Here is a 251,241-nt window from a genome sequence, read left to right on the forward strand (position 1 = left end):
CTATACCCTGGTGAAAGTTAAGGTAAAAACATAAAAAAATTATATCTTCATTCTAACTGACTCATTCTCCCCGTGCCTCACAATTGCTGGGTTTTCCCCTGAATCAACATCTCTCTCTGCCCGTCCTGCCCAATAAATAATCCTTATTATGCTTCTCACATAAATTGTGTCTCTGGCACCAGGCTCCAATGCATGCTGCCTGGCAGGAAATGGGTGAGAGAGGAGATTGGAGGAGGCTTCTTAAGTTGTAACAGCCTGAGAAACACAAAAGACATTCAGTAGACGCTGTTTCTGTCCCTCATTTTAGACTTCTACCATTATATTTCTCTGTCATCCCCCGCTCAGCATAATAACTCCTGAAAGGTAGATAACTATTAATAGAGTTCATACAGCACTGCAGTTATATGGATTGCCCCACAGCGCTGTGACTAAGTAGAACTGATGTCTCTTGTGACAAGCACTCGTGTTGCTGTCATCCAGGACGTGGAGACACTCTGCATACATTACCGAGTACTGGCTTCCCCCACTCGGTTCTCCCTTTCGGATGGCACCACAGCTGTCCCAAAGTGAATCTCAAATGAAAGGATCTGTCAGGGTTTGTTTGCTGCAGGCCTTGATTTGATGCTGTTACTCTGCTGTTGGAGAGACCGTCTCAGTCTTGAAAACTGAAAGCTGCTGGTGGACAATACTTGCCTAAGGGTTTTCCTGGTGGTGACAGAAGCACATCTTGAGCAAATATTGGGTTCATCCTGATTAGACATTAATAACAGTTTTTGCTTTCTGTGTGTCTATCTGTATCCGTGTCCTCCTCTGAGTTCTCAACACAGACTTCTCGTTGTCTAATATTGGTTGAATTTCTAAATCCTTCTTCCATCTTTCTCTCTAACTTAAGCCAGATGTTCCTCATTCATTTTTCTCATGAGCAGATGCATTTTTAAATAATCCATGACTTTTCAGGCTAGAGGGTTGGAATGGGGGATTTTGTGGGTCTGTAACCCAAGAGTAAAAACCTGCCTTGAAACTCTAAACTAGCATGTCTGGTTATTTATTAGCAGTGAGGGCAACAGAAAGTCAGTTTCAGAAAAATATACTTAGTACCTAACCACAACACTATGCAGACAAAAACACCATCAAACAAAACCAAATGGATATGTGACTATGCAAGATATTGGGTTCATGAGAACCAGACAACACCCAATTTTTAGCAAAATATCTTTGGGAAAACAAGGGCTATCCATTTTTGGCTTTGTTTTGACTAATAGAGTTTTGAAAATCACAAACTGTCTTTTAAACATTCTATATCCAGTGGAGAATAATTCAATTCAGGTTTGAGTTGTTCAGATATTGCTCATCCAATTCTAAGGTTTTCATAATACAGAGGATGAATACAGAGATGAATCTTAAAAGGTAAGAATCTCTGTTTAGAGAAGAGTTATTTAGTTCAGGTTTGGTCATTCATAACATAATTTGGATTTTGTACTAGAAATGATCAAACCCAGCATGAACAAATTTACAAACTGTGAAATATTACAAAAGTTTAGAAAACTCTGAATCAGAAGTTAACAACTAAAGATTACTGTTTCAGGATAATGCTCACAAATATTTGTATATTGTCTGTCTTTCACTATTTTCTTTTCTAAAAGACAAATCATTTATTAGTGCTTGGGATCAACAGGAACCTCTGAGGCAGATGACAACTTTAGCATCATGAGCTTATAATGGTTGGCCTGTCATGGTATTCTTGCTGTGTTAAAGCTGCTGCCACACGTTTTTTGCCATGCATCGTGGCATATTGAAAAACATATGTCTTGAAGTATGTGTGTCGCTTTCAATATGCTTTCATTTTGAGTAGGGTGTGTTTATTGGGATCAATGCTGTAGAAATCAGTGCTCTGTCACATCTGGACTGGGAGCATCACTTTTTCTGGGACATTACTGTGAATTTTTTTATGTGTTTTTTTTTTTAAACTAACTGAATAGAATTTAATGCACTATGAGTACCAAAACGTTATCAGATAATTAATAGCTGAACTGATCAGCTAAGAAGACATGCCGTCAGTTTCACTTTTAGTATCCAGCATGCTGAGGTAAGTGAAGCTTCTGCATGAAATCATATTAGTAATTTGTTGATGTAGTTGTTGGGTCTTTGCTGTGCTGTTAAAGCCCAAGTTACATTCCTTCTGTAGCAGTGCCACAAATGTTCTGCATACCCGGGAGAGCTGCAGCACTCATTCTGCTCAAAAAGTTAAAAAATATCTGGCTTTCTTATCAGGTGATTAAATTAGGAAACTGTATGCTACAGTTTCAAATGCATATTAATACTGGAGTGTTATTTTCCTGTTGCATTGGATCTTCCTAATCAATTGTATTGAAAGGTACACACCCAGTAGTGTGACAAGGTATTACCAATCATTTGTATCTTGTCTGCCACTGTGCTACTGTTTTGTTTTGTTTTTTTTTTTGTTCTATGAAAGCAATGATTTAAGTGTCTTTAATACTTATGCAACCCACAGTAGTAAACTATGTCTCACAACTTAAGAAGACTTAAGAAGTACTTTCTTCTTACTTAAATATAATATTTTAAACCCATTTACATGTAATAAAACCTAAAGGACACACATTAATATCCAGGGCCTATAATATTGACCTACACTTTGTTTACAAAACCAAGAAAAGCTGACACAGCAACAACATAGCACATTGCGAGAAGGACTTCACTTTGAGAAGAAAAATTCTGCTCTAATTTCATTTGGCACGAGATCTCATTACATCCTTAAGATTTTTGTAAAAGTGCCTGTTCCAGATAATGACCGACTCAGGACGGTTTGCTCTCCTTCCATAGGTGTGCTGTATCATTCTGTTTCAGACCTCCCCAACAGCACCTCTTTCTTCAATGTACCACCCATCAACTGTACCAACTGAGAAGAAGACTGACGGCCGACCCGCTCAGGAGGTGTGCAGGCAAGTCGACCAGAACAATAACAAAACTGGAGTCAGAGCTAGAGAGGAGAAGACAGACCCTAATAATGGCCAGGCTGTGGCTTGACATGCTATGAAAAGTGACAGTGGACGAGTCATCCATTATTTATAGCAGTGCAGAGCTCAGTTATTTATTTTTTCAGCAGCGTGAGTAGCAAGGGATCATGGCACAAAACAAGCAGCCAGTCAAGGCCTATTCATGTGATTGTCAGTAGGCAGCGAGGCCAGCTTCATGCTGGAAGTAGCTGTGATTGTATTTGTGGCCTATTGTAGACACTGCATCTCAGACAGTATTCACCTCAACTACTGCTGACTCTGTTTATGTCCCTGTTATTGTCTCCCTTTCATTTCATACATGTATGGACTTAATGTAAAACACCGACTGCTTAAAACAATTTTAGTTAGACACAGGCTATTTACCAGTATTGAACTACAGCTGGGAAGATATGTAATTATATACTGGTCGGATAAGACAAAAATCAGACTCTTTAAACGTCAATTGCACACACTGTTTGGAGGACAAATATCACTAGTATTACCCCTGAAATCTTATAGTAGCAAAAATGTTGGACAGATAATGGTAATAGGCTGTCTTTCAGCAAACGGTATTGGCAGATTTTATTTAGTTGAAAGAAGAAATGAATTAGGACATTTTTGATTGGAATCTGAAAAAGATGAAACAAGAGTGGCTGTTGCCAATGGAGTTGGAATTCAAACTTGTTCACCTCCTCTCATTAAATTATTGGAACAATGGTATAATGTGAAAATGTATTTAAAAATGTCCAACTTTATTTACAGCAGTATATTTTGTTTGATTTTTATGTTTGTGTGGATGACTTGGATTGTCACCAGCCTCTACTGTGACTTTTTTGTCAGTGGTCCAATTAGAAATACGCTTACTAAGAAAACATTAGCATGCTACATTTTCTGTCATACCACTCCTTCAATTTAAATTTCTTCCAATGAGATGCCAGATTGTCTGATCTAGCATTTTTCTCTAGTTATTGAGCAACACAGTAGTACCCCATCCCCATCTGCTGCTGCACACTTTCTGTCAGGTGGCTGAAAGAAGGCTTTTACACTCCTCCCTTGTTTACAAGAAAGACAGACTTGTCCAGTCATGCAAGTAAAATTCAAGAGGAGGCCACCCACCACTCTTAGTAAGGTAAGTCTGTTTATAAGTTCAACTGGGAAACCGGTAGTGGCAAGCGTGTTAAGCAACCAACTGCAGGGTAGCTACTAAAACCAGATAACCTGACTAATTAAACACTTAATATCAACAATTTTTAGTTGTAGTTCCATATAAAAAAATGTATGCAAAAAAGGTATAATAGTCTAAGCACATGAAGACCACCAGATTATTATTAAGCCAACAGCCTGACCACAATGGCAGTGTAATTTACTGGCAGCTTGCAAAGTACATTGTTTCATAACACTAGTGGTCTGTTCCACTAAAGGAGTCATCCTAGAATTGCCTCCAAATATTCATGACATGTACATAAGACCAAGAAATCAAGTGAAACGTTCATCGGGGAATGACAGAATTGCTTATCTGACTATGAAACTAAAGCGCCTTAATCTATGTTTATGGATTAGCAGAGAAGTTAAATAGTTCTGTCCAGTGGACTGGATTACCGTTGTTGTCTCAGATTTTTATCAGAGCTGGGTGGAGCAGTGTGTGTGTGTGTGTGTGTGTCTGAACAAGCCGTAGTACAGTGGAGATACCACAAATGCCAGCAGGGCTTTTCTGGCATACAGGAGCACGCCATGACATCGGGAACAGATGTTGCACATGGCGAGGCCCATCAAGGGACAACAACTCTGCATCAGTGCATGAATATTTTAGACAAATTACTGCTGTACTTACCACTGAAGACACTCTCAGGGTGGCCATGGACCCAATTTGTCTGACTTTAGATTTTAGGGAGGCTATAAATGTTTTGTGAAGTGACAAACTGGGAAAAAAGACACAAAACATTAACCAGAAAAAAATTCTGACATTTCCCTCATCACCACCATTATTATCTGCTGTAATGTCAGATTATAGCTCTTTTCTATTTAGCTGAAAAATCTGTGGGCAATGGCCACATTCCTGTAATCCACACCATTTTTTCTAAGCACAGTTTGAACTAAAAGCCTTAACCTCTCCTTGACCTCTGAGAAAACGAATACCTCAACCTGATCCCCTGAGAGACTTTCATTACAGACAAAAACAGAATCCATGGGGGGCCAGAGTCATATTCTGATATTGGGGCAGTGGACGTGGATTTGATATGAGCCAGGGAATACAGGTCCTTCTCAAAATATTAGCATATTGTGATAAAGTTCATTATTTTCCATAATGTCATGATGATAATTTAACATTCATATATGTTAGATTCATTGCACACTAACTGAAATATTTCAGGTCTTTTATTGTCTTAATACGGATGATTTTGGCATACAGCTCAATGAAACCCAAAATTCCTATCTCACAAAATTAGCATATTTCATCCGACCAATAAAAGAAAAGTGTTTTTAATACAAAAAACGTCAACCTTCAAATAATCATGTACAGTTATGCACTCAATACTTGGTCGGGAATCCTTTTGCAGAAATGACTGCTTCAATGCGGCGTGGCATGGAGGCAATCAGCCTGTGGCACTGCTGAGGTCTTATGGAGGCCCAGGATGCTTCGATAGCGGCCTTTAGCTCATCCAGAGTGTTGGGTCTTGACTCTCTCAACGTTCTCTTCACAATATCCCACAGATTCTCTATGGGGTTCAGGTCAGGAGAGTTGGCAGGCCAATTGAGCACAGTGATACCATGGTCAGTAAACCATTTACCAGTGGTTTTGGCACTGTGAGCAGGTGCCAGGTCGTGCTGAAAAATGAAATCTTCATCTCCATAAAGCTTTTCAGCAGATGGAAGCAAGAAGTGCTCCAAAATCTCCTGATAGCTAGCTGCATTGACCCTGCCCTTGATAAAACACAGTGGACCAACACCAGCAGCTGACACGGCACCCCAGACCATCACTGACTGTGGGTACTTGACACTGGACTTCTGGCATTTTGGCATTTCCTTCTCCCCAGTCTTCCTCCAGATTCTGGCACCTTGATTTCCGAATGACATGCAGAATTTGCTTTCATCCGAAAAAAGTACTTTGGACCAATGAGCAACAGTCCAGTGCTGCTTCTCTGTAACCCAGGACTGGGGAATGCGGCACCTGTAGCCCATTTCCTGCACACGCCTGTGCACGGTGGCTCTGGATGTTTCTACTCCAGACTCAGTCCACTGCTTCCGCAGGTCCCCCAAGGTCTGGAATCGGCCCTTCTCCACAATCTTCCTCAGGGTCCGGTCACCTCTTCTCGTTGTGCAGCGTTTTCTGACACACTTTTTCCTTCCCACAGACTTCCCACTGAGGTGCCTTGATACAGCACTCTGGGAACAGCCTATTCGTTCAGAAATTTCTTTCTGTGTCTTACCCTCTTGCTTGAGGGTGTCAATAGTGGCCTTCTGGACAGCAGTCAGGTCGGCAGTCTTACCCATGATTGGGGTTTTGAGTGATGAACCAGGCTGGGAGTTTTAAAGGCCTCAGGAATCTTTTGCAGGTGTTTAGAGTTAACTCGTTGATTCAGATGATTAGGTTCATAGCTCGTTTAGAGAGCCTTTTAATGATATGCTAATTTTGTGAGATAGGAATTTTGGGTTTTCATGAGCTGTATGCCAAAATCATCCGTATTAAGACAATGAAAGACCTGAAATATTTCAGTTAGTGTGCAATGAATCTAAAATATATGAATGTTAAATTTTCATCATGACATTATGGAAAATAATTAACTTTATCACAATATGCTAATTTTTTGAGAAGGACCTGTAGTCCTGTACAGTGTAGAGCAAGCCCCAGGTCTGTGTTGGGCTTTAATGGCTCTTCTCCTGCCCCTCAATCACACATAAAGAAACTGCTTAATTGCAAATTTCAAGCCAGTGCAGAGGACTGACGTCATATTATTGAAGACGGGTTTTGAATTGCTCACTAGCTGAGCAGATGGATTCCACTGCCTTGCAAAGGAATGCTGTGTGTTCTCGTGAGTTATGAGGCTGTAGCACAGTTAGAGTTATGGTTGACACAGCTCTACATTCAATATCACAATTACAGTAAAAGCTGGTGTAATGTTCCTCATACGGATAGCACCCTAAACCTCAAACCCTTCTATTAACCAAAATACTGCAGTAGAAGCAAAATGTTAATCAGGCACTTTTAACATTTTAGAAGCTTACTCTACATAGAGCAAAAGTCTTTTGTGTTGTTTGAACTCAAACCTTGATGATTTTGTTTTTTCAGTAGTAGAATATCAATAATCCATCTTTCTCAAACACACAACCTATGTAAATATTTAAAAAATGCAACTGCGTTTTTAGTCTTTGCAACTCAACCATGACACTTTTAATTTGTTTAAAGTATCGAACATTTTACTCCACTGTTCATATCCACAGTATTTTATCCAGCTAGCACTTACATATGGGGCCCATATGCACAGGAATGAGCAAAAGAATGTGCCCCATATAAGAAATTCAGTGGCTTACATAACGGTCAAATGTTGTTTGTTCATTTAGCTTTAATGCATGACAACACTGGGAAAAACGTGGGACCCATGTGGGTCCTAGAAGTGTTGCAAAATTTTAACTATCTTATTAATCATTTTAGACGAGTGGTCTACAAAAGTTGTCCAACAGGCAATACTGAGGTGAGTTGTATCTAATCAACCCAAATAGGTTTCACACAAGAAGCTTATTATGAGCCCAGGCCCAAATAGTATCCATTCATATGAGGAAAATCCTTATAGGGCCCAGATATACATGTTGGCTGGGTAACTAGATGTATTAATTTATAGTACAGGTGTTTTTAAAATGGATATAATTTTCCTCATCTAATTATTGAGTAAAAAATTAATTGAAGATGAATAACAGTCATTAAGATGCATCGCCTTGGATTGAAGGAATTTTTTATACATTTTATCTAAAACTATGTGAGATGAAATGGGAATGAAAGTATATCAGATGTTTTCATTTAACCGAAGGAGAATTTTGTTGCCGACGTCTACCCACTTTCTGTGTATGTGTACAGATTAAATGCTTCCCATCTTGCTTTCTTTTTTTTTTAAGTAGCAACTTTGCTTCATTGTTTACCTTGTAAAAGCAAGGCATTTTGCGGCTGATCATTGCAAAGTCCATCTTATTAGTTAAACTCAGAGAATTGGAAAAAGAAAAATTCAATGTTATGCCACAATAGATTAATTTATTAAAAAAGGCTTTTTAAGCATTTTTGTCAGAGGTGCCAAACAATGTGGAGGGCACTGTGTTTCCTAATATATGATGATTCTCTAGGTATCACCAAAAACCTTGTCAAATTACACAGTAGATGGAAATCTACGCTTAAAACATTAATTTTAAGTAAATACCAGATTATGGTAACCAAAATGTATTCCTACAAATTACAAGCTAAAGACTAGTTTTAATTTAAATAACAAATGTGTAAAAACAATATAAAAAATTTTAGCCAGCCAGCCAGACAGACAATCTTTTATACTTTTTTATACTTTTATACTATTTTTTATACTTGTTAAAGAAGATTGACAACACTATCAAATGTAAATCCGTCTGGGCATTACTGTGGTTTTTTTGATAGTTTTACTGAACTTCATTTCACCCTAACCTTTCATTTCTAATTGGTACGATAAGGTATACAAATTATTTTTGTGGATTTAAGTGTGTGCCAAGAGGCATGGCTTTCTATTCCGTAAAAACCAAGATTCTTCAGGGGCCCACTTTAAAATGAACAGCTTTGCTACTAAATATAATTAAAAGTGTCAATTATTTTCAATAAAATATATTTTTGGCTCAATGCACACTGTAAATTTAGTTTCAAAGTGTTCCAATATGTAAAGTTTGGTGCCACTGTCAATTATTGTTAATCAATATAAACTTGTCAACCTGTCTGTCAATACCCAGACGAAGAGAAGAAAATAACCAAATTTTGCCTCCGACTTTTTGGCAGCCATCGTTTCTGTTAACGTGAGCATGTCCAATAGGTGGCTCTGGGGTAAATTTACTCTTAAGCTATTGATACTTCACATTACCTCCGTTTTCAACACATTATCATCTCCTCCCCTCTTATTTTCCTTTCTAACCTGTTAAACTTTTTCACCCCCTTGTCCTGAAACCGTCGCATATGGGTTTGTTTTTGTCAAAGTAGTGTGTTTTCATTAATTATGCAGATCAATTGCCATGGAATTGTTCAAATCTCATACTGAGTTTATCTTATTATGTTACAGATCTGAAAACGTATTACACTGAGATTAAATAGATTTTTCTTCTGACATCCATTTGGGCCAATTGACTCATAAAATCTAACAGATTACAACAATTTATTTTAATGCTGTATAAAAACCTAAATGTTAGGTTATGTACATAAATGTTTTGTTGTTTGAAAGCATTTGGTAAAACTTTTAAGCTGGATTTCTTTTATTGAAATATAAGTAGAGTATGTTAAAAAAAAAATCTTTAAATTGTTGGTTGTTAAAGTGGGTGTGCCCCCAGGTAAATATTGACTCATGGTTCATATGAAATGTCCCATAACAGACAACATTCCTATGCACTGTTAAGCCCCATTCATGGTTTAAATATTCAGATGCTTACAGACAGTCTTATGTCCATCTTCTGCATTTATTTCGTATGCATTTTAGTCAGAAAGCTGCTGGATGCCTCCCAAATACAACAAACTGCACAATGCCATGGTAACTGTGGGGGCAGTGTGGCACAATATAGTGTTCATCCAATCACTGAAAGTGCAAAGAAGAAGAAGAACAGTATTAAGTATCAAGATTTTCTCCACAGTTGCTGTGTTTTCTATCATCCTCTGAATATAGAAGTTAACACAGAATAGGCCTCTAGTGGCTAAATGTCTAACAATCATGTAAACTTAATTGACTGAAAGTATTGAAAGCGAGGACAATGACTCTTGACAATACGAGAAATTGGAAGACCTATACATGAAGGTAAAGGGTGTAAAAGGTGCATAAATTAGCCGTTTTGAGTCAGCAAACTGTAAAAGTATGAAATGGATTACTGGCAAACTAACCAGCAGCCCTACCAGGGGGTATGAAACATCTAGGAGGTGGGTACAAATTTACCTGGGGTCGGATTTTTATTTCATACCCATAAAAGTCAGGTACGACGAAAACTGCAAAGGCACAAAATGGCGAAAGAGCATGTGATCACTTGTTTGAACCACTAAGAGAAAACTAAATTAGGTAAATATGACAATACAAAATGGTGGGAAGGGACAAAGTGACAGCGCCTGGGTTGAAATTTGGGATAGAATTTGGCAAAGAGGCAAGTTTACCTGGAGCCATATTAATCACATATTCTTACTAACAAAGGATCACGAACAAGTGATGATGTCTTATCATCTTCTAGTTGTAGCAGGGGTACCTTTAAGGATAACTGTTGAAACTGAGATTCAGCCTAAAACATTTAACAGAGAAACCGAATGCTATATTAGAAATAGAAGGCAGATCTCTTTTATTGTCCCTCAGTGGGGAAATTCAGGCATACCAGCAGCAAAGTGACAGGGAAATGGAAGCATGCAGATCCACAAAAAGATAAAAATGTCAGTCATTCATTTTCTACCGCTTATTCCATAGTAGGTCACGGGGGAGCTGGTGCCTATCTCCAGCAGTCTATGGGTGGGAGGCGGGGTACACCTTGGACAGGTTGCCAGTCCATCACAGGGCACCACACAAACAACCATGCACACACTCATTCATACACCTAAGGGCAATTTAGAGTGACCAATTAACCTAACAGGCATGTCTTTGGACTGTGGGAGGAAGCCAGAGTACCCAGTGAGAACCCACACATGCACAGGGAGAACATGCAAACTCCATGCAGAAGACCCCTGGCTGGGAATTGAACCCAGGACCTTCTTGCTGCAAGGCAACAGTGCTACCAACTGCACCACCGTGCAGCCCAAATGTTATAACGGAAAATAAGAAACAGTACAGTAAGGACAAATTTACAACTTAAGAAAATACACACTGTACAGTTATCAAAAACTGTATATTCAGGGTCTAAGAAATTTGCATCTGAGTAGGATAAAATAAAATGTACATGTATATATATATATCGACACTGCCATTAACACCAAACTCAATCCACCAAACTGCATTCAGATCGTTTTAGACTATACCATGCACGCTGCAAAAGGGGATTCATCACCCTAAATGTTGATAGAGGAGAAACTTGTTTTTTTGTTCACTGTAGTAACAGCACATCATTTCGACACATTAAGTGCATTTCACATAAAATGCTGTGTTGCCAAGTAGTCCTCATTTTGCATATTACTGAGACCACTCTTTTGTAAAATTTACATTAAGTGCTGCTTCGTCTATTTAAATGGATGAACCACCCGTGGAATGCAAAACATTTTTCTTTCATTTACAACTATGCGAGGCTTTCCAACAACATTAGAGAATTTTGGACCAAAACAAAACTCACATTCCTAAACTTCTTTCATATGCTTTGCTGAGTTCACTTTTTAGGAAATATCTTTCTTTTGCTGTTGTAATGAGCTTGATGTTCAGTTTAATATGGTTTATGTTCGTATGAATACATGGAATGTTGGGTGACTGTGGCTCAGTAGGAAGAGTAGTTGTCTTGCAATTGGAAGGTTGTGGGTTCGATTCCAGCTTCCTCCTGCTGTATGTCAATGTGCCCCTGGGCAAGGCATTTAACCTCAAGTTGCCTACCGATCGGTGTATGAATGTGTGAGCGTTAGTGAGTGCGATTGGGTGAATGTGGCTCTAGTGTAAAGCGCTTTGAGCGGTCTGTATGACTGGAAAGGCACTATATAAATTCAGTCCATTTATTTACCATTTACATTGAATGTTATCCACTTTAAATGAGAGAAAAAAGCAAAGGATTGTAATTCTTCGACCCAGAATGCCCCTCACAGTGACTGACATCTCTTTTTTAATTGACCCCAGGTCATTTGCAGAGTGGGATAATATTTTGTTAAAATATTCTTATTTCCCCGTGAATCGCATTTCCATATGTTTCCACTTCATGCCTTATTTATTACCTCCTTACAATTACCATGCAAACAATGTTTTAACTGTCATACCCTTTCTCCCTCTGAACAGTTTAGTAAATATCAAACCATATTTAATATTAATAAACCCACAGCTGAAAACTCCCTTTTTCACCTATAAATTATTCATACACTCAAAAGCTCGGGGAGTTTGGGCGCCTCCATTTAATGCCACCGAGGCCAGTATAACTAAGACTATTGGCTCAAAGTAATGCTGTGGCATGTGTCATCTGTTTTGCCTCATCTTCCTGTCCATCTGTGTGAGCCATAGGAGACCATGCATTTCAATCACAGCATCATGCATAGTGACAGACATTACACAATGGATGTTGATTTTATTAGCACTGCACAACTGGTGAAGGTTCCCTGCTGTTTTACTGCACACACAAAGCACGCCTTCAGTGACTGATTGACAGTTTCACACATGCACCCTTTGCCTGATACTCACACCAACACTTTTGTGTGTGTGTTAGTGTGTGTGATTGATGACTTACTTCTTGTGATTCACTTTTAAAGCATTTAAAAGTGTACATCACATCTGAAATGACTTAAGTAAAAACATCAAGTAAGCATCTATTTCCACACATGAACACACATACACAGACACGCTCATTTACCCACGTGCTCAGTCACACTAACCTGGGTTGGCTTCCCAGCTGTGCAAGCTGTTTCTTCCATCAACATGTGTTTACTGGCAGGGGACCCTTATGTTTGCATTACAGGGAGGCAATAAACAGGAAGGCCAACCCTGGGGTTTAAAAACTGCATTTGGGAGGGGGGAGCCTGATGATGACCGAGCCCTAATCACTATATGGTTCAATGTTTAACTTAATAAAAAAAAATCGGTTTGTGTTTGTATGTGTTGGTGTGTGTTTGTGAGCATGTGGTGTATGTTTTCAGAAATTCATATGTCCTCAGTGTCCAACTCGAAGATCTTTGATGAATTTTTCACAGTCTTACAGAGCTTGAATCACCTGGATGAGTTAACAGGGCACATGTTATTCATGTGAGCATTTATATGTGTGTGCGTGAGGAGGTGCCTATAAGGAGGGTTGGGTTCACATTAAATTAACTTCAGTCTTTCCTTAATAAAATATACCAATGAAAGACTGTTTAACCAGATGACTGCAAGGCCTATTATTTTGACTAATCAATAGATCCTTGAATAAGTAATGAACAACATCAAAGAAAAAGAAGACTACAAACAGCCAGATGCAAATAACAGACAGCAGTGTTTTCATCTCTTATAAAAAGGTTTTTGTTGGAGTATAGTAATAATGCTTCAGTTCGTTTGTGTTCCTCTTATTATCTACTGCACAGGGACAAACAACTGTTAACTGAAAAGAGGTAAATTACAAACTTACAGGTTAAAACTAATTTAAAATCTCTAAAACAGTTTTCTTTGCAATCAAATGATCACCGAAAAAAGGCAACAATAACCAAAAAGATTGCTGGAATTTGTCAGTTTTTACAAAGCTATCCCTGTCCCTATCAGTACAAACTAATATCAGTGGGTTTGGTCCTAATTGATGGCCTTTAGATGTCCAGGGTATCACACATAAGCATCCCAAACATTGTAATACCCAAGACATGCTTGCAAACATATTGATGCAAAATATTTTTGTAGCTTTGGTTAAAGAAGCCTGTCTAAAAATCTTCATTGTTCCAGGTAAGCTACTGGCTCCAGGATCTGAAAGTAGTAAGAACATTGTTTTACTATAAATCAGCCACGACCAGATGCTTCTCACAAGATTTCTAACAGAGGAGTCAAGACAATCATCAAAAACTTCTAAAATGACTCAGAGAAAGAAAAGCTGCTACAATGGCCACGTCAGTCACCTGACCAACTGGAAAGCAATGTAAAGAAAAAAAGATCAGAGTGCATATAGAAGGACCCCAGCCCAGAACCTTCGAGATTTAAAGACAGTTTTTGAGGAAGTGTCAGTATTGGGCCATTCCGGAAGCTTAATGTTAGTCTGCTTTATCTATTACAAAACCAGTTGTGTTGAGTGAATTGGATCTTTTTCCAACTGGAATACATAATCATGTCCAAGTTTTAACTGTCTGACCCAAAATGAATCAGAATCATTAGAATGTTCAGAAACAACACTGAAATCAACCAAAGCCTAGGCTTCCATTAAATGAAAGGTTTTGTAAAACCAGGGTCACACTTTACCATAAAGCCAGTTGTGTATTGAGATGAACTGAGGACACTGACTAAGAAAAAAACATTTGCTCCAAAATTGTGATCTTCAACCTTTATGGAAATCTGCAGCTGGATAATCTAAATGCCTCATGAAGAAATGTTTCCGGGTAAAAAAAAAAAAGGGAAAGATTTAACTTTTTATTCACAATGACAAGAATATTTGGAGAAGTCAGCATTTGGTTTTTTAACTAAAGAACACAAAGCATGGTGACAGCATTGTCATGCTGTGGGTTTACTTTGCTGCTTTGGGTGCAGATGGACAAGGGAAGTGGAATATTAAAGATTGAGGACTACCACTGAATTCTTCAACGTCTCTTTAAATCAACAGCTGAATGCTTGAAACCTCCTAGGATGCCTGTTCAATCAGAACTGGTTTTGAAAGCTAACATCAAGCTTCCGAAATGGACCTCAACACTATCGAAACTTGTGGAATGTACTTAAAAGCTGAGTCCATGGCAGGCAACCAACCAGTTTAAATGAACTCCACCAGTTCTAATAGAAGTGATCAAATATTCAGTAAGAATGGGACTTTTTTGCTGCAAGGTAATAGAGCAACATCTGACCAGGTTTTAAATTAATCAAGAAAAATTAAATGGCATCGAAGTCAACTGACTAATATGCTGAAAATTTGACAACCCCGCTTATTCATAAATAATTAGGACCATTGCTATTATACCACTCGGAAATTAAAAGTGACTTGGCTAGAATTAAATACAGAGCAGTTTAGGTTTTTCTTTCATTCCTAAACAAACTTTACAATTAGTCTTCTTCCAACTAAACATGATTGCGCAGTCATTTAACAAAGATGCACCGTTTTTAAAACGTTCCTCCTGGCGCCTGCTCGGCCAATTTTTTGCCCCTGGGGGCATGGGCCCCCGGGAGATGGAAGGGGGTGATGCACCCTCCGGGGGAAGCATCTGAGGCAGAGGGGTCCTCCGAGTCAGCTCCTGCCAGATTTGTTGAACCCAACCACCAGATGATTGTCAGAGCGCATTTCCAATTGGGAAGAGGGAGTGAGAGGTAAAGCGAGGAGACCCGTCTGGGGGGGGAGGCAGAGAGTGAGAGGTACAGTCAGAGCAGTCTTCAGAGAGACAACTTCACCGGGATTGTTGTCACTGCGCGCTGTGGTGGAGGATAGATCGCTTTCGAGCGTCTCCGAGGCAGCAACAGCAGCAGCATGCTGGAGAAGACTTAAAAGTGGACCATGGATGAAGCTTAACTGAAACGCCCGAATCATTGATACTCTACCCGAAAGCGGAAAAGGAGGCTAGAGCCAGCGAAGCAAGGAATAGACACTGGAGAATGAGCTGATGCTGCGGGAAAGTTACCAACTATGGAGATCTACAGCTAAGTGAGAGTTTACGCACTGATTGGACCGTTCAGAGTCATTTCTCCACGCTGGATGCGGTTAAAGACAGATTTCGGTGCGCTTTTTCCTCTGATTTTGGTGCCGCGGTGGACACAGCCAGCTCTGTCGGCATAGATTTTTTCACGCAGCACAGTCATTGGGCAGGATGTCTGCAATTATTTCCCTATACCTCATCTTTTGCCTTATGGGGACAGGTAAGATGGGTTTGTTTTATTGTATTTTGTAATTTAGCATGCAGGTTTGTATTGATGGAAGGGGATGATTACTGCTCCATATGGTGCTGCGTCAAGTCGCCTCAGTGCTCTGGTCTGCTGCAATGCTACATTTCACTGCTATTATTGGCCAGTAAATGTTTGATCACTTATTCCAAAAAAGAAGAAACTATCTGCATCAAAGGGTTTCACTTCATGTATGCCCGAGTGAAAAATGGCAATGACTAATTTGGGTTTGTTCTAATGGTCTCTGTTCCTGTGCAAATACAAGATCTCTGTTATAAGCAGGGACTTTGCGCAGGGTTACGGCTTCGGGGCGCACCTACATAAAGTGTAACTCAGGCGTAATTCTTAAAGCAAACACAAAACAGTAGATTCAGACTGCAGAACATGTGTGGGAGTCAGTTCGGAACCCAAAAGCATGGATCAAACGAAGGAAATGAACGGGACAAAGCGAGTCCTGCAAGCGCTGATGGTGCACCAGGCACGGCTCCATATCCCTTCAACACTACAAAGTTAATCAGCGGTTCCTCGCGATGATTTTCATCTAAGAAAAGATTAACTGCTGCGAAATGTAGTCTGGGTGTAGATCCTGGGTACAAATAGAGAAAAGGCGCATAGGTGTGGATGCAGCGGGGCACATAGAGAGTGATGTGGAGGGATGGAAGGAGGGGAGAGGGAGTCTGCGTGGATCGGAAGAGTTAGTGGGATAGTCAAATTGGGAGAGAGGGTTTGTTTTTCTTAAAGCGAGCAGAGACACAAAGCACCTGTCTCTTCACCCCTCCTCTTTTGCTCTTTGTTTGTGGAATTGACTTAACGCGGGATTTATGAGCCATCCTGGCAAAACGCGCACACCGAGCTTTAAATAAATATAAAAAATATATTATCACGGTGTTTTTTTTATGAAATGGACGAGTTTTCTGCATTTGGAAATGCAAGTAAATATGTCTACGAGCACATTTAGGTTAAACGTATCATTCTTGTTCTGTGCTGGGTTTATAAGAATTTACAGAAGTATAAACATCAGGATCAACAAGCTGCTCAGAGCCGGCCCAAGGGATAAGCAAACTAAGCTGCTGCTTAGGGCCCTCCAGGCTAGCCCCTAGGAGCCCTCTCACACAAAATGTAGATATCAAAACGTGAAGTTTGTAGATGCATATAAAAGGAAAAGTTAAAAGACTTGACATTTCATAAAACTTTACATTTAAATTCCTTTCGGTTTTACAAGCACTGACAAATGCAGGAATCATATAGAAGGAAATATTTGTTAATTTGTCATATTAAATGTCATTTTGTCATTTATTTCTGCTGCTCGTGTTTGTGTTAAAGTCTCATTTCGTGGGGAATGTAACTGCAAACCCATCAGTAAATAAATGTCTATTGATACTTTAATTCTCTAATAATAATCAATCACCCTACTTAGTCTGCATTGAAACACTATGAAAACCAAAAAATTAAATCAGAGAAACAACATCTCCAGTATTTATTTACTGTTATTGATTAAATAAATGCTTTATTCTGGAATCTGGTTCCCAAATGAAATTTTGCTAAGAATCCCAATCTTGGGTTGGATAGTCCTGTAATATCATGTGGTTTCAACTAGTTTCAAAAGTGGAAAAAATTCCATGACAGCGATTAAAAGTCCTTTTGACATGATGCTAGAAAACGTCTTGAAATGACCAGAGGTTTCTTCAGCTGCATGTAGTACAGAGTAATACTCTCCATCCCACGACTGTTGATGCACACTGCTGGCCAGGTGGCTAAATAATGGCTGCAACACTTCTTCCTAGGTAATAACAAAGACAAATTTGGCTCTTTGGGATGCAAAAAACAGGGACATTTATGTTGTGGAAACCAAAGGACCCCTTATCACTTTTATTTAGTTAGTGATGTTTTCAATCTCCAGTAGGCAAACAAGATCTGTGTCTGTAAAGAAGCCAACTGTAGGTACATGAGTAGATAGCCTGATTATTAACCAGCTAAAATCAGATTGCTATGCTCCCAGTGTATACCAAGTAAGGAGAAAAACAGTGAGAAAAAAAAATAAAAGTTAAAAAAGAATTCTGAGCAGCTTAGCACAATTACCTGACCACTGCCACTATACTTACCAGGTGTTTGTTTTCTATATTTTTGCTTATGTATGAGAAAAAAATAAAATTATCATGTTTTTACTCAATCTCATGCCCATGCATGCATAGAGTTAACACTTTAATAACACTTTAAAATAAACAAATTAATTTTAGGTCATAGGGAATACACAACAGCACCGACACAGATCTTCTCTTAGAGGGACAGATGATGGAATCACAGTATAAAATCTAAGTCCTTTTGGCAGCATTTGTAGTTTCTTGCATGAATCACTTTCCCCCTGCACCTCTCAACAAATGGCAAAGTTTGCCCAAATGGCCATTTGCCGCGCGCATATGTCTTCACCTCCAGCCCCCAGTTCCACATGGTTTTGTCATTATTCAAAAGCCCAAGAGAAGGGACAAGACACCAGTAAACCTCCACTCCCTGACAAACCAGCAGCAGCTGGATGAGAAGAAGTCAAAGCCAGACAGTGGCATATATCCCCTGACCTAAACCCCTTTGCACACTGGAAACACTCACATCTCTCTCATGCTCTCTAAACACACAAATAAACACAAATAATGAAAATGGTAACAGCTGTCCTAATTAGAACCTAAGAGACTCTAGACCTCATGTACTGGGTCACTCTTTAAGGCACAGATGCTAAAAATTGGTTGCACTCATAAATGTATCCAACTTTAACTCGTAGCCTTTTCTTTATATTATTTTTGAAGTGCATGCATGGCATATAACATACATTTCTCTGTATGCAGTCTTGCTCAACACATATATTTTACTTTCTCAGAGGGCTCCCAAAGGAATTGAATTCCACACTGCATCAGTATTCCGAGTAATCTTCACTGAGCTCTTCTTTGGAACCTTTTGCTTTGGGTCGCCCGCGTCTCATCGGGCCAAGTTCAAAGGCTGCGAGCTGAGATTACAAGTTTCTCTCCCTTCCTCTTAAGTCGTGTCGCCACTCACGGCTCACTATAGTGTAATGCTAGGAAAATTTTCCACCTTGCTTCTTCTTCTTCTTCTTCTCACAGCTCTTTTTACCCAGTTGCCTGAATGTGTGACTGCGAATCGGGAGGACATGAGAGCAAGTCTGCCTAATGGGCCGGAGGCAGAAAACAGACTTTCACCAAAGGTTTTGAAAAGCCCATTCACAATCAAAAATACTTCGTGCAATGGTTCAGATGTAGAATTGTTATATAGCCGAAGAAGTGAGGAATACTTTCCTCCCCTCTCTGTCATCCTTCTTTTCCTCATTACTAAAGATGGGTCTTTTCTACATGGAGCGCAGTTTTGTATGTGGATGTGGAGACAACAGAGCCCAAGAGGTTTGCTTTAAGCAGCCGTACATATTTTATGAACTGACACTCTGGGCTCTTTGAATTCTTGTGGATAGAGTCTGGATGGGGACAGTTAAAGAAGAAGCTGGGGAAATCTGAAGATGGTGGGCAGGAAGGCTTAGTGGGGATGAGACTTGGATGTGTCACCAGCATCTTGGTGATTAAGCAGAAAAGCATCTAATAAACAGAAAAAAATTCCACTGAGGTTTCTTAAAGTTTTCTCAAGTCTCGTCACACAAACTCACAATCATGGTTACGATCACTTTGCCCTTACTTTTTCAATCCTTTTTAAAAGGCCTTATGATAAAAAGATTCAACAGCAGAAAATTTTGGAAAGACAAAAAACCCCAGCGAGCCAACGAGGGGTGTGAGAGATGAGGTGCAAGATAGTGCAAGCACAGCAGAATCTGAACACAGCTGAGTCCTGAACACAATTGTGTTGCATTATTTAAAAGACAAAGTCATGAAAAAGATATAGATATTTTACTCTCTGCTAGGTATCCTGTGTGAGCTCTGAGTAATGGCTTTCTTGTAGGATTTTCTATTTGAAGTGGAAACTGAATGAGACACGGGCCAGTATGAAATTCTCACGATATGATCACACCAAGTAAAAAATTTAATGGTTTTATAGTATCACCATATAAACAACAAAAATTTGAAAGATCTGCTGAATTAATTAACTAAGTGCTTTATTTTAGAACATCTGTAAAAACAGCTTGTAGCTTGCCAACTGTGGTATTAAAACAACACTATCAGAATAGTTACCAAAACTCGAGCGTTTGCATTTTTACAATCAAATTCTTCTGTTGTGTATTTATAAAAAAAGTGTAGTAGCCTTCCTCTGGTGAGCTGGCCAGCAGTGCACAGCAACAGGTAGAGGAGATGGCATCGTTGTGTGAATACAGGTCCTTCTCAAAATATTAGCATATTGTGATAAAGTTCATTATTTTCCATAATGTCATGATGGAAATTTAACATTCATATATTTTAGATTCATTGCACACTAACTGAAATATTTCAGGTCTTTTATTGTCTTAATACGGATGATTTTGGCATACAGCTCATGAAAACCCAAAATTCCTATCTCACAAAATTAGCATATTTCATCCGACCAATAAAAGAAAAGTGTTTTTAATACAAAAAACGTCAACCTTCAAATAATCATGTACAGTTATGCACTCAATACTTGGTCGGGAATCCTTTGGCAGAAATGACTGCTTCAATGCGGCGTGGCATGGAGGCAATAAGCCTGTGGCACTGCTGAGGTCTTATGGAGGCCCAGGATGCTTAGATAGCGGCCTTTAGCTCATCCAGAGTGTTGGGTCTTGAGTCTCTCAACGTTCTCTTCACAATATCCCACAGATTCTCTATGGGGTTCAGGTCAGGAGAGTTGGCAGGCCAATTGAGCACAGTGATACCATGGTCAGTAAACCATTTACCAGTGGTTTTGGCACTGTGAGCAGGTGCCAGGTCGTGCTGAAAAATGAAATCTTCATCTCCATAAAGCTTTTCAGCAGATGGAAGCATGAAGTGCTCCAAAATCTCCTGATAGCTAGCTGCATTGACCCTGCCCTTGATAAAACACAGTGGACCAACACCAGCAGCTGACACGGCACCCCAGACCATCACTGACTGTGGGTACTTGACACTGGACTTCTGGCATTTTGGCATTTCCTTCTCCCCAGTCTTCCTCCAGACTCTGGCACCTTGATTTCCGAATGACATGCAGAATTTGCTTTCATCCAAAAAAAGTACTTTGGACCACTGAGCAACAGTCCAGTGCTGCTTCTCTGTAGCCCAGGTCAGGCGCTTCTGCCGCTGTTTCTGGTTCAAAAGTGGCTTGACCTGGGGATTGCGGCACCTGTAGCCCATTTCCTGCACACGCCTGTGCACGCTGGCTCTGGATGTTTCTACTCCAGACTCAGTCCACTGCTTCCGCAGGTCCCCCAAGGTCTGGAATGGGACCTTCTCCACAATCTTCCTCAGGGTCCGGTCACCTCTTCTCGTTGTGCAGCGTTTTCTGCCACACATTTTCCTTCCCACAGACTTCCCACTGAGGTGCCTTGATACAGCACTCTGGGAACAGCCTATTCGTTCAGAAATTTATTTTTGTGTCTTACCCTCTTGCTTGAGGGTGTCAATAGTGGCCTTCTGGACAGCAGTCAGGTCGGCAGTCTTACCCATGATTGGGGTTTTGAGTGATGAACCAGGCTGGGAGTTTTAAAGGCCTCAGGAATCTTTTGCAGGTGTTTAGAGTTAACTTGTTGATTCAGATGATTATGTTCATAGCTCGTTTAGAGACCCTTTTCATGATATGCTAATTTTGTGAGATAGGAATTTTGGATTTTCATGAGCTGTATGCCAAAATCATCCGTATTAAGACAATAAAAGACCTGAAATATTTCAGTTAGTGTGCAATGAATCTAAAATATATGAATGTTAAATTTTCATCATGACATTATGGAAAATAATGAACTTTATCACAATATGCTAATTTTTTGAGAAGGACCTGTATATGCTCTGTACAGTTGGAGAAAACTCTGTTGGTCCTTCATTTTCTCTGGCAGCTCAATAAAAGAACATTACTGCATGATGAAAAATGTTTGCAGTTTTGAAACCAGAGCTTTTTGAAGTCTCCCTGTGTCATGTTACTGGTAACAGGTTCCTGCCTAATCAGACTTTTCTAGATTCTTGAAATAGCTATTTATCAGTAGCATTAACCTAATGTATAGGTGTTGACAATACATCCATCTTATGAGACGTGATGATGCATGACATTGGGTTCATGAAATGAAGAGGTGTTAAAAATACACCTTTTTGGTAAAGGTGTCACAAATCATAAACTGTGTTTTAAAGAATCTGTGATCAACATAGAATAATCCAGTTCAGGTATTCTGTTTATTTTCCTAACACTAATTTGTTGTTTTTGTAAACAAAGGTTTTATAATTCTCAAAATGTGTTTAAAAAATCTCTGTTCAGTCTAGAATTACCTACATCAAGTCATAGTGTTTTAGATTTTGACTAGAGGCAATGAAATCCAATCCAAAGTCATTAAAAACCTAAAATAACCATTCAGCACCATCAAGAAGCAAATTTTAGCACCATCATAGTGGCGGTTTTAAAATTTGTTGTCCGTCATAATGGCATTTTTTTATCTGTTACATGCACATACATGATTTAAAAATGGTGCAGGTTTCTTCAGTGCTTATTAGGAATTTAATTATACAACCAGCTCAGGAGACAAGACAAGATTTTAGCAATACTTTGAAACCCAAAAATCTGAAATACGGTTAAGATTGTCAATATTAGCAATTTTTTGGAAAAAACTAAGTAACCATTTTTAATTTCTTTGCTTTTCTCTGTCTCATTCTGAAGGGGTTTTGCGTCTAAAAAGCAGTGAAAGAAGTTCAGATTGCAAGCTCTGAAGCAGATGCTAACTTGAATCTTGCCTGTGATTCTGTCACCATTCCTGTCCTTAATGAGTAAATAAAATAGTGCCAGATAAACAATCTAAAACAGGTGGGTGTTGCCTCAATGCTTTTGCAACAGAATGTCAGTCAGACATCTGTATAGCTCAACTCTGTCAACACAACTGGGCAACAACTTAGGAACTGCTTCTTTTTTTACTTCAAAGTAACATCGACAAACTTAGATACAGGGTGTTAAAATAAAGCACACACCTAGTTAACGTAGAGGTGTATGTGGCATCTTAATATCATAAGATCATAAGATTTAAATTTTTGGTTTAAAACCCAAATATCTGGTGGGGAAATGCTTGGTAACCAACCAGGCATTTGTTCAGCAGAGCAGTAGCGAAGGACCAAGATCTCTAATAATGGTCTGTTTTCCATCATCCTTGAAGACCTGTCATGCAGGAATGGTATTGTCTTTCGAGTCCTCTTCATAGGTCCTCTTCATATCCCCGTTGGCCCATTCCTACGGAAGAAAACGTCTAAAATAAAAGGGGGAACAATGCAGCTTCATAACATTGTCTCTAATCAGTTTTGCCATTTGGGTAAACACAGATAAAGAACTTGGCATCGCGTCTTGAAGCGTCATTATCAGCTGTGAGCAACTTAACTGGATGTGCACTGCTGGCTCAGGAAAAACACAGGAAAGCACAAAAGTAGCCAGGTAGCAAACTGTTGATGACACTTGGCCTCATCCAGTTTTATTTTTATCTCTATCCGCCCATCCTCCTTTTGTCTTCACTCTCTCCCCACGCCTGTCTCCGCACATCCTCACCTTGTCTTCCTCTGGGGCAGTCGGAAGATCTGGGGAGGAAATGAAAGAGAATAGGACAAAGGAGGGCCGTGTCAGCATCCTGCCATTGCCTTGAGTCTTCTTCCCCCCCTCCGTCATGGCTCTTCAGGCTGTATCCTCAACATACAGAGGGGAGGTGAAAGCAGAAAATTATTTACTCTTTTATTCTTCTGTGCAAACACAGTAATTGAAAGAATGAAGAGAGAAAGAAAGTGGGATTAATTAGGTGCCTTTCATTAAAACATCCCCCCAAGGGGAACAGTCACATTAATACTGTAGCAGCTATTTTGAGAAAGACTTGAATTGCATTTATCTCCCCTAAAAATGCAAGTGTCACCTACTCCCAGAGAGATGCATCACCGCTTCAGAAGACCCTAAACCCAGAAACCAAGATACAACAGAGAAAACATCAGACATATAGGACCACACATTCATTTTTATTTTCCAATCAATTGCTGCCTGGGAAGACAAGGATTTCATATCTCCTGCCGAGAGGCAAAAACCAACTGCAAATTGAAATGTATCTTCTGCGTCGCAGCAATATCTGTTCATGTGTTATCTTCACCAGTCGTGTTCTTTAACCTTGTATTAGAGATAGCTGTATAGATTTTGGCAACCAAAGGGAGTCTTGCTGAAAGAAGAAAAAGTTCTGTTTGCAGTGCCACCACACAGTAATAATTTGACACCAGATGCTGATTCATTTCACTTTGCTTCTTACTCCCTGTTTATGAAATTTGATTGTTGGTGGCACTTACTGAGTGGGGGAGCTGAAATATTCAGTGCTGTGTACCAGGGCTAAGAGCACAGACAGAAATGGCTCAATAGGAACTTGCTGAGGCAAAATCCCCAACACACAGGCACACTTAGGGAGGTCGAGGGCAAACACTGAAAGATTAGATAGGCTGGGATGAGTCTATGACTTATTCAGGGATATGTGCTTTTTTTCTATAGCAATTAGTCAAAGTCCAATTGTTCAGTTAATGACGCTTCAACTCCAGTGACATGCAGCACAAGGTCGCGGCAGCAACTATACTGCATGAGGACTCTAAATTTGCTAGTTAGTGTCAAAGAGAAAGCAAGAGGGAGCAAGACTTTCAGCAGATAACAGGAAGGGTGAACTTATCCCAGTAAAATTGCTTTGTGCAAAGAACATGCAGGATATGGAAATATTGAAAGCCTTTTGGAAATCTCAGCCATAAAGTTAAGATCTACTTTCTCTAGGGTATACAAGCAGAGACTGCTGCTTTAGTTTGGCTAACCATACCAATTACAGATGCAAGATGATAAAAACAGTTTAAAATGTGATCTCCGTAATAATCTTGTCTTGAGTAAATATAATATTGGTGGCGCTATCTCACACATGGTGTGACGTCATCTCTGGATCTTATATAAATATTTAATGTCCACTAATGGCTAGAAATATTTTCAATCGGCTAGAATCAATAACAGCAGGTCAAAGATTCAGCACTCTGAAATTGACAAACTAACTGGTGCATCTCAAAAAAAAAAGCTTCTTAAAAAAAACAAGAATTTTGTAACTCCCGATTTTATTACAGATGTGCTTGGTATTCGAACAAAGATTCCAGTTACTTGTTGAATGAACTCTTGCATTCCCCTTTTCGTCACTTTGTTTTACTCCATTAGTTCACACTGCTTGGAATTCCAGGACTAGTATTGTGTAATTGATCAAAGTAATAACCAAAACAGTTGGTCTGCTGTTTCTTGGACTGCCCTGTGTTGTTGTAAGAGGTTTTCTGAGGGTCTAGAGTAAACAAAGCCTGTCTTTAGTTTCCATTTCTTTTTTAATTTTGGATTATCAACCTGGGAGGTAAAAGGGGAAGCCATCAACTCAAGGGATGCTAGTCAAAGCTTAGCAATCAAGCATTTATCTGCTGCTTCCTTAATTACAAAACATGTTAATGCCATTGGGTGGTGTGCGCAAAGAGCAAAGTATGTAGGTGGCTGAGGTGTTGATAGCGGGGGGGTGGGAGGCTAAGGTGTGTCTCTCTTTTTCTGTCTGTTTAGGGAAAGAAAGCAGATTCAAAGATAACAATGGACTCAGCATGAAAGATGGAGAGGGAGGGAGAAAGGAAGGCACAGGGGGGTCAAAAGGATTTACTGCCAGCAGGCTAACATTCCAGGTAATGGATATGGTTGTACTGGCGTAAAGAAAACCTGCTGTTCTTCTCAGACAACAGAGGTGAAAAGCAACAAAGAGGTAACTGACTGAAAGTCTGAGGGGGATTAAAAGAAAGTTGATAATGCCTCACCCTGGGCTAAAAATCATGTGCTCTCATAAGCATGCATGTGTCAGCTTGAGAGTGCAGATAAGGGTGGGGTACAGGAGATGCTTGCTATATTTTTGTAAAGATGCCTCAGGGAGGGCAAAAACACATGGTTAAGTGCTTCCCAAGCTGGCTAAAGTAAACCAAACACCCATCTACTATAGATGAAGCAACCCCACTTTTGTTCCGGTACATTGCACCCATCTGACTGAGGTATCCTTTGCATTGTGCGGATCCCTGGGGGCCGGAAATAGAACGAGGCGGAGGAGTAGAGGGACCGATTGTTCCCCTGCTCAGACTATCCACAGATGGGGCTATGGCATGGGTAGACTCGCTGTTTGCTTTTGAAAGTCCCAGGCGTTTGCTTTGCAGTCATGGTTTACAGAATGCTCTGGGGGATAGTGGAGAAGAAGGAACCACTGGAGACAACAGGGGAAGGGAAGGGCTTGGAGAAGATAGGGAAAAGAAAAGACAGGGTGAGAAAAAAAGAGTTTGCTTAATATTTTGTCAGGGAGAATATAGTGTCATTGCCAAGAAGGGAAGACAGATGATATAGTCATCGAATGATAGGGTAGGTTGGTGAGAAAGCGCTTAAGTCCTCTCCAGTTTCCGAACAGAGACATATAGTGCTGGAGATAATGGAGAATGGAGGAAGAGTAAAGAGAGTGAGGGAAAAAAGGGAAGGGATGAGATGCAGGGAACCAGGATGCATCCATCATGTGGTTTGGTGCAGAAGCCATTTGTACCTATTGTACTCCATAATTTGTTTTCTCAGAGCTTGCATTAGGAGGGGTGTAGGGGGGACACACAGAGCTATGGCAGCCATTTATTTTTGTACTAATTACATAAGTGAGACAGCATAATTAGACATATAGCTAAACAGACAATAGGCTGAAAGAGAGACATGCAGAAGGAGATAGACGGGGAGGTGTTGATGAATTCAGATAGATGAGAGGCTTGGGCCCTCTGTTTCATATTCAAGAGTGCGAGGGAACGCGCTAAAAGGAGTGAAGGGGATGGAAAAGGATAAAGGGAGAGGAAAAAGGGTGAGTAAAGGAGATGGGGCGATGCAAAGGATAAAAGATGAGAGGCAAGCAGAGAAAAGCTCTCTTCACAGACTGCACTTTTAGGCGGGGCCCAGTGCCACAGGAATAAGGCGGCTCATTTTATACACCTGCTCAGCAGGAGAGAAAGGAGATGTACAGGAAAAGAGAAAAGGGCAAAAGAGAAAATAGGGAAGAGGGGACTGATCTCATCTCAGCTTCTTCAGATCAAAGGCAGAGTGGCTATAGAGAGCTGTTTGTTGTGGCTTGTTTGGGAGGGTCCCTGTCTTTTTAGAGGTCATGAGTTCATCTGGTCTGCTATTTTGTTCAGACAGGATTACACTTAACAACACATGCCAGGCCCTTCATAAGCTACATGCTCTGCAAACACTCTACAGAAAGAATTTGTGAGGTGGTCTGATCAGAGGATGGAAGCTGGTTCATCAGCTACCAATGGCACACTCATAGCTTCTCTTCATGTGCTAATACAGTGAAGCATCTGCTCTGGTTTCTGTGGAGGCATTACCTGGCTGTGTTGGACGTTTCACAAGCTTTTTTAGAACTCTGGTAGAGGGAAAGATAAATAGGCCTTTAATGAAGCCCCTCAATCACAGGCCAGTTAAGACAGCTGACCAAAGATTGAGGGGCTTGTCTGGCTTGATGGAGGCTCAGACGAGAGGAGCTCTTGTGTGGTCACACTTCAGATTTGCCATTAACCACACTAGACCTCAACTTAACTATTTGTTTCTCTAAACAGTCATCTGACAGACTATAGTGACTCATGTCAACTCCAGTTTTTCAAAAGCCAAGTTAAACTCAGTTCTTTGTTTAGCCCCCATAGGAATTCGACCCAGGAGTCATTGCATTAGTTGTGTATGAGAGTGTGTATGTGTTTTCTGGCATTAGGCATTAGTTCTTAAACTTTTGTTTATAAATAGCACCTCAGTAAATCCAAAGTTTTACAAGTAACACCACAGTGATAGAAACTGTAAAATGGTAGTACAACAGAATATAGACTTTGTTTTCGGAGTTATTTTATTCATGTATAAAAGAAGAAAATTGAAAGAAGATTGAATTGTTGAATGTTCAAATATGTGTTCTATTTTAACTCGAAAGTGAAAGTTCCAATTTTTAAATGTAAAATATTAACAGAATGGTCACCCTGAAGTTGGAATTCCAAGTGGAAAATGAAAGGGTTCCCACCAACCCCAAACTGAATCTTCCAATATGGCTGTCTTGTATATGAAATAAGAACATAGCTACAATAAAAATAGCTGAGTTGCACTTTGAAGATTCTTATCTTCTACAATCTTTCCCAAACTGTGCTTGACAGCACCCTTCAGAGGACATGTTGGCTTAAAGCACATAAATGCAGAAGAACATTGTTATCAGCTTGTAATGGTAACAGAAGTTAGCCTGGTCACTCAGCATATCTTAAAAGAAAATCACAATGATTTTGTACTACTACTAACTACTAAAACTAGAGCACAGTTAAGTTGGGTTTCATGTACTTTCCAGATTCAAGTTCTGTCTTCAACACAGCAGAAGTAGCCACAGGTGGTTGTATGAGGTACAAGAAGTTCTCAGGATATTTTTCACAGCTGTTCCCTCTTGAGATGTTTCTGATGAAGCAAAGATCTACATCAAAGTTACTTTGTTCATGTTTGTTCATACCTTGCAAACAAGTAATACTCTGAATACCACTACAGGCAGCCAAACTACTACCAATGGTACTTTCCAATGTAGTTTCAGAACCATGGGTTCATAGATTACTTTTTTGTAAAATTGTCTTGAAGCATTCAACATTCTGCTTAAAAAGGACTGGCCACATGTAGACAGTTTTTTGTGGGTGAAAGAGAGAGTGTATGAGAGAAATCAATGGCCCAATTCAACCCATTACAGCCTTGACTGTTACTGTGATGGTGTGGAAATGGACAGTGGTCATGTGGGTCCCCTCGTTTACACCTCCGGGCTTGGATCACAACTGAGGCTCTTATTCATTTCTTTCCAGCTTAGATGAAAAAAAAAAAAAAAAATTCAAAAAGTTTCTAAGACTCACATGATGATGGCGAGGGTGGAGTTTTGTTTATTATGTGAAAAAAAAAAAACTTCATCAAAGGACAAACTCATAACACTAGGCTGAAATTATCCTCAACAAATAACACTTGCAGTCCTCTTCTCTTACAGCCGTTGGCTCTTTGATCCTAGGTAATGTGTTAACAAGCTATGGGTATATGGCATAGTATGTGTATTTTCAGGAAGGCGTACATGTGTGTATGTGTATATTTGGCTTTTGTGAGTGCATGTGTATTTTCACACTAATTAGTGAATTACTTTATATGCCGGCTGAGCTGGCGACGGCCTGTTTCCAGTCAGGCATTGCATCCCCCCCACCCCGTGTCAGCCTTAACCCCTGGTGGTCTGGTCCTCTTTCTCACACACCAACACATTAATGAGCCCAGTCTAATTAGCGATTGTGGCTCCATACAGGGGACCCTGAAACCACATCACCATTGTGAGTTAGCCTAATCAGAGGGCCGCTAAAAGAAAAAGAAACCCACTGCGCAAGCGAGCAAGTTCACACATATGCACCGATCAGCTTGGACTCCCTCAAATTAGCAGGCCGCTTCTTTTGGACAGAGAGAGGAAGCAAAGACAAAAAATTTTGCAATTTTTCACATTTGTGACCACTGCTCGCTCCTTCCCATTTATCTCCCTCACTTCCTCCCATAACTCTCTTCCCGAGGGTGATGCAGAAAAATGATTTTACTCTTCTTCCTTACTCTTCACCACAGATAATTCAATCTGTTTAATATAAAATAATCTCTCCCAATTTTTCAGCCGATCTTAACTTGATCAGTTAAACAGCTGCCTCAGGAGGACAAACCCAGTTCCACCTTGTCCAAAAAGAAAGGCAGATTCAGCCCAGGAAAGCTGTGTGCTTTGAAAAGTGTTTGTTTGCTGTTTTTGTGTTTCCTAGGTAAAACAGAGGTAAAGGTGTAAGAAAGTGACAGGGATGGATGGATGGATGGATGGATGGATGGATGGATGGATGGATGGATGGATAGATGGATGGATGGATAGATGGATGGATGGATGGATGGATTACATGCTCCAATTTCCTTTTCATTACTTATTTAGCCCTGGAAAGGTTAAATAACAACCTACATGGGATACCTGAAAATGAGAAACAAGATGATAGAATTATATATAAAGAGAAGACCTAAACCGTTCACATAAAGTAAGAGGAGTGCAGGTGGTTTGAGTTGTGGTACTTAAGGCCTGTGGGTTTAACTCGTGTCCCACAGCACTTAACATGCCCCTAGCCATCTCTCCTGGCAGTTAATTAGAATCCAATAAGGTTGCTGCCTGTTGGTCATTGTTCCTCCAGTGTGTTTACCCTTTCTAGAGGCTCCATTCGCTGCTTAATCTGCCGAGAAGCTGAATGTCAATAGGTCAGACCAAGACTCCAGAGCCCTGAGAGCAAGAGAGAGAGAGAGGGAGAGACCCTGAGATGATGTAGTCGGTGCAAGGAGAGGTTCAGGCAGCTGAAGGAAAGGGGTCATTTTTCTCTTTCCCCTCAATATTGTTCTTTGCTGCTCTATTCATCCACACCCACCGTCCCCCTCCCCACCTCTTGCTTCTCCTCTTCTTGTCTCTTCTTCTCACTTCTAATCCATCCTCTTGATTGTTCTAAGCTGCTTTCAGCCAGCCCCCGGGAGGGTGGAGTAGTGGAGGTGGGGGGAGATTCTGAGTCTATTTTAATTAAGATTTAAAAGACGACTCCCTCAAGCAGGGAGATTTAAGAAAAGGATGGACGAAGCGGAGTAAACGAATAAAGGTGGGACAGATTGCAGATTGGACACAGCAAATATCAGAAAATCAGTACGGAGGGAAAGTTAAAAAGCTATTATTTAACGCACGTAGATAGGCGTGTCAAGCACACAAGTGCAGCCAGACACTGAGGCATTGGAGGGGGTAAGCCAAACGGGTTTTTTTTTCTTCATTTGTAATCACACAGCACAATCTATATAGATTGATCTCAACTTCCTGTGATTCATACCGTATCCTGCGAGAATGATATGGGATCAGTGGTAGCCAGCAGGCAAGCTGAGCGAGTTATCTCCACACTCTGTCTAATGATCGATCATCTCACCAGATGGACTTAAGAGCCCTGTAACACTTCACTTGTTTATCATAGCTGCAAACCTGAGGCCTATCTCTAGGTGTGACCTGCAAAGTAAGTAATGGTTTGAAACATTTAGTGCTTTAGAGGAAAAGTGCTATAGTCATGGGTACTTCCAGAAAGTTTTCAAAGGGGTGTCAAGATAGGGGCCACCTATAATCTTGTAGTAGGACACTGAAACCAAAAGAATTTTAGAAGTTTTATTATGTTGTTGTCATATAGGGGGTGGTGGGGAGCCAGGACTGGGCCTGAGTGACAGTTATGCATGATATGAAGTGACATAAGCATAAATAAATAAGTGAATAATCCATTTTACAACTCAATGAAGCTTGTCCCCACAAAAAAAAAAAAAAAAAAAGATGCATATGAGACTATCTAGCTAAGGGTCTAAGAGGTAGAATAGGTATGGAGGTTTGGGGGTTGGGGAGCCTGGAAACTATGCAGTCATCTCGCAAAACAACATAATAGACCATTTTGGGTTTACAAGAAAAAAATGAAATTTAAGCAATATTTTTGGGAAAACCAAATCGAGTAAAACAAAAAAGGGGGAAAGGTTATGCATATCATCAGGGTCAGATGTGCGTCAAAAAATATTCCTTTATTAAAATTTAACAACCCACACTGACTGAGCCCAGCTAGCAGCTAACGCTCCCAAGCCCAGATGCAGCAATCCTTTTCTAACCTGTTGTATTCAGAAGTGCAGACACTTCTAACTTGTCTGGTCTTGGCATATACAGTGCCTTGCGAAAGTAACATTGGATCATTCAGAGATCCTCATTGAACGTCTGGAGTGAGTTTGCTGCACTGAAAGTAAAGGGGCCGAATAATGTTGCACGCCCCACTTTTCAGTTTTTTATTTGTTAAAAAGTTTGACACATCCAATAAATGTCATTCCACTTCACGATTGTGTCCCACTTGTTGTTGATTCTTCACAAAAATTTTGAATTTTATATCTTTATGTTTGAAACCTGAAATGTGGCAAGAGGTTGAAAAGTTCAAGGGGGCCGAGTACTTTCGCAAGGCACTGTATCAGCAGAACATGCTCCATGTGTGCAAAAGGAGTGAATTGACCAGACGCACACCAGCATTACCCATAAAGGTTCCAAAACTCAAAAACTACATCTTACAGAATGCAAAAAACAAAGTAGAATAATTCAGTGAAGGATTAACCAGTCCATATACAGTTTTTTGTGTTTTGTCTCATTCTAAAGTGGTCCCAACCCACCTTAGAAGAATGCTGCCTTTTGTTTTTGTTTTTTAGAGATTGTGCAGTTTAAAATTATGCAAATGCAATCTAGACCTATAAAAATGGAAAACAAAACAAATAACCGATGTTGTTGGCCACTCTGATGACCAGTCTATATTAGCCGTCTCTGTCCACACGACGCCTACTTAAGAGAAAGTAGGCAGCTTTAAAGATAAGTTTCACAATCCAAATGATAACTGTAGAATAATCAAAAATTAAATTCATCACCTCATCACTTTTTTGAATTGCAGCTCTTTTTTTGAGTGTCACCTTAATGGATGCTTTGGAAATCCTTGTTAAACTTTTAACAGTCTTATCACACCATGATAAAAATGCCTTACTCTAAAGGAATCTGGCCACCAAAGATGCACAGTGTTACCTTCCTGCATTGCTCTACTTTCTCCATGCAAACTTGCAAAGCAGCATTTGCATGTTTATCTGCAGCCAGAGAAAAGGCGTGTGCTTTGTGTTTAGTAAACCAGTCACATTGCCCACATCTGCCTCTACTTGCAAACTTAACATTCTTCACTTGAAGACACACCCCAAGACAATGTGAACAATGAAGTGTGTAAGTTCATCAAACCACAGACTTCAGTGCAGCCGGTAAGGTGTTAAAGGCCAGGCAAGGGTCAAAAGCCCAACCCATGGCATTCTCCACTCAGATACATCCCAACACACAGCCACCATATGTCCAGGGTTTCACAGTTAATGAGGCAGCCCACCCCGGGTGACAAAGATCTATTCACACCCAGTTAACTCTGAGGGAATCTGCAATTGCCATGGTGTGATTAGGACAGAATACAGTACTAGTCCAGCCAGTGGCCATTTGGGAGCAACAATAAACTAGAACGAACAGAGGAAGAAAAGGCGTGTTTGGAAAAATGGTACACGGACAAAGAACTTTATAAAACACTTTAAGGGGATAAACACAGGCATGATCTCACCCTCAGCCTCGCTACGGCTCCATCGTCTGCCTCCATCAAAGCCCCCCGAGACTTTCACAGCGCACTTTCTGCCTCCGTCACTCACAACTCTTAATAAGGCCAGCAGTAAACGGCGGGGAAAAATATGCGGGGATGAAAGCTTCTTCTCTTATGTTCTCGCTTTGAGGAAGTGTTTCAGGTTGTCATGGGAGGGTAGTAGAGAGGGGTGGGGGGTGCATCTTTATGGAGTAATGCTGCATTTTAATAGAGACAATAAACCCCTCCGCTTCAAAAATAAAATTTTCTCCCATTTCGTGTTGTGTTGCAGCTCCGGGGATTTTTGACAGACAAATAAGAAAATCCACCACCTCTCAGCCTAAAGGTATGGAAGAAAGCCACGCTAAAGAAGAGTGTGCAGAGTTCCTTTGGGAGGGATAGATCACATATATTCTTCCACCGCAGTGATTAATAACTTGGAAAAAAAGGTCAAACTTGACTTGAAACGGTCCAGTATATCACAGTTACATTTGGACCCTATGTTTCATACATCAGTTCTGGCTATGATGTCCCATCAGTCCCACCAGCGTGGTCACACAGGAAAGACCCACTGTGCAGATTATCAAAGATTGATGGGGTGTCCTAGTTAAAGACAAGGGTGTTGAGAAACTGTGTCGCTCTCAGCCTTTTCTGAGGCATTTCTCTGCATGGTTTAAGTTCAAATATTATGCGTAAGCCCAAAGGTTTGACCCAAGTATGTGCAGGTAATTTGCAAATGCAGCATTAGTAATCTCAAAAAAGACAGAAGGAGCTGACACTTTTGAATTTATCTCCTTCTTCTTGCTCACTCTTTTCTAACTGCAGATGAAACAAACTGACAGAACAAACACGATGTTTATCCTGATTTCTTCTTTCTCCAAGACACAACCTAAGCATCTCTAATACTCTTTGTTCACTGTCATCCTAGCCAATTCTTGTTCAGAGTGCTTGCTTAATAATTAATTGATTAATTAGTTCCCTCATTAATCATTTATTCATTAATCATGGCCTGATTTTTTTCTGGAGGAAGCAGCGCAATCTGAAAAACCCTGACTTCACATTTCGTTCTAATTATGCTCTTTTACTAATCAACGCTTAAGAAATGGAGTTTCAGGAAATTAGTTTTCCCTTTCCTTTCCCCTCCCTTTCTTAGCAGAAAGCAGGATGTAGTGAGGTTGGCATGTTAACATTTTCCCTACCTTTTTTACTCTCAAAGCTATTAGTCAGGGGTAATTTTTAAAGAATGCTTTAAAGAGATAGTTCAGTATTTTTTTAAGTGACGTTCAGTTTAAAGTTAGAGAAGGTTAATAACTTACCTGTAGTGGATAACTCTCCTGGCTCGTTCATTTAGTATAAATTCAGATTAGTTGGACTGAGAGGCTGAAATTATCTTCAAGTTGGAGAAAGGCCATAACCAATGAGACATCTACCATCTTTAAACGACTCCATTATCAAAACACCTGTCAGCAGCCTAAATGAATCCTCAAAAAACAACCAAGGTATTACTTCCTGTCTCGCTTCAAAATAAAAGTCTCAACTGTAGACACAACTTCATTTCAGAAATTCTGAACTATCTCTTTCACTTCATGCTTGTTTAAAATTTTTTGATCTTGATGTGATTGCAGCACATGCAGATAAGAGAAACAAAAGCAGACTAGGCATTTATTATCAATTGCAATTTTGAAAAGTGTCTGTATAAACCAGAGAGGTTCCAGCTCTGTGACTCACACTCTCAAGCCACAGCACTCTTGGGAGAGGAGGTAATTTGTTTAATCACCAGGAGTTATAGTCCCTGGACAGATAGATGGGGGTGATAGGATTATTCTGAAATATGTTCGGTAATGTGGTGCGAGGACAAGAGGCAGAGTGACAAGAACCATTTTAAACACATTTAATTAGAAGTGTTTGTTTGCCTTTGTGTTTCTGTCGGATGCAGGGTTCACCACAGAGCTCAGCTGCATTGTGTGAAGATCCTCTTCAGAAAAATAAAATAAAAAAATAGAATTATGCATCAAATTAAAGAGAGCTCCAATGAAATAGAGGCAAGTCCAGCATTAACCTCTAAGCTTCAAAAAGCACACATATTAAGCAACACTAATGAGACTCTCATTGAGCTAGCTGTGCTTTATATTCAAACACACATAAAAGCGCAGCTCTGACTTCGGTGTGGCACCTCTGCCTCTGAATGATGTTGTCTCTTATTCATCTCATTCAAAGCAAACACTGCAGGACTGAACAATGCATTAGATGGCCCTTTCACTCTAATGAGATGCATACATTTACAACAATACCACCCTCATTAAAAAAATAATAATAATAATAATGGGGGGGGGGGGGAGTATTAATTATGAAACACACTCTTTTTATCGTGAAGAGCCAAGGGGGTCTCCACTGGGCTCAATTAGGAAAGCAGGCCGCAAATCCCATGACTAAATTAATTGATACCCCAGAGCATAAGGCTCTGAGCCCCTCTATAAAATCTGTGCTGAGAATTCCTTTGTTTTCATTTCTAAAGCATTTGGAAAATATAAGACATGAAGACAGATTTAATATATTTAAAATATTATCTCTTTATCATTTATGGATTTTTAATCAGTAATTTTTTAGTATACTTGCTAGTTTTGTTTAACTGTCATCAAAGCCAACCCAGAATTGAATTTGGCTCTAAATAGAATCTGTTTTGGGTCCCAAATTCCACTTTACATGATTTATTAAATAAATAGGTTTAAACAACTAGTACAGATCATTTATTTCTGTGAGTTACCTATTTTGTCTGGTATAACAAGGTTTAGATGTAGAGTCAGGAAAGAGGGCACATTGTGTGTCAAATGTAGCTTAAAGCAAAGACATGATTAAACTAGACACAATTGGGTGATAATGTATGTATTTACACTACAGGATTTCACAAAATACAGTTTTAAGAAAGCACACCGAAGAATAAAAATAACAAACTCTGCTTCGTGTGTAATTGGGTGGATGGCATCATCTAAGGCACAAGAATTCAGCTGATCAGCTGGCATTAGTAAATACTATAGACAGAACCCAAGTTAACTCTGTTGAATGAGTAGCTTGATTTAAAAACATACAAGAAATATACAAGTGGACAGACTAAAAGAGGTTTTGATAGGTTGTCTTACGTCTCCTGTGATGTCACAAGAGGCTTGTGTGCACCATGTTGTTTTTGGAAAAATCTTATCTAAAGTAATTAATGTTTTACCACAAAATAGCAAAACAAAACTATAACATGTTCTGTTGTTGACACACTATTAACTACTGACCTTCTGTATAATTGCAAAACTTTTAACACTCTTGGGCCAACCCTGCTGGCCTGGGGGTTATCTTACTTATGCATGGGGTCGGTTCTGCTTGTCATATTTTCCTGATTCCTACTCCATCTCTTGGCCACGTTGTGCTCCATTGGTGTTTTATTGACCATGTTTGTTGTTGTGCATATGCTAAAGCAGGGCTTTTGGAAACATATTAAAACACAAGAAGATAATGATTAAAAGCACAGTCATTTGTAGTGAAAGCCCCTAAATCCAAACACTGGTGAAAGAGGGGGAGGGAGTAAGAGAAACTGGGATGGAGTAGACAGAAGATGCAGGGAAGGGGGCGGGGGGCAGAAAAGGGCTGGAACTGTGACACACATCCAGCCAGCAGCCGTCTTGCTGAGAAAAACACCAGGGGGTGAGCAGGAGCGAAATGACAAGACTAGCTCAATCAACATCTTGTCAACACAGCAAGCTGATGTGTACAGACAATTTCATAGCACCACCGCAGACCCCCTCCTCTCCTTTTTTTCAGTTTTTTTTTTTACATCGTTTTCTGCTTCCTGTCCTGCTGCCAGTCAGCCAGGCAGTCACTTGCTATCTGTCTGCATGGAATCAGCTCTCTGGCTCGGGGCTTCAGAGTGTTTCCATGTGTGTGTGTGCGTGTATGTGTGTCTGAAGGGGTGATGGGGTTGCTGTTTAAAGGCTATGCTAGAATTATACAGAAGGATATGCTCCTGCCTACTCAAAACCCTAAAGATACAGGACCACAAGGGTGAACATGCATATACGCGTGGCAGGTTGTCAAGACACTGCAGCATGGTGACCACGAGAATCATTCACTTGCACTCACATGCTGACTGTGTCACATCAGCACTCTTTGCCCCCCCCCCCCCTTCTTCGTCTTACATGCATAGCACTCTATTTCACTATCCGCTGCAAACTGTTGTAGTAGCTCCTCAGTGAGTGACTCTGCAGCTGCTCGCCCGTGCGATCAGCCTCGCTGCTGCCCTGATGTGTGCAGCGCTCCGTCGCAGCGGGGAAAAGCCTTGCGTTGACGGCCTTGGAGACAGGCTGATTACAGCATTCCATCAATCGCCCCCCTGCTGCACCACCACCACCTGCCTCTGACTTGCTCCTTTGCAACTAGAAGTTGACAGAAACCCACTTTTTTCATTTTTACCTTGCCTTATTTTTTTCTTTCTTACATATGGCTCTTTTTTCCCTGCTGTTCCCCTTCTAACCTGCTTTCTTGAGTGTTGTGTTGACAAGCTGACACAAACCCCTGTGATTTTCACACCATGAATGCAAAGAGCAAAAGAAAAAGGGACAGGGGATCCAAGATGGCAAAGAGGAAGAGAATGTTTTAGGGGTAGTCTGGCAGAAGATGACAGCTGACTGAGTCTAGAAAAAACAGTAATGGCAGAAGACTCCAAGAGAAAGCAAATCATCAATTAGTAACACCTTATATAATGCTTGAGGAGGGCCTGCTAGTCATTGATTTCAGGGATCATGCCTCACTGACTGCAGACATATGTGTGCTAAGCAGAGCAGTGAGAGGATGGCAATGGATTGTAGATGGATGCAGGAATGGAGGAAATTGCCCTGGGTGGGGGGTGTCAGTGGAGCACTCGGGGGTGGGGTTTGGATGAGCTGGTCCACTCTCTAAAAAGCGCCCAGGCCTGAGCCAAGATTTTCACAATGGAATAAAGGCTGAAAGGGGAGGCTAGGCGGATTAAACTCTGGCAAAACAGCTCTTAAAAAGCTGTTAGAGTGCAATTTGGGAACAAAAACGCAGAATGGAAGAAAAGACAGTGAGAGCAGGTGGGTGGGGGGGTGGATGGTTAGGTGGGTGGGAGGGCTAGTTGGAATGCAGCATGGGAGAGAAAGGGATAGAACTAAGTCTGCACAGGCACCATTAGAGACAACACCATCTGCAAAGATGCAAGCCGAAGCTGTCTACAACAGTCCAAAGCTGAAGGAAAGAACAGAGGTTCTAACACATTGAGCACATGTGTTTTTGGTGCCACACTGCTACAAGTTGGTGGGTGGTATCTGTTGTTAGCCCCCTTCAAGCTCTCAGAAGTTCTGTTGGAATCTCGCTAATAAGCTTAGTAACCAGATCAAACATGTGATGGGTGCAGCATCCCCTTTGGGACTCTTTGGTGGAGCCGCTCAGCACTACTGTCTGCTTTGTACACACATATATGCACAAATGCATTCACACAGGGAAAGAAAGACAAAAGAGCTTGGTTCAAAACAAAGGGATAATAATTCCACGCAGAGAGAAACGGAGTTCTCATTTTCCAGCCCGATTTAGAAGTCTTATCCAGACAAGGCACAATGGATGACATTTGGGGAAAAAGATGTTTATTCCAAGTTTGAAGCTTTTTTTCACCATTTGCCATGTTCCGAAGTCCTCTTTATTATTTTCATTTTCTTAGGTTTGCCTTTTTATGGAAAAAATCAAACCAGGTTGATGGAACCCTTGTTTCCCAGTGTTTTCTTGACATAAAAAAAAGTTTTTGACTTACGAAAGCAAAGTTTAAATTGACAAATTAAAGTGGGTAGTGTTTGTTTTTACAGACCCCGAACTGTGGAAGTTGGCCTCCTTGAACTAAATTTGATTGAGGTCATAGAGTAAAATGGCTGTGCAAGATGGAGCATCTATCTCGGAAATGTATTCAGCCGAGTGTCGATGCAAAACAAGGGAAATATGAACAGGGAGCGGAATCTTGTATTACTTTATGGTTTATTTGAAGGACATGGCCTCCTGTTAAATTAGCTTACAGCCTTGGGTGCATTTTTACATCCAGCGGTTACTAAGGTGACTTACCAGTACATGTGCTATGTGTGTTGGGTTTTTATTTTCTCCAAAGGTCATCTGCAGTGCTATTGTCTTTTAAGTTTTTAGCATCATGGCTTGTGCTTACACATAGAAACACAGTCTAATTCGATCAAGGCAGATGTCCAGAGGTGGACAGATCATTGCTGACATCTGTCCATCTCATCCTGATCCCTCCTAATGTGAACGTATCAGATATTATGAAAAAGGGAGCGCAGGCAAGTACCAGGGTTAAAGTAAAGCTCTTTAGTAGACGAAGTCTGGGAGTGCTTTGCTGCACTTAACTCCAACCATGTGACAGCAAAGTCAGTGTGTCAGACCAACTGCTAAATGTGCCCTCTGGTGCCTGACAAGTTTCTTTCCCTATTAACACATGCCCTGTCCTACATGCTCCTTCACATATTCAGATGCATGCACACAGACAAACATAGCACATTTTTGATGTGAAAAACACACCTGACTCTAACCGTCAGCCAGAAATACACATAAACTTAGTCTCATGTGCATCCAGCAGTGTGAAATGATATTCCATTTTAAGAAACCTGATTAATATTTAACAGGCCTAATGTGCGTCGACCTTGTTACCAGGAAAGGAAACACACACTAGACACGAAGCAAGGCAAGAAACGTAATACATGTAACATATTGTGTTGGTTTGAGAACTTGCAGGATGTAATGTTGCAGTGAGCATGTAACTATAATCACTTTCACACATATTTGACTACATAAGGCAGCCTAGCAAATTAACTAACATTTGCTGCAGAACTGCTGAAACTTGCATTCAGAATAGCCATGCCATGGATTAGGGGACCAGTTCTTTACCCTCGCAATGTTGCTGATGGGGGTCATTGAAGTTTGGTTGTCCAAGCCACATGTGTTTTGTGGCTAAAGAGAAAGCTCACCACTGTGTCCCTCAAGGCGCCTTTTAATCCCAGTGTGTTTCGAATTCCTCCAGGTCTTCCGCTCTTCCCCAACACTGTTTGAGACATGCACATAAAGAGGATGGTGTCTGCATTGGAAACTGCAGGTTCTTAATCTTTGCTTTTTGCAGATGATGTGGTGTTTCTTGCATCTTACAGTCATGACCTTTAGTGTTCAATGGAGCGGTTCATAGCAGAACTTGAAGTGGCCAGGATGAGAGTCGGGTCCTCTAAATCTGAGGCCATGGTTCTCAACCAGAAAAAAGTGACCGCTCCTTTTAGGCAGTTGAGGTGGTTTGTTAATATTATCAAGATGCTCCCTAGGTGCATCTCTATGAAGGCTTTCTCAGCGCATCTCAATTGGATGAGACCCCAGGGCTGACCTAGAACTTGCTTGAGGGCTATATATCTCTTCTTGACGTGAACAATCTTAGATTTACCCTGAATGAGCTGGAGAGTGTTCCATGGGAAAGGGTGTATGTTTCCCTCCTGGAACTGTTACCAAGCTGCCCAATCTATGATAAATGGACAGAGCAGAAATGTTTCAAGAGATTAAAGTCTTTTTTTCAGTATGCAAGCTCCTCATCTTTAGTTTGATGAAAAAACACTCAAGGTAGTGCAGTTTGTGTTTGTGTAATAGAGCACAACAAGCCTCTTCACACCCACATCTTACTTTTTCTAGCTGCTCCCTCTCCACTAATTCTTTGTCTGGTTCTGTTACTTCTCCCTCCACGTCAGAAATGTATTCATGTAATTAAGCTGCTAATACACCGTCAAAGAATTGTCTAATTCAGCAAGGAGGAATTAAAGGAATCAGGCATGAGTCATTAGCCAGTCAAGATGTTCTGTTCAGCGTTTTCAATAAGGGATCTGGAGAGCCATGAATCACTTATAGAGTGTGAAAGAACACTCTCTACAGCACATACTGCACTTTACGTTTGTGTAGCTGCACATATATGTGTGCACGCGTGGCGTTAATTGCCATTTGCAAGCATGAGAAATGGTATGTGGGTGAGGTAAAGAGAAACAATTCAGTGCGTGTAATTCATCTTAACAATCAATCAATGCAGTGAATTATTACCCATTGTAAACATTTAGATATTCTGAGCGAGAAACTTAATTGCAATCAATGTTTGCACTGCTACAATCACGGGGTAGAAAATCATCAGCTCGCTCTGCAAGGAAAGAAGAAGAAACACTCAGTTGCTCTAAAAGGCAGCATGTTAAGGACAGTCAGAGAAAAAAAAAAGGAATGTATTTTTTTAAGAGTATGACGGGAAAATTCTAGCCTTCGGTAAATGCCTAATAGCCGGAGCTCGAAGACGCTACACTTCTCATTGATGCTCTCAAATTGCCCTCTTTTGATCCATAGTGCATGACAGACATGCAACCTACCTGTTTGCACCCACTGCTCACTTGCATTTTGATAAAGTGAAGCACAGGGAGAGAATATTAGAAAGCCCCCCCCCCCCCCAATAAACTATTAACACCTCCTTGCGGCCAAATGGGGTGTAATAGACAATGGGTGTAAATTAAATTTGGTTCTAAGGGGGGCTCTGAGAACTAAAATGTGTTGGGGAAGAGTGCATGCTCTTGATGAGCTCACCGTTTGGCATCTTTAATTGTGGCATTGCATGACACTGGCAGGAGGAGGGCTCAAAGGGTGACGGAGGAGAGGGGGAGGCTCATTCCACGATGCACCCATTGATGAAGTGGGTAATTGAGTACAGAATAAACAGTGCCAACAATCTCGGAAGCCCCATTCCTTTCCAAACTGGAGTAAAAAAAAAAAAACAGGGAGAATGGAGTGAGAAGAGATGAAGAAAGAGAAAAGAGTGAGACTGAGTGAAAATCCCTTCCACCCTCTGGGGGAAAAGCTGCTATTGAAAAGCTATTAAACTTGCATTTAGCAGGATTGATTGGAAATGAAGAGGCCTATTAAAAGAGAGGGACAAGGGGACAATAGCGCGTCTCTGGCCGCCGTATGTTGCCCTCCTTTCAGTGGCTTTCTTTGCTGTATGAGTGGGGGGGGGGCTGTCTGTTTAAGCGCTCCCACCAAGAGAAGCAGTTAAAAAAGGGGGGGCTTAGCACTGGCTGAATAGGACCGTCTTTATCTTCCTTTATCCCCCTTTCCTTCTTTTCTGCACTGTGCAACAAAGAAGTAGAGACACAGAAAGAGGGAAGGTTTCCTATCCCCAATTCATACACACACCCTGCGAAGATAACCAACCAACCGACTCTCCTCTCCCTCTCACTACCTACCTTCCAACCTATGGATTAGTTACCTCTGGCGTGTTGCCATCTTTTCCTTGCCAGTAGAATTTGTAATACTGAATCTTTAGCATAGTGGCACAAACAATTGGAGCTAAGTATCCATATTCACACTGCGCTTCAGCATGTATATGAAGGCAAGCCAGCCAATCAGGGGGGAGAGCGTGAGCCATTTGCTTAAACACAGCAGCGAGACGGCAGCAGGTGTCTCCACTGACTTTCAGCAGGCTCAAACGGATGGTTCCCCCCGGGAACGTTAATGGAGTTTTGATTGTTTAACATCCATTTTTACAGAAAAGCACATTTAAAGAGTGGCAGATCTTTCTCCCAAGAAGTGTGTTCTAGCTTCATGTCAGTGAGCATTTAACCATATGGTCTTTAGAAACAGTTAAATAAATTATGAGGTTCTGCTGACTCTTTCTTTTAGAAGTCATGTTTTAAAAAGAAAAAAAAAACTTTGGGCTTATTCATTCTCTTAGAGAGTGATGTGAAAACACAAATGCAAGCTGTAAAGCTCAGATGATCATTGTCATCGTTAACTTCTGCTTTAGCTTCTCCATCTACGGCAACATCTTGGCTTGGGGGAAAGCGGAATCAAATTCTGGCTCCATCTCATGGCTGAATCCTTTTGTAGCTTAAACTCAACTTCAGAATCTTTGTTGGAATGTGTCAAAAGTTGCTCGTCCACCTTAGTGTCTAGCAACGCCAGCTGATCAGTTTGATTTTTATGCCACTTGTGATGTCATCAGTTAAACTGTGGATCAAACAGATACTGTTTGCATCCTTTACCACTCAAAAGACGCTCATCTGTCATAGTGTTTACTAAAGCCAGTTTGATCACTGTTTCCTGTGATGTCATCAGAGTTAAACTCTGGCTTCAGCATAAAAGGTTGTACCCCATTAGACTCAAATGTAACTTGAATACCTGCATAATGTCATGTCAAATGTGTCAAAAGTCAGTTGTCTGCCGTATTGTTTACTTATGATCAGTTTTTGTGCCTCTTGTGATGTCAGTGATCCCTAACTAGAGCAGACATTGTGTTTTTTTCTTCAGTGCAACTATGTATTTTGCACTGTTGAGTGAATCAAACATTTTTTTTCTATTATTAGCAGGGAAAACATTTTCATCTTGTTCTTTTGTTTTTGTCTCCTAGCAGCCACCAAGGCAGCCTACTTTTCCCAGCAGCCCCAGGATCAGGTGGTAGTGCAGAGCCAGTCTGTGACTCTGCCTTGTGTGATTGTGGGTTACAGAGGAATGGTCCAGTGGACCAAAGATGGTCTGGCGTTGGGTGGAGAGAGAGATCTACCAGGTATGGTCACTATTGTTTCTGCTGCCCTGTCCTTCCTCCTTTTCTCCATATTTATTGTCCTCTGTGTCTCTTTCGGTCTTGTTGCGATCAATGCCTGGTCTCATTAGAAATCACCTCCCTCTCTGTCAGCCATTGGGGTTTTTACACAAATGAATGGCGAGGAGAGAGCACGCCGCTGACAGATCGGCTGCCACTGCACACACCAAACTTTAATTTGTTGCTTACCATTTAAGAGTCTTGTAGGAAGGTGGATAATCAATTGGCTTTTGTCACGCACTGACATTTAAATGTGTACCAGCTCAGTGAGAAAACGGAGAAGCTTCCACTTGACCTTAGCAACCTCATCTTTATTGTGTCTGTGTTTAAAGGACAGCCTCCTCATGCAGCAGCCCTCTCACGTGTTGCTTTTAGAGCCTCATGCCACTGTGCTAAAACATTAACTAAATGCCCAGTCCCTGTAAGGTGCCGTATGCTTTTCACTTGTGCCTTGTAAAGAGCTTTTCCCTCTCTTTTTTTCTTTGTTCAGAGCAGGAGCGTTTTTATTTTTTACTCCTTTCAAAAGTGTTTGTTGTTGCTCGGATTGTTTGCTTCTAACTCTATTCCCTGTGCTGGCTTCATGCAGGCTGGACGCGCTACTCCTTAATGGGCGACCCGCTATCAGGCGAGCACAGCTTGCTGATCGATTCAGCGGAGCTGGCGGATGACGCGGTGTATGAGTGTCAGGCTACACAGGCGGCGCTCCGCTCCCACCGTGCCAAGCTCACTGTACTAGGTAAGATACACAGCTCACTCATGATCCTCTTAGCCAGCCCTTGTGCCAAGGTCTACCGGCTGGCAGAGCTTTGAAAGAGAGGGTGGAGAAAGTCAAGGGAGTGTCTTCAGCACAAAACTCCAAGGCAGAAAGACAAATGTAATTTGTTCGACTTCAAAACTAATAATTTTAAAAGACACTGTGGATCTTTACAGACGTAGTATTCAAATCTTCAAGTCAGTGATTTATCTATTGTGTCATCCTTTGATCCATTTCCTCAGGGCTTAGTGGTCTGCCTTCCTTTAGCACAGTATCATGGTAATACATCACATGTCCTAACTGATTTCTTTCTGAATGATTTCCTTTACTAAGGGAAAATAGCTATCCAAGCCGCCCTGGTCCAACACTTAAATAGAACCTGTCTACAACAACTTGAATCTAAATAGAAATTCGAGGATGGCTTAATAAATTACCAAAAGGAAGTTTTTTGCATTGATTTAGTCATATCCGGTCTTAAATCTGATTGAGATTCTGTGGCGTGACCTTGTTCATGTTCTTTTCATGTGGCAATTTTAAAACAATTCTGCAAAGTAGAGTGGGACAAAGGTCCTCCACAGTGATGTAAAGGTCTCTCTGCCAAATATCACAAACACCTGTTGCCTCCAAGGGTGACAAAACCAGTTATTAGGTCTTAATTAGGTAGTAATTACTTACACACTTGTTGGTGTGGATATGTTTTCTTCCATCTATCCATCCATCCATCCAACCATTTTCTATACCCGCTTTTTCCATACTGGGTCCCGGGGGAGCTGGTGCCTATCTCCAGCGGTCTACGGGAGAGAGGAGGGTACACCCTGGACAGGTCACCAGTTCCATCGCAGGGCAACACAGAGACACACAGGACAAACAATGATGCACATACTCATTCACAGCTAAGGGCAATTTAGAGAGACAAATTAACCTAACAATCATGTCCCGCATGCACGAGGAGAACATGCAAACTCCATGCAGAAGAACCGGGAGTCGACCCAGGACCTTCTTCCAGCATGGCAACAGTGCTACCAAATGTGCCACCGTGCAGCCTGGATATTTTTCTTCCTTAAAAAAATTATCAAGAGCATGAACGACAAAGTTAGTTTGATGCTGAAACATTTAAGTGATAAAAATGCAAAAACAAAAGAAATCTGTAAAGGGCCAAATCCTTTTCATAATACTCCACATGTTTACGTTTGTATAAAAGTTGTGTTGTTTGTATTTACCTGAGTGGGGTAAGATTTTAAAAATTGCCGTTTGAAATCTTTTTTTTATACTGCAAAAACATTTCTTAAGAAAGCGCCAAGCAAAGCCCACAAAAAAAGAGGGGAAACGCCTATACTCTTAGTGGCAATAATCGAGACTGTACAGGTCCAAGATAATGTGATTGCTGCAGTCACAAATGACTCGCACAGTTGCTTGAAGGTCCAGATCTGCCCAGTTAGCACATTTTGCAGCAAGCCACAACATCTATCAAGCACAAGGCGGTTTTGTACATTAACGTGACGTGAGTGATCTACTTCTTCACAGAGACGTTCAGAAGTGGAGGGAGGAGGGTGGTGGAGGTGGTGGTGGTGGTGGGGGTTATATGGTCAGAGTGGCGAGGATTAGAAGTGACAGACCTTATGGGAGTCGGCAAAGCGCTGCTGGCATCTGGTGGCATGCAAAGGAACACCACTCCGTTAATTAGTCCTGTCAATAGTCTATAAATTACTACACAAGCAAATAATCCTTGTGAGAAGAGAGAAACTTGAATAGAGAATTTATGCACAGCAGCTGCAGCAGACTGTGCCAAAAATGCTGCTGTTTTTTAAGTTATCTGTTGACGCTAAGGAATAATGGTTTTAGAGACTGGGTTTCCTAGGTAGGGGAACCATACTCACATCTGAAATGAAATAAAAGTAATCATACCCATTGAACTTTTTCACAACTTATTAGAGTGGCAAAACTATTCTTTAAAAGAAGAATGAGCAAAAGTTTCAGTTTGAGACTTTCAGGTGTAATTGCAGTGAAAGTTGGTTTTAAAAAGTATTGATCAAACAACACTTGTTTATTTGCATAGAAGTTTGACAACCATGTCTAATTTTCCTTCCACTTCACAATTGGGCATCTCAATAAAATAAAAGGAATATTCTGGCTGCAATGGGACAAAATGGGAAAAAGTTCAAGTTCCTTTGAATGCTCATCTGCCCACCTTTGTGTCTAGATCAGGACAAAGCATTCCACAGTCACATATGTATAAAAAATATAGAGAGATTTATGTAAGCCATGGAAATCAATAAAAACTACCACTTCTTCTGTAAAAGCGTCCTAAAAGACTCCAGCTGGTGGATCATGATCATCATGCGCATGAAATACACGCTGAAATAAAATCAGGATGGAGTTTAGCTGTTTGTGAGGACATGACTATCAAAAAGGAAGTGGGTCTTTCCTGCGTTGTGCGCACAACTGTGTGTGTGTGTGTGTGTGTGTGTGTGTGCATAAATCAATGTGGCCAGATGAGACCAAAGCAATCCTGCACAGTCAAAGGAGTCAACGGTGGGAGTGCAGTCAGGGGAATCGGCATGGAAATTAAAATCACCTAGCACTCGGATTCCATTAGTGTCCATGCCACGGCAACGGAAGGACCTCTGACAATTCAGATACACACAGCGAAATTGGTTCGGCGGAGGGTGCGAGAAAGGCTAGCACAAGCCCCATGTTTACGCCTTCTCTTATTGGTCGGGGGAGATAGACGCCTTCATCAGGGGTGGCACGCTCGGCTTCCCAGTGGTGCGTGCGAAACCATGCAAATAAATGAACAAATAAGCAATTCGCCTGAAACATCACTCTGCAACAGTGGGAGCAAATAGAGTAATAATGCTGGTCCCCAGAAAGGAAATAAACAAGGTTGAGTGTTTCTATTTTTACCCCTCCGCCAACTAACAACTGTTCTTGGTAATTTCTCATGTTTAAAACTACACCTTGTTAACACACACTCGGTAGTAAGAAGGTACATAGATGCTGAGCTAAGAGCTACAGCAAGTGTCAACCTGGCTCTGTACTTGCCTGGATCTTGCCATTTTGTTTTTGAGTGGTATAATTTTGTTCTGCTCCACAGTTCCCCCTTCTGACCCCGTGGTGGAAGGCAGCCCCGTTGTTCGTCTGAAGGCCCACACACTGCACAACCTTACCTGCAGAGCCTCAGGAGCCAAACCTGCAGCTGAGATCACCTGGTATAGAGATGGAGAGGTCATGGAGTCAGCGATTTATTCCAAGGTACAGCGAGAGTGGGCTCAATCGCTAGCCACCCACACAGTCTTGTAGAACGTAACAGTTGGAGAGGAATAAATATTCAAGAACTATTCAAAGCAACGATTATTCCTGTTGGGGGTATGACTCTCAATATCTTTTTATTTCTTTTAATCTTTCTTTTTTTATCTGTTACCACCCTTCACTGACAAAGATTTCTTATTTTGCTCTCTGCAGTCCCTCTCCCATTTTTATCAGTTTCCTCCATTCCAACACCGCACCCCCCATCACCCTATTCCCCCATCACCCTATTCTCCCCCCCTCCACCCCCTTTGCTAATGCAGCCACACTACAGCATAACTGGAGCATGCCAAAGCTCAGACAGGCATAGGCCTTTCATACAGTAGAGCTTCTGCACAGGAGAAATCACCCACAACAATGTAGAGACACAATGGGGATGCGCCTGAGCGTGAGCCGGACACGCCTGGGAAAGTGTCACATTTTTCATGCTCCCTGACCACGCTAATCGACGCTAAACGCCACATTTAAGGAAGCTGAAGCCTGCAGAGAAACAGAGGAGGTGTGGTGGTGGTGGTCTTGGTGGGGGGGCGGGTATAGGAAGAGAGGGGTGAGGGCATGAGAGGACATGAGGTGTAAGGAATTGAAGAGAGGAGCATCAATATTCAGTTAAACCAGAGGGGGCTTTGTGAAAACGGAGCAAATATCAGTCGATATTTCCAAACTGAAGCCAGGTTGAGGGTTGGACAAAGCTTTGTCAGAGTGAGTGGTGGTGACAGGGAGTGATGTGATTTGATCTAGCATAAAAATGCATTTTGTGTGTTTGTCCGAGGAAGTGAAAGACCTGCTCTATTGATTTGGCTGTCATGGGGAAAAGGTTTAGCTCGCACTCGATGTGTGACACTTCTTAACCCCACCACCACCACCATAATAAAACACAAACACATACCTTTCTATGTGATTATTTTCCCTTCTCTATGTATTGTGCTTTGAACTTTATTACATTTTGTCTACAAAACCACATACTTCATTATATTTTCCTCACATTTTTTTGTGAAAAAACGCTGAATTGAAACTAATGCATGATTTTCAAAATTTTCTACCAATAAAAATGTGAAAAGTTTCAGATCTAACTGTATTCAGCCCCCTTTACTCTTAGTCCTCAATAAAATCTAGTGAGGCCACCTGTGTGTACTTTAATCCCAGCATGAATACAGCTGTTCTGTGATGGCGTCAGAGATAACATTTGAGAGCAAACTATGGCTAAAAGTAATTAAGAACCAATTGACATTTTTAAATATAAATATTATTACAAATGCTGGTTTTTACATGGAATAATTGCATTGAATTTCCAAAACAGAATGACACTAAAAGTACCATAAGTATTTTTTTAGATCCATCAGAATTTATTGGAATCTATTTGCTTTTTTCATAATTTTCCACATATATCTACATCCTGTAGAAGGAATTGTATTCATCCTCTTTTGAAGTTTTATGATTTTCTTTGTTTTAAAAACCTAAAAAAAAACCTGTACTTGACTACAAATTTCCTATAGTAGAAAAATTATAATGTGCCTTTTTTCAAAAGGTCATGTAAGATTTGCTGTGCTGAATGAGTTTTATGTTGCTGGACTGAGGGCAAAAATTGCTCTTAGGTCTGTAAATGTTGCAGACTCCTGCAATAGATACACAGCAAGACCTAGCATGGAATGGTTTAGATCTAATCATTTTTATGTGTTAGACTGGCCCGGTCAAAGTCCAGACATAAAGCCAATTCAGGATCTGTAGCGAGGCTTGAACGCAAATTTTTAGAGACTCTCCTTATCAATCTATTATTTTCCTTTAAACTTACATTAAATGTACTACTTTGCGTTACCATCACAGTGAACCCCGAAAAAACGCAATCCTGTTTGTGGTTGCAACATGACATAATGTTAAAAAGTTCAGGGGAGATAAACACTTTTGCAAAGCACTGTATTACTGTGCCCACTGGAGTTTTTTATGCATGTATAAGAAGCAGGAAGAAGAAAGTGAACACCCAGTGAAGAGTCTACAACTTTACTTACATAGAAATATTGATTTCCAAGCAGTAAAGAGATTTAAAAGATGATGACAAATAAGAATGATGACAGGGATCGTTTTTAGAAATGTGGGAAAAAGGCAATATTCCTCTGCTGCATCATAAAACTTTACTAACATTCCAAAGAACTGGACCGCAATTTTAATGCTATGCACATGAAAAATAAAGCCTGTGGTGTCAAAAGGTACTGACTTGTTTTGTGCAACATTGAGCGGATTTTCCCTGTTAAGTGCCTGCATCATTGTTGTCCAAACTCTGTAGACGCTAATGGAGGATGGGAAGAGGGAGGCAGCTGTCAGTATGCTTCCTATAATTCCAGAAGACAGTGACTCTGGACGCACCTACACCTGCAGGGTTCTCAACCCAGCTGCCCCCGCTGGACGACAGACGTCAGTCACTATTAGTGTCCAGCGTAAGTACACACACCTGTCCATAAAGATCTTTAAAAGATAAAAAAAAAGTTATGGAAAGTGCAGGCATTGTATTTCGTGTGGTTGCCAGCTTTAGTCCTGAGTCTTTAACATGAACATGCTTGCTTCTCATAGATCCTCCTTCAGTGACCCTGTCAGTCCAACCTCAGACTGTAACCGAGGGGGCCAAAGTTCTCTTCATCTGCTCTGCATCTGCCAACCCTGAGATCACTGGTTACAGGTACACCCAGTGATCCAAGGCCATAAGAACCGATTTAAACATCTGTCATGATGTTCCGATAATTTGCAATCCAAATTTCTTGAAAACCTAGAGTTGACAGTAAATAAAAAAGTAAAGCTTCGAAAGTCAATTCTTTACACTAAATGGGCTTCTTTATTGACAGCATTTGATTGGCACGGCCCTTGAATGGATTAATGGCAGTTTTCATATGCATGGCTAATTGCCTTCCCTGAACGAATGCAACAGTTTAATGTGATTACTCTTCTGTCCAAGGTGGTCGAAAGGAGGAGTGCCAATCTCAGAAGCCAATGGGGACAGCCTGGAGGTGACAGTGGACTATTCTTACTTCACTGACCCAGTGTCCTGCGAGGTGTCCAACTCTGTAGGCAGCACCAACGTCAGCACTCTGGTCGATGTGCAATGTGAGTTTCTCCGAAGGAACATGTCATGCAGTACAGCTAGCTGTTGTTTGACATGTTTAAGGGGCATATTGCCTAAAGGGAGTTTTTCATTCATTCAAACTGCCTGCTTTACCTTAGTCGGACCCAGACTGCTGTCGGAGCCAAAGCCGATAACTGTAGACATAGGGATGGATGCAGCCTTTACCTGCGCATGGACTGGAAACCCTCCGCTGACTCTGGCCTGGACAAAGCATGGCTCCAGCGTGGTAAGTCAACCCGAAAAACAAGTCGCCACTTTATCTTGATGGTAAAACCTCACTGCCGACGTTCCTCCAGAGAGAAACATTCGCACATGGCCTTGAGGCATGAATCCCACACACTTTTTCCGACACTTTTTCCTGGCTGAATCTTCAACACCTCTCACAGCTTGCTCCCTTAGGGCTGGAGCCTCTGGCAGAAAACTGTCTGCCCACTGACAGATTCATACAGAAAAATACGTGCACATGGCATGCTGTCATAAGTCTAAGGTAATCAGTTGGTCAGTCAATCAGCCAACAACTGGTTCAAACAAAAAGAATTACTACCTGACTGTCGCTCCACAGTTTATAAAAAGATCATATTTTGTTTGACATTGAATAAAAGATGTGTCCAGACTTGTCTTTCTGTCAATTGTTAATTTGTTGTTGTTTCAGCTTCACAGAAGATTGCTTAAAGTAAGGGTGCAGGTTATTTGAGGTTGGATTCTGGTCAGCTACTCAGAGCTATGGACGATTTTGTTTTAGACAACCTGATAGCATGTTTTCCATTACTTGTATATCAAAAATCAACTGATTTAATACGTGAGCAATAACCTTTTTCATCCTTTTTGCTGTAAGTCTTAATGTTTGGCCTAGATATAAGATCTTGTAATTGTTTAAGCCTTTATTTTAATCACTTTCATGTGAAATTGACACAAAACTCTTTAAAATGTTGCTAAAATATCTCCTGAGAGAGACTAATAATGATTTATAAAATACTGTCAGCATAACCTGCCATGACATTTTGAGATTAGAAATGTTTTTAGATGGTCTTGGTCCCATTCAGACTAGCCATTAGGTTTCTCAGGAAAAAATAAGTATTACAAATAATCTACTGCAAGTGAGGTATTAATTTCCTATATAAAGTATTAATTTCTTATATGAGGTATTAATTTCTTATATGAGGTGTTAATTTCTTATAACTTTTTAACAGAACCTCGCAACAAAAATGTCTGAACTATACTTTTTAGAAGCTAATAGTACCAACTTCACTGTGCAAGATCAAAGTAGATTGGTCCTTAATGGACAGCTTTCCAGCCTTTCCCATCTTTCCGCACAATAAAATTCTATTTCAATGGATATTTGTTAAACATTTCTGTCATCTTAATGGGAAACAAAAGTTCAAATGTTTTTTTTTGTCATAGTTAGGTGATTGTGAATTAGTTTTAATTTTGTGATCATCTTGCATTTGTCTAAAAACTGAAAATTACTGCATATTTTACAACAGCATATCTCTACCACTCATATGTAAAAAAGACCTAGACGCAACATCTGAATCCTCCTCCTCAAAGTCACTTTCTTGGGTGAAATAATGAGAATTTTCCATCTTAACTTTACATCACTCTGGTAAACGTCTTTCACTGCACACACCATTAAAGGGAGGCGTCCCTTAGGATCTTCTTTCCAGACCACTAATATAATTTCTGAAGCCTTGCTAGAGAAAGCAGACCCAGCACAGACCGCTGTTGGAGGAAATAAGGAGTGCCGTCATCTCTCAGAGCGAGCGCTTTCAGCCACTTTGAGCAAAATGTGCAGGCATTTTTCTAATCCACCCACTGCCACTGTCCCTCACAGATTCATGAGTAATGGATTAATTGAGTTACTCCATAAGTGTGTTGAAATAAAAAAATGGAGAGAGTGAGAGGGAGGATGTGAAGACGGAGAGAGGGAGGGAAGAGGACAGAGTGGGGATAAATGGATTAATCACAGCTTGATGGAATGACAGGATCAATGAGCTAAGGAGTGAGTGTAGGAGCTCCAAAGGCTAGGGAACACTCACACATAGTATGCCACGATCTGTCCCCACTGTTTAATTACAACAATCTCCCCAGCAGCACGGTCACTCAGCGGTGGCTGGAGTGCTTAATGCTGTGATTAAAGCTCTTCACAATGAAATTAAACTCCAACCACCAGCATTTGTTACAATGGTCAGCCCACCTCTGCGCTGCCTCCGCAATGAGGGGGCCCCTGATGAAGGCTTGCGCTTCTTTTGTCTGCCTGTTCCCTCCGCCGCCTCATTTCTCGCTTTTTCTCTTTCTAACACATTTCTCACTTGTCTCCTTGGATCTCTCACCAGGTGCTCAGTAATGGTAACACCTTGCAGCTGAAGGCTGTTACCCAGGAGGATGCTGGAACATACACCTGCAAGGCCATTGTTCCTCGTATAGGAGTTGCAGAAAGAGATGTCACTCTAACAGTAAATGGTGAGTGACTTCTTCTGAAAATGACTGCATGGTCTCAAAGTACTGTTCTAAAACTTTGAGATACTTAGGCATTTGCAAATTAAGCTTATAAAAAATGTTTCCTTATTTTAAGAAACGATTTTTTATGTAACTTTTCCTCAAATTCCAAATTAATTCTTTATTCAGATTTTTTTTTTTTTTATTCATTTCATTAAGACTAAAGCAAAGATCGGTGTGGTATCTGGCAGGGTAATATATCACTGCTAGCATGCAGTCAAACTCTGCTTGCCAATAATATATTTGGTCAGTTGGATGGACTGTCACTGACTTTTATGCCCGCACTAGATATAGAGTAAATTTTAATGATCATGATGCTAAAGCATAAGGAGAGTGGTCAAAACAATATGATGATGGAAAATAAAAAAAAAGGTGAGAAGAATGTTAGTTCATGAGATGTGAATCTAAAGAAAGTCCAGAACATTAACGTTAGTAATCTAACTGTTATCAACAGGCTTGAATGCCATTAAAATAGAATTGGAATAGAAACAGATAAAAAAAAACAGAAAAAAATATAGTAAATTATTAAAAGCTTGATGAAACAGCAATTTTGTATAACCAATGGCTTCCATGTTTCAACTTGCATGTGCAACATTTTCCTAAATGAACTTTTATGTAACCTGCTGCTCAATGTAGTTTTATCTGCAAAACCTGTACTTTGCATAATTATTATCTTGGACTTTGCTGTAATTTGTTAAAATTTATCTTTATGCACTTTGTTGTTATACACTCACAACTTCCTTGTTGAAATTTGATCAGTAACTTTAACTGGGACACTGAAGATAAATTGTGGATCACGTGCCATAGTAAAAAGGGCCTGGCAACGGCCATGTAAAGCCACATTACCAGCAAGAACGATATAAAATAAAAACGAGCATGCTTTTTGTAGTCGTTATCTAAAATGGTCGTTTAAAAAAATGAATGCAGTGTCTTGCAATGCCTTTTGTAACTTCCTGTAGCAGTTGTTACCTTGTTAACCTTACCTTGCACCTAAACAGGAACATCATATGGAGATTTGGTTTTAGCTGTTTTTTCTTTTGTTTTTTTCATTTCTGTCTTACCCTATGACAATGATAAAGCTAGCAATATTTGTTTCACATCTTGTAGATTATGCAAACATACAGTTTTTCTGTGGCTGTTTTTGTGAAGTTGCTGTTAAGCAAAAAATGATTCATGTCTCTATTTCTTTTCTGTCTGTCTTCCTTCTTTGTACCAGGTCTGCCTATCATCACAGCAGATGCAACGCAGCATGCTGTTAAGCACTCCAAGGGCAAACTCGAGTGCCGGGTGGGAAGCAGCCCTCCACCTGATAAGATTGTAAGCAAGCCTCTTTATTTGTGTTGTGGTTCTTTTCCTCATTTGTGGGGGGAAAACACACTGAAATGTTCCTCCTTGCCACACCCACATGAGAGAGCAGTCAGAGGAATGTTAGTCCTGACCTCAGCCTCACACCTTTGCTCCAACACACCTCAACCTCACTTGTTAAAAGATGCACACTCGGGCACACATATTCACAGCTGTAATTGCACAGAGGCACTGGTAGGATTGCAGAGTTAGGGGAGTGGCAGACGGCAGGGTTTTTGCAGGATTTGCCAAACTACATTCAATTAGTAACCCAAGAGGCATCACTCAGCTGACCCTATTGAACTGCTGAAGGTATGCTGGGCTGGAAGAGGATAATTGGGGTGTGAAGAGGAGTGAGAGGCAGGAGCCCTGCTGTCCTGATGCTGGAGATGGCAGAGAAGAGCCTTATTTGGTTGTGCAGCCTTCTAACCCTCCTTAGGCCTCACCTGCAGGGCAGACGTGGATGGTAGCTTAAACATGAGCCTATGAGCCATGTCAGCCACAGAGCACCTTGAAAGTCAGGAGAGGGAAAGCAGAACAAACAGTTGTATTTCTGTTGGCAGACGGATCTATAAACAATTGCGTATGCCTTTGCTTTGGTCATTTGCTGAGAGATTCAACATAAAAAAAGGTATTTACTATCCATTGTTTACCCTCCACAGGTGTGGACCTTTGGGGACATGAGTCTGTCTTCTGGTTCTTCTGGTCGTTACTCAGTGCAGACTGTGACCACTGACCACGGGGTCCTGTCCTCTCTGGTGCTGTCTGAGACTTTGGTGCAGGATTTTCAGATGCGGTACAACTGCACCGCTTGGAACCGATTCGGCACTGGCACTGCCCTAGTCACACTGAAGGAGCAAGGTAAACACTGACAGCAGTTCTGCATAAAAGGTTAAAGCGATCTTACCATAATTGTTACATGAGCAGAGGTGGCTCAACGAAGTGAAATAATAAAATGGCTACTTTTCTAGCTTACTGTAGCAGCTAGCGGCGCTTCTAATCTTAGCTTGTACACAAACAGGCACAATAAGAGCAAATTGGGTTTCTGCTGTGTTATTTTTAAAAGCTTTGCCATCTTTTAATTACTGACAGCATATTAATTGTTGTCACCAAAATGAAACAGCCATGCTCAGTGCCCCCCACCGAAAAAATAAATACATAATATGTTCACTACAAACATTATCCTTAAAAAATGGTTGTTTAACAAATTTAAAATTGACTAGTAAGTAACATTTGGTGCAATAACTCGTTGATGTTTTAAATCACTGCTTAATTTGCTTCCTGTAGCAGCTATATGTGTTGCAGTGCTGACTCTAACTTGTACATAACAGGGAAACTATGCGGAGATCTGGCTTCTGCTGTGTGATTTTCAAAGTATTTATCATCTTGTAAATACTGCAAGCAGATGGCTTGCTGCTAAAGGGAATTTGTCATGGTGGATGACAACAGCTGATATTAAAGCCACGTGCTCAGCAACACCAATAACAAAATCATCATAATTAAGCTCATTACAATAGTTATCAACCAAAATGGGATTTAAAAATCTATAAATACCTGATAAATCAAATTTTTTGTGGCAATGACGAAGTTTTATATTGCAACGTCTCCACTTCCTATAGCAGCTAGCTTTGCTGTAGTACTTATAAATAAAAAACATTTAGTAGATTCGGTTTCTGCAGTGTTATTTTCAAAGATTTGCCATGTTGTAATTACAACAGCATAAAATAAGCTAAGATATATACTTTACAGGACCAATTATGAGAGATTCAGTTTCTGCTGTGTGATTTTAAAATTGTTGACATCTTATTAGTGACAGCATGTAACTTGTCCCTGGATAATTTGTTTTCACCTTGGCTCATAATAGCCAAAACAAAAGCAGCATGCTTAGCAACATCATTAAAAAAAACTACATAATACCCTCACTACAACAGTTATCCATCAAATAATCAGTATGTGTAGCATTAGTTGATTTGAGTTTAAACACCTGCTTTTCTAGCTTCTAGCAACAGCTAGCTGTGCTGCAAAACTTAATTTTGCTTGCACACTTCCCTGATCATCGTAAAGGAGCAGGTTAGACACTGAAAAGAGATCTTAAATTAAAAGTTACTTTGATATTGTCAATCCTGACAGTAGGTTAGATAAGGAGAAAAGGATGACCCTGTTTGCAGTCATCTTAATTATACTCTTCTAATCAATATAATTTAACCAGTAGATGGCTAGGTTAATGAATATGTTTGCCCCATAATATGGATATTGATTAGGGACCAAATGTGTATGTGGTTGGGATCATAATCTCTATCACCTTCCCATAGCTGAGCTCAGAAATTTAGGCTACAGACCCTTTGAAGTGGTCTTTAACTTCCCCAGCAGTAGCACCTCAGCTGTGCCACCTGTAACCTTCGCTACAGCAAACACCAAAAATAAGGTCCTCGACAGTGATTTACATCATTCGTATCACAGCAGAGGTCTCCAGAGAGAGGCAGCGGTATCTCCTGGAATCTCTAATTAGATTACTGTCTATTGCTTCATTGCATGTCAGGCCTTGTTACCCTTCCGTCAGAAAGATTAGAGACAATAGCCATGCTGCAAGATGCCGAATTGTCCACATGAGCATATGCTACAGAAGCTGTGAGAGGACTGAGGCGTACTGTTTATGCGTACTGGATTTATAGCCATGGCAGGTTTAAGGGATTCGCAAGACAAATGAATGAACCCTCTTTATTTCTTCCATTTTAATTTTCCTCATTTGCTCTGCACATTTAAATTAACATACAAATATGCTGTTTTTCCTATCTACTCCTACCCTCTTCTTCCTCTATATCAGAGGCCCTGCCTATGCTGATAATTGTTGGTGGAGCAGTGGGTGGAGGTTGTGTCCTGCTCATCTGTGTCATCACACTGGTCTCCCTCTGCTGCCGACACACAGGCAAAGGTGAGCTCAACGGTCAGTATGGGCAAGATAGGAAATTCTTCAAATCAAACCAATGTCTATTTTTCTTTGTTGAACACTGAAGATTTTCTTGCACTTTTATCTTGCATTTAAAACAATATGTAAATTTCGATGACAAAACTTGCTACGATGCGTCAAGTAAAATCCTTTTCAATTCCCACAGGTAAAAGATGCACTCGACTTTCCAAGAGTGATATCAGGGTTCAGATTGTTCACAGTGATCACAATGCTACTCGTGGCAACGATGATGAGGAGGATGTCAAAGAACCAATGGTAGGTTTGATTTATTCTTTTTTTTTACCTTCTCTGTGTGTTAGACAGTGATGGGAGCTGGAGAGACGGGGGTTACATTAACATTGAAACTGAAACTTCAAACTTTCCTTTTGTTCGTATTCAAGCAAGGTCTTGTTCGTTCTTGCAATTCTTTAGAAATGCTTGGTCTATCCTCAGGCTCCCAACAGCAGTGAGTCTCCAGGGACATCTCGCACAGAACACAGCGACCTCCTGGAGGAGGAGGACGACGAAAGATCGGACATCAAGGTAAAACTTAAAACACTTGAAAAGACACCTTCAGTGCAGCCAGTAAAGTGTCTTGCAAAAGTGTTCACACCTATTTTCCACATTATATCACATTGCAACCACATACTTCAAAATACACTGCTCAAGAAAATACAGGGAACACTCCTAGATCTGAATGAATGAAATATTCTCATTGAATACTTTGTTCTGTACAAAGTTGAATGTGCTGACAACAAAATCACACAAAAATCATCAATGGAAATCAAATTTGGAGGCCTGGATTTGGAGTCACACTCAAAATGAAAGTGGAAAACCACACTACAGGCTGATCCAACTTTGATGTAATGTCCTTAAAACAAGTCAAAATGAGGGCTCAGTATTGTGTATGGCCTCCACGTGCCTGTATGACCTCCCTACAACACCTGGGCATGCTCCTGATGAGATGGTGGATGGTCTCCTGAGGGATCTCCTCCCAGACCTGGACTAAAGCATCCGCCAACTCCTGGACAGTCTGTGGTGCAACGTGACGTTGGAGGATGGAGCGAGACATGATGTCCCAGATGTGCTCAATCGGATTCAGGTCTGGGGAACGGGCGGACCAGTTCATAGCTTCAATGTCTTCATCTTGCAAGAACTGCTGACACACTCCATCCACATGAGGTCTAGCATTGTCCTCCATTAGGAGAAACCCAGGGCCAACCGGACCAGCATATGGTCTCACAAGGGGTCTGAGGGTCTCATCTCGGTACCTAATGGCAGTCAGGCTACCTCTGGCGAGCACATGGAGGGCCATCCTGGATGAGCTGCACTACCTGAGCCACTTGTGTGGTTTGTAGAGTCCGTCTCATGCTACCACTAGTGTGAAAGCACCACCAACATTCAAAAGTGACCAAAACATCAGCCAGAAAGCATAGGTACTGAGAAGTGGTCTGTGGTCCCCACCTGTAGAACCACTCCTTTCTTGAGTGTGTCTTGCTAATCGCCAAAGATTTCCCCCTGTTGTCTATTCCATTTGCACAACAACATGTGAAATTGATTGTCAATCAGTGTTGCTTCCTAAGTGGACAGTTTGATTTCACAGAAGTGTGATTTACTTGGAGTTATATTGTGTTGTTTAAGTGTTTTTAATGTGATACCCCCATCACAAAGTAGTGCATAACTGTGAACGGTATGTGGTTCCAAAATAAACATATTAAAGTGTGTTTTGCATTTGTATTCTGTTTCATTTATTCTGTTACCCTAAAAAGGAATCGCGTAATTAGTAAAAAGAACCCACCTGGGTGCGCTTAATTTCAGTAAAAATACAGCAGTTCAGAGAAGATCTCAAAGGTTTGTCAGAGAACACACAGCATCATGAAGACCAAGGAACACAGCTGATAGGTCAGGGACAATGTTGTTGAGTGGTTTAAAGAAGGATTTAGTTTCCAATACCCCAAACATTTGATCACTCAAACAGCAAACAAATGCAAACCTACCAAGACATAGCTTTAGCTGTCCACCTATGCCAATAGACCGGCCAAGGAAAGCTGTCAAGAGGCCCACAGTAAATCTAGAGGAGCTGCAGAGATCTACAACTCAGTTGGCAAGAAGAAAGCCATTGTTGATCCAGGAAGAAAACCTGTTACAAACCGCAAAAGTCGCGAAGCTGATCTGTATGTTGAAGTTTGTGGTTGTAACATGAGAAAATATTGGAAAAACTCAAAGGATCTAAGTATTTTCGTAATGCACTGTATGCATTTAAATGTTTCAAACATTTGCACATGAACACATAACTAAATATATTTCACATTTATGATTTGTATTTCTGTCTTCAACATAGGACCCCACCAACGGATATTACAATGTCCGGGGCCACGACGATCGTCACATTCGCAACAGTGGCTTCTCTGAGTATGTGCCCAACTCCCGGCCAGTCTACACACCATCACAGCTGCCTTCCCCAAGCCCCATGTATGGCCAGCACGGCACCCAGCCTCGCATCTACGAGTTCTCCCATCGGTACGCAACCAACACCGTGAGCAGATCTTCGTACGAACAGCAGCCACCAGCTCAGCAGCAGCAGCCGCAGTCGCCCACCCAACAAGCCAACATTTATCCCACAGATCCCCTGTACAGCGGCTCGGCCTACCTTCCTGCCACCTACGGTCGTGCCTTTACTAGCTACGTCAAGCCAGCTTCTTACGAGAAGGTTGATGCCTATGACCAATCAGATCAGGCCAGCAAGGTGTCTAGCTCATCTCGCTTCTCCTACGCCTCCTCTCAAGTGTCCTCCCAGCAATCCGACTATGGCCGGCAAACTCAACGCATGCAGACTCATGTCTGATTAGACACAAAGAACAAAGTGAGGGTGAAAAGTGAGTAGATTCCACATTTGTGGTTGAACTAACATTTAAGGAGACTTTATTTACTCACACAGTCCTGCAAGGATTTGTTTGGACAGTCATGATAAAAGTCATGGGATAACCAAACTCCCCTGTGATGGATGCCAAGATGGAAAATCTAGCACTGCGTGATACCTCACTGGGTTTTACACAAATTTTTGAACATGAAAGGGGCCATCTGGAACATGACTACATCTCAGCTGGGAAATCGTTTAACCTGCATTCCAGTCCTTAACTTTGAGTCAACACTAAATGTCAAAATGACCTTGTGAATACTGGGAAAGAAGATCTCACATATCTAAAACCTATTCAAGAAAAAGAAAACAAAAAACAATATGAACAGCATTTTGTTGTCTGTCATTTGGTGTCTTGTTGGCATGCGAAAGCAATTCTAAGCACATTTGTGTCTCTATCATTAACAAAAGACTGAGCTATTTACAGAGACAGGCTTATCCTATTCCGCACAACAGGCTAGCTGTACTGACCAACAAGTGCTGCAGGCACTGTACTGTATGAAGAGTAATCACTAGTGGAATATATCTGAACTTAGCTGTATTCCTGGAGCGTCCTCTGATGATGACATGTTTTGGACATAGAAGTGTTTCTTGCCAGCGGATGACACAGAAAAACAAGGAGAATGTGTGTACAGTATATATTAACTATGTTGTACAAGATGAACAAGGCTAGGCCATGAAACCCCAAAGATGGTAAGAACAGAATGGGGAAAAATTAGGGCCAACGCTTGAAAAGAATAAACTTGTGTTTTCTGATTGTACAACGAAGGGTTAGGATCCTAATAGAACAATCAAAAGCGGTGTTGAGGAAATTTCTGGAGGCTCAGAGGGATAAGTAATGCATCAGTGGAGGTTCTAAAGTGAACCGTTTAAAAGTTTTACAACTCAATCGAAATGTCTAAACATGTTTACAAGAACCAGTACTACCCTGAAACACTGCGCATCTGTACAAACGGCTCTTGCTCTCTCTCTCTCTGTTGCATGCAAACGATGTGTCTTGTGACAAATTTTCAGCGTTTATATTCATCTCCATGTCATGTTTGAATGAAACAGATTCTCCGCACCCGATCCCGTTGTTTCACTACCTGATGTTTTCTGTAAAGCCAGTTGTCTATGAGAGCTAGTGCCAGGGAAGCCTGACGAGAAAACAAAATGTCGAGAGGAAGTCAACATTATCGCTTGTCTTTTATTTTTATATTTTATATAAGCCTTAAAGTACAGCTTGTGAGCTGCTCTATTGTAAAGTATCTTTATATACATGTGTAATCTGTCTTGTGTTTTTTTTAGCCGTCACAGATTTTCATATTGAGGTTGTTCAATCATCGAAATGCAGTTAAAATGCTTGTTTTCTTTCAGTTGAACACAACTAATTGCCATTTCTTTGTTCATTCTTATATTAATGTATTAAGAATTTTATTTGCTAGAAATGAGCTATTGTTGCTTGTACCTTTGTACACATATTTATATTTAAATAAAACCATTTCCAGTAAAGAAACAGACTCCGGTGAATCCTCAAAGTTATTTAGCCACAGCTTCACATCAGCAAAGCTTCCAGTATAGCAAAAGTGATGAATACATAAATTAGCAGCACTGTCTATGTTGATTTTCCAATTTTCCCACTGCTGCTGTGACTTTAATGAAGACAGATGAGACAGTAGATCCTCCACCACCCCCCACTATATGTGTTTCCACCTCCTGAAGTCAACATGCCCATTTGGTAGGGTAATAAGATGTGACAAAGGAAGGTATTATTTGACAAAATGAGCTCGTCTTGTCACCACTGTTCCCCAGGTATACATGCTGCTCGTGGCAGGGAGGAGAGGTACATCCTCATTACAATTCCATTGTGAAAAGGGATGAGGACTCCCAAAACGCGCATTTATTACATAAGACAGTCTACAAAACAACACCGTGTCTAAGACAAGTAGAGCAGGTGATGTATTTAGTTACTGCAGAATTAGCTAAAAGGGGTTAATTAAACAATTTTTTCATAATAAATCAGATTCAAAACCATGTAAATAATGGAAGAAATTCAGAAGTCCAAGTCACAGAATTTTGTTAGAAAATATGACTTAAAACCAGTGCCTTGACCTGGTAATCCGAATCAATGTATACAGAGGTTTAAAATGTTGTGGGTTAAAAAACTGCTAAAATGTTTCATGCCAAAACTTTTATTAATATGGCAGACAAAGTGCCCTTGCATTTTTCATATGCAGGGGCACTGCATAAAGATAAAGTGCCCCTCCCTTACCTGTTGCTGATCATTACTTGTCAGTTGGCTGAAAACGGCTGCTACGTTTCGCAAGAAAAGACAACACAAGAGGAAAATCACCCATCATTCTTATTAAAGCTACAGATGGCAAGCTCTGCATGAAATGGCTGTTGAACAACTGACTGTAGAATGGCTACACGAAAATAGCCCTACTAATTAATACTAATTAGTAATTATCTTTCACAAAGCAGAACTCCAAAAACTACAATGTTTGCTTAATAAGCACTTGAAAACTAATGCTAAATTTAGCTCTAAACCAAAACGATTACATGTTGTAGATACCATTATAACAAAAGATGGGCCATTTTTGCTTGGATCAAAACCATTCCATTGTAGCTCTGGCTTCATGTTTAGGTTTTTTCCTACTTCAAGGTATTGCTTTGGCCAAGTTTCAAGTTTTTTTTCAGCCTGACAGGTTGTTCACAGGATTGTCCTGTACCTTCATCTATGTCCCCCATTAAATCCAACCAGCTTCCCTGCCCCTGTTGAAAATAGCATTCCCAGAGCACGATGCTGCTGCGATGGCTTATTATAGGGAAATTTCCCCTTCACATAGCATTATGGATGACAGTTTTCCCTTTTTCAGGTCTGTACAGTGATCAACAGGTCCAATTCTGCCCCCCCCCCCCAATTTGTCAAATGCCTTAAAATAAGACATCCCATCATTTTTACAATCTCACAAATAGGGATATTTGCCAATATGCACTTATTTTCTGCAAGATTTAAAACCAGTACCTCTGTCAAAAGAACCTGCGACTTAATTTTCTCTAATGTGTTGTAGTCCTTACAGGGAAAATGGTCATCTCCAAAACTGGAATCAGGGGGTTTGGTCTCAAAGAAAATTGGAAATTTGTATCCACTACATGAAGCGTGATTGGTGCATCTTCAATTATGAGTAATAATCAGTATGTATTAGGATTTTTGGAACAATTAGAATAATTGTTGCTGTTCTGTTTTGAAAAAAAATTAATATGTCAAACATTTGAGTTTCAATTTTTTTTTTTATTCAAACTTATCATACAAAGAAAATGACGCGCCAATCCATACCTAATATCCCTAAAACGTTTTACAAAGAATACACATTTACAGTACATCATTGGTTTTACTAGTTTATCAATCAAAAACAAGTCCTATATAAAATTAACTATCCTGTCAAATTGGTTTTGAGTAGAAATACTCTTAGCTGTGGTTTAACTCTCAAATGTCCGGTACCAAAGACACTCATCATCCTGAGTTTTAATCAGAGAACTGTGGTAAAACCAGCTGGATGTACTCCTCCACCTCCACCCACCCATTTGTATATAATATCTTGTCAAGTCATTACACATTTAGGCAAAAGCTAGTCAAAATGCAAATACAAAAACAGAAAAATACAGATAAGAAAAATTGAAACACTAGTACTATTATTCAAGTTCCATGCTGATATTTTTGCCTAGTTTGGCCCACCAGTTACAAATCTGGCGTACTTTAACTGCTGGCCGTTTTCCAAAGCAAATAACAGGCTTTTAGAATGATTAATGCAATTTCTGACTTCCATTCCAGCCAGCTCCTGGTATTTATGCATTCTAAGCATAACATGAAAATGACTGTACATAAATTGCGTTGTACCATTTTTCCTTATTGGTGAAGTCAGTTTTAGTTTTTTCACTCAAATTAGTGGTTTAATTTTAACTTTAAATTTGATGCGAAAGCTGTAACAAAATGGTGGAACATTAACAACCTGCCACAACCAGTGTTTAAATACAGAAGACAGAAAAATATTATTAATAAAATCACTTTTGAAGTAAATGACACTGTACATGAAAAAAGAATAAGTTTTTAAAAAGCAAAGTAAAATGTTAAAAAAGTTAAACCAAACAACCAGCGGGAGAAAAAGCATTCCCCTAATCATACATGTTCCATTCTTTGTACATACTGTAGCGTGTATCCACCAGTTACGTATTGCTTTAATAGATGGCAGAATGACATGCAGCAAAGAAACACCTTTAGAAAGTATATAAAACTTGAGTCTGTGGAGTTCCTGTGAGAGGTTGGCAACCACAAAGTGCTTAAAGTCATTCATGTGAACAGCTGGCCCCCATGCAACAGTATGCGCAGCTGGCTGTTAAATAGATAAAATTCAAAGAGGCTTGGCTCGAATAATATTAAAATGTTCTGTCTTCAGCATTTTTTAGCACTCTGATGTTCCCCGTCCAGGTTTTTACATCATCTTCGTCATCAAATGTTTGTCTCCTGTTTGATCCATTCTCTGAGCTTGGTGACGCGGGTGTAGACTCCTGGCTTGTTCCGACGAGCACAGCCCTCACCCCAACTCACAATGCCAGCCTGAAACCACTTCCCGCTCTCCTCGAAACACGACAGGGGGCCTCCGGAGTCTCCCTGTTGAGCACCACAAGTGGGCAAGTAAAATCATTAGAATGGGTTTGGATGTGAGGACACAGCAATTACAAAGGTGTGAAAACCTCTCGTTTTTCTTTCTTTACGGTGGAAAATTTTGAACGGTCTCACCTGGCAAGCGTCAACTCCTCCCATCAGGAATCCACTGCAGAGCATCCTGGAGGTGACCTGGCCCTCTGTGACCATGTTGCACACAGTGTCATTGATGATTTTCACCATCGCCTTCTGCAGCACCATCGCCCCCATACCTGCAAAAGCGGGAAAAGAGGGGTCAGCAGCTCTTGCCATGTTACCTTCATATTCATGGTCAACATCAAAAGGTGTTAATAGCCTGGATTAAAGGTTGCTAACAAAGCTTTAGGAGACTTCCCAAGGGAGCGGGAGTCTCTGTTGATTTATAGATACAGAAGATGGCTTAAGTGAAGGGGGTAGATCAGAAAAAAAGGTAAAAGAAAAAGGAGGTGTGATGAAGCAGCGGCGAAGTATGTCATGTTGGAAGACAGGGAAAAAATGCGAGAGACATTAAAGCAGAGAAAGGAGTCATGATAAAGTGAGACAGAGACTTGGGGAAGAAACTGGCACAAGGAAACGCCACAAAAAAAAAATAGAATGAACGACTAAATCGACCATCACAGAAAACCAAACACATTACTTTTCAAAGCTGTAAATAATAATAAAAATAGAAAAAGGAGTATGACAGTTATTCTACAAAGAATTCATGCGCAGTACCTCCTTCCCGGACCGCGCCCCAGCCCGTGACCCAGCAGGACATTCCTGCAGGAAAGTGGTGGGAGGATGATGGGAGGCAGATTGGTTGGATGGTGTTGCTAAACTCCAGTGGCTCACTGAGCTCTAGCAGTACAATGTCATAGTCATTGGTTATTGGGTTATAATGTGGGTGGCAGACGATCCTGTTCACTTTACGCATCTGAGCGTCCTCCGTTTTAAACTGGGATTGCAGACCACTGTAGGTAATCCAGTTTGCTGGAACAAGGTTTCTGTAGAAGCATAAGAGACATGAAGTAAATAACATTCTTGTTCATAGTGTCTGAAGTCTGAAGCCTTGGCAGCTTCTGGCAAATTTTCTTCCAGGATTTTCTTGTATTTAACTCCTATCCTCCCATCAACTTTAATCAGCCTCCTAAAGAAAAGCACACCCACAGCATAAGGCTGCCACTGTCAACATATTAGATTTCTTCTCAACACACTTCCACAAAGGCCAGATTTGTGGAACGCATGACTAATAGCTATCCCGTCAATAGAATCTTCCACTTAAGCTGTAAATCTGTGCAGCTCCTCTAGACTTTCCATTGACCTCTTGGCTGTCTCTCAGATCAATGCTCTGCTTGCCCAGACAGTCAGTTTAGGTGGAAAGTCAGGTCTTGGTAGGTTTTCAGTGTCAAGTTTCAGATGATGCATTGAATAGTGCTTTAAGGCTGGAACTAACAATTATTTTGCTAATTGCTAATTTTGCCGATTAATCCGTCGACTTTTTTCCGATTAGTAATCGGATAGCAGAAGGTGCTGAATAGGTGATTTATTTAAAGAATTTGGACCAGGTGAAGCTAAAGCTATGCCACTTGTGCAGTTCTGGATTTATTGTACAATTTTGGCCTAATTACTGCTGTGAGTGGATTATTCTTTGAGCAAAGGGCATGTTTTATGGTCGGATCTCTGTCCACTCAGCCATTACTTTAACTGGTATATCTATAAAAGGTATAGTCTATGGACACATGCTGTTCCCAATATTAAGCCAGCGAGTGTGAATGCCATTTTGGAACAATACTACCAAACGTTTAATTTGAGTTAAAGACCCCCTTCGACTTACAAAGTTGAAGGGTCTTAAGTATGATTCTAGGGGATTTTTCTGGATTGGTTGACTTCTGAAGATCATTAGTTGCACTCGATTTCATTAAGGGGTATCAGAAAAAAGAAGGCTGTTGTAAAAAAAAAGCCCTGTACATTTTTACAGATATTTATAAGTTAATTGTTTAGAAAACTACACATCATCTACTGAAATTTCTGGTTGTGATGTAAAAAAATAAAATAAATAAAAATGTCAAGGCGTATGAATATTTTGCAGGACATTGTTTATATGCAAGAACCAGGATAACAGAATGTGTTTTATACAATGCTTGCATTAAGATTCTAGTCTCAACAAAACAACACACTTGAAAATTACTATATTCAAAAAGTGATATGAGAAAATGTTTTAATTATATGAGAAAATGTTTTAATTATTTAACACTTTAGAACGGTTATGTCTTGAATAATCAACCATTTCAACATTGTACACAAATTTCAGGACAGCTGTTGATAATCTGCACAGCTGTGAAAAATGATTGTATTACGAGTGTGCTCAGGCTGAGCAGCAGGGTTTGAGCACCACCAACAGGCTGAACAGAATGAGAGGCTGAACTTTTTTTTTTTTTTTGGGGGGGGGGGGGGGTGGACACATTCCAGAAATTGCAATATTTGGTGTATAGAGTACTACTATTTTTTCCAGCTGGATCAATATAGAGTTCTACTATTTTTGAGAAAATGTCATAGTATGATGCGGAGAGAAGATCTATACAGCTGATGTGTCTTAGTTTTGTGCATGCCTGTAAGTGCAAGAGATCTGTAACTCACTCTGGGGAGTTATGGACGATAAAACAGTGAGCGGCGGACAGGAGCCACTTCTCTGAGATGACCGAGGCACCACAAACATGGCCGGACGTCCGGAAGTGAAGGCTGACCTGCCAGGGCCACTCTCCAAGTTCGGCGTTCTGTCCTCCAACAATGCGGTTCAGCTTGTAAGGCCTGGTGCCGCATTCTAAAGTTGTTTCAGAGAATGGTTTCAGAGAATGAATATTATGTCGGCCCAATCCTTGTAGGAGGGGGGGAGCAGAAAATGAGACTGAACATTAACATGATGCCAGTCATTGCTGTTAATGCTTTAGAAAGTTTTTGAAATCTTATAAAGATGCACAGCAATAATAGTAAATAAAAAAGAAAAATCAAAGACAGACACACCCTGAAGCTTAAATGAGAGATAACAAAAAAAAGCAGCTTTCATAGAAGAATAATAGTAAATAAGCACAAGGCTCGGTGCTCTTTTTCCTAACAGATAACCCAACATGCAACTCAACCTAGCAACTATAATCTAGTTTGAATGACGCTTACAAGATTAAATCCTGTTTCAGCTGTTTGAAAAAAAGAAAAAAAACCACCGAAGTGTCCAGGAAGGAGAAAGATAAAAAAAAAATCTTACGGCAGTATGCTTCATCCGAACTATCAGAGCAGTCGTTGACACGGTCACATTCAGCATTCACCTTGTTGATGCATTCCCCGTTGTCGCACTTAAAGCTGAAGTCAGAGCACAAATCTTGGGGTGCTAAAGGGGGTGGCAACAGGACATGAAGTGAAAACACATTTAATCGGTGAGATACTACACAATCAGCAAGGCTTCAGAGTGAGGCTCTAATGCACAATGTGCAGTGATTGAGGAGTAGATTGCATTGATTGGGCGTATTGATTAGGATTAAGGCCTAATATGCCTCCTTATTCACAGAAGTGAAAATCAAAAGGAAATGCAATAGTGCCCTCTGTGAGTGTCTGCAAATGGAAGAGGGGAATCAGAAGGAAATTGATGAAGAGCGAAGAGGAGGGTAGTAGGAAATAAAACAAGGAGTGAAAAAGAACGGTGCAAAGAAAAATACTTTATACCAAGATAAAGCCGAGTGAAACATCTTTGTTATACCCACAACAATGCTGGAGTGGTAATTGCTTAAAAGTCTGTGTTTAAGAAGGCAAAAAAGGGTCGTCCACATACATCTTTGGCATGAGGCCTCATCGCTTCCATCCACACAGTCCTTCAATTTGTTGCAGATAACATCTTGAGGAAGACAAACTCCGTTCCCACACTGCCACTCGTTTGGCTCACAACCGGCTGTTAATGAAACAAGTTTAGATGGAAATGATATTAATTACAGAAAGACTGTTGCAGCAAAGAAAGGCTTCATCTTTGTTGCAAGTATTGAATAGCATTTGAAGTTAAATAATGTCTGCACACACCCTTGGGATCAGTAACTATGCCGCATCAGCAATAGATATGGGCCAGCTACTGGTTTCAAGGAATAGAGAGTTTTATAAAGTTTGGTTTCAAAAGGGCTCAAGTTTTTGATCATACCATTCCTAGAGTTTGGAACCTTTTCTAGCGGGTCATTAAAAAACACCTCAAAGTGACCAAGGTTTTCTACATTGGTATGGTGCATAGAGTGACAACAGTGCCCTTCCTCCACCTGTTGATGCACACTGCAGTTCAGCTGGCTGAAAGAAGTTATTTTATGATTTAGAAAAGAACAACTTAGCTGTTTGATAAATCAATGCAACTATTTCTTAAGCGAATGAAAAACAAGGCAATGGTGTTTTAAAACAGGTTGGCTGCTCTAAATTAAATATTTTCCTTAGTCCTTAGTACCATGATACAGTAAACTGGGATGGTTTAACTCAAAGGCATCATTCCTTGAGAATCTCATACTGGCCCACATTAAAACAGTTATGTGCCTTTAATAATAGCACAATTCGCAAAGACCCAAGGCCCCATTCATAATAGTTTCAGACCACCTGACCACCAAGTCTGTTCAAACACAGCTGGATTGATGCAAATCTGGAAAAACTAATTCCAGTGCGAAGGAAATCATAATACCACTGCGCTCTGGGAATATAGGATTCTTTCCTGCTGGTCTCTGGTCATCCTAAATAAATGCTATTACCATGAGTATTACATTTTAGATGTTTTCTCATAGTATATAGAATATCCATATACCTCTGAGAGATTTCTGCACCTCCACCATTAGTTTTTAGCCTTTGTGGAGTAGGCAACACTATCAGGATTTGCCTCAGTTTATCAGTTGCATATAAAGGTGCAGGTGATGGGGTTTACCAAATATGTGCCATCATTTTAACCTGGCACCGCAATCTGTGCTGATTTCTCGCCGACTGAGATCCAAAGAAACCACAAAAATAATTCTCTCCACCCAGTCTGGTCTCATTACAGAGGGACTTTAAAGCTTAACATTGTGTATTTTGAGCTTCTTTTTCTATAATTTTAATCTAAATTCTAGTAGCCCTGCTTACAAATCAATTCAGTTTATTTATATAACGTTAATCCACAACGCATATTGTCTCGAGGCAATGTACAAAAAAAAAAAAAAATTAACCTTTGTCTTTTTCCTCCTCATCATCACTGCTAAAAACAATGCGTTTTTTTTTTCCTTTTACAGCCTGACAAATTAGCATGACATAATTCCATTTGTAATACACCCTGTAAAACCATCTACGAGGAAGGAGGAGATGCGCAGTTTGGAGGTGCGTGTGCTTCTGTACCGCTAGAAGCTCAGTGCATAACAGACTATGTGCAAGGGGCCTGAAAATGGTACTATATTTATTGTCATGTAAACTTTAGATCATTCATTTTAGCTCCTTGGTAAGGTCCTTTTTGATAGAGCAAGAACAGTGGCCAGACACAATGTGTACACCAGCTGTGCAACCAAGACCATTATAATGAATTATTTGGTGAACTGCCAGGTTGGTGCTGGCGTGATTAGCTTTTAATCTTGGAATGAGGCCTGTGTTGCCATTGCTCCTATAAATTATCTGATGAACATGGGTACCTGCATGCCATGACTCATTAATAACCAGCAACCACTGCTATTAGGCTACTCTAGGCTGCATTCACAACCTAGATATACAATCAGCTTGATAATGACCCTCTAAGGTCTCACTATGGAAGTTTTGTGCCAGCTCAAAATAGTTGGGGAACATTTATTCTCCATCACACTTAATGAATAGTGCACCATATTCTGTACCCCAGAAGATATCTCTCTGATTTTACAGAGACCACCCACATTCTGGTTGATTTTTAATGTCATGGTGTGGTCTTTGTCTGATGCGAGGTCTGATGATTCAATTAGCTCTTTATCACAGACAGAAGGTTGGAATACTTACTGCATTGTTTTTCATCGCTCCCATCTCCACAGTCGTTGACACGATCGCACGTCCACATTTTTGGTTTGCACAAACCATTACTGCAAGGAAACTGGTCATCGTCACAGCCTGAAATAAATGGAAATTCCCATAAACATACATATAGCAGGATCAAATGAATGGATTTGCATAAACAAAATATAGATTGGCTGCATCGGACAGTTAGTACTGTACTGAAAAGTAAAAACTGAACAGTTTTGCAAAATGCTTTCAAGATGCTTGAATTGAACATGAAGTCAAAAGAAACAGTAAGACTGAAAATAGCTAGCCCAGCTTTGCTTGAAGATAACAAATACCCTCAGTAATCACTATGTAACATGTCCTCAATGTTTAATTCAATGTGTTCAGGGTGGGAAAAAGTTTAAAATTACAACTTTTGGTAAGTTGTAAGTTTTGCCATTCTTGTCCATTAGCACTGAATGATTTCCTGGAGTCTAGAAGCGTGGCACTGAGGAGACGATAAGATATGATCTGGCTCGTAAAACTACAGCTTGTCATTTTTATGCTCCTCAGATTTCGTTATCTCAGGACAGATGCCGGCTAAGTGTTTCCCCCTGCTCCTATTCGTTTTGCTGAGCTAAGCTAACTGGCTGCTGGCAACACTTACATGGCAGAGATGAGAGTGGTATCCATCTTCTCATCTAACTCTCAGCAAGAAGGCCATTATAAAGTATCTTTTTAAATAAACTATTTCATTTTAAGAAATGAGGGAAGGGCACTGGAAGGCAGGGGGTTGAAGATGAGTTTATTAAGGGAATAAAAAGTCTTGCCAGATCAACTTACGGCAGTTCCTTTCGTCGCTCATGTCGCCGCAGTCGTTCCAACCATCACACTTTAGAGTTTTTGAGATGCATATGCCATTGTTGCAGGAAAACCTGTCAGGACAAGCTGCTCACGTACACAGAAGAAAGGAACACAGAGAGACAGCTGTGACAAAGTCAGTGAGAAGGGAGCGACAGTATGTTCACAGCAGGCATCAAAAAGCAGATCAGGGCAATTATAAATACGTTTTGGTCAAACAGAGAGACGGCTTTAGAGCAGGAGGGATGCTCCTGCCTGACATCTGCACATAAAACAGACCCACTAAACAAGCTATGTGCTAATTAGGTCAACTCTTTTATTTCACTCCTGAAGTTTTCAATTTCGTTTAGCAAACTTACTCTAACTTTTCTGTCAATCAGACTCAGTCTTTTTGTCTTTCAAAAGCACAAAATTACTCCCCACGTCGGCACTGTAATCTCACTGTCTCGTTGCAACACTTCAACCATCTTGCAAAATTGAGGTGCATTTGTGGGTGACGACAACAACAACAGTTAACTTACGGTTAACAGGATCGAAGGCGCTGTACTCTGCTTTGAAGCCCTTGTCAGAATAGGACCTATCGGAGTGAAAGCTCACCTCTACGACATTAGACTCACTGGTCAGAGCCAAAGACAACATTTCTCCACAGTATCTGAGACACAGGACACATTTTAAGATGCGGTTGGGTTAAATTACATAAGAATGTGAGATGACAGAATTTGGACAATATATTTAATGCACCACCAGTGCATATTGAGCCTGTCTTTACAAGTAGTATTAGGGTACTAAAAAGTAATACTAACATCTTTTTAAAATGCAAATTAAGGCAAAAAACAAAAATTTACAAATCTCACTTTTTTCAAAGTTTTTGTAATAAGTGACTATAGTTGATAAGTAGCTGCTCAACAGTCACAAAAATTTAAAGTTTAAAAACAACTGCAACTGTGACAAAACAGGCCCAATGAGGACCCCAGTTTATTTGAAGTATTTATCAAATACTTATGATATAGGTCAGAATTTTAAGAACATTTAAAACAAGCCTAAGTGTCATACATTGAGAAAATGATAAGCTATGTGTATTTTTATACAGTATATGTATTGATGTGGTTACAGCAGCATGTATTTAATAGGATATTGACATGGCAAGCATTATGGTGGATCCCAGACCTATGCTTTGAGCTGTGTCTCCAGCGCCCCCTGGCACTGACATATATGTACAGATCAGTAGATAAAGTCTTACCTCTTCCCCATGATTTCCACATAGTCTTTGTGACACTTGCGGAAATCTACGCCTGGCTCTTTCATGCGAAACATGTTGAAACTCAGACGTACCTTTTTCCCTTGAGAGACCTGCGGCAGAAAACTACAGGTGACTGATTTGTAGCAACATTATTGACCAAGCGTGTCTCCTACACGAACAGAGACGAGAGAGACACACCTCTACAACTAAGCGGAAACATAAAGGCTGAAAAACATCAACAGGGGTTTGGGGGTATAGAAAATGCAGGCATATCCACCTGCATGCATGTCAGACACACACAAACAAACAAAGGCTCACACACTAAACCCTGCAGCTCAGCTCAAGCTGCAGCTGCAACAGCAGTCTGACAGATGAAGATAGAAGAGGTACTGAACAGCTTGGCTTCGACAATGCCGCCTCAGCATTCCTCTCATAGCAGGATAAGGATGGAGGAGAGGCAGGAGGTGTGGTGCAAGGAAGGAGGGGGCTACAGCAGAGAAACATGATGTGTGGGGTAGGAGGGTGAGATTAGAAGTCTTACAAACCTTGATGGTCCACTTGCAGTCCATGCCAGGAGGATAGAAGCTGGGGTAAAGCGGAGATGTGAAATTTCCTTCGCTTTTAGTGAGGTCACCACCGCACTGACGAACTAAAATGGATTATTATTATTTTTTAATTATTTGAATTATTTTACAATTCAAAAAGGTCTGGAAAACGACTGCACATCCTTCAAACTAAGGCACAAGAAACTAACATTTCCAGCTCTCTCTTATTTTCAAAACTTAAAGCTTTTGTAATTACTGACTATAGATGGCAATGTATGTATGTTTGAACAGTGCAAACTGCTTCCAATATCAAGAAACGCTGAACACCATGTATTTACTTGCACTGCAAATGACACAGCAGTCTCAGCAGTTAGAAACTACCTTTGGAACAAGAAGTCTCACTTTGACAAACTGTGGGCGTGTCTTTGAGCATGTTTGGTAAAAATATTCATGTTCTTCAGTAAGAGAAGCGGGCTGAAGTAGGAGGAGTTTCCAAAAATCACATTGAAGTAAGAATTGGGTTACTGTATTTTCCGCACTATAAGGCGCACTTAAAAACCACTAATTTTCTCAAAAAATGACACTATACGGCTATACTACTATATTGTGAATGTACTAACGTTTGATTTAGTGCATCAAACTGCTTATTTTACGTGTTTACTGAATCAGGGAAAAGTTCCCTTTCACGTTTTAACAAACGTTTGATTTCAACTTCAACTTCATAGACTCCAATGCATTCCTAACGTGCGGTTGGCTCTATTCAATAGAATTCTATGTAGAGGAGACCTTACCATGAGAGTGAATGGAGTTATCAGAACGCTGGTTTGTAGTGTATTAATAAAGTTTGACTGACTGACTTATCTGACTGTTTTGTTGACATTCTCTTTAGCACAGCTCCATCTAGTGGATGCATAACGCAACCCCAGTCAAACGTTTGACTGCAGTAGCTTCTATTCTATGCGCCTTATAATCTGGTGCGCCCTATATATGAAAAAAGTTCTAAAATAGGCCATTCATTGAAGGTGCGCCTTATAATCCGGTGCGCCTTATAGTGCGGAAAATACGGTACTTCAAAATAATGTTACTCAAGTAAAAGTAATGTACTTCTTACCTAAAGTTACCAAAGTAAATGTGACCGAGTATCCGTAACTTGTTTTTACCAATCTCTGGAAACACTGCTGATCTAAATTAGTCTAGAGCAGAAGCCACTTTCAGCCTCATCATAAAGATAATAAAACCCAACTACTGTTCACCCATTGTCAAGTTAAATATTTCCTACTCGAATGTTTATAAAGCAACATGATAAGTCATAAGATAAACAGAAAAATCAAGGGATTCATGTCTGAAAAGGTATGGTATTTTTAAATGGAAGATGTGTATGAATCCCTAATTTCAAATAACTGCAAACAATGTAAATGAATGAAAGAAACGTCAGTCAGTCATTTTCTACCGCTTATTCCATAGTGGGTCGTGGGGGAGCTGGTGCCTATCTCCAGCAGTCTATGGGCGAGAGGCAGGATACACCCTGGACAGGTCGCCAGTCCATCGCAGGGCAACACACAAACAACCATGCACACACTCATTCATACACCTAAGGGCAATTTAGAGTGACCAATTAACCTAACAGGCATGTCTTTGGACATATAATCATAATATAAATTTGACCCGGGGTGCACGGTGGCGCAGTTGGTAGCACTGTTGCCTTGCAGCAAGAAGGTCCTGGGTTCGATTCCCAACCGGGGGTCTTTCTGCATGGAGTTTGCATGTTCTCCCCGTGCATGCGTGGGTTCTCACCGGGTACTCCGGCTTCCTCCCACAGTCCAAAGACATGCCTGTTAGGTTAATTGGTCTCTCTAAATTGCCCTTAGGTGTATGAATGAGTGTGTGCATATTTGTTTGTGTGTTGCCCTGCGATGGACTGGCGACCTGTCCAGGGTGTACCCTGCCTCTTGCCCATAGACTGCTGGAGATAGGCACCAGCTCCCCTGCGACCCACTATGGAATAAGCGGTAGAAAATGACTGACTGACTAAATTTGACCCATAACACTGATTAAACAGATCATGTTCAGTACTGTGAATGTGTGACAATGTACCTTGAGCCTTGGGTATGATTTTGTACTGCGCCTCAAAGCCTGGCTTTTGGACAAGGGTGTCGGCAATGAAGTTAATCAGCATTATGTTACCAGATGACACAACGCCCAGTGGGTTAGAGGGAGGCCTTTGGCCACACTGTCTGTGGAAAAACAAGGAAAACATACCAGTAAAAACATGTTCTAACTGAGTTACAACAACCAAAAATGAAAAACCTACTCAATACTTTTACTGAACAGAATGGATCTGTAACACATAAGTGTATTTCAATTTTTTTTTCCAAGAGGATTAAAAACACCAGCACATTGACAAAACATTTGAGAGGAAATCAATAGAAGAGCTGTCAGGGCAGAAACATAAATAAGGAGAGTAGTATCAGCACTAATAAGAAATTGCTTTAGCTGGAGTTTCTAAGTCAAACATTTGTTAGATGAACACCACTGGAGGAAAAGCTGTGCGGGTGTAAATGACACTGCAAGAGCAGCAAAACATCTAGCTCCTGTAGAATAATTACAGAGTATTATATTATGGCTCCCGTAAACCCCATGTCACCTTGAATAAACCCAATCACTCAATAGCATTAGAAGAAAATTGTATGCATACCTCGGTAAAGCTGTATTTGTTTGGCATTGGTTTCTGAGTTTAAAATTGCCTGCAGCTACAACTGATGCTGCATTCAGAATCTGATAGAGCCATAAAAAAACAACCTCTCCCACAAACAAAAACGCAATTACACACATTGGTGTAGTCAGATTCATATTGGTACCTTTCATAGATCTGAAAGGAGAGGTTTTTCTGAGTCAACTTAATCTTGCTGACAATATAAAAGGAACGCATATCGGAGAAGGCTTCAGAAGCAAATGAAAAAATAATCACAAAACCAGAAAAAAAGGAATTAAAAGAAACATGTTCCAGCCACATAAAAACAACTTTTATCCTAACATCCCATTGCAAGATTTCAGTCAAATACAAAGTGATTCATAGAGGGTTGTCTTCTGGGAATCCCTGCTCTGCTAGGCTAGATAAAGTAGACAAATTGTAGTAGAAGCCCCTGAAACAAAAGCTGTCGTTCATTGTTAAGACAAAAAATACAAAAGCAATCTCTGGCATAACCAGATGTACCAACGCAGAATGAGTAAATGTATCTATAATGACATTCTTCGTGTTTGGAATAGTAAAGACAATCTTGTCAATAAAAAGAATGATTAAATCTAATCCACATGTACAGTGCTTTGCGAACATATTTATCATACCCTTCTATTAAAGACCGGTAAAGTGTGTCATGCATTTGTAGACCACAACCAAACTCCCACAACACCTTGAACAATTTTGTGACAGTAAAGATCTAGTCTCATTCCAGGGCCCGGACAAAAGGCAAACTGCTGTAACTCTGACGTTGAACAATTGGTCAGAGCCTTCTTTCTTACATCTTAAAATTACCTTCCCAGGGAAGCTAAGAACATGGAATTGATCGCTCAATTGTTGGAACACATTTATTTTCTGGTTCCCTTTTTTAAAATTTGGGACATCCAACTCAGTCTGCCACCCTGCACGTGTTGTACCAGCCCTCAAAGCAACACTGAAAAGGTCTGTAAGCTACAACAGCCCCACAATGTCGAGGCAAATCTCATCTACCATGGGACGCTGCCAACGGAGAGCTACCACTCTAATGCTTTCCCTCACGTCTGTAGTCTCTGGCTCCTCTATGGGGAACACTGAATTGAGAAGATCCTCCAAGTGTTCCCTCTGACACATGACAGTACCTTTAGTTCAGCTCAACAACTACACCGCCCTGGGGCAATTCTGCTTTCCCATTCTGAATTGTGTAGAAGCTACTGCAAGTGTTGGAGGTTCTGAACATGGCCCATACATTTGCAAAACTATCTAGATACTTAACTCACTTGTAGCATCTATTACCTTTACTATGACCAGTACATCTCCCAAACCCTCTAAACATGTCCAACTCTACTTACTTTGTGATGGCGTGGGAGTAATCAGGACTCAGAGAGTTAAAGATGGAAACAAAGTCATTGTTGCAGTCGTCTTCAATGTCGAAAGATGGAAAACTGACTGATATGGTGTTCTCCTCTGAGGCTCGGATTTGCCACTGACAATAAGACTTTGTCGGGTTGCCGTCGGGGTACCCAGGGGATGAAAACACTTGCACATCCTCAACTGCTTCCAGACGAAAGAAACAGTCTTTTGGGAATAAAAAGGATATTGCTCAACTCAAACAGGTTATTGAAGACAGACATGAGGAAAAGTAGTTCATAACTGGAAACAGATATTTTATAAATTCATAATAATGCAAATAGAGTTTTAAATTTGTTAACAAATCAAGCACATGGTTTGCAATTCTCTGTAATTATAAAATGTGACAAATGCGACTCACAGCTATTATGGTAAAGCAACTTATATCAACTGGTACAAGGATTGCAACTTTAACAAGAACAGTGCTTATGCAGTACAGGACAGGCCCGTCATTTGTTACAGACTGGCAGGAGGGCGAGCATCTAGCCAGCTAGAATATTACAGCAGCAGGTGATTGAAACAGGACATATTGTACTCACCCGCTGTGGGTTTCCTGGCCAAGCGAGGATCTGTGCCTGGAGACAAAGACGTGGGGTGGGGTGACATGGAAACAGGAGAAAAAAGGTAAGACTGGGTCACCAAAGTCATGAGGATGATAGAATTTGATATATGAGCCTAAAATATTTGGGTTACACATTTCCTGTTCCATTTCCCTGTGGTTAAGGTAACTGGTGATGGTGCGTAGCTCTTTTTGCTCCATCTCACCTTGCCCTACAGTAGCAACTCATACATCTCTGTCTAACTATCTGGGACAGCCACATCAAAATTGTACCAACAGAAATCATTTTAAAGAGGACCAAAAACCACCGAGTCACAAGGGCCAGTGCTCGGCTGATGGCCAGGATGTCGACAAATGCACGGCGAGTGCTGAAGAGACAGAAGGAAGAAAAATAGCTCTCTCGAAGCAGGCCAAGGGGCCGGCTAATATCATTAGAGGATCCAAACAGTATAAAATGTGCAATCTCAGATGCAGCACAGGCTGAGAGAGGTTTGTCTTATCATCTTATCAGCACAACTCAGGCCAGGCTACTGTGACATGGATCCAAAGCAAAACAAAACAAAGAGCTGATGGGATATGACAAAGACCTTTTTTAGATCTTTATTTATAACATGTTATCATTTCTGATTGCTCATTGTAATAATCTGAAGCCAGATTAACCTAACATCGAAAACCTTGTTTGACTTGATACACCTGGTTCTGGTGATACCTACGTGAAGCAGTAATTTCGATAACCTTGATGTCATTAAGGCTGGTCCTAGAGCGTTGCACCTCAACGCCTTTCTCCAGTGCATCCAAAACCCGTTCCTCTGAGAACTCCGGCACAATCTCTAGGTCGGCGACTGGAATATCAAACTGGGACCAGTAATAGGCTACAACTCCTTCACTGGTGTTTAGAGATAAAAAGAAAAAGTTAATGATTAATATATTGAACTAACAGAGTGCAAATAAAATATAAGGACTCAAATTACATAGTGAAAATGCACAACATCGAACCCCTAGAGAAATCAAAAAGTGAGTGTCTTACCTAAAGGCAGTGACTGCAGATGTTGTGTAATACTTGGTAAGGAGTGGATCATTCTGGTAGTATTCACCCAACTGTGTAAAAAAATAAAACAGTATCTAATATCATCTTGTCCCCGTGTTACTCCATAAAGAAATGAATAGCAAACATAGATTATCCAAGCAATAAACTTGTTTGAAAACAAAACTACATTTAGCAGATGTTTATTCTATATTTTTGCTAAAAGGTATAAATCAAAATTAATATGAATAAATGTTATAGAAAAGGTTATTGTAACTGTAACAGTCAATGAAGAATGGACCGGTGATGTCACAGCATTGTGCTTTTCTTTAGCGGATAAACACTAGTAGACGACGACAGCCTCTTCTTCACATAGTACAGGTACAACTCAAAATATTTTTTGTCTCTCACGTCAATAAGTAAAAATCATACTATATGAATTCGTTATACACAGAGGGAAGAATTTCAAGCCTTTGTTTCTTGTAATTTTGACGACTATAGCTAACAGAGGAGCCTAATGAATATAATACACAAGTTTCACTATTTGAATTTTGACGACTATAGCTAACAGAGGAGCCTAATGAATATAATACACAAGTTTCACTATTAGAATTTTGATGACTATAGCTAACAGAGGAGCCTAATGAATATAATACACAAGTTTCACTATTTGAATTTTGATGACTATAGCTAACAGAGGAGCCTAATGAATATAATACACAAGTTTCACTATTTGAATTTTGACAACTATAGCTAACAGAGGAGCCTAATGAATATAATACACAAGTTTCACTATTTGAATTTTGACGACTATAGCTAACAGAGGAGCCTAATGAATATAATACACAAGTTTCACTATTTGAATTTTGACGACTATAGCTAACAGAGGAGCCTAATGAATATAATACACAAGTTTCACTATTTGAATTTTGACGACTATAGCTAACAGAGGAGCCTAATGAATATAATACACAAGTTTCACTATTTGAATTTTGATGACTATAGCTAACAGAGGAGCCTAATGAATATAATACACAAGTTTCACTATTTGAATTTTGATGACTATAGCTAACAGAGGAGCCTAATGAATATAATACACAAGTTTCACTATTTGAATTTTGATGACTATAGCTAACAGAGGAGCCTAATGAATATAATACACAAGTTTCACTATTTGAATTTTGAAGACTATAGCTAACAGAGGAGCCTAATGAATATAATACACAAGTTTCACTATTTGAATTTTGACGACTATAGCTAACAGAGGAGCCTAATGAATATAATACACAAGTTTCACTATTTGAATTTTGATGACTATAGCTAACAGAGGAGCCTAATGAATATAATACACAAGTTTCACTATTTGAATTTTGATGACTATAGCTAACAGAGGAGCCTAATGAATATAATACACAAGTTTCACTATTTGAATTTTGATGACTATAGCTAACAGAGGAGCCTAATGAATATAATACACAAGTTTCACTATTTGAATTTTGATGACTATAGCTAACAGAGGAGCCTAATGAATATAATACACAAGTTTCACTATTTGAATTTTGATGACTATAGCTAACAGAGGAGCCTAATGAATATAATACACAAGTTTCACTATTTGAATTTTGATGACTATAGCTAACAGAGGAGCCTAATGAATATAATACACAAGTTTCACTATTTGAATTTTGATGACTATAGCTAACAGAGGAGCCTAATGAATATAATACACAAGTTTCACTATTTGAATTTTGACGACTATAGCTAACAGAGGAGCCTAATGAATATAATACACAAGTTTCACTATTTGAATTTTGACGACTATAGCTAACAGAGGAGCCTAATGAATATAATACACAAGTTTCACTATTTGAATTTTGATGACTATAGCTAACAGAGGAGCCTAATGAATATAATACACAAGTTTCACTATTTGAATTTTGATGACTATAGCTAACAGAGGAGCCTAATGAATATAATACACAAGTTTCACTATTTGAATTTTGACGACTATAGCTAACAGAGGAGCCTAATGAATATAATACACAAGTTTCACTATTTGAATTTTGAAGACTATAGCTAACAGAGGAGCCTAATGAATATAATACACAAGTTTCACTATTTGAATTTTGACGACTATAGCTAACAGAGGAGCCTAATGAATATAATACACAAGTTTCACTATTTGAATTTTGATGACTATAGCTAACAGAGGAGCCTAATGAATATAATACACAAGTTTCACTATTTGAATTTTGATGACTATAGCTAACAGAGGAGCCTAATGAATATAATACACAAGTTTCACTATTTGAATTTTGACGACTATAGCTAACAGAGGAGCCTAATGAATATAATACACAAGTTTCACTATTTGAATTTTGATGACTATAGCTAACAGAGGAGCCTAATGAATATAATACACAAGTTTCACTATTTGAATTTTGATGACTATAGCTAACAGAGGAGCCTAATGAATATAATACACAAGTTTCACTATTAGAATTTTGATGACTATAGCTAACAGAGGAGCCTAATGAATATAATACACAAGTTTCACTATTTGAATTTTGATGACTATAGCTAACAGAGGAGCTTAAATGGTAAATGGACTGAACTTATATAGCGCTTTTCCAGTCATACAGACCACTCAAAGCGCTTTACACTAGAGCCACATTCACCCAATCGCACTCACTAACGCTCACACATTCATACACCGATACGCACATCGGTAGGCAACTTGAGGTTAAATGCCTTGCCAAGGGGCACATCGACATATGGCAAGAGGAAGCTGGAATCAAACCCACAACCTTCTGATTGTAAGACGACTACTCTTCCTGCTGAGCCACAGTCGCCTAATGAATATAATACACAAGTTTCACTATTTGAATTTTGATGACTATAGCTAACAGAGGAGCCTAATGAATATAATACACAAGTTTCACTATTTGAACTTTGATGACTATAGCTAACAGAGGAGCCTAATGAATATAATACACAAGTTTCACTATTTGAATTTTGATGACTATAGCTAACAGAGGAGCCTAATGAATATAATACACAAGTTTCACTATTTGAATTTTGATGACTATAGCTAACAGAGGAGCCTAATGAATATAATACACAAGTTTCACTATTTGAATTTTGATGACTATAGCTAACAGAGGAGCCTAATGAATATAATACACAAGTTTCACTATTTGAATTTTGATGACTATAGCTAACAGAGGAGCCTAATGAATATAATACACAAGTTTCACTATTTGAATTTTGATGACTATAGCTAACAGAGGAGCCTAATGAATATAATACACAAGTTTCACTATTAGAATTTTGATGACTATAGCTAACAGAGGAGCCTAATGAATATAATACACAAGTTTCACTATTTGAATTTTGATGACTATAGCTAACAGAGGAGCCTAATGAATATAATACACAAGTTTCACTATTTGAATTTTGACGACTATAGCTAACAGAGGAGCCTAATGAATATAATACACAAGTTTCACTATTTGAATTTTGACGACTATAGCTAACAGAGGAGCCTAATGAATATAATACACAAGTTTCACTATTTGAATTTTGACGACTATAGCTAACAGAGGAGCCTAATGAATATAATACACAAGTTTCACTATTTGAATTTTGACGACTATAGCTAACAGAGGAGCCTAATGAATATAATACACAAGTTTCACTATTTGAATTTTGACGACTATAGCTAACAGAGGAGCCTAATGAATATAATACACAAGTTTCACTATTTGAATTTTGACGACTATAGCTAACAGAGGAGCCTAATGAATATAATACACAAGTTTCACTATTTGAATTTTGACGACTATAGCTAACAGAGGAGCCTAATGAATATAATACACAAGTTTCACTATTTGAATTTTGACGACTATAGCTAACAGAGGAGCCTAATGAATATAATACACAAGTTTCACTATTTGAATTTTGATGACTATAGCTAACAGAGGAGCCTAATGAATATAATACACAAGTTTCACTATTTGAATTTTGATGACTATAGCTAACAGAGGAGCTTAAATGGTAAATGGACTGAACTTATATAGCGCTTTTCCAGTCATACAGACCACTCAAAGCGTTTACACTAGAGCCACATTCACCCAATCGCACTCACTAACGCTCACACATTCATACACCGATACGCACATCGGTAGGCAACTTGAGGTTAAATGCCTTGCCAAGGGGCACATCGACATATGGCAAGAGGAAGCTGGAATCAAACCCACAACCTTCTGATTGTAAGACGACTACTCTTCCTGCTGAGCCACAGTCGCCTAATGAATATAATACATAAGTTTTACTATCTGTAAAGCGATATATTGAAAATATTGAACTTGTTCACAGTATTCTAATTTTGTGAGATGTACCTGTACACCAGGTTGCTAGCTTGATCAGTGCTTGATCTTGGTTCACCTTCATTTGCTTTAATTCACACAAGATGTTCTTGCAGTTTTTTTAAGTAGCACATCTGTTTTGAGAAGATTCTGATGAAGCCAAGATTAATGTGCCTTCTTGGATGTTGGTGGTCAAAAGATTTATATCAAAAGCCGCTGGTTCATATTTATATTACAGCATCAAACTATTAAAAAGACAAAACAGCGCACCTTCCTTGAAAAAAATATATTAAACTGATATTAATAAAACAATTTTATGATAGATGCCTTTAAATTAGAGTACCAGGGTTGCTTAAAATAACAGCTTTGAATGGAGACATTATTTCTGACTGCAAAATATTTCAATTGCCAATAACAGGGTTGAAAGTAGCAGGCTTTTCATTGGTGCCGCATGTAGAATGTAAGATTACCGAGTTATATTTATAAATAATAAATCATAAGTAATTATATTAGCAGAATTAGATAATGTAAGTGATAAGGTATTAGTTAAAGTGACACACACAGCTGAGTATCAAATGTTTAGAAAAATATGAACTATATATAACATATGAAATATGACTAACGAGAGGACTGTCCTTTGGTCTACCTCAGGTGTTAGCATATGGCTTGATGATGTCATTTCTTCTGTGTAATGTGATTCACGGCTTTTCCTCTTCCTCTAGCATGCTAAATAGGTTCTGGTAACAGTTTCTTGCTTGTTAAGGGACACCACAATGTGTCATTACAATTATAAAAAAATATGTTGATCATAAGAATGGCAATCTGTGCAGAGCCTAAAGACTGCAAGGATACCTCTTTTATTTGACTTGCCATCAAAGAAGAAAAATGCAATCTTAGGGGTATTTGAGATTTATTTGTTATTTTGAATAATATTTTGGTTTGGAAACTAAAACTATATTCACATTTTGTCTTGACAAGTGTAGTATACATTAAAAGTGTCTGTGTTGGAGTTTTGTCCATGCATTATTTGAAATTTTATAGGCGGGACAAAAAATTGCCTCCAACTCTGAACTGGCCCACATACCAAAGATTGTTATCCAAACAGAACAGATGGGATAAAATGCAGTACAGTTGTTCAGATCTTTCTTAGAAGGTGGTGCCAGAGTATAGATTAAACCTACAGGACAAGTGTTAAAGTAGATATTATTTACAGTTACTCATTTTCATACTCTACAATTTCCACATATCATTTAAGAATGTGTAAAACATTATTTAAAATAAGTTTTTGGTATACTCTATGCAAACTTCGTACATCAAAAAGATTTTTACCAATTATCTAGTCATCTTCCCATAACTTTGTCCTCATGTCTGCATGCCACTCTCAGTGATCTGTGATATTTTTTTCACTGAATAATATGTGCTCAAAGTGTGTGAGTGGAGGCCTTTTGTTATCAACAAGCTCCTGAGTGGTGCTACAACCATCTGTGCCTCCAATGGTGTGCAGGCCATTACTCAAGGAATTTATGGGGTTTTATTCTTCCACCCACTCAGATGTGCCTTAAAGCAGTTGTTTTGCACCAAAATGGACATTTTAGAAAGCACTCACCAATGACAACTGATGATAAGGCATTGAAAGCAGCAGCAATGTATACAACAGAACAAAAATAGGAGACATTATGGGTGGCATACTCACAAGCTTCTCCAATTTTTCAGCTGAATCCTGGAATTCTTGACTGGTTGTCTCCTCCAGCTTTTCGTCATAACTCATACCAGCCAGTTTAATTTGACCACTGAAAAGCTTCACTGATGGTTTTAGTTGCGTTGAGTTTTGAGAATCGGCATGTCTAACTGAGAGTAGAGAAACAGACGAGAGTCAATTGTTTGATCAACAGAGTGCTTTAAGATGGCTGCTACTAATGACAGAGGAAACTTTTAAAATGGGGCCTTGAAGCACAGTCCTTGAGCTTTATAGCACAAGCTCACGCTGTGGAGACTGTTTGGCTCCTGTGGCAATTAAAAACAGTCACTTGAATCAAGATGGTGTTTATAGAGACTTCAGAGGCCCTTTTATCAGCCGCTGTCTGTGTAAATGACAAGAAAACTGTGCCACGGCTCTTGACATTTTTCTCCTCTGCATTATTAAAAGAAGAGCTGTCAAATAGGCTAACGCTAATGGGAAATTAAAGTCCAAACATGCCACTCCTGCAATCTCCTATTAAAGAGCTCTGCCTTCACAGCAAGTGTAAATGATACACTTTGCGCTTTGTGATGTTGTGCCTGTTTTGGCAGGAAGGAATGCTACCAATGTAAATACAATAATCTGTCATTTCTATTTGGCATATCTGTGCTTGAAGTGCAGGGACTTCCACAGAATGTCCAAACATCTAAAAATGTGGTGTCCCTGAGTATCTGCTCCACTACATACATTAGGAAATAAGCTCTCACTACTTACAGACGAAGAACCAAACAAGGAATGCCACAACAGACAAGACAGCAAAGAGCCCCACAAGAACACCAATCAGGATGCCGGTCTTCTTCGAAGATGACTTCTCTTTTCTGGTTAGGAACACTATCTGCTCTTGGTTGCCATTCTGGCCCTGATGAAGGGAAAAGATGAAGAGAAAAATATCTTAAGAACATGGAGCTATGAAAATGCATTTCTACCATTACAGATTTCTTCAGTTTTTACTTTTCTGTCACACTTAAATATTTCAGGTCATCAATTTCATTGTATTATCAAACAAAGATAGCCTGAGTAAATACAAAAAGCAGTTTTTAAGTTGATGATTTTATTCATTAGGTAAGTATGCTATCCAATCCAACCTGCCCTTCTGTGAGAAAATAATGCCCCTCTAAGCTTAGTAACTGCCTATGCCATCAACTGCCAGGAGCGTTTTTGATGAATAAGTCTTTTACATCATTGTTTTAATTCAGCTACATTAGAAGGCAAGGCGAGGAATGGCAAGTTTATTTATATAGCACATTTTATTCAAAAAAACAAAAAAAGTACATTATAGTAGAATAATAAAAGAAATTAAAGGAAAGTTAAATTAAAGAGTGAAATTAATGTTTCACTTATTAGTTCAAATATAACAGTCAAAGGCAACTCTAAACAAATGGGTTTTTAACCTTCATTTAAAAGAACTCAGTGATTCAGCCTTTTTGCAATTTTCTGGAAATTAGTCCCAGATTATTGGAACATAAGAAATTAATGGTGCTCCTCTAATGTTTGGTTCTGATTCTGGAGATGCAGAGTAGACTTGAACCAGAAGACCTGAGTAGTCTGAAAGGTTCATACTGCGACAATAAACCTCGAATGTATTTTGGTGCTAGGCCATTCTCGGATTTATAGACAGAAAACTTTTAAATGCGAGTCTCTGAGGTACAGGGAGCCAGTGTAAAGATTTTAAAACTGAGGTGTTGTTCTCTATCTTAGTTTTAGTGAGGATACTTGCAGCAGTGTTCTGGATCAGCTGCAGCTGTTGCAGTAATCAATTTGACTAAAACAAAACTCATGGATGAGTTTTTCAAGATCCTGCTGGGACATTAGTCCTTTAACCCTGGAAAAGCTCTTCAAGTGATAGAAGGCCAACTCAATGATTGTCTTTACATGCCTCTGAAGGATCAGCTGTAATAACTAAAGCTGTGTGCCAACTCTTAATCGCTCCTACTTTGGTATTGGAGATTTTTCAACCATGAACGGTCTGTTTAAGAACATGCAACAATCTAAATTAAGTTTAGACTTTGAATAGGCCACTCTAAAACCTTAATTTTGTTTTGTTTCTGGTTACTTTTGGGTGTTTTTTCAACCATTCAAGAGTGGACTTGCTGACTGATAGCTTGACCATCTCTTTTAGGATTTACTGCTTGACAGCAGAATTCATGGCTTCATCAATTAAAGCAAGTCACCCAGTTATTGGAGAAGCAAAGCAGCCCCAGAACATCACACCACTACAACCATGTTTGACTGTCAGTATGAATGACAAGACCTTCGAAAATGTTGTCCCGTGTGTCCACAAAACATCTTCATAAAAATCTTGGGAATGAACAAAACATTTTGGCAAATGCGAGACAGGCCTTTGTGTTATTTTTTTTTTCCTCAGTAGTGGTCTTTGCCTTAGATCTCTCCCATGGATGCCATTTATGCTTAGTCTCTTTTTTTATTGTTGAATCATGAACAAGGAGCCTAGTTGGGGAATATACGATCTGCCATGCTTTTGATGTTGTTCCGGGTTTCATGTGAAATTTCTGGATGAGTATTTAAAGTACTCTTGGGGGTAATTTTTGTAGGTCAACCACCACTGGGAAGGTTTACCACATGCTTTCTTCATTCATAGACAACTGCTCTCGCTGTGGTTCACTGGAGCCCCAAAGCCTTGGAAATGGCTTTGCAACCTTTTCCAGATCAAAGTCAGTCACTTCAGTTTGGGGCATGAGATGTTGCTTTTTAAAATGTTTTAGCCCACTCCATGTTGTCAGGCAGGTTCTGTTCAAGTGATTTCTTGTTTCAGGTCTGGCAGAAATCAAGCCCGGGTCTCATAATAGTGAACCAAAATGGTAGTTTATCATAAAAGGGGGCAATTATAATTTCACCTAGGTCTAGGTTGGTTTGGATAGCTCTTTTCTCATAGTAAATTAAATCAATAAAAAAAATCCATTTACCCAGCTTATCTTGTGCTGGTTTTACATTTTTTTTATGATGAAAAACATTTAAGTTAAAGAATACATATAACCTGCGTGACATCCAACAAACATTCAAGTTTATGTGATATGTAAAATATACAAAGCAATCATGACCATTTATTTAAATGTTAGTTCAGAAACATTAGCCAGAAGTTAAAGTTTTTCTCTTTAACCAGCTAGTTTCTTAACTTAGCAATGTGGGGAGATAAAAGAAAAGTGACATTACCATGTGACATTGAAGAAACTACTGAGTGTACACACTATCCTCACACAAACATAAAAAATTAAATAAGATGACTTTAGTCAATTAAAGTGGTTAAACTTCTGCATGCAAATGTATTGCCATGTAGAGTCAAATAAAGGAAGAAGCATAGTATAATTCACAAAGAGTTTCAATTTAGGACCCAGCTGTTGTTAATCAAACACACCTTGTTTCCTTTCTTTTTTAACGGGGACAAGTTCTGACAGGATGTTTTTTCAGAGAACCTGTTCTGCAACACCAACAAGCCTAGCGCCCTCATAACTCCATGGCAACATGCATTCAGAGAATAAATGATCACCAAATGATAAGCTTGGGAAAAATACAGGCATGATATTTTAAGAAGCGCTTCAAGGCAGTATGCCTGTTGCGGAGCTCTCTCGAGCGTTTGGACAGTGGAGAAGAAAAAAGAAAAGGTTTTGGCTGCTCAGTAATCAACACACAATGAATTCAGTGCCTGCAGCCCATGAGTGAAGAAGCAGGACTGCCATTAGGGATAGAGAATCACTTTGGTATTAAATCAATTTGTCAGATGTGCTGCCCCTTAAGATGGGGGCTCAATTACATGAGTCTAGATGATAACTCATGGCAATTAAAGCCCATTCCTGCCCAGTTCAGGCTTCTACACATGCTCTCTAATTGGAATCTGTAACAGCAATCATGGGCCAGAATGAGGAGAATCATTAGATAGGGGGTCAGCAAGTGCCCCAAGGTTCTTCTCCATCAATCACCCTGATCACAGGCTAATTATACGATCACATACTCTTTATCATATCACATTCTTCACTACTCCAAAGACACAGCATCCCACATGTAAACTATGGGAAGCCCCCCCGCCAACACAGTGTTGCTTAATTCTAAAGGAGAGGGAACAACCCACACAGTTGCAGTCAGTAATATCAGAGTTGCTGTATGGCCTAACCAGTCTGACAAGTAGGAAACACTGCAGTGAGGTGTGGTAAAAATAAAACTGGACTGGCGTGTTGTGAGTTTCTGAGAGATTTCAACATCCTTATATAGGTTTCTCATACTGTGACATGCCAATACTTAAGCTTCGTGTTTTTCTTTAAAGTAAACTCAATTATTTTCCCCTGTCTGTCCTCATTACCAGATGATTTAACTACTTTATTATGCATGTTTCTTATTGTACCAATTTTCTTTCTCTTTTGCTCTTTATTTTGAGCATTTAGCTTAACATAAGTCTTTTTTGTGTATTTACTGCTCACAATATCACTTTTATTCTTACAGTTTGATGCAACATGTTTGTTCAAAGGTACTCTCTAAATAAGTTGACACTGACAAAATATGAAAAACAAGTAAACTCCTGATTTCATTTAGGTGTGACATGTCTGAGTGTATTCCATATGTGCCATTTGAAACACTTCGTCAGGCCTCGTTAAAAGGGTCATGCTTTTAAAACTTTGTTCTGTAACCCAGCTATTACTGCAAATGAAATCTCTCGATCCTCCTCAGAACCAAACTTTTAAGTTAGCTTCATAACCCCCACCTTGCCGATCACACAGCTTGTCAATGTCTCAATAATGTGTCATGTGCTCTTGAGTATTAATTACAGCTTGACAATGATGTCTCATTCTGTTCACAAGTTGATTTAATGTCTGTTGAAGCATGGAGCACTCTTCTTGAAGGGCGGCCCTCAGGTCATTGAGGTTCTGGGGTACAGAGTTACAAGCCTGAACTGTTGGACATATGCATTCAAAAATGTAGACAAGGTCACATTAAGGTTACCTATAAAGGTAATAGTGCATTTTAGGTTCATTCTTACATATTTCACCCGAAAGCCAGATATCCCTTTTTATGAGTGTTGTATGTATTCTGCCACATTTATACTAATAGCACTTAATAAAATCCTGCACATACAACTGCCTTAATTATTGCACAGAGTCCATATGTGTGTAATTTAAAAATAATAATAATAATAATAATAATAATAATAAAACAACTGTTCTGCAATGGTCTCAGAGGTTTGTTAGAGAATATTGGTAAATAAATAGCATCCCGTGGACCAAGTATCACAACAGACTGGGCAGGTAGGATCCACAGGTGAAAGCATCTGCTGACAAGATTACTTTCAGTCCATCACAAAGCGTCAAGAAAAAAAGAAGTTTGAAGTTTGTCAGAAACCATGTAGGACACAGCAAACACGCTGAGTAAGGTACTCTAGCCAGATGTGAACAAAACTAAACGTGTTGGGCTCTATGCAAAACGCTGTGTAGAAGAAAACTTCACTGAGCACTGAACATCACCCCAACAAAACCATCCCCAAGGTAACACATAATGGTGGCATCACCATCTTGTGGGGATGTTTCAACAGGGACAGGAAAGCTGATCAGAGTTTAAAGTAAGATGGATGGAGGTAAATGTTCAAGGCTTTGGAAGGCTTGAGACTGGGTTTGAAAGAAGCAGCTAGAAAAACAATGGGAGGGTTTAGATCCATGCATATTTGTGATTTGGGATGACTCACTCAAAATCCAGACCTAAATCCAAATGAGACTCTATGAAACAACTTAAAAACTGATATTTACACTATGTCTCAATCAAATCTGCTCGAGCTTGAGCTATTTTGCACAGAATAGGAAAAAATCTCAAATTTTCAATCTCATTGTTTGAATACCCATATCTTCATTATTTAACAATAATATTGCAAATTTATGGGTTTGCAATATTCTGCAACTATTCTATTCTATTTTGAACTACATATTTTAGCAGTTTATATAGAAAAATCAAAGCAGTTTTCATTCTTTTGTCTTTTCAACTCAAAAAAAGGAAGTTCAAAGAATTTATTTTAGCTCTTATTTCAAAGGAAAAGTATCATGTGCCAAGTTAGTGATGTTAAAATTCAATAACTATTCTTATAAGTCTAAGAGATGTCAAGAGTGCAATAATTAGTTGAGAAGGAAAATATGTATGCATTATTTAATGGTCAGTTAGGGCATGACCCAGGTAGTAGTGAGGACAAAGCAGCAAGGAAGAAGTTCACTGCTTAAATGGAGGACAAAACATTTGATGAAGTCAAAGGAGACTTGTCACAGCAATCAGATGATTACGCCATTAACCACTGACAGGGAAAAAGAGCAATACTGAAAGATAAATTACAAGAAATCTCTTCCTGATTTTTTTTTTTAAAGCATTACTATTATTTTGACAGGCCACAGTCTTTTTTTCTACTGGTATCTGTTAGTATCAAACTTCTATCTCAACCATAATGTGGTGCTAATGCACCAAGTTACGGGCACACTGGCACCATGCTTTTTAGTGTAGGTTTTTCACAGGTTAGCAACGTTTTTACTATGTGGAAAAATATGTGTATGCATGGCACTGCAACAAAAGTGTTGCACCTGTGACCCAAACTATGAGTAAAGCTGATGGCTTGCACAATTTTCTTATTGATTCAACTAATAATTACAGGGGTCGGACAATGAAACTGAAACACCTGTCATTTTAGTGTGGGAGGTTTCATGGCTAAATTGGACCAGCCTGGTAGCCAGTCTTCATTGATTGCACATTGTACCAGTAAGAGCAAAGTATGAAGGTTCAATTAGCAGGGTAAGAGCACAGTTTTGCTCAAAATATTGAAACGCACACAACATTATTGGTGACCTACCAGAGTTCAAAAGAGGACAAATTGTTGGTGCCTTGTCTTGCTGGCGCATCTGTGACAAAGACAGCAAGTCTTTGTGATGTATCAAGAGCCACGGTATCCAGGGTAATGTCAGCATACCACCAAGGACGAACCACATCCAACAGGATTAAGTGTGGACGCAAGAGGAAGATGTCTGAAAGGGATGTTCAGGTTTTTTGGATTCTATTCAAAAAACATAAAACCACGGCTGCCCAAATCACGGCCAAATTAAATGTGCACCTCAACTCTCCTGTTTCCACCAGAACTGTCCGTCAGGAGCTCCACAGGGTCAATATACACGGCCGGGCAGCTATAGCCAAACCTTTGGTCACTCATGCCAATGCCAAACGTCGGTTTCAATGGTGCAAGGAGCGCAATTCTTGGGCTGTGGACAATGTGAAACAGGTATTGTTCTCTGATGAGTCCACCTTTACTGTTTTCCCCACATCCGAGAGAGTTACGGTGTGGAGAAGCCCCAAAGAAGTGTACCACCCAGACTGTTGCATGCCCAGAGTGAAGCATGGGGGTGGATCAGTGATGGTTTGGGGTGCCATATCATGGCATTCCCTTGGCCCAATACTTGTGCTAGATGGACTAGATGCCAAGGACTACCGAACCATTCTTGAGGACCATGTGCATCCAATGGTTCAAACATTGTATCCCGAAGGCGGTGCCGTGTATCAGGATGACAATGCACCAATACACACAGCAAGACTGGTGAAAGATTGGTTTGATGAACATGAAAGTGAAGTTGAACATCTCCCATGGCCTGCACAGTCACCAGATCTAAATATTATTGAGCCACTTTGGGGTGTTTTGGAGGAGCGCGTCAGGAAACGTTTTCCTCCACCAGTATCACGTAGAGACCTGGCCACTAACCTGCAAGAAGAATGGCTTAAAATTGTATATGTCATTCCCAAGACTAATTGACACTGTATTGGCCGCAAAAGGAGGCCCTACACCATACTAATAAATTATTGTGGTCTAAAACCAGGTGTTTCAGTTTAATTGTCCAACCCCTGTAGTTGGTGGCATTCAAAGACCATTGCAAGGTCATTCTCAGATGGTCAGCTTATCTTAAAACATGAAAAACGGTAATGTGCAACATTCTGACCCAACAGAAAATGTAATTTCTCACATTCGATCCCAATACACAAGCACTATTCAGAAGTGGAGGACAACAAAAGCAAAATGCATACTTGAACAGCATAACTGGACTTGATATTCCACAAAATCCCTTCATTTACTCACATATCAAATTTTTTGAATGTGCCAGAATTGATGGCAAGGTAGAAAACAGTGTGTGAGCAGTCTAAAGGTTAGTCACGTGACAGCGTTTCTGAAAACCTCAAGAAAAGGCATAGGAAAGAATGGAGGAGCCTATATGCTTTTACGTAAGACTAAATTTATACCTGATTTTCTTTTTCTCTGCACCTGCTTGTTGTTCGTTATGTCACCTCTATGCTCCCACAAATGTTACAAAACATGTTCTTAGCAGGATTGCGCAATATCCTGAAACTATACTGCTTTTGCAATATTAATGTGGACTGTTTGAAATGTTGGCTATTATGCACCAACAGTCATGACACGCTGCTAATAATATGATCAGGTTATTGCAAGGCATCTCATCGCCAAAGACTTGAACACATAAAAGTGGCCAAGGGTTATAGAGTGTTTGAAGCATCATAATGATAACAAAAAAATGACAAAAAGTGAAGACAATGTAAATAACATAACTGCTGCAACCAAAATTGTCATTGCAATATTCAACAATATTACAATTCCAGTGCATAACAGAGTGTTTAGGACTGATTGGTCTGAAAGTCCATAAAGAATGTATTTTTTGAACCTTCCTAAATAGAAAAATCTCCTAATCCGTTTTACACCAAGCCACACTACTTCAGTTGTTTTTGCTGCACGTCACAGGTGATTCACAGTGATTTCTGTGAACTGAAGCCTTCAATTACACAACAGATATGCTCTGATCTCCAAATTCCACTAACCTGCTTTAGGTTCGTGGTATTATACATAATGACTCAGTTTTGTTTTTACCCCATTAACTAAAACAAAAAACAAAGAGCACTACTAATCTGATCTATAATGCAGTATTTTAGTTAGGCAGGTTATAACCAGTTTCAGAGCAGTAATGCTCCCACTGTTTTTTTGTTTCTTTTCAATCTCCCATTTTATTTGGGTGTGAACAGCATGTAAGCAAGAAAGCCTTCCAATATGCTACACCTCTATTGCTCAGGGTTAAGGTCAGCCCGGTACTTTGTAAAGCTGTGATGGGTAGGAAAGCAAAAACCCATGGGTTATTGTAGCTGTTTTTAACATAGCTACAAACTATGTTGCTCAATCAATTTTTCTTCACAACCAAGTCTTTCACCATACTTGATGCTGATAAGTTTTTAAATTCTGATTTAACACAACTGTTGCTGAAGCCACATAAGGATTCAGACATACTTTGAATGTACTGTTGTTAAACACCATCTACTGAAAACATCAGAGGTGAAGGCATTCTTCTAACGTATATTGAATGATATAGGGAAGCCAGTTGGAGCAATTTAGCCCTAAGTGTTGTAGGCTTCAGTTCTCATAAAGTACACACAGTCATTTAAAAATTAGGACTTTTTTTAAAGCCTGTGTGTTTTGTAACCTACAGGGGTTGGACAATGAAACTGAAACACCTGGTTTTAGACCACAATCATTTATTAATATGGTGTAGGGCCTCCTTTTGCGGCCAATACAGCGTCAATTCGTCTTTGGAATGACATATACAAGTCCTGCACAGTGGTCAGAGGGATTTTAAGCTATTCTTCTTGCAGGATAGTGTCCAGGTCACTACGTGATACTGGTGGAGGAAAACGTTTCCTGACGCGCTCCTCCAAAACACCCCAAAGTGGCTCAATACTATTTATATCTGGTGACTGTACAGGCCATGGGAGATGTTCTACTTCACTTTCATGTTCATCAAACCAATCTTTCACCAGTCTTGCTGTGTGTATTGGTGCATTGTTATCCTGATACACGGCACCGCCTTCAGGATACAATGTTTGAACCATTGGATGCACATGGTCCTCACGAATGGTTCGGTAGTCCTTGGCAGTGACGGCCCATCTAGCACAAGTATTGGGCCAAGGGAATGCCATGATATGGCAGCCCAAACCATCATTGATCCACCCCCATGCTTCACTCTGGGCATGCAACAGTCTGGGTAGTACGCTTCTTTGGGACTTCTCCACACCGTAACTCTCCCGGATGTGGGGAAAACAGTAAAGGTGGACTCATCAGAGAACAATTCATGTTTCACATTGTCCACAGCCCAAGATTTGCGCTCCTTGCACCATTGAAACCGACGTTTGGCATTGGCATGAGTGACCAAAGGTTTGGCTATAGCAGCCCGGCCGTGTATATTGACCCTGTGGAGCTCCCGACGGACAGTTCTGGTGGAAACAGGAGAGTTGAGGTGTACATTTAATTCTGTCATGATTTGGGCAGCCATGGTTTTATGTTTTTTGGATACAATCCGGGTTAGCACCCGAACATCCCTTTCAGACAGCTTCCTCTTGCGTCCACAGTTAATCCTGTTGGATGTGGTTCGTCCTTCTTGGTGGTATGCTGACATTACCCTGGATACTGTGGCTCTTGATACATCACAAAGACTTGCTGTCTTTGTCACAGATGCAAGACGTGCACCAACAATTTGTCCTCTTTTGATCTCTGGTATGTCACCCATAATGTTGTGTGCATTTCAATATTTTGAGCAAAACTGTGCTCTTACCCTGCTAATTGAACCTTCACACTCTGCTCTTACTGGTGCAATGTGCAATCAATGAAGACTGGCTACCAGGCTGGTCCAATTTAGCCTTGAAACCTCCCACTCTAAAATGACAGGTGTTTCAGTTTCATTGTCCAAACCTTGTATTTGAACATTGATATTGATAATGAATAGAGATTTTAGCAATACTGAGATATTTAGCAAAATTTTAAAAAATTACTTTTTTCTTTCTTTATGTAAATTTTCTGTAAATTTAATAAAAACAAATGCAGGTTCTGGTGAGACAACATCGGGCACACCACTATATTTAATGCCATTAAAATGGCTGATGTTACACAAATACATTTTACAGCAGGAGCAGAGCATGAAAACATCATTACTCAGGATTTTGAAAGAGGTTAACACTGTTTAAACCTCAGAGATTCAGTTTATTGTGCTCCTGACTGTTTTAGGGAGGGTGAACACCATGTTGAGATCCAAAGACCACTCTGTAAAAATCTTCTTTCTAAAGGGCTCAGAGTATGAGTCTGGTTATAGGCTGGAATTCAAATTTTTGCTGATATATGCCCTTTGGTTAATAAGCAAAACAAATTCAACTTTTTGTGCTTACATGTAATTAAATTACTTTTTTTCCCAGACATAACGGAGTAGAACATTTTGAAACAACTGATAATTTAATAGGTGTTCTTATTTTCTCAATGACTGCAATGTAATGGCTAAGATATGTCACTCTAGTAACATATTCACTTCACCATTTGTAGTCAGCAAGTCAACAGAAAGAGGACAGTCTTGCCTAAATAATTGTCTACTGACTATCCACATGAAAAAGGCGACCGGTCACACTACATTAATCACAGCATTCGCAGTGTTGAAAACCCACCTCATTGTATCTGACAAATCAAATATTAACACTGAGTAAAAATAACAGTTTCATGATATTTGCACAGATATTTAAAACAAAAATTGAATAATATGTTCCAAATAATTTTATTTAAAACAGAAAATCAACATGTATTGATACTCCTGCTAAGATAAAATATTCATTATTTGTTATGATAATGTTTTCTAAAGCATTTACTTATTGTTTTGATTTGGATTGACTGAAAACTAAAATAAGAGAATGAACACCTGCTACATTTTGTAGCATTTTTTAAATGATTGTTATGCTGAAATCTTTACCTTTTCCTGTTTCATAGAGAGTAATACTGGCAGTATAAAAGCTAATATTAGCTGTTTAATAAACTCATATTAGGAAGTTAGTGCAGGCATCTGTTCCGATTGAGCCTACAGACCGCTGCATAGCAAATGTGCTCCTTGTAGCTTACCAACTGTAAACTGCATTATCTTCTTAATAAGAGTGAAGGGTGGTGCTTCTTAGTTTGTCATCTCCCACAAAGCCAAATATGTCTTGTAAGCAGGAGATTGTGTACCAGCCTTATTTTCAGAAGCTGACAGACGCTTTGTAGCAATTAACCCCACCCCAACTGGTGGGGGACTGGCTTAGTGCTACGTTTCTGCTCCTTTTAGCTGGAAAACCCTTGTGTCATTTTTGCTGGTATCTCCAATAATTATCTTTAAACTGTGAGAAGAATATAACGGTAAGTTTTAGCACTTTTGAAACCATAAAATTTTAAACCTCCGTTTACCTTGATTCGTGCCTAGTATGAATCTTTTGATGCATGTTGGTTTTGTTTAGTAACTGCTTTAGGTATTTTGTTCGACTTTGTCAGAATATCCCCAGTTTTCTCTGGGTACATATAGTAAAAACCCTATCTCTTCCCCACCCGTTGCTGCTGGTCAGCTAATATAGAGCGCTATACTTGTGTTAAACTCCAAACAGCAGATAACAAAAAATTAAATATTCTGTGCAGAAAGCATAAAAATACTCCCAAATTAAGCAGGTGTTTATTATTTTTGCTATGGTCAGAATCAACACAATAGATAAATCTCACAAATACCCTAATAACAGGAATACTTTATTTTCTATTTTAAATAAAATCAATTTGATCATGTTGTTTAAATACCATAAAACCATAATATGTTCACTGAATGTTATGATACTGTGATCATCTCATACTGGCCCTTGCACAAACAATGCTAAATAGGTCACAATTGTTTGGTTTATCAGAAATGGAGTCATTTCGAGAAAAGCTAATTTAACACTTCATCAAATTTCCATGACCAAATTTGCCTCATCTGGAGCCAGAGAGTCCAGACAGAATGTCCTATGCAGAGGACACTCTGCTTATAAGAAGAATCTGTATGTGTGTTGCATTTACTGACATCAACACAATGTATAAGGCTATGTTCACACTGCAGGTCTTGATGCTCAATTTACATTTTTTGCTGAAATCTTTCAAACTACTAATTAAATGTAACCGCCGTCAGACTTCCGTCTGCGCAGTTCACAACCCCAAAGCTACCCACATGTGAAGGAGGAGAATGTAAACATCACACAGCAGCGCACTGTTTATGGAAGTAATAATGGAATTATCAACTTTTTTGAGTAATGCAAACTGACAATATTATGACCACATCATAAGACAAAGAAAGGTAAGAAAAAAGACAGCATGACTATTTAACAATGGCCTTTTGTGGAGCAGTGACTGCTATTTCTGTAAAGAAGTCTGTATGGATGCATGGTTGGATCCAGGACAATGAAGTAAAAGTCGGATGAAATGCGACATGAAAACTAATGTGTTTTGAAAACTAATGGATACAAATCTGATTTAGTACCGCATATGAAGAGGGCACAATTCTGATATTTTTAGAGTTGAAAAGATCGGGATTGGGTCGTTGTGACTGCTATGAAAAAGTTGGATATGGGCCGCATTTGCCTGCAGTGTGAACGTAGCCCAAGTTATAGCCATTACATTGCAACTTTCTTTTTTTTTAATACACTGAATGAAGAACCATTGATTTTCCAACATCTTTTCATCATTACAATAAATTAATCTGCAGTCCTTTGGTTGTGATGCATATTTGTTAATTCTTTGTTTATGTTGGATCAGAGCTAACAATACTTATTTTGAGAGGTTATAGTTAAAATCTTATAAACATAATATACAATAGCTATTTTTTCTTTTCTTTGTGCCATTTTAAGGGAAACAGAGTTAACCTTGCTTGGATCCCATTGCTGTTTAATCATTCTCCCAGCTGAAACTGTGCATGGATCAGTCGGCTAAATGTTGTCACGTTCTTTTACAGAGCACTTACCGAAAGCTTTGTGAATTCTAAACCTTTGAACAAGAACTTCAACCTCTGGACGTTACATTTTTTCCACCCCTGCTTACACCTTCTGTTATTCAAGAGTTTCTAACAAGACTAAATCACAAGGATGTATGCATCTCCCCGAATAGACTGACCTGTAGGTTAGGCAAAAGGTGTTTTTGACAGAATTCATAAGTTACTGGACAACAGCAATGCCTGCTTAATTTCTCAACCATACAAAGCCTTTATACTAAAGACATTAATATACCTTTGTAATCCCCTGTAGCTATGCTACTAATGCCATTTCATACCAATGTGTGGAAGAACAATAAAAACATGACACTGCTGTGAAGCGTGAACAGGGCTCACAGAGTTTATTAGAAGCACGTTAGGACTTTTAGGAAAGAGTTTGAATTTAACCTTGTCTGTACACGCTCCACAGAGACCCAGGTTAAGGAAACATACATATTTCTATGTACTGAAACAAACTTTCAGTTAAAAGGAAATACTGGCTTTCATGTTTCATGTAATTGCTTTTAACAAAATCAGTAATGGAACAATGTAAAACAAAAAATATAGATTTTTTTTAATTATGCACTACTTTCTTAAGTTAATCAGTGTTTCCAGGAATCTCTAATTAAATCTTCTTTATTTCTGTTTCCATGGATTATAAATATATGTCACAAACGTTCATTTATTTTAGCCACTAGCTGCCAGACTGGATAAGGACCCATATTTATCTAGCAACAAGACAGTAAGGAAGATAAAAGATCAGTCAGAGTTGGTCAACTGCAGCAAAGAGTTGCATCTTGGGGTCACCAAGTCTCCATAACATTAGATGCTATATAAATGCCAGTTAGTTGCTTGGGAGTGATGTCAGGAAAAATACTTTTTTTTTTCCTAAAATCAGAAAGGTAAGTATGTTGAGTTTACGTTCTCTACTGGAACTTCAACTAGAACTGTGTGCTTTTGTCAGCTCGGACTGAGCTTTTTTCCAACAAACTTTCTACATGAGTTTGCAATGAAAAAGTATAAATGCGTGGAAAAGCAGCTCATGCTCACTATTAAGTATGGTGAAAAATCTGTGAAGCTGTAGACCTGATTCTCTACCAAAGGGGCTAAGAACATGGAAGCGTGAAGTCTTTGAAATATCAGATTGTAGATAAAAATCTGGTGGACTCCAAAAGTAAACTAAAGACGTGTCATCACTGGCTCTTTCAAATAGATACTGATTCAAAATCTACAAAGAAATGCTTCACCAGATACAAGATCAACTGTTGATGAGGTGACAATAAGGGCTGCAACTAACAATTATTTGTCAGTCTATTCATCTGTTGACATTTGGAAATCAAGGTCCCGGAGTCTGGAGGAAGAGGACAGAGGCACAGAATCCATGTTTCTTAAAGTCCAGTGTGTTTCCACAGTCAGTGATGCTTTGGGGTGCCATGTCATCTGCTGGTGTTGGTCCACTGGGATTTTCTGAAGTTTACCATCAATGCAGCCATCTACCAGGAAATTCTAGACCACTTCATGCTTCCCTCTGCTGACAAGCTTTATGAAGATGCAGATTTCCTTTTCCAGCAGGACTTGACACCTGCCCACACTGGCAACGGTACCAAAAGCTGGTTCATTGACCATGGTGTTAGTGTTCTTGATTGGCCAGCAAACTCCCCTGACCTGAACCCCATAGAATATCTATGGGCTGTTGTAAAGAGGAAGATGAGAGACACCAGACCCAACAAGGCAGATGAAGGCAGCTCTCAAAGCATCTAGGTTTCCATTACACCTACACAGAACCACAGGCTGATCGCCTCTATGCCACGGTGCACTGATGCAGTAATTCATGCAAGAAGAGACCAAACCAAGTACTGGGGGCATAGAAATGGGCATACTTTTCAGAAGCCTGACATTTGTGCTTAAAACGTCCGTTTTGATCGGTCTAACGTGATATTCAAATTTTTGTCACTGATTTTTTTCATTTTGCTTTACCTCTAAGCCATGATCATTAAAATTACAAGGAATAAAAAGTTTAAATATTTGACTATATGCTGAATGAATCTGTATAAAACAAGAGGTTCACCTTCTAAAATGACTGCCATAAAATATTGCATTTTACGCAATATGTCATTTTTTTAGACGTACATGTATAGCAACAGAAATCGTTCCACTAACCTATGACCACGCTTTTTGAGAACTGAAAATTGCAGCAACCAAACATAACACAGAAACCATAGAATGTATTGAAAACAGGAAGCGAAGCCAGGGCCTGCTGCTACTAAAAGTAGGAAATATGGTGAAAAGGAACATGTTTCTGGACCATAAACAGCATTTTCATCATCTGTATTAAAAAAAAATCTAAACACCAGCCGGAATCCTTGTGTATGAACACAGCAAATGTCTTTAGAGAGAAGAAACAAGTGTCTAACAATAAATTTCAACCTTCAAACATTTTTGTCAAAAATAGGGGGAAAGGATCCCATCTATGCATGCAGGAATATGTGAGGTCGCCGGAAGCACGCCAATAGTGACAACCCACAGTTTCTCCGTGGGGAATAAACTGCTGGAAGGAAAAACTGTCAGACTTGTTTTCTCTAAAAACTGAGTCTGAACAGGAAGAGACCCAGAGCAAACTTTGTTACTGTACCAAAACTCTGCGTGTGGAACAATCCTCTAGTAATGGTGACAACCACGACACGAATTCAAGAAATAATAACTCACGTCAGGTGCGGCAAACTTACTTGGTATCTAGCAGAACTCATCTCCAAAGACAGGACCCCACTGGCATCCAACGAGAAAACAGCCTTGTTCTTCTTTATCTCTCCCCCAACAATGCAGTCAAATCAAATCTAAATCAATATTAGTAGTTTTGGAGAGGTTCATCAAAATCTCTTCCTCTCTATAGGAGCGGAGTGGCCGAAACCTGCTTACACACCTTGGACATAAGCCCCTCCCACAATACCTGCCGGTCCAGCCAACGTCACATGAATTCCGCCCCGTCTACTTCTTCCAAGCCTTTGCTGATCCTCTAGGAGTAAATGCAATGTTTTGAGAAGACAGTCAATTGAGTTCATTTCAATAAAGTCAGACTCAAACTCATATCGAATTATAAACAATAATGTATTTCAATACAATTGTAATATAATACAGTTAGATTCAGAAACCTAGGGCTGCATGGTGGCCCAGTAAGTAGCACTGTTGCCTTGCAGCAAGAAGGTCCTGGGTTTGATTCCCAACGGGGGGGGGGGGAGTTTGCATGTTCTCCCCGTGCATGTGTGGGTTCTCACTGGGTACTCTGGCTTCCTCCCACAGTCCAAAGACATGCCTGTTAGGTTAATTGGTCACTCTAAATTGCCCTTAGGTGTATGAATGAATGTGTGCGTGGTTGTGTGTTGCCCTGTGATGGACTGGTGACCTGTCCAGGGTGAACCCTGCCTCATAGACTGCTGGAGATAGGCACCAGCTCCCCTTCAACCCACTATGGAATAAGCGGTAGAAAATGACTGACTGAGATTCAGAAACCCATAAGATGCTAACTGGTAAAAATGGTTGTAAGAGGTAACCAGCAGATGGTGTTCAATGTTCACTTTAATGGATTCCTTCATCCAATTTACCAGGAAGAAACTTTCAGTGTAATCAGGTTCAGCAGCAACCATCTGCCTCGACAGAACAGGAAAGATACACAGATAAACTCAGAAGCACTGAGCAAGGCATACTTTCTAATGGAAGACAAACATAACACAAAGTCAATGACTGTAAATAATGCATAAGTGCAAAGTAAAGTAGTAGTAGTAGTCTTTCAAGCAGACAGAGTGTCAGAAAATGCGAGCTGGTTCTTTAAGAAGGAAGCTCGATAATAGACAATTTCACTTCTAAACACTCAAAACAGAGCTTGGCTTTTAGAGCTTTAAATGTAGGAAGAATAATTCAAAATTCTATCACACATTTAACAAGATGCCAATATAGAGAAGCTCTCTCTGTTCAGGCGAAGCTTCTTAACAGAATTTGTTATCCATCCTGATAATAAACAGTTACAATATTTCAGCCTAGAAGTAACAAATGCATCAACTAGTTTTTCTACATGGCTGTGAGCTGTTTTCTTCCACAACTCTCAAACTTTTATTTAAAGACTCATCAGCCAAACTCAGTATTAGCATGTGGCCTTGTTTTCCCTCCCATCAACTAGTTCTGAGACATTTCTTGTCCTTTGGGGTCCACTGTCTATTTGTATTAAGAATAGTAGCTTTCTGTGGCTCAGTTAACAAGGTCTGGTGTATTGATCTAGTGAAGGCTTGTCATTTTTCTTCTGACTGATGACACAACTACTCCCTATTGTGTTCATGTGCAGGCCACTGAAAAAAAATCAGTCTATTATTAGGTCAAAGTAGGAAAAGCCATTTTTGTATAAAATCATAATGCTGCCTCTGATACCCTCTCTCAGCTATAATGTCATGTCTGTTATTATTTTACGGATGTAGCTGGAAAGCTGAGGGTTATTCTTAATGCAGGTAAACAATGACTCCGGGTTATTAAAATAAATAGAGCAAATCCTCCTGGACATTATCTGAAAGTTGTTTGTTTAAACTGAAAGGAAACGTTTTGTGTAAAGCAGTGAAAGATGGGTAAGGTAGATTAGTCTTATGGCTGATCTGAAAGCAGAAAATATTCTGAAAGACTTTTTTTTTTACCAATGACTATTTGTTGTTAAACATTTCTGAGATCTTCTGTGAATTACTTTTGTGCATTATATGCATAAATGTAATTTGAGATGTTGTTTTCTTGAACTTAAACCCACATTTGTATTTGCATTAGATTCGTGCATTCCTCCTTTGTTCAAATGTTACAAAAGCTAAATCTTTTCCTTGTGTTCTTTTTGGTGCAATTTTATGTTCAAACTGTTTATTTGTACAGCACCATTCATTCGCAGTAATTTTATGTGCTTCTCAGAAAGGACTCAGAAACAGGGACACATGAAAGCATTACAACATGTGACTTAATCAAATGAAAGAAAGAAATGTTAAAATTATATTATTTGAGCAATTAAAATAAACATGATAGATATTATAATGCAGTCTGTGTAAGCTGCATACAACCAATATTTTTAGTCCTGATTTAACGAAGCCAGCAGTTTCTGCTGATCTCAGGTTTTCAGGCAGTTTGTTTCAGGGTTGTGGAGCATATAAAATAAACGCTGCCTCCTATTGGCTAGTTCTCATGGTAATCAGTAACTCTGGAGTGTATTTAGGCCCAAGGTCCTATTCAGTGCTTTATAAACCCTCAACAACATTTTAAATTCAATGGTTTTACAGAGAGCCAGTGCAGTGATATAAGGGCCAGGGTATTGTGATCCATTATCCTGGTGTTGGTAAGGACTGCACTATTTTGGTTGAGCTGCAACTGCCTGTGTTTCTACAGAGACCACCTGTTTTGAGAAGAAACCCTTATTTTTGCTATGTTTTTAAGGTGGTAGTAAGATATGTTCCCCTACCAGTGGACTGTGGTCAAGGGGTAACACAGAAATATAAGGCTGTATGTCATCAGCATTGATTCTGTAGGTGATGTTGTGGTTCTCCATATTCTGAACATATACAGTCATATTTAGTATAGTGGGATATGGAGTGGTTGAAAAACCTGACAGCAAGAAGAGATTTAGCTTTTAAAAAAAGGTGTAAATATTTTGACTTTTCAATTATCTTTGCCAAAAATGTATGATGTATTTCTGAGACATCCAGGTTAGGCTTCTTTATAACATGTTCTGTCACTGCATTTTTAAGGGATGGGGAAAATGACCAAAGTGAAGAAAATATTTAATATCTGCAACATTTCAGCCAGTTAAGGACTTTCTTAGAAAAACCAATGGGCACCATATGATGTTAACTTAGAGATACAAAGGCCAGTGGATTAAAAACAAAAGGATTAATGGATGGATGGAAGACCAATGATAGATAGATAGATAGATAGATAGATAGATAGATAGATAGATAGATAGATAGATAGATAGATAGATAGATAGATAGATAGATAGATAGATAGATAGATAGATAGATAGATAGATAGATAGATAGATAGATAGATAGATAGATAGATAGATAGATAGATAGATAGATAGATAGATAGATAGATAGATAGATAGATAGATAGATAGATAGATAGATAGATAGATAGATAGATAGATAGATAGATAGATAGATAGATAGATAGATAGATTGATAGATAGATAGATAGATAGATAGATAGATAGATAGATAGATAGATAGATAGATAGATAGATAGATAGATAGATAGATAGATAGATAGATAGATAGATAGATAGATAGATAGATAGATAGATAGATAGATAGATAGATAGATAGATAGATAGATAGATAGATAGATAGATAGATAGATAGAAAATATGAATGAATAAACAATCCAAAACGTCTTAACAAGCATTAAACATAACCGTTGGTTTTTATTTCTTTTTTACATGTGCATCCTGCAGCCACATCCACCAGATGTCGCTGTTCACAAAGCCATAGAGCGGTTGCCCAGAGCAAAGTCTCCGACAAACACCCGCAGAAATAGGGCTTGGTTCTGCCAGTCTTCATCCCCATAACAGCTTAGGCTGCCATTGGAGAGCCCGCTGGCGAGAGCGAGAAGGAGGAGGAGGACGCAGGAGATAACGCAGTCAATCCGCTGACGAACGAGCACAGTGCCCGCCGCCTCGGCCGATGTAACCACACAGCTTATGCTGGAGACAGAAATTAGACGTTAGAAACTTCGTTATTTAACTAAAAAAAAGCCACACAGGAAGGCGAGAAAAAAAATGGGCCATACCATAATCCCCGTCCTGGTGGCTGTATTGTCCTATTGCGTTTTGGAAAACGTCGAGGTAAGAGCGACCCAGTCTTGGTGAATTATAACAGCGCACTGCGGTTATGTCTGTTACTGTCACTGAATGACAATGTGAGATTTGTCTTACTGTTTTTTTAAGTGTTTTATCCACGCATGCAACTGTTAACTCTTCCATAATTGCTGATACTCATCTGGTTTTACTCATCTGGCGATAGGAAATAAACTAAAATGTTTGATATGGAAATCCTGGTGTGTGACATAAATGCTGATCTCACTGTCAGTCCATAAGGATGGAATTTACTGTACATTTTGGCTCGCTGCGTCATGTCTGGGCCTGCATTTGACATCAGAGGCCTTTCTTTTAGTTTTACTCCGTTATGAGATGGAGATCAAACCCAATTATTATTACATCCCATCTGACCACGTCAGCGGAAGAAATCAGCTTTCACGCGTCCTTCATGGGAGTCTAGCAGCTTTTTCCACATGATGGAGTCATGCATATTCAGTTGGTCTTATGGAAAGAAGGATGAATCTTGTAGCAATTGTGGATGTAAACCACAGAGCTGTATCACTGTATACCACTTGGGCGTGATGCAGGGATGCAAATGTGAGCTATAGTTTAATCTGTCTGTGTCATTAGGTGGAGGGGAGAGGATGAAATTTGCAGATCATTGAGCCACCAGCTGCTCCCAAGTCCCCTCTTTCCCATGGGTATTAAAAGCAGACTCACAGTTTAATGAACTTTACCTTTTTTTTCTCAACTCTCATCTTGTCTGAGGTTGCAGCACTCATTTACAAGTACATCTCTGTAAATTAAAATGTAATCGAAAGGTGTATTTATCTCAGAAATTCAACTGAAATGTGAAACTCTTTTATGATTTATTTATTACAGTGATACACATCAAGCATTTATCTCTGTTAAATAGAATGAATATGGCTTACAGCTAATAAAAACCCCATATTCAGTTTTTCATGAAATTAGAACATTAAATAAGACCAATTAAAACTTAGTTGTTTATTGTTAGTATAGAAAATGTCAATGCAAACATGGCAAAGACTGCTGACCTGGCTGTGGTCTGGCAGACAGTCATTGAATCCCTCCAGCTTGAATCACAAAGTGTTATAGCTAAAAAATCTGGTTGTTCAGAGTATGCCTCATCAAGCATATTAACGGAAAGTTTAGTAGAAAGAAACAATATGGTAGAAAAAAGTGTACAAGCGACAGATAACCTCAGCCTCAAGAGTATTGTACAGCTGGAATCGTGATTCAAGAGCCATCACACACAGATGTTTCTTGGACATTAAGCCACTCCTGAACCAGATACGTCATCTGGTCTAAAAAGAAAAAGGACACAGTTGCTCATTGAAAGAAAGTCCTCTTCATCCATTTTCTATATCTGCTTTTTCTTTTCAGTACCATAGGGGATCTCAGGCCTATCTCTAGTGAAAATGACCAAAAACAGCTAAAGCATGATGCTCAGCTCTCCTTAGCTTTTTTGTCCATGCCATCACGGATACACCTAAGGATAATTTATAATAAGCAGTTCAATTTACATGCCTGTGTTTGGGCTGTGGGAGGAAGCCAGAGCTCTTGAAAAGACCTTAGACATGTTGAACATGTCAACTCCATGCAGGAAGGGATTTGAACCCAAGATCGTCTTGCTGCAAAGTGACAGTGCTTACAATGGTGCTGCTGTGCACCACATGTTCTCTTTCCAGAGGAAAGATTAAGATGTTGGTTTAATTTTAAAGCAGGACTTGGCACCTACCCATGCTGCCAAAAGTACCAATACCTGCTTTCATAAACCTGTGGTATCACTGTGCTTTATTGATCAGCAAACTGGGTAGGGCTGTACAATACATCTCAAATTTATCATTATGGCAGTATTAGTACGTGCAATATTCACTGTTTGGAGTTCAATAATTGTTGGCTATAATATTCCAAGGTTTACCAACTGCACTTTACATGCTAAAGTAATGTTTGACCAGTTGGACAGAGTCTCACAGCATCAGATGCTCCCATCGGACACAAATGGCATAGCCTTAAATCCTAAAGGTCACAGAGGGAAGGAAGCACAGATGAGAAAGAGAGGAAAGAAGACTGATATTGTCATCGCAATATTTATCAATATGATCGCCATTTTATATGGTGCAGTCCTAAATCTGGCCTTCTCTAAGCTACGTTCACTTGATGCCGCAGTTCATAAAAGAAGACCTGACAATGTATTGACAGAATGTGCTGTACATTACATGGACATACAGTACTTTCCTTTAGGCTTATGTTTGTTTAATAAAAATCCATTTTGTAGCAATCTTTTTTTTTTGAACTACTAAAATAAATGAACAATTTATTCAACCATTAATTTTTATTTGTTGAGACGTACTTGTCAAGGATAAGAGGAGTGTTGGAATGCCAGTGTTAGTAAATGTGGAAGGCCAGTGTCGTGATCTCCCAGCTGGAGTAGCAGCTCAAGTCAAATTTGTCTCTTTCTAAAGCACCTGCTTGTGATTCCTGCAACCTCTGAGATCTTAAGTCGATTTGTGAGATGTTTATTTATTAGCCACCTTCTGCAGTGAGTCTCTAATAGTCATAAAGCCTCCTCCTTTCATTCTGGAAAAAAGAAAAAAAAATCAATTCTCTCTCTAAGAGTCTTAGTGGGATTACTGCTATGCTGAGGAATGGGCTTTAGCTTGGTACAAGGAGACCTGCCGGTGAAGGTTTACACTGAAGATTACACAGTGAGAGGGTTGGCTGGTTGGATTACACTGTGGTATTAGTCCAAATAAAACTGTCAGCTTCCTCTAATTTACTCAACATTAATTCAATGCATATAATCTCATTTTACACAATGAAAATACGAAGAGGGACACATTCGTTTGGATTTTCTTTTTGTAATATATATAAATGCACCAACGTGTTTGAATATCGCACAATCATTTTCTAACAGCATGCTTAAAAGCCTCGGATTTCCTGCATCGTCTTCTATTAAGTGGACAGATGCATATGTCACATACTATGTCGAAGCTTTCTTGCAGTCTCAGCTAAAACAGGAGGCTCAGCACTAACAGCATTTAGCTGATCGACACATAGAAGAGTTCTGCTCCTGACACATAAGGTCATGGATTCAACCTCCCTCATGGCTGCATGTGAACCCGTACTTTAGGAGCGGGCGGTCTTATCACTGAGCTAAAATAATTAAAACATTACTCAGAAATATCTCTCTCAAACAATCCCCATGGGGGATATTTTATTCTTCAAAAAGCGTACAGAATCATCTTCATCAAAAGACTGGTTTCAGTCTTTACAGGGTGGTTTTTATACAGATTCAAAGCATTGGTGTGTATTGTATTGCATCTTGACCAATTGACATCATCATACTCATTTACGTAAACCTTCTTGGCACCTTCAACATTGCTTTTCTCTACTTTTCCGGGAATACACTCCAGCCAGATATCTGGAAAACATCAAATTGGTGTACGAGACAGTTTATAATAACAATTTCATCAGTTATCTGGTTGCTGAATTCCAATGTCACAGTGACCTGGCTGCAGTCATAAGATTTCCTGGCTGAACTGCACTAACAAGCTCATTAGTCTTTCCTCTCACCAAGAACTTTTCCCCAATGTAATCTGTTATCAGAAGGCTTACAAAGAGTGAACAATTCTTCACAGAATTCATCTTATAATGGTAAAAACAATAATAACATTTTTCAATCTAATCAAACACAGTTTTATGCTTCCACATATCCCCCCTTTAATTAGGTTAGAGAGATCTTATATTCATATTGTAAATATCCTATGAGTATAAGTGATGTTTATGAGTGAATAAAAGGCAAAAAATGTGAACGATTATGAAAGGTAATGAAATTACTTTGTGTACAAAATTAATAAGCAACTCTAAATGATTGTTCTTGTTTAGGTCCGAAATTTCGGGTTCAACTAATCAATTAAGATCCTATTTAAAGTGCCTATGTGCGCACTATTTTAACTGTGTTAGACTATGATAAACTAAACCTATTCACTAATTAGACCAAATCCGACTACTCTGTAGCTCTTCCCAAAAGTTTCCTTCAGGAAAACATCTCATGAACTCACCCATGAAAACATCCATGTCAGTCAAATTCCCAAGCTGCGTATCGATGAAGGGGACCTTCAGGTCGGCTTAGGGCACACCAGTCGAAAAACCCACCGGTCCTAAAAGGTGGGGAAAAACGTCTGGAGGCCATAGAGAAATCTCATTCTCGGCCAATCTGAATGAGAGATCTCTGTTTTGAATCTAAAATGTGTCGTTACCACCTATTTAAAGGACCATTAATGCCAATCAGGTCCTGCTTTGTCATTCCTATTACCAAACCTTTGTAACGGAGAACATTGGTCATGTCAAACCTCTAACACTGAATATCACAACTTGCAAGTATAAATGGATTAACATGATTCAGAACATTCCTTCAGCAAATCTAACTACATAGAACATTGATATTATAACATAGGATGACATAGAATAACATGGCAACACATCCATTAAGTCCTTTGCTGCGTCCTCATGTGGACTCCGTGCTCCGAAAAATTCCACATCTCCTAGGTCAGTCTTTTGCAACTTTATTGTTCTGCCATCACATTAGTCCTGATTCAGGGTCCCCAAGCGCTGTCCATATGTCTCTGAGTCCACGCCCAACGTAAGAGTGGTCTCCGAACCACCAGAGTCGCTTTGGATGGCAGCTTCCCGATGTCTTCCTGGACATACAGAAAACAATGACCAGTATTTTGCCAAACCTTGTCCTTATAGTCCTTTTTCTCACATTAACATAATCTTCCACATATATCCCACACAATACTAATGACCCTTGTTAAAACAATTCTAACATGGTTACATAAGGTTAAAATGATTATCGTAGCTTCAGGGTGAACTCAGGCCAAAATAACAAACAAACAAGGCCTATTCTTCATGAATACACCTTACCTTACCAAAGGAACCTCAAAAAGAAATACAAAATGCTTACCTACCTAATACAACATAACCAGGAGAAAACTGTTGAACAGAAATGGCAGTTCAACCCTTACTTAAACATGAAAACACATAATATTGACCTTCACAAATAATATGCTTTTAACAGAAATTGTTTATATGACTTTATGGATAAATGACATCACCTTTTGGTGACGCTCGAACTTCCTCAATGTCCATCTTATCATAGTCTCTTTGGACACGGGCAGTCCCACTGGATTTCCGGCCATCATGGCTCCAAGTTCCCAAGCACATATGGATAATTGAAAACAAAATACATCAGTGGATATAATAACTTCCAATACAAAACATGATGGTAATATCTGTCATTCTTGCAGAATTTGCATAAAACAGTATATGATCTGCAACATTTCTACATGTCTGTATGGTGCAGAAAGACAGCAATGGAAAGTAAAACCTTGTTAAACGCCTGCAGCCTTTAGGCACGACCTCAATAAGAATGAGTAATGTGGATTACGTATCACTGTATGATAGAAAATCTATTCCGATGGTTGCTGACCTGATACAGTGATGAGACGTTAGGGTAACATTGGGTGTTGCCTGTCTAATTTAGTGGGTTTGATGCAAATACACGCTCTCGTCTGGTTTCTTTATCCATTCATATTCAGCGAGTCATTCTATGATTTTAGGTCATTTCCATACTAACTAATGTTAATATTTATTTTAGCACTTTTTTACTCAGGTAAAATTATATTATGTGCATTAAACGGCATGATGTAACAATATCGGACAAATATGTGGGGGGTTTTTTATGCTTCGTTACAATGTTATAGTCATTACCAACATGGTAGAGTTACATTGCATAAGGATTGGAAAGCACCCTATGGAGTTATTGGATATACGGTAAATTGCCTATTCTACTATCGTGAAAGTAGATTATTTACTCTATTGAGGAGGCTCTTGTTGGCTTTTTATTTCATGCACCAGAAGCTGTGCTGATTTATAATTGTATTAGTGTTGTAACAAGCTCACAAGACAGCTCTATATATGATATTAATCAATTTGATATTTCTGCAATATTTTTTGGGAAACCAAGAATTTCATATTTTGTATTTTACAAAAAAAAGGATTTATACAATCTCAGGAGTGTAGGCAGTTCCAATCTAAGCGTGGGTCAGTTTCTGGCATCAAACTAGACTTTAAATAACTGCAGTTTCAAAATGTTAAATGTTACCTTTCTTGGGGTTTAAATTTAATTTTATTAGATGCCAGAAAAGGTGGAGGAGTGACTAGAGTTTTCTCCAGGCGTATGAAACACAGACTTCCCCACATGTTGCTGCTCACTGCCACTCAGCTAGCTGAAAGACAGCTATTGAATTCTTCTTCTTCAGTCTAAGTATTTTAAATTTTGAACTATAGATGATCAAATGTAGTTATAACTCACTGTTAAAATCTCGGAAATAATAATTTCATTTAGTGCTGAAAGGAAACTCCAGCGATTCTAGATGCTAATGGCTAACATATGTCAATATAAATTGTGGGTAATTCTGTCTCAGAGTACACAAAATAAAGTTATAAAAGCAATTTTAAGGTGATGGAGATTTCTTCAATGCTTTTACCCTGTTGTGTTGACTTAAGAAGTAATTTATTTCTTACATCTAATTTGGAGCCTCAAGCATAGATACCTTCTGTCCAAATAAAGGCACCCACCCTCACATCTGGTTCTCATTCTAACAGGTTAGATCCAGGTTATGCTTCACCAGATTAAGTCATATACTAACAGTAACCAGATAGCATTTAGTGAGACAGAATTCCACTTAATGAGGAATATTTTTGAAGTTTTAATATCTCTTGTGATAAGATCTTCATACACCCCTAATTATTACATACCTCCTTGGTTCCTTTTCCTATCTGCTCTTTGACAAATTGTTTGCATAGAGGAAGTGGAACACCTGGATAAAATCCACACAGGCACAAACATAAAATGCAAACATTGCATAAAATGGCCACAGATGTGGTTCAAAATGGGAATCTGTTTGCTTTGTTGTGAGAGTCTTGAGCACCATATCATCCAAAAAAATAATTATCTACCAATAGATCACCCTAATGCTACACACTATACAATTATTATTACAAGCCCTCATCCTATACTGTACATCTTCCCTCTGTTAAAAACTGCTAAAAAGTAAAGTTTAAATGTAGGATTACTATTTTTTTTAATTTAAAAAACAATAGAGTACGACAGTAATATGCCTGTTTTAGCCAGATGGCAAATTTTTCACAACCATCCCTTTGCCAAATGTTAGATTAGCTAATAAAACAACAATAGAACATAGAAAGGGGAATAATCTGGGAAAACAGTGAAAACATGGTAAGGATATTAAAAAGCCTTATTGTCAGATTCATTAACTACTCGGTTTGGTATTTTGAATAGGCATATTAAATTACATATGCAGTAGTATTTCACATACTTCAGACCCATCAGTACTTTCTCTGAGAAATCCAGACAGAAGCTGTTCAATGATTAAATGACAAGCAATGAATAGTGCTGGCTGACACCCAGGGCTTTTGAGATATTGGCTTTTTAATTTATATGAACATTTATTTGATCAGTTAATTTTTTTCTGATTGTGGCAAAAACTCAAAAAACTGTAGATTTTCTTTCTTTCCTATGCAGCTCGAACTAATTTTTGTAAATTGATATTCACTTAACATTTGCATGCTGCGTGTATTCACAAAACAGTTGTAAGAAATTGAATATGATGACTTTTAGATGTAAGTTAAAATTTACTATTTAATGTCTGCATAATTTATGAGTTTTCCACTTATCTATCTTCCCTTAACCCCTCATAACGTCAGCAGTCATGGTTAATAGAACTGCACTGCAACAAGGAATGCCAAATATGTTTGTACAAAGTTGAGACACTAACTTTATTAGCTGTTGCCTTGTTTTAGGTGAGGGCAGACATAAAAATATAACAGGTGCTCACTCTGTTCCTTTTACTGTAATGTTTAAAATTCCTGGTATTTAAATGTTCTTTCAGTACTTGCTTTAAAGGGTATGTATCATGCAAAATCCACTTTTTAAGCCTTTAAATACACTTTGTTGTGTACTTGGAGTCTGTAGGAGTGCAGAAAAGTAAAATTTAGTGTCTCCAGGTGCTGCAGAGAAAATATCTTATATAAAATCTTTATATTCTGTTTGGGTCTCATATTTCAGTCCGTTCAGTTTTCTTTATCATTTGTTACATTTTTCCAACTGTTACATCACAGTATTTGCTGTGGAACAGGTAAATAAGGTCATGGACTCACCTTAAAATTGCTTTTAACTTTATTTTGTGTACTCGGAGTCAGTACAAGATCTGCCTCAAACCAAAACATTTGGTTACAAACTAGACCTGACAATTAACTAGATTGAATTAACAAACAACACTAACAAGCCAAAGTCAAAATCTTTGCAAGAGACCCAAACAAAGAGGCGAGCTGCTCAGATAAAAACAGAGCCCATTGACAGGAGAGCTAGATATTGTTTAAAATTCGTGATTGTTTTCTGTGGTTAAAGGAGCAGTAGATGAACAGTCCAACCAGAAGGTAAAGGGATGTCCATCGGGAGGAGTCAGGAGAGGCGAGTTAATCCCAGACATGTAACTGCGCAGCTAGGCTAGCAAACCAAATGGCCTGAGGCCATAACACCCAAAACACAATGGTTTTCAAAGATAAAGTACAAACAAGTATAAAACTCAACGTACCAGCCAACATTCAGCTAAAAATGTTGGTTGCACCCTATTTGTGTCTGATGCCTAGATTATAGACCTGGTTATACATATGCGAGAGAAAGACGAGTGGATTGTGGTCAGTGCAGACAGTAATGGAAGAGGACTTGATCTAAGGTACACTTTGCTAAACCTTTGACAAGATCTAACTTGCTTACATATTTGGCATTTCCAATGGTGCACACAGAATCTTCAATGTGGGAAAACGGATATGAATCAGTTGGTGTCACAGAATTAATTTACGGAAATCTGTAATGAAATAGGGAGAACCATCGGGTTTCATTTCTAACAAGCAGGGAGAACTCCAAGAACTAGGACTGTGTTTTGCAAATCCATGTTGCAGCCTGTACTCTGTTCTTCACAGCTCTTTTTACTGGGTTCACCTGATAAGAATGTTGCCCATTGGGTTTAGCATCAGCAACATTTTGGAGTTTGGCAAACAAGCACTCTGGTAGAAGATGTGATGCAGTATAAGGCCTTCTCCACTGGGATCAACATCAATTGATCAGTTGTCTCTATTAGTGGCTTTTGGTCGTGCTTTAGTATTGTCGGAGTCATATCAGGTCATCCCCATATACATAGATATATATTTTACCCAATCTTTGGTTAACACCGCTCAACATTTGCGAAACAAAATAATCCAGTAGTTTTTTTTTTGTGTGTGCATTGAGCGAGAGGAACAAGGGAATTGACAAGATAGGAAAGAAAAATGTTGGAAGACACATTTTATCACAGCTGAAGATAAGCTAAATATGGAAAGACTATCCTGCCCATCCTGTCTCTGCTTCCACCACATAACCACTGGGTTTAAGGCCTTATATTGGAAAACATCCATGCAGATTCATGCACCTCCCACCTTCCATCTGCCTTTCAGGGAAATAACAAAGGGGATTTGTGTTTCTTCCAAAAAAACAGAGGAAAAGAGATAAGGACAACCGGATCTCTCTCACCATTCACAATCACACTCACTTCCACACACACATTGCCTTGCACTCAATTAATTTTAGAGATAATCAGGATCCACTAATGGATTTCTGTGTGCTCTGCATTCTCCATTCTATGTGTGCCAGTGGGCATAAAATGTACCTTTTTACTGCTTCAACTGTTTTCTCCCTGTTCTCTTTATCTGGCTTCCTCTCTGATTTTTTTATGGTGCAGTACATACACACACACACACACACACACACACACACACAGGATCGGGATTAGATCTTGCACAATCATTATGAAATGAGTACTACACAGTGCTGCTGGAAGGAGAGACTTAGATACTGCTTGGCAAATAAGGATCTATGCAGAGGTTACCAACGATTGAATAAAATTAGTTAAGACACACATTGGGTGCTGCTGCTGATGGGGGAAGTTTTGTGTTTCATATTTGCTCATACCTGTTTTGGGGGGCTCTGGATCAATATGTCCCTTCACCAATTTTAAACCCTATTATGTACCAGCAAATTGCCATTTTGTTCCTTCAGACTTCCATTATGGATCTACAAACAAAGTATTTCAAACCACTGTAATTAAACTAGCATCATAGCTTACAGAAAATTGCCTTGAATTGTCATTTGTCATACTGGGCAAAAAACAACCCTGGCAGCCTCATATTGTTGGATAATCATTACGAAATGATAGATGACATTACCTTGAAAAGTGGGACTGACTAAATCTGCAAAGGTACAAGATGATGAAAGAGTGAAATGGCCATGACCCATTTATTTATTTGCTGTTATTAGTTTAACTTTATTCATACAAAACAAATCTCAATAAATCACAAGGTCTCATTTCAAAAGCGACCCATTTTAAATAGACATACAAGACAAATTAGGGATTGTACAGTGGGAAGAAAGGTTTAATATTATGCAGCAGAAGTGGGTTGTAGAGCTTGCTGTGCATTTCTTTTTCTGCCAAGCACCCAAATTTGCTGCCTGTGCTCTAAGTGTTAGAAGCTTCCTCCGTGATTTTGTAAGCAATTGTTGTTGGCCAGCCAAACGACAGGTCCTTAGTAGTTGACGCTGACAACATATAACAGCAACTCAAGAACTACTTCCTTTCTTTCTTTAAAATAAGACTCAAACATACAAAATGATGTGAAACTTAAAGAACACTCCTGCATATCCAGGCTTATAAGTAATTTCTTGTTTCTCCAGACAAAATCTCATGTTGACAGCAGTTATACAGTAGATACATTTTATTGCTGCTTCCAGGTTGTTTTTTTACGATTGCTTCACCCTCCATTACTCACTCACTGAATGCCAGATAGAAAATGTAGATTAACTACAAAACCTCATGCTTGTAATAGATTTTAAGATTTGGTTAGAGTGTGGATTTTAATTGGTGCGTAAGGGAAGCTGTATGTTTACAAATCATTTTCCCAAGGCGTGTAGAGAGATAAGTCCTGTCCTGTCGGTCCAGTCCTGTCATTCCTATGACCTCCAGCTCTTGCTCCTCTCTGGTGTCTTGTGGGGCAGAGATATCACTGCAGCTCAAGGTTCTCTCACTAGGCATGGCTGCCTCAGTAAGCCTAATGGGCAATATTTCTGTAAAAAAAAAAAAGTTAAATGCCAGGAAAAAAACGTGCTGCTTAGTCGTTTCTGCAGCCAGCAGGGGGTTGAAGAGAACTCCACTCCCACCCCCTTCACAAGACATCTGCAGTGGGATGATAACACTGGTCCTCTATGTTGAGGATGACAGAGGACATTGAGGGCTGGTGCAGTGACTTGGTGGTGGGCGGTGGGGTGGGGGGGTTGTTTTTGCCACGCAGATGATTTAAAGAAATAGGAGGCTTGAGTACAATTGATGTAGAACATGCAATATATCATGTAGGTATTCTCACAGAGGAACTCAGCCTGGTTCCTGCTCTGTTCAAGCAACTGGGCAGGGAAAAACCCTGTGACACAATGGAGCATGAAGTCACATGAAAGCATGAGTGCAAAATCTATTTTCCTGACACCACTTTCAGGGTGTCAGGAAAGACCCATTAAGACCCTTTCATTTCACTAATAATCACTATAATAGTCTAAGAAGATAAAAAAAATAAATTGCCTTACGTAACGTTCTTATACAGATTAGACTGCTCAATACATCCTAGGCAGAATGGCTTTAACATTACATTAAGAGTACTGGCGTTTTGATCTTGAAATAGAGGCATTATACAGATATTAAAAGGCCAAATGGATGAAACAGAGCGACTTTGCTATAATATGTTGGGCCTTCCTGCTTTCTATTGAAGTCTCACTCACCGTTTAAAAGTAGCAGCATGAAGGAAATGACAACATACATATTATAGCCAAACATATTTGCTCATCAATCCAAATTATTGAAAACAGGTGGTTCAATCACTTCCATGGTCACAGGTGTATACAATCAAGCACTTAGGCATGCAGACTGTTTTCACAAATAATAATAATAAAGTATTTTTGAATTTGAATTGAAACATTTGTAAAAAAAAAAAAAAAATGAATGACTCTAAGGAGCTCAGTGAATTCCAGCATGGCGCTGTGATAGGATGCCACCTGTGGATGAGCTTGACTGACATGCACAGATTCCTGACCTCAACCTGATGGAACACCTTCGGAATGAATTGGAGTGGAGACTGAGACTGAGAGCCATGCCTTCTCGTCCAACATCAGTCTTAACCTCATAAATGTGCTTCTGGAAGAATGGTCAAAAATTCCTATGAAGACGCTCCTAAACCTTCTCAGCCTTATCAGAAGAGTTGAAGCTTTTATAGCTGCAAATGGTGGAACAAATGTAATTTTAAACCATATGGATTAAGGATGGAATGTCACTTAAGTTCAAATGTTAGTCAAGTCTGGTGAGCGAATAATTTTGGCAATACAGTGTACCTTTGACCTGCTGTGCTTGTATGGTGTGTTTACATTCAGCTGTTGAGAATTCATACACATAACATTATTCACCACACGTTGGTCCCAGTGTGTTCTAACTCAATGAAACATACTTGTCAAGAGCTGGCACACAGCACCGCGGTGCTTGAGCTGATGCTCACGCATTGTAGTAGTGCTCCTGTTGAGGGGGAGCTCTCCTTTGGACAGTCTGCATTTAGTTGTTTGCTAGTAGACAGCAGTGCTTGCATACAGTGGAGATGATTCTGTTCCCACAACTTTCTGTCTTGCATCGCAGTTATAAATACAGTGACAAAGTTAATGACGTGTTGCCTTTAAATATTGCATCGACAATCTCTTATAGACGATGTCAATTATGCTGACTAATCATCAAAGCCCTAGATGTCAGTCAAACATGGTGGTGGTAGTGTGATGGTCCAGGGCTGCTTTACCGCTTCAAGACCTGCACAACTTGTCATAATTGGCATAAAATCTAGAATGGTTAATTCTGATTAAGATCCTGTTCATGCTCTAAAACCCTTCAGTGAGGCTAAAAAATTGAGCCGCAGCGATGTAAAAGTCTCATTGTCAGTTACTGCAAACATAATGGCAGCTCTTGCCGCCAATGGTGGCACAACCAGTTGTTAGGTTTAGGGGGCAATTAGTTCTTCACTTTGGGCCTGATTGGTTTAGATAGACTTTTTTTTTCCCTTTATAAATAAAACAATCATTTAAAAAATTCATTCCAAGGTGAACTTTATCTGGTATAAATATAACAAAAAATCAAACATAGAATAAATCTGTAAGGTGGTATATACCATTTCGCTGTACTGTATATAATTTTATATTAATATTAATTTTCTAAACTTTGGTGACCTCGTTGAGAGGATATGCTGCAAGTTATCTGTCACCTTCCAGATTTGCTTTAGACTTTTATGCACTGGCTGCTGCTCTGTTTCTCAGAAGGAATGATGCTGAGTTTAATGTTCCTTCTGAACTGTCAAGATCTTCCCATACTCTTCTCACATGTATAGGTGTCAGTAAAATTGTGTGCTGCTTAGCTGCCGAGCATGACTAACAAATGAGTAACAAATACTAGTTAGTGCAGAGCTGTAGTCTTAAATCAAGCCTAAGTAACACATTGTAGTAAAAATATTGTTGATTTTTCATTGCTTCAATGAATACCACAGTGGGGAATAAAGCAGTAAAAACTAATGTAGAATTAAGGTACCTAAGTTATATGTTTTGAGTATTGAACCAACAAGGGTGAGTCTGTATTGAATCTTCCAAAGGTTAATGGCATGTAGTCTGCAGAGGTAATTCTGTACATTAGTCAAATTGTGATTGGTTGTAAATTTGTAACAGGAGGGGGCCAAACTCAAACAATTGTGTCCTTCTTAAAAAGGATGAAGACACTGTTGAAAAGCATAGATAAATGGTTGGACTCAAAATTATTCATTGTTCAAACGTTCAGTTTTGACTTATTTTTATCTCATAGAAAAGATAAAGACAAAGCAGCTCCAAGATCACGTTCCAACCCCTTCTATGTTTTATCTATGATAAAAAGTGACAGTCCCCCTTTTGTCTCTGGATAAAATATGTAACTCATTCATGTGGTTGTTGGAGTAAACCATCTAAATACTCTGCATCTGAGTACCATGCACACCCCTCATAAATCTACCTTAAGTTTATAGAGCTGTTCTTTTCCATCAAAACAGCTAAAGAAAAAAACATGCCCAGGTGAGCTGAGAAATCACAGACCTGAAAGAATACAAGTTATTTTTGACTGCAGTATTTGTCAAAAGCTATAAATGATTGTATTTGTCCTACAGGATTTCCGGTACATCAATATATATATATATAATATATATATATATATATATATATATATATATAATATATATATATATATATATATATATTGTTAATTTTTATATCACAACCATAAAACCACAACCATTGAAATTTAAATATCATGAAACCTTAAAATTTACTTTATTTTGAAAAATCAACTCAGAACTCTTTCCTGCCTGCGAAGCTGCTACTTGTTTGTAGAGGGAGGCGAAAGAGTTCCACATCCTCCGTTCCTGCTCTGTCCCCACCGACGGAGCAACTCAGTTGATATGTTAAATTAATGAGAACGGTTCCACATTCTCCGTGACTACTCCGAACGTCACCATCGACGGACCCGCTCTCCGTCAAATTACGGAACAACTCCAATTTTCTGTTCCATTTCGATTCCATTCCGGTTGGATTTGAATGACAGTAATGTAGTTTATTAATATAACTTTTACCTTAATGCGTAATGTTTCATATACGTTTTGAATAGCACGACGTACTCCCCTCGGCAGCCCACCGCCACAATTTTAAACAATCCTAGAGGAAACCCTGTCCTAAAAACTGTGGGAAATAGCAGTCTAAGCCAACATGTGTTAGTAGAAATTAGACTGTGGGAGGAGTGGTTGGAAATAAAAATGTTATTTGCATCATGTAGTGAATTCAGTCAGTTTGCTCCAGCCCTCTAGAGGAGTTGGGTTTAATGTTGTGTCATAAGATGCAGGGAAGGCCACTGACCTTACCAGTTGTATTGTGTGGGATGTTTTCTGCTTGACTGCAGCCCCTATTTCATTGGATTCCATTTTTTGCTTCTTTGTTTCTGTTTCTTTCTAGTCAGAGCGGTTGGAGTTGTTGTAAAAATTGTCTTCAGCCAAAGTGATGCTTAATTTTGTTATTTTAACATGTGTTCCAAATCAGCAGCAGAACCTGATAATTTGTGCTTTAATTCTCCACCAAGATACATTAAATTGACTTGGTAGGTTTTTTTTAATGCAGATAGAAACAGACCACCACAGAGGAACTGATTTAGAGATACTTCTGCAATACATTAAGAGTGCTTGTTTCAGTATTGATAGAATGTAGAAATATACGGCTACACAACATAGATTGTGGATTTTTACTGGCAGAAGTCTCAGAAGGAGGATATGCACATTCACTACACACTCACTGCTGGCACTCTGCAGAAGTTTCATCAATTATTGAAAGCGTTTCAAAAGCCTTGGCTCTGGCTTGATAATTCAGCGTCGGCACTTGTCACACACCCCACTAAACACTCAGACATCCGCCCTCTGTCTTCATCCTTCCTTTTTTATTATTTACCCTGCCCCCTTCCTTGCCAGCTACGACCACTCCTCACCCTTTCCCTATGTTAGACACAAAGGAAAATCCACACGCCTGTCTCCTCCTTGGTTAAACCTCCCCCTCCTCTCCATGTCTGTCCCAACGTTCTCTGTTCTACAGTGCTACATCCCCAAAGCCCTCGTTACCCCCTCCCCTACACAGGCGCTTCTTTTCAGTGCGCTTCAGCAGCTCTCAGTGGCCAGTGACATCTTTTTGCTTTGCCTCAGTGTATAAAATTGTTCTTGAATAATTCATGCCAACTTCCTCCTTGTTTTTTTTTTTTTTTTTACCTTCTCTTCATTTTGGCTCTTTCTTTTCTGTTAATTTCAGAGATCTGAGTTTTACTGCATCGCCTTTAAACTATAGGTTCATTTATAAATGCATTTAAGAAACCCTGAAAATAAATTTTCTACTTTCTGGTAAATGGTATACTTTATGATTAATTAATTTTCTTAAGTCAAGAAATATGTAAAAAGAAGGCAAAAGGCAGTCTGATAGCAACGAGGTTACGTATGGATAAAAATAGTGATGGGCAAGCCTCTTGCTTAAATGTGGGCGGTACAATTAAGATTTATGCTGTTCTTTGTCCAGTAAGGATCAGTAAACCAGAAAAAAATATTGTTTGAGAGCAGAAGCTTGCAGATCTAAAAAACTGGCACCCCATCCAGGGATTTAAAAGCGCTCCATGACATGCTTTCTCTGGCTGTGTTTCACGGCATTTAAACAATTAACCTTTGTGACAAAAAAACATAAATTCCATCAGCATTTAGGTAAACATTGCAATTTCTACTCCGGTTTCAAAATATCAGAAATGTTAATGTTTTTTCAATGAACAGTTCTGTCACCAGAATGTTTTATATAAGTGACCGGTGCTGTGGTCGTGTAAAACATAGCAGCAGTGAATGGAAGCAGCTGAAAATCTCACTATTCTACTCATGATATTTTTGTGTTTTATTCAAGATGGACACAAAATGGACTCAAAACATTATTATTTGGACACCATCAACTGCTCAAACATTGTAGCTCCTTCTACTGTTAGTTTTCTCACAACATGATTAGCTTGAATCATTTCACTTAAATCTGTGCTACTCACTACATGTGTTATTTGGAATCGAAATCCAAATACTAATATACAATTTGTCAGTTATTTGGCTCAGACACAGAAAACAATTTAGGTTATCCTGCAGGTATTATAATGGGTAAAACCATCCAGAGTTTTTCCCCTTGAAAGCTGATTTAACATAACCTGATCTGCAGACATTTGTACAGACAGAGGCCATAAAAAAGTAAAAACCATGATAAATAATATCTAACCTGGCTGCTGACTTTGCTTGAGCTAATGTTATAAATAGAGATACACTGTTATGGAGAGCAAGGAGTAATCAGCTCTTGCCTATTTGTTTTAAAGAATCCAAGCCACATTTCCTGCATAGCCTGATGTTTAAGGAGAGTGCTCACTCCATCATTTTCTGAGTTGCAAATAAGAAGCCACACATCCAGTGGGCGTATCTCCCCTAGAAATACCTTTTTTTATTGACAAGACATTGTTTTCTATATATTTAATGATTAGTCCATATATGGTAGTGTAAGATTGTGTTTTAAGAGCAACTGCCTCCAATTATTACCTATGGACTGTAAAAAACAAGGGAAAGGTTAATTCCAATTGATTTCTTTTAGTACTCTCAGATTTGATGTTTTCTGCTGTCAAAATATAATTAAGTTAGCCCTTTAAAGTGAAATTATTTTTTCTCCATAATTATTGTTCTGCAGCTCTGTGACTATAAGTTGGAGGCGGTTTAGAAAATGTTTTTTTTTTTTTTTTTAATTCAGCAGGGTAGATTTCCCTCGAAAAGCCTCAAACATCTTCTGCCTTCCCTTGAGACAAAATGTACCCAAAGCATCTGACTCTGCCTACTTGTCTACACAGACATAGCTACTATTAAGACATGGGCTTGTAGTGCAGTTTGCTGTTGAAAAAACGAGAACCAGAATTTTTTTTGTTTGTTTTTGTAGTGGTGGGGGAGCCTACATGGCAAAAAAATATATATAAAGACTAGGGCTTTGGCTTAGAAAAATAAAGCAGTTAGGATACATTGAACTTCCAGGCTCTGCTACGTAAGTGGTCAGTTTTGTAGATTGACTCAAAGATTAAACCATTTTCCTTTCCAAAGACCTTTCTATGGCGAGGTTTTAGCCGGAGGAAATGAGATAACACTACTATTTAATCTGTTGCAAACTCTAAATCGAGCATGTCGTAACGTTTTAGTTGCAATGTGACCTTGTTCAAAAGCCTGAGGATCATAGCAGGACAACAGAAATCAGTTTGAATTTGAAAAGAGGTTGATGTGTTAAACAATCCTTTAAAGCACCATATAAAATTTAAAATGGGACACTTAAATTATATAGTAGGATGGTCACATTGAAAATTCCTATTTTATGATAATCAGTGGTTTAGATGTTTATATTCTTTGCAATACTATGATTTGTGAATACATGGTTCTTATTTAAGCTAACTGCTAAATATATGCATACGTCTGACTTTCCTTCCTTCTACAAAAAGGGCTCATATATAATTTTGATGCATTTAGTTTTGACTCCCCACTTGGGTTGTAATAATATATTCAGCTCACGAGACAGTAGGCTTTACAAGAAGATCTTAGCAGTTTTTGTGGGAAGATCTAGAATCACCATTTTTTTGTTTTCACAAATACAGCGGAGGTGTCAAGAAAAGCAAGAAACTAACCAGTCTAGAATCATTTAATATAGGTTTGACAATTCCATAAATTGATCTTTTTTTTGCAATGGTCCAAATACCAAAAAAAAGACATTCTCTTTTCTTTTGTTCTCCCTGTGGTACTGCTGCGTTCGATTTGTCTTAAAGGTTGGATATGACATTAGAACCTAGTTGAGAGAGTTCTTTGTAGTTGCAGGTCGGAAAATAGTGGGTTCTAACAAATTAGTACTTCGTTTAGATTGGCCACTTTCACTGCATTTTATCTGCGCGCTGCCAGAGCCCAAGACAGAAGCAAACTAAGCTGGTGCTGAGGGCTTCTAAACCATCAGGGGGCCTCCCATAAAGCCTTGAATTTTGACACAGACCATGGATCTTAAGGTAGTAGTTCTAGTTGTTTTTTCAACTGGGAACTTATAGTCTGCTTCACAACAACATAACTAGGTGAAAATATTTTCATTTCTGCATTAAATTAGCTTTTAGACATAGTCAATGCCTCCGGGGACATGCAAGAAATCACAGTTTTCAGCAATCAAAAGTTGACCTTTTAGCACAGAAGCATTGAGTCAACGCAATGTTGTCATTGTACTTTTGTAATGTTTAGATTCAGAAGAACTCACTGCAGTTTAATTACATTAGGGTAGACACTATTTAGGCCTGCTGGAATATGAGGAATTAAAGTTTTAAATGCTTTTTGATGCATATTTACTGCCTTATTTTCTGCTATAGTTGTAGCTTTACTTTGTGGGATGAAAAAAAAAACATATATAGGACCTTTTTTTAAATTCTTTTAACTGCATGTTTTCGTAAAGGAAGTTGCCAGTCATCTTCTACCGCTTCTTCCGTGGTGGGTCGTTGGGAAGCTGGTGCCTATCGCCAGCAGTCTATGGGTGGGAGACGGGGTACACCCTGGACCAGGTCGCCAGTCTGTCAAAGGGCAACACAAACAGACACAGGACAAACAAACTCGGATGCGTCTGGTTTAGTGGACACTTTCTCGTCACAATTTAACTGATATTTTCCCCAAAATTCCCAATGGGGAAACCAGGCAGGGCAACTCACAACTCTTGAAGGAGCCTTGTGGATAACTTCAGGCTCCCAATAACCATGGCCTTTAAACTGTACCAAGGACCGACAGGCCCAGTCGCAGTGCCGCTCCGGGACCCCTCAATCAGGGTTCATCCAATTGCCGCGAATTGTACGGCGGATGAGTCGGTGCAGAATTTTCACCCATATTATTACTCCTTCATCAGTGAGTTCAAGGTTGGAGATAGACCAGGTGTGATTGACAAGTTGTTGGGTCATGGAGTCGTTTATCCATGCTGGGTTTCTCTGTAGAACCTTCTTCAGTCTGGTGAAATTGGTTGTTTGGCTTTCACGAAAGAACACAGACTGGTTCTTTACGGGAAGGTATTTTGTCCAAGGCAAAAAGACGTTCAGGGAGGTTGTGTTCCATCCAGCAAGTTTGGTTGGCATATTTTGAAGAACCATGAGTGACCTTAACATGGGTTAAGTTCCATGGTCCCACTCCAGCTTGGTAAAGTATAACTAACAAAAGAATATTGTCGATAAGCAAAGCAAAAAGCCTAAGCAAAGTCTTTAAACAAGACGCTTTATCCATTTCCATAGCTTGGGTCGAGTAGAGGGAGTTGTGTTGCTAGGGTCGTCGGGAGGCTCTTCATCTTGGGCATTAAAAGTAGCTAAATAACTGAGAGGAATCATGTCTGAATAAGTCTCTGGCATGGTTATCCACGGGAATAGCCTGCTAATTCCAGTTGTTCTGCTTCTTCAGTTCTGTCCACTCATCCTTTGTGCAGGGTTTGATAAATAGGTGATGGGTAAGACAATCCAGGTTCCAACCCCTTCCACACCCACGTCCACTGGTAGACTAGCCAGTGATCAGGTTGTATCTTTGATCCTGCAAGATTATATCCGTCTATGGCCCGCCTTGGTCTATAGGTCTCATAAGTCAACCCTACTTCCGATAGGATACAGAGTGACATGTACAGTGGGTGGCCGTGAATCTTGAGTTCGACCCGACGGCTTGGCTGAGCCGGAGTGGTACAGTGTGGATGTGGATGGATAAAAAGGGGCAAAATCCGCTCTCGGTTTGTCCAGTAGACCTAATCCTGATGGCAGTTGTAGATAGGGGATTCCCTGCATCAGGCCATTCCAGGTGTTAGGCCCAATTTTAACTCTGTCGCCAGTGCAAGAACCCAATGGGGAATAACATTCTTCCTTTTGTGTTTTTCTTTTCCTTTGACGCTTGACAACTTTTGTCCCTTTTCCTTGTCGGTCCATCAATTTTTGTCCTTTCTTGTCCATTTCCACTTCTATGGCAAAGAGGGCCAAGGCCAGGAATGTGAGCGTTTATTCCTGTATGCTGCTGCAACTTCTACTTTTCCAGGGTCTTCTTTTTGCTGTTCTGGAATGACTGTTATTGTTGCTCCGACAGAGTATACACCTCTAAATGGGACTACAACCATTTGCACTGCCAGTTGTACCCTCTGGGTGGAGCCAGGGTCAGTGGGTGTGTCTGTCCAATGAGCCACAGTACCTGGAATCTGTAGCACCCTATCGCGATGCCAGTTTTCAGAGGTTACGATGAACTCTCCCACCTTCTGTTTGGGTCTGGCTCCCTGGCTGCCCCAGGCATCTAAACTGGTGGTGTAGTAGTATAGCCCTGTACCCCGAGCACCTCTTTCCTTGGGAGTGTCGGGCAAGTCTTCCAGGGGGAGGTCTGGATTTGCAACTAATACAGGTCCTTCTCAAAATATTAGCATATTGTGATGAAGTTCATTATTTTCCATAATGTCATGATGAACATTTAACATTCATATATTTTAGATTCATTGCACACTAACTGAAATGTTTCAGGTCTTTTATTGTCTTAATACGGATGATTTTGGCATACAGCTCATGAAAACCCAAAATTCCTATCTCACAAAATTAGCATATCATAAAAAGGGTCTCTAAACGAGCTATGAACCTAATCATCTGAATCAATGAGTTAACTCTAAACACCTGCAAAAGATTCCTGAGGCCTTTAAAACTCCCAGCCTGGTTCATCACTCAAAACCCCAATCATGGGTAAGACTGCCGACCCGACTGCTGTCCAGAAGGCCACTATTGACACCCTCAAGCAAGAGGGTAAGACACAGAAAGAAATTTCTGAACGAATAGGCTGTTCCCAGAGTGCTGTATCAAGGCACCTCAGTGGGAAGTCTGTGGGAAGGAAAACGTGTGGCAGAAAACGCTGCACAACAAGAAGAGGTGACCGGACCCTGAGGAAGATTGTGGATAAGGGCCGATTCCAGACCTTGGGGGACCTGCGGAAGCAGTGGACTGAGTCTAGAGTAGAAACATCCAGAGCCACCGTGCACAGGCGTGTGCAGGAAATGGGCTACATGTGCCGCATTCCCCAGGTCAAGCCACTTTTGAACCAGAAACAGCAGCAGACCTCTGACCTGGGCTACAGAGAAGCAGCACTGGACTGTTGCTCAGTGGTCCAAAGTACTTTTTTCGGATGAAAGCAAATTCTGCATGTCATTCGGAAATCAAGGTCTGGAGGAAGACTGGGGAGAAGGAAATGCCAAAATGCCAGAAGTCCAGTGTCAAGTACCCACAGTTTGTGATGATCTGGGGTGCCGTGTCAGCTGCTGGTGTTGGTCCACTGTGTTTTATCAAGGGCAGGGTCAATGCAGCTAGCTATCAGGAGATTTTGGAGCACTTCATGCTTCCATCTGCTGAAAAGCTTTATGGAGATGAAGATTTCATTTTTCAGCACGACCTGGCACCTGCTCACAGTGCCAAAACCACTGGTAAATGGTTTACTGACCATGGTATCACTGTGCTCAATTGGCCTGCCAACTCTCCTGACCTGAACCCCATTGAGAATCTGTGGGATATTGTGAAGAGAACGTTGAGAGACTCAAGACCCAACACTCTGGATGAGCTAAAGGCCGCTATCGAAGCATCCTGGGCCTCCATAAGACCTCAGCAGTGCCACAGGCTGATTGCCTCCATGCCACGCCACATTGAAGCAGTCATTTCTGCAAAAGGATTCCCGACCAAGTATTGAGTGCATAACTGTACATGATTATTTGAAGGTTGACGTTTTTTGTATTAAAAACACTTTTCTTTTATTGGTCGGATGAAATATGCTAATTTTGTGAGATAGGAATTTTGGATTTTCATGAGCTGTATGCCAAAATCATCCGTATTAAGACAATAAAAGACCTGAAATATTTCAGTTAGTGTGCAATGAATCTAAAATATATGAATGTTAAATTTTCATCATGACATTATGGAAAATAATGAACTTTATCACAATATGCTAATATTTTGAGAAGGACCTGTATTAACTGTCCCCAGGTTGTCAACTCCCAGGGCCCAAACCATCCACTTGGCTGCGCCTGTTGTTCTTCATTGTCAGGAGGTTGTTCCAGTGCAGTGTCGACACCCTCTGGACCCTGGTCTCTATGCACTCGGAACACAAGGGGATACTGTGTGGTGGTTAAAGGTGGGCGGCTTACCTGGCCAGAGGCTGGATCATATGGCCAGGACTCCATGATAGATGCAGGTGGTTCAAGCAGAAGGGTGGCAAGTAAAGCAATTTTATGATCCACTCAGATCCTTTACACCGCATCCTGATGAAGGGAGGCTGTCAGCAGATCTGTTGGTCCCCCATCCAGGCCATCATTCAGGTGACCCCATCCTTCGGTTCCACATAACCCTTCATATAGTGGAGGAGCTGATGGTTGAGCTATTAGTACCACACTGTCTTGGTCTTGGGTGGCTTGTCTATATGGTGCTGGCCTCCCTTCATCAGGATGTGGTTTAAAGAATCTGAGTGGATCATAAAATCGCTTTACTTGCCACCCTTCTGCTTGAACCACCTGCATCAGCCTTCCTGATCTTGTCTGGGCTCTGCAAGAGTCACAGTACTTAAGAAATTAACCATCCCACAGGCAGGTACACTCTCTTGGTCTTTCTTCATGCAGATCCCACTGGGTCACAAAGACCACTGTGGAGAGAGTGGTGATTCGGCACCCCCCACAAATAAAGATGTCCGTTACCTTGACGGGCTTGTATGGCAGTTTGTCTAACTCGTCGCCACCGGTGTTGTGATGTAGTGGTTTCTCTCCTCCTGGTCCTTCCCAGCGGACTTTGAGCTGACATGGGCCCATGCATATTGCGCAACAGTTCTTGACCTCTCGCCACCACAGCATTTAATCTTCTGTTGACAGGAATCCTTTTTTAGCAAGTTCCAATTTCTTCAAGGCTATTCCTGCCCAAAGTCCTGAAGTGGTTCTTCGAATGGCAACCATCCCATATACAGTAGCCAGTCTGATGTAGGGTGGCATGGTGCTTTGTTCACTGGCCATCTCTCCGGTTTCTGGTTATCCTTAGCTGAGAATTGGCTTGAGCTGTTCAACTCCTTGGATCCCTCTCTTCTGTAACAACACTGTTACGATCTAATACTTGCTTCACAATGTCAGTGGTATCGTACTTGGGTTTCACTGCTGTCGACACAGGGTGATCTCGTGCTCTCACCCACACTTGTTGTCCCTCACAGAATGGCACCTTAGGCGTTGGCTTCTCTGTTTCCTCATTGGAGCTCCACCCCACTTCTTGTGAAGAGAATGGTCGTTGGTTGAGTTCTGCTGCAGTGGAGGGTCTACTGACTCGATATCTGTCATTCAGTGCTTGCCCTATTTCTACAGCTTTGGTGCTCCAGTCACGAGAATTAGCATTTTTTGCTATCCAGTTTTTCACCAGACCTATGGTGCGTTCCACCAGTCCGTTTGCTTGGGGAGTGTATGGTGGAGAGTAAACTCTCATTACTCCATATCTCTGGCACCAGTGATCAACCTGTGCATTGTGAAAATGAGTCCCATTGTCTGTTTGCAGTTCCTTAGGCCCCCCAAGGGAACTGCAGACTTGCTCCAGCAAGGCAACGACACTGCTGCCATTGTCTCTCCTTGCTGCTCTCACAGTTACATACCCTGACATTGAGTCTACTAGCACCAGGAGGTATTTCTCACCTTTCTTCCCTGTTATCCCCATGGGGCCCGCGACATCCATGCACACTGAGCCCCAGGGGATGGTGCTCTTGATGGTCAGACCTTCCAGCCGCTGTCCAAGGCGTCCTGCGTTGTATTGACCACATACTTCACAGTCCCGTAGTACGCGCCGGATGTGTTTCATAGGGATCCAGAGCTCCTGCTCTTCCAATTCTTTACGGGTAGGCAGCACGTCTGCATGTCCTAAGGCCTCATGCACACTCCGTACCACCTCATCCACGTACTCTTCAGGGAACGCCCGTCCTTGTGGCATTCTGTCCAACTTCTTGATCCCGACAAAGACAACTTTTCTCTGTTGGACATAGCGATCCATCTCATCGTTTCCACGCCAGTGAGCCCCTTCTCGGGCATTTTTTCTTCTCCTTCTCGCTTCTTTAGGCAGGCATATAACGGCTTAGCATATCTTTGATAATTAGGAACATGATTTCTCACATCGTTGCAGAGTCCCAAAATCTTTTGTAGATCATTTTCGGATTCAGGTGGCTGGATTTGTGCCAGCTTCTCTCGATACCCTTCTGAAAGTCACAAATCTGTGTCACTTGGAATCCTAGGTAGTTCACCTGAAACTGTCCAAACTGGCATTTCTTGAGATTCAGCTTCAAACCTGCTGCTGTGATTCACTCCACCACTGTTTGCAGTCTCTCTAGGTGCTTCTCTTCGGTATCGTCTGCGATGAACACATCATCTATGTACACTGTTGCTCCTAGGTCACCCAAAACTTCCATTACAGCTGACTGGAACACATTAGGGGAGTTCTTGTACCCCTGAGGTAACCTTTGCCACAAATAACTCTTGCCTTTGTGTGTAAATGTTGTCTTACCTTGTGATTGCTTTGCGAGTCTGAGGGAGAAGAATCCATTTGCTAGGTCAATGCATGATTTATATTTCTTGACTCTCTGTGTCTTCAGTGCTCCTTGGTGATTGATTAGGCTGGCTTGGTTTGCTATGGTTCTTCGATTGAGGGCCTTGAAGTTGATTACTGGCCTCCAACCTCCTCCTGCTGACTTTGGTTTCTTTACCGCTTGAATGGGACTGTTAATGATGGGATTTAGCTCTTCTCTGATGATTCCTAGAGCTCTCAATTCTTTTACTATTTTATCCATTTTTTTCAACAGCACCCGGGTTCAGGGGGTACTGTCGAACAGGTGGATGCACTCCCCCTTCTATGAGGTGCACATACTTCGGTCCCAAGTCTCCACAGTCGTTCTTGAACCAGGCCACGTTAGCTGAGGTGATGATCTTCTGTAACTTCTCTTTCCCAGCCGGGGAGAAGTCGCTTTCTTTCAGCTTCTGTTCGGTTACTTCTGGCACATCTACTGCTTTGTACCACTCTTGAGCCCCGGTTCCACTCTGAGTTGATCCTACTTTTACTAACCTTGACCGTAGCTGGCTCAGCCTTTGAGATAGAGAGTGGCGCTCTCCCCATGGTTTGTTGAGTTCTTTCAAGTCTGTGACGGTGATGAGGTTGTATGGACCATTCACCCAAATGATTCCTTGACAAGTTCCATATGGCATCTCTTCTACGGTCCCGTTGGCAAATTGGACCGTAAGGTATCCCGTTGTCTTTAGGCGTCTGCGAGTCATGGATACCTCAGCCCCGGTGTCCACTAAATAGGGTTCTTCTCCCAACTCTGTGTAGATTTCGTCCCCCCTCCAGCAGCCATTTTCCAGGGTGACTCGCGGCCGTGTCATCATTACTTGGCTGGCCCACCGGTCCCGGATCTGCGGGACTCGAAGAGGGCCTTCTTTTCTTCAGAGGACAGTTTGTCGTAGTCCTCCCTAGGGAGAAAGGTGCTTTTCTATTGTGGGCCTTGCGATGCTGGTCGTCCGTAAAATCTTCTTTGTGGTTCTTCTCTTCTCTGAAGCGGCGGTCTGTTAGGGGGGTTGGCTGGAGCTTTCACACTGGCCTTTGTTGGTGGTTTGGCCCCTTGTCCTGTCTCTTTCTTTCTTCTTTCTTCATAAAACTGCTGCTCCAGATCATAAGAGATTATTGCTTGATCCATCTGTGGAACTGTTGTACCCTGCATCGGCATTTTGGCAAAAGCGATCTCTCCTCTCCTCCCTTTGGTTACTTCTCAGAGGGTCTTCACATATCTAGCTGGTGAGATTGTTTGCTTAAGCACATGCCACACCGGTGCAAGGCGCTGACCTCCATCCATGCGCAGTCTAGCTCTTCTGATCTGGGAGTCTTCATCATCCATGTCTTCCAACACCAACCTCTCATAATGGCTTTGAGCTGTTCCTTGTTTGTCTAAGGGATGTGCTGTTACGTGGCTCAGCCACAACTTTTTAGCTTCGTCACTTTCAGTAGCATTGGTAATCATCGGCCACACATCTTTGATGTTATCTTCATTACTTTCTTCTGATCTTTTCTCTCTAACTAAGGTCTTGATCTTTTTGTACTCACGAAAAACATCAGCTTCAGGGCTGGATGCCGTGGGTTGTTCAGACATTTTCCCTATAGGCTTGCTTGTGGAGCGTGGTGCTGATGGCAGTGGAGGTTCTTCCTCCTCTTCCTCGGCTGACAGCTCATCAACCTGTCGCTCGATTTCTTGTGCATACTTGTATGCGGCTTTCTTTAGTCTTCTTAACATCACATCATGCACAACTCCTACATAAGCGGCTCTGAACTTGCTGGTCAGGGGCTGATAAGTTGCTAAGGTGTGGTAGGATGGCATCATTAGGATGTTGGCCCATTCCCCAACTGTTGCTTTTACCCTGAATTCGACTTTGTCTTCCAGGCGGTCAGCCCATACAGCCGGGATGAGGTAGTCTCTCTGTCCAGCTTCTGGTATGTACGCTCGACGGTCATCATTCGCTTGAATCGGCCTCCATGTCAGGTCTCTGGCCATTCTTTCTGAGACCCGGTAGATGTCAAACACTTCCACTGCTTTCTTTTCTCCTTTTCTCTGTCCTACTTTGAGTGGCTTGTGAGGGGTTGCCGGCTGCACTGGGATTGAAAACAGGGTTTCACTGTCATCACTCTCTGCCCCAGAGGTCTCATGTTCTGATGGTTCTTCTTCTTCCGAGCCACTGACTTCACTGTCTTCTGTTTCTGGGTTCAAGGGCTCCATTTTAAATGGACTCAGGAGCTGCTCTTGGGCTGGACTTTGTTTTATCTTCTTCTTTGCTTTTAAATCTTTTGTAGGAACCAGCTCTGTTTTATCTAGATCTTCCAGGCTGCAAATAGCTAGGCTACGTTCCACAGCCTGCACGGAGGTTGAAGGGGCAGCTGCGTCTTTCTTTGCTGATTTTGGTCTTTTCTCCAGGCGGGACACTTGGTTGGTCTCACTCTTGTGCAGGTAGCGTTTTTCATCAAGGTGTGGTTTGATTTAATTCCCTTGTTGGATTCTTGGTATCTAAGTGAGGGGGATCTTCCGGCTTCTTCTCATCCATCCTTTCTACTAACGCCAGCTCTCTCTTTCTCCGACTCTCATGCTGGCTAAGGGAGGTGACGATGACTATTTCGGTCAGTGAGGCATCTGTCAGCAGATCCTTGACTACATGGTGTGCTGTTGCAACGGCTACTTTTTCTGCCGACTCCCATGGCAGGTCATGTGATCTCAGTCCCTCTAGGCATATTGTTACCCTTCTCAGGCCGTGGTTGATGGCAGCATTCAGTCCTTCTTCCAGGGCTACCCACATTTTTTCTCTATACTCTTTCAAATCTTCTCCCTTTTTGTAAGCGGCAATGGGAGAGTGGATGACAGCATAATAAGTGAGGTCGGCCCCACTAGTCAGATGCACTCTGCTTGCTTTGTTCTGGCTCACTTGTCTTCTCAGCTCTCGAACCTCTTTTTTGTAATCTTCCCCTGCCTGGGCTCTTAACCTTTTCCTGAATTTGCAAGGGGAGAACATGCAAACTCAATGCAGAAAGACCCCCCAACCGGGAGTCGAACCCAGGACCTTCTTGCTGCATGGCAACAGTGCTACCAACTGCGCCACCGTGCAGGAAGTTGCCATTTCTGTTAAAAATAATTTACTTTCCATTATAATTATTTCAATTTTCAATCATAATAATGTTCTTTCTTATTATCTTTTCTAACCTGCTGTCTGATGACAAGGTACTTGCCACGCTGTCGTTCCCATTTTTGGTCACAAAACGTTTTGCCTTTTGACTTGCATATTGCCATCAAGCGTACATTAAAGCTTTTCTCTCCTAAAGACGATAAAGTAAGGTTAGCTCAGCTGTCCTGGTATTATGCATGTACTTTAAATGGGTCATGCCATGGACAGGTGGTCAAGACAGTGATGAGCAATCTGCTGCTGAGGGAAAGTTGAACCCACCTTATGTATGCTGACACTTTCATGTGAGAGAGATAGAGAGAGGTTTATTCTTAATGAGCAGGAGAGAGAGAGAGAGTGACATGCTTGAAATTCTGTAGGGAACCAGTTGCTATGGTAACAGGGAAGGTATCCAGCTCTTGTGGGTGGTGTTACCATGACAACCACCCTTGGTGGCCAAGCGATGCTGCGAAGAAGGGGCTTTGAAAAAAACAAAACAAAGTGTGCTTATATGCTATTGAGTAAAAAAGGCAAAGAGACAGATGTTAAAGCTTGTTACTCAACTTCATGTTTAAACGTCTCCATGGTGCTGGCTGGTTTCTACTGCTGCTGGGTGTGCCCAGCTCACCCAGCAGCAGCTGTTTACTCTGCTGTTCATTAACTTGCAAGCAACAGGCCAAAGATGCTGTGTAATGTAGTCTTCAAGTGACCTGTGCAGAAGAGGTTGTGCCTTCAATATGTTCATGCAGTTGCAGGGATCATGCAATCCATGCTGGCCTCTTGTTATGTTTTGGTATCTCATTATGAGATTTTGTTTCGAAGATGGGTGCAATCACAGAGATATAAGTTTAAACCACACTCAGGTTTTAGTTTTTACCATCGTCGGTTTAGGTAGCTAGAATTTAGGTCACAGGGATAGATATGATTGAGAATGTGATAAATAACACTTTAGTAACTCACTTTTCAGGCTGAGAAGGACTATTAGGTGACATTTGTAAATCCTACAATAATTACAAAGCACTGTTGGTTTTTGTATGGGTATGTGGTATTGCTCAGTGCCCAGGGCGCCATTCTTTTAGAGGGTGGTAGGATAGGTACAAAAAAGTGTTGTCTATTTTATTTTATGCCTGGCGACTGTGGCTCAGTAGGAAGAGTAGTCGTCTTGCAATTGGAAGATTGTGGGTTTGATTCCAGCTTACTCCTGATGTATGTCGATGTGCCCCTGGGCAAGGCACTTAACCTCAAGTTGCCTTCTGATCTGCGTATCGGTGTATGAATGTGTGAGCGTTAGTGAGTGCGATTGGGTGAATGTGGCTCTAGTGTAAAGCGCTTTGAGCGGTCTTTATGACTTGAAAAGCGCTATATAAGTTCAGTCCATTTACCATTTACTCTAATTTGACATTCCTATCCGATGCTAGCTTAAAGGACTGTTTCACTGGACTGCATCTAAAAATCTCTAGTTCAAAATGCTATAGGTGTTGATCTTTTAAACCAATTTGTAAAAATAAAAAATGTGGACTTTTAGTTTTCACACAAATAAGGCTAAAATATTCGGTCCCTTCTTGAAACGCAATAAGCTTGCTTTATTAGAGAGTTTGGGTCTGTTGCTTCAGAGAGAACAAACTGATCTTTAACACAAAATGAAATTCCAATATGAAACATATACATCTAGTCTCCAGTAAATACCATTCTACTGGTTGAATATATAGAATGTTATATTTCATATCTAATGTTTCAATTATGGTAATTCTGATCATAATGATACACACACAGAGCATCCCTGCTCCACTTCCTGTTGCTTAGACATTATACCCCACATAACCCAAAGTCTCATTTGCATCAGAGGCATCTGCTACAAAATCTGTCAGAGGAGCTGGCTCAATGTGATTAAAATTGCATATGGGAATAAATAGAAAACATTATGAATCCTGTAACCTCCATTACTTCCCCACCAGCCCCTCACCTTATCCTCCCCCATCTCCTCCCTACATACGTGGAATATTACTCACCTATGTGGTGAAACCTTCTGTGGATTGAAATGCTTTGACACAATTTATTACATAGATTTGTTTACCTAGCGTGTTGCATTTCCGAGCTTAATTTAATTTTCAAAAAGGGATTCCAACTTGACAAGTACGTTGACATTTCATCTAGATGGTTAGCTTTGAAGACTATTTATTTTATTCATTCATCAGTATTCTTTGACATATTTGACATAAATATAAACGATAAAATAATCAAAAGGTGCATGAAGTGATCAGAATGGCAGAAAATGGAAACTGAGTGACTTGGCATATAGGAGAATACTCCAGGAGAGACTCTTGAGGTCTGTTGAAATATTGTTTTCTGAAAACTTCATATTATACTATTAGTTGTATTTATTTTTGTTCTCATTCCTGTTTGGGACAGCTTACTATTCTAAAATAAGAGAGATTATGACCTCTGATCAATAAAAACTTGATGACCTCTTAATGGTGGTTATAGTGGGACTATATTGGGACCCAAAATCAGGAAAATACGTAATTGCAATACTGACGTACCCACAAAAGTTGGGAACAAAATAATCAACACATCGACAATTCATAATTTTGTAAAATATTTTCAATAGGATGTATTGACCAACTACGTTCAACAGAACTGTAAGCGACAAATACAAACATTGTTTTAGACATTAGTCAATAATAGCTTCAGTTGACGTTGGCCTTTACCCAGAGTTTGTCTTAGCAGCTCAGTATTACTGGAACTAGTTTAACATGTTGCTCACAGTAATATAGCCGTTTCAGAAAACTGAGATGATATCTGCACACCCAGAAAAACCTTATATAATATTCAATTCAGTTTTATTTATATAGAGCCAATTCACAACACATGTTGTCTCAAGGCACTTCACAACAGTCAGGTACATACATTCCAATTAATCCTAATCATTGAACAGTGCAGTCAGAGTTAGTTATTTATTCAAATTGGATAAAACGTTTTTCTGTCTAAGGAAACCCAGCAGATTGCATCCAGTCAGTGACTTGCAGCATTCACTCCTCCCGGATGAGCATGTAGAGACAGTGGACAGTCACTGGCGTTGACTTTGCAGCAATCCCTCATACAGAGCATGCATGTAGCGACAGCGGAGAGGAAAAACTCCCTTTTAACAGGAAGAAACCTCCAGCAGAACCGGGCTCAGTGTGAGGGGCCATCTGCCACGACCGACAGGAGGTTAGAGAGAACAGAGCAGAGACACAAAGAAGCACTGATCCAGGAGTACATTCTATGGGAAGGAAAAGTAAATGTTAATGGATGTACCTTCTTTAGTCGTTTCACCAAGAAAGAAAGAACAGATAAACTCTGAGCCAGTTTTCCAGGTTAGAGTCTGAAAGAGAGCACATAGAGTTAGTTACAGTTAAGCTCAGTCAGTTGCCATGTCTAGGAGAGAGAAAGGGTTAAACACTAAAAGACAGGGCTATGTGGATCATTGGTAGAGGGTGATCATTAAGTTGTTGCCAGCAGAAGCTCGGACGATGCCCCTCTCCAGAAAGGTGTCACACGTAGACACAGAGCCAGGCCAGATGTAGCTTCTAGGAAGAGAAAAGAGAGAACAAAGTTAAAAGCTGAAATAACAGCAAATAATGCAAAATTGGAGAGTAGTGTGAGAATGTAGCGAAGAGGGTGAAAGTGGTCATTATGTCCTCCAGCAGCCTAAGCCTATAGCAGCATAACGACACATATTTTCAGTTCAGATTATTTAGTTAAACGGCGCTTATTTACAACAATATCGTCACAAGGCACCCCACAAAGGGTCCCACTGATGGTCATTGTTATACTAAAAACCACAAGGATTGGGATACCTCTCTCTGTCAGACTGATTATAACCATTGGAAAAGAGAAGGGGTCATATAGGTAGCAGAAATGGAGGGTGTGTTTGCACCTCAACCATAACTGAGCCAGTTTAGGCTAAACCTGACTCCCCCTTGCTCCATCCAACAGGGAGGGAGCCTTCCTCCCTCCCTGATAACCTAAGCCACGCTAACTATAAGCTTTACCAAAAAGGAAAGTTTTAAGCCTAGCCTTAAAAGTAGACAGGGTGTCTGCCTCACAGACCAAAACTGGGAGCTGGTTCCACAGGAGAGGAGCCTGATAACTAAAGGATCTGCCTCCCATTCTACTTCTAGAGACTCTAGGAACCACCAGTAAACCTGCAGTCTGAAAACAAAGTGTTCTGTTAGGAACATATGGAACAATCAGATCTCGATGTATGATGGAGCTAGATCATTAAGGGCTTTAAATGTGAGGAGGAGAATTTTAAATTCTATTCTGGATTTAACAGGGAGCCAATGAAGGGAAGCTAAAATAGGAGAAATATGATCTCTCTTTTTAATTTTCATCAGAACTCTTGCTGCAGCATTTTGAATCAGCTGAAGGCTTTTAACTGCATTTTGTGGACATCCTGATTGTAAAGAATTACAATAGTCCAGCCTTGAAGTAACAAATGCATGGACTAGTTTTTCAGCGTCACTCCTGGATAGGATATTTCTAATTTTGGCAAAGATGAAAAGAAGGAAATCCTAGAAACCTGTTTAATATGGGATTTAAATGACATGTCCTGGTCAAAAGTAACACCAAGGTTTTTTTACTTTATTACCGGAGGTCAATTTAATGCCATCCAGGTTAAGTGATTGACTAAGCAGTTTCTTTTTTAAAGACTCTGGTCCAAAGACGACAACTTCTGTCTTGTCTGAATTTAGAAGCAAAACATTTAAAGTCAAGTTTTTATATCTTCAAGACATGCTTGTAGTCTATCTAACTGATTGGGTTCATCAGGATTTATGGATAAGTAAAGCTGAGTATCAGCGTAACAGTGAAAATCTATCCTATGCTGCCTGATAATTTGACCTATTGGAAACATATATATAGTAAAGAGAACTGGCCCAAGTACTGAACCCTGTGGTACTCCACAATTAACCCTGGAGTTTAAAGTTGATTTATCATTTACATGAACAAACTGGAATCTGTCAGACAGATAAGATTTAAACCAGCCTAGCGCTGTTCCTCTGATCCCTACAGCATATTCCAGCCTTTTTAAGAGAATATTATGGTCGACTGTATCAAATGCATCACTGAGATCTAACAGAACCAGTACAGACACAAGTCCATTATCTGAGGCCATAAGAATATCATTAGTGACTTTCAGCAGAGCTGTTTCAGTGCTATGATGAGCTCTGAAGCCTGACTGAAACTCTTCAAACAGGTCATTGCTGTGTAAATGCTAACACATTTGATTAGCAACTATTTTCTCAAGAATTTTAGATAAGAATGGAAGATTGGATATAGGTCTGTAATTTTTCAAGTCATCTCGATCAAGCAAAGGTTTCTTAAGTAAAGGTTTAATTACAGCTAACTTAAAAGCCTGTGGTACATATCCATTTACTAAAGATAGATTAATCATATCTAAAATGGGGCTGATAATCAGAGGGAACACGTCCTTAAATAATTTGGTTGGGATTGGGTCTAACATTCAAGTTGACGGTTTAGATGAAGCTAATATTTCTGATAACTGAGGAAACTTCACAGGATCAAAACAGTCCAAACACAAATCAGGTTCTGCAGTTATTTCCAATGTTGTCTCACTTGCTGAGAATGAAGTAATCATCTTCGGGAGTATGTCAAAGATTTTATTTTTAATACAATCAATTTTATTTAAGAAGAATCTCATGAAGTCATGACTGCTAAGAGCTAAGGGAATGGATGGCTCAACAGAGCTATGACTCTGTGGAAGTTTAGCAACTGTACTAAAGAGAAACCTGGGATTATTCTTGTTCTCTTCTATTAATGATGAGAAATAAGCTGTTCTGGCTTGGCGAAGTGTCTTTTCATACAACAGTAGGCTATTTTTCCAGATTAAGTAGGAATCTTCTAGGTGTGTAGAGTGCCATTTTCTCTCCAGTTTTCTAACATTGTGCTTTAAAGTATGCAGCTGTGAATTAAACCAAGGAGCTAGCCTCCTATGAATGATTACCTTCTTTTTCAAGGGGGCTGCATTGTCTAATGCATCACGCAATGATGAAGAAACACTATGAACAAAAGAATGAATATGTGAAGGGGCAGAAACAAAATTATTGCCCTCCACTGTGTTTTTCAGTGATAATGAGGAAATTAAAAGTGGAACAGATTCTTTAAAGGTTGTTCCAGCATTTTCTGATAATGATCTACTATAATGAAATTTTCTTTCAGGTGTGGAGTACTCGGTTAAATTAAACTCAAAGGTTATTAAGAAATGGTCAGACAGGACAGGGTTATGAGAAAATATTGTTATGTCTTTACACTCAATGCCATATGTCAGCACAAGGTCCAGAGAATGAAGACAAAGGTGGGTGGGTTTGTTAATGTTTTGAGCAAAGACAATTGAGTCTAAGATAGCATTATTTAGGCCATCACTTTCAGTGTCAACATGAATGTTAAAATCCCCCACTATAGTAACTTTATCTGTATTTAACATTAAATCAGATAAAAGGTCTGAAAACTGATCTAAAAATTGAGAGTAAGGGTCTGGCGGACTCATTTATAGTAACATAATCCTCTTGCTGCAGCCAGGTTTCTGTGAGGCAAAATAAATCAATCTGATTGTCACAAATTATGTCACTAACTAGCACAGTCTTTGAAGAGAGAGATCTTATGTTCAGTAGGCCACATTTCATTGTTTTATTTTTCTTTTCTGTCTGAGTTGTGTTTATTTTTATGAGATTTTCCTGATTTCCTCCTTTTAGGTTATTTTTTAATCTATTCAATTTTGGCCGTTTATTCAACAGTGCTGGGCTTGGTTTGCTGTTGTGAACTCTCAAACTAACCACTAAACCATGTCCTTATAGGTCAGAGTTGAAGTCATCTTGTGCAAGCAACCACTCTGGCTCCTAAAATCATTTGCAGTCTAATCGCTGCCCTGTGCATTTCATACTTACAGGCACCCCTGGTACAGTGCCACAATTGCCACAATTATTAGCAATTATTGGGGGGGGGGTTGCAAAACTTGAGGGATGTATTTGTATTTACATATTAAATAAATATGCTAGAATAAAGGGATTTTAATTCTATAGGCAACAGAAGCATCTTTTTGAGTTATTGTAAAACACTTTAGCTTGAATAATCATCACAGTTTATCAACATAAAGATATTTACTGATGGAAATTTACACAATAATGACTTCAGCTTTTTTATATGTATTTGCTGCTTGAATACAGATTCGTCTAAGTCTCTCACTTGGCCTACAGGAAAATCCATGATTCAGTGTCAGTTGTGTTGATGTTAGGATGATTCAAATAGACCTGCAGTGCTCAAATCTCCTCTAAGCTTTTGATTCCTTCAATCCCCTGAGGTAGTTGTTCAGCTTGAAATTGCATCTGCAGACTCCCACTGTTTGGTATTAAAATGCTGGCATTCCTGTGTCGCTTAGCTTAACTGGGAAGGAGATACAACAGTGTTGTGTAACAGCAGAAATCATGAACATTGTGAGAAGGGGACATGATGGGTTGCTAATAGTATGTTTCCAGGGTTTGGTTTTATTACTGTGCCTTTTTTATTTTTGCATGCGTCTTCCAGACATCCTCAGTAGGTGTTTACGTGGATAGATTATGAACATGACCAACTGTGTTCTGCACTTTTTTTAGGTGAGAAAAAAAATGCACGCTGTGGCATCACTATGCTGTGTGAGTCAGAAGAAGCATTTGTTGAAATGTGGGTGATGATGAGAGGCATACATGTCAAACCACTCCACGCAATACATCACAATCATCTTGTTTCATTCTGACTATTGCTCAACACCTGCTTTCCATAGAACTGGGGATACCACGCTTCAAATCAAATTTATGTCTGTGAGAGTTTCCTTTTGTGTTTTACTTATTGTTATGGACATTTGTCATGAATGTAGCGAAGCCGCTAAAAGTCAGGACGGGAAAAAAAACAGACCAGGAAACACTGCAGTTTAAATATTGATTGCACAATAGAATCAAGACTCAGGTGCTTTAATCACTGAATGCACCCTTAAAGAGAGAAGCAGAACATGTTTGAACAGGATATTTATCACAGTTAATGTGAGTCCCAGCTGGGAAGGGAGCTCTCTGTTCTAGTTTATATGAAGCCTCCAGGTGCCACTGTACATCAAACAAGTCCATGTTCAACCAGGGTTGATTCCAGGAAGAGATTAAGCTCTATTGTCATTCCCCCAGCAACAGGACAATGCTTCATTACAAAAGACCATATTGCCCAGCATAGACTGGAATGATCAGAGTTTCTTCCAGCTAAATAATGTAGCACTGCCCCTTCAATGCTTACTGCTGTGCATTTCCAGACAGCTGCCTGAAGGAGGCCACTACACATTTCTATTGATGACAAGAAACAAAACTTGTGCTGTTTGGAAATATATTTCCGCATGTTTTGGTCTTTGAAAAACACATCATCAAAAAATGCTCAACAAGATAAGAGGCACAGTATGCAGTTGTGGAAGATGGAAAGAAAATGCAGCATAATAACCTACCGAATTTAGCAAACGTTTTTAGCAGAATTAAACATGCCCATGGCACAGAATATTATACCCTTTTGTCATTTTGCTGAAAATCTAACAAGCAGAAGGTTTTTTTTTGTTAATTAGCTGGGCTAATGCCTTAGTTAGCAAGCCTGCAGTCTGCTGCTTTACAGACCTGCCACTATATTCTCTTAGCATGCCAACTGTGCTTCCAATAAAGCATTACCTTAGTACCAGTAACAGGCAGTGCTCCTGTAGTTTCCACTTCATGACATTTCAAACATTGGACTATCTTGTAAATTAAAGAAATGTAACCAGAAAAGCTCTAAAACAGATAAGAAAAGGGTCTAGTGAGGACTGTTCTCCAAACAGAGGGTCCCCCTGGAACTTTCTCTGTCATCTCAGTAATAGACATAAAATCATAAGAATAACATGATAGGTCGGTCACTCAGTCATTTTCGAAGCTGGTGCCTATCTCCAGCAGTCTATGGGCGGGAGGCGGGGTACACCCTGGACAGGTCACCAGTCCATCGCAGGTGACATGAAAGGTTTTTTGTGGTTTTGAAATCATAATTTTTTGAAACCTTGGTATACATTTATGTTGGTAACATGCCCATGTCCACAGTTGGCCATCCTTGTGCAGCAGATTTGTTAAGCACCAGACTACAGGCTGGTGACCTCAGCAGAGAGCCTGACAATTTAACCAACTACTATCAGTTAAGTGTATTTGTTTTACTCTATAAAAACTAGTAATGCAAAAAGGTATGTGTTGAGGGCACATGAAGACTAATATTTAATTAGACAGTTGTTTATGTTTTTGCTTTAGTCAATGTATTAAAATCTAAATAACAATTTAAAAATGTTAGACATAATGTTGATAAAACTAATAATCAATATATTATACTAATTCTGCTACAACAAGAATCATACTTTCTTTTTTGTTTTGAATCAAAGCAGAAAGATTATCTTATAAATTTATCTTTTAAATTCTTGTATAAAAACCATATTAGAGTGAAACCATAGTATTATTATCAAGGTTATCAGACTGTGAGTAAAATATAGACCCATGTCTACTTATTTCTCACTTTTGGTGTATAATATTTCCAAATAGCCATTATCATTGCATTCTTGGCACACTAATGGACTATTGTACCTGCCAGCTGGTGTGGCCTGAATTTTAAGCTATATTTGAAGTTAAATCAAACATCAGAAGCTGGGTTTGGCCTCTGCCTCAGTCCAAGATGAACCATGGTGATTATGGGGCCATCTGCTCCCTGTGTGCCCAGCTGGAGGCTGGAGCGAAGTAATCTGAACTGATGAAGCCCGACTTAGCCTGTGATGTTTGCGCATCTCAGGAATCAAAGCCTTCATGTAATGATTGGCGCCTCAAATGAGGAGGTCTGTTTTGTATTCAGTAGGTATATTCACATCTATGCATGTTATATTGTAGGAAGCCACAGAACATGACAGGGAACACAATGCAATATTTTCATTTGAGCCAATCGGAGTCATCTGAGCAGAAAATTAATGGGTTCAATTAGCCTTTAGTCAGAAATGTAAAGTAATGAGTCAATCCACGGCATAATGTGCTTGATCCTACTTTGTCCGTTCTGCACCGGGAGCGTCTGGCAGACTAATGTTGCCTCTCCCTAATACGCCACACCAGGAAGGAGCCTGATGGAGCCTATTAATAATTAAGCAGCATGATTACAGTGATGTATGCCCCTAATTCTAATTCCATTTATCAGCAGTCTTGAAAAGACGGCCATGCAGAAGAGTGTTGTGCATTGTGTTAAAGCTGATAGAGAAAAGGGCAAAGAGATAGGGTTGGACATAAAAGAAGGCAGAGTGTTCGGATTCTGTCTTGGGAGGAGGCAGAGGAAGAAGAGCAGGAAGACACCCACTATTCAGCCATCTGTGCCCCGAAGACACACAAAGAGCTCAAGAAAAACCTTTGGATGTGTGTTTTTGTGGTTTATAATGTATATGGAAGCTCTATTTGTGAGTTTGTTTGCTACATAAATTATGGCATTAGATCTTTGTGCAATGTTCTGCTAAAGAGCAGGAGCTCATCACTTTACTTGACTGTTAAACGTTTTGTTGTATACATATACAGGGGTTGGACAATGAAACTGAAACACCTGGATTTAGACCACAATAATTTATTAGTATGGTGTAGGGCCTCCTTTTGCAGCCAATACAGCGTCAATTCGTCTTGGGAATGACATATACAAGTCCTGCACAGTGGTCAGAGGGATTGTAAGCCATTCTTCTTGCAGGATAGTGGCCGGGTCACTACGTGATACTGGTGGAGGAAAACGTTTCCTGACTCGCTCCTCCAAAACACCCCAAAGTGGCTCAATAATATTTAGATCTGGTGACTGTGCAGGCCATGGGAGATGTTCAACTTCACTTTCATGTTCATCAAACCAATCTTTCACCAGTCTTGCTGTGTGTATTGGTGCATTGTCATCCTGATACATGGCACCGCCTTCAGGATACAATGTTTGAAACACTGGATGCACATGGTGGTCCTCAAGAATGGTTTGGTAGTCCTTGGCAGTGACGGCCCATCTAGCACAAGTATTGGGCCAAGGGAATGCCATGATATGGCAGCCCAAATCATCACTGATCCACCCCCATGCTTCACTCTGGGCATGCAACAGTCTGGGTAGTACGCTTCTTTGGGACTTCTCCACACCGTAACTCTCTCGGATGTGGGGAAAACAGTAAAGGTGGACTCATCAGAGAACAATACATGTTTCACATTGTCCACAGCCCAAGATTTGCGCTCCTTGCACCATTGAGACCGATGTTTGGCATTGGCATGAGTGACCAAAGGTTTGGCTATAGCAGCCCGGCCGTGTATATTGACCCTGAGGAGCTCCCGACGGACAGTTCTGGTGGAAACAGGAGAGTTGAGGGGCGCATTTAATTCTGCCGTGGTTTGGGCAGCCGTGGTTTTATGTTTTTTGGATACAATCCGGGTTAGCACCCGAACCTCCCTTTCAGACAGCTTCCTCTTGCGTCCACAGTTAATCCTGTTGGATGTGGTTCGTCCTTCTTGGTGGTATGCTGACATTACCCTGGATACCGTGGCTCTTGATACATCACAAAGACTTGCTGTCTTGGTCACAGATGCGCCAGCAAGACGTGCACCAACAATTTGTCCTCTTTTGAACTCTGGTATGTCACCCATAATGTTGTGTGCATTTCAATATTTTGAGCAAAACTGTGCTCTTACCCTGCTAATTGAACCTTCACACTCTGCTTTTACTGGTGCAATGTGCAATCAATGAAGACTGGCTACCAGGCTGGTCCAATTTAGCCACGAAACCTCCCACACTAAAATGACAGGTGTTTCAGTTTCATTGTCCAACCTCTGTAGTTGTATACATACATGTTACCAAATGTTAAAATATGCCGTATATTTGCCCAGAACAGATCTGTACTGACTTTTGTGTTCTGTGTTATTATACAGTTTACAAAAATTAAGACAACCTATTCTGTTTTCAGTTCTGTATTAATAAATGTTCACATGTTGATGTCATGTTGTGTAACAAAAGGAAAGTGATTTATTACAGATGAAACCCAAAAATAATACATTTTTAGGAAATGAACAAAAACAGGCATTTTCTAGTTGATGACAAAGTTTGGACACCTTCTAATACCCCCTATCGCTGAAATAACTTCATTAGATGCTTCTTTTCGCCTATGTACTAGTCTCTATCAGTCTTGTGAAAGTTTTCCCCAACTCCCACTTTCAGCTCTGGGATTTTCGAGGGGTTTCTTTCAGGGATTCACATAAAATATCCATAGATGGCATAGGCTATGCTACGCTATCCAAGACGAAGAATTTTTGTGTTGCTGTACTTGATTAAAATACTTAAGTACATTTTGGGAACATTGAACATCTTTTTTTTTTTTCTTGAGAGAGAGAATGTCCTGTATTGCTTTCAGTTTCATTGTGCCAAAAAAAACAACAAATGTTTAAGGACTTCATATCCAAACATATGCAAGGCTATGCTATGCTTTGCTGCGCTACATATCTTATTCTATGCTATGCTGTTAGTGTAAGTCAGTGTGACACAATTGAGAACAGATAAGAATGCAAAGAAATTATGAAGCTAATAAATCAGACGTATTTAAAGTATTTCACAGATAGGAACCCAAAATCAGAAGCTGAATCCATCACATTTGCAGGATTTGTTTTTTGCTATCAGCACATCCACATTTAAAGACACAACATCTGCCTTGACCGTGTGCTACAGTTCTTCAAAGTGCAGCCCTGCAGCAGCTTGTAAAACGTGACAAATGATGGGTGGGCTCCCCTGCTTTGCCTGCTTTGCTCTTGGCTTGCTTGCAAGGCCGATAGATTGCATCATTATAGAGAATGAAGTCATACTGTAACATACGGGAGGAACAGGTGCTGAAAATTTAATTAGAGCAGGAAGAAAGATGCCAGGAGAACATGCAAATGTACCGCCCTCACCCAAACTCAGTTCTGACTGACACAAACATTTATGTTCAGCTTGCGCCAGATTATATCGGTTGCTTTTTAGTGCTCAGCATGGCGCTGTCATTTCCGGTACAAGACGAATATCTATAAAAATGTCACCAGCTGTCATTAGATATGAACAAGCTGCTCTATAATGACTAAATCAGTGTGTTTTTTTCATCATCAAATAAGCAGATTAGTTCACATGTAGTGGATCTTGAGAAGCATAGCAGAATAACAGGGGAAGTAAGGAAGGCAAATAAATTGGTGAAAATGTTGCAATCCAGTGGATGTGTCTGCCGATATATCACCAGGTTATTAATGATGCAGTCTTACCCCGCAGTGGGAGCTGTCAGGGTACTGAGCTGCTGGGCTTTTCAGCCTCATCAGCACTACAGCATTATATGTGCAGTGCAGGGTTGTTGGGTAGCACCACCGTAGCAGCCTCTGAACACCCCCAGCCTCTTCTATGTGTGGTAATGCTATGAATGCCTCTGTGCTACAGTTCTTTCAACAAGAAAATACAGTTTACATGGATGTCCTCTGTCTTGAAAGCTTGTACAACAATGTAAACTCTGCAAAACACACATTTTTATTTTGCTACCATGTCATACTCTAGTTTTAAACATAAACAAGGAATTTGATAGCAATAATATTTCAAACATCAGACCTGTGTCATTTGTTCTATTATAAGTATTTCAGCTTCAGAGATTTGAAATTTATTGGGTTCTTTCTTTACTCATGTTCCATCCCCTAGGCCAGGTTCATAAAAATTGGCTTGATAGTTTTATTTAATCCCCTCTTCAGACAGACATATGAAACAACAAATGCATAATTTCTAGGCTTTAATCCAACTTGCCATCTTTACCAGGTAGCTTCTGCCCTTGATGCTGTGGTGTTCAATGCCTTTATAAAGTGTGCAGGCTTCTTTCACCGTCAGCCTCCCGTTTTGTGTGTATGGAGATTGGCTGCACTGGTGTGTTCCGATGTGTTAGGCTGGTTTCAAGAAGCAAATTTCTATCTTTTCTTATGTTAATGTGGGTATTTTCACTTAAACAAAACTCCAGCAAAGAAAGTTTAGTTTTTATAAAGTAATAAAAGCTTAGTACGCACAGAGCTGCACAGAGAAAGAAGGCTGGTCAGAAACAAAAAAGTTTTATATTTTTCTAATCAGTGAACATACATAAGTGCTACAAAGTCGCACTGACAACAGCACTCTTCCATATAGGGAATCTTTCATTGAATAAAGAAGACATAAAGTTAGCTATTTTCAGTTTGAGTGAGGTGTTTAAAAATGAGGCCAGAGGAACCACAGGGGTGTGAGAGTTAGGTTTGGACGATATTAGGAGAATATACAATAAGCGATAATACTGCTGAATGTTGCAATAGTGATATTACTTTTGATGAATAAACAAATGATTAGAAAAGTGTTATTGTCTTAGACCCCAGAAAATTATTATTCTATCCAATAAATATTTTCTTTTCATATTTCCATCTCACCCACAATGTTTTACTGAAAAACTTACCTCAGGCTGGCGCCTGCTGCTTTAGCGTTAATACAACTTAGCTTTACCTTGTAAAACGTGTTATGCTGCATTAAACAAGTGTCACCAAGCATATTACAGGCATAGAGAGCTTGAATGCATGACACTTAAATACCTATAATATTAATAATTAAAATCCCGGCAGTTCTTCGCAATATGTATATTGCGTAGAGTGATGTCACGATAACAATAAATGTGCTATATACAAATTAACAGTCTTTAAAATAGAAAAGAGACAACCTAAAAATAAATACATATAAAAACAATTAAATAAAGTTAAATTATCTGTAATCACTACGTGGTATAAAACATGCCTGCTTTTACCTTAATTAATTAACTAAATAATGATACTTTTAGTGTAAGTTTGTGTATCTGCTTCATTCAAAACATCATATCTTAGTTTAGTTCTTAGATAAAAAACAAATTAGATCAAATCTGCATCGGCAGGTCAGAGCTTTTTTTGCTTTCGGTGTGGCTTCGTTTTTAGCTTTTTTTAGAGTAGGTGTCTGTTTTTGTTTTTTTGTTTGGGATTTTTCCTTTTGTTCTTTTTGATGAAGCATTCAAAAAACGAGTTAGAAAGAAGCTAATTCAGGGTTCAAGTTCAAGCGTAGTATTTGCAGATTCTTACAGGAGTCTACAACGTACTTTTTTCTCTTTATTGCGCAGTAAAGGTGCACAATCTGGCAAGTCTGCGATTATCGAAGTGCAAGAAAAAACCTTCAGAATTTAACAAAATGCATTCCAATCCTACAGCTATTTATAATTCAGACAGATTTAAAGCAAAGGTTCCCAACCACCGCACCACCATCACTGAGCAACATATACACTATTTCTTATCAGATGCTGTGTTGAGGGAGCATCTCACAGAGGGAGCTAATCTCGTTCCCGATCTGGTTTGAGACCTCCAATCTAGCCTTGCAGGACTGGACAAGAGGTCAGGGTCTCGGGCTCCTGATGGACTGCTATTGATTCAGGGTAAAGGTGGCGATACAGTTGCAGTCGCTCAGTATTGATTTTCTGCAAGTGCAGTAGTGGAGAGCTGGCAGAATGAGAGAGCTGGAGCGGCTGTGTTATCTTCCCAACTAACCGGAAGTTTATGTATTTATTTTGTATTTATTTGTCTTTGTGGCTCTAACCTTCTCTGACACAGAGAGGTATGTCTGTGGAGGAAGGAGCTCAGCAGAGAGACATTTTGAGCAGCTTTAGCAGTGTTTTCCCATGCTTACCCTACACATGTTAAGCCACACGGAAATGTCCCTTGAGTTATCTCCACTCAGTCCTCGATGTCCTCAAATAAAAAAAAACTGGAATTGAATAATTAAAAAATGGAATTTTAATAATGAATCTTGAGATGTGAAAATAATAGGTATAAAAAAAATGATTTTACAGGCCACTAAGGTATGTGGTTGTGCTTGCTAATATAGGGCTATGTTAAGAGAACAAGAAAACTGAATTTATTTACCTAAGAGCCAACACAATAAGAGTATGACTTCCAACCTCATATATTACCTGGACTACAAAGTAATTGGAAATTGAAGAAAAACATCTAATAGCTTCTTACGTTTCTTTCAGAAAGAAGCAAGCAGTCATCCACCAATTAGTGAGAAAAGTTGACTACATGGTATTATACAAGCAAAACAGAGCAAAATCTTGCTCAGACCATGAAATATTGAAAATTATGTTGTGCGTGATACACACAGAGAGCACACTGTGCTCATGTTTGAATTCAGTGTGTGGCCCGAAGATAAAATTCTACCATGTCAATAACAACCCCAATCTGTCAAGAATTGGTGTGAATGATGAAGAAGACCCAGATGCAGAACACACTGGAGACAGGGGATGACTGAGTACTCCAATAAATGAGACGGGAGACTGAACAAACAAGAAATAATACGACAGAGATGAACAAATCCCAGGTGGGGTATATATGCTGAGAAATGACAAGTTCTGAACAGGTGAGCAACCGTTGGTATTAACCCAAGTTTGAAGCACAAACAGGAATCCATTTTACCCAAGTGATCATGGTGTTATAAAATAAAACAAGGAATGAAGCAAACACCATCGGAATTTAAAATATAAGCTGTGCAGAAACAAACTACAGGTAACTAAGAGTAACTAAAGCTAAACCCCATTACAATCAGGAGAACTAGAATAATTCAGCAAATAAAAGAAGAAAAGCAAACTATGAACATATCTACATTCATGACATCTTCAGTATTATTTAGTTCAGGGGTAAATATTTACTCCTGGTTTAGTTTTTACCTGCACTTTGCCATTTCCTTCCAACGTCCTCCCATTTTGTACACCTTCCACAACCCAAATAGCCATTTTTGCCCTCAATGCAACAAAATGTTTCCCTTGATTCACAGAGCCTAAATGATCCTTCAAAAAATATTAGATACCTTCCACATAAAAAAGGATTCTATGTTTAAGGAATCACAATATTATTTGTTGTTTTAAGATTTAGAACAAGCAAAAACACTTAACTTAAAAGAACTGAATGAATGCATTTTCTTTAATATATGATGTAGAAAAATCGAGACAACAAAATTCATGGCCCAATGATTAATATAGGACTGAACCTAAATAATTAATTTTCCCATCATTCTCATACTGTTGTTTAAGTTACATAGAAACACATTTTTCCTCTTTAAGTCTAACAACACTGTTCAGTTCTAATATAAAATGAGCCACATGTGGCTCCAGACCCTTTTCTATCTACTTAACTGTAGCACATCAGTTTTTTGAGGAATTCTTGCCACAATTACAAAAATTGTATGCTATTTTTAAAAGATTTTTTGTTACAGTCTCTACCAATTTAATGAGATTCTGCTCCCCATTTTGGCAGTGGACTCTTATGCAACAAAAGATAATGAGTCCTGATCAAATCAAAAACACACTGAGCGACCTCCAGCTGGTAGAACGTATTTACTATATCCATTTACCCACACTTTCCTATCAGTACACAATAAATAGAATAAAGAGTATTACTTTAAATAAACATGAGTCAATATGAGTGGGGAACATCCCCAAAGGCAGGTAAGAACCAACAGGCTTGGTACTAAACATTCTTTGGTAGGCAACTTCTTACCATACCCCAAAAGTCAGTTATTAAAAAGAAAAGTGTAAAAGTTTGAAAACGTAAAGGGGCCTGAAAATATAACCACTTTACCGAAAAAGAACACATACTTCTTTCTTGGTTTTCAAGTTCTCGTTTTTGTCTCAATGAATAAATTCACTGGTGGGGCTCTGCATGTATGCTGTGTTAAGCATGAGCTGGTCCCCATTAGCAGGTTAAACCGAGGATTTAACCAAATCTAAACAGTATCCATCATAACTTAAAAGTTTTTTAATTAGATCTCATAAAGTGCCAGAGGGATCCTAGTTTTCTCCAGCTGCAAGTGGCATCAAGTAAAACAGTTCTATCCATCCCTCACTTGTTGCTGCACACTGTAGGTCAGCTGGCTGAAAGGGGGCTGTTATACTTTACTCTCACAAGAAATTTTGCAGTATGGAAAGATTCCCAAAAAAACTAACTGCCGAGGTGTGGAGGCTAAAGAAGCACTAACTTTTTAAAGTTAGTTAATTTAGCATTTATTTAATATTTTTGCTTACATCTAATAAAAATAAATTCAGAATAATTCCAGCTGTGATCCAATATGTTATATCATTTTAGTAGTTGTTGGAATAATTATTTCTTTTGCACATTAAATAAAAGTAATTAGATTATGTGTACACTTTCCTTAACATCGTGTTATCACTGTGAAACAAGGACATTTTTGCTCAGTGTTATTATATTGCTGCTATATGTGCAACATCTTCCCTTTGATCTTAAATACCATCTAGGTAGGATTGACAGTTTTAGACATTAGCCTGTCCTTATGATCTGTTTTTTGATGGTATGCTTTGTTAGGCAGTGATTATTGAAAAATAGCATAGCTTAAAAAAGTACCAAGAGAATGGAAGAAAATTCAGAGGATGAATATCATTTGTCTTACTCAAAGCAGAGGGAGTAAACTTTGCCTGTATCAGAGTATATAGCAGATAAGATTGTGTACAGCTTATGACCCTGGTAGGGGTTTAAAAAATATAAAATCCACACCAACGTCTGCTTCTGTAAGTGTTACAAAGCAAATTATGCAACCATAAACCCCAAAATTCTTGATGTGCTTTGGGAAACGGTGGGTCGTTTTAAAAAGCAGATCCGTAGTTTACGAAAGGAAAAATCTACTAAGGCACACAGAAACACAAACTCCTTTTAATTTAATTAGAATGCATAGACTGCTGAGGGCTTATTGTATTTATTGTACATTTACTGCTAGGGTTTTAAATATTTATTTTATCCCATATAAATTTTAATTAGGACTTCAAACACTTTAGCTCTGTTCGGCCCAAGTAGGGCTTTTCCTTTGATCATACGTCACTCTCCCCTATTTCTTCTCCTACATTTCTTCCCCTCGGGCTTCATGCTTCTAATTGGCGCTGCGTTGCTCTCATCTTGTCTGCTGTCAGTAGGTCTATCTCTGTCTCTCTGTCAACCCATATGAAAAGAACACGGCCGAACACTGGCTGTAGGCGATGCGGGATGCCTTATTGTTCAGCGGGGGTGGGGGCACTCAGAGTTGGACAGTTAACAATGTAACATATTCTGTAACATTAATGCTGCTGTACCAAAGAAACTCACAAAGCTATTCTCAAATGTCTTGGTTAACATGTATTCTTTGCATCTCAGGCATCAAACAGAACATGGAACATGTTTTATTGTCATAATGCTTGAGGGATCTATGGAAACTCTGTTTTGTCTGTTAAAGAAGAGGAAGTCCTTGTGTTGTTGTGTTTATAGGGCTATCCTGCCCCTCCCTTCCTTTATTCCTCCCCTGGCTCCCTCTGTCTCTGTGCTGCATGTTAATGTAGTGAGGTAACACATCGGTCAATGAGCTTGTATTAACACCTGACTCCCGGACCTATCCAATGTTTGTTCCTTGCTGTGGGCTCCCCTGAGCCCTCCCCTAGGCAGATGCAGCATCTCCCACGATCAATGACAGTTTTCTACAAGGCCAGGGGAGGAAAGCAAGGGAAAGAGGCGGATGGAAGCAGTCTTTGGTGTGCTCCTGTACACTTTATGTGTCACCGATCAGGGCCAATAAAGTTAAAAATCATCCAATTCCTGTCAGCAGCATAATTCTCAGTGTTTCTCCATGGTTTAAATTTTCAATTGTCTTTACCATCTTATATTAGCATTTAACACTCTTATGCATTACTGAAATAGCATTATCCATATTTATTTACTTCAGAATATAGATCTTTACCTTAAATTGGAGATCTCCTTAAGGCTGCCATTTCCAAATTCAGCATGTTCCATGACAGACAGGGATTGAAAGTTCAAATGGATAAAACAGAGCAATTTTGCTTCTTGTTATCCCCTAAAAGTCCTTCTGTGTCTGTTTCCTCTACATAAATGTAAAGCAAACATGCATTTAGAGATTAGAAAATAGTCTCTTTTTAAATAGCCTTTTCCATCTCTGAGCTTTTTCTTTATGTATCACTGATGCCTAAAATGGCTTACGTTTAGTCTTTTTCCCTCAGAAACAACTTCGAAAACTGGTGGTACTTAGTGTCTAGATCTGATTTTTGAATTTGCAAAAGTCTGGGGGTGTTTTTTATTTATTTATCTGAAACTAATCCAGTTAGTAAAAGAAAGCTTTCATACTTCAACCCAGCCCAACATTTGTGAAGACATCCATGCAGCCAAAATCAGCTGGGCATAAATTATGGGACTTTCAGAGAAGTCTCTGCACCCTTATTAGGACACTTATAAGAAGATACCTGATAAAGATGAGAAGTTGGATTAGAGCCTAGGGAGGTTTATTGTAATTAACAGTTTTGACTTTGATGAAGAAATTATGTGCTTGTTATATCTGTAGGGAGATCAAACAAAAAAACTATTAAACTAGTATTCATGATATTGGACTTTATTTTAAGCACTGTAATTATACAGGTAAGACAAGCCTTCTTTGTTCAGTAAAACATTCACACTGAAGAGTGTTGTTGTCATTGTAGTTAGTATGATGCTTTCATCTATTGGTAAAACATCAGAGCTCGCATTCACAAAGAATAGTGTGTCTAAAAAAATATCTCCTATGGGTGTCATTCTAAGAAAAATCTTACAATTCTCGAATTGTACGATTTGTTGGGGAATTTTCTAGATAAAAGTTATTCACGAAGCCTCTTAGGTCTTAAGAGAGCTCCCAAAAGTTGACCAGTTTTTGTCACTTTTTTAGTTCGTTGGTTTGCTGTGCTCTTTTTGAAGCCTTCCACATACGCTCCAGTCGATTCTCCTGTGCATTATCCACACCTACTTTTTCGATCTTCCACCTCTTCTCATTCTTGCACTCAGGCTTTTCTGATGTCAGATAGTGCTTGAATTATCTACCCTGAATCAGCTTCATATTCAATAATATCTGCCTTTGTGTTGGTGTTAACTCGCCTCTCTTCTCTTCCCCTTTGATCTGCAGGCTCTTGCCATGGCCGAGGTAAACGGGCCGAGTCCCCTGCTGGCAGAGCCACAGATCGCCATGTTTTGCGGCCGACAGCTTCTGCACATGAACATACAAACCGGGCAGTGGGAGCCAGACCCTCAGGGCCGCCAGGGCTGCTTCAAAGAACCCAACGAAATCCTGTCTTACTGTCAGGAGGTAGGGATCTGAGCTTGGAAGATTAAACAACAGCATTACTATAAAAATCACACAGTTGTTTACATTTGTTTTCTGTTTTGGGTTGTCTTCCCCATTAAATCTATATATTAACTATATATAGTAAAGAGTTGGCGGTGTGCTGAAATATTACAATATTTCATTTGTGCCACCGTCCTCCTGTCCTCTTCTTGTTGCCTTTTACCATATGTGTGTTTTTAATGGCACACATGCTCCTGAAACACTCCTTCTGTAAGAATGTCAATTTGAAGTAAAGCAGCAAAAGACCCAGACGCCACCTGGAGGCCAAAACAGGCATCACTGCTGCAGATGGCATCCTTAGAGCTAAAAGGCCTCTAGTGGGATTATCTGACACATAATGCATCTGCAGTGCCTTTCACACAAAGCTTTGCTTTTATCTTTTGCATTCAAACAGATAGCATTTAAGCCCGCATCTAGACCGAGCTATTTACATACCTGCTGCTATTAAACCTCAACGTGAGCTTGCATTATAAACAATGGAGCTACATTCTAAGTGAAATTACATGTAAAATTTAAAATATACCTCTAGTGAGGTGTTTCTAATGTCACTTTAAACAAAAAGATATTATATATTTCTAAAATCCATTGCATGAATGTTTTCCCTGTCAGTTTTCTCCCTCCTCTTCCTCCTCCTCTCTGATCCTGGAAATTATCTTCTACCTCTTACTTTTAAAAGGTTCCCTTGTCTGAATCCCCCCTGTTCTGTCCACCTACCAATTTGTATTTGTGTCTTTGGCGTCTCTGCATGCACCCGTACCATCCAGATGTACCCTGCGCTTCCAATCTCGCACATAGAGGAGTCTAAAAGACCTGTCACCATCCCTGCCTGGTGCAAGAAAGGATTGGGCCACTGTCAGACGCACCCCTTCATCGTCCTGCCCTACCGCTGTCTGGGTAAGAAGGAACCATATCAAGGGCATTATATTCAACAAAAAGAAAATACAATGTTCCAATGCAGTCTGGAAAAATATGCAATTTTATTTCATCGTTTTCCAAATCTGGATAAGTAAAAACCCAAATATCTATGGACAACTGTTTAGGTTTCCAGACTTCATTCCCTAATCCAATATCCTAAATACACAAATCTGAATTCCTGATAAATAAAGTTGTTTTTTTTTTCATATCAGTGTCACCCTGATTTCTTTAAATTGATTTGTGTTTATGTATACCCACGTTACTGCCTGTATGACCTCTAAGGCCCATTATATCAGAGTTTCGGAATGTTATATTTATAATAATTTCCTGACAATAGACTAAACATGGGCAAGTCATTGATATCGATGTAAATCAAGGTTCAACAAAATGAAAGCATCGAAATTGCTAAAATCATCTTGCAAACTATTTGTATAGGTAAAATTCATTTAAATAAGGACCATAAAAAGAGCTGGGGTAACAGAAGTTTTCTTTGGCTGTGTGGAGCAGAGTAATCCAGTTCCACCCCTCCCCCAATTGCTGCTGTGCACTGCCCTGTCAGCTGTCTGAAAGAAGACTTATACACTATACTCTGGCTTGCAGCAAATAATTTGTGTTTTCTGTGTTTGATAAAAGGAATTAAGTCACATTATTTTAATTTTTTGTGTAAATACTATAAGATTAAATCATAAATCTCTGGTAGGGTTATAATAAGAAAATCTCATATTGGCCTATGCCCTGTCCAGGATGCTAGAAACATATTCAGAAGAAAAACAGAAGTGTTTGCCTGTATTAAAAGTTTAAAGTTGTATTTTATGTCCAGATCATAGGCTTGAAAACATCAGTCTGTGTGTAATAAACCTATCAGCATTGTTGGGTTTACCAACGCAGAACAAACTTTAGTATGTTGTTTAGATGTATTTTCTTCTCTGGGCCACTAGGGGGCCACATTGGATAATATTAACTTAATGATTGGGAGTTGTGTGCTCATCAGCACTTTTTATTCTACTCTACGGGCTGTTGAATAGGTTGTTTCATTTTTTGGTAAACCTTAAGCAGCATGTAAAATTGGAAAGTATTGTTGAATTAATTGTAATTAATATATAACATAATACAAAATGACTTGCATTTATGGTCAATGTTTTTGAACATTTTACATTCACTTTAATTAAAGCACACTTAATGAATTATTTAATTTGATACTTCATTCTAGTTTTGATTTCCCTTTTTTCTGCTGCAGAAGGCGAGTATGTGAGCGAGGCTCTTCTGGTGCCCGACAGATGCCGTTTTCTCCACCAGGAGCAGATGGACATCTGTGAGAGTTACGTCTACTGGCACAACATCGCCAAAGAGGTAGGAACAAGTTCTGTTTTAACCGAGCTTGTGCAATTAGGGTTGAAGTGGGAAGTTTTAAAACTAGTGGGGTGATTACTTTTTGTGTGTCTGTGCATGTTTAAAAAAGCTAATCCAGTTCAGACCTAAAACATTTTACACTCCTGAGAGCAGTACTGCAGAGCACAAAGATAGCAGAGTTTTATTAACTCTCCCTCACATCACATTCCTGTATTTCATGTTTCATTCACCAAAATTAATGAACTCTTATAGTAGCTTGAAAAAATATTGGGAGTATTTATACAACTTTTTTGGATTTTGTCTCATTTATTTAGATTTTGTAAAGTGGAAAAGAAATATGCATGGTTTACCAAAGATTTTACCAGTAAAAACCTAAACTGTGGTGTGTGTTTGTATTCAGCCCAGTCAAACTTTGGCTTCAGTTCAAGCTGTGAGTCTTTGGAGGTTTGTCTCTACCAACTTTGCACATTTAGAGACTTAAACCTTTGCTCATTCCTTTCAAAAAAGCTCAAGCTCAATTAAGATGGACATAGAACATTGGTGAACATCAATTTTCTAACCTTGACACAAATCTTCAGTTTGGTTTAGTTCTTGACTTTGACTAGGCCACATGAATATGTTTTGTTTTAAACAATGTCATTGCAGCTCTAACGGTGTGTTTAGGCTCATCATGTTGGAAGGTAAATCTCAAGTGTTTTGCAGCCTCTAACATGATTTCTTCCACAATTCTGCTGTATTTAGCTCTGAAAAATGTCCCGTTCCCTGCTGAAGAAAAATATTCCCTCAGCATGAGGCTGCCAACAACATGTTGGGATAGTGTGTTCAGATTGATGTCCAGCTTTAGTTTTTAAATTAAGTATTTTGCTTGTAAGCCAAAAAGTTTATTTTTGGTCTTATCTGAGGCAATCACCTTCTTCTACATATTTTCTGTATACCTTACATGGCTTGTGGGAAATGTTTTATGGCATTCTTTCAATAATAGCTCTCTTCTTGCCCCCTTTCCTTAAAGGCTAGATGTGTAGATTGCACATCAAATAGTGAACAGTGTCTTGTGAGATGGTGAAACTTATAACCTAAACCTACTTTAAACATCTTCACAACTTTATCCCCAGCCTGTCTGCTTTGTTTCTTGTCTTCATGATGCTCTTTGTTCACTCGTGTACTTTAACAAACATCTGAGGCCCTCACAGAACAGCAGGATTTATACTGAAATTAAATTATTGACGGATGACTTTATTTATTAATTAGGTGATTTCTGGAGGCACTTGGTCGTGCTGGGTTTTATTTAGTGGTATCAGAGTAAAATTGGATGCATACAAATACATGCCACACTTTTATGATTTTTATTCCTGAAATATTGTGAAACAAAAATTGCCTTTCACTTTGCCATTATTTGCTGCATTGTGTTGGTTTGTCACATAAAATCCCAAGAAAGTACACTGAGGTTTGTGGTTGTACTCTAACACAATGTTCAAAAGTCCAAGGGGTATAGATACTTCTCCTAGGAACTGTACATATTTGTTAACATCTCAGCGGAGCTTTAATCTTTTAAAAAGGGACGATGCTGATAATGAGCATACCATAAATAGCATCTTTTGACTCCCTCTGTATATCTCTGTGCTTGTGTCAGGAATGCACCTCAGAGAATCTGGAGCTCCACAGCTACGGGATGCTGCTGCCCTGTGGTGACCACTTCCGAGGTGTCGAATACGTCTGCTGCCCGGGCAGGAGCAGCTCGAGCGGAAAAGGAGAGACAGAGGAAAAGGATGTCCCTCGGACGCGGGCATCCCAGAGTGCTGGAAAACTCAACTCTGTGTAAGATGACTCCACAGAACCGTTTCAAGGTTGCAGTTCTACATACTAGTAACCAGTGAGAGTGACGAGAATTGACTGTCTTTGGCAGCACCAAGGTGATGGCCCCCACTCCGAGCCATTCTCCGGACACAGACGTGGACGAGGCTGACATGGAGGAGGACGACGATGACGTGGTGGAGGAAGATGAGGAGGAAGATGAGGAGGAAGAGGAGGACGACATTGATGAGGACGAGGCAGAAGAAGAAGAGGCAACAGCTGTGAAGGACCGGGAAGAGTATGACCCTTTTGAGATAGGTCCTTATCAGACATCTGACTACTTGGATTCTTTTTACTACGACAAAAGCCACAAACCCACCACCTCTGCACCTCTTGTCAAGGGAGACAGCCGTGAGTAACCAGTTCATCCTTCTTCTATTTCTGAAACATTTGCAGCAAGATGAGCAGTAGGTGTGAAAAACAATGCAAAATTAGCACCCAGTGCCATCGCTATTGAATACGTCATCCCCGTAGATAAAGTTTTAAAACATATCATTACAGTACACCATGCATATGTAGCGCGTACCCATGCACGCTACATATGCATCTATGTATGTTTGGTACTTGATTTCCTTCCAGTTTAACTTCCCATCAGTGTTTTCTAACCCCTTTACCTCAACAAATGTTAATGTGAAAGTGTTTCACTTTAATCTGGTGCATAACATACATTTACAACCACAGCAAGGCCACAGCAGAGTTCGTGCTTGTGCACAGTAAATACAGAAGTCAAACAAGGCACATGAAAGATCCAGTCTTTCAATTTTCAAATTCAAATTTCAGGATGGTAAATCTGTGTGAAATAGCTAGAGTTGGAGCGTTGTCTTATTTTTTTAAGTTACTGTGATAAAAGGTTATTTTTGCTGAGATTTGAATTCAATCTAGAAGTGAAAGCAAAAGCCCCGAGTCTATGTTATCACTTGACTTTGGCCTTATTTATGACACATAAGTTTAGAAATAAAGCTTCTTTATTGCAAATAAAAAGTAGGTTAGAGGAACCACATGTCATTGCTTTCCCTTTAGCAAACTGCGCTTTCACAGATCTAAAGTCCAGACACCAAAATCTCAGTGCTCAGTCGTTGAACTGCCTAATGATTGTGTGTGTGGAAGGTCCATTTAATCATGGGGTAATTGCCATTTTTCTCATGCATCCACTAACAATCTGTTTACTGTTGTTTCCTTCCAGTTACCACTGCTCGCCCGACCGATGGGGTTGATGTTTACTTTGAGAAGCCTGTGGATGACACGGAGCACGCCAACTTCCTGCGTGCCAAAACGGACCTGGAGGATCGCAGGATGAAGCGCATCAATGAGGTGAATTTCACAGGGCGGGGAGCAGGTTGACTACATGTCAGTGCAAATACCTGGTTCTAACCCAACCTTTTACATATTTTAATGGGACTTTACACAGAAGACCATTACAAAGTAGCCTATAACATTGGAGTAGAAGGGAAATGATGAAAATGATTTTACAATAAAAAAATCTTACAAATGTGGAGTGCATTTGTACTCAGCCCCCCGTACAAAAAGAGCATTTATCAGGGAAGTAGCCAAGAGGCACATGGAAACACTGGAGGAGCTGGAGAAAACCACAACAAATGTGGCAGCTCTGTTGACCCAGTAGCACACTCTGCAAATCTGACCTTTCTGTGTGGCAAGAAGAAAGTCATAATTTATAGTTTTCTGCAAGCTGTATACGGGGCACAGCAGACACATGGAAGAAGATGTCCTGGGCATATGTGACCAAACATGAACTTACAATACAGGGCAATCCTGGAATTAACATATTAGGCTAATTTTCCAGCAGGAAAGCAACCCTAAACATACAGCCATAAATCAACGCATATTCATGTGTTAGAGTGGTAAAGTCAAAGGCCAGTCATAAATCCTATTGAGAATTTGTAGCATGATTGAAAATTGAGGCTTACGGATGCTCTGCATTTAGTCTGACGAAGCTCTTGGTCAGAATGGTCAAAAGCGCCAGTTTCTAGATGTGCAAAGCTTGTAAAGATATACCCATACCCAAAGACTTGCATAGCTGTTTGCAGGAAAAGGTGGTAATATATGCCACTTTATTTTTATTGGTAGAAACCCTTAAAAACATGCATAATTTTCCTTCTTGTATACAATTCTACAAAACTTTGTGTTTATCACTTAAACCCCCATAAAATACACTTCAGTCTGTGCTTGTAATTAGACAAAATGTGACAAAGTTCAATGGTATGTATACCTTTGCAAGGTGCAGTGTGTGATCCAGCTGCTTTGGGGAAACTGCATATTCCAAATAAAAGATGGAAAAATATAGATGTTATTTTCTGACATATGCTCTTTGTATGTTTAATAAATGGATTTTAGAACATGAGTTGTTATGACAATTTTTACAGTTTTCTAAATATTTTATGTTAATTTTGTTGAGTTACCATTAGTAGCCCATTTAGTAGTATTTAGCCAGCACGTTCTGGTCAGAGTGTTATTTCTACAGTGATAAAGTGAATTTGTGTTTTTCCATCTGTCAGATAATGAAGGAATGGGCAGAGGCTGACAACCAGTCCAAAAACCTGCCAAAGTCAGAGCGACAGGCCTTGAATGAGGTAGACAGAATTTTTAAAAATAATTTTCTCTGATTTTAACTCTGAGCAGAGCTTGCATTACACGTGTTCATCAGTTTATCAGCTTACTGTTTTTCTCACTTCCAGCACTTCCAGTCTGTGCTGCAGACACTGGAGGAACAGGTCGCTGGAGAGAGGCAGAGATTGGTGGAGACTCACCTCGCCAGAGTTGAGGCCATTCTCAACAACAACCGTCGTCTAGCCTTGGAGAACTACCTGACGGCTGTGCAATCTGATCCCCCTCAGGTAAATCCATCACGGCGTGCATACAAGGGCAGAAAATTGAAATTTATGTAAAGTGAACCCTGGTAATAATCCGAAGCAGGTTTTAGATTTCATGTTTTCTGGCAGCAAATGGACGAGTTTCTTTATTTCGCAGTGCTGTGTTTTCCTGACGGCTTCCTCTCTCTCTTAACTTCCAGCCTGAGCGTGTACTGCAGGCTCTGAAGCGGTACATGGCCGCAGAGCAGAAGGACCGCAGGCACACACTGAGACACTACCAGCATATTGTGGCCGTCGACCCACAGAAAGCTGAGCAGATGAAATTCCAGGTGGGTGCTTCAAGGATACGAGGTGGCTTTCTGCTGAGAGAGAAACTCAGAGAACTTTGTGTGCTGAAGTGTCTGCATGCATGACAGAGAAGTTTGTAATTTCAGAGCTGCTGGTCTCTACGCTATTAAAGTGACATAAAAGCCGGTCTTTGCTGGCTTTAAATGCAGCTCAGTGCAGATACCTGGTTCTAACTTCTGAGCTTTCACTTTTCTTTACAAATATGTATTTTTTCATTTTGCAGGTGTACACACATCTCCATGTTATCGAGGAGAGGATGAACCAGAGTCTTGCTCTGCTTTACAAGGATCCAACATTAGCTGAAGAACTACACAGTGACATTCGTAAGACAAACTGATGTTTTTTAACTCTTTGATTTTGTAGTCTGTCTTGTTAGGAAAAAGTTACATTCACTTACTCAAATTGTGGCTTCTTGTAAATTCTGGATCACAATTATATAAAAACCCAACTATGGTACAAGTATACATCCACTAATATTTGGTTTGTCTCCTAGCAAGTTGAGCTGCAACGCACTTTGTCTGTTGCCATCAACAAGCTTCTGCCACAAATCTGACAGGATATTTGACTTTACCTAAATTGGTTGGTTTCCTGGCACAGACCCAGATTTTAGGCACAGTAGACTTATTCTCAACTTACTGGTAGCCTGCCTTATCCACTACAAAACCAGTTTCAATGTGTTCTTGGTATTATTCTCCTGCTGGAAAAAGAATTTGTGGTCCATGTTTCAACCATTTAGCTGTTGATTTGAGGTGAAGTAAAAAAAAAAAAAAAAAAAGCCGCCTTTTTTTTCTTTTTTATTTCATCCACTCTCAGCAAAACAACTGCTCCTCTTGACGCTGCCATCATCATTATGCTGCCATTGCCATGCTTGGTGGCGTGTTTATAGGTTTGAAGGCCTCACCTTGAGTCCTCCAAACATTCTTTTTAGCATTGTGGCCCAGTTAACTACAACGTTGCCTTTTTGTCCTTGGTGATTGCTGCTCTTGTCACAGTGAACAGTATAGTTGGGCCTATCCAAAACACAAACCCAATAGTCCCCTATCTTCTTCACTTCCAGCACTGACACGGGCAGGTCGCAGTTGTAAGCACAGCCTTTTTAAGCTCGAACAAAAGCAACTCTCTTACCTTCACTGAGTAAACCACTTAGTTTGCAGCAGATCTGTAAAAAACTGACAGCATAACCGGACTGAAGCTTCTTTACTGAAACTCATAACCCATTTACACACTAACAGACCTCCTATGCAACTTCTTTTATTTGGACCCCCTGAGCCAAACTGAACCTGTGAGCCAAGTTCATCCTGCCCAGTTGCTAACTTTAATACACCTAACTAATCCAGGAATGAAAAACGAATCATACGGATTTCAAGTCAGGTACATACATTCCAATTAATCCTAACTATCGAACAGTGCAGTCAGATTCAGTTATTTATTTAAATTGGATAAAAAGTTTTTCTGTCTAAGGAAACCCAGCAGATTGCATCCAGTCAGAGATTTGCAGCATTCACTCCTCCTGGCTGAGCATGTAGAGACAGTGGAGAGTCACTGGCGTTGACTTTGCAGCAATCCCTCATACTGAGCATGCATGTAGCGACAGCAGAGAGGAAAAACTCCCTTTTAACAGGAAGAAACCTCCAGCAGAACCAGAACCAGGCTCAGTGTGAGCGGCCATCTGCCACGACCGACTGGTGGTTTTGAGAGAACAGAGACAGAGACACAAAGAGAACAAAGAAGCACTGATCCAGGAGTCCTTTCTATGGGAAGGAAAAGTAAATGTTAATGAATGTAGCTCCTTTAGTCGTTTCACCTAGAAAGAAAGAACAGATAAACTCTGAGCCAGTTTTCAAGGTTAGAGTATGAGAGAGAGCACATATAATTAGTGACAGTAAAAGCTCAGTCAGTAACTATGTCTAGGAGAAAAATAGGGTTAAACACTGAAAGACAGGGCCAAGTGTATCATCGGTAGAAGGTGAGCATTAAATGGTTGGCAGCAGAAGCTTGGATGGTGCCCCCCTCCAGGAAGGTGTCACAGGTAGACAGAGTCAGGTCAGGTGTAGCTGCTAGGAAGAGAAAAGAGAGAACAAAGTTAAAAGCTGAAATAACAGCAAATAATGCAAAATTGGAGAGTAGTGTGAGAATGTAGCAGAGATAGCTCAGGATAACCTAAGCCACTCTATAAGCTTTATCAAAAAGGAAAGTTTTAAGCCTAGCCTTAAACGTAGACCGGGTGTCTGCCTCACGGACTAAAACTGGGAGTTGGTTCCACAGGAGAGGAGCCTGATAACTAAAAGATCTGCCTCCCATTCTACTTCTAGAGACTCTAGGAACCACCAGTAAACCTGCTGTCTGAGAACGAAGTGCTCTGTTAGGAAAATATGGAACAATCAGATCTCTGATGTATGATGGAGCTAGATCATTAAGGGCTTTATATGTGAGGAGGAGAATTTTAAATTCTATTCTGGATTTAACAGGGAGCCAATGAAGGGAAGCTAAAATAGGAGAAATATGATCTATCTTTTTAATTTTCATCAGAACTCTTGCTGCAGCATTTTGAATCAGCTGAAGGCTTTTAACTGCATTTTGTGGACATCCTGATTTTAACGAATTACAATAGTCCAGCCTTGAAGTAACAAATGCATGGACTAGTTTTTCAGCGTCACTCCTGGATAGGATAATATCTAATTTTGGCAAAGGTGAAAAGAAGGAAATCCTAGAAACCTGTTTAATATGGGATTTAAATGACATGCTTTATTACCGGAGGTCAATTTAATGCCATCCAGGTTAAGTGACTGACTAAGCAGTTTCTTTTTCAAAGACTCCAGTCCAAAGACAACTTCTGTCTTGTCTGAATTTAGAAGCAGAACATTTGACGTCATCCAAGTTTTTATGTCTTCAAGACATGCTTGTAGTCTATCTGGTTGGGCTCATCAGGATTTATGGATACATTAAGCTGAGTATCATCAACGTAACAGTGAAAATTTATCCCATGCTGCCTGATAATTTTACCTATTGGAAGTATATACAGGGGTTGGACAATGAAACTGAAACACCTGTCATTTTAGTGTGGGATGTTTCATGGCTAAATTGAACCAGCCTGGTAGCCAGTCTTCATTGATTGCACATTGCACCAGTAAGAGCAGAGTGTGAAGGTTCAATTAGCAGGGTAAGAGCACAATTTTGCTCAAAATATTGAAATGCACACAACATTATGGATGACATACCAGAGATCAAAAGAGGACAAATTGTTGGTGCACGTCTTGCTGGCGCATCTGTGACCAAGACAGCAAGTCTTTGTGATGTATCAAGAGCCACAGTATCCAGGGTAATGTCAGCATACCACCAAGAAGGATGAACCACATCCAACAGGATTAACTGTGGACGCAAGAGGAAGCTGTCTGAAAGGGATGTTCGGGTGCTAATCCGGATTGTATCCAAAAAACATAAAACCACGGCTGCCCAAATCACGGCAGAATTAAATGTGCACCTCAACTCTCCTGTTTCCACCAGAACTGTCCGTTGGGAGCTCCACAGGGTCAATATACAGGGGTTGGACAATGAAACTGAAACACCTGGTTTTAGACCACAATAATTTATTAGTATGGTGTAGGGCCTCCTTTTGTGGATTGACGCTGTATTGGCCACAAAATGAGGCCCTACACCATACTAATAAATTATTGTGGTCTAAAACCAGGTGTTTCAGTTTCATTGTCCAACCCCTGTATATAGTCAAAAGAACTGGCCCAAGTACTGAACCCTGTGGTAATCCACAATTAACCCTGGAGTTTGAATTTACATGAATAAACTGGAATCTGTCAGACAGATAAGATTTAAACCAGCCTAGTGCTGTTCCCCTGATCCCTACAGCATATACCAGCATTTCTAAGAGAATATTATGGTCAAATGCAGCACTGAGATCTAACAGAACCAGTACAGACACAAGTCCATTTTCTGAGGCCATAAGAATATCATTAGTGACTTTCAGCAGAGCAGTTTCAGTGCTATGATGAGCTCTGAAACCTGACTGAAACTCTTCAAACAGATCATTGCTGTGTAAATGCTCACACATTTGATTAGCAACTATTTTCTCAAGAATTTTAGATAAGAACCGAAGATTGGATATAGGTCTGTAAATTATTAAATCATCTGGATCAAGCGAAGGTTTCTTAAGCAAAGGTTTAATTACAGCTACCTTAAAAGCTTGTGGTACATATCCATTTACTAAAGATAGATTAATTATATCTAAAATGGGGCTGGCAATCAGAGGGAACACGTCCTTAAATAATTTGGTTGGGATTGGGTCTAACATACAAGTTGAAGGTTTAGATGAAGCTAATATTTCTGATAACTCAGGAAGCTCCACAGGATCAAAACAGTCCAAACACAAATCAGGTTCTGCAGTTATTTCCAATGTTGTCTCACTTGCTGAGGATGAAGTAATCATCTTCGGGAGTATGTCAAAGATTTTATTTTTAATGCAATCAATTTTATTTAAGAAGAATCCCATGAAGTCATGACTGCTAAGAGCTAAGGGAATGGATGGCTCAACAGAGCTATGACTCTGTTTAAGTTTAGCAACTGTACTAAAGAGAAACCTGGGATTATTCTTGGTCTCTTCTATTAATGATGAGAAATAAGCTGTTCTAGCTTGGCGAAGTGTCTTTTTATACAACAGTACGCTATTTTTCCAGCTTAAGTAGGAATCCTCTAGGTGTGTAGAGCACCATTTTCTCTCCAATTTTCTAACATTGTGCTTTAAAATACGTAGCTCTGAATTAAACCAGGGAGCTAGCCTCCTATGAATGATTACCTTCTTTTTCAAGGGGGCTGCATTGTCTAATGCATCACGCAATGATGAAGAAACACTATGAACAAAAGAATCAATTTGTGAAGGGGAAGTAACAGAATTATTGCCCTCCACTGTGCTTTTCAGTGATAATGAGGAAATTAAAAGTGGAACAGATTCTTTAAAGGTTGTTACAGCATCATCTGATAATGATCTACTATAATGAAATTTTCTTTCAGGTGTGGAGTACTCGGTTAAATTAAACTCAAAGATTATTAAGAAATGGTCAGACAGGACAGGGTTATGAGAGAATATTGTTATGTCTTCACACTCAATGCCATATGTCAGCACAAGGTCCAGAGAATGAAGACAAAGGTGGGTAGGTTTGTTAATGTTTTGAGCAAAGCCAATTGAGTCTAAGATAGCCTAAATATAGCATTTAATGCTATCACTTTCAGTGTCAACATGAATGTTAAAATCCACCACTATAGTAACTTTATCTGTATTTAACACTAAATCAGATAAAAGGTCTGAAAACTGATCTAAAAATTGAGAGTAAGGGCCTGGTGGACGGTACAAAACAACAAACAGAAGTGGTTTTAGTGCTTTGCAATTTGGATGAGGAAAACTAAGGATTAAATATTCAAAAGAGTTGTAGCTATTGATTGGTCTGTGACTAATCAATAAATCAGACTGAAAGATGGTTGCTACTCCTCCTCGCCCAGTATTTTGAGGTATGCGAAAATTTAAATAATTAGTAGGAGTTGACTCTGTCATGGAGTGACATTTTGGACTTGTTGGTTTATTTTGTAATTTTGATTCTCCTTATGGCTCTTTGTTTATTTCTTAAGTTATTGTTTCTATGTTCCCCTCTAGTTTCTCTGTTTACTTTAGTTCATAGTTATTCTAGTTCTTTATTTCCTCCTCTGATTTATTCTCTTGCTTAGTTTGTGTTTTCTGTTTCAGTCCTTTCACCCATCCTCAGCCTTTGTATTTGTTTCACCTGTTCCTTGTCACACCTGTTCCCTGTGTCTTTGATTACCTGCCTTTTGTTCCCCTCTCTGTGCTCTGTGCATATTAGTTGTTCTGTTTGTTTAGTTCCTCGCTGGTTCCTTGTTTCTATGTCGGTGATGTCTATGCTTCGTTTATGCTACGCTACGTTTCTATGTCTATGCTTTGTCTATGCTTCGTTTAAGCTACGTGTACCATGACTATGTTTTGTTCATGCTTCGTTTTGCCATACTACCTGGAGTGTGGAATAAATTATGATGCGGCTACCGAGCTCTGTTCTGCGTTTTGGTCCGACCCACAGTCCTCCCTCGACATGACTCATTTATAGTAACATAATCCTCTTGCTGCAGCCAGGTTTCTGTGAGACAAAATAAATTAATCTGATTGTCACAAATCAAGTCCTTAATTAGCAAAGTCTTTGAAGAGAGAGATCTTATGTTCAGTAAGCCACATTTGTTTTATTTTTTTATGAGAATTTCATGATTTCCTCCTTTTAGATTATTTTTTAATCTATTCAATTTTGGTTGTGGGTCAGACACTGTCTTAATAGGGTAATGGGTAGGTAGCAGTACAGAAGCGGCAGAAAGGAGTGTTAAACTATGACCCTGCTTACTGGTTTGAACCCTGGGTTGTCAGAGTTTTGGAGAACTAATACCGTAAATTAGATCAGATTACTAGAAAAAAGAGCTGCTCCATCCAAAGTGGGATGGATGCCATCTCTCCAGATCAGACCAGGTTTTCCCCAAAAGGTTCGCCAATTATTAATGTGGCCCACGTCGTTTTATGAAATCTAGATTATGGTTATTATTACATTTAATATTCTTATTTATTTTGTTTTATTATGCCTGGCCTTCACTGAATACCTTAAAAGCCTTGAGGGCTTCCCAGTGGTGGACAGTGCTGTTCCAGCTGTTTCTGGTTTATGGCCAATCAGACATGTTATCCTTCCTGAGTTGTTAAAAGTTGTTAAAATCTTAATATTCCTTGCAGCTTCAGGTCCGATGGTTGAAAGTTCAATGAAGCAATTTTTTCCAACAGGAGAGTGATCCCTAACACTCAGATAACTGGTTTTGGAATGAATAAACAGGCTAACATGTTGCTTTTGAACAACCCAGACCTCAAGCCTGTAAAACATAGTAGACTGTGACTGCCAGGAAACAAAGAAAAATTTAAATAGTAATGAACTGTAACATTGCTTCCCTGAAGAATTGTAAATATCCTGGCAGAAGTATGCCAGGAGCTCGTTGATGGCTCTAAAAATGTACTCTAAACTTGCTAATTGACATGTAATCAAATATTAGTTGGGATGTATGCATATTTTTGAATTTGTATGTAATATTGTGATTCAAACTTATGTATCCAGTTCATGTTTTTAAAACGTTGCAGTAGTTTGTTCAAATTAATTTTTAAAAGCCCACAATGTCATAACTGTATTTTGTGGTGGACCAGAGGCAGACAAGCACGGAGAAAAGCAGAGTGGGATCAAAACTCCAACTTTAATTTTAAGAGTTCACTCACATGAAGGCGAGGTGCAGGGTGGCAAGATAATCCAGTTGACAGGGTATTTGAAAACAGAACTTAACAGAATCCAGTGCAAGGACAAACATCCAAAAGAGACATCTCACAAGAACATGGAAAAGACATAACGACACCACGTGGAACAAAGGATGAAGGCAACTTAAATACAGACAAAGGTGGACATGAAACAATAGGGCAGGTAATCAGAGGAACAGGGAACAGGTGGCACAAGGAGGCTAGGAGGTAGAGGGAGCAGGTGAACCTAATAAAACCAAAGCATGAGGAAAGGGACTAAAGACAAGACAGTAAGCAGACCTAAATGAAACTATAAACCAAGATAAAAATAAAGCATAAGAATCAAGGATAAACATGGACTGAAGGAAACTGAGAAACTGAAGGGAACACAACAACCTAAGCACTTAGGAAAATAGGAACCAAAAGAGAACCCTGACTAAAAAGTAAACAACCCTAAACAAACACTGACTGAACCAAAACTGAGGGTGAAGCAGAGGAAACGAGGACTAGAATAAAAGTAAACAATAACGAAAGTTACGTATGTAACTACGGTTCTATGAATCCCGGAAGACCGCCAGAGGCGGTGCTTCAAGCACTGAATGATCATTCTTGCGCATGCGCAGGTCGAGAAATTAATAACAACATTGTCACATGTGACCTACCGGTGGCTCACGTGAGTCTATATAGTCACATGACACCGGGTGTCCAGTCCCGACAATCTTCTTGCGAGCACGCGGAGACCGAGGGACCGAGCGCTCTGGCGGTCATCCGGGATTCATAGAACCGTAGTTACATACGTAACTTTCGTTCTATTTCATCCCTACTGACCGCCAGAGGCGGTGCTTCAAGCACTGGATGACGCATACCAACAGGGTCCCGAGGGATCCTACGGAGGCCCCAAGGAACACAGCAACACCACTAACCTCAGCGGGACGCAGAAGGCGGTTGCTCCAGTATTCCCTGCAAGGGATGCGGCGTGGCGACGTTCACCCTGTAAAACCTGGCAAAGGTGCTTGGTGCCGTCCAGGAAGCAGCTTCACAAATGGCCTCCAGAGGCCATGCGGTCATGGCAGCCCACGAGGTGGAGAGGCTCCTAGTGGAGTGACAGCGCACGCCGCTCGGCAGGGGCTGATCCTGCAAGGAGTAAGCCACAGAGATCATCTCCATAATCCAACGTGCCAACCGCTGTCTAGAAAGGGCCTGACCTTTCCGAGAGCCAGCATAACAAACGAAGAGACAGTCAGTCCGACGAATGGGTGCCGTGGAGCGGACATACGCCTCAAGCGCTCGGGCAGGGCAAAGAGGCTCAGAGGGGGCACCAGGATTAAATCGGGAAAGCCGGAGTGGCAGCACACTGCCAGCCACTGCAGGCACCTTTGGCACAAAGGGCGGACACAAGCGCCTGGCACCCTTCAGGAACAGCGTGACATCCCCATGCCGGCCAACAGAGCAACCACCAAACCCAACATGCCAACGGGAAATGGCTGCTACATACACCTTCAAGGTGGAAGGGGATCACCCTAGATCCAGCAACTCCTGGAGGAAGGACAGCAAATGGGTAACAGGACAGCGAATAGGGTCCAGTCCCTTACCACGGCACCAGCCGGCAAAGACCGCCCATTTAGCACCATAGGCGGCCCGCGTGGATGGTGCCCATGCACCAGTCATGGTCTGTCCAACCCTGCCTCCATAATGGGAGAAGGCAGAGCCTGCACCTGTAGAGGCCAAAGCCAGAGTTTCAGGCGGCCCGGATCGGGATGGAGAATCCGGCCTCCCATCTGGGAGAGGAGGTCTCTCCTGGAGGGGAGGCACATCGGCAAGCTGGAGCAGAGCCTGTGCAGCAGAGGAAACCAGGTCCTCCCTGTCCAAAAGGGGGCTACCAGCAGGAGCTCGTGCCTGTCCTGAAGAACCCTCAGAAGCATCTGGGGGATCAGGGGAAACGGGGGAAAGGCGTAGAGAAGGGTCCGGGGCCAATCGTGTGCCAGTGCGTCGCAGCCCAGAGGACTAGCATTGTCCATCAGGGAAAACCAGAGGGGACAGTGAACTGCATCTCTTGAGGAAAACAGGTCCACCTCTGCCCTGCCGAAGGTGGCCCAAATGCGATCCACCACCTCCGGGTGAAGCCGCCACTCCCCTGGAAGTGGCACCTGCCGAGACAGAAAATCCGCGGAGACATTCTGCGGACCTGGAATATAGGCTGCCCTGAGGCTGGGAAGGCATGGCGCCGCCCAGACCAGGAACCGCCGGGCCAGGGACAGTAGTCTCAGAGACCTGGACCCTCCTTGGTGATTTACATGGAAGACAACCGTGGTGTTGTCCGACCGGACCAACACATGTCGTCCTAGCAGCCCTGGAAGGAAAGCACGGAGGGCCAGGAACACAGCCATCAGCTCCAGAACATTGATATGGACCCCGCACTGCCGCGGGGACCACACCCCCTGAGCCGCACGGACTTGCCAGGTCGCTCCCCAACCCTTGGAGGAAGCATCCGTATGGACGACTTCCCTCCGACACGGAAGGGGGCCAAGCGGGACACCCGCCATGATGTAGGACCCGTTCTGCCACTGGGACAGAGACTGTAGGCACCGAGGCATGCCCAGAAGACGCAGCCACTCCACAAACCGTGGAGCCCTGCCAAGACGGAAGCTCGGAAGCACGGCCAGGATATCGCCGACGCGCCGAGGAGAAGGACAGGCGGTCATGGAACCAGAATCTAGAACCATGCCTGAGAAAATAGTCACCTGGGAGGGGGTCAGGCTGCTCTTCTCCAGGTTCACCCTCAAACCCAGCTGACGTATGTGGTCGAGCACCGTCCGGGTGTCTCGGATCGCCTGATCGCGGGTTGCAGCACAAATAAGCCAGTCGTCCAAATAGGGCAGGATCCGCAGTCCCCGTGCCTGCAGGGGGGAAAGGGTTGCTGCCACACACCGGGTGAACACCCGAGGACAGAGGGAAAGACCAAAGGGAAGAACCCAGAACTGGAAGTGCCTCCCGTGAAAGGCAAAGCGGAGAAAACGCCAATGGTCCGGAGCAATGGGGACATGAAAATAGGCGTCCTCCAGGTCGATAGCCGTGAACCAGTCTCCCGGGGAGATCGCCTGCAGAACCTCCCGGGTGGTCAACATACGGAAAGGTAGAACCTTGAGAAAATTGTTCAGACCCCGGAGGTCCAGAATTGGACGAAGACCGCCAGTCTTCTTGGGAACCAGAAAATAAACTGAATAAAAACCCCCGGGATCCCGCAGTGGGTCCACCGGAACAATCGCACCCTTGGCCAGCAAGGTGCAGATCTCCCGGTCCAGGGCCCGAGCCTTCATTGGATCACAGATGACCGTCATCTTGGCCCGGCTGGGGGTAGGAGGCCGGCGGCGGAACTGAAGACGGTATCCCCGGGACAGAGTGGACAACACCCACGAGTCCGGGGCGTGAACAGCCCAATAACTGAGCTGGCCCGGGGAGAAAAACCCCACTGCCGGTTCCAGAACATCACCGGCGGGCCCCCTGGCCCCGGGAGGGCCTGGGGAAACGCCGACCAGGATGAGCAGACCGAACTGGGCGCAAACCCTGGGCCCCACCATGATCCCCTTGGGCCCTAGTCGGTCTCTGTCCAGGAGCCGTGCCTGTGGACCCCAAGAAAGGGAAAGGAGGGGGAAGGGAACCCCGGAACGAGTGCCTAGCTGCCCCGGCAGCAACTGGCTGGCGGGGAGATCTATGGAGACCCGCCAGCTGCTGCCGTGTTCTTGAGGCCTGGGCTGTACGCTCCAAGGGCTCCAGTGCAGCGGAACCGAAGAGTTCCCCCGGAACCACAGGAAGAGCCCTCAGCGTTCTCCTGCAAGGCTCGGTCAGGGGCGATTGCGCCAGCCACACCTGGCGCCGAGCATGGACCAATGTAGAGAGCGTGCGACCAGGCTCACGTGTCAGAGAGGCGTCCAACAAGCCCTGAGTTGACTGGTCCAAGGGAACCGACTCCAACGAGGAGGAGAGGCCCAACATCAGATGGGAGAGTGAGTTCCCTATGCGGCCCATCCGGGCACCTGAGTCGTAGGCCCTACACAGTAAATCGTCCGTGACACGGCATTGTGGTCGTGGACAACGGGCATTAGTCCTCAACGCCTCATCGGGAGGAACGATGAGGGAGGCAATGGCAGACTCGACAGGGGGCATGCAGCCCAACCCGAACTTGGGTGCCTCGTGTATGGCAGCCAGGGCCCTGCCCTCCGCTGTGGGGCGGGAAAAGGCCCTTGTGTCAGTCCAGCAAGCATGCAGCTCCTGGACGTATTCTGCTGAGGGAGGAACAACAAAGGCAGTCTCGGCATCACGGCGCCTAAAGAAGGCGCTAGATGGAGCAGGCTGGGCCAGGGGAACGTCCAGCTGCAAACGGCCCAGAGCAGTTTTAATAGCCGCAGACACCGGTTCCCCAAACAGGAATAAACAAAAGCGAGCAGTAAACTACTGCCGAAACTAAGCGGACTCAGCACGAGCAGAAAACGCCACCTGCGAGTCAGACAATCAGGAATAGCAACGTATAAATGAATGAACGGACTCAGCACGAGCAGAAAACTCTACCGGCGAGCCGAACAAACTTACCAGAAACCCAGGAAGAAAAGGCAGCTTGCGCAGCCTCTGGAGGGCAGAATCATCCACAGCTCCAATCACAACGATCACGAGGCTCCCAGCAGCAAGCAATAAGAGGAACAAACAAACACAAGTCAACACCTGGGACTGGACTCCCGGTGTCATGTGACTATATAGACTCACGTGAGCCACTGGTAGGTCACATGTGACCATGTTGTTATTAATTTCTTGACCTGCGCATGCGCAAGAATGATCATTCAGTGCTTGAAGCACCGCCTCTGGCGGTCAGTAGGGATGAAATAGAACTAAAGGTAACCTATAAAGGAGGAAATAGAGAACAAGGATAAACAAGAGGAACAAGGCTAAAGGGGACCGGAGGACTAATAACAATAATAATAATAATAATAATGAAACCATTCAAAGAACAAGAGAGCAACGCCAAGGGAACAAAGGGTGAGAGAACACACTGGGGGGCAGAAGAAAACTAGAACTGTAGGAAAAACAGAAAACACAAATACAAAACCATAAACAAGAAACCTCTAGTAAACAGTCAACAAAACAAAACACAAAGTCCAAAACCTCACATCCTGACACACAATGAATATGACATTCCTGGAGATGTTCACTGCATGCAAACCTTTCCCCAGAACTCCATATTAGCATTAATAAGTTGTGTTTTTTGTGCATCCTTACAGAAGAGCTGGTGAAGGCAGAGCGAGGGGACATCAGCGAGCTTATGACCACCTCCTTCTCTGAGACTCGCACCACTGAAGAGCTTGTACCAGCTGAGAGTGAGGAAGAGAAAGATGATGAAGAGGAGGAGGAGAGGGCCTTCCAGAACCGCCCCTATCCTCCTCGCATCGGTACTTACTCAGTTATTACTCATGCACCACCTACATCCTTTAGTTTTTCAATCATTTGTGAGGAAGTGTAAAATGATGATCTGCTCCTCGCCCATTAGTCTTGTTAATGATGCTTTATTTCTCCCCTCGCTTCGGTTTCTCCTAGATCTACAGTCTAATAAGAAAGGTGAGCTGCAGTTAAGCATCATTTAACCACAGACTACATTGTGCACTTACAGTAATTACGGCAATTTATTTATGTTAACATTTTCCCATAGATTACTATGCTAATCCTGTTTTATCTTCCTTGTATGTACAGAGGATGAGTTTGATTATACCACATTTGAGAGAGGCCCTACTTATGAATATGAGGAAAAGGTAAGCTGATGATTATATTAGTCTATGTCTTCAGATAGGAATTTGATATTTGCCCAGTCTGAGTTTATTAGACAGAAGTGGTTAATGTAAGAACATGTCCATTTTATTAAAAGCATTTTTGCAGGGGTATAACGTCAAAACGTTAAATGGGGTAACGAAATTTAGAGGCTGAAACGTATATACACAGTGATATATGTCAACCTTTTATTTCTGTGAATTTTTATGATTATGGCCTACAGATTTTATGATGGTTGCAAACCAATAAAAAAGGTAGACTGGTTGACAGCTCCACTGACCTTCTAACTTGCTAGCTTCCAATGGCAGGCCCATGCCTTGAATCTCCTCCAAACTCATGAACAGACTTCACAATCCTCTCTAGGCTGTGGTTATTCCTGCTTCTTGTACACCTTTTTTGACAGCACTTCTCCTTCCACTAAACCTTCCATTATCATGCTTGGATACAGGTTGCACGGTGGTATATTATAATAATAAAATATATAGTAAGATAATAAATTTTAAGTGTCAAGGCCTCACAATCTGCATAACTTTATTAAATTTGGGTAGTTGGATGGACTCTAAGTGGCCTTAATGCCTAGGCTAGGTTTTTGGTAGTCAAGATGCTAATGCTGAAGGTAAGTGGTGGGGACATTGTATAATTGTAAAGAAAGAAAAGAGTCAGAAAAATGTCAGTTAATCATAATCGATATGTCCGTTCCAACTTTCAGCAATAGTATCAGTTATATTTTTTTTCTGATGTTCTGATACTAGTTTTACATATTCTAATTTTCTTAGAAACTGAATTACCTGTAAGCCATAAGCATGAACTTGAACTGAATCACAGAAGTAAATGAACTTTTTGATGATATTATGATTTATTGAGATGCGCCTTACAATTGTATACTTTCTGTTCCTACAGATTAACACTTCTGCTGAGCTGAAACAGGTGGTCAAGCCCAATGAGATTGCAAGGGATGAGCTGGTAAGAGCTTATGTATTTAAAAATGGTTGGGTCTTTGAAATAATTGTGAATTAATAAAATACAATAAAAACGATGCATTTGACTCTGGTCTGAAATTTCCATGTTGCTTAACATTACATATTTTGCTTTCTTTCAAAGCAACCCGATGCCCTTGAGACATTTAACCGTGGCGCCATGGTTGGGTTGCTGGTGGTGGCCGTGGCTATTGCCATGGTGATGGTAATCAGCCTGCTGTTGGTGCGCAGAAAGCCATACGGCACTATTAGCCATGGCATCGTGGAGGTACGACCCAACCCAGACCTTCATTTGAAGCTTATGGATGTAAAAAAAAAAAAAGCTGTTGTCATTGTTTTATTGTTATAATTTGGCAGTAGGTTGTGCTCCTTTGTCTCAGTTTACATAAAAACATTTTAAAAAATCAAGATAATACATAGTCATTTAACCAATAAAATCAGGTTCAAATTGTTTTTTTTGCCTACTATATTAACTTTTTATCAGATACTGATGCTGAAAGTCTGTTTCACATAGAACATTATCATCAATGAACCACAGACACATCATCAGGCTTGATAACCACAAACGTTTATGTAAATAACTGCTTAATGTGAAAGTGACACACCGTAAAAGGTTTGAGATATGAGTTGTTTAAGTTTCTTTGGAACCAACACACTTGTTTTTAAGACATCGTTTTGTCTTAATGAGCCTACCACCTAATTTTAGCTGCACCCTTCTAAGATGGTGCAATCTTTCTTCACTTCAACAGGACATGAGTCATGTAGCTAACAAAATCATTGAATTTCAGCCATGTTAACTCTGTCTACTGTTAAGATCTATAACAAACTCTAAACAGCACCCTTAACATTGTCATCCCTGATAAATATATGTACAAAGTCCTAAAATATACTTTTTTAAATTGTATTTCAGTAGAATAATTTATAAGTAAAAAGTCAATAAAAATGCAAGCTTTAATTTAAGGACAAAAATAATTGTTTTTAGCAAAATTACTAGTGGCACACTTATTGGCAACCCCAATTATTAATATTTATTAAATTTAACTGAAGCATTTCTTGTCATTTATGTTTTAATTTTTAAATTTAAGTGTCTTAGAACTTTTTATTAGCAATCTAGGACATGTAACACAGGACCCCATTGTTTTTGCCACTCAACAAAATGGGGAAGACAAGAGAACATGCCATTTGAGTAGGGCAGATTGGGGTTGATTTTCATTCATTAGAAACTGGCAACAAGTCAGAGCAATAAAAATAACTGGAACTGTGACAAACAAGACTGGACGAAGTTGACTTGAAACCAGACAATCTTCGTCCAGTGAACACAATGTAAGGGGAAGTAGCAACCAGCAACTAAAACCTGGAAATAATATAATACTTTTGGCCATTTTGAATGTAACCAATGTAATAACTTGCCAGTAAGTTTTTGAATCGTAGCATTTTTGCAATTAACTGTGTTACAAACGTACAACCACTGCTCTCTTCCTGAATTCTAGCACATTCCACTCATTGAACTATCTAGCAAACGTGCTTCACATGAGTTAATTAAATGATATTTATCCATACATGACATTGTGAATTTACATGTCTAAGCTAATGGGGAGTATTATAAATGAAGATATAGTACAACAAATATTTATTCCATTGGGATCTAAAACCATTATTAAGGAGAGAGTGCTGCCTCGTATGTATCTTTGAATAAATTAAAATGATTATGCCCTACACAAAAAAACCTTATTTCTCAGAAAGGCACTCCAGTTTGTCTATTATTACATCATCTACAGCAGTTATCACGGTGTCAAAGGATTACTTTAATGCTACACCGGTAAGATAAAAACGTATAACCTTATTAGCAAAATGTTATCAAGTCATTGGCTCAAAAACTTTATATTATTGGCAGGTTATTATTTTATCAGCTTCATTATATGTAAAATGACTTAAATTACTGAATTATAGGAAGATATGACCTTGTTCTCCATTCTTACACTATTGGTTGATGCAGGGAGGTAAGAAAATCTGCCAAGTTCACTGTTACAGAACTGCTGCAAACAGTGGCAGTATATTAAAGAGTTGTGCTACTGTAATTGAAGATTCATTTTTTCAGGCTTTTTACATAGCTTTACCAAGTGTGTCCTTAGTTATTTATACAAATCTATGCACTTCTTGATTCAGTCAAAGTGACGTTATAGGTTTTTAATAAAAAAAAATTGTTTTCTTCCCAGCCTTTTTCTCACATATTTTTCTGCGATGTTATAACTCAAGCTCTTTTTTTTTTCGCAGCAGGTGGACCCTATGTTGACACCGGAGGAAAAGCAGCTCAACAAAATGCAAAATCATGGCTACGAGAACCCTACCTACAAGTTCTTTGAGCAGATGAACTGAAGCACTGGATGCTACCAGCAAGTCATGCCTGACCACATGTTTTGTCCCCCCTCCCCACCCGTCCTCTCACTCGTCCTTAAAGTGGTGTCCCAGCTGCACTTCCTGTGACAGATTTATGATGTGTTGCATATTTAAATTAACTGACAAAGTACTAGGGTGCTTTCCCATCACCAGTTAATCGCATCATAATGTGATTAACGAGAGATTATACAATCCTATAAAATTTATTGTAGTCAAATGTTCCTTTTGGGTAGGCAGAGCTACAACATTTCATGATCGTGGAGACCATCCATCTCATCCCTGTGGCATGACTTGACCTACTGCTCCTCACTATAAAACTGAATTTTGAATGGTCCATAATGCTTTATTATTATTAGTATTTATTTTTCATTAGTAATTTTTTCGTTGAGATTGTACCACAGTTAGATTTATCTGTATTGATGAGTGTGAATGGCAGCCTAGCTGATAATCAAGCTAAAGACCTCCACAAGTTACTATGACAACTGTAGGCAAAGATGTGGAGGTTTCGAATGTATCACACAAACAGGCTTGAATTTAAAAACACAGAAAAACACAAATTAGTATGAAAACACTCTATGTGGTGGCGGTACAAAAAATATTTAGACTTCTGAATAAGAATTGTTTGGCAAAATATACCCAAAATTAAATTTAGCTCATTTACTTTTTCATTGTTCGGCTTTCAAAACAAGCTGTACTGCAGAATAATCAGAAGTCTGTTCTTTTACTGAAAGCATGACAATTTTGGTGTATGATGCTGCAGTATTTATTTGTGTTGTTCCTGTCATTGCTTTGAAGAGTCCAAAATGTTCCAAAGGGACACTGTAAATAACGTAAGAAGTACCTGCAACTAGATGTAGACATTTCTATGATTAATTTGCATCAGTGTAATGGAAAATACGTTTAAAAAAAAGAAAAAGAAATAATAAACACATTGTGCTGTTATGAGAAGGAGAAACAATTTCCTAACATGGCTGATTGAAAACGGACTGTTGTAAAAACCAGCACAAGACAATGACACAGCAACTACTTTCTGAATGTATTCGAGGTAGACGTTGAGATTCCTCCCTCTTTTACTTTTAATGCATCACTCCCCATGTAGTAAAGGTCAGTAGGAGTAGCACACTTCGACACATTTAAGGGACTACTTACCCCCGTACCCTCGTCATCACTTTGTGTAGCAGCCTGTTTATTTCTACTTTTGAGCAGAGGGATTATTTAAAATAAATCCTGCACAGAGCGGTAAAGTGTAAAAATGGGCACAGCTATGGTATTGGGTCACCATAAAAAAGTTATGTCTGGACAAATGGCATGCTAGTCATGCTCTTTTTTTAGTAAATCGATTTGACCTAATAAAACTTATCAACACTGGATTATAGAAGTCTTTAGAAGCTTTATTTAGGTCTCCTCGTAGAAAAGCTTTTGACTGAATGACTCATTGTAGTTCTTTATATTAATGATCAACTTGCAACCCTATATAGGCGAGTCAAAAAAGGGATTGCCCCTTTTAATTCTGTCTAACTGTTTACGGCTTAATGTGTCAGTTTGATTTCCTTTAGCCGCTAAAGTTGATTATTGGTCACCTTGATTAGAAAAGGTCACACTGTGGAGTTTAACGGTCTTTAATTATGTGTGTTAGTAAAAATAATGCCATATTGGTTTATGGCTGCTGGCAGTTTTACATAAAGATCCTTAAAGGGGGGGGGTCTTTTTCTTTTGTTGTGCTTTCTTGAAAAAAATAAATCAAGGTTTGCCATAATTTTGTTTGTCTCGTCAGGTGGGTTAAAAAGCGGGTTGTGGTCGTGTTATGACAGGATAGGAGACGTCGAAGCCCCGTGTATAAAGTGTACAGCTCCGTTAGTGAATGAAAACATCGTATGTTCACAGTTTAAGTCAGTCGATCTTGTAATGATACTACTGAAACCATAGATGAGAATAAGCTTGCCTGTGTTTCCCAAACCACCGAAGGTTTCCTACCAGCATTTAGCAAAACTCAACATGGTGTATACTCTTGTTACTCAAGTCACATTTGTACTGAGACATACTGATTCAGATTCTAGACTTCTTCGTTGGTCCGTCCCCTTACTCCCAGATAAAAATATAAACTATGTTATTGAGGTTTTAATGGCTGCATTATTGCCTTTTACAATGCTGTGTTTTGGTTGTAACTATTCTGTATTTTTTATTTATTATGTAACAATCGGTTGGATCAAGGGTCATGTATTTCACGTGTAAATTACAAGCATGTACGAGACAAACAGATAATACTGAAGCAATGTGAATCCTAATTGACCTACAGTGGCATTAAGCACAACTAAATTGTCTGTTTTTGTAAAGGCTGCAAGATGTAAAACTGGTGAAACAATGTAAATCTGAAAGAGCTGTTCTTTACTTTCATTAAAACCTTTGACCAAAGACATGCTCCATGACTTCTGGAAACAGATTACTTTATTTGGCAAAGTGTTCCTGTGTAACTGTACTGCAAACAATCTGGCAAATAAAAACTGGTTGAGTTCATTAAAAGTGTAATAAAGATGAATGACCCCTTAAGTGTCATCGGTGTGTTTTCTGACACAGGTACATGTCTATGAAATAAAGTATTGAACAGTTATTTTTTTCAGTAGTTCAGTTTAAAAAGTCAATAATACATAGATTCATCACACATAAAATAATACATTTCAAGGGTTTTTTTTTCTGTTCATTTTGATTATTATGGCTCACATGTAAAGAAATTCAAGGACCTCAAGAAACATAAACTATGTGACTTTTTCAACCTCACTTTTTTCTTCCATTCAGCCTTCAATAAATATGCTTGGATACAGCACTATGAGCCGCCCTCTTAGCAACAACCTTTTGTGACAGAACAACAGAATCAAGAACCACAACTCATTGTTGCTGTGTGCAATTATACGGTCCATATATGCATCTGTCAGTGAATGAAACATACACCTATTTTATTTTAAACAGCTTAAAAGGTTAATTTTATTTAATATTTTTTTATAATGTCAAATATGTTGTATTCAACCAGCTTCTCAAAGTTGGGCCATTCCTCCTGACGCTGGACGACTGAGTCAGGTGTGGAGGCTGCCTTTTCGACTCTACTCACAAATTTTGTACGGGACTGAGACCAGGACTTAGTGATGGCCCCTCTGAAGCCTTGACTTGGTTGTCCTTGAGCCACTACATAAGTAACTTGTTAGAATGATTCAACTTAAAGTTCCTTTGGAAAACCCATTTACATCCAAGCAATATCTCAGCACATTATACAAAGAAGTCAATCCTGTTATGATGTCTTGAAATATTGCTTGAAAATTTTTCACAGTGGTCTTTCCTCATGACAATATCTATTAAGTGGACCAATCCCTTTAAGCAGCAAAACACCCACACATATTGTATTGCTGCCAACATTTTCTAACTCTGATTGGTCTTTCAGCCCATGTCAGTACAGGATTCATATTAACATGGAAATTTACACTCTTACCAGCATCAGCCAGCATGTTTACAAGCTCTTTTGCTTTTGTTCTCGGGTGGGTATGCATATTTTGTTTTGTATTGCACCAACTACGCCAAAACAAATTCCTTGTATGTCCAAAAACGTACTTGGCAATAAAGCTTTTCTGATTTCTGATTCTGATTTTTCACCATAATCTGTTACTGTCTGGGGAATAGAACCATCTCCTTCCTGAACGGTATAATGGTTAGACATTTCTATTTTGTTTATACTTGCATATGATAGTTTGAACAGATGAATGTGGTTCTTTCAGGCATTTGGAAATTGTACCTCATGATGAACCAGACTTTTTCACAGTTCTCTTCCTGTTCTCTTTCCTGATTTCCTTTAATTTCCTAAAGTCACACAAGGAGGCCGCATGTTTGAGGTGTTGCCTTAAAAAACATCCACAGGTGTCCCCTCTGGTTTATTCAGATGAATTGAACTTAAAATGCCATGATATCATAATAGGGGCTTTCCCAAATTGTTCAAAAGCATAGCAGTCTTAGTCATATAAAGTTCTAACTTTCAATAAAGTAATACAAATATGTTTTTAAAAAACTGCCTTGTAATTTTGGCTTTCAGAAAATATGAATAATTTTGGTAATCCTAGCTGACCTAACACACCAAAGGTTTAGTCTGTCAGAGAATGGGGTAAAAGGCAGCGTGTACTTTTATACAGTGTATGCACGTTTCTGGTTTCAACTGTACAAGTGGTGTCAACAGGGGAAACCTTCAGGCTTACTCGTAGTGGAAAATCAGCTTTTCTTCCACTTTAAGCCTTGAGTTACATTTCTTTGCAAAAGGAAACCTAAGGAAAATGTGCCTTTTCATATATAGCTTTCACTGGTGTAAGCACTGGGTGCGCAGGTGTGTTGCAAGGACTTGGCACTAGTTGTTGCACAAGCAGATCTATTTCTGCTCATTTGTGTGCATGTCAAATACTGAAGTAAAGAAAACATTAGGTAGTAAAACATTTGCGAGATTAAAATCATGACCAAGATAAGAGTATTTCTCAGTTTTCAGCATGGAGTTTCAGTGACTCCCTAAACCAGTGTCATTTCTGTGAAGCCAAAATTGCATCTCACTTCCTTTGTCAGAAAAAGCAACATGAGATAATATCACTCTGTTACCTTATTTCAAACGACAGAAAAGCAGAAAGCAAGAAAAAACATTCATACTGAATTAGAAAGTTATGAAGACACAAGAGTTTGGTTCAAGAAAGGCTAAAGGAACTTTACCTTATTCGGCTTATATACTGTGACCTGATAACCTAAAAATCCTCAGTATTGCCAATTTGGTAAAACGTTATTCTTTGTACTTACAGACTTCAGGTTCTTCAAAATGGCTTGGTCTGAAACAACTCAACAGAAAACAAGATCTTTTATGGACTTTGCAAGTCTTACCTTGCTGAGGAGTTTTTATGTACAATCCTAAAGGTTGAATTTTACATTGCAACCAGTTTCTGAGTATAATAAACACAACTCAAAAAAAAAGAGATACTATACAGGTCCTTCTCAAAATATTAGCATATTGTGATAAAGTTCATTATTTTCCATAATGTCATGATGAAAATTTAACATTCATATATTTTAGATTCATTGCACACTAACTGAAATATTTCAGGTCTTTTATTGTCTTAATACGGATGATTTTGGCATACAGCTCATGAAAACCCAAAATTCCTATCTCACAAAATTAGCATATCATTAAAAGGGTCTCTAAACGAGCTATGAACCTAATCATCTGAATCAACGAGTTAACTCTAAACACCTGCAAAAGATTCCTGAGGCCTTTAAAACTCCCAGCCTGGTTCATCACTCAAAACCCCAATCATGGATAAGACTGACGACCTGACTGCTGTCCAGAAGGCCACTATTGACACCCTCAAGCAAGAGGGTAAGACACAGAAAGAAATTTCTGAACAAATAGGCTGTTCCCAGAGTGCTGTATCAAGGCACCTCAGTGGGAAGTCTGTGGGAAGGAAAAAGTGTGGCAGAAAACGCTGCACAACGAGAAGAGGTGACCGGACCCTGAGGAAGATTGTGGAGAAGGGCCAATTCCAGACCTTGGGGGACCTGCGGAAGCAGTGGACTGAGTCTGGAGTAGAAACATCCAGAGCCACCGTGCACAGGCGTGTGCAGGAAATGGGCTACAGGTGCCGCATTCCCCAGACCTGGGCTACAGAGAAGCAGCACTGGACTGTTGCTCAGTGGTCCAAAGTACTTTTTTCGGATGAAAGCAAATTCTGCATGTCATTCGGAAATCAAGGTGCCAGAGTCTGGAGGAAGACTGGGGAGAAGGAAATGCCAAAATGCCAGAAGTCCAGTGTCAAGTACCCACAGTCAGTGATGGTCTGGGGTGCCGTGTCAGCTGCTGGTGTTGGTCCACTGTGTTTTATCAAGGGCAGGGTCAATGCAGCTAGCTATCAGGAGACTTTGGAGCACTTCATGCTTCCATCTGCTGAAAAGCTTTATGGAGATGATGATTTCATTTTTCAGCACGACCTGGCACCTGCTCACAGTGCCAAAACCACTGGTAAATGGTTTACTGACCATGGTATCACTGTGCTCAATTGGCCTGCCAACTCTCCTGACCTGAACCCCATAGAGAATCTGTGGGATATTGTGAAGAGAACGTTGAGAGACTCAAGACCCAACACTCTGGATGAGCTAAAGGCCGCTATCGAAGCATCCTAGGCTTCCATAAGACCTCAGCAGTGCCACAGGCTGATTGCCTCCATGCCACGCCGCATTGAAGCAGTCATTTCTGCCAAAGGATTCCCGACCAAGTATTGAGTGCATAACTGTACATGATTATTTGAAGGTTGACGTTTTTTGTATTAAAAACACTTTTCTTTTATTGGTCGGATGAAATATGCTAATTTTGTGAGATAGGAATTTTGGGTTTTCATGAGCTGTATGCCAAAATCATCCGTATTAAGACAATAAAAGACCTGAAATATTTCAGTTAGTGTGCAATGAATCTAAAATATATGAATGTTAAATTTTCATCATTACATTATGGAAAATAATGAACTTTATCACAATATGCTAATTTTTTGAGAAGGACCTGTATGCTATAGTCTATTGCCATATAGAGATACTGAATGCTGTTTACATATTTCATGTTTAAAAAGCTCATTTCATGGAGCGTGGTGATGATGGTGTAGGGGTTAAGCGCGTGACCATATACGGAGGCTACAGTCCTCGAAGCGGGCGTCCCAGACCCGGCAACACTTGCCGAATGTCTCCCCCTCTCTCTACCCCTCTTTCCTGTCTGCCCACTGTTAAAAAATAAAAAAAATAAAGGCCACAAGTCACGAAAAAATATCTTTAAAAAAGCTCATTTCATAGTTACAGATGTCTGACAGTTTACCGTTTAGCTGTAGTTAGAACAATACAGTAAACCAAGGGCAACAATTTTACTAAATTGTTTAACAATACAACAAAAATTAGCAATACGTTGTTCAATTTTATGCATAGTTTTCTCCAAAATTTCTAGTGTAAGTAAATGTTTTCCTTAAGTGAGGAAAAGTAAAAAGTAAAGTAAGATTTATTTTGAAAGAACACTCCTTTCAAAGGAACCCAAGATCATGCTGTAAGATAATGATCTTTAAAATCTTAAATTCAGTGGTAATTAATGTCTCAGTTTTACATTGAAATGATAAAAGTTGTGTCCCAAAACACAAATATTAGCATATTTAGCATAATTCCTAAATGTTTTTAAAGATTGTCATGAAACATAGCTTTAGGCATTCTGTTGTACTCCTGATTGCAGTTTAAAAAAAGACGGTAAAAAGTACAATACAAAACAATTTATTATCTAGGTGTGATCAAAGAGTTGATCAAAAAAGCAAGAAAACATAACTGTCATCACGGTACTTATACTAATGGCTAAGCTGTATTGTTAATGATTGTAGGATGCTAATTGTAGAAATGAATTATTAAACATCCAAAACATAAGACCGTCAGAAAACCATGATGTATCTAATCTGATGAAAACGTATCATTTATGAAACATTTGGAAACTTGAAATGAAACCCACTGTGAAATGCCATGGAAAATGATCTGTGTTTTGAGGGTCAAAATGCAGCAAGCTACCCCTATAATGGAAATAATACTACTTTTAGTACCTTCATCATGAACCCCATTTTTTATTCAGGTTAAAAAAGCATATCTCACACATTAAATCCCCTGACTTTTTGTTTACCGTAGGCATATTAAAATGTTATCTATCATTATCTATCTGTCAGGGTTTGGGGTTGAGAAGGACCCCAGTGGCAGCAGGGCATCGGCAGGGGCATGGTGGGTGGATACAATTAAGAAAACATAGACTAAACTTTGAAGACACAAGGGCAAACTCAGGAAATAGGGATAAACAGACCAGCGCAAGAGGATGATAAACAGAAGCATAAACAGACGACCCAACAATGAGGGAACAGAAAACACGGGCTTAAATACAACAGAACTCAGGTGAGTGCAATCAACCAAACACAAAACAGGTGCGGAACATGACACTATCTGATTGTATAGATGATATTAAAAAAATTTACCCACCTTCAGATAAACACATTTTTGTCAGACAAAACCTTTTACATTTTACCCTGGCTTTTACTTAAACTAAATAAACAAATGGATAACATCATAAATTCAGTGTCTGTTTAACTTTATGTTATTAATTAGGATACTCAAATTTCCACCTGCCATGGCAAATAAGCTTTTTTTAAGCAATGGAGCAGCCAGAAACATATTATAGTTACAAACCCAGTGATTAGATCAAAAATGACAGCCTTAGACACAATAACAAAAGTTCCAGTCATCTCCTCTAAAGCCATGGTGACTCGTTCCCTCTGGCTTGGGGGTCAGTCCTTGCTTTAATGGGAAGAGCTCAAGTACCTCGGTGTCTTGTTTACAAGTACAATTGGTAAAATAGGGTAAGACATCAATAGATATATCGGGGCCTCATTTGCAATAATGTGTGAACATGTAATATGTCGATTTTTCTGAGTGTTCATTAAGGTAGTTAAATTAAGACGCTGTTATTTTCAGCCCTCATGTATGATCTTCTGTGGTTGCTGCTATCCTTTGCCTTAGGTAATTAAGCGCTTACACGAAAGAAACCAACCAACAACAAAGGTTTAAAGAACCTACAGCTGCTCCTTTTAAGATTTTAGTTGCTGCTGAAAGTTTCTTTTGAACTTAAAGTAGAGCAATGAGTAATGGCACACTGCAGCCGTTGTCACCTGTGCGTTCATTTTCTTTGATGTCTTAATAAAGGCATATCAAGCAAATATAATTTCTCAACATTTATAGGCAATATAAACATCAGACATTCAGTAAAAGTAACTAATAGGCAACCTTGACACAGTTCCCAAGCAGAAATTAAACTGACAGTCAGTGGGGCGTGGGCAGCCCTCACACTTCCTTCACCTACAAATTACAAAGAAGTGTCAAGCCCCAGCCTCTGGTTCACTTCTTCCAAACCACAACACTGACGGGTAGTCCTGCTCACCCAGATTACTGTGAAAAGGCTCTGTGGCTGTACAGTAACACTTTGCCATTGATGCCTTCAGCACACATCAGTCATCTTGATAGCTGTTCCTGTGAAGTCAACTGCGCATACCGCCAGTGTGGTAACGTAAGACGACTCATATTAACCCAGTCTTTAATCACTTCGCAGTCTGAGTGAGCATCTTGTTTAGTTTGGTAACACTTTGATTCATTCAACAAAACAACAATACGAAACTCCTTTGTACTTAATAAAATAAGCAACTTTGTAGGTGGATCAAAGATGCCTTTACACGGCAGATGTATTTGATCAAGTGAGACATAGATATCTTTAAAATCATTTGACGTACAAGCTGTTGCACATGCTGATGCTCACGGAGGAACACATTTACTATCCCTCTCAGAGACACCCAGGTGAGTCAGCATTGGGGTCTAGTGGGGGAGTCTGATGGTGATTGTTCAACTGACAGTGAGGGGATAGCAGCTGCTCAGGAGTGTGGTGTGAGATGGGGGTGGGGTGTGCATGGGGGAAGGGAGCTTGAACAGTCATGATATTACTGGTAGGTGAAGCCCTGTGCATCACTGCTTGCTGTCTCCTTCCCATGTTGTGCAAGATGACATTTAAGCATTGGTATGATGCTAATTTCCTTGAGGGGAATAGATGAGATCATACTGTCCAGTGGTTTGAGGAGCACTAGACGATGAGTATTTGCACAAAGTGCTTGCAAAGAAGCCCCAAATGTCAGCTTGTAGTTCATAGCAATGCATACAACCACACTTTCACAAACCTCTAGATTGTGTTATTATAATGGTCAGTTGTGCTACAGTGATGCAGAGCGGAACAATCTGTCTGTAAGGAATGCATCAACTTGTTCAACTTGTGATCACAGCGATTAAAAGGAAACCACACTATGGTTAGCTCAACATGCACGCAATCATCATTTAAAGATCAAGAGCAAGTGGAATTTATGTAATATATCTAAATGTAGAAGCTCTTATGTACACAAAATATCCTCGAAGTTGCAGTGGTTTTCATGATAGCTTCAAGAGAATCCTTTTTTGTTTGCCTTTACCTTATCAAATAGGTTCATGGTGACTCGCAAAGTTAGTTGTACTATTGACAGGTTTGACTGTCTCAACTCCAAAAGTAACAAAATAAGATCTTCTGAGCCTTCTCACTGTGGCATGAAAAAGAAACGTCACTGCTTAGGAAAAATGCATGGCCACACATCAAGAATATTTGAAAAATCTTGACTTTTATTGGGACCAAAGCAATTCTTGGCTCTGCTTTAATTAAAATTTATGTAAAATGTACTCTTTTTACTGTTTTGTCTATCTGATTCTCATCAACACATGCAGTGCATTTGGAGAAAAAACTTGCATAAACTTTGATCACTTTATATCCTGTTTAACTGTCTTCCAAGAAAAGAGAAACTGCCCAATAAACCCACAAACATGCCAACAGATGATAAGATGACTGATTACTTGTAGAAAATACTTGCAGGATCGAATGTACTAACTGAAGGTGATCTGAGCTTAAAAGACCTGTACTGGGTTGCTTTAAACAGTAAGTGGAATAAGCATTTGACATGTCAAAATCAGAGAACATTAGAACAACTTTTAGAGATAAAACTACATAACTGAAGATTACAATAATAATTTCTGGGGATGAACTCATAGGAACAGCTCATGAACTATATATTTTAAGTTCTCAGAGAGTTTAATCAATAATCTTAACTTGTTTGACCAAACTTGTTTTCTCCACTCCATCATGACAACATTTTGACCTTTTATAGAATTACAGATTTACAGATTAATGCTTTTCTGTTAGAGATTTGTTTGTTGTTTACATCTGCTAGTGTGGTATGGCCATTTTCCATCTTTATCTCATTTATTATAAGGGGATGTAGCACTTTGTTGATTAAATATGTAACTTAATGTGCACTTGAAGAACAGAAATAACAAAATACAGAAATCAAAACCTTTTAAAACTATAATGCAATTAATAAAATAATGAAATTTAGATCTTTTCGGAGAATATTAAACAGAAGTTTGAGGACATTCTAAGAGCAGATCTCCCCCTGGACCTTCTTGCATTTCTATTGAATATATATCCCAATGATCTACTTAGCAAAGACCAATGTCACACATTACATATTCTACTATTAGTTGCAAGGAAGATTATTAGTTTAAAACGGATCAAACCCTGCTCGCCAACTGTTGCACAATGGATGCATAAATTTAAACATGTATACAATGGAGTGCCTGACTACTTAACTAAAAATGAAAATGGACACTTTTTCACCAAACTGGTCACTACTGTCTCTTTTATTTTGATTAGTTTTTGATTGGTAACCGGACTCTGCTTATTTATACTTATTGTTTGTGTTGATATGTGTTTATATAGCCCAATCTCAACACTTTTTATCTCTTTTTGTTCTCTTTCTGCTATCTATGAACTGCCTTTGTTGTTATACTTGGAGGCAATAAAGTAAAAAAAAAAATACTATAATGCACAGCTGACAACAGTCTTCTTCAATAAATTAGAATATTTAAATGATAATTTAATTCAATAAGTGAAACACATTATATAGAACAATTACACACAAACTAATGTTTTCAAGTCTTTATTGCTGTAAATTATGATGATTTCCTGCTTACATGTAATACACACATGACACTGAATATTAGAATATTACATCAGACCAATAAAAAAATATTTTCAATACAGAAACGTCAGCTTAATTGAAAATATGTTTAATACCTGCATAAAGGTTGGTATTTTCAAATGGTACTTTTAATCCAGTGGCGGATGTTGGTCTTTCAAGGAGGAGAAGCTCAATTTCAAGATTGCTGATTCGGTCATTTCGCTGTCAATCCAAAAGGGATTCAGCCTCAGACAGATCATCCAATCATCATGCAGAAGCTGAGCTTCCGGGGCAGCCGAGGCCAGCCCACTGCCCCATAGACCCCCAGAGATGGGCGGGACAAAGCCCAGAATTTTTGCTTCGCTATTGAACTCACTGTTTAAAGCACTGTGAAGCTGCGGGAATGAGTGAGAGGAAAGCCGCGTCGTTACCAGTGATAAGAAGCTGATTCTGAACAAAAGTTGAGCGCGTTGTAGACCATACAGTGCTTTGAGAAAGTACTCGGCCCCCTTGAACTTTTCAAACTTTTGCCACATCTCAGTCTTCAAACATAAAGATATAAAATTCAAATTTTTTGTGAAGAATCAACAACAAGTGGGACACAATCATGAAGTGGAATGAAATTTATTGGATGTGTCAAACTTTTTTAACAAATACAAAACTGAAAAGTGGGGCGTGCAACATTATTCGGCCCCTTTACTTTCAGTGCAGCAAACTCACTCCAGAAGTTCAGTGAGGATCTCTGAATGATCCAATGTTGTCCCAAATGACTGATGATGATAAATAGAATCAACCTGTGTGTAATCAAGTCTCTGTATAAATGCACCTGCTCTGTGATAATCTCAGGGTTCTGTTCAAAGCGCAGAGAGCATCATGAAGACCAAGGAACAAACCAGGCAGGTCCAAGATACTGTTGTGGAGAAGTTTAAAGCTGGATTTGGATACAAAAAGATTTCCCAAGCTTTAATCATCCCAAGGAGCACTGTGCAAGCAATCATATTGAAATGGAAGGAGTATCAGACCACTGCAAATCTACCAAGACCCGGCCGTCCCTCTAAACTTTCATCTCGAACAAGGAGAAGACTGATCAGAGATGCAGCCAAGAGGCCCATGATCACTCTGGATGAACTGCAGAGATCTACAGCTGAGGTGGGAGAGTCTGTCCATAGGACAACAATCAGTCGTACACTGCACAAATCTGGCCTTTATGTAAGAGTGGCAAGAAGAAAGTTATTTCTCAAAGATATCCATAAAAAGTCTCGTTTAAAGTTTGCCACAAGCCACCTGGGAGACACACCAAACATGGAAGAAGGTGCTCTGGTCAGATGAAACCAAAATCAAACTGTTTGGCCACAATGCAAAACGATATGTTTGGTGTAAAAGCAACACAGCTCATCACCCTGAACAAACCATCCCCACTGTCAAACATGGTTGTGGCAGCATCATGGTTTGGGCCTGCTTTTCATCAGCAGGGACAGAGAAGATGGTCACAATTGATGGGAAGATGGATGGGGCCAAATACAGGACCATTCTGGAAGAAAACCTGTTGGAGTCTGCAAGAGACCTGAGACTGGGACGGAGATTTATCTTCCAACAAGACAATGATCCAAAACATGAAGCCAAATCTACAATGGAATGGTTCACAAATAAACGTATCCAAGTGTTGGAATGGCCAAGTCAAAGTCCAGACCTGAATCCAATCGAGAATCTGTGGAAAGAGTTGAAGACTGCTGTTCACGAACGCTCTCCATCCAACCTCACTGAGCTCCAGCTGTTTTACAAGGAAGAATGGGCAAGAATTTCAATCTCTCGATGTGCAAAACTGATAGAGACATACCCCAAGAGACTTGCAGCTGTAAATGCAGCAAAGGGTGGAGCTACAAAGTATTAACGCAAGGGGGCCGAATAATATTGCACGCCCCACTTTTTGGTTTTTTATTTGTTAAAAAAGTTTGACACATCCAATAAATTTCATTCCACTTCATGATTGTGTCCCACTTGTTGTGGATTCTTCACAAAAAAAATTGAATTTTATATCTTTATGTTTGAAGTCTTAACTGTGGCAAAAGGTTGAAAATTTCAAGGGGGCCGAATACTTTCTCAAGGCACTGTATTTATCACAACTTATTTATTGACCAAAACTAACAATATAAAAAAAATCCTTAAGAATCCATCTATGATATCTAGGTCATAATATATAATAACTGACCTTATTTGCACTATTCCTCAAACCTTCCATCACTTCAAAGGAAGAAGCTCACAGCAGTGGAGATTGGGCGCAGTGTAGGCAGGCCAGGAACAAACTAATAAAGGAGATCAAAGCAGCCAAGAGAAGCTACAGTGAGAAGCTAAAGAACAGCCTTTTTACTGGTGACACTTCGGCTGTATGGACCGCTACAGAGCACTGTTCGCTAAAACCAGCCGCCACAGAGACAGTTTCTTCCCCCAGGCTGTTTCTCTGTTGAAAATTCAATAGAGTACAAAACAACAGCATACAGATGTTGCAAATGCACCTTTTTATTTATATATGTGTATATTTGTATATACACATGCAAACACATGCAAAAACAAAAACCAGAGAACAAAGTGTCAAAGAGTCAAAGTTCTTGTTTGTATGTATGAACTTGGCAATAAAGCTGATTCTGATTCTGATTTTATCATAATGCCAAAATGTTCCTCTATTACTCAGATTTTCACTGCTTCACAAATCAAACCCTCTGCTCTCAATGTGCAATGTACCCGCTCCCAATTGTTGATGTGACATCTGCAGCGATCACATCTTACTGGTGGTATTTGCCGTATGTTTTTGTTTCATCTTGTAAATCTTTTTTTTTTTAAACAAACCACCAGCTGCCTTTCTTTTTTCCTGTCAGGGTTTTTTTTAAGGTGCTCTACTAGTCGTTGTTTTTTCTTGTTATAGCCTTTAAATTTCAGTAAGAGTAGGGTATCTTCAGAGGCTCTGCAATGTTTATCATCGACTTGGTGTGAAAGATAGAACAGCTTTTCACTAAAACCTTTCTATATGAAAATCCATAAATAGAATTTTCTCAAAAACACAATTAGAGCTATCTGCAAGCAGCACGTAAAATTGTACTTTCCTTCCTCTGCTTCAAAATTGCAGCTTACATCTTCAGGTGTTACTTCTGAATTTAGATCAGTTGACAATGTCTACAAGGAAAGTCTATGAGAACTGCCACACTTTTGGGAGGTGCTTGGACCTACGCGTTTGAGGTAAACTCGGTCAAAAAGGTATTACAAAATTTTAAAATACTAAATAAAACACAGTTTTGACAAAACGTTATTTTTTACATAAAAAGAGAAGCTAGCAATAACAAGGAAAAAGAATGGATAACAAATAGATAGAGCACAGCTTATTAACAATTTAGCTGAAAGCACCAGTTTTAAACAAAAGCTACAGAAACTTAATGTAGGGCTAACCACCACTGTGGTCTGATGAAGTGGCCATCTCTCTACAGTTGCCCTATATTTAAAGGTTGTCACATTAACATCGGACATATTTGACTAAATGGAAAAGCAGACATTTCTATTTTAAAGGTACACGTTTGCAAGCCTGTCCTCCCTGCATGTCAGTACCAACGGTCTTTGCTCTGCATGTTTCCTGTCACAGGCCACTCGCTTTTAAGTGGTTTCTGTCACAGCACAAAATAGTCTATTAATGTAGTGACCAGCAAGTGATGGCTGCAGGGCCAGGAAATCATGTACGGCTTTCAAAGGTATGCAGCATCACACAAATATCCCACCACTGTCCTCATTTTCTTCCCTTTCTCTTTACCCCACATTTTCTGTATGTATGTATGTATGTATGTATGTATGTATGTATGTATGAATATATATATATTCATATGTGTGTGCGTGTTTGTTGGTGTATGTGTTTTTACTTTTGCTTTTGTTTGTGAGGAGCACAAAGGAGTGAGTGTAGACAATAGATGGACTCATGTTCAATGAATTCAAAACATTCTACACAAATCAAAGTACTGAATAAACAATAATATAAATTTATCTGCACTGTAAATAAAACAAGAATAGAGATGTAATGACAAAATGTGGGTTAACTAAGAAGAACTATTTGGCTCTGTAATCAATGCACCAATAGAAGACTTGAAGAGGAGGGACTGTTAAAACAAAAAGGAAACCACCTTGTCCCACAGACTAACCTGTGCCCCAAAACTTCACAAGTCACTGTACAGTCATGATGCAGGGTAGCTCATCGCCCTCCCTGGAGAGAATTCACTAAACACCCGGTAAGTGTCTCATTCATGCAGATTTCTGCTTCTTTACCTTCCGAGACTTGAAACCACAAAAACATAAACTTGCTCATCCTCTGTCTTTTTTAGCACTCTTGTCTTTCTAGAGAAAACCTAGTGAAAACTCGTTCTACTGTGCTCTTCTGTAACCCACAGAGTCTTTCAAATCAGACTTTTCTCCTGTTACTTCAGTCCTCTACATGCATGCTGCTGGCAGGCTGACTGTAAGTTCATGTCCTGTGAAAGGATGTGTAAATCTGACAAATGCATGCATGGTTTTCCCCTATGTTAGCATTTAGATTCTACTGTACTGCGAGTGAATGGGGCTCAGGCACCAGCTAACTGTGTCACAACTCTGCAGAAGAGCATTATTTAAAAACTGTACAGTAGTTGTTTTTTTGCTAAGTTAAATATATTTCAAAACCTTGGAAAGTGTAATTTACTAACCAAAGTTGAACAAAAACCAAAGTTCAATCCTCTGGCGGCATTTAATTTTTTTAACTACATTTTAAACAATGCCTTTAAAAAGGCATAGTTTTAGGAAACCTCATTAATTTCAAGACAAATAGCTTCAGTTATTAGAATCAAAATATAACAATTAAGAGAAATGTAAATGTTATTACAAAATTCGTACAGAAAGACATCCTATTCCAGACTGCTTTCAATAAAAAAGAGTGTATTCCAAAACAATAAATGGATCAGGCCTGCTTTATTTTAAGGGTTTCTTGCAAACTAATATTTGTAATAATAATAATTGTCCTTTTTATTATTATTACAATATTTATTATAATTTTAAAAAGTATTTTTAAATTTTGTTTTAAATCAAATTAAATGTAGATTTAGTAACTGCAATGCAAAATACAGAACTCATAGAAAAGTAATTTTAATCCATTATATATTTGTAAATGCATAAATCCCATAGTGTTTTCAATGTGCTTCAGACAACATTTCTTACATCAAAGACATAATATTTGTCCCAGTCATATATGCCGCAGTGACAAAAATAGTCCTCGGAGAAACTTTACATCCAATGTACGCAGATGACATACTTCTATCCACCAATACATGCTTTATTTAGCTACCTAAATTGAATAATGATTCCTTTAATATTATATATTTGAGAACTGTTATGATGACTATTATTCTTTCAATTATCAAGCATTCACAGAAGTGAAACCTTTAGCTTGCGCATGACGTTGGTATTTGGTATGAACAGCAACAAAAGTTGCTCTAGAGTCACTTTCACTCTTGAAGCTATATTTATGGACCATGATCAGTGTTTATGGCAGCAAAAACGGCAAAGATAAAAACCAACAGATGCCAGAAAATTAGTTGCAAAAATAAATTGCCCTTTGAACTTGTTGTTCTTGAATTTGTAAGATGTACGTTCATAAATCTATATTAAATTAGCAGGCTGATGAAACATAAAATACTTTGTAAAGGAGTAGCACTGAACATTTTTCTTCCAGAAAATCTTTTTTTTTTATTGTAACTGCTTTTTAAATGTTAGTGAGCGATCAAGAGGGAAGAATACCGATGTAGTTTAAAATTGTGCAAACCTGTATTTGTGACTTCTGTTTGAGGAGGCAACAATACAATGTATAATAACAAATGTCAATTATATAGCTTAACATGTGTAGAAGACACCATTTCAAGCAGCTGGTAGATTAATCACACAGCAACAGCATTTTTATCCCTGTATTCTTAATTTTAGTTGTAGAATTCCAAATATTTCTGTTCCATATGCAGATATTTACATATTACACCCCTGCACACTTTTGCATTTGATGTTTATCACACCAAAATACATTCTTATTGATGACGTTCAAACTTTACTCATGTTTTCTCAAGTGTACAGTCATTAGTCATGGTTTCATAAACTGTTAGGGCTTTGTGGCTTTTAGAGTGTGTATGTACTTTGCAAATTTCAAAAGTGTCGCACAACAGAGTACATTTCCACAGAGCTGCCAAATGTCTATTCCTGATAACATACATGGCTATAATTGAGGAAATTATTTCTAAAGAATGCAAGAAAATTTGTAAATTTCATTCTTTATGGAGGTTTAAAAAAACAAATGAGTACAAATTTTCACAGTGGATGAAAACCAAATTTTCTATCAATCAGTTTATGATGTTTAACTTAATTTCCTTCTGTGCATGTTTCCATCTTAACTGTGACCATTGAAAACACTTAACTTGGAGGGAGGCAAAGTGGAAAAAACAATTTAAACCACAGTGAACATTTTAGTCTGGGTGATTTCTGAAGTTAATTTGCAAAGTAATTTCCATACCATGGAAATGTCACATAACAACTAAAAGGAATGGAACTGATTGTGGGCATCATCTGATAGGATCTTGAATTGTGTCTTTCTCTTTTCAGACCCTCCCCAATATTTCCAGAACCTTCAGAAATGATTCGAATCAACAACACCCAATACTTCCACTTCCTGCAGCAGGCAGATGTCCTTCGTCGATCGGGGACACTCTGCGACGCCATCATCTCGGTGCAGAGCCAAACTTTTCAGGCACACCGGTTAGTTCTTGCCTGTGCTAGTAGAGCGTTAGCACAGCACCTAGCCAAAGGTGATGCAGACAGCCCAGCCCATTGCAGGTTGGAGTATTTCTCTCCCCACACGTTCCAGCAAGTTCTGGACTTCACCTACACTCAAGCTCTTGAAGTGCCGGTGAAAGACCTGCAGCAACTGCTGAGAGCTGCCCAGCTCTTAGAAATGCAGCAGCTGGAGGACCAGTGCCATAAGCAGCTGAGGAGTCTCAAAGACAGAGAGAAGGATGAAAATGGAGAAGCAGTACACCTCACAGAGGAAAAGAAAAGTGGAAAAGAGAAAGATCAAAAGCAAAAAGGTAGACCGGTTCTTGAGAACAAAGTCCAAAAGACATCCTCAGAAGAAAAATCAAGTGTTGACATTGTCATGGAAAATGTTTCACCTACCGATTCTATTGACATCCCCAACAACCAAAAATCCCCAAGAAGGACGGTGAGATTGTTCCCGATGTCAGCAGCACTGTGCAACAGAGATAGTGTCATTACCAGGCCCAACACCAGTAATTCCTCTTTCTCTTCTGCATGGGCATTCCCTTCAAACATGTGGGACTCTGGGAATCACCTAAACACCTTAAGGCGAATTGCCGAGAACTATTCAAACTTCATCTCAGCTCATCCCCTTCCATCTTCCAACCAGACCTCTGTGGTATACCCATTCCCCCTTTCTTCTCCACACATGTTCCCTTTACTCAGTTCCCATTTTCATACTCCCCTTCAAAACACTGCACTAGGCTACTCACGCTTTCCCCCCCATCCCTACGCTCAAAACCTGTGCACGGAGACCCCACGGACGAGCAGCATGGTCAAGAACGGCCTTTTGAAAAGAAAGAAACTGAGCCAATCTAGTCAAGCTGGGGAAACGAGGTAAGGGAGTCTTCTGACATAAGTTTTGAAAGTTCTTTTTTTTCACACATTGTCTCCATGTTTTTCCTACTGCAGACTCATTTTAGAACCCTCTGATTTGCTCAGTTGTTCCTTTGCGACAGCTACCGTACTTGACTCACTGCTGCTTGTGTGTGTGTGGGTGTGTGTGTGTATTTGTGTGTGTGTGAGATTGAGGCTCCTGCACTTTCCTGCTTGATCAGTTTCACCTGTTAACCCTTCCCTGCCACCTCAGGTCTGTCAAGGTCTCTTTTAAGTAACCCGTAATCTAAGTTTAAACATCGCAACAACAAAAACAAAAATGATAATTGATCTAAGTCAAAGATGTTTTTGAGCATTTTGATCTGTTTTTAAAATTATATTGAACTTTCAGATATTAGGAGTAAAAGAAATCTGAGATTATTTTTTCAAAAACAAATTTTGAAAGAATGTGGGTTTCACAAAGTAAAACCAACCTGTGAATAAAGGGGAGCCCCCTAAACTTCTCCCTTCTTTAAGAAAATGTATGATTTTCCACCCACTGAAACATATCAGTGTCTACACCACAAAGAAATTGTTCAAGACACAAACAAGACTATGTGGGGAAAAGAAGACCTTCTATGGCGTCTCCCGCTACCTTGTTCCCTGCAATAAAATGTTCTAAGAAAGGCAGATGTTATCTTTGAACCCCAAAGAAATGCTATAAATATCTACTGGTTGGTACAAGCAGGAAAAGAGGGAAAGAAACACACCAAAGTCAATTATATGCGAACTGATATTTTCCGGTTAAGAAAATAATTTGGTCTAGATTCATGTCTGACACACAAATATTTGTTGTTTTAACGTAGAAATGTATTTAGCACCATAACATCTGCCATAGTTACACCACAACATATGCTTCTCATAGATATGTCGAAGTGCCTAAAGTCAGAGAAAGAGCTGAAGAGTGTCAACACTGCAGCACAAGAGTCCTCTGTGATCCAGTGCTGCGGGAGTCAGCCTCCACACAATTAGGTAAGAATATAATCATACAAAATGGCGAATAATAAGTATAGCACACTAAGCACATAGCTGTTCCTGCAGCTGCAGGAGTGTTGATTCTGAGCAAAACAGGACAATTTAACAAGATAGTAAAATATATCTTGGTGTGACCCCTAACCTCGGCAGGCTCCAGCGATGCAGCTACGCAATGGAAAGTGATAAAGAGAGTTGTGGTTTTGAAAGCATGGTGCAATAGGAGCAGTAGTGTGGTTACTAGATACAGCTAGATATACAAAGTACAGTATGTGCTGCAGTGAAAGCGTGGTTTGTCCTCCTGCAAAATAGTCTAATATGTTCGATGTGTTCTGATAAATTCCTCCAGCGTTAACAACACAAACAGGATCTTCAAGAGAGCCTGTGCAAGTGCAAGAGTAAAAGTGTACAATTGAGTTGATGAAGACTTTATCTGTTGTTTGATAGATTGGAATTTTTATGTTTTAGCAGCTGTACAAAAATAGATAAAGAAGCACTACAACAGTACATTTAAAAGACAGAAAAGTTTAGTTTAAAAAAAAAAAAAATCTGCTCAGCACAAAATGCTGGCTATTTGTAATTGAGATGCCAAACAACACATTGGACAGGAAACAGGCAGTCAACCGACGACAGATCTCAACAGGTTGCGTTTTCTAGAGTGGTAAGTGTTCAATTGTTGTGGTTTATTCTCTCCTGTTTTCTCTCCTCACTACAGTATACCCATTTCGTACTTCAGCATCCTGTCTATAGACTACTGTGAGGGCTACGTTTTCTCTAAAAAAGACCCCTAAAAACACGCAGGGCAGCAAAAAGCTCCACTTTTTTACTTTAACCTCAAATATCACACCTTTTGTAAGAGATTTATAGAAGACGTGCATGCAAAGCTTACAGGAAAGTAACCGTACATATGGTGAATCTATTCTCTTGCAACAGGATGCTTCATAAAGATATGCTCTCGGTGAATACTATGTTGCAGAATTACTTTTTAACAGCAGTACTTTTTAAACTTTTTCCATGAAAAGCAGTAGATATTTTTCCTGGTTGCTTAAATCATTATTTATTTAGTTTTTACATTTATTTCAACATTATCCATCATGTTAAGTCGACTAAGAACCAATTCTCAATTACAACAAGGACCCAACCAAGAGGCAGCAAAAAAGTAAGAAACAACATTTTACTTAAAAAGAAAAACCCAACAGAATACCATGAAGTGAGAATGGTTTGAGCCGTTGATGGCAGGATTCTAAAAAGCATTGACTCTATCAGAAGATCCAGGTTATTCTGAAGTTTTCAAAAAAAAAAAATCTTATTTTAAGCCATGTACAGTTCAGAAAAACATAAAATCAGATGATTATTAGGTTTCTGTTATTAGAAGCATTGATTTATTAATTGGCATTATATCAAACAAATAATGTTTTGCTTTACACTCCTGGATTGTCTGTTATTCTTCGTGAAAGTAAATGTTATTGGCAAAACCCATATATGTTCACTTGTTCTGTTAATAACATTAAGGAACATGTGTAGTGGTATATCCTGTGGTGCAGTCTAACTTTGTGTGTAATATGCTGTTTTTTGAGAACATAGGTTTCAATACTGACCAACCTTAGCACCTTTTAAAGCTACCCCCTAACTTCCTATTTTGGTTTGCTGCAGGTCAAAGCTGTGATGGATGTCAGTTCTGTGGAAGAGACGCTGTGCAACGTGATGCAAATGCCAGAGACCACAGAGGAGAAAAACCCTACCAGTGCAAACACTGTCCCAAGAAGTTTAGCCTAAAACACCAGCTCGATACGCATCATCGTGTTCACACCGGTAATTGTCTATTAACTGTTAACAGTTCGAAAAATTGCTTTGAGCCATGCTGTTGCTGAAACTCAGTGATTAATTATTGTTCTACCTGATTGGATATGAACTTGCAAGTACACAGGACGACTGGAAACTACATAAATTGATATGCAGTGCCTTGCAATTTAAACTTTATCACATCTTGTCACGTTTCAACCACAAACTTCAGAATATGTTTTTACCACACAAAAACAAATATCTGACCATCAACCATGTACCATGAACTGACCTTGAATTCACCTATCTAAAATGTTATATCAATATAAACCCAGCTGCCCTGTGAAGACCTCAAAGGTTTGTTAGCGAACAAACACTACAGACAGATCAGGAATAAAGTGGTGCAGACGTTTAGGGCTTAGGTTTTAAACCAACAGGCCAAGCTTTAAGCATTTCACAAAACAGTGTTCAATGCTTCATGTGAAAGTAGAAACAGTAATGCACACTCCACGAGTCAGACCCGGCAAAAAGAGTATTAATCTGAGAAGTAGCTAAAGATGCCCATGTTATCGTTGGAGGAGCTGCAGAGATCCACAGCTTGTAGGAAAATCTGTTGGCAAGACTAATTTTATTTGTGCACTCCACAAATCTGGCTTTTATGGAAGATTGGGTAAGTAGTTAAACTGTTTGAAGAAAGCCTTTGCCACATAACATGTAGAAGTAACTGAAAACGTGTGAAAGAAGGTGCTTTAGTCAGCTCAGGCCAGGTTATACTTTTTGACCTACATGCAAAATGCTAGAGTGCTTTGCAAAAGTATCACCCCCCTTAGGTTTTTACCTATTTTGTTACATTGCAACACATAATTTATACGTTTTATAATCTTATTCTATGTGGTGAATCTGCACAAAATCTGTAGAAAAAAGAAAAAATTGAAAGTTGGCTTGTGCATATGTATCCACCCCCTTGGCTATGAAGCCCCTAAAAAGTTCAATTACCTTCAAAAGTCACATAACTGGTGAAATGAAGTCCACCTGTGTGCAATCTAAGTGTCACATGATCTGTCAGTATAAACACACCTTGTCTGAAAGGCCTCAGAGGCTGCAACGCCACTAAGCAAGAGACATCACACTATTAAGACCAAAGAACTCTCAAAACAAGTCAGCAACAGTTATTAAGAAGAACAAGTCAGCGTGGGGTTATAAAAACATATCCAAATCTTTGATGTTCCCCAAGAGCACCATTAAATCCATCATCTTCAAATGGAAGCAAAGGGCACCACAACAAACCTGCCAAGAGAAGACCACCCACCAAAACTCACAGATTGAGTACAGAGGGCATTAACCTGACAGGCAGCTAACCCTGAAATAGTTGCACAGAGTTCCACAGATTAGTGGAACTCTGTATCAGTATCTGTCCATAGGACTGCTATAAGCTGTATACTCCATAGAGCTGGGCATTATGGAAGAGTGGCCAAAAAAAGTTTTTTTTTAATTAGTGTTAAAAATAAGAAGGCACGTTTGAGTTTGGCAAAAGGCATGTGGGCGACTCACAAAATGTATGGAAGAAACTGCTCTGGTCAGATGAGACTAAAATTGAACTTTTCAGCCACCAAGGAAAACATTGAGTCTGGTGCAAACTAAACACACTCCATCACCCCACAAACGCCATACCCACAGTGAAACATGGTGGTGGCAGCATTATGATGTGGGGATGTTTTTCACCAGCAGGGACTAGGAAATGCATGCAAGTTAAGGGAAAGATGGATAAATACAGAGATGTTCTGTGTCAGTCTGCCTGCGATTTGAGACTGGGACGGAGGTTCACCTTCCAGCAGAACAATGACTGGAAGCATACTGCATAAGCAACACTCCAGTGGTTTAAGAGAAAATATTTAAATGTGTTGGAATGGCCTAGTCAAAGTCCAGACCTCAATCCAATTGAGAATCTGTGGTTAGACTTGAAGATTGCTGTTTCCAAGTAAAAAACATCTAAAATGAAGGAGCTGGAGCAGTTTTACCTTGAGGAATGAGCAATAATCCCAGTGTCAAGACGTAGCAAGCTTATAGAAACTTATGCAAGGCAACTTGCAGCTGTAATTGCCACAAAAGATGATTCTACAAACTACTGATTTTAGGGCGTTGAACAGTAATGCACACTGAAGTCATAAAAATCGTGCTGTGGGGATGCTTTTTTCAGCATAAAAAGAGAAACTGTTCAGAGTTGGGAAGATGAATGGAGCTAAATACAAGGCAGTCCTGGAAAACAACCAGTTAGAGTATTCATAAGAGACCACAGAGGAGAAAAGAGTTGAGGTTCACTTTCTACCAAGACCATGGCCCAAAACATAGTCATGTGTTGGAATGGCTTAGACCTAGGTCTGAGGCCACAGGTCTAACCTGTAGCAAGACTTGGAAGTTTATGTCCATGGACACTTTACATTACAAAGATTTCATACTCTGGAGGTACAATAATGGCAGAGACAAAGCTCTAAAGACCTGCTGCTGTAACTGCCCCAAAAAAGTGGATGTACAAAACATGGCTTCATGTAAATAATACAAATGAACACCACACTTAAGAGATTTTCATTTGTGAAAAAGATTTTGAAAAAGATTTATAATTGTCTTTTAACCTCTGAATTATGCCCTTCATTGTGTTGCTCTATCACCAGAGGTGGGTAGTAACTAGTTACATTTACTCAGTTACATTTGAGTAATCTGTAATGTAATCTCTAATCTAAAACCAGGGGAATATGAAACATTTCACATAGCAAAGAAATAAGATTTAATTTTTATCCAAACTGTCACACATAAAGATGTTAGAAGCTAATGGTTAGCCAGTTGCATATTTCTTTAAACTTTTGTTACACTGGCATAAATAAACTAACTATGGGGAACGAAGGTATCAAGTTAGGTTATGTTGATCTGGATGATTATCATGAAAGTGTCCCAGTTTAGGTGATTTCACGCACTAACGCAACTCATCTCTGAAAAGGAAAAAGAATTTTCACGGAAGTGATAGATACTAGTCATTACAAGTCTGAGTTTTGCTGACATCAGAAAAAAAGCCACACAGAAGGACCAAATGCTGGAACATCAATATGAGACCCTTCGTTAATGTGACTAACCCCACACACACACACACACACACACACACACACACACACACACACACACATCTAATGGCCTCCTTCCTGTGTATTCTCTTTGCTTCAAGGAGAGAAGCCGTTTGAGTGTCGTCTCTGTGGTCAACGCTCACGGGACTACTCTGCCATGATCAAGCATCTGCGGACGCATGGCGGGGCTGCGCCCTACCAGTGCACCGTGTGCCTGGAGTTCTGCAGCAGCCTGGTCGCCATGCAGAGGCACGTCAAGACCCATGCAGTGCAGGACTTCCCCCCTGACTGGAGCATCAACAACACCTACTTGTATATCTCACACATATGAGACAATTTTCATAGACTGTATCTTCTGTTGGTGATTCTCGTGTGAGGCTGTTGAAGTTTAATTTATAGTACTAATACTATAGCTAAAGATCTGTTTTACCTAAAAAAAAAGGGAATATTGAATAAAAAAATTTCTCTACTTAGAGGTTTCAAGGGCAAACTGGGCTTTCAGCATTATAATATCTATGAGAAATGAAACTGTTCTCTATTTGCATTCACAATAATAGGAAATACAGATGCAGTATTTTCCAGTGACATTAAAGGTTTTGAAAGTGTTTACCAGGCATTAAAGCCACATTAGCATCTAATCGTTGATGCATGACGCAGGAATCCTCCCTCTGACTTTCAAAATTATTGGACCGCTTGTGCGAGCTTTGCAGCTTTGACCCAGGTTTATAGTGCCCTCTAAAGGACATGAACTGATAACAAAAATCAGCATTTCCTTGTGATGAAGCTTTAAATGCCATGCTTAAAATAACACAGGAAATATCAGAATAACCTTTATTATCATTGTACAGTAAAACACAGAACAATAAACTTTGTTTGTGCTGCATATAAAAACAATACCCACATTCATAGTGACATATACATACACCTACCTATTCATACATTCATATTACATGAATTACTTCATTACTTTTAGATACCTGAAATCCTATGTATTTTATTAAGTATTCAATTACTGCGGTGACAAGACTTCAAAATTGAAATTCAAATAAAAAATATTGAATTTTTTTTTTTTAAATGAAACTGTAGTTTTTAACCAGTAAACAATTATTATTAATTTATTTCTAATAAAACGTTATCCTATTTTTTTATATATCATTCTACAGTATCACTATTTAAAAAAATTGAGTGTATTCAAACCGAACTGTGATGCTCTGATTTAGTTATTTTTCATTGTTTTATCCTGAGCTAAGAGAAACAACTCCAGTCTACTTTTAGCTTTTGCACTGATCGTGATTTTTTTCAAGGTCCTATGATTAGTATAAAAAACCATTTGCAGATATGAATAATAAATGAGTGTTTAACACTTTATCCCCACTAGTGGAGCTCTTTTGTTTTTTGTCACTGCCAAATGTTTCGGGTGTGAATTCATTTAAATTGTGTCCTTCAGATTCAGCAGATGAAGTGCTTTTTTTTTAAAAGCCACACACAAGATATAAAACTGGTGCCTCCTGCAGGGAGCTTTAGTAAAGCTTACAGGCCTGTTTCCGCTTACAGATAAGTATGGATTTCAACAGCATTATCATAATACGTATGGAACAGAAAATAAATAAATGTTTATTTCATTTGTCAGCTAAGCATTTACCAGATAAATATGCCATGTTACTACTGCACCAAATAAATAAGCTTAAAAATAAGATTTATATTTGCAATTCTTGCAATTTATACACATACTAAGAAGACATACTAAGAAGGATTGATAAGGTTATATGATCAGATCCTACTGTGTCATATCTTTTAGAAAAAAACATGAAATAACATTCTAACATTAAAAAAAAATTACAAATCTTATTTAAATGATGTAACTCATATTCAAAGGTGTCACTCCACTCAGATTAATCATATATATTGCTTTAAATAGTCAAGGCCTCTTCCAGAAGAATAAAAACTGTCAGTGCGATTGTGTGATGTGATGACAAATCTGTAAGAAGTTAAACATGTTTAACTTCTTTACCAGTCTGTTAAGCTTATAGTGGTAACGTGATGTTCTCAGAAATAGTAGACACTATGGTGAGCTGTGTGTGAACGTATGTGTGTGTACTTGTTTATGCTGTCCAACCGTACCTTTTGAAGCATAATCACGTACCGTCCAAAGAACGGCTTGTGGGGGCCAAAGCCCGGTTCTACTGTAGCAGACTTTCATTTTTATCGATAGGGTTGGTGTAGTGTCATGATGACATCCCATGAATTAGTGTGATGGCCTAAATATTTTGGTGTAGGGAGACAAAGGCAAGGCATGGACCGATGCATGTCACTCAAGAGTCAATCTCCATTTAGGGCTAGAGATATGGTGTGAAAATGTTTAGGTTACGGTCAAGGTTAGAAATATGCAGATAGTGGTTAAGTGTTAGGGTTAGGCACAAATTGAATTATTAAAAGATTTGGAAGCCATAGAAAAGTCATAACATGGTCATAAAAACAGACATATGTGTGTCTGGGTGTTTGTTTTTATGTCATGATGGGATCTATAGCCTAAAAGGACCCCAACAGTCCCACTATTACAGAATAGTGGGACTGATACATCTATTGACATCTACGGACTCTACTACTTCAAGAGAGGTGCTTTCAGCATCTACAACAGTTTGCCTACCTTTCTGTTTGTTAAGTCCTGTGTGAAACCCTAAACTTGATCAAATAAATCCTTCCCACACTGAGCTGGGTTTTCTTCAGTAGTTTTAAGTAACAGGGACAAAACTGGATTTCTACATTTACAAAATTATTTTTAGAGCTTAACTCTTGATATCAGTTAAGGGAAACAGATTAAGTACCATTTAGAGAGAATATTATTAAGTGTTCAGCTGAATTGCTTATTATTCTTAAGTAAGGTTTAGGGTAGACAACTGGTAGGGTAAACCAGCTGAAGAGACAAAATGACACAGAGTAGAAGGTTCGCTGAAGCAAGACAAGGAACAATTTTAGCCTTATTTTTGGTCCAATCTAATAATCATATAGATTTCATCAACATGTTTTGTTTTTCAAATATTATGAAAATTCAAATAATCTGGAATTAAGAGCAGAACAGTGCAGTCCAGGTTTGACATATATATATATATATATATATATATATATATAATATTGTGGTGCCACGAGATCTCGTTACAACCCTGCTGGCTGCCTACAGTGCTGTGAAAAACTATTTGCTCCATTACAAATTGCTTCTTTGTCACACTTAAATTTATGTCAAGCAAACATAACCAGAGTAAACACAGAAATCCATTTTCAAATGATGATTTCCATCTTTAAGGGAAGTTCAAGGTCCTGAAACAGCATTTCAATCAGAACTCCAGACTTTAACTATTGCACTAGGTAATGTTCATTTGTTTATTTCATTTTTTTAAGCATTCATAGATGTACTTTCTGGTGTGCTTGACTTTAAGATCATGAAATGATGGCTAGACATTCTCCTTCAGGGTTTTCAGGTAGGGAGCAGAATTCATAATTCAAGCAATTATAGCAAGTTTTCAGCTTAGATATTGCCGGTAATGGAGGAAATTGTCCTTAATGTTATGGCGCATGAAGGTTTGAACAGTGGTCTAACTGAGAAACAGATCTAGAAGAAAGCCCAGTAAGTCACCTTGGAAAATGCCAGAAAGAGTGGGGTAAACATTAAGACAGGCAAACATTAGGGAAACAACAAGGAGAATCACAGAGGGTTAGAGGTTCCACATTGGTTGACACTGAGGGGTAGTGCAGGAGCACACTGCTCAGCTCCTTCCTCAAGAGAAAACCTGTAGCTCTGTGGAAGAGAGACACAACACAAGACATCCAGATCCTTGACATCATCCTCCCTCAACGGCCACTTTTGAAGAGACAAAAAGAAGATTGAAATGTAGTCCATTTATTAATATAACATTTTATTTACACTTTTGCTTTTAAATTTGTCAATAGTGAAAAAGGAACACAGGTTTATTATTAATTAGGTCAATAAATACTTGAAGGCTAGGGGGGGTGCTAAAATTCAATTCAATTCAATTCAAAGATACTTTATTGATCCCCGAGGGGAAATTAGAATTCCAGTACAACCCATCCAAACATACATCATGACACAAGACAAGGGGGGACGGGTCACCGAGGCTTTGCTGCCCACTCACAGGTGCTGCCCTTGCTAGATGAGAAAAGAGGCCACATTAGGTAAGTAGAGGGAAAAAAAATCATATTTCACACTTTATCCTTAGCAGGATACAGTTTGAGATTGCAAAAAAAAACCTCAGCACAAAGAAGCAACAAGTTTACAAAACAACATCATGCCGGGAACGGTGAAGGTGGTGTGAGGGGTGCATATGTTTATCTTGAGCATGTGTGTGTGTGCAAGTGAGTGTGTGCAAGTAAGTCCATGAAGCACTGTCACAGAGGCCATTGTCCTTGATGGTTCGTTGGAATGTACATCAACCGGCCACAAAGTTCTGAGCAGGTCCACAGATGTCCTCAGGGAAGGGAGGGGGCAGAGGGAGCAGAGCGTCATGTTTACATAACTTCCAGGAGAAGCTGAAGATAGCCAGCCATCAAGGCCGTGCAGGGGAGCCAGATTCAGAAAAACAACAATTATTTGGGTTAGGCTGACTCTTAATTTTCCGTCAGCCTTGAGAGTCTCGCTGGTGCTTCTCAAAGGCGAATCCAAACAGCCAAATTCCTGGTCTTTTGCCAGATGCGAGCGAACAACTTTCTCCAAGATTTATCCCATTTCACCCCTGAGTCCAGGAACCGCAACCTGCCTGCGATCCTGTGTAAGGATCACATCCAGTCTGCGATTCAGCTCACGTAACATGTGTTGATCGCTCTGAAGATCCCATCATACATGCCAGGCAGCCTTACAATTGCCAGAACAGCTGCTGACATTCTCCAAATTTCTCGATATGCCAGGTAACCTCTGACTCCAAAAAGCAGAAATCCTGATATCAAACATCCAATTATATACACATCTTCCACATCCTCGACTGACATTATCGACAGACACACAATCCTCCACTTCTGCCAGGAGTCCATTGTGTATCCGGAGAAAAATGTCCCGTCTGGGCAAGTGGGCTCTCCCGACCCCTGTCTTCTCGTCGAGAAAATTTGATCCATTGCAAGAATGAAAAGTCCTGCATAACATTCTGTTGCATCACCTGCTCTGCACTTGCTTTGCTTTCATTACCTTCGGACATTCTTTCCTCCTGAATGTCACCAATAGTAAACCAAATGTGTGATGGAGACTTGTCTTTATCTTCCACAGCTGTTCCCTCTGCCCAAGCTTCCCAGTCTCTGCAGGATTTGTGGCTTGAGACTTTGCAACCCCCCAGAACCGTCAACTGGTTTGCTTGGCTGGCGCTACAGTTAGGTAGCGGTACTTTGTTGGTGGTGTGGAACCAATGTAGATCCACTCGAAATGAGCCTTTTTCCAGTGTCAGGCATGGTTCAAAGCGAGCGCCCCACTCAGTCTCTGTTTCAATGTAGGATGTTTTGGCTTGACACATCATTCCTGTTCAAAAAAAAAAAAAAAGAACTATGAAAGAAGGAAGGACGTTTTGTAATTCACATTGTATGCCACAAGATGTCACTATATGTTCATATCTCCTTACAGAAAAAAAAAAAAAACAAATTAAAGGAGTAAACAGCACAATATTCCATCCCATTACTATGAAGCTATAAAATTTAATTCTTTGTATACTTATGTATAGTACAGTTGCATAAAGCTGTAAAAACTTGCAGCTAATATAGTATATATAGTATATATTATTGCTGTTACCAGGTCCGAAAGCCTGAGGATGTTTCTCAACAATTTCTTTAGCTAATGAAAGTAAAACAACACAGAAATATGTTGCAGATTTAGGCTGGTTTGCAATATGAATGTGATCAGGTCAGAGGGAATAGTTGTTTTCATGTTGAACATTTTGACATTTAAATATTTGCACCATGTGGAATTAACATCAAGCCAATGAAAGATGAGTAATAGTGAGCATATACAGGCACATCTCAAAAATCTAGAAAAAGACACTGCACTTGAATATTTCCCTCACTAATACATTTATAAGACTATAAATGCAGATGGGTACTGGAATATGGATTCCCACTGCAAGATATCACAAGATACAGTATTTAAAAAGCTGATTGAAGAACAAAATAGCTAACTATGGTTTGTTTGTTATTGGGTTGAGATCATCACAAAAGGCAACAGAATCAAGCTGATCAATTGGCATCAACACAAAGATTTTAACAAAGATGAAGAAGAATTCAAGTAATGTTTTACTTATAGTTGGTGAAAATCTGTATATCCCTGTTTAAATTTTTCTAAACAATTGGTGTCTGTGAATATTCATCACTTATCTGATCTTTGAGGACCTTTGATTTTTAAATCTGGAGCATTGCCCTGGTTCTCTTCACATAGAGCTTGTTATTGCTGCCAAACTACCCTAAATACCATGCTGTGTTGTCATATATGGATTAAACATTTTGCAGTAGTAGCGGTACAGAATTCCTGAACATCTCTGAAGGAGAAATGAGCCTTCTCAAAAATGAGGTAGCTAATGCCATTTAAGATGTCAGAGGATGTATGTGTAAAAGCTTGTGTTTTGTGTTTGTGTTTAGATTAACTGGAAACTGAGTGATATATTTCAATTGTTGTTTTTTTTCCCGTCAAGTGTCAGGTAAGCAGTCTTACTTATTATTGCATAGGCCATAATACAACGTTTCTTTTTTAAAATCCTTTTTTATTGGTCTTATGGAATAATCATATTTTTGAGAAACTGAATTTTGGATTTTCTCTGTAAAAAACATGAAGGCCAGACTAAGGTTTGCCTGAGGAAATAACGACAAAGACTATCTATTTCAGCAGCAGGACAGGGTAAAGATGCACCTCCAGTAAGGTAATATTATGAAGGATAAATAAATAATAGGAACAATAATATATAACCGTCATTAAAAACTGAACATTACAAACAATGTAGTACAAAATTATTTAAATATTTACAGACTGTAAAATTCTTTCAAAAAATACATTTGGAAAAATTGGAAAACCTCAAAAAAATATATACATAAATACAAATTCTAACCCCCTAACAGTGCGATAATCTACCACTATATACATAGAAGGAAGATGGAAATAAGGTGAATAAGTATTTGCTGCATTGTTCATGATGTAGTTCATGATGTAGTTCAGTAGTCTAAGCCTAAATGGTCTACAACGCCCTCTTTCCGGGGTAGAAGGTTTCTGGGGTGTTGCAATCTCCTCTCTAGCTTCTGAATGCAGCAGGTACCAGAGCTGCTCATCTTCCAGGCTGGTGCTGAAAGCATTGATCTACTCGGGAATGCCTGTTTGTTCGCACCGTGATCCCAAGACCGAATCTACCTTTTAACACTCCTCTCTTCTCCTCCACTAGCAGGCCCTGCTCCTCTGTTTAGTTCAGTTTTCTCCACCTTTTGTTCTCCGTTTTGTTTTGGCCATTTTACCAAACCAAACCTCATTATACAAGAAGGCAATGACAGTAAAATGAAAAAAACTAATTTTAATATTAATATTAAATTAATTAATATTATATGCAGTTTGAAAACTTTGCTCAGAGTCGCTCTGAATAGCGAACTGAATCACTCTTAAGCTAGGAGTCCTTTCCAAAATATTTTAAATCACTGAGGCGGACCTTTAGCAAGAAAGCAGTATAGGTGCTAAAGGAAACTGAACAGAACAATTTTCAAGTATGTAGTGAACAGCTGGATATTCCATCCCAGTAAAATGAACTTATAAAATTTTTTACCATACCAAATTTCTTTTTCTAATGTAAATAAAACCTTTTGATCACTACTTATCCTATTATATTTTGCATACACACCACATAAACATGTTTGCAGATTTAGGTCAGGCTGAGCTGAGGTGAGGGAAGATTATTTAGAGTAAATGGTTGCCTTTAAAATTGATGAAATATATAAATAATTTTTTTCTAGCATGTGAAATTTAATGCCGAACAACACAGATCACATAAGCAATAGTGTGCATGTATCATCATAACATCATTAGAAATACAATAATTGTATATTTTTATTAACAGAAGTGAAAAGAAAATCTAGATTCAAATATTTCAAAGTTGTTTTTTTGGTAAAAAAATAAACCAATACTTTTACTTTTACAATACCAAAACTAATTTTTTTCCACTCTTCATCAATGTATTTATTGAGCTGTTTTCACTAACATATAAACAAATACATACATATATAAATCATTAGAGTGTTCATATTAAAATTGTTTCCTGGTGATTTATCATACCTCTTTTTAATTTATTGTGACAAGTTATGATAAACCTGTACTGACGGCAAGTTTTAAGACCCTTTGCAAGATAAAGTCTTGATCCCAAGAAAAAGCAGTCACGGTGGGCAATTGTCATTTGTCCTACAAATATCCTTGATCAATACTATAGTAAATTCTATATCGCACACGTATATACAAGCTTGGTATGATAACAAAATAGCATAGCCAACAAATGCACAATTTCTGTGTTTTTTTTTTTTCTGGTATTTTATTTTACCTTAAAAGACTCTTATTTAGAAAATGGGACTTTGTTTCTTGAAAACCAGCTTTTTGACTATCCATTTGAACAATACAGCTTAGTGAAGTGCCTCTTGTGGCAGAGCAATTATTACAATAACAAATGCTGGGAAAAATAAGCCTATCAAACATTTTTTTCTCACTTGCCTTTCAAGGCAGAACAAAAAAAACCTCTTTTTTACTTGCAGCTAACTTCTAAAGTTATGAGACAAAGATAATTTGGTAAGACATAGAAGAAGAGTGTATTTTTTCCCACTTGCCTTTCAGGGCAGAACAAAAAAAAAAAAACGTTAAAATATTTTGATCTAGATATTTTTTCACTTGCCTTTCAGGCTTTCGTAGTTAATACTCTGTCTCAAAATTTAAGGGTGCATCTGTATTATTAATCTGCAAGAAAAGGAGAGAAAAAAAAAGCCACTGTTTACCTATATCTTGGTTTTGGGCTCTGCCTTGCTTAACCAAAACACCAAGTCTGGAGTCAATAAACATCCTGCAGAGTCCCTTCCCACCTCAAGATAATTTATCAGATCTCCACTATAACCACCCTCATGTTTGTTTGTAGTAACATCTGCTTTGGGAAGGTTCAAAATTAAATCCAAAAAAAGAAAAATACAAACAGGTTAAAAACTGAGTAACAGAGATAATAAGGTAAGATGGCAGATCTGTGAAGCAGCTAAAGAAACAAACTAAATAACCTAAAAGTGCTTAACCTAAAATGAAGGACAGACATGTAAAATGTCCTTGTTACACCCTCTGGAGCATTTATCTCTGGGTCATTCAAAGGACAAGGTTTTAATTTCCTTGTCAGAAAAGCTGTAAAACAGATGGAAACCGTTCTGCCCTCTTGCCTAAAACTCTCAGTTTACAGCTTGTGCAGAATCCTAACCATTCAGTTTTATGAAACTGGAAAAACAGAACTAAAACAGAAAGTTTAAATTGAACAATGTCTTTCATTTCCGGGAAAGAAATCCTTTTGGTTTTCTTTTGATAATTTGACAAGTACTTTTTAATAGTTATTATTAACAGACTCAATAATCAGACTACAGGATCTTGTAAGAGTTGTGGAATAATTGATGTAATGTAATGGGTTCAGTCCCAGACCTAAATTACAAAAACAGTTGTCTCACTAGAGGAAATGTGCATGTGTTCTATTGGAAGGAAGGAAAAACAACACACCCTTTTAGTTTAACTGTGACAATAACAATGCCATACTAAAATATTCATGCCTTTTGAACATTTTCCAATTTTGTTATATCAAAGCCACAACCTTCAGTGTATTTTATTGGCCATTTATGTGACAGACCAAGACAAAGTAGTCCATAATTGTGAAGTGAAAGAGAAAGGCTATGTGGTTTTCAACATTTCTAACAAATGAATTTCTTTAAAGTGTGGCGTGCACATGATGCATTCTGCCCCCTTAACCCTGGTAGCCCTAAATCAAATTGAGCGCAACCAAGTAGATTTGTTAATAGGAAGCCATAACACGCCTTGTTTGCAGTTTGACACAAGCCATGTAGGGGACACAATGAAGCACGTGGAAGAAGGTGTTCTGGATTATTTGAAATCAACATTCAATGTTTTGGCTTACAATGAAAACGCATGTCAACCAGAGGCCTTTGCGGCTGGATTACCAGGGAGAAATAAGAGTGACGGCAGAGGAAGGTGGAAGTAGCAGTGGATTTATTCAGGCGCACACCATCAAGCCTAACAGCAAGAAGCCTCCAACAAGACACAATTGCAGCCTTAAATAGGCACAGCTGATAAAAGGACTAAACCATTCTCTACATGGAATTTAACATCTCACAACTTCCAACTCTAACATACATTTTATCAAATATATACATATTCCCCCTTACTTTTTATAAATATTTTATATTTTTTTAAACCTACACACCCAAACACCATAAAACCTCACAAATACTAAGTGCACAAATCCCCCACATTTTCTATGTTCTCTCCCGGAACCTATAAATGGTGTCTGGACCCCTGGGGAAGTATTTGTCCAAACACCCTGGAGAGGACACAGAAAAGACAGGTGAGTCACTTCCTTAGCACAACACTTGTCCTTCACTGACACTTTTAAACAGACTTTACACAAACATTTGCTCAAGTTTCACAACAGTAGACCTTATTTGCTCTGACTAACAATTCTCCTTTCACAGACACCCACACCACTTCTTAATGAGGAGCAGCTGTGCAGAGCCTGGAACAAAAGGCTACATGCTCATCACTAAAATACTCAATAAATATTCAATAAAAAGTTAAACTTGTGTGCAAATGATTATGTGCAAATCCATGCCTAAAGTGCAGTGCTAAATAAAGTGTTTGTTAAAGTGCTAGATAAAGTGCTTTTAATAAAGTGCAAAGGTACTCTTAAAGTGCTATGAATTACTTAAATAGGGATAGTCCACGTAATGAAGACCTCTTCATTACAATGCAATAAAAGCTAAGACTGCACATCACTCTGAAAACACCATTTACACTGTGAAACATGGTGGTGGAAGCATCATACTTTTTCCATTTTTTGGATGCTTTTCTTGAGCATTGACAAGGAAGCTACGGTGGCCGGGGGGTGCAAAACACTTTTACAAGTACCGAAACAAATTTACATTTCAGAAAACAAATTTACATTTCAGAAAACACTTTTACATTTCAGAAAACAAATTTACATTTCAGAAAACACTTTTACATTTCAGAAAACAAATTAACATTTCAGAAAACAGATTTACATTTCAGAAAACAAATTTACATTTCGGAAAACAAATTTACATTTCGGAAAACAAATTTACATTTCAGAAAACAAATTTACATTTCGGAAAACAAATTTACATTTCGGAAAACAAATTTACATTTCAGAAAACAAATTTACATTTCGGAAAACAAATTTACATTTCGGAAAACAAATTTACATTTCAGAAAACAATTTTACATTTCAGAAAACACTTTTACATTTCAGAAAACACTTTTACATTTCAGAAAACAAATTTACATTTCAGAAAACACTTTTACATTTAAGAAAACAAATTTACATTTCGGAAAACAAATTTACATTTCAGAAAACAAATTTACATTTCAGAAAACACATTTACATTTCAGAAAACACTTTTACATTTCAGAAAATCAACCGGAAAGGGAATGTACCAACGCCGAGGCTGACCCGGAAGTCAGCCTCAGGGCTGCATCCTTCGAAGGCCGTATTTGTAGGCCGATTACGTTACAGCGCGGCGACGAAGGCTGTCCCAATTCATGAATCATTCCGAGCAAATGCTACCGACAAATGTGTCCTTATTTTGCCCGATTTGAAGGATGGGTCGTGAGTATCCTTCGCGGCCCATCATTTCCCATCATTCATTGCGGGTCGAAGCGGATTGGTCAAGCAGGGGAAGCCATGGCGGACCATAGCAACAAAAGCTGTGAGTAAATTGTGGAAAATTACACTTTCTGTGACACAAATTAAGTTCTACAATGTTTTTAGTGCGGGAATATAACTATGTAGACGTGAAATATCTGCTTGATTTATCAAGACATCGCTTAATTTCAAATGTGCTCCGACGTGTTCGGAGTTTTCCGTTCCCACCGTAGTAACCGGCTCGCCTCGCCAGCCCTACCGGCGGTGAGGTGAGCTAGCCCGGTAGAGATCTGACCGGACTATCGGCACTAATTGGCAGTCATCACAGTGAACGTTTAACACAAGTGATTTCTAACAGTTTATGTTATTATTTTAATTGTTACTAAAAATCAATTTAACATTTCAGGTGATATTAAGGTTAACCAGAATAAATGGACAGTTTTATGTAATCCAACTGTATCGCTGGAGAGTGTGATTGAGAATAAATAAGCTTTACAATATGAATTTTTAATGAAGAAATGTGCTATATGTTTTAAAAGTTTATTTATAATTCAGTTAGCATTATAATTTCTGATTCCAGGTGCAATCCAGAGACAATCATGTTCAGGTAAAAAATATGTTTGATTTAACTAGCCAATAAACAAAGAGATAGCAACTTTATGGCTAATGTATGTCGACATATTATATATATATATATTATAAACAACAACTTTAAATTTTAAGATAGATGGGAATTATAAAGTATTTGATCCCCTCTGGCTGTTCTTAGATAATTATATAATAATGCAGTGTTTTTGGTGTATTAGTATCTACTTGCTTTGATCACTTAAAATATCCAGAAGCATGCCTTAAAAATAATGTGTTTTTCCATCTCCATTCTTCCCTTTTCTAGACCAGACCCATTTACTGCAGGATCAACCTGAGTGTCCCAGTCCTGAAATGCTTCTTCAACCAGGAGGACACCAGGCCAGATATTCGGCTGAGCAGGGAGTCTCTGGCAGTGCTGCTTAATCTTTTGCACCAGGATAGGCAACATGGATGGGTGCTACTATTGAGACCTTGGTTTTTCTTTTCTGGCTGGCAAGTGGCACATCCTACAGAGTGGTCTGCAGAGTGTTTGGGATGCCTCGCTCTACTGTCCATCGCATCGTCCACAGAGTTACAGAGGAGATCGTGGCTATTCGTCACCAGGTCATCTACCTTCTAAAGACCCCTGAGGACTTAAGGCAGTGTCCCGTGAGTTTGCAGGCCTGGCACGCCACAGAGTTTTTCTTAAAGCTGTGGGTGCAATTGAAGGCTGCCATATCCACTTCAGGTGTCCAAGCAGCCTTGATGGTCAGTGCTACAGGAACAGGAAACTCTTCCCTTCCATAATCCTGCTGGCAGTTTCTGAGAGCCAGTTTATTGACACGTATGTGGGCTGGCCTGGGTCAGTGCATGACTCTAGGGTGCTCCGCCACAGCCCACTGTACAGTTTATCCTCCTCCAGGGTATTTTATCCTTGCTGATGGAGGGTACCCATGCCTCCAATATCCACTCCCCCTCATCACTCCCTACAAGAGGACAAGACAAGGTGTGGGAGCCCAGCGCTTTAACAGCCATCATTCCAAAAACACGCTCTATAATAGAGCGTGTTTTTGGAATGATGAAAACCAGATTCAGGGCCATCTTCCTGCAAGCGCTGGAGGTGCACGACACCTTTGTACTTCATGTAAGTTTTGACCTAGATCCATTTTATATATACATTATACATAATATATACACATACACATATATGCACCCTCTTTTAAATTGTTTTCAGGTCATAACAGCATGCACCATCCTCCACAACATCTGCCTTGGTGCTGGGGATGTCATGGCCCCAGAGGATGACCCAGAGGAGGCTGTAGAAGAGGATGAGGGTGAAGTTTGGACTGAGGCAGCGTTGCTCTCTGGCAGGACCAGCTTTCAGCTGAGGTGTCCGCCCTGGAGGAGGTACCACCAGAACATGACTACTGTGTCAGCCAAGTATAATATTATAGATGTGATTAATGTTTGAGGGGTATAACTAATTGTAATATTTTGTGAGCACCATCTTCTAATTCTGCATTTTTCCGATTACCTCTTAGTGATGTGGCAGCCGTCAATTCAGCCAGCCCTTTAAACCCACTTGATGGACGATACCGTGGACAGCGGAGAGAGGCATCACAAACATCTGCAGACCGCTTGTGTGATGCTTCGCTCACCATCCAGAAAGACTAACCACAGGTCTCAGTTGCAGCATCCCATCCATGTCTCTGACCTTGTGAGAGATTTAGCCACACCGCCAGACTTTCTGTTCAGAAAGACATCTGCCTTTTTGTTCTGTTCAAGAGGTTTTTCCAGGAACTGGTCACTCAGGTTGATCCTGCTGTACATAGTTTTATTTTATGCCTTTTGTCTTGTAATCTTGATCTGTTTGAATGTTTTCTTCCCCCATTCTGTTTAAAGTGCTGTTTGTATTTTTCATAATAAATTCTGTTTATAACTTTAAATGAAGTTGATGTATTGTTAGATCAAATGTAAATAACTAGTGACAAAAACTATTTTGAAATTTATTAGAACACCTTAAAATTTTAAGAAACAATCTGAACAAAACTTAATATTTCTTATGTAGCACCTTATTTTGGTGCCATTCTTTGGAAAACAGTCTGTCCATTCTCTGTACCCTCATGTCCTCCCTGATCAACTCCATCATCTCCTCATCTCTGTCCCTCTTTCTTTTCTGATCCCTTCCTGCTGGCTCACTGTCTTCCTTCTCCATCTGGTTGACCACCGCTCCACTTGGCCCTGGAGTGTCCTCAGGGATGGAGGCAATCAGGACAGGAGGTGTTGTGGAAGACCTCTGTCCCAACACCTCATCCATAAGGACAAACCAGGGCCAAGTAGCAGCAGTGGGCTTTTCACTGACTCCCTCTCCTGACCCTAGATACTTGCAATCCTAAAGTTAGATGGAATAAAAAAAAAAAGAGTTGACTAAACAGAGAAACCAACAAGACTTTTAGAAATATTTTTTTATTTGTGTGTGACATGAGAACTTCTGAACATAATCTAAATTCTTTTTTTTTTTTCAAATTGTCCCACATTGTTTTGTCCTGCAAAGGGAGTGACCTTCCCCTGTTGGTCCATCTTCTCCAGAATTGTCCTAAACCGAAAGAAGTATGTTAATCACTGGATGGATATTTATGAAAGTTAGAAAGATAGGAGTTATTAAAACTGGACAGAAACTGACTGCAAAGAATGTTGTTATTGTACCTCCAAGCCACGGTGGCTGAGTTTTTAGCTCCAGTAAAAAGGTGGTGGTTCTCACCCCTGAGCTTAATAAACTGGCCCGTCTGCTGCTTTGTACCTAAAAAAATATATATGAAAGTACCAAAAAAAACCATCTTGCTTAATATCAGAGCAAAAATAAAGCCTTTTTTAATTTTACATTTGTCTTAATTTGAAGAAAATATTAAGAATATTTCTATGCAAATGTCTAAAACAAGCTCTTTCAAATTTTTCACTTCTTTACTGAGATTCACTTACATTTGGAGGTGTATTCCTCGTCGGGTTTACCTAGAATCAGAAATTATAATGCTAACTGAATTATAAATAAACTTTTAAAACATATAGCACATTTCTTCATTAAAAAATCATATTGTAAAGCTTATTTATTCTCAATCACACTCTCCAGCGATACAGTTGGATTACATAAAACTGACCATTTATTCTGGTTAACCTTAATATCACCTGAAATATTAAATCGATTTTCAGTAACAATTAAAATAATAACATAAACTGTTAGAAATCACTTGTGTTAAACGTTCACTGTGATGACTGCCAGCGGGAGCTTAGTGCCGGGAGTCCGGTCAGATCTCTACCGGGCTAGCTCACCTCACCGCCGGTAGGGCTGGCGAGGCGAGCCGGTTACTACGGTGGGAACGGAAAACTCCGAACACGTCGGAGCACATTTGAAATTAAGCGATGTCTAGATAAATCAAGCAGATATTTCACGTCTACATAGTTATATTCCCGCACTAAAAACATTGTAGAACTTAATTTGTGTCACAGAAAGTGTAATTTTCCACAATTTACTCACAGCTTTTGTTGCTATGGTCCGCCATGGCTTCCCCTGCTTGACCAATCCGCTTCGACCCGCAATGAATGATGGGAAATGATGGGCCGCGAAGGATACTCACAACGCATCCTTCAAATCGGGCAAAATAAGGACACATTTGTCGGCAGCATTTGCTCGGAATGATTCATGAATTGGGACAGCCTTCGTCGCTGCGCTGTAACGTAATCGGCCTACAAATACGGCCTTCGAAGGATGCAGCCCTGAGGCTGACTTCCGGATCAACCTCGGTGTTGGTACATTCCCTTTCCGGTTGATTTTCTGAAATGTAAATTTGTTTCGCATCTTGTTAAATTGTTTTCTGAAATGTAAATTTGTTTTCTGAAATGTAAAAGTGTTTTCTGAAATGTAAATTTGTTTTCTGAAATGTAAATTTGTTTCGGTACTTGTAAAAGTGTTTTGCACCCCCCGGCCACCGTAATTTTTGAAGGTAAGAAAGATTCTGATTGGACAGTGGTACTACACAAAAATTAAACTAATCTCATGTTTCCTAAAAGACTCTGCATAGAAAAGGCTCTCAGAACCGCAGTTATTTTCCACCACAGTACCAAGATTTTTAAGCATTCTTTTTCTTTATTTTAAAACAGATCTGTATTTTTGTTTTGTTTTTGGCTTTTTAGCATAATGATGTCTGAAGCTGTTGCGATGAGTGGTGCGCAGAGGTATTTACGAGAGATGAAAATAAGTGAGTCTGTGAGTTTCTTCAGCCTCTATCAGGCATATTTATTGAAGAACTTTAACAAAGTTACATGTAAGCCCTTTTGCTTACAGCGCCATTCTCTTCAGCAAAAGTAAAACGTAATGACGTCGCACATGCGCACACCAGGAGTAACATACATGACAACAACAACAGGTGGCAGTATTGAAACATGTTGAGTAAGAGCGTTTACAATAGTAAAGTTTAACACCCCCACTCGCTCGTAACTCACTGAGCTATCTTGAAAACATATCCCTGCACATTTATGTGCCAAATATCTCCTGGGAAAACCTTTTCAGTTTTAATTTAGTAGCAGGTTTTGTCATTAAATCTGCAAGCATTTGATCAGTAGGACAATATTGCAGCACTACCTGTCCAGTGTTTACTACTTCCCTAATAAAATGGTACTTAATATCAATATGTTTACATCTCTGTCGGTTCACTGGGTTCTTAGCCAGTGCAATAGTGCCTTGGTTGTCTTCATAAACTTTTGTTTGTGAATACTGGTAACTATCTATGCCCTTCAGAAGTTGTTCCAGAAAAAGACATTCTTGTATTGCAGATGCTAGTGATATGTACTCTGCCTCGCAGGTAGACAGTGCCACTGTTGGTTGCTTCTTCGTCTTCCAAGAGATCAAAGAACTTTCATCATTTAACCTAGCACAATACCCAGTTATGCTCCTCCTATCAGTTGTATCTGATGCCCAATCAGCATCAAATAAAATTTTTAGTCCGAGGTTTTGTGAGTTAATTGTTTTAAAACTTAACTCTTTTTCTGCTGTACCTTTTAGATATCGGAGAACGTGTTTCACTGTATTCCAGTGCTCTACTGTTGGTTCAGTGAGGTGTTGCGCCAGTTTACTGACCACAAAACTTATGTCTGGTCGTGTACATGTGGACAAATATATTAAACTCCCCACTGCTTCTCTGTACTTTCTTGGATTTTCCATTCTGTCTGCATTATCTGAATACTCTAGCTTTGGTTCACATGGAGTCTCTCTTGGTTTGCAATCCTCCATTCCAAATCTCTTTAATATTTCGGTGACATATTTCTTCTGTGACATTTTAACTTGTTTTTCTGTTTGATCAAAATCTATTCCTAGAAAATGTTTCAGTCTTCCTAGGTCTTTCATTTTGAACTTTTCATTTAGCATCTTCTTAGCTTCTTTCAAAACCTCCTCACTGTTGGCTGCAATGATAAGGTCATCCACCCATACCAGTAAGATGATCTTTTCACCATTTTTCTCTCTACTATACAAACATTGGTCACTAGGGTTTTGTTTGTAACCATTTTCACTCAAGTAAACATGCAGTAAATCATTCCAATTTCTGCCTGATTGTTTTAGACCATAGAGAGACTTTTGTAGCTTGCAAACAAGTTTTTCTCCTGTTTTAGACTTTTTCTCAAAACCTTCTGGTTGGTCTATGTAAATTTCGTGGTCGATAGGTGCATGCAAATATGCGGATTTAACATCCATCTGATGTAATATTAGATGTTCTGGTGCTGCTTTTTGCATAACCACTCTTACACTTGTCATGTCAGCTGTTGGTGAAAATGTCTCTTCATAGTCGATGCCTTGTTTTTGATTGTAACCTTTCGCCACATACCTTGCCTTAAATCTCTCAGTTCCATCAACCTCATTTTTTAGTGCAAAAACCCATTTTCCCCCCATTGTCTTTTTGCCGTGTGGTAGCTGGGTGAGTATGAAAGTCTCATTTTCTTTCAGAGACTGTATTTCCTCTCTCATAGCTTCTTTCCATTGCCTTGAATTAGGCGATGCAATAGCTTCCATATAAGTTTGAGGAATATTGCAAACTGCTCTGTAACAAGAGTCTGCACTCATTTGTAGTTTATCTACTGCATCCTCAGTCTCAAAATCCTGTAGGTGCTCTGGTTTCTTTCTGTTTCTTGGTGGGTTCCTTCTATTTACAGTCTGTTCTGGTGCAACCTCAGAAATATATCTTTTATCAGGTTCATTTTCAACACTTCCATCATCTTTTTCAAGAGTTCACAATATGGTAGGCTCAGTTTGTGACTCTTCTTCTCTTGTTGTTTTAGTTATGAATCTTACCAGTCTATGTTTCTGTATCTTTTCAGTGTTAGGATAATACACTAGATACGCTGGGCTGTTTTTGTCATAACCGATAAAGATACCTTGCTCACTTCTTGAGTCAAACTTGCTCTTCTCCTGCTTGTAAGCATAACACTGTGACCCAAATTTCTGCAACTTTGACACATTTGGTTGTTTTCCCGAGATCATTTCATAAGGTGTCTTATCTGTTCGTCTGTTGTAGCATCTGTTCCTCACATATGCTGCGGCTTGCATAGCATAGTTCCAAAACTTATCTGGTAACTTACTTTCTAGTAACAGACATCTGGACATGTCATTGAGGGTTCTCCAAGCTCTCTCTGCTGTTCCATTGTGGTGTGGTGAATAAGGTGCCGAAGTCTCATGCCTGATCTTATTCTTGGTTAACATAGCTCTATACTCTTTGTTTGTAAACTCGGTACCATTATCTGAGCGGATACACTTCACTTCCCCATAAGGTGCCATGTCTGCCAAATATTTCTCAGTGGCTTGAAGAGTATCAGTCTTGGACTTCAAAAAATAGACCATGACAATGCCAGAAAAATTGTCTGTAAATGACTGTGCATATCTGTAACCTTCTATGCTGGGTGTTGACATGGGGCCTGTTAGATCAGTGTGAACTAGTTGTAAAGGTCTGTCAGCCTTTTTGTCTGGCTCTCTGTTTCTAGTCTGGGTGAATTTCCCTTTTGTACACACCTCACATAACTGCCCTGGTTTAGTTTTGCTTCCTTTTATCTCCATACCTTTAACTATCTTTTGAAGCTTTTCTACATCCTCATAATTGCAATGGCCCAAAATCTCATGCCAAGTCTGCAAATCATGGCATACTTTACATTCATCTGTCACAACCTCAATTGTGGGTAAATAGTACAGGTTACCACTTTCATATATGTCAAACCTGAGTCCATCTTTGTCCATCACATGACAATTCCCCTGCTGGAAGGTGATAGTTGATCCTCCATTTGCTGCCCTTGCGACTGAGAAAATGTCTTGTGGATACGATGGCATGTAGAGTGCTTCTCGCAGCCGTGCTCTTTGCTGTTGTCCCTCGTTGTCTAGAAGGTGGATCACCGCAGTCCCTCTTTGTTGTGCCATTCCGGTGCACCTGGTTCCATCTGCTAGCTCAACAGAGTGGCTCTCCGGGTGGAATGCGCTGTCAAAACTTACAAACTTTGTGATGTTGTTGATGATGTGAGATGTTGCTCCTGCATCTACCATAATGCCTTTCTTCTTTACATTGTCCGCTGGCCTGTGTTCTTTTGCATGCTTGACCTTGAAGAGTCTGTCTTCTTCTTCCTCTTGTTGTTCAGAGACTTTTCTAGTGCTTTCCAATCCCTCCTTTTTCTTGCACACAGATTCATGGTGTGTATTTCGTCTGCAGTAACTGCACCATACTTTCCTGGAACACATTCTTGCCTTGTGTCCTTTTAACCCACATTTGTAACACTTCAGGTTAGAATAATCATCTTTTCTGTTGGCAGTAATGGTTTTGCTGATACTTTTGTTCAGCTTCACATCTGCCTTCATCACATTATCTTTACCGTCTGTTTTCTTCATTTTGTCTGCTTCTTCATAAACTCTTAATCTTCTTTTAAAGTCTGTGAATGTAACTTCATCTTCATTTTGAGTCACATGTACAGCCAGTGGTTTGAATGACTCTGGCAGGCCATTTAGTATCATGGCTATAATTAATCCATCACTTAGGTTCTCTCCTGCATCTTTTAATGCCGTAATGATATTCTCTGCCCTTATCAGGTAGTCAGTAACAGTCTCATTGTCGGACATTCTTAGGTTTGTCAAAGATGTGTACAAGTTTATTATTCTTGGCTTGATTTTACCTGAATAGTGTTCTTTTAGTATCTTCAGAGCTTTTCTGCCATTGTCTGCGGTATCGTGTCTTATCAGAGACAGGCTTTTATCATCTATTAGCTTTATTAGCTCAGCATAGCAGTCTGCGTTTTTCTGATTATCTTGTGCTCGCTGTTCATCACTCGAAGGCTCTTTCAAGATAGTCTCTTTTAGCTTTAGGATGTGCAAATGGCCAAGAAATCTTGTTTCCCACAAGTCATACTTATCTTCCGACCCATCGAAGAAAAGTTGAGGTGACGCCATTAAACCAGCAGCTCTGCTTGCCATCTTGCGAATCTTATCGTCTCAGTAGTTCCCGCGTAATACGTCGCGTCCAACTCAGTATAAGCACTCACTTATCTCAATGCTAATTAATTTAGCATAGCCTGTAGAAGTCCCGCTGAATCCGTGCGGCTTTCTTCCTCAAAATACAATTCTCTGGTCGCGATCGTTGCTCTGCTTCCTGGGCCCATAACCTGTTGCGATGAGTGGTGCGCAGAGGTATTTACGTTGCACATAGATAAAAATAAGTGAGTCTGTGAGTTTCTTCAGCCTCTATCAGGCATATTTATCGAAGAACTTTAACAAAGTTACATGTAAGCCCTTTTGCTTACAGCGCCATTCTCTTCAGCAAAAATAAAACGTAAAATCATGACATAATGACGTAAATTAGGAGCTGTGAACTAGTGATTTTTAAATCTGATTATTGTCCAAGCAGAAATAATACACTAACAGGTCTGGGGATATTTAGCCACTCCTCTCTTCAATCTGCAGAAAGTTAACATCATTGCTCATTTTAGGAAAAGAAAAACAAATAAAGGCTCTCTCAATACTAAAGAGGATGGTCGGCTCAAACTCCAGTCTCCTTGTTTGATTTCTTAAGGTTTAAAGATTAAAACAATACATAGGAGTACAAAGGTACACAGAGTAATTTCAGATTACTAAATCATAAAATATTGGAACATTTATCAGCATTTGGATTATTAAAGAGGGGTTATAGTAATAATTTTCTCCCCAACTCTCAAAATTTAAATAGCCAAATTAAGGAAAATTATGTGTGTCTTCCCTTTAAAATACTATGTGGAAAAAAGTCCAGTTTGGATTCAAGCTTATTATTTTAATTTTTGATTAAATCAAACACTGCAGTTTTTGTTTTGTTTGGGTATACCATAAAAATGTAAACGCCGGCTTAAAATACTTCTTTGCATTTAACCTGAGCAGAGAAATTCTTGAATGCAGCTGCGATTAAATTGAGCTCATAAAATAACACCAAGTTAACTTAGAAAAATTACAAGGTACCTGAAACTAACTGTGTGACTGTGTTGTGTGTGTATATGGAGGACTAAGCATTTTAATAGAATCAGCAGGATTCTGCTAGTCCTGTGTTTTCTTTTGCCCAGATTAAAACTACGTACTGGTGACTTTGGAGATTCAGGTCGGATTTCATTCCAGAAAATTAACACCGCTGCTAATTAGTCGCAGTAGAAGGGCGTGTTAATGTCCTCTCCTTAAAGTCTCATGCCAGTGACCTTTTATCTGGGACATTTATACTACAATTAAACTAACATAAAACATAATGGGGAAGAAACAAAGTAAACTAATTGACTTAGAAGGGGATGTAAAGTTTATGGAGAACTATGTAAAAGGAGCAGGTATGATCTGTCATAGATGGAATAAAAAATAAAAAACATGGGTTTTTGGGCAAATTAAATACAAAGGATGTTTTAAAATTACAAGGGGATCTAAAATTAGAAATAATGAAAACTAAAAAGAGAAAAATAACAAAGAACAATGGGGAAGGGACAGAGAAAAAGCTCTGATTTAACAGAAATATGTACACGATGGCATAAAAATACGGATTTTCAGGTAACTTAATTATCACTGAAATCCTAAAACTACACGGGAATCTTAAACTGGAGATTATGCATTCAAAAGATTCAAGAGACAATAAAAAGCCTTGCCAGATTATAATTTCAAAGGGGACCTTTCAGTCCCTGAGTGCACACAGTTGATAAACAGATTAAAACAAAAAGATGAATTAAAAAAACAATAAGAGCAGCCTTTAACTGACATAGCCATAATACTGATGCATTAAGAAAAACACAGGAAAAAACTTTCAGCTTAACTGAAAACAAATAAAGGGGGGCGGACCGCCACCCATCCCAGGTTAGAATACCAAGGTAGCCCAAATTATAAAGACTAAGAGATGGTTTTAGAGGACGTGGTAAAAGAAGTTAAAAGAGGAGGTGACAATGTGGACAACATGGAAACTGTCCAAGTGGACAACCCAGTGAACAATGACTAGAGAAGAGAGAACAGAATGTTGTTAAAGAAGTAATCTGAGAGTAAAATATTTTGTAGGCAAGCATTAGTGAGAAACAGGTGCTTTAAAAATCATTCTATGGTGTTATACTACCAACAATATCATGATAAAATGCAAAAGATTCATTTTACAGGGAAATAATTCCATATTTGGCTCAGATTGTGTGCATTCTTGATTTTTCCTCTTTGAGAGAAGTTAAATTTCAGCTCTGTGAAACGACCTTGACAAAGAGATGCAGCTGCCTGAAAACAAAGATAAAACTTCTGCAAACAGCAGAAGCCTGTCTCTGCTGAAAGGTCTGAAAAAAAAAAAATTCTAACTCTACCCTGCATGTGTCAAACTCAAGGTCCGCCGGCCAAAACCGGACCCCAGAAGTTTAGTGATTCTCTAGAAGTAGAGCCTTTTAATATGGTGATTGTGTGCTTGAATGTTATCTTATCAATCAATAAGCAGTTTTGTTTACATTCTGCCACAATCTGCCTTTTGAAAATGTTTTGAATCTTGCTCTTTATGTAAAAAAAAAAAAAAGAAAGAAAGAAAATTGGCTAAAGTCTGCAGACACAAAATGAACCTGGATTGACGCTCTAACTATGTTTATTTAATCTGAGATCCTCTCCAAATGCAACAGTATATGTCAGTCTACATGAGATACTAACAACTTCACCTACTGGTATAATATAAAGATCTGATTGAATATGTGAAACAAGCAATGATGAAAGTTTTTCAACAGGTGATGCTCATCCAGGAGGAAGACAGTGTTTCTAGGAAATGCAGCTCATTTATTAACAATCAATTTTTCTCCTATAGGTGGAAGTTTTGCTGACTAATCATAGGCTGGATCTATGAAACATGAGCACAGACCAAATGACCAAGGTTCTGACTGATTTATGAACCTCACTGACCTGACAATGATAACATGACACCCAACAGACAACACCTTTAAGGTGGACCCCACTAAGACCACCTTATTGATTCTTGGTGAATAAAAAAAAAGAATTGAAGCGTTCAAAACAGACCTTGTGGAAACAAAAGGGGTTATGAGGAAACAATGTGCATTTTAAGAATAATAGAAGTCAAATTAGGTTCAAATTTTTGCAAATAAAAATTACTCTGACAGAGAAATAAGTAAGTAGTGTGTGAATGGGAATGACTGATTTCATTGTAATGCATCTTTGAGGGACCTTAAAAGCTGTCATGTTTAAACAACCTAACAATATTTATAACAACACAAAAAGAAGAGAGAGAGATAAAATGTTAGTTATTTTACTCGTACGAGGAGAACGATCAGAAACATGTTCAGTTACAAGTCCCCAATCATTCTGAACAGCATCTGTCCGCCTCCTCTTTTTATTGTCTTTCGGGGGTCCCTAGTTTACAAAAACATTAATCTCTAAAGGATGGGGGAAAACAACAACTGCATCGTAAACAGGTCATAAACAGCTTTATATATTAACAACACATTTCCACAGTCTCCTCCAACTTGTAGGGTCAGTTGTGCCTTTTGTTGAGTGTAATCAGCCTTCATCTTTATGACCTCCTCAACTGAACTGCTTCCTTCTCTGCTAGTTCAGCTCCTATTTATGACCTTTGCCTGCAGACAAACTCACACATCCTTTCTCACACATATATCATGAAAGGTTATAAGATCAAATAGTCAAGTTAAAGAATAGGAGAAAATATAAGATAAATCTATATTCAATTATTCCAACATTTCCCCCCTGTATATCTTATATCTGCTCATATTCTCATATCACTTAACAGCCACTTCTGTCAAATTTTGTAACTGTAAGATTATTTTCATGAGTACAAAGACAAGAGGTACTTACTGACATTTAAATCACAGAATCATATAGAAATGGATCTGCATACAGGTCAGAAAATTGGTCAGTCCCATCCTCATCATCTTCATCATCCTGATGTTTAAATAACGGATAGAGTTGTGTAACTCTGTTTTCCATAGGAGAAATAGCTGTGGTGATAAGACGGTTAACAGAGTACAAAAGCAGGGAATTCAACAATATCCACACAATGTCAAAATTGCAGCAAACACTGCAAAGGAAATTATTACTCATGATACTAAAATTTTATACTTCCCAAACATATCCAGCCAGGAGTCCCACATCGAGGCGTCTACTCCATAATGCTTTTTCATTTTGCCATTTAGAGATCTCAAACCTTCTATGGCTTTCGTTAGGCTGCCATCAGCCAGCAGCAGTGTTGTTAGGTATGAATGTGCAACATTTTTCTCCGAAAATAGCACAAACTCCTCCTTTTTCAGCTAACAACATGTCCAAAGCAATTCTATTCCGGAATGCCATCAGGGAAGTTGAAGCCAATTAGTCATGGACAGTTTCAAACCCGCTTTGTGTCCAATTTCCTAGTTTTTGTACATTGTAGTGAATATAGTTGATCCTGTCTACGTTTCTGTTCATTGTACACCACTAACAGATACTTGATTCAAATCTTGCGGCTACTTGATCAGTTAATTTATCTTCATCTATAGCATCTATGTATGTAGAGTCTCCCTCAGTCTGCCAAGCTACTGCTCTGCACTTCCTATCACACCAATCATGTGGATTTAACACTAAATAGTCCATCTGTTACTTCATCTACTAACATAGGATATAACCATAAAGTAATTAAGCACAGAGTCCTGTTACATTTGAAGGTAATCAATCAAACAACCACCACCAAATGTCTCCTCTAGAGACTAGTTTAAAACACTTATTTACTTTTACAATTGTAATACACCATATTGCAATGAGATTCCCCAATTTATTACCTCTCGCTGTCATATTTATACATGTATAGTGTCCAGTGGTGATTCGCTTATGGAAAACTGATTTATCCTTCTCTGCTCTAATTACAGGAAAAACAGAATCCTTGTGCTGACACATTTCATTAGGATTAGTTTGATTCATCACTTCCATCACACAGAGTTGTGGTATCACAGCTGGAATTACTTGTAACAAAAGCCTTGAACCCAAACACACAACACAATCTCTTTTAGTCATGTTAGCCGCTTGCTCTACCATCAATAATTATAATACCATCAATAATTATAATTATAATTATTTGTTCCTGATACTCCTGTAATAACCTGGAACTTAGTCATCTATGGTTAACTTTTCTAACATAATTTTCACTCTCTTCGCTTTGTAACCTGGATTACATTATCAGCTTTATGGAGCTTAAACAACTTCTTTTGATGACTAGCATAAGCAGTGGTGCCGCACTCTTGTTTCCTTCATCAGCTACCGTCATGGACCATGAGGTGTCTCTTCTATCATTAGTTAAGTAACTTCTATAATCCTGTCCTTTCCTTCCTTGTTTAGTCAAACTAATGAGTGGGATCAGCACCACAGCTATGGTTTTAGATTTCACGCACACTTGAATACCATAAGTATAAGAAGTTTGTTTAGTGCACATAGTTAGGTTATCTTACCTACCTTGATTTAGCACTATTTGTTTCATATAACTCATAACAGATGTTGTTACATTCTAATTCATCTTGACTGGTTTCCAGAATACCAGAAAACAAAAATATATAAAAAAAATATAAACACACAGCATCGGAAAACATTGTTCATCCATCTAGAAATCATTTTGGCTGAAATTTTGACTCCTCTAAATGGTTCCAGTGTCTTAATTGTCTTCACTGACTTTCAGATCTCTCCAGACTCTAAATGTCTGGGTCCACCCTATTATCAGTCTATAAATCACTTCCCCTGACGGAGCTTTCAACCAAAATGATCTTTTTACAATGTAGTCAGGCTGAATCCAGGTTGATCTCTCAGTTATTTTACTGCCCTTGCAGTGGTTAATAATACCTAATATGGATCCTCCCACTTAGGTGAATACCAATGCTTCTTCTTTACACTCCTTATTAACACCCAGTCTCCTGGTTTCACTAGTTAGTTTTCCTGCTGGAAAATAGAACATTCCTCATTAGTTTAAATTTATTTCTGTTGCTTTCTAACATACTCCTCATATAATCAACTAGGTTAGCTTCTTCATCTAACTCCCACTTATTTTTTAACTGTGGTAATCTGTATGGTCTTCCACATAACGTTTCATAGGGTGTTAACCCTGAGGTAGTTGTAATGTTTAGTTGGAAATAGTTCTATCCGTTTAGAAAATGCATCTATAATAATTAAACAGAACTTTTTTCCCTTCACTGTGATTTAATTCAATAAATTCCATATGAATTGTTTGAAAAGGGTATCTTAGTTTTGCAAATTGTCCCCTTTGTTGTCTTAAATTCCCTTGTGGATTATGTTTTACACATGCTAAACATGTTTTACAAAAATTTTTAATAAGAATTTTTTAGAATTTAATCAATATGTTATATAATATTAATATATCTGTCCTACTATTCCCCCTGTTGAGACATTATGAAACACGATGGCTCAAATATTGCTTCCATTTATAGGTTCTTTGGTAGGACAGGTTTATTATCTGGTCATATATAGTTTTTATCTTTTAATGCAGCTCCATGTTTTTTCCACATTTCTATCTCCTGTAGTGAGCTTTGTTGTTGCATCTTTTCTAACACTATCCATTGTCACCAATGCATATCCTGTTTGTGTCTTCTCCCTCTCATCTTTTTAGAGAAATCATTCACATAAACTATTTCGTGATCCTGCAAATCACTTCTAATTTTTTTTTCTTCTTTTTTTTTTCCTAATTCTGCAGTATTAATGCTGAAACTGCATGGGAAACTCTTAAGATTAAAAGGTGAAACAACACTATTGCAGCACTGCAACTGTCATTTTAGGCTGCAATTACAGCTCTCACATAATATGGTTGCACACACGCAACACTGTCTAGTTTTGAAAAGAAATAAGCTATTATTTTCATTTTATCTCCATGTTGTTGAACCAGAACTGAAGTCATAAAATGTCCCTTGCAATCTACCATCTGAACAAACGATTTACTATAGTCTGGTAATGCTAAAGCAGTACTGGAAACAAGAGCTTATTTTATGTTGGTAAATGCTTCTTCAGCTTCTACACTCCATTTCAATTTAGACGTCATTTTCAGCTCTTCCTCATACATTAATTTGTTTAATGGAGTTACTATTTCTGCATAATTTGGCACCCAGTTTCTACAATAATTAGTTAGTCCAAGGAAGGACATCATTTGCTTTTTTGTTACTGGTTTTAGAACTTGTAATATTGCAGTCTTTCTTTCTTCTACAATTGTGCGTCCCCCTGCGCTAAGATTATGACCTAAGTATTTAACCTCATTTGTACACAATTTAAGTTTCTTTTTACTGACTTCGTGCCCGTCTTCTGTTAAATGTTTTAATAATGCTATTGTATCATTTTTACAAGTCTCCTCATCAGGACAGGCTAATAGCACATCATCAACATATAATCAACCCTGACTACCTCCTGGAGGGTCAAACTTGGCCATACTTGCACTCATTTCCTGAAAGTATATAGTTGGACTTTCACAGTAACCTTGAGGTAGTCTGGTATAAGTATATCTTTGTCCCTCAAAGGTAAATGCAAACCAGAACTGCCTATCTTTCCTGTTGATGGAGCTTGTTTTTTAACTGGAAAAATGGGGGTGTTACATGGTGAATCCTCACATTTTATTATCACCCCTGCAGTTATTAAATCCTTTATTACTGGTTTTATTCCTTCATGAGCATCATATTTCAAAGGGTATTGTTTTACTCTGGGCCTGTATTCTGTTTTTGCTCTAATTTGAACAGGTAATGCTCCTTTACTAAACCCACATCAGTTGGGTCTTTTGACCATAATTTATCAGGGACTTCATTCAAAAACTGTTCCTCCTGTTCAGTAAGGAATATTTCTCATTGTTGTTTTGTATGCAAATGTATCCCTTCCTGCACTGTCACTGTCCATAATAATAATTTTCTAATTAATCCTGTGGATGCACTAGTTTCTGTATTCATTATTGTTACAAACCAGTCTGTGACATCTTTTCCCCTCTGCACTATTCTCCCCATATCATGCTACTTGAGTTCTTTATCCTTGAATAAAGATATTTGTGGAGGTGACTACATGTTGCAGAGCTTCCTAGTGTCTTCCTCTAACACTACTTCAGCAACTGACGTACTCTTCCTATCTGTATAAACATAAGTTACCATGACTTTTATAGGGGTTACTTTATTTAATACTTCTTCATAAATTTTATCTTGTCCAGGAGTATTTTTATACCACATGGTAATATGTAGATCATCTGGTGTCATTTGATCTTGTAGTTGAGTAATAACATTTCTTCCTTCTGTTAGTAAAGCTGTCCCTACGTCTAGGGGTGGCTTATTCAGAACATCCAGTTAATAGTGGTAATAAGGTGGTCCTACTCCTTTTTTAACATCAACACCCTGATGTTATTTGTCTGTAATCTCCTCTGCTCACTCCTCTCTGACCCCTGCGGTTTTTTTGTCCTCTGCCTCTAAATTTTTTCTCTACCTCTGTTGTTTTAATAAATCTGCTCTTCTTCTTCTTCTTGCTGAAAAAAAATGTTGCCTATTTATTTATTTATTTATTTAGGTATTTATTTATTTTTCCTTCATAACTTTTTTTTTGCATGGAGGGCATGATTTACATAGTTTTCTAGATTTGCTGTGGGGAACCCTATAAAATATCTCCTTACCCAGGTATTAATTGCATCCCTGGAACCAGCATGTAGTGCATTTTTTAACTGCTGTTAATAAGCTCCTTGCTTATTGTAGACCACTATGTATTTTAAACACTTTTGTCAGTCTAATCCTATATTCTTCAAAAGGTTATTCCTCTTTTTGTTTCACTCTGGCTATTAAAAAAGAGTAAAATATTTTCTAAGGTTACACAGAAAAAAAACCCATGTCATGCCATGAACCTCCGTGACACGCTGTATCAACAGCCTTCAATGTCTCAAAACAATAATAATAAAAAATAAACACAAATAAAACATACATGAGGTACAGCCATGGTGGGGATGGATTTATTCACCAAAGGGACTCATTTTAGCCCATCCAATCCTGTCAAACCTCATCAGATCTTTGGTACAAAACAAAAACTTTCCACCTACTCTTTACTCCCCTTCTTCTGTCCTGCTATTCCACTTTGCAAGTCTATCAAAAATTACTTCTTAGCCCTCTGACCTTTTCTGCTTTCCACAAAAACGTCCATTCTTATCTCCTGCATCACATCTCTCTCTTTTTAGTTATTTGTAAGCAATAATCTACATCCTCATCTACATTACTGCTTTGTCCATTTTTCTTAAATCACGTCTACTTTTAATGTACTTGTAATTATTGCATCCTATAGATCACCTAAATTTTTTTTTTTTTTTAGAGTTTAAACGACGATCATAATGATATGTGGTTATCCATTTATCTAAATATTTTAATTTACTCGGATCTTGTGCTTCTATGAACTTCCAATCTTTGCATTGTAGTTCGTTTTTCAATTTATTTTTACTAGCCCCTTTTCCCATGTTTTGATTTAAATTTGGTCCAGCATATAAATACCTAGGGTATTCTAAATACTGGATTTTTCTCTTCAGTAGGGTGACAGAAAAATCTCCTTTTGTGGTAATTCTCACTTCAACTCTTTCGAGTGGAGAATTCTTGCCTTTGCTTCCACAAAAGTTAGTCACTTTCAATCCTACTGCTTTGGTATGAGGCAAAACCTAGTGGTTTAAATCCTCCATTTATTTCTCACATACACACATTTAAACGCAGATTTTACTTAGTATTTTTTTGTTGTTTAAAATACTTAAACGCAGACTCCGCCGTTCTGGAAACACGGAATTTTAGTATTACTTTCTTAATACTTAAGAGGACTCTGTCGTCCCCTATAACCTTGGAATTTTCAGTATTTTCACTAATACTTTAAGCAGAACTCCGGCGCACTGCTGTTACCTGTTAGTGCCTAGGTTTACAGGGTTTGTTTACTTTACGCAATGACCCCCAGTCATTCGTCACACTTTTGTTTTAAATCCAGATTCACTCACCACTTTGTCCTCTCTTCTCTCTCTCAGAGTTCCGTCAGCCGTCAGACTCCAGCGGGCGGGCCGAAATCCAGTCCCGGAAAGGGTCTGTGTGTCTTCCTGTTGAAAACAGCCGTGCGCACGGTCTTTTCCTGGAGTCTACCAACCCGCTGGAACCATCAGGCGTAGTTGGAATCCGGCTCTCGAAGGACCAAATTAATGTCATGTTTAAACAACCTAACAATATTTATAACAACACAAAAAGAAGAGAGAGAGACAAAATGTTAGTTATTTTACTCGTACGAGGAGAACGATCAGAAACATGTTCAGTTACAAGTCCCCAATCATTCTGAACAGCATCTGTCCGCCTCCTCTTTTTATTGTCTTTCGGGGGTCCCTAGTTTACAAAAACATTGTTCTCTAAAGGATGGGGGAAAACAACAGCTGCATCGTAAACAGGTCATAAACAGCTTTATACATTAACAACACATTTCCACAGTCCCCTTCAACTGGTAGGGTCAGCTGTGACATTTTGTCGAGTGTAATCAGCCTTCATCTTTATGACCTCCTCAACTGGACTGCTTCTTTCTCTGCTAGTTCAGCTCCATTTATGATCTTTGCCTGCAGACAAACTCACACATCCTTTCTCACACATATATCATGAAAGGTTATAAGATCAAATAGTCAAGTTAAAGAATAGGAGAAAATATAAGATAAATCTATATTCAATTATTCCAACAAAAGCGCTAATAAAGGTCTGATGTTCTGATGATCATTGCCAAACTTATATCTTAATAAGGTTTCCAGAATCTTTTCCAAACAATCATATAAAGATAGCAAAGGTTCTACCTGTATTAAAAATATTGATGACCATAAGAAAGTTCATAGACCCGCCTTCAATTTTTCACAATTCTTTTACAAACAGGGTATTTAAACTTTCATGTGGCCAAATGTCTGTGTTTGACTTTCTGTTTTTGTGAAATAAATGCCTGATTCATGTTATGTAAAAATTAGAGTCCTCAACATACCATAATAATATTAGGTCAGTTCTCTATGGTAAAACAAAAAGATTTTAACAGACGTTTAGACTTTTTCCAGTCAGGTTCAAAATGATCAAATTAGACTCAAACTTAACATAAGATGAAATGAACCTTAACAGAATTACTGAACTGGACTGAAATAGAGAAAACTTGAGTTAATTGAAACAAACTTTAGTTACTTGAACTAAATACAAAGCTGACTGAAACTGTATGTTGTATCTATAAAACAGGGTAAGACAAACTAAGATTATAAGATATAATATGCCCTTCATTTTTGTGTTCATCAGTGAGTGAGTTTTTATTTTTATTTTTAATAAGAACTAAACCAAGCATTATTTAAAATAATAGCAACTACCAAAAATAGTGATCTCATTTTTAAATGTAATAAGGACATATAAAATATGATAAAAAAGAATAATAAGAATTTGGAAAAACAGAGGCTTTAAACCTCTACAGGAACAGCACTGACACTGTCAAAGGTAGATCCTATACGCTCATTCTGGCGTGGACAGTCAAAGTCCATCCAAGGACACATTTAGATGAGGCAGAGGGACAAATACAGGGCTTAGCTGAGAGCAAAGAGAGCAACATGCATCCTGCCCTAGCTGCTGTCCCACCTGAACTGTGGTCCCAATCATCAACTGATGTAGGGCTTATAAAGGGGTTCCCACCATACAAGGTTAAAACTAATATCTGAAAAAAGGCTATTAGTCCGCCAATACCCCTTAAAGCCAGAAGCTGAAGAAGGTATTATGTCAGTAATACAAGATATGTTGAAGTCAGGAATATTAAGAGAAGCACCTGACGCTACATGCAAGGCATATCACACTGACATCGCTATTATTATTACAGCCAAACATAACTCTAAAAAGATGTGCGCCTTAAATCCAAGTACTCTAATACCTACTGCAGAAGATGGAAAACCACATTCCTGTAAAACAAAGGTAGAAGAAGATACAAAACCTAGACAAGATATTTCCCAAACACCATTATCAAACTCACAAACAGTGTTTGTAGATGGCTCAGCATCTAAAGATGAATATGGAAAGAATAGAGTTGGTTATGCAGTAACAACCATCGATAGGATAATAGAAGCTAAATCTCTACCCAATACATGCTCAGCCCAAACAGCAGAATTATATGCTGTAGTAAGAGCATGTGAATTACATGAATTCTACACTATAAATTTTTCTGACTATCCAAAGAATTTTTGCAGATCACGCATAATTTGTTCCAAACACAGGGGAAGAAATATTGCCTAGTTGTAATAGATGAACCTAGTGACACATTTCTTCCCCACATATGGTATCCCACAGATTATAAGGTCAAATAATAGAACTCCTTTTGTAAATAAATTAATAGAACTAAGTTCTAAAGCATTAGGGTTTCAGTTAAATGTTAAGGAAAACAATGGAAGAAACAGGGAGGCCATGGCCCGAATGCCTATCCATGGTTAAATTATGGATGAGAATAACTCCAAATCAAACTGGTCTTACTCCATTTGCCACCTACTGTACATCATTGTATAACTCCACCCACTATATTCTGAGTCTGAGATCACGTGACACCAAGTTGCTGATGTGAATTTGTATTCTCAAAGAAATAGTACATGGCAGACCGTTTTCTCTGCCCTCTGACATGAATGAAATAGAGAAAGCACAACAGGAAATTTAATTAGCTGAGTGGATGAATAAAATGTTGCAGACAAAAGAAACACAAATGTCCAGTGGTCTGCCGATAATCTCTGCTCCTATCCCACAGAACGACCTGAGGCCTGGAGACCTGGTCCTGATTAAGACACTCCACAGGAAGGATTGGAGCACTCCTCGGTGGAAAGGGCCGTTTCAAGTGCTCCTGACAACGCCCACAGCTCTGAAAATAGCAGAGAGGCCTTCCTGGATCCACAAAAGCCACTGTAAGCCAGTTTTGCCGTTACAGGAGCCAGATCAACCGACGGGGTAGCAGAAGGAAGTCCGGGTTCAAAGGAGTTGGAGGACCCATATGGCCCAGCGTCTCAAACCGGTGAAGAAAACAGCTGATCTGCGCCCAATTATAAAATGGCTCTCTGTAACATGTGGACAGGACTGATAAGCCTGAGCTTAATTCTGGTAGCAGGACTCTTTCTCTGTCTAAAGCAGGATCCACAGGAGGTGATACCGCACCAGAAGAGATGGACATCTGATGGAATGCATCTCAGACCACTGACAAAAGAACATCCATTCCTACAGAATTTCTGGTATCGTTCATGGTGGCATATGCAACACTGAACTAGGTAGAAATGCACGAAAATGAAGGGGACGATCATGATGACATGTTGTAAATAAATCACATCAAAAGCCTGAGTGTACTCATACATTGTATTTCATAAAATGACCTTACAGCAGAAAATCGAAAGAAGTTGTTGCTTTAGTGAAATGAGAAAAAGTACAATGGTGACATAAACAGGGCAGATTTTTAAATTCTTTTATTTTTATGTTTTTAAGTATTATTCTTTTATTTTTATGATTTCAAGTATTAATCAACATTTAACTTTTAATGGTCGCCGAGGGCGGCGGGGCCGTATGAGTATTTCCCACAAAATATAATCTGTTTACCGTCCGTGGGTTTTCGCTCATACAGAGTATTTTTCTTACTCGTTTTTATATTAAATGTTTTTACTTGTGATAAAAGGAGGGACTGTTGGATGGGTGTGAGGACTTGTTATCACTCATGTAAAAACTTTGTGTTGCAAGGCACCTGCACTCCGCTTTGTTTTCTGCACTGGTATGCCTTCCTCCCTGTGTGTGTGAGATCATCGTTATCTCCGTGAGAACCAGCCTCCTTTCAGTCTCTCACACACACACATATACACCCTGTCTGAACTGTCTGTTGAACTGTGTATATAAATAAAGAGATAGGGTGTCAAAACTTTGTAGTTGCACTGCAAAGTGGGCTACCCTTGTCACAAGTAAAACTGACTCTGTATCGTTCTTACCTCTGAGTTGACTGAATAATACCTAACAAACACAGTGTACCCATCTTCTGATGGTTACTTCCAGCAGGATAACTCGCCATGTCATAAAGCACGAATCATCTCAGACTGGTTTCTTGAACATGACAATGAGTTCACTGTACTCAAATGGCCTCCACAGTCACCAGATCTCAATCAAACAGAGCACCTTTGGGATGTGGTGGAACGGGAGATTCGCATCATGGATGTGCAGCCGACAAATCTGCAGCATCTGTGTGATGCTATCATGTCAATATGGACCAAACTCTCTGAGGAATGTTTTCAGTACCTTGTTGAATCTATGCCACGAAGGATTAAGGCAGCTCTGAAGGCAAAAGGGGGTCCAACCCGGTACTAGCAAGGTGTACCTAATAAAGTGGCTGATGAGTGTATTTCAGCATGGCAACAAGACAAAGCTGTCGAGGACATACCCCAAATTACTCATGCAGCGGCATAAATAAAGGGGTTCTGCAAAGTATTAACTAAAGAGGCTGAGTACAAATGCATGTCACACCTTTCAGATTTTTTTTCCTTCCACTTCACAAATAAACACTACTCTATGGTTGCCTATCACGTGAAGTCCTATTAAAACACATTTAGGTTTGTGGTTGCAATGTGATAAAATTAGAAAAAATTCAAGGTGTCTGTGCAGTACTTGTGAGGGTGAAGCACACACCTACAGTAACTAACAGGAAGTTTGTTTTATTAATGTTTTTATTTTAAAGACCACTAACCGTTCTCTTTTGAGGTCAACATCCTGAAAGCAAGCTTCATGAAGTGCACACAGGATGACTGCCCAGTGACCTTATCTGTAGGGAGTTCCCTAATCATCGCTTCATTGGGGATGTTCAATGGGATGTAGTGAACTGTAACTGTAGTTTAATTTGACTCTTGTTTGCTTTGTGTATTATTTAATTTCTATTAGTTGTTAATCCGATGTATGTTGTGTGTTTGTTTGTGTGTGTGTGTGTGTGTGTGCACATGTATATATGACATTGTGCAGATCAACCATTGAGGGGACACCAACATTGTGTGGACATTCACGATTGTGTCGTTTTCAGCCTGGTCCACACAAGGGTTTGTGTGGGTTAATTGTTAGGTTTGGGTAAGCTATATACAAGTCAGGGTTTAGGTGAAAACCCCTAAGGTAAACCAGTGGTGGTGTCTGTGGCTATTTAAACAAGAATGTAGGGTAATTGAGAGAATTGTTGATGTTCTGTTTTAAAAAAAGTTGCATTCCTGCTAATGCGTTGACTCTGGTGCTAAAAACTGTAACTGTTGAGACCTATGTAAAAGTCTTCTTGAAAATCACAAGGAAAACATTCAGAGCTCTGGAAACCTGCTGAAGCCTATGGTTGTTTTTTTTCATTTCATGGTTCTCTTCATGATTGCTGATCTTCACCCTGTTTGAGGGTTCTACGACAGCCGACCTCGACAGTGCTGTATATTTTGCGCAAATGGTTGTTTTAATTGTGTACGTTTGTCAGTATTTCATGTTGTGATCTACAAGTGAAATACACGCATCTAGTGTTTTATGTGTGCATTTATTTCTTCAGAGATATTTCCCAGTTTGATTTAATCTATGTTTGATGAATAACGGCATAGTGGATGAGGTTATTTGAATGCTAAATTTCTTAGGTGTACATTCTTTTAATATAACAAAGTAAGACTTACAATCGCTGTTTTTACCCTATCAAGTTGTATCTGAGCTGGGTCAGGTACCTTAATTAAAATAAAGGTAAGTGCACTATACATCTAATATAAAAGTGGTGCTTTAAGGCTTGCTTTTCTATGACCTAAAAGTGTAAACCTGCTTGGAACAAAGAGAAGCAGAGTTGGATAATGAGCTACTTTTATTCAGTTGAGTAATTTTTGGATTAAAAAAAATGCTTCTGTTAGGATTTTAAAACTTTTGTATTGTTTATCACTCATGTCTGCTCTAAGTGCTTTTCCCTCCTTACATGTTACAGGAAGGGAGATGGAGACAAGAATGAGTTATGCTTTTATGCTTTTATTCTTTTATGCTTTTATTAACAGCATCTGGGGGCTATTAACCAGGTCCCCACTTCCCACTTCCTCTGTTTGTTTATAATCAAGACAAATTAACCCTAACCTTTCTGACCCCACACACACACACACACACACACACCCACCCTGAATGTTGTTTGAACTGTGTGTGACCAAGCATGTATAAATAAAGAGAGAGGGGGCTAATACTTCGTAGTCTGTACTGCAGAGCTACCCTTGCAAGTAAATTGACTGTATCGTTCTTGCCTCTGAGTTGACTAAATAATACCTAACAGCTTCTATGCAACATACTTGAGTAATATTATTTTTAAGTTTGCCTCATCCTCCTAGTGATTAAGATACTCAGTTAATATTTTATTTTTGTATAAAGTAAAAACTTTATACTTATAATTTTTTTTATTAAAATTTCAAAAATAATTTTTAGAATTAAATAAAATGATTTTTTTTATTTAGAGAATTTTCACTTTTTTAGAGTTTAGATACTTTACAAAATTTAGAATTTTTAGAATTGTTTAGAAAAATATGCTAGTTATAAAATGTGTATGTTTTTATATAAGATCAGATTTTGTCAAACTGACCAAGAACACTAAAAAATACAGCTTGAACTTAATAAAATATTTCTGAATTAAAGATTGTAGTAGAATTTCCTTATCAAAGTGTGAGAGAAGTTGACTCACAACAAGAGAAAATCCGGACTTTGTCTTTATAAGTTTTATTCAAAGGCATTAAGCGTTTGAAGGCCCTGTCACTGAGGTTAGTCAGTGAAGCAGAGCCCCGATCAACATTTACACACAGTATTTATACCAAACATGACAGTGTTATCTCAACTTCAAAGAGTCTGTGTTTTATGGCCCTAGACCCTCCTCGGATCAGAGGTAACAAAGGTATCTACGAACAGACCCATCTGCTCTTCCTGAGGCATCACCCTAAAGCATGGGTTTTAACCATTAAACTTCTGATAATGGTTTTTACAGCTTCCTCCTCTAACACAGATGTTCTGAGGAGTGAGGTAACCAAAAGGTCATACACTTTGGAACACTTAATAAAAGGGTTTCCATTACAAGATAAAACTAAATTAGAGGAAAAATAGTAAATTTGGCCCACCGTTTTAAAGTAGACTTTAACTAATATGTTTCTTAATATACTGCCATCAAAAACATTTTTGGAAAAAGGAGATTTATAAATAAAAACTGAGTTGTGGGAAAAAGAAAGAACAGGAAAACAAAGTTTTGTTTCTCTTTATCTACAGTTAATTGTTACTAACCTGTGGCCTCGACAATTCCTTCCAAGATAACGATAATCTCAAACTGCTGTCATCTAAGTTGCTCAGGACCAAGGACTGTTGACATCAATATTGTGCTGAATTACTTGAGGCTCAACCAGGAAAAGTCGGTCTGACCCAGTTTCACACCCTCTTGGCAAGTAGGGGAGACAGTCCGCGAACCATAACCAATGGTACGCTGTGTCTCCACGGAGAAGAGGAGAGCTGAAATGAAACCATCTATACCCAAGTAGCAGTGATTTTGGTTTACATGTTGGTTCTGATTAGTCCCAAGAGGTTGCTCTTGTCCTAGGTCACCTCGAATGGATGCATTAACATAATAGAGCCCAGCAAATAAGAACCAAGTTGTTATATAGCACATCATGAAAACAAAAAGAAACCAGTGGTACTGGAGGTCCACAAAAGACGTAAAAATATCAGACAGAAAGTGCCCCCTTTCATCAATGTGACATACAGGGGTTGGACAATGAAACTGAAACACCTGGTTTTAGACCACAATAATTTATTAGTATGGTGTAGGGCCTCCTTTTGCAGCCAATACAGCGTCAATTCGTCTTGGGAATGACATATACAAGTCCTGTACAGTGGTCAGAGGGATTTTAAGCCATTCTTCTTGCAGGATAGTGGCCAGGTCACTACGTGATACTGGTGGAGGAAAACGTTTCCTGACTCGCTCCTCCAAAACACCCCAAAGTGGCTCAATAATATTTAGATCTGGTGACTGTGCAGGCCATGGGAGATGTTCAACTTCACTTTCATGTTCATCAAACCAATCTTTCACCAGTCTTGCTGTGTGTATTGGTGCATTGTCATCCTGATACACGGCACCGCCTTCAGGATACAATGTTTGAAACACTGGATGCACATGGTCCTCAAGAATGGTTCGGTAGTCCTTGGCAGTGACGGCCCATCTAGCACAAGTATTGGGACAAGGGAATGCCATAATATGGCAACTCAAACCATCACTGATCCACCCCCATGCTTCACTCTGGGCATGCAACAGTCTGGGTGGTACGCTTCTTTGGGGCTTCTCCACACCGTAACTCTCCCGGATGTGGGGAAAACAGTAAAGGTGGACTCATCAGAGAACAATACATGTTTCACATTGTCCACAGCCCAAGATTTGCGCTCCTTGCACCATTGAAACCGACGTTTGGCATTGGCATGAGTGACCAAAGGTTTGGCAATAGCAGCCCGGCCGTGTATATTGACCCTGTGGAGCTCCCGACGGACAGTTCTGGTGGAAACAGGAGAGTTGAGGTGCACATTTAATTCTGCTGTGATTTGGGCAGCCGTGGTTTTATGTTTTTTGGATACAATCCGGGTTAGCACCCAAACATCCCTTTCAGACAGCTTCCTCTTGCGTCCACAGTTAATCCTGTTGGATGTGGTTTGTCCTTCTTGGTGGTATGCTGACATTACCCTGGATACCGTGGCTCTTAAAACATCACAAAGACTTGCTGTCTTGGTCACAGATGCGCCAGCAAGACGTGCACCAACAATTTGTCCTCTTTTGAACTCTGGTATGTCACCCATAATGTTGTGTGCATTTCAATATTTTGAGCAAAACTGTGCTCTTACCCTGCTAATTGAACCTTCACACTCTGCTCTTACTGGTGCAATGTGCAATCAATGAAGACTGGCTACCAGTCTGGTCCAATTTAGCCATGAAACATCCCACACTAAAATGACAGGTGTTTCAGTTTCATTGTCCAACCCCTGTAGGTTGACTCTGCATTTCCCATCCTTGGACACGTAGCGAAGTTGCTCTCTGATTTCTCTGGGAAGTCTGGGTGTTTGGTTGCATTCACTCTCCAGGAGTTTACTTTTAGCCTTGGTAAGCCTCTCTATTTCTCTTCCAGGGCTAGAGATATTGCTGTGTGCCGGTGAGAGTGGGCTGCTGTGGAGAGGACTGTTGTTGATGAAATGAAAGGGACTGGAGAAGCCGATGTTGGGGACACTGAGGGCATGATGACGGAACCGTGAGACATTGCTGGTCTCATTCAATGAACAGCGACGCCAGATGGTCTGCTCTTTGTCCGTGACACTGGAAGGGCAGGGAGATAGCAAGCAAATGCTGCTTGGACAAGGAATATCCGTAGTGCTTTTGTAGTGTTTCTTAGTTGTTGCAAAACCAGGAAAAGTCCCTGGCACGGTGTCATTAGGGGCTGGTCTGTCTCCCTCTGTCTAAGGAAAGAAAAGCAGACATTACCACTTCCTGAGGAAATCATAGCTTTGCCAAAGTGAACTGGGTGCATTTCAGTTCAACACACTACCGTGACTCAAAATTGTTTTTTGCACTAAACTGAATAATTTAAAAGCTCCACTATTTGCTGCACTTTGAAATTTAGATTTACCACAGTGCTTGTTTTTTTTTTTTTGTCTCTTTGCTATTTTATACATGCAGTTTTTGGTGTTTTGATACTTCTCCCACCATAGCGTTCTCCAAAAATTGAAGTGATTAAACTCTCTTGCTCTTGAAGGTCTAAGAGCAATTTTGCGATTGATGGAGGAGTCTTTTCGGCTGCTCCCTTATGCAGGGGTCACCACAGCAAGTCCGTACACACAGTTGGTAGATTGTGTGCAGACAAAACAATTACAAGGGAAAAAACTTAGACCTCCACTCAGAATAAAAATGAAGATTTTTTATGAATCTTCTGCAAAACAAAGAAGAAGGGTTATTCATCTTTTATTTGTAAATATACTCTTCCATTGAAGACATTCAATCTTTAGATTTTATGAACATCTTGGAACAATGCACCAGTAATGTTACCTTTTTTACAATGATAAAATGAACGTTTCCTCTTCTGACTGATATTAGTGATTTTATTTGTGTTTTTCCTACCAACTATGCTTCTGGGAGTTGTATTACTTATAGGGTGACCTTTTATTAATGACCTTAATTAATTATTGACTCTTTCCATATCACGCAACCAGTTTTTACTCGACTTCGGGACATTTTGTACCTGCTTTGAAAAGCAATGGTTTTACGGTTCCTTTAAATCCTTTAAAGTTCCTATAATCTTCTCACAATCAACTACAAGGAAGCGTTCGTATGTGATAAATCATATCCATGAGTAAGGCATTGTTCAAAATAATTTTTGTATGATCAGGGATCATCTCTCAGATTTTAATAAAATTCAGCAGGCATCAAAACAATCCTCAAAAGAAAATACACAGTTAAATATAATTAACCTGCATATACAAGCTTTTTTTGTCATTATCAGTCTTCGTAATTCAACAAAGTACTTGACTAAAAATGGAAAAGACATGATAGACAGGTAAATACATGGCTAGTTTACAGGTATGAAATGGAAGTAGGTTGAGACAAAACGTCAACTTATGGTTATGGGTTGGCTAAAGGCTGAAAAAGGCCCGAAACTGATTTAGCATCAGCTTTTGTTTATTGAGAGTTGAGATAGAGAACTTGTGCACATCTTTAATCTCCTGTGCATGTTTAGTATTTTGCATTTGTATTAGATATGTGGAAAATACCAAGGATGTGCATATTCTGTATAAGATATGATATCATTCTTTAGCTTAAAACAACAACTACACAAATTCAAGCTTCTGTTTTAAAAGGAAGTTATTTTGGGCATATTTTGCATAAATACAAATTTCTTTATCCTGCCCATAGACTTCTAGAGATAGGCACCAGCTTCCCCGCGACCCACTATGGAAGAAGCGGTATACAAGATGAAAAAAAAAATTATGGCTTACGTTTATTAAGTAGCTCTCGCAGTGAACTTTCTCCCCTGTTGACAAAAATGGACAACCATGATTGACTTTGGATGACAAGTAGTAGAGGTGGACTGGGATGGTCCCTAGAGGACCCGTGTTCACCGTTGTTCCCAATGTATTCAGAGCACTGTGTGGTCTCCACATTGCTGTCTTCTCTGGCACCAGGATGCATCACAGAAATGCGAAGAGAAATAAACACCAGCAGGGGCGTTTGCTCATGATATTACTGTCAAAGCTCTTCGTTTGATTAAAAGCCTAAAGGGTAAAAGGAAGAACTGTCACACAGTATTATTTCAGCAGAACACCCCTCAAAAGTAAGAAACAATGCAGGCCCAGCAATTACATACGAGCTTCTTAAAAGTAATCTTAAAAACTGTAATTCAAAAACAAAAGTTAAGTAATTATAATCACATCTGAGATTAAATTACCTCAATGTTGTCAGTCTGCATACCTTCAGTGACAATGAGCAGCTAACAGTTGGAGGAATACAGATTACAGATATATCTTCTCCAGCTAGAGTTAAGCTCCTGCTGCCTCAGCAGTACTCCTTGTGTGTCCCTCTGTGTACATCGTCTATCCTTTCATTATACAACATCTATACAGGACGGACCTGTAGTTACAGTATCACCACATATTGACTTGGGAATACTTAAAATGGGCTCAATTTATGAAGATATAGTAGTGCATTTATACAACAAAAAAATATTGGTTAGCAAATATCTAGAAAAAGTTCTGATTACACTTGCAAAGGATAAGTGAGCTCTAAGTCTAAGGTTTCTAGACCCAAACAGAAGGTTGCACTGATTAAAGGGATATGGGAAACTTCAGAATCAGAATCAGCTTTATTGCCAAGTTCGTGCATACAAACAAGGAATTTGACTCCGGTACACTTTGCTCTTTTGTTCTGTTTTTGCATTACAGAATATACAAATTTACAATTTACAATATACACATATCTAATAGAAAAGGTGCATTTGCAGCATCTGTATGCTGTTGTTCGGTACTCTATTGAATGTTCATCAGAGAAACAGCCTGGGGGAAGAAACTGTCTTTGTGGCGGCTGGTTTTAGTGAACAATGCTCTGTAGCGGCGGCCTGAAGGTAAAACTCTAAGCAGTTTATGTGCAGGGTGTGTGGGGTCTGCAGAGATTTTGGCAGCTCTTTTCTTGACCCTAGACCTGTATAAGTCCTGGATGGAGGGAAGGTCAGCTCTGATTATTCTCTCTGCAGTCCTGATTATTCGTTGCAGTCTGGACCTGTCCTGTTTTGTGGATGAGCCAAACCACACTGAGATGGATGAAGACAGGACAGACTGAATGATGGCAGTGTAGAAGATGACCAGCAGCTCCTGTGGAAGGTTGGACTTCTTGAGTTGCCTCAGGAAATACAGTCTCTGCTGGGCCTTCTTTCGAACAGTGTCTATGTGCGAAGACCATCTCAGGTCCTCAGAAATGGTGGTTCCTAAGAACCTGAAGTGGTCCACAGCTGACACGGTGTTGTTGAGGATGGTGAGGGGGGTGTATGGGGGTGATGTTCTCCGAAAGTCCACCACCATTTCCACAGTCTTGAGTGGGTTCAGTTCAAGGTAGTTCTGACCGCACCAGTGTACCAGCCGAGGTTGTTCAGTGGTTGTTGTTCAACAATGACATTTACAAACATATACTCTATTGTTGTAAATGTACTAATGCCGCCCTAGAAACTGCCCATGTCAGAAACTGTCACTGTTGGTGCAACCACATTAATGTCTATGATGTTTTTGGAGAATAAAATCACACGTTTCACATATATGGCATAAGAACTCACTGATTTAAATACAGTACAGACCAAAAGTTTGGACAGACCTTCTCATTCAAAGAGTTTTCTTTGTTTTCATGACTATGAATATCATAGCTTCATAGTGAAGGCATCAAAACTATGAATTAACACATGTGGAATTATATACTGAACAATAAAGTGTGAAACAACTGAAAATATGTCTTATATTCTAGGTTCTTCAAAGTAGCCACCTTTTGTTTTGATTACTGCTCTGCACACTCTTGGCATTCTGTTGATGAGCTTCAAGAGGTAGTCACCTGAAATGGTTTTCCAACAGTCTTGAAGGAGTTACCAGAGATGCTTAGCACTTATTGGCCCTTTTGCCTTCACTCTGCGGTCCAGCTCACCCCAAACCATCTCGATTGGGTTCAGGTCCGGTGACTGTGGAGGCCAGGTCATCTGGTGCAGCACCCCATCACTCTCCTTCTTGGTCAAATAGCCCTTACACAGCCTGGAGGTGTGTTTGGGGTCATTGTCCTGTTGAAAAATAAATGATGGTCCAACTAAACGCAAACCGGATGGACTAGCATGCCGCTGCAAGATGCTGTGGTAGCCATGCTGGTTCAGTATGCCTTCAATTTTGAATAAATCCCCAACAGTGTCACCAGCAAAGCACCCCCACACCATCACACCTCCTCCTCCATGCTTCACGGTGGGAACCAGTCATGTAGAGTCCATCCGTTCACCTCTTCTGCGCCGCACAAAGACAAGGTGGTTGGAACCAAAGATCTCTAACTTGGACTCATCAGACCAAAACACAGATTTCCACTGGTCTAATGTCCATTCCTTGTGTTCTTTACCCCAAACAAGTCTCTTCTGCTTGTTGTCTATCCTCAGCAGTGGTTTCCTAGCTGCTATTTTACCATGAAGGCCTGATTCACACAGTCTCTTAATAGTTGTTCTAGAGATGTGTCTGCTGCTAGAACTCTGTGTGGCATTGACCTGTTCTCCAATCTGAGCTGCTGTTAACCTGCGATTTCTGAGGCTACTGACTCGGATGAACTTAACGTCTGCAGCAGAGGTGACTCTTGGTCTTCCTTTCCTGGGGCGGTCCTCATGTGAGCCGGTTTCTTTATAGCGCTTGATGGTTTTTGCGACTGCACTTGGGAACACTTTCAAAGTTTTCCCAATTGTTCGGACTGACTGACCTTCATTTCTTAAAGTAATGATGGCCACTCATTTTTCTTTACTTAGCTGCTTTTTTCTTGCCATAATACAAATTCTAACAGTCTATTCAGTAGGACTATCAGCTGTGTACTGTATCCACCTCCTGCACAACACAACTGATGGTCCCAACCCCATTTATAAGGCTTGAAATCCCACTTATTAAACCTGACAGGGCACACCTGTGAAGTGAAAACCATTCCAGGTGACTACCTCTTGAAGCTCATCAACAGAATGCCAAGAGTGTGTGGAGCAGTAATCACAGCAAAAGGTGGCTACTTTGAAGAACCTAGAATATAAGACATATTTTCAGTTGTTTCACACTTTTTTGTTCAGTATATAATTCCACATGTGTTAATTCATAGTTTTGATGCCTTCAGTGTGAAGCTACAATATTCATAGTCATGAAAATAAAGAAAACTCTTTGTTGGGACCCAGCCATGGATTTCAACATTAAACTCCGGTACGAGCTCTGTGTGTCCAAACTTTTGGTCTGTACTGTATGTCAAGTGTCAGCTCTTAAATGTGTGTAACCTTTTAGGAGTTTTAATATTTGTCTTGAAATACTGTGTGTATGCTGCTTGTGATCATGGGATTGGAATATGTCTGGTTTTTTTGGGCAGTAAGATATCTGAGATTTGGACAGGACACAGAGACACTCTAAAAAATTAATAAAAGAGATACATCATATTTTGAGGCATGCTCTATGGCTATTAGAGCACATTTTAATTTG

General features: G+C 39.5%; 4 protein-coding genes and 1 long non-coding RNA gene across 14 annotated transcripts; 3 read left to right on the forward strand and 2 right to left on the reverse strand.

The window, feature by feature from the left end:
* Positions 1-15,306: 15,306 nt before the first annotated feature.
* Positions 15,307-62,323, forward strand: kirrel3l (kirre like nephrin family adhesion molecule 3, like). 7 transcript variants are annotated; one of them, XM_047359320.1, is made up of 16 exons: positions 15,307-15,877; positions 33,593-33,646; positions 43,760-43,915; positions 44,538-44,687; positions 47,800-47,957; positions 50,290-50,440; positions 50,574-50,679; positions 50,953-51,101; positions 51,219-51,346; positions 53,454-53,580; positions 54,833-54,933; positions 55,623-55,821; positions 57,785-57,904; positions 58,074-58,183; positions 58,340-58,450; positions 60,249-62,323. In XM_047359320.1, exons 1-16 carry the CDS (start codon positions 15,829-15,831, stop codon positions 60,750-60,752), a joined length of 2,373 nt encoding a protein of 790 aa, XP_047215276.1. In that variant the 5' UTR covers positions 15,307-15,828; the 3' UTR covers positions 60,753-62,323. The 7 variants fall into 7 exon arrangements, with proteins under 7 accessions (XP_047215276.1, XP_047215291.1, XP_047215284.1 ...); XM_047359335.1 differs by having other exon boundaries at positions 57,785-57,892; XM_047359328.1 differs by having other exon boundaries at positions 43,763-43,915.
* On the reverse strand, positions 22,228-34,745 carry LOC124865029. Its single transcript, XR_007037430.1, has 3 exons — positions 34,617-34,745; positions 23,564-23,698; positions 22,228-23,254 (listed from the first exon to the last, which is right to left on the reverse strand). It is a non-coding gene; the product is annotated as an uncharacterized LOC124865029 (long non-coding RNA).
* Positions 62,324-64,077: 1,754 nt separating the features above from the next.
* On the reverse strand, positions 64,078-102,696 carry zmp:0000001114 (suppressor of tumorigenicity 14 protein). 2 transcript variants are annotated; one of them, XM_047359301.1, is made up of 19 exons: positions 102,491-102,696; positions 86,635-86,779; positions 85,876-86,030; positions 79,819-79,889; positions 79,505-79,677; positions 78,772-78,807; positions 78,175-78,400; positions 76,204-76,343; positions 74,110-74,213; positions 73,565-73,674; positions 72,846-72,976; positions 72,307-72,411; positions 71,485-71,592; positions 69,308-69,424; positions 68,747-68,869; positions 68,125-68,362; positions 66,223-66,491; positions 65,605-65,741; positions 64,078-65,475 (listed from the first exon to the last, which is right to left on the reverse strand). In XM_047359301.1, exons 1-19 carry the CDS (start codon positions 102,509-102,511, stop codon positions 65,314-65,316), a joined length of 2,571 nt encoding a protein of 856 aa, XP_047215257.1. In that variant the 5' UTR covers positions 102,512-102,696; the 3' UTR covers positions 64,078-65,313. The 2 variants fall into 2 exon arrangements, with proteins under 2 accessions (XP_047215257.1, XP_047215265.1); XM_047359309.1 differs by having other exon boundaries at positions 68,125-68,308; positions 102,491-102,694.
* A 3,597-nt stretch (positions 102,697-106,293) lies between these two features.
* Positions 106,294-182,793, forward strand: aplp1 (amyloid beta (A4) precursor-like protein 1). Of its 2 annotated transcripts, none has more exons than XM_047359380.1 (17): positions 106,294-106,620; positions 156,227-156,406; positions 157,210-157,339; positions 158,598-158,710; positions 160,341-160,525; positions 160,614-160,912; positions 161,745-161,872; positions 163,075-163,149; positions 163,255-163,413; positions 163,590-163,718; positions 163,961-164,060; positions 176,332-176,499; positions 176,645-176,665; positions 176,798-176,856; positions 177,773-177,835; positions 177,974-178,117; positions 180,124-182,793. In XM_047359380.1, exons 1-17 carry the CDS (start codon positions 106,555-106,557, stop codon positions 180,223-180,225), a joined length of 2,121 nt encoding a protein of 706 aa, XP_047215336.1. In that variant the 5' UTR covers positions 106,294-106,554; the 3' UTR covers positions 180,226-182,793. The 2 variants fall into 2 exon arrangements, with proteins under 2 accessions (XP_047215336.1, XP_047215343.1); XM_047359387.1 differs by having other exon boundaries at positions 180,127-182,793.
* A 13,261-nt stretch (positions 182,794-196,054) lies between these two features.
* On the forward strand, positions 196,055-206,863 carry zbtb32 (zinc finger and BTB domain containing 32). Of its 2 annotated transcripts, XM_047359512.1 has the most exons (6): positions 196,055-196,153; positions 196,313-196,380; positions 198,537-199,583; positions 200,488-200,594; positions 202,248-202,406; positions 205,591-206,863. In XM_047359512.1, exons 3-6 carry the CDS (start codon positions 198,568-198,570, stop codon positions 205,818-205,820), a joined length of 1,512 nt encoding a protein of 503 aa, XP_047215468.1. In that variant the 5' UTR covers positions 196,055-196,153; positions 196,313-196,380; positions 198,537-198,567; the 3' UTR covers positions 205,821-206,863. The 2 variants fall into 2 exon arrangements, with proteins under 2 accessions (XP_047215468.1, XP_047215462.1); XM_047359506.1 differs by lacking the exon at positions 196,313-196,380 and having other exon boundaries at positions 196,075-196,153.
* The last annotated feature ends 44,378 nt before the right edge of the window (positions 206,864-251,241 follow it).

Source organism: Girardinichthys multiradiatus, chromosome 3, assembly GCF_021462225.1.
Source record: "Girardinichthys multiradiatus isolate DD_20200921_A chromosome 3, DD_fGirMul_XY1, whole genome shotgun sequence".
Lineage (NCBI taxonomy): Eukaryota > Metazoa > Chordata > Actinopteri > Cyprinodontiformes > Goodeidae > Girardinichthys > Girardinichthys multiradiatus.

Bases quoted from the DNA above. Each gene is read 5' to 3' on its own strand.
- kirrel3l (XM_047359320.1), top strand. From the start codon at position 15,829: ATGTCTGCAATTATTTCCCTATACCTCATCTTTTGCCTTATGGGGACA. The intron at 50,680-50,952 runs GTACACCCAGTG...CTTCTGTCCAAG, and splicing joins CCTGAGATCACTGGTTACAG to GTGGTCGAAAGGAGGAGTGC. The intron at 55,822-57,784 runs GTAAACACTGAC...CCTCTATATCAG, and splicing joins AGTCACACTGAAGGAGCAAG to AGGCCCTGCCTATGCTGATA.
- zmp:0000001114 (XM_047359301.1), bottom strand. From the start codon at position 102,511: ATGAGTTCTGCTAGATACCAA. The intron at 72,977-73,564 runs GTAAGACTTTAT...CCTGTGTCTCAG, and splicing joins GTGGAAATCATGGGGAAGAG to ATACTGTGGAGAAATGTTGT. The intron at 65,476-65,604 runs GTGAGACCGTTC...GGTGCTCAACAG, and splicing joins GAGGAGTTGACGCTTGCCAG to GGAGACTCCGGAGGCCCCCT.
- aplp1 (XM_047359380.1), top strand. From the start codon at position 106,555: ATGGGCCATACCATAATCCCCGTCCTGGTGGCTGTATTGTCCTATTGC. The intron at 163,150-163,254 runs GTAGACAGAATT...TCTCACTTCCAG, and splicing joins AGCGACAGGCCTTGAATGAG to CACTTCCAGTCTGTGCTGCA. The intron at 164,061-176,331 runs GTAAGACAAACT...GCATCCTTACAG, and splicing joins AGAACTACACAGTGACATTC to AAGAGCTGGTGAAGGCAGAG.
- zbtb32 (XM_047359512.1), top strand. From the start codon at position 198,568: ATGATTCGAATCAACAACACCCAATACTTCCACTTCCTGCAGCAGGCA. The intron at 199,584-200,487 runs GTAAGGGAGTCT...TGCTTCTCATAG, and splicing joins AGTCAAGCTGGGGAAACGAG to ATATGTCGAAGTGCCTAAAG. The intron at 200,595-202,247 runs GTAAGAATATAA...GGTTTGCTGCAG, and splicing joins GTCAGCCTCCACACAATTAG to GTCAAAGCTGTGATGGATGT.